Genomic DNA, 288,358 nt, shown 5'->3' on the forward strand with positions numbered 1-288,358 from the left:
CTATTCTCGCAACACGAAATTGTGACGCAGACTTAAGACCAAACTTTCTATGTGTTACCTTCCACTGAGACCACACATGGAAAATTTCAGTGCAGAATTCATTTCATAAGACTCACAATAACAAGAGATTAGAGTGGAATCTGAGGGTATTTAACTGAGGTGCCTTCCCTTCTCCAGAGTTATGTCCCTCTTACACACACACACACACACACATAGAGAGCTATCACAACGATGCAAAAAACACAATTTGCTAACAAATGGGGCAAGCCATTTTCATATCAAGGCATATTTTTCAGAGCAAGTGAGGGGAAATGGGGACCTGTCCGACCCTACTGTGTGATAAACAGTGGCTGACTAACAGGGATCTATTTTTTAACCTTCAGAGTGTGTGTGCTTATACTCACAGAGGTGATATGCAGCTGCATCTGCAAGATGAATCTGGAAGCTACACAGATATGTATACCCATGGGCAGAGCTAGAAAGGTAGGCAACTCCCAGAACATGTGTTCTGGGGGAATGGCTTCAGGGAGAACTGCTTTGATGCTCACTGTGGGTTTGCATAAGAGGTAGCTGCTGAGAGTGGGAGTACGGCAAGGACTGAGAATTCCAGATTTCTCTTTATAATCTCCTGAGAAGCATAAAGCAAGAGAGCTGCTGTAGCATCCAGTCCGTCTCTGTGAAGTGGCTGGTTTACCTCCTCTCTAGAAACTTGTGAGTCTTAACTGATGTTTGTAAAACTTTCCATGCTGGCACGGCATGTGCTGCAGTAATGCAAAAAAAATATATAATTAGTGTAGCTGCCCAGTGTTGGAGCCTTGAGTTATCTCTGGAGCTTGATCCAAAGCCCACTGACTTACCGAGATCTGGCTCAGGTCAAATCATTTGTGAGTGCTAAACCTGCACTGCAGTGCTGCAAGGCTGAGCTGCCTCTCTGGTGTCTGCCCCTCGGTTACACAGGGAGATAACGAGGCTTTGGGCTGTGCTGCTGAACATCTTGTAGGAAAATGCTGAATTTGGATGAGGGTGATGGTTATCTGCGCATCTTTCTATGTATCGCCATTTAGACACTTCTTACTCGGATAAAAATCTAAGCTGTATCACAAAGAGCCTGCACACCAGAATGGATTTGAACGTAAGGGGAGACCTAATCACTCCCTACATCACCCTGAAAGGAGGTTGTGGCGAGATGGGGGTTGGCCTCTTCTCCCAGTTAACAGTGACAGGACAAAGCTAATGGCCTCATGTTGCACGAGGGGAGGTTCAGGTTGGATATTTGGAAAAATTTCTTCTCAGAAAGAGTGGTGATGCATTGGAACAGGCTGCCCAGGGAGGTGGTGGAATCACTGTCCCTGGAGGTGTTCAAGAAAAGCGGAGATGTGATACTTAGGGACATGGTTTAGTGAGCATGGTGGTGATGGGCTGGCAGTTGGACTAGATGATCTTAGTGGTCTTTTCCAGCCTTAATGATTCTATGATTCCATGATAACTGTGTCAGTGTAGGTAGCGATGCTTGATCACACCACCTGCAAGTGAGGCCCAGCCACCAGCCCTGTGCCCAGGGCCTGGCTCCAAGTGCAGGCGCTGCTGCAGCACTCACCAGACCCCGGCCTGCCAGAGGAACCTCTGCGAGGTGCAGCTGCTTCTCCCAGCCCCTTCCCGCCTTTCTGCGAGGTGTTAAGGCAAACATAGCCCCGGCCAAGCGAGTTGCGTTATTTATTGGGGGCAGCTTTTCTGGCAGCTGAGTCCCAGACTTCATTAGCTTTACCAGAGCCAAACAACTGGATGTATGTCTCCAAAGGTACCATAAAAGCTTGGGCAATATGGGTATTGAGTCTGCATACAGAGCACCTTATGAAAGTAATCTCTTGTGAGTGCCAGAGCCCTGTCTGCCAAAGGAAACAGAGAGAGCCTTCTCTGGAAAGAGGTGCTGACACTGACAGGTATTAGTGCATTGATTACAATGGGAACAATTGTATATTAATTTATATTAATTGCAAACCCCTCTCTCCCTCCCCCACCTTGTTTTGCTTTTTTAAAATTATTTTATATTTTATTTATTTTTAAGAGAAAGGTGGAGGAGGGAAGTTTTTATTATTGCTGATCAGGGAGTATTACTGCATCTCTCCCATGGCATATGTTCATACGCCTGTGGGCTCACACACACAGCGTTCTCATTTCAAAGCTAGAACAGCTCTCTTAGCTATTTTTCTTTTCCCTTCTTCAGGACTTCAAGGAGCAAGTAGGATGTAGTCTCAGAGTGAGGAGGCTTGGTTCTATGCCAGGCACTACTGACTTACCACATTGTCCCTGAGTAAGTCACCTCACCTCTTTTATCCTTCATCTTGCCACCTGTAAAGGAGGCAGCATGATATTTTCCTTCCTTTTATTAATTAACTAGCAGCACTTTAAAAATTCATAGACTGAAAGCTTTCACGTCAGTTTTTTTTTTAATTAAAACCTAATTGACTTCAGGGCATTATAGAAATCTCCAGAAATGTGCAGAATGAGTCTTATCTTGCATGATTACTGCAGCCTCATTGTTTTAAATAACTTCCACTACTTGAAATGCTAGTCCGCCTGTTGCAGGGGATGTGACATGGAGGCAGTCCTGATCTAGCAAGGTACATCAGTGGGACAGCATTTAGACAGACCTCAGCTGATCACTGGCTGGGGAATTCTGTTTCACTGAATGCTGGGAGAATAAGATTTCACCTTAAGTATCAAGAAATGAGCATCTTCCTAAAGTGGAACGTGAGTTTGTACTATACTGTAAAAGAATCCAAGTTGCGGGGAATATGTGAGGAGAAAACCTCTGACATGTGCCCCAGCTTTCTGCTTGTTGCTCATCTTTTCATTTGTCTATATTTATATCATTGGGGCTTACAAATTAGGGTTGGAAAGGGACACCTGGGCCATCCTACTTGTTTTTGTGTCATTGCAAAGTTGTCTCCAACAGCATATCTCTTGTTTCATGTGTCTGCACAAGTCAGAAAAAGAGCAGAGATGTGATCAAAATGAGGGAAATTGCCCACCCAGAGCTCCCCATTCAGACTTTCCTGCAAGCCCTTCTTTCAGATGGAAGAAGGGATCAGATGCTGCGATTTCTGCTAATTTGAATATAAGCCATTTTTGTATGCAAAGGATTGCTGACACCAGCAAGTTTCACTGTAATGATTACTATGGAAACGTTTATCTATAAATATAAAATTCTTTAAAGCTTAGCCTTTTATCTTTATAGAAAAAGGCCTGTTTATGTCACTTCTAAGCTTCCAGCTTTAATGTAGACACGAGCTGTTCTCATGCCAAACAAGATAACCTCAGTGTTAGAGCTGTGTGAGCTTTGAAACATGGGAATTTGAGCTAAAACTATTATTTTTTTAATATAATATTAATAGCTGAATGGAAAGTATTTTAAAATGCCTTTCTAAGCCCAAAGCTGTAGTTCACTAGCATTCTTCTCTTCTGTAGGTTGTATTGTAATGCTGCTTTTATGGAAAACCTGCTTTCAGCTGCCAGTCAGTCCTCAAACTCCGTCTGTGTGTGTGTGTGTGTGTATGTGCATGCACACATGTGTGTCTGTATTTGCATTGTGATGAGGCTTGTGGAAGTACAGAAAAACTGGAGAAGTCACGTAGTCATTAACCCTTTTTCTTCGGACTGTTTTCAGATGTTGTGTTTCAAAGTCTATGTAAAAATATGGGTTCTAAGCTTAGGCCCCTCAAAGAATTTTTTTCTGTATTTTTTCTTTCATTCATTCTTTATTTTTATTTTTTTTATTTTTATTTTTTGCTAATGACGAAAAAAGGGATACAATCGTAAGTTAGTAAGTTTGAGACTTTTGTTACTTATAGCCTACAGTGAGAAGGGTACATTAAGAAAAATGGAAAGTATTATCTTCACTCTTCTAAGCATTTTTAAAATAATCTTCCTTTATTTCCTGATTTACACTTGAGAAATATACATATATATATTTTCAAATATACACACTAATACTACAAGCCCTCACATTTGCGAATATTCTAAACCTACTCCATTAAAGTTATTCTCTGATAGGACAGATTCATAGAGTTGAAGCCTTATATGTTTAAGGGTGTTTTATTGAATACCCAACATTTTGAACACAAAATACAAAACGTTCATAAATGTCTTCAGGACCAGGGCTCCACTGGCTTTGGGAGCAGAAATAATGGCAGGGACAGAGTAAAATCATATCTGATGATGATCAGAAGGTTAATTTGTTACTCACTGCCAGGGAGAAATTGATAGCAGCAACCTTGTCTACAAGGGCACAATTCAAATGTATGTATTAAACTTTCTCTTTGTGTAGGTTTTGATTATTAATACTGATTATATATTCCTTCTACTTTTGAGTAGATTGAGAAAATGGATGGTTAAGTAGTTGATTTAAAGTTCAGCCCTATCCAGACAAACAAAGTTCAGCTCAAGCATACAGGGGGCTTGAGGTATTCCTTTGTTTTTCCAGTTTTGTAGGAGGAATAGACAGACCCTTGGCATAATTTAGACACTGGGGAAAGTCATTTTTTTAGGCTACACTCTCTTTCCTGGGTTGCTGTAGGGACTGCAGTCCTAACTGTAGTCCTTTCTTGCATCAGTGTTTGAGAGGAGGGGATACAGCACTGAAGAAACTGCTGGTGGTGATCATTCTGATCTTGCTACTTGATTCTCCCCTTGTTCATTTTTCTTCTTCAGTTACTCTCACCAGTGGACTGTTGTTGAAGTTCTTTGAGATCTTAAATGGAAGGGCAGCTGAAGCACGAACAGTCCCAGTCTCAACTGGGATGTTGTATATACCTCTGTTATCCTCGCTCTGCTCTTCCAACTTTGTTTCCACTTTCTTGCTTTGAGCACAGCAGCAGTCAAAGGGGTCATGTGGACACTGTTAGTTAATTGAACAGATTGCCTGGAAGTAAAAGATATAAGAGCCAGCATTAAACCGTTAAATAGGACGTGAAGTAGAAACACAACAATATACTGTGGCTCCCGTAGGACTGAGGGAAATGCAAATATTAAGATCTCATGTTGGATTCAGAGAGGTACTCTCAAATTTAGAAGCTTATTTGAATCCTATCCCAATAATTCAGACTCGTTAGATCTGTAAAATTAGTCTGTAAATCTCACAGGAAAGGCCGTGGGGTGTTTCAGCACTTTCATTTCTGCTCCTGGCAGGAACATGAGTATTAGTACAAAAACATAAAAATGGCCATGAAAGTAACTTTTAAAGCAGTAGCAGCTTTTTATTCTCTTTCAAATCCTACAGAAAGGATTAGAGTTGTGGGAAAAGATTTAGCTTACTTTCTATTCAGTCCTAATTGGCTTGCCCAGCCTTAATATATTAAACCATACATTGTTAATGTCTTTATCAAATCTTTATTTCTTGTCCCATTTCAAGGTTCAGATCACGGTCATCAGTCCTCACCAGAAAACAGCCTCCTTTCCTAGGGCACTGCATTGTAAACGCAGCAGAGATTAAACTAGGAGCCCTGAGGGTAGGGTGCTGTCGTAACTGCTACCTGGAAGGAGTGTTCTGGGTGAAGCTCCCTGAAGTAACAATAGGAATATCACTGAGAGGGACTAGCATCTGTGACGTTATGCTCATCCTCACGCTGTAGAACTTTCCTTTATTCTTCTTCTCATAAGCTGTTCTCACCATGGTGCTCCTGAAGCACTGTGGCCAGGATGAATGTGATGAGGCAATGGGCAGTGTGCTAGTACTGATTAGCATTTTGGGACATTAACTTCAATCACTTGCAGATACAGTGGTGCAAGTAGGGCACCTTGTCCCTCCTCCAGAAGATAAAAAGTAGCCTGCATGACAGTGAGGAAAATTCCAACAGATTTTGCCTTCACCAGTAGAAATAGGTAATATTGCAAGGCAGCAATATTGCAAGTGGTAATATTGCATGGTAAGTCTTCTGCGTTTGGTCACACTGGGATTCTCTGGCTTTGCATTCTGAGGAGGTGCATGTATTTCATGCACCCTGAAGTTGTTCACCCTTGTCTTTTCAGCACAATTGCAAATTTTATGCAAAAAGAAGACATACATATATTGCATGTGTATCTATATATATATATGAATATCAGACCAGAGATTTCAGTGGCGAAATCAGTTACGACATGGTTACCCAGTTCAGTCAGCACCTTCTTTGCTGGGGTACATTGCTGTGATGTGTTAGCAAGCATCGTCCCTCCTGACACGTATGAGCATGGAAGCCTATAGCCTTCTTAATTGAGTACATCACAGAAGGACATGAAGGAACTAAGTGTTAACAACTATGTGTATCTGAGTAACTAACCCATCAGGGCAGGCAGATGTAATAGTAAACAGCTAGAAAGTGCTCTTTCCAAGCCAAATGGATTGCTGTGTTTCTTTGTCTTCTGCTTCCATACAGTTTGCACTGCAAGTACCTGTTTCCATTCACAAATGGATAAACACAAGTATGCATTTACTCTTCCAACGCTGGGAAAAAAATTGCTAACAGGCTGACACTGAGGAGGCCCAATGTACCTGGAATAATATGAAACACCTTTTTTGTGTGTATTAGTTTACATGCTCTGTTCAGGAAACAGGGTACAGAAACTTCCTTAAAACTCCAGGAACAATAGCTATTGTTGGTTGTTGATATGGCATGAGCTCATATCCAGGATACCGAGAAAGGAACTCCTGACTACAACAAATAATATAATTCTTAACTCCTGGCATGAAAGAATGTATTTATTGTTTTTGTGAAGAGAGGTGGGGAAATACAGCTTTAAAAAGAGGTGGCTTGCATGGCAGGATAAAGGCTCTGATATTTTTTTTTCTCTTCTATTTCTCTTAAAAGTGTAATTAAGGAATTTCTTATGGAAGAAAAAAGTTCCACAGTTGGGTTCCAGCAGTCTGGATCAAAATCTATTTGAATTTGTCTGCATTATGGGAAAATGATAAGATTAGTGTGACACGTCTGTAAAGCTATTCTTTCTAACTACTTTTTCTCTTGCCTACATCTCAATAGGGGTGGGAAACAACTCTTCACAGAGCTCAGAGCTCTTGGCCAAAGTTATACAGGAATACGTTTTTTGGATTTTTAACAAGCTGATTAGGGTAGAGGAGCTTCTTTAATGCTATGTCCATCAGTCCTTTAGGAGCACGGCCTTAAGTTGTTTGAAGAAGAAATGTGCAGAACCCTAGCTGTTCTATCTCAAACTGACATGCTAGATTTAGTGGATACTCATGACTAAATTGTGCACTACAAAAGGAAAGGACTTGAAGAGAGCCTAATCTTTAAGTGGTATGCGCCAGTTAAAACACAGGAGTGGGAGTTCGGGGGCTCTGCAGCATTTCTGATACTGTGGCACCAGTCACGTCACTAAGTGGAGGAAAAAGGAAGCGGCTCCTTTCTGCCCTGCAGATCCTCCACCTCCTTGGAGCACTACCTCTTTTCATCCCTTAATGCTTCCATAGAGCCATCTGGAGAATTTTGAAGAAGCAAAACTTTGTCAAAATATATCATTTTATTGATACATGTTAGTCTCTGCATAGCTTTGCTCGGGTGGCATTTGGGTTCAGAGGGAGCACTTGCTTGTCTTGCTGGAGGTCTGGACTGTGTAATACTGAGGCTGACTCCCTACTCCCTTCAAGATGAGCTCTAAGCAGTCACTTGGAGTGCAAGCTCCTTCATCTGCACTCCAAGTCCTGCCAAAAACACTCAACCAAAGCCAACATGCATGAGACAGGCTCCCCTGGGAAACGGCTCATCTTTCCTTGTCCTGAGACAAAAGCAGTGGGGACTCAGAACTATTATCATTTTTTTTTAAATGTCTTCTGCACTGACATTTAATTTTTAACTACTCAGATGGCTATTTCGGAGGTTCTGCACATTTATGTTGCTATATAGATGTCTTGTAAGGGCAAGTATTAAGCCTTGGAGCAACACTTTTCAAATGAAGTGGTAAATTTTTAAGGATAAGCTCAATCAATATTATAAACCCAATAAATTCTAAGCTCTGGTGTCTAGCAGTGAGTTTTTTATGCTATATATGGTTTGAGGCACCAGTTTCTTGTAGAACTATATATTACTGGCCATGTGCTATATAGATGTCACAGAAATAAGACTACAGCTTTAAAGGCTCCATACTAGAGGTGAAAAATAGTGAGTGCCCATTGATGTGTAATTTGTTCTCATTTCCTTTTAATTACCTGTCCCTACTAAACTGAACAATTTTCAAAACATCAAAGTCTTTTGCTAACTTTTCGGTGAATAATTCTTAGTTAGAGACAACTCAGAGTATTTTTTAATATGTGCTCTTTACATTTGCTACAAAGAGAACATGGCATTCTTTTCGTTCCATGGTTGCAAGACTTTAAAAATAAACTAGCGCAACATTGCAAATGAGATAAGATGCATACTTTGACATTTACTTTTGTTTCTCCAAATTTTGATGAGAAATTTAAATAACTTGCTCCAAAACATGCCTAGGAAGTGGAAAAGCTGTGCAGCATGTGGCTTCAAGGCAAAACGGGTCTTCTTCAAGTTTGTCTGTAGAAAGGGGCCAATATTTGCTCAGCCTGGAGCTGCTGCCACACTTAGGCCTAACTCTTGATTTTCTGGGTGAAAAGCAAGGAATTTTGGATGATGCTTGTTCTGTGTTTTTAGACTTTCTCTTTTTAAGTACACATAGAAAAAGAATGCAAAGCAAAGCTAAATCCCTGGAGGGCAAAGCTAAGTGAAACTGCCACCTAGCTCTAAGTTCCCAGGGCTGTGATGCTGGACGGACGCTGAGCAGATGCTTCGCACCCATCCCAAGCCCCCGCACACACAGCACTCTACCTGTAGTAAGCTTAAAGCCCACTCTTACAACCCACATTTAACCATGCTGACAAAACCCAGTCAGCACTCCCCCTGTAAAAATTAACACGTATAGTATTAAAACCACTTAGCAGAGGAACAGTGTCCTCCCCAAAGCTCCCCACATGTGCCGGCAAAGATGCACATAGCCCACAATCTATCAGAAATGTGGCTGTGTTCTGATAGTGGAAAGACAAACTCTTTTAAAATTAGCTTGGTTTAATGCGAGCGCTACTGTATTTAAAGAATAAGAATACTTGCCTCCTATTAAAGAAAAAGAATACTTGCCTCCAAGAGCAAGTACCCTATGGGATTTTCTTCTAGAAAATAAGGATAAGTTTGTCTTGCTGTAGTTAATAATCATAATGTTTTGTGCTGAAATGCTGAGGACTTTGTATTTAGTCTTAGAACATTCTTCAGCATTACTGTTGTTTCCTTATAATAAAGTTTGTAATTCATTTACAATGCTGAGGAAAGCTGTCTAGTTTGAAAAAAAAAAAACAAAAAAAACAACAACAAAACAAAACAAAAACAACAACAAAAAAAAACCATCTCACTTGACAGATTAAATAATCTTTAAAATATGCAGAGACTTTGCTTTTATTTGAGAACACTTTTCCAAATGTTCGTATTGCAAGGCAGCCAACTGGACAGTTCAGCTAGTATAAATCTGAGCAAGGAGAGAAGTAGGTTTAGAACTACCTCCGTAGAGCTATTTTTGTCACCTTGGAAAACTACAGGGATAGGATTTTAGCAAGTTGTGGCTTTGACTAGAAGGTTACATAGTCTATACTTTCCACTGTATAATCTGGCTACAAAAGCTGCTATAGGGACTGCTTTTTAAATGTTCAATTGTAACTTTTCCAAATTAGAATAACTAAACATTCCTTCCTAATGGAATAAATCTTGCCGTCATACCTTCTGATGTGTCTGCATCTCCTCTGACTATTTTAAGCAAAAAGCCGAAGTACAGACAATACTCAATCCTCCCATGACAGTTTTTTTTTTCCCGTTGATCTTGCTGCCAGTTCCGTATCAGTGTTTATAGACATTCTCTTTCTCCCCCCCTTCATGCTTAGATGCCTGTTAAAGAAGTGCAGGGAGTATAGCTGAGCAAGTATGCAAACACTGGCTGCTGTGGGATGATACTGAGACAAGTAGCCTAGAGTTTTATTTTTAAACAAATGGATTAAGCACTTCTGTTAATACAAATAGTACCATAGTGTCCAGCCACTATGCTTCTCTACAAAGGACTCTCAACATCTGGGGCTGTGATTCACACTTTGCAGTATTAGGATGGAGATGCTATGAAGTGCATCGTGCGAAGATATTTTTTAGGTAACGAAGAGTAACAAACATCTTATTGCAAATATAACATTAGCAATATATGGTACCCATTCTATATTTGCAATTCTCAAGATAATTGTTATCCTCCTGATCCAGCAACACTCCTGTCAGAGAGAAAAAAATGTTTTCCTTAATTTTCCCCTCACAGTTCTTTAGATCTACCCCTTATCTATTTCTGTAAGCTTAAGTGATGAGCCTAAAAATTATTTCACGCTGATTCTGTTGTAGAAGTAGCACTCTAGATTCTGGCATCGGTTTGTAAAGTTCACAGGAAAAAATAGGAAAGAAATATGTAAAAACCTATGTAGTGTTTTGTCTTCCAGGTTCTGGTCCAAAGATAGGGCTTAAGGAGTTCTCCTGAAGGCAATTAAAAGCATCACGGAGTGTGGTGAGATTAAAAATCAGTCTTAGAGGTTGTTCAGAGTTCCCAGTCTCATGCTACCATGCTGTCTATGTTACTACTTGCAGAAGAATGGTCACATTCTGTCTTACAATGATCAGGGGCCACATCTCTCAACGTGAAAGCCACATGGGAAGGCCACAAGTGAAAGAGATGGTGGCACCAGTCCCTCTGATTCTAGTTAAAATAGCTACCTTTACAGGTAGGTGCTGAGGATATGTAATAGAGAAAAGTATTTTTTCAGAGGTCATTCTGAAATCTTCTCAGTGTTCTGGAGTAGTTAAAACATCACGCTCTACCCATAAGGTGACAGACCTTTTAATTCACTTTCTCTTTTTGTCACTTGTAGCTTCATTTTTGTGACTATTGCAAATTCTTTTTATAGACATTGGATCTCTACTTGTATGAGTAACTCCTAACACAAACATAATTCAACATCCCCGAATTTCCAAAGGCAAATTTGTCTGTGCAACATTGCAGAATTTTAGATTGTTTTTATTTTATGTTTCTTTGCTTTTTTGAAAAACACAAGAGGCATGCTCAGGAAGAATTCCTGTTTGACCTGATGTAGTCCAGAATAATCCAGTTGTTATGGTTAAGAGTTTCAACCTATGTAAAGACAGAAAATGTATGTTAAGAAGATAAGCATCAGTATAAGATGTTATCTCTGTTACGTGGTTTGCAAGCGAATCACCATTATGATGGCATAACTATGATGGAATTGGAGGACCCCACAGAAAGTACTCACATAACAGATAATGGGACAACCAAAACATAAAGTCCCAAGCTTCTTTTCCACAGTCAATATAGAAAATGGAAATGGAAAATTGATACTAGAGTGGAGGCTTCCAATTTGTTCTGTTCTTCTTAATACCTAACAGTCAGAATTGTTACAAAAAGCAATTAAAGGGTTTCACTTTCATCAAAGCATTGCAGATCCGCCACAAATCTGTTGGTACCGTGTATAATCCAGCAAGACAAGGTAGATTCACGTAGCCCTTAAAACTACAACCAGATCTCTGCAGCAGCTGCCCCTCAAAGCTGTCCCACAAAAATAGGTGTGATCTTACTAGGACTGACAGATCTGGTATCCTCCAGTGCTCTTAGGTTTTAGCTTTATAGCTGAAAGCAACTTTGAAAAAATACATTTTCCTAGCATAGGAAAGAGGCTTTATCTTGCTATGCCATGTGGATCTTTTTCCCACTCCCTTATGCTAAGTATTTGGAAGCTCTCCCGTATTTCCAGTATTTGCACTCCTGCATCCCTCTCTACTGCTGTTATTTTACCCTGCTGTGTTTAAATCCATCAGATTGTAACTCCTTTTCTCGAAGAGTAGCTGACTGTATTTCAGGAGTGAGGTGTACTTCAGACATATGAGATCAAGTCTCTGATGTTATGAATGTTTCTATAATTATGGGAACAACGTGCCACAATTTCAAAAGGAAAACCAAGTATTCCTTTCTCTAGCTTTGCTTCCACCTGTAGTTCTGCATCCATATGCCATAACAGACATGACCACAATCTATCACGATGTACCTCATTAAAATACTCCTCCAGGATGGGAGAGATCCAACAAGTACCTGGATTAATCATACAGAGGAAGGATGAAAATCCAAGACTCTTCTAGTCTCAGTTGACCACTCAAATTCAGTAGCTATTGCACTGCTGAGGACATTCCTGGTTTTCAGAAGAAAGCTGAGATTGGGTACAAATTGAAAACTTTCAATTTTGTCTCAGTGAAGAGGCAAATGCTGTATTCTCTGTGACTTTACTGTGAGATTTAGTCAGGAATCTACTTTAGTGTGCTTGGTGGGCTGATATTCCCCAGCCTGCATTTCTGATTTATATGGTAGATGCTTCTAAATTGACAAATAACAAGACAAGAACAGGATGGGCAATAAGGTGTCAGTGACATGAGAGGAAGCTCACTGGCTTCTGATGGTATTTTCTGGCATGCCCAAATGGAGGAGGGAAAGTGCTCTTCTGCAAGTTGTGGGCTAGTTATATTATTAGGCACCAAGGAAGAAGCTCTGGCTAATGTTTTATTTTCATTAGTGTTTGTCAAGGGACTTCTTTTCTCAAATGTGTCTTCCCCAAATGCAAAGACATTGAGCAGAGAAACAAAGCACTATTTCAAATGGTAGAAACTAACCCAAAACATTCCCTTTGCACTAAAAGCATGCCTCAGTAATGCTCTTGAGTCTGGTGAATACCCATGTCCTTATGAGTACCTATGTGTGTTGGACAGAGCCAGCCATTACAGAGGCTGAGTTTACAAAGACCAGAAAGTAAAGACTTACAAGTAACATCTGTTACTGTTTTGCATCCAGCTGATTTTTTTATCCTTTAAGCTAAAATTGACTGAGGTGGGGCTGCTCCTCCTAGAGTAAACAGCTGAGTGTGGGAGGGAGAAGCTCCTAACCCTTGGTGATCAGATAGAAGAAAGGTGAGTGTGGGTCAAAGATACTGCTGTAGAGAACAGGGTGTAAAACTCACAGTCGGGTCTCTGGTGGTAGGAATTTGTAATTCCTTGATACTAGAGAGTAATACAGTAACTTGTGTAGTGTGCTGCAAAACAGAGCTGTTAATTTGTCTGAATCCAGACTTGGAAGCAATGACCTACTTGTAGGAATACAGCTGGCAGGGGAAGGCTTGGGCATAAACCTCTTATTTCTGTTCTGCTTTACCTAGTCTCTTTTAAGTTTTCTCCATTTAGCAGTAGCTAATTAGTTTATAATCTAATTAAATTTGGCCTTTTTTTTTTCTCAGTTTGGTCATCTTTAGGGATCTCACTAAGGAAAGACTGGAAAGATGTAGTTCAAAGCTTTGCCTGATGAGGAATCCCATCAGGCTTTCTGCTGCCTCATTCAGGGGAGACCCAACCTACAGGGTTTGCTGCTGGTTAGTATTCAGGCAATGGTACAACCCTCTCCCTACCTCAAATAAGAAATGGGAAAGTAAGGAGCTGGTGGAGGCCACGACCTCTAAGCCTGCTGAGCTGAGCCACGCTTCTGTACCTACCCTGAGTATGAACAACAGCCTTGCAGTAGGCTGCTTAACTCTGGCTGCACTCATAAATGCAACATTTCTGGGGGATAAAACTGAAGAACTGTAGCCCCACCTCTTTCTTTTTCCTTCTTGGGATGTTATCATTGCATATAATGCAATTATAAAACAAACCATAATTTTCAGATGGATTGATAATTATGAAAGTATAACCAAATCATCTGCAACGCAGCTGGGCATAGGAGGGCCTGGCTAACGTCTTAGAAAATGAAAAGGGGATTTTGGAGAAACATTTCCTATTAATTTGCGCTGCCAGTTGGTCTTGGAATTCCTGTGGATATTACTGGGAGTCAGTCTTCTAATTACAAAGGGTCTTCAGTGACCTGTTTGATTCTTTTACACAATAATGGTTAGATTCACAAGTTTCAAGAGCATTATTTTTAGTTCTGCCTCCCCAGAAACTTACTGCTGTCCATTCACCTCTTTGTAGGGACTATTTTATATTGAATAAAGTCATTCATGCAGGTCTTATTGTTGGGCTTGCTGTTATTTATTTATTCGTAAAGTAAACCCAAGGTTAGAACCGACTGCAGGCACTAAAATGGTGATTTCTTACAATAACTAGAATCCATGCAAAAATCTCATTTCTTTCTCCTTTTGAAAAATCTTGGCCTTCAGATTTTATTGTGAAGTCCTTACTTGGCCATCCAATTAATAGACTGACATATATTTGTTTTATTTCTCTTGCTATAGCTTAATTTTGACCTCTGGAATTCAGCAGAGGAATAAAGCACAAAATAATTCTGCATGAGATAAAATAAACTGTTGCAACGTAAGTTGAAAAGCTGAAACTGAAGGGCAAAGGTGGCAGGAAAGGAGGCACAGTACATAATTTCTGATGGAAAAATTCACAGCATCTCACAGTAAATGCTTTCAAATCCATTTCAAGCAACTAACATTTTTTTTGAATTGGAGGGGATTAGCAGTGACAGGAGCTGTGACTTTAAAGTTAAAACATTAATATAGGAAGGAGCATGGCTGCTATGATCTTTTCAAGCCTTGCATCTTCATTGCTTCGTACTATGTTTATATCAATATAGTAGTTTGTATTTGCAGGCTGTAGAAATTTAACAAAGCAACAGCTACCACCTTCTTAAAGGATATTAAGTTTTGTTTACTTTATTCTTTTTTTTTTTTCCTAAAAAGTAGGTGCAGCTCTTTAGCGTATTTCCTGTCTAGTCTCCAGAAACAATACTGTAGGTCTTAGGCTAATACCTTACTGAAAGGAATCACCTGCCTTTGCTTAGTCCACAAACAGGACTAGTTAGGTATGCGGACTAGCTTGTGTTAGAGCTCATTTGGGCACCACAGGGTTTAGAGCTGTAGCCATTCAGAGAGCATTAGCATTTTGAAAGGTTTAACCGACAAAAGCACACTTGTGGCTCAGGGAATACAGATGCTGAGAAAATGTTTAAATTCATGTAATGATTTGGATCTTCAGGACCACTTGATTCACCCTTGCAACCTTGTCTCCAGACAGTGCCACAGGCTTAACTCACCTGCCAAGAAGTGTGAGCATTCCTTCGAGTCTCTGTAAAATGCATCTGTGTGCAACTTTGATAGCTTTTACAAGGCATAAAATTACTGTTCAGAGCAACTCCCTTCAGCTACTTTTAAGTCAAGTGAAGTAAGAGTAAATATTTCTCAGCAGGTTGGCATTCCAAATGCCACTTCTCCTTCTGTCTTTGGAGTCCCTTTATATTTTTGTATGCATATATTTCGTGCAGGTTCAAGCTGAGACATTTAGGGGTCAAGGGAAAGTGAGTCTGGAAAAATCACAGAATGCTCTTGATAAATATTCACCGATATGGTAAATTCCATGAAAGCATGGTTTGTATTTTTCCTAAGGAAATACGAATATAGTAAGAGATAAATCCATATGTAGAATTTTGAGATGATAAATGAGAAAAATGTAGATTTACCTTGAGATTATGTTGGTAATTTTAGTAAATACAACTTCAATTAAGCATATATATTACTGTTTTCTATGGTGATAAATATTGATTTTTTTCTGAGAAAGAAACTATATGCTGGCATGGCGAACATTGCACTAACAGTGAATTTATTGCTAATGTGATGAGCAATGTTGTATTGGCCTTATGGGGATTTGTGTCTCTGGAGCAGTGCTCCTGCCTCACCGGTCAGGAGCAGGGCTTGGCTCATCAAAGCATGCCAGTAGATGGTGGAGAGGGCTTCCGCTATGCTATGTTGCTCCAGACTTCCAAAAGGGAACCCAGTACTGTGGATTCTTGTCCTGACCAGAGTAGATACAGCCTTGATCTAAATGGCATGTAGGTTCTGCCATGCTGCATGGGACACTTCTGTGCCAGCTAGTGCTAAAGCCTCAGTACCACTGTGATGAGTATATGTCTCAAGTACTTGTGGATGGTTATATGTCTGCTTTAGCAGTAAGCTTGGATTTAAGCTTGCTCTGTCTTCTGTGTGAATATTTCTATTCTATTTACACCTTCTTCAAAGAATCACAGAATGGCTTGGGTTGGAAGGGACCTTAAAGATCACCTAATTCCACCACCCCCTACCATGGCCAGGGTTGCCAACCACTAGATCAGTCTGCCTGGAGTTCCATCCAACCTGGCCTTGAACAGCTCCAGGGATGGGACACCCACGGCTTGTCTGGGCAGCCTGTGCCACTGCCTCACCACCCTCTGAGTAAAGATTTTCTTCCTAAGATCTAAACTAAATTGGCCCTCTTTTAGTTTAAAACCATTCCCCATTGTCCTATCGCTATCAGACTATGTAAAATGTTGGTCCCCCTCCTGCTTGTAAGCTCTCTTCAAGTACTGGAAGGCCTCTATAAACCCAGCTCCCTCAGCCTCTCTTCATAGGAAAGGTGCTCCAGCCCTCTGATCATCTTTGTGGTTCTTCTCTAGATGCACTTCAACAGCTCCACATCCTTCTTGTGCTGGGAGCCCAGTCCTAAAGTACTCCAGATGGGGCCTAACATGGGCAGAGTCGAGAGGAACAGTCATCTCCTTCAACCTACTGGCCACCCTTCTTTTGATGCCCCCTTCTTTTGATGCAGTTCCTTCTTCTCATGTTAGCAGATGCTACATGTCTGATAAATATTGACTAGTTGTATTTTCCATTTTCATGGAACAGATTTTCATGCCAGCCAGTCCCAGCTCTCCCAGTTCCACACGTGTGCTAGTGCACTGAGGTCTGCTGCTTTGATCTGGGTCAACTCTGTCTCCAAAACAAGCATCTCTGCTCCTTGTCTGTTCCAGTGGTGATGGTTCACAGCCTTGAAAGAGTATGATTAGCTCAAAGTTTAAGTCTTTTTCAGACCAATCTGCCTTCCTGTAAGGCAGATAGGATGTTCTGTTGTGAGTTTGTTAGCTAAACCATATTTTATTTGAAAATGGGGGAAAAAATGGGCAGTCTCAGTGCTGAGTCCTTCTTCCTAGGCACAGAATCAAGGGATCAAGTGCAAGGTCTGTGAGTAGAGCATAGGTGAGTTAATTCTTCAGACAGCCTTAGACATCTCAGGTTCCTGTGTGTCTCCAGCAAACACCATCTCATTTGGAATCAGGATGATCAATGTTCTGAAAGATGAATTTGTTGTTCTTTGTTCAGAAGATGTACTGGACTTGCCTCTTTCCCCCATCTTAAAAGGAATCTTTTTTATCTCACTATGCATGCTCTATTCTTGTTCGCATTTCAGACTCTGCTTACTTCCTTACAGTTCCTTAGGTTTTGTTTTTATTTTTTCTAAAGTCATGTTATCACCTTGTTTTAACTGATTAGTGCAGAAAAGGGCTGGATGAATAATTCATTATGTATGATTTAATCAAAGAATGTACATGTTCTTTTGATTCATAAAATGTCTGCAAATATATCAAAGCTTTCTTTCAGTTATTTGTTTTTGTGAAGTTATTTTGCCAAATAATTGCAATAAATATTTCTTCGAGTTGAAAGTGTAGCATTCTTTGTGCAAGAATTTGACGTGGGTACCTACCACTATTGCAGTGTCAGTACAGACAAAGGGATAAGTTTTAATAGGTTGTTTAATTCCCGTCTTTCCCTTCACTTGAAGATCCAAAGGACAGGTATATTTTGGAAAGAGGTAGGGAGCCAGATTACTTCTTTTCTAATTCTGTATCTGAAGATTCAGGCAGATGACCCCCTATTAGTTACCCTTCAAATTCTAATTTTTAGTCCTTTTAGCTTTAATGAAGATGTTGTACACTTATCTTCTATTTTTACCTTTCTAAATTCTGATGCGTATCTTTCTGAGGTCAAGGTTATTAGGCATGCACTTCATAATGTATATGGAGCAGAACAGATAGATTGCTTCTACCTAGGAAGACAGTACTGCTAGCTATTTTTTCTGTCGTAGATGTCTTGCATTTCATTTAGAAAAGTTAGAGAAGGAAATGGCATTTGTTATTTGCAAAGTTTCAATCACTCTTTGAAATTCACAGACAAGTACTGCAGCTGGTAGAAGCAGACGTAAGATGGCAAAAGTGTATTCGGTTGAGGAAAAATTTAGTAGACGTGCAGGAAAGTCCTGGAATCTGGGGGCAGTGGACAGGCTCTGAGCACTTCTTTTGGTGAAAAAGGCTAAAGTGATAATGAAGCATTGGTATCTGGCCGTGCCTGTTATCTAGAGACCAAAGCATCTTTGCCAACAATTACCACTTGCGGATTTAGAGACTTAGAGGTACTTGTGTGTGTATACATTCATTTTTCTTTTTTCTTTTGTGCTATATATGTGTGTATGTGTGTGTTTATTTTTTATTTTAATAACCATTCCAACAGAGACAGAGGGAAGATTTACCCTCTTGAAATAATGGCAGAGACAGCAAATCAGATGGCAGTGGGGGGAGGAACAGCCTTGAGGAGACTGTTTATGAAGGCTTTCATTCCATCATGTACCTTGGACATAGCTCAAGTGAGGGAGAATCTGCTATGCCAAATCTAAACTTGGCCCTGGAAGAGGCAGATAAGGACCTGTGCCTAGTGAGAGCCATGGGAAGAATCATATTTGGAGACAGGCACAGCTGATTGAATCAAAGATAGTGATAACCTGTGGATCAGACTATGCATCTTTTTGACAAGCATCAGCTGTTCGTTCCCAGCCTCTGGGTGACTCCTTTATACCAGATGCAGTATTTCAAAAAAACAATTGCTAGTGATGTGGATTAGAGGGAAAAAAATGTAAATTGGAAGCAACCCAAGTTCCAACTGTGCAAGGGTGTCCCATGGGTCAGATGAGAGAGACTGTTTCCCAGGAATCACAGGCCAGATGACATTTGCAGAAAATGTGGAGGCAAAGGCTATTAGAAATGGAATTGTCTGAATAGGGGGAGGCCACATAAGAGGAATTAAAATTTGCTAATGCAGTAAGGTCACCATTAGCAACAATTAGAACCCCCGGGGTGGGGAGCTACCTCTAAACCAGTGCCAGTGTGCATCTGGAGACACTGACCACGGACAAAGGATCCAACATTAGTGATCTCTGGAAAACAACAAGAGTGGAAGACGTATGCTTTGACCACAGGAGTTAAATAGATGGCTACTGCTCATCAGCTACTGCATGCAGCGGAAGTCCAGCTGCTTATCCGAACAAGGCTGCTGCTTAGCTACATGCTGTTTCAAGCTGAATGAAGCAAAAGTAAAAGCAAATGTAATACTACTTACTGCAATGCAGTTAGTGGAAAAATTGTACATCTAGAAAAGAATTTCAAAGCCTCTCCCAAAAGAGAGAGAGCATCAAGGGCTTTGAGAATGACTGGCCAGAAGCTTCAACCAATGGCAGCTAAAGGAAATGTATAAGCAGTTGCTCTTACATTTTTTTCGCTGACTAGATGTTTGTAAGGCTGCTCAAACGAGGGAGTGTTCAGAGACACAGTTTCAAGTCCTACTCATCAGGAACACTGTAACATGGAGTGCCCAGGGTGTCAGTGTGAACTTGCAGTGTGTTTTGCAGACTGAGATATGCTTTGTGCTTCTGCATCTAAACTACCAGCAACATCTGTTTAATAAGTTCAGAGAAAACCTGAGTATATTTTTGTGCCCTCTAGAATATATTCAGTCTCTGTGAAGTGCAGCAAGATTTCTTCTTTCTCCCACACGCTGTCTCCTGCACAAATGGATATCCATCTACCTCTGACTTTCCCTCCAAGATTACTTCTGGAAAGTCTCAGTTCCACATGAGTTAGTGCATGGGCAGAAGCAAGAGACTCCTACACAGCCATCTGCAAGGATGTGTGATAGTGCTGAGCTTTCGTATTGAGACCCAACTCAAGGGCTCATTGCTAGAAAGGTGAGGGAAAAGTTGACATGAAATGAAGTAACTAGTTCTAGGCTACAAGGGAAAAGATGGAGAACCTGGTGTCATGCAGAAAGAACATGTACTTACAATATGAATAATAATATTTAGAATATTTGTGGAACATTATAACTAGTCACTCAAAAGCAAGACCTCATCACATTGTGGTGTGTTGAGAAGGGAGGATTACAAACACTGGGCCTTCTTGAGAAGGGGTCCTAGAGGTCTGCAGGAGAGGAATTAAACACACTCTAGCAGGTTCCTCCAGCTTTCTGTATGAACTCAGCTGTACAAAAGGCATTGCTGATATGTTCTCAGGATGTGACAGTTTTCCATTAATTTACCAGTGCTGAAGACATTAATAACCTCCTATCAATCAAAAACTGCCTTTCAGTGGTGCCCTATGTAAATGACTCACGCATTCAGAGCACCAGGGAAATCTGTGGTGGGCTGTAGCTGCCTGGGTATGGAGGGGCTGCAATAGTGTCTGAATTTTTGTTTGTTGCCATTTCACATTGGAGAATTTTTGCTGGTTTTCATGCCAGGGAAGGAGAGGGTGGGAAAGAAGAAAATTAAGGCCTATGTTTGCCAAAACAACTAGTAAAACAATTCAATTCAACTGGCCATTTGTTTTCTGGGGGAAAAAATTAAAATGTTTTTTATGCTTCAGTCTGCCCCAAAATGTGCGTGTTTATCACTGAGGAAAATCAGGCCTGAGAATTCCAGCCCAATGTACACAACAGCCTAGCAAACAAGCTGGGAGTAGGATTTCACTTTTGATATTACGCTGTTTATTATAAGCTCCCGTGGAGATCTTCATGTGAATCAGTCTCAACCACAAACTCTATTAACCCCAACCAGGCACAATTGCTACAGCATCAGGATAGATGTAAGACCTCTGTTGCTAGACCCCCTCAAATCTCACAAATCCTTTCCATCAGTGTTTAGTTTGGAAAGACAATAAACAAGATGCAAGATAACAAAGATTCAAAATGATACAGGAAGATTAATAGGCTATTTTTTCTCATAATATTAGGGAGAAAAATCTATGACCCCTTTCAAAGACAATAAAAAGAGGAAATGCTGGTTTTAATGTAACTCAGCCAGCTGATGGGAGTCATTGCTCTGGGATACCTATCAGCCCAGAATTTTAATAGATTTTGAAAAAGAGAAGTGGGTATATTTAGAAGGATGGGAAGATTAAAAGATTTAAAACAGAACCACAGAGCATTGCGCTCCGTGCACAAATTGATAGAAACAGGCAGATGTTTCTCTTTTGGGTAAATCTTTCCATAATTGTCCACAAGGGTTTCCTTGCCCTTTCCTTTGAAGCTTTAATGTATGACTGCTGTCAGAGATGGCAGAAGTGGTACCACTGTAAGCTCACCATGCAGTTATGAAGCTAAAACCCAGCAGAATGACTTAATACAGCTTGTGATGCAAGCATCAGAAAACAAAAGATCACAGCCATGAAGGTTGAGTAGTTGTAGGCATTTAAAGAGTAAGGTAACCTAGAGTCTACTGAACAAAGAGTCTACTTAAGTTTCCACTGGAAGGTTTAGGTCTTCTTCATCAGAGCTTATTGTCAGTTTGTGCATCAGTCTGCCAGCTACACAGGACTAAAACTGTCAGTATGAGTCAACTGTACCCTCTTTGGCCTGGGAGACGAGGGCTTGCTGTTTGGAGGAAGAGTTTTTGAATCCTTGTACCCTGACCCAGAGTAATTCAAGGCAGTGAGAAGTATACAACTCTTAAAGAGGAGGGATTAGTAAGGACAAAGTAAATACACTTTTGTGGAGTGTCAAGTGTTTCATGGCTGGACTATGATAAGGCAAATGAATAAAATTACGGACTTTCATTATGTGAGGGAAAATGTGTGTGTAAGTATACACCCATGTACATGTCTCTCTCTCTCTATATATAAATATGCATATAAATATGAGTTCAAAGACAAGTGATGCAGATTCTTTTGTTTAATTTTTTTTTCTTAGCACAAGAATAGCTGATTTGAAACCTGCAAGCAGTTTTATGTCCATAAGAGTATTAAGCAAGAAGTTTTGATATGAAATCATTATCTCCCCTCTTCTAAATCCAAATACTAATTGCAACCTTGCTGTGAGCCTACAATATTAAGGCTATCATAGCCATGGCAACCAAAAGCAACATTAAATGGAATACATATCCGCTGCACAATATTGTTTTGTTGTTGTTGTTTTTTGGGCAGTAGGCAAGCTTTTTTCAGCAGCCATGATAAATAGGTCAAAAGAACTTTCAGTTCTTCAAACCTCTGAGCTATTTTGCTACATATGCTCTGCTATCACATTATTTTGTGTATCTGTATGATTAATTTCAATGCAGGATGGTTTGTTAATCCACAGACACAAATAAAAACGCAAATTAAAATTTCAGCATGGATTTTACAATAGCCCATTTACATTTCAAGATTAAACTCATAATAAAAACTTTTGTACAGTTATAATTGGACTGATTTTTCTTAAAACCAGGAGATAAAAATCTATATAAATGGCCTTAAAAAGATATTGTGTTTAAGAAAAGAGCACTTCAAATGAGCTGCTTAGAGTCACCTTCTGTGCTTTGCATGATAATTGTAATGCAAAATAACAAACAGAGCAGGGCACCAAGCACAACACTTCAAGGATGATATTGTGCCATTTATATAAAGATAATTAGGCACTTAAAAACAATCAATATCAGTTTAAGCCCCCCTCCTGCTCAAAAAAAAAGAAAAGAAAAGAAAAACGTAGGGTGTGCAAGGTAAGCTTATTGAAATAAGTTTCCATTTGCACGATGCTCCTGAGGGTATACATCCATAATGATCTGTCTGGCTCCAAAGCATATGAGTACACACTGAAATTAATTGCTGGGGACATTGCAGTACACCATAGTTCTGTAGGCCACGAGTGATATTTCAGATGTGGATATGTTTTACCTGTTCCTGGGTATACATGAAGGTTAGTTTTACCTGGAAAAAATGCAGCTGTGCCCAGATTGTCACATAGCATAGAGGAAATCTTATATTAGTTAAATAACTTATTGCTTGAATTGTTTATTCCACTTTTCAGAAGAAAGTGTGAGAGAGAAAGCTGTATCAACACAAGTGTCCTTATGCAGGTATAATTGTATCCATGCTAATGAGATCTTTCTACCAGAAAAAAAACTCTAAAACATTGCACCTTAATTCAACAGTACTCTGTCAGCAAAAAAAAATCTATTCTATAATGTAATATTTATGTGTGTTTATAAATGGTTAAGAATGGGCTAATATAGTCAAATATTATTAGCAGGGGCAGAAACTACTGGGAGGTGTTAGAGATTGGCTGCTTAGGCTCATGATTTATAGCATTTGTCCTGCTGGAAGCAGTAATTATCTAGCACATGATGGCTAAAACACTTTTTAGCAAATTATTTATAAGCATGTTTTTCAACTAAATTACACCAAAAGTTGTTCAGAAGGGAGCATTTCATCAATAAAAAACGTTTCAATACAAAGTACTGAAAAATAATTTTCACTAAGTCTTGGAAGTTTTGCTATTAATGGTAGAAATGTGTATTAAGTGGTACTTCGCGTAGAAAACAAGACGTGTGAAATGAGTCCATTTCATATGAAGAAATCCATGAGTTTCCTACCATTGCGTTTAAGAGTAATGAGGCTGGAGGCACTGTTTGACTGTACAGTCTGGAGGAATAAGGAAGGACCTACCCTGAAAATAAGCTGGGAACTTGCTGTTGCATGGAGAATCTCCCGGTATCTTTTCCATTTGGCAGGACTCCTGACCACCTCCCCTCCTGCTGCTCTAGTTGCAGAGGGCAGCAGTGGTGCCAGCTGGTTGCTGCTGCTCAGCCTTGCTCAGAGTGCTGTACCCAGTGTCCTCAAGGTGCAAGTCAGTCCTGTCTGAGTGCCTCCCAGTGAGCACCTGAAATTGCAACCCTTCCCCAGATGGGGTAAACCATGAACTGCTATAGTGTCTGTGCCACAAGCAGCTCATATGGCTGCTGTGTGTAAGCCACAAGGTCACTTTGGGCCTCCATTTCCCACTTGTAGAGAGAAGAAATACTATTCCCTGGTGCCTCAGTGGACATTGTAAGGATGAGGGCACTAAGGTTACTCTTGCAGTTACATGGCAGAAGTTCTGGTCACTGTTTTTGAAAAGACTATATGTTGTTAGTGAGATAATCTAAATCAGAAATCCCTACAGTGCTTTGAGTACTCTTAGACATTAGCAAAGACCTTAGATGGGAGTGAAATTATATCTCTGCACTTTGCACGTGTTCCTTGCACGGGAAGGAATACTTGTCTCTTCAGGTCTGCATGATTGGGTGGGCAATTATTTTTTTTGCGCAATAATTCAGAAAAGGATTTTGGTGATGTACAGTAACCTGAACAAGGAATTGTAGACTTGACAGTTATTAGTTAGTCTGAAAAGACACATTATCTCATCTCACAAGCTGCATCTACTGCTGTCCCTGGACTACCATGCTACAATTACACCATAGTTAATACTCAGTGATCACCTTGTTTAGTGAGAAGGCATAGCATTTTAATTAACTCCATGAAGGCTCAGTGTACTTCTCAGCCAAGTTATTATAAGTCTTCTGTTTAACCTGGGCATACTCAGAATCTTAACAGCAGTTTCATGTAGCTGCTCGCCGTACTTGTTACTTCGGTGCTGGCTCAGCCAGATTTTCCCATGATACCAGCATGACCCCTGAGTATGTGTCATTGCTGTAGGAGCAAGAGTAAAGGTAACCCTCATAAATTAAAATATCCTTAAACTGTTTTGACACAACATGCAAAAATTAGAAAGCTGACTGCACTTTGAATAGCAATCCTGTCAGTAATATTCAAAGCGATAAGTAAGTCTCTAGAATTCTAAAGGCATAGATTACACTAAGTGACTGAAAGAGACTTCAAAGGATCCATAATTAAAATCAGTAATATGTACTGTGTGTTTTAAAATTCTGAATTCGATTTAAGAGATTATTTTCTTCCCATAGTACCTAAGAACATATTCAGATATATCAATATCAGTCTTGTAAAACCCACTGCCCAGTCCCAATATACTCAATCTCATGACATTAGTCATTTTCTTTTTTATTAATACTAACATTTTAATTAAAAGGAAGTGTAATCCCTGCTAGTGCTTCCGAGGGGGCGGCTTCTTGCAGGGCTGCTGTGGGTCCAGGTCAGTGCCAGCCCTCCTCTTACGGGGCCGCCGGGCCCTCACAGGCCAGGGCGGAGGGGCTGCTGCCCTGGGCAGAGGGACCTGCTGCTGCCGCCTGCTCTGTCTCCTCGTGGGGCTCCTCATGTTCCCTCAGGATGTGGTTTGAATGGGGGTGACTGGGATCCTCAGGAAGGACAGCCTCTGGTGTGCTGGGCTGCTCCTCCCTGTTGGGACTTGCGGCGCTGCCGTTGGGTCCGGGCGTTGATGCGAGGGTCCCTTGTGGGGAGGCTGTGGGGCCAGGGGTGGTTACGGAGCTGTCCTCCTGCCCCCTGGCTGCAGGACCCTCCTCCTGCCCTCCGGACACGTGGACGCCCTGGAGGCCCAGCTGCCCGTGGGCCTCCTCGCCCCACCGGCTCACGATGGTGTCCACAAGTCCCTGGATGAGCATCTCCGCTCTGTGCCCGAGGGCAGGCCGCAGCAGCTGGATCAGGGCCTCGCTGTCCAGCCCGATGTCACACAGGGCATTCAGGATGAGGTTCTCGGCAGCCATTGCCTCCCACCACTGAGTCCCAAAGATGACTCGCAGCTCCTGGCGCAGCCATGGCAGCACAGGGTCAAGGATCTCCCGGTGCTGCCTGAACAGGGCTGCCCAGACCTCCAGCAGGAGACCGCCCACCGTACGCCCCTGTTCTGCCTCCACAGCCTCCTCCTCCTCCTCTGTTAGCAGCAGAAAGGGTGGAGGGGACGGTGCGTGGCGGTGGGGGCTGTGGATGGAAGCGATGCCTGCCTGGAAGCAGGCAGGTACTGGTGGTGCTGGGGGACGGATGATGAAGTCCAGGTCGCTGTCGTCGTCCCACGCAGCAACCTTAATGACTGCCATTGTCCTCCTGCAGAGCGGGCAGGTCTCTGTCTGCTTGGCCCACCGCAGGATGCAGCCGAGGCAGAACTCGTGACGGCACGGTACTGCGTAGGCAATGTCCTTTTGCACGTCACGGCAGATGGGACATGTCCACGCCTCCTCTGCTGCCATGGTCTTCACGTTGAGGCCTGATGGGGAGTGAAGATGAGTCGCTCTCCCTCACCAGCGCCTCACTGGTGAAAGTTATGCACTGCAAGAGGGAGAAAGGCCACCACGGTCATTCCCTGTCCCAGGGACAGACAGAAGAAACATCCTGCTCCCTCAGCAGGAAACCCTCTTGGCCCCAGTCCTGGGCTTCCCTGTGCCCCATGCCCTCAAAGGGTCAGGCTGCAGCCCTGTCCCTAGCAGCTCCTCCTGTCCCAGAGCTCATCCCACTGCCACCCTGGGGGACGTGTCTCCACCTGGCTCACCTGTGCTGCTGCACGTGCACTCCGTGGGGCCCCAGCTGCCTGAGCCAGGCAGGCCAGGGGATTTCAGGTGATGGCTGTAGAGATGGGCACTGAGAGCAGCTGCCCGCAGTACCCAAAGCACAGCCCAACACACAAGTCAAATCCTCGTTGCACCTCCAAGCCTCGCACACCCGCTCGGCAGGAGTCCAGGCACGAGAGTGACTGGGCCAGGCCCTGCCAGCGCCCAAAGCTCAGTGGCATCACAGCCTGTTGCTCAGTGATGTCACCGCAGTTCTTGTACCCTCAGAGCACTCACCATCCCAGCAGCACATCCCCTTTCGCCTTCCCCTTGGTACAGTTGTTTCTCGGGGGCTTCGAGGACTGACCTCTGTCTTCACAGAGGCCTGTCATGCCTCCACGCACCTCCGTTTGTCATTTCGAAATCAGCATTTCTTCCCATTCCCCACCCCCTTTTTTTTCTTTTTTAAACATGTCTGTAAGGTCCTCAGCTTCATATTAACATGTGTTTCAGATATTGCGTCCTTTTCTTTTCTTAATTTGCTCTACCTTTTCTTCCTGCTATTCATTTGACATTGGTGCACAGGTCTTAATTTTTCCCTGATTAAATTACCTCTAATGGGTCTTGAGGTTACATTTCCTCTGATTCTGTATCAGCAAACTGTAAATTTTTCACTAACCCGTTATGCAGAAATTGTGTTCCCCATTATCCAAGTTTTCGTCTTCTTGCTTAGGGAATGTTTGGTCAATTCTTCCCTCATTCCCTGTTTTCACTGGTAATCACTCTTCTCATATCTCTCAAGGGAGGTAGAGGGGTTGGAACTAGATGGTCTTTAAAGGTCCTTTCCAGCCACACCATTCTGTGATTGATTCTGAGATTGTCTTACTTAATGACCATCCCTGCCAAAGGCTAGCTTCCCCGTCTGTAGGCTGAGTGCTGCATGTGGAACGATATGCCATTGTACCATCCCAGGAGACACGCTGGCAAAGAAATGTGTCTCAGTCACAGTACCATTCCATTCTCCTGTCTTGGTCCAGAGAAAACATAATAAAGGTGCAGTTTACTTCCCCCTGCCTGTCTATGGTTCCCTTGGCTAGTGTGGTATGAACAAATTCCTCTTCGTCTCCATTCATGCGCAAAGGCACAAAAGGAGGGAACAATATCTGCATTTTCCACTGTAACTCACACAATACGTTGGTAAGCAGTGTGGCTAGACAGGGATTTGGGGAATTGTTCTCCTGCTCAGGACTGAATGACAAACTCTTCCTGCAAAAGCAGAGTCTGCTGGTGTCATTGTACTGAACTGCCACTGACACACCTGGAGCTGACTGAGGATGAAAGGCACTTGATAACCAAAATATGTGCCCTTCAAAAAGAATTAGGAACCATTTGAGCAACAGTGTAAATTTAACAGTGCTGCTGATAAGCATTTCATGATTTCACTCTGTGTTATATATGCAGAAGAATGGAGGATTAACCTCTCCTTAATATTTTGCAATTTAGATAACAGAAAACAGCCCTTTTTTAACCATCTGCAACCTCTTTCTTTTTTCCCATTCTCCACAAGGTCTCTAAGGAGCTCGCTGTGGTAACATCTACATTTGGTGTGCCACAGGAAACTTCACCTGCAGGATTGGCTTAAATCCTCTAACTTACCTAAATATTCTTTAATTTTTTTCTTTCATATTCCAATCTTTATCCTTATTCTATTATTAATGTTAATTTTGTGGAACATCTTGTCATACCTAACCTCTTGTGTAAAACCGGGAGCAAGAAAATACATGAGAATGTATCAGCCTTTCATCATCTACTGTTTACTGTCCTTTACCCTCCTTCATTAAAAAATTAAATTGTTCTTTTCATGGCTTTCTACTTATGTTGTCATGTATATTAAAAGTAGTGAGAAATAAATGATTTTCTTCTTTCCCTAGAAGTTGACCTCTTAAAAGTTGAATTATTGTGTTCTTTGGGGAGAAGAGCTTTAGGTTTTTTTTTATTTTCAATAAATCTAATTTTCAGAACTCATCATCATCTGTACTCTGTGAGCTCTAAGAAGCTCATCTTTAATTTAGCTTTGAATAAGAGAGATCTGAAAGCAGAATAGGTTCTCTCTTAAACTGTTAGCACTGAGTTGTTTGAAATAGAGATTAGACTAGAGACAAAATAGTTTTGCTGTCCTGCTGGCCATTTATTTAGAGACTGAATTCTCCCTTTCTCCTGAGTATGAAGGTTCAGAGCTGGAACCATCAGGTCTGCTAAAAGTTAGGAGTAAAGGAGTAGATCTGAATCCTTTCTTTTTTCATTCATCATGAGCAATGGAAAGATAATTCCTTATTGCTAGAATTGTTAGCTGGAGGTAAAAGGGAAGGCTATGTAAAGAGAGTACTGAAAAAGAAGATTTGGATATAAATATTCATGTTTCAGGGTATATTCAATGATATTAGGAATAAATTACCAGCTAAGGATACACTTGATTGATTTTGTCTGAATTTGTTTTATAATATTTTCACATAATTTCATTTATTCTTTCCTTTAACATCCATTAGAGGAAAAGAGAAAAAATATACAGCATATGAAAAGAACATGGGGAAGTTTTTAATATAATGTTAATAATAGTTGATATTTAATTGAGATCCTATCTTTAATCTTTTCTTCTTTTCCCCTGCCAGTGTTTCATCTCCATTCCTATTATCTTGTTTTCAGTACAGAATTATCACCCACTGGTTTTCAATTACAGCGATGCCCATATTGATTCTCCCCTTGATTTTAACTCAAAGCTGAAAAATTACTCACTTAAGCCAATAAACGTAGATGATGTGGTTAGACTTGGGTTCTTTTTTTAAAATAATAAATGAATAAAGAAGAAGAATGATAAGCTTATAATGTTTCTGAGTTACAATGTACTGGTATGGAAATTCATTTAAATCATCTGAACTCAGAACAGTGTTATAAATTTATGTTTATCTTCGTGGTGTGCTAAGTGGTCCCTAAGGACACAAAACCTATGTCTATAATTCTAAGTTACATTTGTCTGCTAGTACTTGGTCAATGAGACCACCTGGCAGATAATGGATTCTGCCTGTGCTTCAAGAGAAGCTTCCAAAAACAGGGTGTCTCTATGCAAAGTGCCTATTGGGAATGGTCCCTGGTCCATGCTAGCTCCCAGAGTGTGGCCAGGAATTGTCTGGTTGAATGCCAGCTGGCATGGGCTGAAATCACCTCTCTTTTAGTTTAATAGCAGAGATGATCACATTCCCGGGCTTGGGAAAGTTCCCAGGCACTGCTAAATTTACTAACACAGATGTAGCCAGAGAACATTGTCCCATCTAGGAGTTACATCTCTTCTCCAAATGCTTGTACGCCTACCTACCTTTTAACACACAAATAGTCCTATGATGCAGTGATAACAAACTACAAGCTTAAAAACAAGATTCGACTTTAAATATAGGCACGCATCAAGAGTTGTCATGGTATAGTTTTGCTGGCCATAGTGAATGGTAAGTGCATTCCAAATATTCCAAATGAATTCAGAAGCAGAAGCTGAGCAGAATGGGAAAAAAAAACAGTTAAAAGCCATTAATTTCACACACACAATCAAAAATACTGATAGTAAAGGGGAAGTTTCTAAAGTAGAAAAATAAAGAACTTCCATAATATTGGATATCACAACTAATTTCAAATACTTTTGGCAGAATGGTTTGTAGTGGAACCCACTCAGATGCACACACTGAAGAATTGGTAGGTATGTGTGTAGGTGGGATTTCTCCACAGGAGATGAGAAAGACAGTATGACTCAACTGGAGGAAGATGTTGAATATCTTTAGAAGAAAATCACCTTAACTAACTGCAGCCACAGTGATCTGGAGTTGACAGTCCCAGCTGCATCCAATTCATGCGTGGTTAGCACCGCCTTTGTAGACACAGTTTAAAACGAATACTTGTTAATCTGATGAGGAAACACTGGGAAGCCAAATCATGTATGCTTTGTGTTGCCTATGCTTGGATTTCTATACGCAATCTCTCCTTTTTCTTGAGGGCATTCATTGTTCTTGCTCACTTGTTACTATGAATTTAACTTTTACATCCAAGACTACCAATCAACAATGACAGTTACAAATATGTGGGTCAAGGTTTTTGAACATATTCTTGTAGTCCTGGGAAACCTAGAGAACTCTCGCCAAAGAAGCCTTTATTGAAGAGCAGATCCCTGATGAAAATCTTGGTGCCATCTTGCTGCTAGGCATCTGTCCTACCCAAGTCTCTGGCTGAGAGGAGGGGCTCAGAGGGGCTCTCCCAGCTTCATACAGACCTACTTTTTCATGGGCCTAGGTGTATTTGCCCCATTTCAACATCCATCTCTCGTGCTTAAAATTAAATATTTGCTTTAACAAATGCAAAGTTTCCCTAGATTTGGCAATGCACAGGGTTCTTTTTATACACATAATTTCTCTACTTCTCATGCATTGTAGCAGCTTTCCCCTCTTTGGAAACATTCCAGAGAGCACCTGTATGCACTTGCTGATTTGTGAAATGCCAGGATGGTAGGTTGTAATTTGCCAGTCCATTTCTTCTCTGAGAGTAAATTAATTGAATTGATAGCAGCATAATTTATGATTTTATACAGACAATGTACATCTCCTATAGTACTATTTTAGCATTAGGATGAGGTAAATGAGTCATAACTAATTATGGAGCGATTACTGTCTAGGTAGAGATAGGAAATAAAGGCTTCTCTTTCCATTCTTTCTGGGAGACCTGCCTCATGAGTAAGGTACCTTCAACTGTTGCCAGTCTCCCCTGTGTTTGTTTTTTTTTTGTTTTTTTGCACTTAGTGTAACACAGTGTTAGGGCTGGAGTCTTTTAAGGGTTTGAGAAATGTCAGAAGACAATTTTCCTGAGGTAACTCATGATTACATGACGGTGTCTTGTGGCCTTTGTGATGGAGCAGGCATGCTGGTGAAGGCTTCAGACTTGTTGGCTATTTCTGCATATCACACATATTCTAGTTTTTCTTCCTCGTCTGACAATTTCTTACCTGGAATTTATTTTTCCTTATTTATGGTTATGCCAGCAGGTCTGTGGCTCTATCCGAACCTGCACAGAGGCTCTCCTCTCGCCCCCACCCTCCTCATGCTAGAACATTCACTTAGACTATAGTACCCTCTATACCATCAAAAGCCTGTTGTTGTTTCCTGTGAAACACCTCAGGTGCCAAACACAACCCCAGTGCAGCCTGCGGAAATGGTGTCTCCCACTGGGGATGCTGAGCATACATAAAAGCGGGCTGTGTTTTTCCAAGGCACCTGCCAGAACCTCGCTGACATTTTCAGCACAGGAAAATATTTGGCATTGGACAGCTGTTCAGCAGCTTTTCTCCTTGTAGGTAGTAGAAAATGTTCCCTTCTTTAAATATATTTATATAATTCTTTTGGGCCTACCCATACATGAAAGGTTTCATTTTTTCCCAACTATGAAGGCCAGGGAGTTTACCTTCTCAGTTCCTATTTGTTCTCTCACTCCTTGCAGTGAACATATCCAGCTCTTTTTAGCCTGTTTTTCCCAGCAACCTGTGCTGCAGGATGCTGCTTATCTTTTCTCTGTCTTCCACAAAGTCACCTCAGAAGCGAAATGACTCTATTTATCAGACATACATTCTTCTAAATAAGTGCACCTCGTGGCATGCAAATTCCTTCTCTTCCATATTGATCAGTCATAAAATGTATGGAGATAAGATCATTCCTGCCGACGCCCAGGTATACCAGTTTACTGTCTTTCTGTCAGTCAGCAGTTCCAGGTCATGATGTGCAATTGGATCACAGTCTTGTATATAGTGTAAAATTACCAAACTTCCTATTTGCTCTGAAATTTCAGTAAAGGGAAAATTACCAAACTTCCTATTTGCTGTGAAATTTCAGCGAAGGGTAAGATGATAGTTGAACTACTGCTTATACAAAGAATTCCTAAAAGCTAGTAGGCCCTGTGTTTGTCACCTTTGAGTCCCACACAGTTTGCTGAAATTGGTAAGACAGTCCAGTGCAGTTACAAATGTCAGGAAGTATCTTGCCTAGGTCTGTTTTTTTCTGTATTTTGAATTTTCTATAAGGTCTGCTGAACAAGTAACATAAATGTCATCCACAAGACCTTATTGATGATGGCCACATCTTCTGTGCACCTTATTATTAACCTTGTTCTGCACATTGCAAGGTATAATTGCTCTGTTATGGTTTTCTATACTTCAAGGTTTTCCAGCAGTCTCCCTTAAGCACATTGGAGTTTTTATCTCACACCTTATGACTGGTTTTGTTTCTCATTAGAAATCACAATAAGCCTTCTTCTTCCCTTAACATCACTCCACTGCAGTTGAAAAAAATGAGCAAACTGTAAACCTACCCTTCAGCCTTGCATCATTTAGAGACTGATCCGTCCCTACTCCTGTTCTGTACCTTGTTCTGCGACATCTGTAGATAAAATTAGAATGCAATTTTCAAATGCCTGTAATGTAGTTTTGTTTTTTTTCAGAACCAGTCATTGTCAGAAATAAAGTAGTCTTGGTGTGTATATATATATACTTATATAGAATCATAGAATCATAGAATCATAGAATCATAGAATGGCCTGGGTTGAAAATGACCTCAAAGACCATTGAGTTTCAACCCCCCTGCTGAGTGCAGGGTAATACAATATAATATATTATAATATAATGTGTTTTGTTTGTAAATCCAACAGATATTTTGCGCGGAGAAATTCATATAGGCTGTCATCACCTTTCATTTTTCTGGACAGTTTCAATAAACAAGTGTTGTCTATCTGGCTCTTAAGCAATTGACCAGAGTCCAAGATTTGCTTTCCTTCACTACTGAATTCTCATTGATTACTGTTAAGGAACCTAAGTCTTTGTGCAGTACAAAAGGCAATCTATTTCAGCAAATGCATTGAGGTGGGTTGCAAATGGGAAGGAGATAGCACCAAAGTCATGAACTATGTTGTCAGGACATGCTCCTTCATCTTATTCTATAAAAAAATGCAGATAGAATATAGTTAGCTACTTCTGAGGGAAAGTAAGGGCTGCATTCTAGAGAGATGAAGTGCTAAGCATTAGACCATTCTTAAGTACTATGGACTATGGAAAAAAAAATCAGCACAGAAAAGTAAGTTTTACTCATAACAGTTTCTTCAGTACTCGGGTTCACTAATTCTGTGACCTGACATGCAGTCAAGAAATAGCTATACCTCCAGTTTGATAAAATTGTACAAGATAACATAAAATTGAACTGCACCATTTGTCTACTATTCATCCAAATGGGACTTAGAGTGTCAGCAAGTGGTAAGCACTACAATGCAAACAGCCATTACCAGTTTCAATCTATTGTCCCAAAGGAAGGAACAAATAACTAGATCACAATGTATGTTTCTAAAGGGTTGAGGCATTTGCCTAGGAAGTACAAATTGGAAATCAAATCTGAAGTGAAACTGAAACAACCATCAGACAATAAGAAATTTCCTTTGAAAGAGAGAGCTGGAAAATGGACACACAAAGGGGTTATTTATAAAGAAGCTCCATCCCCATAGACTGGATTACTAATAGTCTGTGGTTTAAATAAATGCAGTAAACCAGTTATAAATATTAATACCTTGCTCCTCAAAGTTTAAAATTTTTACAACTCTGTTTTACAAACTGGCCTTTTCTTTTGAGGGGAAAAAAAGTCTTTCCTTTAAAACAGGGCAAGGGGAATCCAAGAATTACCGAATAAAGGTTTCTTTTAATTTATTCACTAAAGATTCCTGGCAGGTAAAACTCGTTTAAAGGAAACACATTTTTTTCATGATCTTCTGAATTCCCATCTGTACTCAGACAGTTGTATTTACACTGTTACATTCTTCAGGAGCAAAAATTCTCTGATGTGAAACGCTGAAGGAGTTGTGCATGAATGTTGTTGAAAAATGTCTGTGTGCAGAATGTTTCTTGAAAATGACAGTGGTGTTCACCATGATAGCCTCATGTAATCAGACTCCCAGGGTACCATATGTACTGATCTAATAAGTCGTTGCAGCCCTAGCTAAGGAGACAGGGCTCTTTTCATGAAGTTGTAACAGCTCAGAAGGTCCTCAGTTTTTTCCTTGATCTGTCAAACTCATGGTAGCTAAGATAACTGTGTTAAAGATTTTTCGTGTCTGGGAAATTTGTATTTAAGTATACCAAAACCAAAGCAAGCAAGGAGGGGAACTGAGAGCAAGAGAGATATCCAGTAAGTGCAATCAACAGAAATGATTTGAAGTTGCCAAAGTGGCTTTAAAAAAAACCCAAACCCTATCTCCCACCCTTCTATTTGCTGGCACTCCAAATGCCTCAAAGTGCAATTTTGGATTTTCCAGGTTTAAACTCTTGGACTTCTTAACAAACCTTTTCTGTCCATGATCTTTTTGCCATTGAGTTTTCCTCACATTTAGGTATAGACTTCAATGTTGCAATAGGGTTTCTCTCTTCAAAGTTTCCGATCACCCTCACAGGCTGACAAATCTAGGTGGTCTTTGGAATTCAAAGTCCAAAGTAATAAGCTGTTTTGAGATATCAGTAAAAGAGCAGTAAACATTCCTTATATCACTAACATCAGCAGCATTAAAACAAAGTAATCCACTTACAGCAGTTAATTTTGCAGTATTTTCCCCCAGACAGTAAAATTGCATTTCAGGAATAAAAAACATATGTAGCAATTCTCCAGGCATTGTTTTGGACTTTTTGGATGGCACCATATGCGGGTTGTCAAGATTTCAAGCTTGTCATATTGTCACTGTCTTTGTGTTGCAATTTCTGAAATACCAGAAAGTAAGTTATCCTTGCTTCTTGTACCTACAGAGCATAAGACAATGACTTCATGATTCAAATTGTCAGCATATGCTTTTATGTGAGCATATGTTCTTGAAGTATCCTTAGAAGATTAACAAATTAGGTTTTCTTTGTAGCAGATAATCAATTTATAGCAGTGTGGGGAATCCCTGGACTTCAAACACGTTTGTATCTACAAGTGAATGAGGAGTGGGAATGTGTGCATGACAATTTCAGTAGCAGAGAGTGGATAGAGCATTGGTACTCTGAAGGATGCATCAAAATACTTGAAAATATGAAGTCTGGTGCATTTCAAAGCAAACACGGGAACCATACTGGTGATGGGTGTTTATGCAAAGCTTTCTGTGTAGACGTACAGAAGCAGTGCAGTATAATGGTTCACAACCACAAGCCTAGGAAGTTTCTGCAATAAACTCCCAGCCAGTCAATGATGGAGAGCCGTGATACGTAGACTGCCTCGCTGCTCTGAGTCACATTAGGTATTTGCTTGTTTATGAGGACTGACAAGAAACCATGTGGTGTCTGTCTCCTGTTTGGGTGGCTGGGAAACAGATCCCTCGCATGCAACACCAGCCGCTCTCATTTGCCTGGTATGGAATTCCAGAAGCTGTAATTACAGATAATGCAACTCAATTTTCCTGTCAGGAATCTGCTATTTGTAGTACCAGCAGAACCAGAGTCTGTCACATCCCTGCTACACTCCAGCCAAAGCAGAAGCAGCTGTCAGGGTTGCCAAGCATCCTTGGACAAGAGGGACAGAGAGGAAGAATATTTTGTATGTCATCTGGTGATTAGCAAGCCTGAAGGATCACCTTGTGCCACCCCATGTGTTGATACTGCAGTGCAGACATTCTGCAACTTGGTAGAGGTTAAAAAGACAGCCCATCTGCTGTGGTGTAATCCGTAAAATAAGACAATAAAACCAAAAATAGCCAACTCTGAGTGAAAAGATCTACCATGCCTCATATGGTATGCCCCATACATCAGTGTTCTTCCTACGTAGAGTAAGAGGACTTATTTGAGTAAAGAGGGATATAAGTTATAGTTGGTCAGGCCTTCAGAATCAAGGTTGTTACATTCCAGGGTGTTGCATTTGTTCTAATTCATGCATTCAGCAAACTAGGCCTCTGGCTCTTCCCTCCCCTTGCAGTTAAATATTGCCTTGGTACCATTAGGGCCCACAAGAAATGACACAGTACAAAATTCTGGGGAGGTGCTGAACTCTTGTTGCCTCGGACTAAACACTGAAGCTTAGAAGTAAAATGTCATCATTAAAGCAAGTGGAAATAACAATAGGACTTCTGTTTAAAAGCTAACATCCAGATGCCTGCTGTCAGGGAATAACGGCTATGGAAGCTTTATTCACTGAGTGAAGGTCATCCTTTCTTTTTAGCTGACTCTTGTAAAAGTAAAACTGACTTTCTCCCTCCATGCATAAAGGAACTTAACATACATGATAAAACAAAGGACTTTTCCTCACATTCCAGAAATCCAGTGGTTATTTATGACTCTCTTTAGTTTAATTCAGGTTAGAACAACTGGCCGTTGAATCTGCCTCTGACTACCCCTCCTGCTTATGCAATTTACATATTCACCCCACAGTTCTGTGAAGCAGAGACATGTTCACCTGCAGTCACCTGAAAAGGGGATTAGTGGAACATGGAAATAATATTTCAATGCATGCAGATGAAGCTGCTCTGAAGTGGGACTAAAAACATTGTGATGAGTATTTTGTAACTTCTAGAGATGTTACTGATGCCATTCACATGCCATGTTTTAGTCAGTCTGAAAGCAATGCATAGGATATTGGCACTGTTGCATGTTTGAGTGGAAGTCAGGACAGATTTTCTTGGAGTAGATTAGAGCAAGAGAACCAGAATAAATCAGGTTATAAGGGACCTCTGGAGGTCATTTAGTTTAATCTCCTGCTCAGTGCAAGGACAGCTTGGTCAGGAATGTAATTGAGTTTTGAAAATCGCCAGTGATGTAGCTCTTACAGTTCCTTTGCACCTCTCCCAGTTCTGCACCACCTTCATAAGGGAGATATTTTTCCTTTAGTCCCTTGTTGCCACTTGCTATCCATTGCCTCTAGCCCTTCCTTTTCTGTACACCTCCAGGAATCTCTTCTTGATTCCCTCTCTGTCAGGCAGATAGTTTGCTATTAGGAGCTCCAAAGCCTGAACCAGCCTAGCAATCTCAGCCTCTGCTCACAGGGCAGGTGTTCCAGGACTTGACCACCCTGGGGGTCCTTTGGTGATTTTCTCCTGTTGGTTGGTACCCAACGCATGACACCAAACCCTAGCTGTTTCACAAACACCAAGTAGAAGAGAATAACCACATCATTTGTCCTGCTAGCTACAGTCTTGCTAATGCAGCTCCTAAGGTAGATTACCTGTGTTGTCAGTTGCTTAGTTTTGCCCTCATACTAGGCTGTGAAGCATGCTATGGCAATATGATTAGAGATTAAATTTATGGAAGCAAGGAGGTTGAAGAAATATTCTTGTGTGAGACTATGAGAAGCATATCTCTTCCAGCAAATTTACCACTGTGCAAGACATTTAGCATGAAAAAGAAAGAAAGGGGCAGTGATGTAAATGGAAAAATTTGAGTGTGTACCAAAGAGAGCTCACAATGCAAACAAACAAACAGAGAGAGAAAGGAGGAGTAAATGCATGAGTGTTGAGTCTCCTTACCAGAAATGGAGATTACTTCAAACTGCCACAGTGACTTCATGCCTCTCATGAAACTAAAAGTTCAAGTACAAAGTTTATATATTATGAAATATATAAATTCAGTCTTGAGCTTTACTTCTTGAATTCCAAATGGCTGAACTACAAGGATAGGCATTCAGTAAAGTAACGATCTACACAACTGTATGCAATTGTGATTATACATGTGTCTAGGATTACCAAGAACAGAAAAGAGGAATGTTGCTGTAATATAAAAATTAACCTTTTCCAGGAATAAAGACTTATTTCTCTAGGTGCTGCACAAATGCAATCAGAAGGCAGCACTTTTACCAGCACACTGCATTTAAATTTATTAGCAGCTCTGACTGGATACAGCTGCAAGCTCTGACTCCAGAAAATAAATTAAAAAAAGAGCAGTGAATGATCTTCATTCTGCCTTTGATTTTGGGTGAATGGAAGTGCCCCAGCTTCAGAGTATGCTGTAATACTCTGAGAAGCCCTGTGAGCCACACAGTTCACTTGCTGTTCCTGCATTTCTGCGTGCCTAAAGAGTTAATGGTGGTAGATGTCCCTATTCTTTCTTTTGCTTCACTCCAAGTCTCATTTGTTTTTTATGCTTTTTCCAAATGAAAAGGTGCCTGTTGTCCTCTCCATCTTTCTTCTAGCTCAACACTGGCAGTATATAACCGTGCTTTTGTCAGTGCATGTATTCCTTCTCCCATACTACAGCAGTCAAAGAAATACAACTTTTCCATGTCATGAAGGTCTTAGAAAAATCAAGCTTATTATGTGGATGATCCCCTCTTAGGTAAGTCGATGGACCAACACAATTTTATATATTTCTCCAGGCCCCTTTATCTTTGAAGCATTGAGGACAATAATCTGTTGATGTGTTTTACAAAGGCCAAACCAAAAAGGTTGCTTTAGGAGCTTGTGAACATGCAGAACGCAGCATGACATAGCTGGCAAATAATTTCTGACATGAGTACACAGAGACTGTTGCAGGACAAGCCTTTTGGTGTTGTACACAGTAAAGGGAGTATGCTGTAATATATGAAAACACCTACATGGTGCTTACCCTGGGTAGAGATCCCCAGTGTATTTTGAGTGGATGTGTTAGTCTCAAGTGAAAATTATTTCAATGGTACATAGTGGACTTGCTGCCAACCATTTGATCATGGCTAAGAGTAATTGCATTATAAGAGCTTCCTGGAGCTTGTGCTTAGATGTAAGGAATGAGCAAATCCCACTTACATCTCTGTGGACTGTTGGTATGCTTATTTTAAAACCCAGAAGATTTGGTACAAAGGTTGCATGGCATTAGTTCCCACAGGCAAGGTCAGTGGGAGAATGATATGAAATGCACTATCAGCAGCAATTTTCCATAACTGCATGCAAAAGAATCATTTACAAGTGACACAGCAAGTACTACATGACATGAAGATCGGTGGTACATGCTAGAAATGTGGTTCTGTCTCTCAGGATGCAATTGCTTTTATCTGAAGCACTGGATGTTCAGCAGAAGAACATGAATTCATGGGATGACTGCAGGACAGAATATGGTCCAAGATGTTTGTCAACTGCTCTCAAAATGAGCTTGCAAAAAGAGATGGCAGAGTACTCATGGGAGTCTACTTCATTCTGAAGCAGTGAACCAGCTCACATTTTTTCCAAGCAATTCACTCCATGACAAGTGCTTTAAAGAACCTTCTGAAAGCTAACAGTTACACTGGACACTGAAAAATTAACAATTTTGGAAGCATTAAAAAGAATAAACTAATTATTGTATCCAGAGACTTGACTGCGCATCTCTCAAGGGGGAAGGAAGAAAGGTATGCACAACAGTGCAGTGCCTTTACTGCTATGAGAAGAATGGCAATTCAGGTTGTAAAAGAAAAAAAAATCATCTGTTGTCTGTAATGCATTATCCAATACTTACACCTTAAAACTGCTTTCCTATGAATATATTTTTCTCCCAGTTCAGACTTGTACCTTAATGTTTTGCTACTCATTAACAGGAGAAGAATTTCACATTTCACATTTGTTCTCCTTTTTTTTTTTAATTTCAGTTTAGTCATTTGGGAGAAGAAGATGCAGAGATAAACAGAGATTCTGTAAATTGTGCGTCCACTGTTGCACCTACTCATCAGTAATCCTTATCCTAGGAGAGGTGATGGATACTAAGGCACTATGTCCAGTATTTCAAGGACTTGGGCACATTGAACAGTGTATCCGAAAAATAGCTGTGTCATTATTTATGTTGTACAGAACAAATGAGTGTTTCAGAAAATGTCACGGATGATTAAAACAGGAAAAGATGGATTCTGTTCTCCATACTGCCACTAATTTTCTCTATGTCCTCATAGAAGTTTCATCTTGCAAACTGTTAAGTATATGCTTTTTGGATGACCCAGCTCACTTCAATGAGATTACTCTAATATATACAAGTATTATACATTCAATATATGCAAGTGTTTTCAGGAAGAAAGAAGGACTTCAATTTTGCATGCTTCATATCCCATATTCTTAACAAGAAGATATATTTATGAATTTTGTGAGTACGTATGATTGTTTGAGATGTCAAAGGGAAGGTTTCAGCAAATGAGATGAAGATAGAGATATTAATAATGCTAGGATGAAAGGTACAAGTGTAGGTGAAATGAAAGGCTACCTGTTTCATGGATGTATTCCTGAAAATTCTATCCTAGAATTGTATCAAAACATTTCATCATCAAATGATTTTAAACTCCAGAACAGAAGAGTACTTTAAGGAAGGCTGCTGGCTAGGAGGAAAAGGACATCAGGAGAAAAATACTTAGAAAATTTGGAATGATGGGCTTTTAGTTCAACATTTTTCTGAAAGGTTGCCCATCCTTAAGCATATCTGTAGATGAACATGAGTTATCTAGTTTGACTCTTTGGTATCATTTAGAATTCTTATTTGATTTGGAGTTTGTCAGGTGGATACACAACTATGGAGGTTACAACTGACTCCTATAGGGACATCCTTTGTCACACAAAGGAGAAAGCTGAATGTAAAGTAAATAGCAGGTTCATTCCACTTTATTGCTTAAAAGGATATTTATTCTTTTCACCACTGTGGTGGGTAGTGATTATTGTTGTTGGTTTGTTTCAGAGTAGTTTATCTGTGAGGTGTCAGCCTAAAAATCCCCCACATAGTGATCCTGATATGGGTAACTGTCCAATACAGCGTGTGCAAAGAGAGCAGAAGTTTTACTTGGGGATGTGCACTACTGAAAAGGGGGTTTGTTGGCATAAAGGACTGGAATTTTGCTTGTTGTTTTGTTTACCTTACTTCATAGTTGTGTACATTAGTGATTCTAATAAAAACCAGAATGTTCCCTCAATACATTTTTAGATACAATAACCTATCATAGTACACTTCTCGTACTATAAAAAGGAAAAGATAAATAAATCAAGCAATAGAGATGAAGCTAACTTTTAAACTGAAAAATAAAATATCTGTCCATAAATATGAAAAAGAATTTTCCTTCAATCGACAGGATTTCTTTTCTTTCTAGCAGTATTTATGATATATCTGGATACCTGCAGTGAAATCCTTAACTTGACTTCATGTTGACCAAAAGAGAAGCAGTGGACAGATGCAATTTGGTCACTTGGTCATGCCTACTAACTTCACATTGAAATTATTCTAAGTTCATGCCTAAATGTTTTGGAGGAGCTACACATAATTACCATGTCTAGATAGCTAACACAAATGCAAAAAAAAAAAACAAAACCCTGTCAGTATCTTGCTACTGTTCTAACTATGTTGCTCATAGAAAATATTTTATTTAGACCTATTTTACTGGGAAAAGAGATGTCCATCAGTCACCTCACAGTGGGAACATCCTGATGTCTCTCTATTAAACTGCTGGAATATGCAGTGCCATCAGAATTTTTGTATTACGAAAATCTTAACAAAGTACATATTTTTTGCCTTTGAAATACTTGGGTATTTTTTTCCAGCCTATATTTCAAGAAAATATGAAGAAGATAGTGGTAGATAGCTGCTGGAGGGTATTTTGTTCATGACGAGGAATCCTCTACTAGAAGCATCTTCTTTTTTTGGTTTTCTGTTTGTTTTCATTTTAGGCCAGATTTCACCAAACAGAAGCAGATATGAGGCAAGAGGGGTGTAACAGTTTTACCTGATCACTCGGTTCATAAAATAGAGCCATTGGTCTCTGGTTCTCATCCATGGAAGGAAAAAAAAAACTTGAGTCTTTCTGTCTTTCCTGAGTTACTAATACTTCTCTCTGAGCTGTAGTTTTCTTCCACTTTGTTCCTTTTATTTTATAACTAGATAGAATGCAATGAGTTAAAAAAAACCAACCTTTTAATTCACATACTAGTATATTGTGGCAAAATCATTCCCTATGAATGGACTCTCTGAAGGTCTCTGAAGTGAGTTCTGACAAATTCAGTGCTGCATTTGGTTAAACTCCATCCTCTGCTTATAGGCTTTGGGTAGTTATTCCTCCTCAGTCTCTCATGACAGCTTTCAAAATAATCTTTTTTTTTTTTTTTTTTAACCTGCACCGTTAAAACACACCTGAAGATCTAGGCCTTTTGGAGAAAAAAAGGCCTTATTTGTAGGATTGATTTTCTTTAACTTATCAACCCCAAATGAGTACCCATGCGTGTTTATTGCTCCTAGCCATGCATAGAATCTACAAGAATAAAAGGAAGAAGGGAGAATCCCTATCCATTCTTATGTACACATAGTTTTTGGTTGAGTCTGGCACTTGCTCATCTGCAGTTACCTGTCTGAAGGCAGACAGGTTTTTGGACTGGATAAAATGAAGAAGCTGGCAGTTGTACAGCTGTGTCAGACAGCAGACACAGCAGCTCTGAGTTCTGTCGTTTGCTGGCTAGGACTTCCCTCTAGATAGGCTAATCAGTCCTGACTGTGGAGCTGTGAGTCAAGGGGTAAGTAGGTCAGTCCTGTGGAGGTGGACTCTATTTTGGGGAAAAGGAGCAGCAAAATTAGTCACAGATACATCTTCTCCAGCATACAGTTCACAGAGATTAAATGCTCAGTGTTATAGCTACAGACCGGGTGAGTTTTGAGACATGTCACAGCACAGAGCCAGGAGCAGCTGCTTTCATTTTTAGCGTTAATACTAGAGAAATTGCACTCAAAAACCCTAGTGGTAAGGGTATCTTTGTGAATTTCAACTACGTGAAATTATAGGTGACATAGATGAGACAATGGATGAGAGGAATGTACTTGAATATACATATGGGAGGCATGAACTGAATAATATGTATCATATGATACACATAAACAATATAAATATTACATAATTGTATGTACAATGAACTGTATGAAGAAAAGTTGTGCTTTGCCTGAAGCATATGGGAAATTGATGGTACAGCTAGAAATTAAACAAAACCTCATGTTTTATATGGAAGTTCATTCTACTCTAACTGCAGCAAAAAGCTAAAGGAAGGTTTGTTCCTATATTAATTCTCATTTTTCAGGCAGTGTTGCCCTTCTAAAGATATCCCTTCAAAAGATGGACCTTTTAAGACTGTCTGCAGATCTGGACTCCCTCAGATTAACTGGGGGCACACATTTCAAAGGGAAGTGGTGTTCATGGGGAATTCTCTGCCAGCAGCCCAGATCTCAGCTGCAGAAGTAAAGGATAAGTAGAAAAGGAGTTTAAATTTCCTCAAGCTGCCTTCTGTTGTGCTTCAGCTTTGATCTGCCAGGATTACCTTGAGAGGTGGGAAAAAGAGTTAATTTTCCACTTTTACTTGACACTGCCCCGTTCTCTAGGGACTGCCATGTTAGTGCCCTCTACCAGCTAGGTGAGATGAATGCAGTACCAGAACCCAAATTTCTGTGGTGTTGACTGATTTCAAGTGCTCTTAGATAGGGGAAGCATCTGATGATTGTCATCAGCTCCAGTATAGCTGTTAGCCAACTACAACCAGCGAACAGACTTTCTACTCTGAACAATCCCTGATGCCACCTTCTTTACATCATCTTTTCCCATGGACCCCCCTGTGGCCCTGCAGAGACTTGGTCATTAGGGATCACCCTTGAAATAACCATAGAATTACCTCTTTATCTTTTTTCCAGCTGCGCTTAGGTGACTTATTCTTTGCTTATAAAGTTAAATATGTTGTCTTACAATGTTCTTTTATTCCCTTATCTTTTGTCTTTGGAGTAATATTTAACTTTTAAAAAATTATTGTTATCATACACCATCCTTTGGTTCTGCTCTTGCAGCTCCTGAACCAGTGGATTCTCAGCCATGGCAGAGGCTCATGACTTCTTCAGTAATACAAATATTTGGCAACAGAGTACTGTCTTTTTAAACAACCGTCACATGGGAGCTCTCATGTCCTTTCACTGTTGTCAGCTGCTACAAAGGACAGAATAGCAGATGGTAAAATGGACTAGAAAAAATGACTAACCATGACTTGAGCTCTACTTCTGTATAAGCTGTAAGAGGGATCAGAAATAATGCTGTTCTTGCCTCCAGGCTCCATCTTTTTACAAACCTACTGTCCCAATACCCTGGTTGTCTGTATGCTCAGCACAGGATCAGGCTGGTCTCAGTGCTGTGGCTGGCTAACCAGCCTGACTGGCAGTGGCTGTCGTGGAAGGAGGGAGCTGGTGGAGGAGCATGAGCCAGAGTGGGTGTCACTTGGTGGTGCCTCACTTTCAGAGATGCCTTGCTCTGAGGTATGCTCCTTGACTGCAGTGTCCTGTAGTAGACTCTCAGGTACCACGTACTAGTATCGTGTGCTATTTATCTATGTATCTATAGCTCAGTACATCTCATATATATTGCAGACTGTGCCTCAAGCAACATAAAGGATGAAAACAGAGAGATATATATTTTTTCCATCTGTGACAGGAAGCACTCTGCCCAACAGAGCTAAAAGCCCAGCCAGTCAGATGATCACAACTATCATTGAACTAATATAGGTATTTGTGGCAACCTCCAGGACTTTCAGTGTGCCTTAATTCTCATGGTAATATGCATTCAGTTCAGGAACATCTTTAAATCAAGTGTGTAAAAAGCCAAATACAGCTTCTCCACTAGAACCAAGTCCTTTTGGCAGGGACCAGCCAAGCCTATCATGGTCTATGCTTGGGGTAAGCCTCCTTAGCTCTGCTCCCAAGACCCAGAGGGCAGATAAAATAGCATCATGGCAACTCCTAACAAATGCAATGAGTCAGTTCCTGTTAATGATGAGACCCATGTGAGCTCGAGTGAGATCATTATCACTGATTTCCATTTTCATTGCTCTTGCTGGTGATTTAAAAAAAAGGGGATATTTTCATTTTGCAACGTTGTTTTTTTTTTTTTTTTTTTAAGCCGCCTCCCGAAGGAAATAAGTCTTATACAGTGATGATCTTTGTTTGCCCATCCTTCCTTTTCCTTCTCAGGAACTTTTGTGCCCATCAACAAGGTTTAGTAGAAAGACAGCAATTTCAAGATAGTCGTGTCGGTGCAAGCTTCATGAAAATGAGTGGCTGGATGGAAGAAACAGGCCCTGTTAGTGCTGTGAAAGCCAGAAAGTCAACACTGTTTGTCACCAGAGAATCTATGCCTCTCAATGGCAGAAAAAGCTTCAGAGTTAGCATGTCATCAGATGTTGAACAGAGACAAATCTACTGGAAACAAAAAATAATCTTGCCGCTACCAGAAAAAAAAAAAGGAAAAAAAAACCCCTAATTTTTAATTGTATGAAATCCATCCTATAACAGAAATGTCTGTATTTTGCTCTGTAGGTTCATATGCTCCCATTTCTCTGTACACATTAAGAGCTAAGGTACTCACCAGTGGGAAATATGTATTATCTCCCACAGGACTGCAATCTCTCCTTCAGTACTAACATATTAAAACTAGACATCTTAAACATTCATATTAATTAGTCTGTAAGGAGCCATTATCAAAATATGGTGTGAATACATAATTATGAGGGTGTGTTGTCTGGCAGGAAAATGAGAGTCTTATCCTTCCTCCTCCAAAGCAAATGGCAGCTTCACTGCTAATTTTCTTGTAAGCATTACCGAGCCCTAAGGCAGCAGAAACAGGAGATGTTTTCCCCTTCCTGCCTCTCTGGAAGCACTGTCCCACCCTTGCTGAGAAAGCACTTTGCTTCTCCTGGGAGGAGAGATGGAAGGAGAAGCGTTTGGCGGCTGTTATCAATATTCATGTACAGCTGCAACTCACAGGCCCCATTCCCTGCTGAAATGCACCCTTCACTTCAGCAGGCCTCAGCCTGCTGAGACCAGACTCCCTCAGTGGCCCTCAGGCCAGGCTGGAGCTGGTCGTGCTCCCTTGAGGTACATCTGGTTTTCTAAGGCCACAGACTCTTCTCCAGTGCCAGGGTTGCTTTCATCACCTCTCCTGTGGCCTGCGAGATGGGCAGCAGACCACCCCATGAGAATGCTTCATCATGGGCTGAAACCTTTGGGCAGTTCCAGAAGTTCAGACTGTGCCATTTCACTGGGCTTGCAACAGGCAAAACATCACCTGTTGCAGGTTAGTGTGGTGCCACAGCCTAAAAGATGAGCAAGCTCTGTGTTAACTTTCAAATAGCAAGCCCACAGTTCATCTCAGATTAAGAACTCCTCTTATTTGGATTTTCTTGTTCATTTATTTTCCCTTAGGTAAAAAATAGCATGGTCTAGGAAATGCAACATGGCACTGGAAAACTGGAAAGAGATTTTAGATCTTACTTCTCTGTCATTGATATGTTTGCAGCTTTGGGAGAACATTAAGATATAGTTTCTCAAGCCCCAATTACTGCCTTGTTTATAATTTGCTGGAAAAGCTTTCCCTCCTGTTTCCTGTCCCCAGGTTTTCCTTCTAGTTGAGTTAGCCACATGAAAAAACAGTGCGTTTTGCTAGCACTGGAACATCTCCCCCACATAGCCAGCATTTCTTTCTGTCCTGAACTTCCTGTGTTTCCCATTCACAGTAGCAAAGTTGCATTGCAATGGGAAGAGCAAGGACTTGTTCCCAGATGCCATCTTGCTGCTCTCTCCACCTGAGTGCTGTCGGGAGCAAGTGCCAGTGGAGTTTGCAGCGCATCCAAAATTCTGGGTGCTCCATCACCCAACAGCTGACCTGCTGCTTTAGGGAACAATGCTCTGGCAAGAATCTCCAAAGTGATTACATTTAGCTTGTGCTCTGTGCGGACATAACTGGACCTGCATGCTTAAAAACATCACCAGGAGGTTTTGAGTCGAGGCATTACTGACTATTGTTGCAAGGCAGGCAGCCTTGGGGATGAAATCTCCTTGTAATTGTGTAATTGTGTACTTAATTGTGTACATAATCTTGATGGGGTCAGTATAGACCTCCCTTTAATGTCTTGCTTAACAAGTTCCCACAGCGGTCAACATCAATGACCCTGGTGGTGTTTGGACACTAGAGGCTGGGCTGGAAAACCCTACTTTATTTTTTTCATCAGAACGCCATTGCAAATCATTAATGGTAAAGGACATTTGTTATTTTAAGAAAGCTGAGTGTGTAGCAGGGTTTTCCAAAGGGCATGCTATGGAATTTTCTCTGCATGTGCCATGAGAGTTTTCAGAACTCTCTTCTAGGGGCTTAACTTGTCTTTTTTTGCACCTGGTTGCCTTGGAAAACTTGTCCCTTCAGTCACCGATCACTTGAGCTGAACTCCACTTGTGAGCAAGTGGAGAGAAAGAGAGAATCTATATCAAGTTAGCAGCCTCTTAACACTGGAGTAACACCCCTTTTTTATTAGAATTTACCATACTTGAACATTCTATTGGCTTTTAGGAGAATGAGAAGTTGGAATATGTCAGGAGCTGAGGGACAAGCTTATTTTCACCCTCTGTCTAAACGCTATATATCCTTGGGATTTCAGAAGTCTCCTGAAACTCCCAGTGCCAAAAGAAAGAGTTTAGTTGAGATATACATAGCCAGAAACAAATTCTCAAACATGGCCTCTTTTCACCTGCTTTCCCTTTAACAAGCAGTGTTCTTTCTATGAAATTAAACAGCTAACAGTGCCTACAAAATGAACATTTGCTAATCAGATTCAGTGAAGTCAGGATTGTGTGTCAATGATGTGCTCAATAAAGTGCTTAAAGTTGGGACCTAGCACAGGATTTGACTATGGTAGTGATTATTTAACTAGAAAATGTCATTAAAGCTGCAAGTGGAGCAGGCTGCTATACTGACTGTACCTAGCCACTAGAGAGAGACATTATCCCATGTAGTAAACTGCAATGTTTTACTTGTGAACGTCCAGGCACCTCCTCTCAGAGTTAAATATCCTGTTCCTCTGGATTGGATGGCACAACTGACTGTGCCTGGGAAGGCTGCGGTCAGAAGCTCACTGTATATGTGTGTACAAGGAGGTCATTCTGAAACACCCTAACGACGACAGAGTGGGGAAGGTGTTAAATTTATGTGTAGGTATTTTTCAGTCAAATCAGCTCACACTTGAAGCGAGATGAGGAAGAAGCAAGTTAACTTGTTCTTTGAAGGCGCAGGCAGATGTAATCAGGCAGCACAGCTAGCTTCTTGCAGCACAACACTCAGGCACACACAGACTTCTCAGGTTTTATAGACAGACCAATAGCCAGAGCTTGTAAAACATGCACTGAGCTTGCTTAAGTCTATATAATTTTGCACATGTTGCCGCAGAGCCTTCAGCACCAGAGGTGTTCTATGGTGTTTGCTGAAAATAAGTAATGCTGGCCTTGCTTTGACCAAATATGTTAACAACCTTACTTGCTCTTACAGATGTTGCCTGCCCTCTTCCAGATGTAAACAGGGTGGTTGGCAGCTGGCTGGGCACAGTGCCTTTAGCATTTACACACTTGTTTTTCTCACCTTTTCAGGTGCTGGCACAAACCTTTTGTGGCTCCTGTGTTGGTAGCTGGTTTGTGATAGGCGTGTGGAGCTTTGCTGTGCTGTGGGCTGAAGGTTGGGTGTCTGCTCTGGTACGTGAGTGCTCAACACGAGCTGCCCAGCCCTGAGGCCAGCAGGTGCTCATCTGATCAGAAAGGAGAACAGGGCAGGCTGGAAACTTGCAGGAATCAATAGCGGAAATGTCCATAAAACTAACGCTACGTTCAGGCTGATAAATGTCTGCTGCAGACTCGGATAATGCCCGGAGGTCAAAAGCAGCACATTTATTTGTAAAGTCTGCCAAAACATTCAAGCTTCCAAGCACAGGAAAATGTAGTTGAAATAACGGGCATGGCTACTGGTGGGAAATGTAGGAAGTCTGCTCGTGCTAAGAATGTATCTGGGTACAAAAGGGGCCTGTCCTGTGCACAAGCTGGATAGCGCCTGATGTAGAGTGGACTTGGGTCTTTAACCTTAGTGATTTTCTGCCATCGGGTGCCAGCTTTGATTCTGAGAAGGAATTCCTTGAGAGGGCAGCAAGCACTGCCTCCTTGGTTTGATCTCTCTTAGAGTGCTGAGCAGGGATCTGAGAACAGGATCAAGTGGTTGTTTCCCACATGATTAGTTTTATTTTAATGTAAGGCAATGAATGACACTAGCAAGGTGTGAGTTTTTGTGCATGCTATTTAAAAGTCATTAAGAAATCACACAGTTCTGCTTTTTGCTGAACATTTAAGCACTAGATAACAGGCATTTGATTTATGACTTCTAATTAGATTATTTTGTATCGGTTCTTTAACTTCTAGCTAGAGAGCTTATATTAATATATTTATTTGCACCTGTACTTCCTCTTAAGTTCTCAAAATAGGGTAGAGATTCACATGTGAAAATTCCACTATACTTCACAGACTGCTTTGAAAATCTGAGTAGTAGCACTTCACTGCTACGAAGGTACAGATTCAGCTAAATGCAAACACTCAGAGAGAAGTCTCAGTCGTGGGTTTCCACTAGGACTTAACTAGTGTGTGTTGAAAGTGATGATTCTTTTTTTTTTTTGTCTTGCAAATTAGCAAGCACTCAACTGAGGGAAGTCCTCAATCATTATGCAGATAATAAACTGGTAAAATCCCCTTTTTTCTTCTTTTTATAAAACAGCACACCCTTTAACACATCTTCAGAATTAATCATTTTTAAGGTTTGATTACGGTAAGGCACTGTAATCTGCTTCAACATTAAAACATTAAAATGAAACCTCTTAACCTCCCCCTCTTTTGAAAAGCTAACCAAGCGTTGGTTGCAGGCAGGGCTGCTGGGGGTGTTTCCTGGCCAGATGTGCTGATTCCGAGAAACTTTTCTAGAATTTGGCACAATACTTTCTAGCATTTTAAACTGTTTCACTCTTCTACTTTTACCACGTTTTCTGACTACTGGAAAATTACATGTAAACATGAATGTTTAAATGAAAAAAAAAAAAACTACCCATGTAATACATATGTATGACATGGATGGTGCAGACAGCACTTCAAAACTCTGGAAATGGATGGAGTTTTGAGGTTATGCACTGAGTGAAGAATGTAGAATTACACGGACAAAACTACCATCTTGACTGCTGATATTAATCTCCCAAGATGAGAAAACAATTTTGAACAAATGTAAAGGAAAAATGCTACCCTCAGCTTACGTGAGAACAGAAAATGTACAAGATGGATTTCCGGAAGAGAGAAACATTTTCTGCTTCTCCTCAGCCTTTCAAAAATGGAAGAGGACAGGGCCTTCTGCTCCCCCATCTAGGCAGTTGTCCAGCTCTGGGCCATATTTCCATTTCCATTTGTGGTTCGCATCCGTCATCCCACCTTAAAACTCAGTGAGTCTGTACTGCAATGCAAAGGGAAAGGGAGGAGGTTCAGGAACTTTCTGAAGATTTGAGGAGCTCAGCTGTGAGAGGACTTCAGTTTTCTAATTGTGAAAGAAACCTTCTGTGACAAAGTTGCAGCATTTCTGTCTACTGGCTAAATCTAGCTTCGTTAGAGTTGTGCATAGGCACTACATAATTAATCTGACTTGCAGAGTGGTTTATTAAAGCTTTTCTTTGACAATTTTCTTTTAGCCTAATGAAAAAAAATATACCTTTTTGAGCCCTCACCCAAATACAAATGACATCTTTTGGACCTTCAGAGACTTTTCTGTAGCGTGCTTAAAAAAGTGACTGCCTATTTTCATTTAGCTATGGAGGTGACAAAATATTGAAAGAGTGGCTGACATGGCAACATGGGGATTCCTGCCCAGGACAAGGAGCACACATGAGTAAGCAGCCACTGCTCAGTGTACTCAGGGCAGTTTTCACCTCCGTGCCAAAGAGGGGACGCTGGGAACTGAGGAGGCCAGTGCTGTGTGCTTATACACTCATGCTGTGTATATATACTTAATACATTTCCTTTGCTGCTGAGTATACACTTCACCTTTGAGGAACTCCAAGGGTAAGTATTTTCACTAGTTTGAAGATGGGGAAATTGAGATGGGAGAAAGCCAGGGCCTTGTCTGAAGAGGGAAGTCCTGGTTTGACCAGGAGCTCAAGGCTTACAGGCCTATGTTCACACTGTGCCACCACAGCACTGTGCAACACAAACATGTTTCACCTTGTTCCCCTTTGTGGAGGGAAACAAGATCATCCAAACAAGTAAATAAATTGTTCCATTTCCTGGAATGGGAATGCATACCATTAAAAGATCTGTCATAAAACTGAAAGGTAGGCTAGGCTTGTACCTGCCATCCATTTTTTTCTTTCTGCTAATTATGTTGTTTCAGAACCCACTTTCTAAAGAACTTCCTAACTGAAGTGGCTGTTTATTGAAAGGAAACTTCTTAGGGTGGCACAGCTGAATTGTGTTCTTGTTGGAGTGAAACAGGATGCTTGGCCCAAACCCGATTTCCTTCATTTCACTGTGTTCTGTTACAAGTGCTTTCCTGCCTCCTGCAGTAAAAAGATCAGCGACGCTGCATCTCTTCCAGCACGGGGCACTCGGAGGGATGCCTGATCAAGGAAATTTTCGTTTATCGGGCACAAAGGGAATGGGAATGCCCGTGGCTCACCGTGGGCAATTCTTTTGAGGCACAGTTTTTCTCTTTTCCCACTAGAGGGGGTTACATGTTCTGACTCCGAGCGCTACGACAACCCCAGATAAGAAGGAGCTGCCTCTTGCCCACCTATATATTTTAGCTGATGGTTACCTCATAAATACAATAACGAGCTGGCAGCACTAGGACTCAAGACCTTAATAACCATTAAAGAAATCTTTAATTACAAGGAAATTAGAGAGGTGTCTGTTAAGTGCTTGAATTTGCAACCTTCTGTCCACAAAAAAGAAATCCGAACACTTGCCTGAATCATAGCTAACTTCCCACACACTGCTTATAAGCTATATCTTGTTTATTTCTGCATACATTACTCTCAGTAAATGATTAGATTTGTCACCCATGACCCACTATGCTGTTTGCAATTATTTCTTATATTAAATTAATCACTACATATTTACTTTGAGAAATTATGTATGATATATCGATGCACGCATGTGTACAAGTGCACGTGAACACATGAACTCTCCTGATTGCCTCTCCTCTTGTATGGCAAATTAGAAATAACTGAAATAGCTACGTTCAAGCCAGGGGAGCTGTGCTGATGGGAGACTATCAAAGAGAGTGGGGGAAAACTGCTATGCAAAGTTGTATTTCCTATTTTAACCATTTCCGCTAACTTTCTGAATTTTGGGGGTATGGCAGTCTAATCTCCAACAGCAGAGGTGTGAACGCTTGTGGCTCTACGTTTTGAGGCCTCTGGAGTGGACTGTACTCGTTTTGCTTTTTCCACCTCCCTTGTCTGGGTGGGGTACGGTATAGTACAGTATAGACTCTCGCAGTACAGACTTTCCCTGTACTTTTGGGGCTTTGTGCAGCAGTAATACTACCCAGACAACTACTTAGCAGAATCAGATCCTTTGTGAAATATTTACTAGGTGAAAATAATTCCCGTGGCTTGTGGCATTTTCCTGGGTAATGTAAAGCCTCTCTTTTATACAATGAGATTTAATTTGTAGTAGCTCATTTTCAAGGAAAACTAAAGCTTTCACTATATATATGGAAACAGAACTGTTTGGGCCCCTTTGCTTTTTTGTTTGCTTGTTTGTGCATGTTTTGTTTGTTTTGTTTTTAAAGATTTCTATCTCTAGTTTCCATCTAATCTTCAAGATTTTTCACTCTCTTGGCTTTCTGTTCTGCATTGTGTTTTGCCTTTCACTGCAAGGCTTTCTCCATCTTTTCTGCTCGTCATTAATTCTCAGCAGAACACATCCCCAACAACTTCCAAGCTGGAGTTGAATTTACAGATCCATTGTGTCTGAGTGGGTTCAAATGGAGACAGAAATACTCATTTCTAATCTGTTAGATTTCTGAGGTGCTAATTACTTTGCCACCTTGTATTTGCCTCCCAGTGCAAATTGGCAACCTGAATGCTATGAGGAAGTCTTTTAATAATCTTTTAAGAAAATGATATGGAGTAATTTATTTCTGCGGCAAGCAACTTGATTGAGGAAGGGGATCACTGTGGCTCAGACAGTTGTGACAACCGGGATTTCCAGCCATGAGCACTTCAGCTAGGCAACAAACCAGAATTATACACATTAACAACACAGGATTAAACAATCTTGTACATTTCTATACTTTTGTCTGTAAATATAGTGTTCTTTATCCACATATGTAAATGGAAGTGGACTGGAGCTTCCAATATGCACACATCCTTTCTTGACTTTTTGATTCTTCTCCTTGCCCTGCTAATAATGAATTCAGGGATACTGTGTTTTACATAACCACTGTGGATGATGATCTCGGTTACACCTTGTTGCAAAGAAGCAAGGCAAGATGGGAGGAAAGCAGTACTGCATTGAAAGAAACCACCCCGTACCTTCATGGAATGTGTACACAAACCCTTACTGGCACACAAATGAACTGTGTTTTTTGAATTATTACATTGTTTTGTCTTCTGGGCTGCCTGGAGTTCTTCCAAGTGCAGCTGACAAAGGCTTGAAGAAAGGATTCAAAACATCATGGGGAAAAAAAGTCTTTGCTACAGACTGGAATGGCTTCTGGTGTGTTGCCAGGTACCCAGGGGAGGGTGTGCCACGCTAATGCAGCGGCAGCAGTGAGCCCCACACAGCTGCCCTGCAGCCCTCACTTCCCAGACTGGGGAGGCTGAGCAAGGTGCAGCAGAGCAACAGGCTGGGGAGGAGGCAGCGGCAAGCCTTATGGGAAATGCTTTGTGTGCACAGTTTGAGGCTTTTTCTTGTGTTTTCTCTTGGTCGCTTCTGCTTGCCTTCCTCCCCTCTGCCTCCAACCAAAAATATGGTTAATCGCAAAGAGAAAGATTTGTCCAGTTAGACATCAGTAAACCATCTGGACTTACAGACAGCAGACGGATAGCTGTACTGAGTAGAAATTATTTTCTCTCTTTACGTAGGCATAAGAACCTCGGTAGTGAACTGGCTTGCCTCCAGAAATCAAACCAACCCAAACAGCGATAATACCCACAGAGCCCCGCTTTTCATAGGACCGTATCCAGGTTTGTGATTTCGATCATATCTTCAGTTCAAGTTCTGTAACAGATTTCTTTGGGAATCAATGAGGGCTGCTCTGGGAAGCTCTAATAGTAGGTTTCATTGTATAGATAGAAGTATTCAGTGGCTGCTCCCACATGGAAACACCCAGTTTAACTAAAATTATTTTAACAGCACCCAAACCTTAAAGCCCCTTGGCTGTTCTTTTATAGACATTTTAGTTGGTTTTGTCAAAAAAGGGTGTGTTAATGATAAAGCAAAATACCACGATTACATGTGTGCTTACTTTCCTTCATAACCCTGAAGCTTATGAACCTTCCATTAAAAAAAGAAACCAGACAGCTATACATTGTCTCTCAGTCAGAGATACAAGGACTCAACCTACGGACTGAGTTTATAGCGGGTACGGTTTACCTGTGTGCTGTCCCTAGCAGCCACCGCCTGTTCCCACCTAGAAGCTTCCCAGTTGCACCAAGCATGTGGAACAAGTTAGGAGAGGCACAAGCACATGAAAAGCCCAGCTGCCACCCTGCCAGGTGACTGTGGACATGCAGCATTTCCACGTGCCCCCAGCAGCCTCCTGAACAGGCCTCTTGGGAGAACTGCTCCCTCCCAGCATTACAAATACTAGCGACCAGCACCATACCTGAGGAAGGCCCATCAGCACTTCTAGCTGCTTTGCCTCAGACCCCACTGATCACAGCTGCCAGAATGATAATTATTTTCAACCAGTGACATTTTTCATGAACGCTACAGTTTGAGAGGAGCATATTTTCTGATCTGCTGTCCTTCTCTCCCCTATCTACCATAAGATGATTATAATCAATTGGCACTCATACAGCACATTTGCTAACCAGCCAAGGATCTTTAAAATAGCTTCACCTACTTCTGTTCTCCTTTTTCAAAGCAGGGATGTTGAAGTCGGAGGAGCTGACAAGCCTCTCTTCAGGTCACAAAGGAATCAGTGATAGAGATGCATCTGGAAGTGGGCACGAATCCTGAACTGGTTACTTTCATATGCTGGGTTTTACTCTGTGCTTAACTTAAGCACTTTCTCTCCTCCCATTTCTGTCTGACATCTTTTACCAGATATTTGCTAATCTCAGGATTATGCAGGGAGCATATTTTCAGTCATAGGATGCTCACATGCTTCCCAGAACAGGGGGAATGCAAGCACTCTCTTGCACGGGTGTTGCTGATACACTCACGCACGCACACACGAGCACTGGTTGGGAACCGATCATCAGGGAATTGATTAAAGCCAAGAGGGCGAAGATATGAGCTGGTGAATTACGGTAACAAGCAGGATTGCGCTTACCATCTCTGTTGAATAAATCTGTCCAAAAGCCATCATTCCTCTCCCTGCAAAAATAACGTTCATCTGTGTGCATTCTTCTCTGATGAGCTGTGTCGCTACTGAAATGGTAATCCTGCCACTTAGCAGTGAACAGCTTTTTAGGAAAACAGCGGGTGAGGAGGGTAAACAGGTTGTAGTGGAAGGTAACATGAGAGTAGGAAGGGTGATTAGCTTTCAGTGTCATTCCAGCAATTCAGCAACTAAATAGATTGTAACTCTGAACAAAGGGAACCGAAATAGGAAAAGATAGCATTTCCAGCTCCTGAACGGTTCAAGAGATGCTGACTGTTCCTGAGTAAAACACAGTAACCGGCTATGAACTAAATATTAATTATTTAATTACCCTGAAAGCTGTGAGCCTTTCAAAGCACCACAAGGTTGGGAAGATTCTAACTACCACAAGTAGAGTGAGAATTTGCTGCTTTAAGGTTAAGCCTGTTCGGGGTTCCTCCAAGCCTACTTCTGTGATTGTTTCCTCTTGTTCCAGGGATTTTGTCAGTCCCTTCCCTGCCTCCCCCAGCCCCCCGCCCCGCAATTAAAAGTCAGTCTCTGCTTCCCTATGGCTGCTGCTTATCTCACAGTCACCTTTGCCTTTGAGAACCTTCTAGCCCCAGGAGGAAATTTAATTAATCAGCAGTGTGTGCCTAAGAACTCCCTGGGTGAGAGCTGAGGCTTTATGCTGGAGTTAAGACAACTCAGGCTGGATATCAGGTTGGATATTAGGAAAAAAAGCTTATCAGAAAGAGTGGTGATGCATTGTAACAGGCTGCCCAGGGAGGAGGTGGAGTCACCGTCCCTGCAGGTGTTCAAGAAGTGTGGAGATGTGGCACTTAGGGACATGGTTAGTGGGCAGGGTGGTGATGGGCTGATGGTTGGACTAGATGATCTTAGAGGTCTTTTCAAACTGTAGTGATTCTATGATTCTTTGAGAAGGCATGGTTGGGGATGAGCTGGGGGCTGGACTTGACCTTAGCGGTCTTTTCCAACCTTAATGATTTTATGAATCTACGGTTCTGTGAAGGCCTTTACTATTAAAGTATCTCTGTTAGTTAAGAAAGAGAAAAGAATATTCCATATATGAACAGCTGGATTCTGGGTGGGAAGGACTACAGGAATATAATGTCTGGAAAGTCCTTGCTATAAATTCTTGGATTTTGTCTGCAAGCCTGGTTTCTAATCCCAGCTTTGGGTTCACAAACACCAGCCCCGCTTCTGGCTTGGAGGGGTAGATTTTTGCAGATTTTTTCCAAAGAGAAATCTTTCCATTTTTCCCAAACTTTTCAGTTTGTTTTGAAGTCAGTAAAAATAAATAAATAAATAAATAAAAACTCCTCACCTTCCCCATCAGGCGTTTCAATTACACAGCCAGAAAAGAAAATAAGTTCATTTAAACCAATCCAAAACAAGAGCCGTGTTTTTCACTAATGAAGTTGTCAGGCTGTCAATAACAGTTTTTCACATAAACATTTTTGGAAAAAGGGCATTGGTTTATTTTCCTCTTTACTTCATTATTATTGGAGATAAATAGTTCTATGGGAATTAGGAAAGGACAATAAAATGCTTTCCTGAATGACCTTAATTTTTTTGGCAGTAGACTTGCAATTGAGACCTAAGTGTTAGAATGACTAAGAGTGAATGGCTGGTGGGACACATGCTCTCCTTGAAAGCTTCTACGTGCTGGCAGCAGGACCACCAGTCATATGGCATTTGGTGAAAAATAATCCTGAAGCGGACATTTTTTTCCTTAATAAAATACATACAATAGCGTAAGGATATTTTTGTGACTGTTTGCACGTATGTTTTGTTTGTGGGTTTGCTTTTTTTTTGACTGAAGTTATTTAGGGACACACGGAAGTGCCATTGCTTTCAGTCAGATAGCAGGTATGTAACTGCTTTTGAACAGTTGCATCAGCTGTGTGACAGTTAGGATCTGTATTTTCAACATGTGCACTGAAAGTTTTTCTGTCCTTCAGACTGAAGAGTTTAGGTGTTTTTGATGCTAAGCTTAGAATGTCAAAATGTTTTAGGAATATCTGTGCCTTTGATTTGATTAGCTATGCTCTGATTCTCATGGAGGTTCAGCGTGGGAAACCTCTAAATGATTTGGATAGCTTTGTATGTTGATATGTTTTTACTACCTTGTGCTGCTGATATCTGGCACTTCCTATAGCTAGATGGTATTTGCATATTGCATATAATTATTGTTTATGTACATTATGTTGCATTTCTGACTTAAACGGATCATTATAAAAGCTGTTAAGTTCCACAAAGTAGCTCTGCAGTGTAAAATGCCACGATGTAAATTACGGCGTAATTATCATGTGCTTCTTACATTGTGGACTATTTGCTAGTACCACAGAAGTGCATGAAAACAGTAAGAAAGTAATGTTTTCGTTTGTTTGTTTGTTTCTCATGCCATGAGTCGTAATTTTGAGGGACACCTTCTACAACCTGTTTCCCAACCAGTCAGACACTCCTGTTGAACTGGGAAGGAAGTCTGACCAATTTGATCGCAGCTGAGGACAGTTCTGATTAGACACACTAAGAAAATGTAAGACAAAAACCAGTCTCCCCTTCTGGATGCAAGCTGACTACCAGAGCAGTTCCTACAGTACTACCCAGACAGCTAGGTTCATTTTGGAGCATCCAGCTGTGAGGTGACACACTTAATGCACCAGCGATCTGATCCAGTATAGAAAATCTTTGGGGCCTGATTCTCCTGTGCCTCTCACCTTGTGCAGTCATTTGTAGTGAGCAGCCTGAATGCCTACACACTGTAAAGCCAGAATACGAAATATTTTGCACTGCTTATCCTTCACCGCATACGAGGTAAGACAAGCATCGAGCTCCTAAGAGAATTTTACTTCTGTGGAACTGTACAACTGATGGTTTTCTTTAATGGTAAAATACAGAGAAGTCCGAGCCTTCCGGACACTAACCTCGTGAGCATTACTGGAGGGTAGTTTGAGAGCAACAGAACGTGCAGACATTTAAAAATGTGCAGGGCTTACAGTCAAAACACAGCTTATGACAAGTACTAAACCCGAGCCTTTCTCCAGAAATTCAGATGTTGCTTGTTGGTTTGAAGTGTTGTTTTCCTAACCTAGTAATCATTTCAGAATAGGAGTTTCAACGGCAATTTTAAATCAACGATTGCCCTGTTCCAAATACAAATGACATCTCATTGCATTTCAGCCTCCTCTCCTCTTTGTTTTTATGATAGTAATTCAGTAATATCAGAGGCTGTGTTACTCTATGAAGGATGGAAGTGCAAGAAAATAGCTTTGCATTAAAAAGGTTGTAACAAAAATGGTATGTGCTCTACGATTTTTCAGCCAATCATCACAGATTAACAGGACAAACTTCCTTGTACAGAGCAGTATCTTCGGCTGGGGAATTTGCCATTTCCTTATTTTATTTTTATATTTGATCGCATTTCTCGAGGGTACTATTTACATGCTGGATGATAAACCTATGGCAACCGTGCTGCTTTTAAAAAGGATCACACTATGTTTTTCAGATTTATTTCACTATTAATTACTGCACATTAATAGAAAAAAAAAAAACAACCTCTGTCTTGCAGCACAAAGGTTGATTACATTCAAAATCAGTGACTTTTGGCAGTAACAGGAAATCGAGTCATTTTTCTGTCCTTTTACAGCATTTTTTCTTTTGTTTTCATATAAGGAGAACTGTAGAGATATGAATCTCAATAAAACAGTATGTATAAATTCCAGTTCCTCCGCTAATGAGAAGACACTAAGCACTCAGTCCTGCTGAATCTTCCTTACAGGAACTGGCCTCTATTTTCAGAAGTCACAGATGATTCTGGTTACCTCCTTTCTTCAGTTGATCATTAGTTTTAGAAAACGCAAGTAGTTTTAAAAGAACTAAGTGCATCTGCTCTTGGAAAACTCTGTGGCATCTGAGGTACCACAACTTGGAGAGCTTTCCTCAACTCCAAAACTGCTAATCACCTTGAAAACTCTATGTCACAGTCCTTACTTGAATTCCACGTGTGTGCTGTGCACAATGCTGTGCAGTGCTGACCTACCTGGATTACCTGGGGCACTGTAAGTACCACAGTTGCACTGTCCTAATCGTCTGCCCTGGCTAATTAGTACTAAGTGACCCCCCTGAGCTGCACAAGACACATTCCTAGTGGTCTCCAGACGTCAGTAAGCATCGCCACGTGGTTTCTCATCCTGCATTAGCTTCCCCCACTTCCAGTGGAGGCTCAGTGGAAAACACTATTAATTAACCTCGTGGTGGGGAAAACAGCCATGGCAGAAAGGGGGCAGCTGGAGTACGTACGCGTGAGAATGCCAGCTGGGATCCTGGGCTGGTTCTGTGGCTTTGGTAGGCACAGAGGTGAAGCTGAGGGTGTGGGGATCTCTGTGCCTTAGGGTACAGTATTTCTTCTCCCTTTGCACCACAGCATAGAAACTATGGTCTTGAGATGCTATTATTTGGTTGCAGCGCCAAGAAAGGTCTGATTTTCTATTCTGCTGTGGTTGAAGGAGGCATAGGATGCTCTCCTGGTCTTTGTAGCACCATGGAGGCACAGGTAGGCTGAAAAGCTGGGTTTGGAAATGGAATATGTGATGGGTTTGGAAATAGAATATGTGATGCTACATGCATGTATTAATCTGTTGAAATTTAAGGAAAAATTGAGACAATCTCCAGCATGAAATAAAACTGAAGTTGGAATAAGAAATCAGGAACTTTGCAACTGTGTTTGTGACTAGGAAAGAAGTAAATCTACATGAAGTGTTTTGGGGTTTAGGTCCCCCTTCCTATTCTGGGGGAAAGGTTGAGACGTGAGCTCATTCAGGAGGGATTCGGGAGGATCTGCCCTAAACTGTAGCTCTGTAATCCCTGCACAGGGCCCAGTTAACTGCTTGACATGTGAGAATATTGTGTTAATGAAGTTCCAGCCCGCTTCTTAAATCCATCCTTGTGACTGTCTTTATTCATCTGTGTGTCCTGAGAGATTATGCTTATTTTTATATATGTGAGTGATCTCGCTGAAACCTAAGTTACTAATGGTAGAATGAGAGATGAGGGTTGCTTGGGTTCTTCTTCTCTTTTTGAAACAGAGTACTTGTAACATTTAATTTTTGCCCAGCATGGGCAACTAAAAGCAAGTGCCTTACCTTTTCTGCCTGCCTTCCTTTTATCTTTTTATTTCATGTACCTGCTACAGTTTAAATTACAGGAGACCTAATCAGCATTTATCTTAATCAACATTTCCTGTTTCTTTCAGATTTTGTATCCACCTTCTACTACAAATTAATACATCCCCTATTTAATTGGCAAGATCTAAATGTGGTATCCAAACTGCATTTAAGACCATTGGCTGTTGTGCTGAAGCACAAATCCATCATTTAGTTTGAGGAACCAGCTGACTAGAAAACGTATGGATCCCCACGGAGGGACACCACAACAGCACACTTCATGTTCCCTGGGAAATTACCTGGATGTCTTTTTGAAATATCCGAGCTGGGACTCTTTGTACTCTGGGTGAAAAGAGTTGGGACGTGCAGAGAAGCAGACTGTTTCCATGTAACTGGCAGAAGCTCTTCCTTCTGCGGAAATCAGTGCAGGTAACACCCTGCCTGTGGTACGGAGAGCAGATAAACCACCCCCAATGTCAAAGATAACAGCGATGCTTTGATTAGGGCCACAGAAGGGTGTTCTAGGGCTGACATACTCTGATAGGAAACAGATGTTTTTAAGTTCCTAAGCGGTTTCTTCATTTTGATAGGGCTTCACGGTTATCGCAATTGCTCAATAATGTGATTAATTTGGCACGTGGATAACATTGTTTTGTAGGACTTGGGGTTCGCAGCAGTCATTTATACATCTGAACGGTGGTGATAAACGACTTCCATAGGAGAAAAGTTGCAATTTACATCAGTTTTTGTGAAAATGAGTGCGCCAAGACTCAGTGTGCGAGAACATGGGAACTGTCTGAGTTTTCTAGGGGGATGAGGCAAGAAGGCACGTGTGGCAGCTCGCAGAGAATGGTGGCAAAGGGGTGAAGCCAGGAGGAACTGGAGACAGCTAAGCACAAGCAGAGATCTACCTCCATGTTTTTTCCTCCTGGAGTCAGGACTAAAGACATAATCATTAACCTTCCAAGTAGGCAGGTTGGGGGCAAGTTAGGGAAAGGGGACCTGAGTACACCACCATCGCTAAGCAGGTACAAACTGATTTATTGGTGCACGCTGCTTGTTGTACAGACAGGCGATACCTGTTATTTAAACACGGCTGCGTTCAATGTGCTCGGCTAGAACACACCAGACTCCAGCTGTGCTTCCCTGGCGTTTGGAAACCAGAAGTTAGCTGGAGCTGTGCAAATTTCCAATCCACAATACGTAGCTCCCTTTGTACAGTAGCTACCTCTCGTTGGGTAAGTCACGCTGAAAATGTTCTTTTGTGCTTTCTGCAGTTATTCAGGGTGGAACAGTCGCTTGAAGCTGTGCTCCCAGCTGTGCCCAACCCATGTGTACTAACATTCAACATCTTGCACTCTCAGCTATGCACAGCTAAATAAGGGGATGTCTTTGGGTTCTACTGAAAAGCATTTGGTTGACTGGCAATTTTGAAATGAGTCAATACAGAGATGGTAACATCTTTCCTTTATTTAAAAAAATAAAATAAAATGAACAGAAGAATGTTTCTTCAACAATAAATAGTGAAGGGGGAAAAAAAAGGATTATTGGCATTCACAATTACTGTTTTTAAAAGTGGTTTGAAATGGGATGATAGATTCCTTGAGGGCTGAAACATCCTCCTAATTTAAGGAAACCTCAAATCGAGATGGTATCGGGCCAATGGGTTTGGTTTTTTTTTGTAATTCTCTTTTCCACTGAACACCTTAATCCTATTGTAGAAGTAGAAAAACACGGCTCCCGTGGAGAGCATAATACAATATCACACCATTGTGCTTTTGATCTTAAATAAAATGCACCCACATTGAGCTTTTTCTCTTCGCTCCAGATTAGTTTTGGACCCAGCCACCCTCATTCCTTTCTTGTGTTGAACTGCAAGCAACTTTGGTGTGGTGTAGGGAGGAGTTGGCGCAGAGCACGAAGGGAGGGGGGCAGCGTTTATCAGTGGGTTCCATTGCAAAAGGGAAGTGCTCTGAAAAGTGTGGGCAGGACACAGGTACCTCTGCCAACTGTCTTCCAGTGGAGACCAAGCAGACGTGACTGCGGGGTCAGTGGCAGGGGGTGCCACCATCACGGGGGGGGGCTGGCAGAAAGCAGCGAGGACTTGGTACGCGGCACTCAGAGGGCCATATGAGAGCAGAGGGGCCAGCGCGGGGCAGAACTTTGCCATTCAGGTACCTCTCTCCCGTCTGGCCACGGTGCAGCTGGGGCAGGTTTGGGGTGGTGCTGGGAACACGGTGTGCTGACGCAGCCCGGCCTGCCTCACCGAGCGCTCCAAAACACTGCCGCAATCCCTCTTCTTTTCTCCCCCTCAAAGTTCCTGCCCTCCCCACGCCTACGGAGAAGTCTGAGGTCTCTCTGAATCAGCACTTGGGAGGAATCTCTCTGCCGTTAATGGTTTGCATCTTTCTGCATCAAAGGGTAAAAAATCACCGAGGGACACACGCACACACTGGAAAGATCACACACAGCAAAGCATCCAAGCAGGGGGAAAGAGAAAAAAAAAAGGTTGTAATGCTCATGAAATCCAGATGATGACTTTTTAAATCCCCGAGAAGGCAGCGAGATTGTTTGATTGTTCCCGTTAATTACTGGACGTGTCCCGGGATCACATATTTGTAGGAGATAAGGCTGCCCTCGCGGAGATGAACGCGGCCCCACTCTCCCCGCTGCGCACGGGCCGCCGCGGGCGGCCGCAGGTAGCGAGGGGCGAGCCCCGCTCCGGCGCCCTACGGGGTCGCTTCTCCGCGCCGGCTCGAACGGCGGGCGGCAGAGCGCGGAGAGGCGGCGGGGAGGAGAGCGCGGAGCCCCGAGGGCGGCAGGACGGGCCCCGCGAGGAGCGGCGGGGGGAGATGGCGGCCAGGAGGTAACGCGGGGCAGCGCGGGGGGCGCCGCGGGACCCCGGCGGCGGCCGTCGGCGGGAGCCGTTCGGAGCGCCCCCGAAGTTCGGGCTCCGCGCCGCTCCCCGGCGCCCGGCCCGCACGTGCACCCAGCGCGGGATCCCGGAAACCGGGGGAGGAAGCCGCGAGCGAGCGGCGGGACAGGGCGGCCGGCGGGCACCCCCGCGGCTCCCGCCGCGCGCGGGGCTCCGGTAGCTCCGCGCGAAGTTCCCGGGGCGGGGGAGGCTCCGAGGCGCCGCGCTCCGCCCGCCCCCCGCCCGAGGGATGTGGAACGGCGGCGGCCGCGAGCGGGGACGGCGCGCGTCACTCGGGCGGCCGCGCGGGGAGGGGGCGCGGGGCGGCTGCGAGGGAGCCCCGGCGTGCGGCGGGACTGCCGCCTGCCTCCTCCTCCTCCTCCTCCTCCTCGGGGTGCCGGGGGCGGCCAGACGCCGCGCCGAGAGCCTCTCCTCCCCCATTGTTCCCGGTCTCTTTTCTTTTTTCTTTCTTTTTTTTTTTTTTTTTTTTTTTTTGCCTTTTGTTATTGGCACTCGCATTGTGTTGTTTGTCTCTGAAGCCGCCTCATGACCAGCAAAGGGATTTCACCTCGTCCTTGAGAGAGAGAGAGAGAGAGAAAGAGAGAGAGACACAGAGCGAGGGAAGGGGGGGAAGGAGCGCGGGGGGAAGGAGGGCAGCGCGCGGCCGAGCGCCCGTCCCCCGGTCCCAGCCGCGCCCGGAGGACACTCGGCGGACCGCGGGTAGGTGCGCGCCCAGCGCCGCTGCAACCCGGGGCTGCCGGCGGGGCCGGGCGGGCGGCGCGGGCGGGGGGCGGCTGTCAGCGCGGCCCCGCGCCTCGCGCCCGAAGTTGGGCGCAACTCGTCCCGCCCGTGCCCGGCGGCAGAGGCTGGGAGTTGGCAGCCCGGACCGGGGCAGAGCGGGGCGGGGGGAGCGAGCCCCGCGCGTCGGGAAAGTTACGGGGTTCGTTCTGAGCCCGGAGTAAGCGGAGCCGTCCGTCGGGAGGAACGTGACCGGCTTTTCCCCGGGGATGGCATGCTGCGCGGCGCTGTACTTTGGTCAGGGGTAGAACCAATGGGAAGCTGTGGGATTTTGGGTAATAAGTGTGGGAATCTGCGAGAGGAGTAGGTCTAAGAGCGATTTGTTTTCTTGCTGCTGATGAATAATGGCCCCTAGCATTTTTTTTTTTTTTTTTTTAAGCCAGCAGGCCAACGAAATAGGCACGTGGGAGATCTGTAGGCGTCCGACATCGCGGCCATCCGCACGGCAGCGGTGCGGTGGGGCGGGCGGGAGCGCCGGGCACGGCTCTGGCTGCGCGGGGACCGCCGCTCCTCGGAGCGCTGCTGCGGGCGGCCCCCGCGCCGCGCCGGGAATGCCCTGCGGTGAGAGGGGGCGAGGGCTTGCGCTGCACAGACGCGTTCTGCCCCGGCTCTTGTCAAAGAACGGAGTACCGAGCTGAAGTCAGCTGGGAAAACGTGAAGTTTTATTCCGGTGGTACTGCTGGAGTAAAGTAAGGTGGTGTGTCCCGGCTTCCCTCCTCCCCGTGCAAAGAAAGCTGCCAGCCTGCAGCCTTGCCGAAGCGAATCGCTCAGGTTAGAAGGCAGCTTCTGTCACGTGAGGGGCCGTACCAAGTTCTTCACTATCTTTATCGCCTGGAGCGCACCTGAGAGCAGCTGCTTGTGCCCACTGCTGCTCTGTATCCCCTCGGCCCCACCCGGTGCCGAGAAGTATGGCACCGCCGCGGAAGTGGACTCTCTGGCCTGAAAATACAGTTCGCAGCTGCGGAACCGGGAGATTTTTGTTACTGTTAGCTATCCCATTTGACAAGGCCGTCACCAGCTTTGCTTCGTGAGGCTTTCCAGCTGAAATGGGAAAGGCTGGCATCGATTTGGTGCGTTCTGTGAATGGGTAGCGCGGCTGTTCTGACATAATTCAAACACGAGAACCCGATAAACACGTGGCCATTATGTGTGGAAACCCTGCAGCAGAGCCTTCCGGTTGAACATAAACTGTTTTGGTTGAGAATTACACTAGAAGGAGCACAAGACTTGCAAGCCACAAGTGTCTTTTGTAAACAGATGGACGTTGGGGATGTATCGACCGCCTCAAGTTAATTCAGTTAACATGTGTGTGCACATGTAGCTCGTTTTGCCTACTCTGTGTTTTTATAAGGGATGGAAGCTGTGTGCGCTCTTTAGAAAAGCGTGGTTGTTCTGTCAGCATCTGCCCGAGCTCCAGCTGTAGGGGCTCTTAAGGACTGCAGCTGTGCTGGTGTGATCCCGTGGTAGCGGCTCACCGCTGTCCCGTTAGGTGTGCAGGTCCTTTGCTCGTGAATTTAGAAATGGGGAGATACATTTCTGATGTCGTTATGATGAGAAAATACAGGAGGGCTTAAACGTGCATCTTGCTGTGCCTCTCTCCTCCGTGCTGCCTGCCAAAACCAGTTAGGTGGAGCAATACCGTTAAGCTCTGCATTGTGTACGGTGCGATAGTTCCTTGGTGCTCAGGATCAAGAAGCAGCAGCTTTCTGTTACTCGTGGTGAAGATACGCTGCTACATTGCAGGAAGGTTTGTGAGCGGCGCAGCTCACCGTCACCACATGAAGCACAGGAGGAGATGGAGACTTGGCATCTCTGACGGCGCTGCTGTATGTAAGTGTGTGCAGGAGCCCCATCTCTGCCTGTGCTCGTACTTACCCTGGTACGCACGCTGCGATGTTGGCATACGGATGCACCAAAAAGCAGGGCGTTTGTTGAAAAATAAGAATTCCAGCATTTAGGAGAAAGTAAATGAACAGTCCTTCTAAAAATACAACAGTATGCTGCAGTATTGCCAAAGCACTGCTGTGATACCGTTGTGGGCTGTCATATTTTTCTGACCGTTGTAAACAGATTCTTTAAATATTATTACTGTAAGGATTTTTTCCCGTTAGCAAAGAAGATTTTTCCCTGATTTCTACCTAAGAATCCCCTCCTGTTCTTTGAAGGGGCACAGCCCTGCTCACACTGAAGGCAGTGGGAGCGTTGCCTGTGAAGAAGACAGTGGGGCCTTAGGCTGCGGAAGTAGCCCTCGTGGAGTCTATGAAGTCTCCTGTCCTGTAAACTCTTTTTTTTATAGTTTCAGTTTTGCTGATTCTCCCATTTATTCAAGACATTAGAGAGAGTTTCATTCATCGTTCAGGATCCATTATCCAGATCTGGATCTGGTTTAGGCAGTGTACTAATGTAAGCCTGAAACAAGAAGACGATCCTGCCCAGTTGTGCTGAAGTGTTGGGAGCTTTTGAGAGTTTTTTTTCCTTTTTCATGGCGTGCTTAGTCCAGATTAGGAAGACTTCCTTTCAGATCCGTGACCAAACTGTGGGACTGTGGGAATTTAAAGCAAGATCTGTTTCCGTTGGTGAAATTTAACAACAGGTAAGAATATTCAGGTCCAGACCAAAGCATTGCAGTCACCTCCTCCTTTTAGTTATGATGCAGTTACTCGTTCACTGGCATTCTGTGGAGAGTGGCAGCTGCAGATATAGTGGATTTCAGAGTGCCTGTGTGCAGTCTGTTAAAGTAGCTCGAGTTTGCGTGACGCTTGCTCTGGTGATGGACATCCTGGAGAAGTGTACGACTGTCAATCTTGCAGTACCTTTGTCTGTGTTTCGGGCCTCTTCAGGAACGTGGTGGACACAAGACACGTATGCAGTACGTTCTGTAAATGGAAAGCGCGTTGTCCAAACAAGTTTTTATTGCTTGTAGAGTGTACATCCTTTGTAGTTGCACACGTTTCCAGAGGAGGAGACCATATGCTTTGTGACAGCTTGAGGAGGGTCTCCTCTAATATTTCTGACAGCTTTATTTTCTGTCTTCTTCAGCTTTTTTTCTTTCTCTTTGAGCTGCAAACGTAGATTGAGACTCAGGTAATACATAAGAGGATCCTTTAATGTTGGCTATTTTCAGAGGCACAAAGGACAATTACTTTCTCTTCCTACTAACCTCCTGCTGGCTTACTAGCTGCTTGGGAGGCTGGTGATTTTAAGAATGCCACTTACCCAGTGCATCAAATACCAAGTAAATCTTTGCTCACCAAGATTCCAGTTCCTACACCCCGTGGTAACACCAAAAATTGAGCTTGAGTGGCCCAGGGCGCCAGCTCCTACTGTGATGACTCATACAACCATCAGCACTTTTTAGACTTAAATTTGATCCATTGGCCCTGAGCAGTGCTGACAATTGCCAGCTAAAAGACCCTTCAGAGAATTGTCCTTTAACAGAAGTCTTTTTTTTTTCCTTGTCCCATTTCCTGTTGTTCTTTTAAATAAAAAGAAATCCTGGTGACAAAGCTAACGTGTATTCTCTGATTATTGTTTTTTAAAAAAGAGTATTTACCTATATTTCAAGGAATAGAGTTGCCTGAAAACTGCAGGTCAAAGTTATTTTATAAAGGTAGTACTTTTCAGTATTGCACAGCTTCCTCAAGCAAAAAAAATCTCATACAGTTTAAAATCGTACTTCTATGCATGATCTTTGGAATGGTTTTAGTTGAAATACAGGGGGAAGCCTGTATTGTATTAATACTCTGTTAATAGTCTGATGAAGGACACGCTGAACGCTTACACATCCCTTTTTTCGGTTGTGAGTGGGTCCTGCTAGAAACCGAGCAGGCTCAACTGTCTATTGCACTCTGATATTGCGAGTATCACTGATTGACAGCACACAACCCAAATAAAACCACACCCCTTGGGGGAGGTGATTTCCATTTTGTACTCTGCATGTCTCTGGAGGAGTGGTCCAGGTTCTACTTGAAGTGAGACTAAAGGCTCTTGGAAGGGTCTTCAGTAGGCTTAGGTTTGCAACCTAGTGTACTTGCCCATGGTGGTTAGTTCCCAGGGAAATGCGTAAGGTATGCTGGACTATTAGTAAAATTATTTTCCAGGTCTCTCCCTTAATGTAAGTGATTTTAATGTATTCAATTTAATTTAAAACTATGTAGATGTAATTCTAAACCTCAGTAATAGGAGAACAGGTGGGACAAAGTGAAGTTGCCTGCTCATAGCGTAGCAGTGATGGCTCTGCCTGCTCCAAAAAGTTGTTTTGTCAACATCATTGAGGAGTGGGGGCAAAATTCAGTTCCACTCATGCTGCTTGGAAGCCCTGAGCTGGCTGTCAAACAGATACAAATAGGGTTTGTGGTACCTTTGGTTTCTACAGGGGGTGAGTGAATACAACAGGTTCAAGTTCAACTGAGTGCCACGCTGGATCTCTTAGCAGTCTGTCTAAACACACATTTAATTAAACTGGTTCAAATTCTGAACTAGGGCTATGGGGTCTTCCTTTTACACTGCTGTAAGATCTTTCTGTATGAGTAAGCTTTCAGCTTAATGAAAAGGGCTGGGGGACACAGTTGTAATCCTCAACTAACCAATTAAATACTTAATAAGGAACTGAAAGTTAATTTTACAGTCTGTTTAAAAAAAAATAAGGCAAAATATGAGTTGCAGGGCTAAGGTAGTGTCTCTGGCCAGTGAATGGGAGAGCTGCTTCTCTTAGCCAGCACCACATTTTCATGTTACAACTGACCTTGCAGGAGATTAGGCCTAATGGAACAGATTTACACAGAGAAAAAATCAGAAACCATTAGAAACCAGAAAAAAATTAGAAGTGGAATAGTTTTCACGTGATTTCAGAGCAGCCTGGATTAAAAGCAGATACTGACTTCTGTACTGAAAAACTATTTAAAAGCACAGAGAAAATACCTATTCTGTAGCAGCGATTCATCTAGCAGCTCACACTGATGGAGTCTCTCCTGCATTGGCTCTGGAGGGAGTTTGGGGACATGAGGTTCCGGGCAAGGACACCCACTGTGGCTGTTCCACATGCCTTATGTGCACGTACAGCCAGTAAAATAGAAGTGTATTTTCCCTGAAATGGGATCTTTCCTTATGCCATGGTGTTAAAGATGAGGCTTCTCGTGCCAAAATATAGGCAAATGCATAAACGAGAAAAAAATGAAATATATGCGTCAATTACACTTCCATTTAATAATAAAGTGAACGCATCTGCTCTGAAGGATATGCAAAATATCTAAGTTTGTGGAGCCACAGGAAAGTGGGTGTGTTAATGCAATATTCCGTTTCACAATTCAAGTGTGGGAGAAATTTGTGTTTTATATGAGAGACGGAGCTCTTTTCTGTGCTTCGGATTGAGTTTATGTTTGTCATTATATGCAGCTGGCCACCAGAAGCAGGACAGTCTGATTCTGAGCAAAATAAATGATTTGTTCTGATTCCTGCGAGTGAGAGTTTGCATAGCGGCACCATGGCGCGTTAAGTGCATTGTGGTTGAGATTAACAAATTTGGGACAATTAATTAGTTCAGGTTTGCAAGCCAAGCATAGATTACTCAATCGGTACTCACACATGTAGGGAGAGTTTTGTAATTCTCCCTGGAACCTGTTGCTGCCATCGGCTTCGTGCCTTCTGCCGGTAGTTGGAAATGGCAGAGCTGGAGCTGAAATTACTGAAGTGCTTGTCTCTTCTTCTGTGAAACAGTTTCCATTTGAAACCTGAAATATAATGAGGCATTCCTCCAGATAGGGTTGCCGTAGGTAAGTAATGGTGTGGATGGAATGATGGAAGTTTTCTAAGTGTAGAGAAATAATATTAATTCTCACGAGAGATTACACATGAGTAAATGCTGATGAACATGTACGAATATGTACATGTGAATTTAGTGCATGAGAAAGGCAACTGACAGTTGTGAAAACTAAGGGCCTCTTTCCATCAGAGCAGTGACCGACTGGAGGAATGCTTGCCCTCGTCACTGAATGCCATTAGGCCAGTGTCTTGCTTACTGTGAGACAGGGTAGCAATATCTATGTTTTTACGGAAAGAAATGGGGCAGGGGAGGAGTAAGACACAGCCTTACACCTTCTATTGTGTTTCTCCCTGTTCTTTTAACAACTAGGGCATTGTGCTTGTACAGAAAGTGGTTCCTAGTGAGAAGTATCAAGCTGAAATGAGGAAGGAAATGGAGAAACCAAGAGACTCTGATCCTTAAAAATGTATTGGAAGCTAAGGTGCTCCACTGTGGATAAAACAGCATGAATATCAGCAGCAGTCCACCAGGGCTCCACTGAGCACCCCTGCAATGCACACAAATACAGCATAAAGAAGTAGCAGTGAGAGGCTATAATGGTTGCACAATTGTGCAAAGATTTAGGAATTCATACAGTATTTTACTTACTGCCTTCTTTGGTTTTAAACTGTGTTTTTATGTATAGGACGGAAAATAATTACCTGAGTAACGATACAGCTTCGTATAATTAATTTTATCACAACACTAGGGTTTGCTTCTTCTAGTCTTAAGGTGCTTGGAAATGTCTCTGTGTTTTCATTTCCCATTTCTAATTCACTCAGAATATTTGAATTGAAGAGCTGTCTTATATGGCCACAGTGAAGAACAGTATGTAAGTCTGTACTTAACTAGAGGAATGTGGTTTAGTTCAGTTAAACTCAGCAAAATGTATTTGCATAAATGCAATGGTTGGTTAGAAAACTCAGATTTCAGTGCAGCCAGAGTCCTATTTAGAAGGTAGCTTGGATAGTAGGTACCCTGTTGACCTTCTGGGTGATTGAGGTGCTGAAGTCATTTTGATGAAGGGAAAAAAAAGAGAAAAAGTTTCTTTCCTAAGTTCTTCCTGCATTCTTAAACATTAATTCCCTGTTCTAAAAACCTGTGCAGACTGTGGGAAGTGTGTGTGAGAGGTGCCCTTCAGAAGCTTCAGAGTGTGCAAAATGGACATGGATTTCAGTTCTGAGCAGTGATATTGTGGGCATTTTAGTTGTTACTAGTAGCGGGGATGGGCTCCCCTAATCCCTTGTACAGCAGATCAGGCCATCTGGGGCTTCATATAGCTGAGGATTCAAAGCCTTAGGGGGTAGAGGTGCCACAGCCTCTCCATGCAGCTTTTGGGTTGTTCTGGTGTGTTGTCTTTCTCTGATTGTATTTCTGTTTGTGTTATGTTGCTGTTGAATACATGCGTTTGTTTTTTAATGCTTTCTAGTCTTTTTTTCCTGATTCAGTACCAGGACAATAATCTGGATACTTACATTGTGGAGCTTAGGACGTGGGAGGTAAGCGTTATAGTCCTGGTTCTGTACCTGCTGCTGTCAGAGCAGTCTATGCTATTTGCTTTAGATGGCTGATGCTAAAACCCAGAGGTGGTGACCCTTTGGAAGGTACATCCACTTGAGCATATGTCCACATGGGACCTCCAGAGGAGTGGAAGGAAGTTCAGCAGTCAGCCTTCTCTGGTGTTTAATGGGCTTGGGAACACAGCTGTTTCAAAAAAACAGCTGTTCGGAAAAAACACCTTTTACAAATCTAAGTAAAACATTGGCAGTCTTGCTATTAATTTCCTTTATTTAGAGGTATAAGATTTTGCCCTGGTTTTGCTATTCAGAAAGCGTGGAGTCCTTTCAGTGTCTTAATAGGTTTTGGTTCAGCCTGCTGTGCAGTTTCCCATTTGGAGCTTATGCTTCTTCCAGCTCTCTTCCCCCTCTCCTGCTTTGGAGAGGAACAAGTGGGGTGTTTCTGTGGAGCTGCAGACTTTTTTTAATTGAACGAAATGCATCACTTAAAGAAAATGGGCATGCGTGTGTGGGGGGAAATGAAAGTATGTTGTTTTTTTATAAAATATCACCTGCAAAGTGCTTTTAAATAAACCCCTATATAACCATGTATGTTTTTTTTTCACTTGAAAGACACTATCTCCTTCTTCTAAACATTTGCACAGCAAAGTAATGCATTATTGCATTTTCATAAATAATTGAAAAGCAACTTAAAAGAAAGTAGGCCAACAGAAAAAAAAGAAAGTGTCTGTTTCAAATTTGAGAGAAGAAAAATATGTTTCCTTCTTGATAGCAAGTCAGTTAAATGTTATTAAATCCCACTCTCCCACCCCAACATGACCAAAGACAAATCTGACAATTGACAGTTTCATCTAAAAGAGAGAGAAATGGGGAAAAAGGCTATAGAATGCTGAGCTGGTTTTGTTTTCTTTTTTTTTTTGTTTTCTTGGTAAGAAGGGCAGTTGTGACCCCTTATCAGTTTGCAAGTGACTGAGGAGCAAATCTCTGGAGGTCTGCTTGTTGGATTTTCAGTACATTTCTCAATGCTGTGCTGTAATAATGCAAGCTATTTTAGAACTGTGCATACGTTAGTGTTCTGGCGCGGCATGATACAATAATGTGTGAAAAAGCATAAGATCACACCTTGGTGAAACTTGCAGATTTCCTGCATAATCCGACAGTGAGCTCTTGTCAGGTTTTGACTATATGTAAAGTGAGAATAAAGTTTCCAGAAGCAAGCGCAGGCCTTGGATACATTTCTATGGCTGTTCAAGGATTTTGGCCCTGATGTGGTTATGAGTGTGCCTGACTTGAAGCACTTGAATCTTGCTGTAGCCAACGGGCCTCCTTCTGTGCTTCAGATTTGGCATACGCCTTCAGGCCTTTGCCGAATGGGAGCCTCGTTTTTGCTAGTGCTGAGAAAGATCAAAGAGCCAGTGTAAATAATTTCTTTGAAAAAAAAATACAATCAGTCGCTGGGAGCTGTTTCCAAGTAACGCAGCAGTGCATTTTATCTGGTGGCAGAACCGGGTACCGTGTGTGGTAAGAGCCCAAGGCCAGGCCTGCTTGCCTGGCTGTGCCTGAGGCAGGTGGGAGGCTGAGCCTCTGCCATCAATAACGGGCTCACTGTGAGACAAGGACCAGGGCCTGGATCCCAGCCTAGTCGTCATGGTGGTTCCTGGACGTTCATTTATGTTATATCTGAAGGTACAGACGTGTTGCAGGAGTTGCTGAGGCTCTGAGGCTTCTGTCAAGCAGGAGGCTTCGCTAGGAGGTTGTAGAGGTAATCCTTTGTAGCCTTGAGATCGCCACTGCCTGCAGTAATATGTTGCTGTGCAGTTTTTTAAGATGAGAGCTACTCAGGGAGTGGACCCTGATCAAATGAATGGAGGCTGCATGTAGCTGATTGTCAGTGTGTTCATTCTCCCCCGCTTTCCTCCCAGATTCACTCAGTCTCATTTTTTTTATAACCGGTACGGCTGTGTTTTAAGTCACTGCCCACCATTTCCAAACGGTGCGATGCATTTGTCAAGGATCTGGAATTTGGGATACTTTGATATAACTCAGTGCAGGTTTTGTAGAAACACCTGACGTGTATGTTTAGTTTTTAAACACCTTCTGTGCTTGATTTATCCTCACGGGTTGTCAGGGTATTCGGATGACCTGAAACTGAGGAAGTACAAGGGAGCTCAGCTGGCAAAAGTCTGACGTTGAGTCTGACTGCGGCTTGAAGTTTTTTTGCAGTGTTGAGCCCAGGCTGTGTAGGAAGTGAAGAAAACCTTCCTCACCTTCGCCATTGTATCCAAAAGGCTCTGAGCAACATATTTTTTTTTCCAGGTGATGAGCAACCTAGTTAGCTCACATTGTTTAAACCCCAATGCCAGTTCTCCCTTTGTTGGAGGTATAGTGGGAATTAGTAGTAATGTCCTCATGTTCCACTCTCAGCAAGCTCAGTGCTAGAAGTGCTCTGGTGGTTCTTTGGTAGGTTTTCTTAGCCAGAGGAGCTACAGTCATCTGTCTGCAATGGACTCCTGTGCACTAGCATTATCCAGCTTTTATTGGAAGTTCTTCGCATTAGGCACTACTGTTTAATGTGGTTCTGAAGGCTGGCTTTTGGCGCAGTAGGCTTGCAAATTTTAGCATTCATTGCTGAATGTTTCCAAGGTCCTGTGTTATTTGTGATCACCAGAGACGTGTGGATCTTGAGGTTAAAGATGTGGAGGATGCTGAGAAAGCAATGTTATTTTCTTTTGGGAATTTCTTTCCCTTTGGCTGTCCCAGTGGGTATCTCGTGGAGGATAAGGCCCGGCCTATCTGTCTTGTAGAGGCTGAAAGATAGATTTTTGGGCGTAAGACAAAGTCATTTTGTTGACACAGAACAGTATGCATCACTGTTTGTGCTATTACTGTTTTACATTTTTGTATTTGTAAGAACAGCATACTGATGGCTGTGTGTTAAAACTCTGTCTTTTAGTGGCTTGTTTTCTTTCCGAAAAAGGAAGAAAACTACATTCTTACTGAGAAAAAACCCGAAATGATACTGGAACAAGTACAAGGGCTGTGTTCATACATGATCAGATTCAGGAAGATTAGGCCACTGTGTATAAATTGCTTTCATGTTCGTTGGGTTAGCAGCTGTCAAATAAGTGATTATAGATGTTGGCAAAGCTTTTCTTTCCGTAATCACTGTGAAACAGGGATAGAAATGTAACAGATGCCATTTAATATGGACCAGCACCTAGGTTCTGTTTCTGGGTCTGGCTTTTTACAGCTTTGTGGCCAAAGTTTTGTAGCATCTTTAATTCCTTACTACCTGTAAGTGAAGGTAATAGTCTCTTACTTTACAGGAGATGTGTGAAGCTGTTTGTTAAATAGTTTGAAAGCCTCTGATAAAAGGTATGAAATATATGCAGTAGCATTAAGGAAAAGATTAAACAGAACAATTGTGCTCTGACTGAAGATGATTATTACTCCCATACAAGCTTTATTTTGCTGGGCAGTGTTAACTTTCTGCAGGAAATAATGTGATCTGAGACTGTGTTGGGGTTTCGTTTTTTTATTTGTTAATTGACAAGGCTTTTGGATACAGGGCACCATACTTGAAGCCGGTTGAAGAGCAAATGAAGCATTGTGATGCTATTTTTTCCAGCATAGGAGTCTTTGGTGACTCATTTAGTGTTTGTAATGCCTGTGACAGATTAAAAAAATCAAATCAGTTACTCCCAGTGAGACAGATACACTCAGCCAGACCCTATTTGAGAGTTACTTGCGGCACTGTTAAGACCAAAGTACGCATCTTCCCCTTCCCCCTCGAAAGAATCCAGCTTATCATGAAATGTTTATCAGAGCCATATAAACATTTCTTGACTGCTGAATTTTGAAGGGAAATTCTTTTGGTCTAACATATGTATTGCAAGCAAAACTCTTCACAGCTTAGAAAAAAAATAATTAGCTTGGTTACAGCCCTTCTTATTACCAAGCATGCCAGCATCTGGCAAGGGTAGGGCGATCTGGGAATTTGCTGCTTGAAGCCATGGAACAAAGTGTTCTGATCCGACCCCAGCGAGCGAGTCCAGGACTTGAACTGGAATCTTCAGGAGCAGAAAAGTCTTAAGTGTCTGGAAAATTGGCCTGTTGAGTCACCACGCAGGCACTAAAACAAAACTAATTTTAAGCAGGTCAGAGTTCAGTGATTCCCTCTGGAATCTAATTTTTTTTTTCCCTTAAAAAAAAGAGTCTCATGTTTTTAGTGAAAAGGGTCAAAGTTGATGCACTGCTACAATTTTTGAATGCTTTCCCTTAAGAACAGCCACCCAGGCTAGGATTAGCATGAAGGGCTGCTAGGCTGGCACTTCAGTGTCTGGGTTAAAAATATTTTAAAGCAGTAAATGCAGTCAGAACAGAGAGAGAGATCCCTGGGAGCCTTCCTGTTTGGAAATGTGCGAGCTCAGGGCAGCAACTGCAATGTAATTTAGGACAGTATATGCTTCATAGCTTTAGAGAATATTGCCTCTTGTTCATGTTACATTGGAGGACAGTGGGATAGTGGTGATTTTAGAGAGGTGGTATTCCTGTTTGTTTTACATTGAAAACTTTAGAATAAATAAAAAGAAGCATCAACTGAGGAAGAAATGTAACTGCCGAAACCCAGCAATGAATCCACCCTGAGCAGACTATAGAAACAACAGGGGAAGGTGGGCATACAAACATTTTCATGGGAATGCAGCTTCAAAAGGAGCTTAGCAGACAAAGGCAAAATCAGGTATGTACTTTAAAAGGCATGCGGGCAAACTTTTGTCTGTGCGCCCAGTGAGGAGCCTGCTCACATGAAATTACAAAATGTTTGGGGGGATCGAATGACAAAAAGCTTGTATTGCTTTTCCATCGCTGAAGAAATGGGGCTGTCTATAAGCAGAAGTGATTCAAATAGCCATTTTCAAAAAAGCGCTCTGGAGAGTGAGGGAGATTTTTCATTTCCATTCCTTTACGAAGATTATTTCCTTCTTTTCCCCTTCACGTCTCACAGAGTTCCCTTTAAATCTGCAAGTGAAAAGGATGGTCTGAGCTACCTAGGGAGGCTCGAATCTGAATTCTGTTTGTGTCAGGCACTGTGAGCTTGGTGATCTCTGTTTATCTCTTAGGAAATAGTTGTGCTTGCACAACACTGCAAATGCAATGTGCAGATGTCAGGACAGCTAAAACAAAGAAGGCTGTCTAGGAAAAGCAATGCCAAACCTAATGGCAGAGTGAAGAAGCAGCGGTGAGGACTTGTGCCTTCTTTTCTTCCTTGTGCCTCTGCGAGGCCGTAGGTAAATCTCCAGGGCAGACTGCAAGCTCCTTATGCATGCGTGTTGCAACTTGTGCAAGCCGTGCTGCTGGTATGGGGGATGTTTGTGGGAATGGTTGCCCACCTGGGCACAAAAGTTTGCAGTCTGGTCATCAGTTCAGGTGTCATCTTCTGAGTGACACCTATCCCACAGGGCTTCCTCTCAGATGTGCGGTGTCTGTTGGATGTGGGGCATTTGAGTGGAGGTGCTGTAAAGTTTAACGTTTATTAGGAGAACCTCAGTCCGCCTTGCCAGGGCATGAAGTTACTGGAATGCTTCCCCTCCGTGTCCATACAGGTGTGCAGTACGTGCAGATTTGCATGGGAGGATGTGTGAGGCTCTGAGATCCTCTTTGTCTTCCAGGTTATGGCAAGGTTCCGCTTTCCTCAGGCTTATCGAGTAGCGACCATAGTTTACTAAAATATTTATTTCAGTTTAGGGGAAACTTAGTGACATGCAGTTGCTTTCGCATTTAAGATCACAGTTTATAGCCCTTTGAAGTCATTATGTTTGAAGGAAAAAGAAGTGCTTAGGATAAGCTGAACTTGAATTAAATTGTGTAGGCTGATAACATATTGAATTTGTGGTACGGCTCGTTTCGCTAAGGAAGTAAGTCAAGCAATGAGTAACGCTGGGCCGCCTCGTATCATAACAAGAGGTGAGGTAGCTTTAGTGCAAGGCGGTGGGGTTCGCTGAATCTGAACGATGAGCTGATCCTTCTGACTTCAGGGATGGCGATGGTTCTGAAGGTAGAATGTTAATCTGTGGTTTGTAGAACTTCATGATTCACAAGCATAAAGCTGAGATAAATCGGGCTGGTTTCCAGCCCCAGTGCTTTTGTTTGCGGTGATTTAGAACTTCCAAACTACAAATCGCTTCTTTGTGCTCATAGGTGACCCGGTGGAAACTTTGAGACAGGGCAGACTTTTAGAGAACCAAGAGACAGAATGTCTTTTAGGTAGTTCCCAGATATAATGCTGATTAGTATTATTATTATTTTGATCTTTTCATTAGGAATTCCACAGTTGTCCTTGTATCCAGCCCCATTTAAATCTTAGCCCAGCACAAGAGGGTTGCAGTATGTGCATGCTGTGCTGATCCTTTTTGTTTAACTGGCAATGCTTTTACACTCAAACTAGCTATCAGAGTATGATGGGTCAACAGGATCGTTCTCTTATCGTGAGGCACACCTGAAATATCTGCTTAGGCAGTGCTTGTGATTTCTCAGCAAATGTTCAGCCCAGTGGGGAGCTGCAGGACTCACCTCCATCTCCCAAGGGTTAACAGTAACCTATAATAATAATCTTGTGGCACAAAAATGCTTCTTTTTATGCATTACCTATTTCCAGAGGCCTAATTTAGGTTTTGTATCAAAATGGATATCACAAACCCTTGAGCTTCCCGCTGAGAAGGAAAGTGCTACCGAGAGACGTCGTTCTCTGTTATTCTTCTGGTGTCCGGGAGGGGTGAGGAGGCAAGGAAACAATTGCTGATATCTCTAGCAGTAAGTATAAATAGTGCCAAGGTGGGCTGCAAAGCTAAAACGCTTGGAGAGTGTAGTTCCTGTGAGAGCCTGACCCTTGCTCTTTTTCGAGTATATTTGCATGTGTGCGTGTTTCTTCATTTGTGAGGCAATTTACAGATCAACAAGAAATCAGTTGCATTTTGTAACTGCACAAAACTTTCACCTGTCATTAAAAGAAAAGAATATTGAGTAAAATGAGAGTGTGTTTTCCTGCTTCGGTGCGCAGACAGCGACATTCAAGGATCGGCGTGCACGTGTCCCTGCTCTCTCTGTGCACGTTTCGTGCCAGATTCTGCTGCAGATCCAGTTGAACTGTTTTCATCAGTTGCTTTCCTCAGGAATTTGTTTGTTGAATGTTTTCATATACAAAAAGTTATGTTTTGATTTTTGTTTCTTTGCTGTAAGAACTGCAAACAGGGAAAACAAAAGCTGTTTTTGAAAATGAAAAGGTTTTGGAAATCAGAAAAGCTTACTGAACGCCCGGATAGTTTCTTCCCATTTAGTATTGATTTTCCATTGGAAACGCATGTGAGAGGAGAGGGCAGATTTTAACAAAACCTGAAAAATGCTCACGTTTCAGTTTCCTAGCAGTTGCTATTTTTCCCTGCTTTTTCTCTAAGAAATTTTGTTGCGTGGAGCTTGTCCCAAACCTCTCCTCTTCCTCCTGCCCATGTAGATGCCCCACAGACTAAGCAGCCCCTGCCTCGCAGCCCACTGCCATATGTCCCTTCCCCTCTCCCCACCACTTGTGTTGGAAGTGCCCAGGGGGAGGCCAACGTGACGCTGCTGCTCAGCTGTTGGATAGGGGAGTTCCTGGTGCTCATGGCTCCTTGTGTCTTGCAGGTTCACGTGCCAAACAAGGACCTTTTCAGCCATGGGTATAGCAGAGCGCTCTACCTGCGCGGTAGGGTTGATTCCATTGATTTCAGCACCACTCGTGTTGGGCTGTATTGGCTTTGTCCCACCATTGCCTGGCTGGGGCCAGAAGTACTCATTAAGCAAACAGTGCTCACCACCCTGAGCATAGTGGAGTGAATGCATGGCGGAGAGCATGGTGGGTGCGAGCTGTGGTCGTGCTCTGCCACAGCCTGGGCAAGTCCTGCGACCCTTTCTTCCTCAGTTCTCATGTGTTCAAGGACGTACAGGCTTACCATCGCACATGGGTGTTGCAAAAATTAATTAATAGCTATTTGCACGATTTCAAAGACTTATAACCCTAAGTAAATAAGAGCTTAATCAGTTATTTTTCTTCATATTTGTGCTAAAGGAAAAACCTACTAATTTATTTCCAAGCGCATGACACACAGAAACTATCTTCACACTTCTAAGTGGAGCTGGGGCTCAGTGCCAACACTTTTTTTTCCTAGTGAATCTGGTATACTTGTACACTTATATAGAATGGTACAACCTTACAGTTTCACTCAGGAGGTGGAAATTTTTTCTTCTGCATTTTTGTACTTATAAGCTGTAAATACCAGGCGCTTCTCGTGGGTTAGATTCTTTGGTCCTCACAACTGCATGCATTGCCAATGTCCTTTAGCATTTCTGTGGAGTAGCTCTGGCTAGTAAACAGTAAAAATGTGTGTTGTCTTTTTTTCTCTCATGTTCTGCAGTCTCCTTATACATTAATTATTGCATTTTAGGCATCTGGGGATTTGGGAAGGAGAATGGAGACAAAATATAATCGGGAAGCTTGTCACCTCTTATCCTCTTTCGTGTGTGTTTGTGGGGAAGCCCCTTCGTATACTGATTTGGGAAAGTGGACTAAGTCATGTCTCGCACCTGATGCGGTGCAGGAAATGTTACACAGAGCGCTGGCTTTGTGTGGATCTCCTAGGTGCAGTAGGGTAAAGGAAGTCAGAGATGGTGACTGTATCTGCATTTGTTGTCAGAAGAGGGTTAAAGAAGAGCTAAGTTTTTTTCTTTTATCCCTTTTTTAAAAAAATTTCCTTTGTTTTAATAAAGTATTTTTTTCTTAAATGAAGTGGGAGAGGAGAGTAATATGCCACTGACACGCTTTGGGATCTGAGGCTCCTGTGGACCCCATAGGATGTCAATGGACTCATTAAGATTTAGCCAAGTTTTATGCATTATTCATAATATACATTCACAGCATGCACCCTAAAGACTGTCTCCTGTGAATGCTTAGTCAGAATCATTTGCATTCTGTATTATGGATCCATAATATAGAATACATTTAGCTACATTTTGTGTATTATGCTTTACACATATTTGCAGCCTTTGCTATTCTGGAATATGCAGCAAATGTGTTTAAAGAATAAAATGCAGTTTTGTTTTGTTGCTCCATAAAAACTAATGTGTAATAAGGACCCTGATGGAAATTAATTATTGTGTATGAGCAATGGACAATTTTGTTTTTTTTCTCTTTATTTTCAGTGACATTTTAAATTTACTTTTCTAACATGTTTAAGAGGTGTTTTACATTCTAGGCTGATATTTTGTTTTTGGTTTGTTTCAAATACATACAAATATCATTTTTGATGTGGAAAGTTGGCAGATGATGAAACATCAGATTGAAGCTGAGATGCTTAATAATAGTAAGAGTTGTTTGCTCTGAGTTTGCTCTAATCCTACAAACATTATTTCTCTTGTACATGACAAGACGAAGGAATCAACAAAACACCACATCAGAAAATTAATTTTCCTCCTGTCATCTGGAGGGTTGGAGCTCTTATCTTTTCACTTTTCCTCAGCTGCCGTTACAGCATGGTTACTGATCTGATCTCCTCTTCAGAAGAGATCTAGAGTAGCCCAGACATGTTCCTTAGCATACTTCTGCGCTAGTTTTCCCATCTTTTTTCACAGAAATGACAGAAATGGTGGTCCTTAAAGTCCTCTGTAGTTGCTGTCTACTTAGGTTTACTCCTTTGGTACCCTGTCACTGCTGACAGAAAATATTCCTTTGCAGAATTCTGTTATTGCTAGAAAACTGAATTTCTTTTGGGTCCAAAGAGTGAAGTCAGGGAGGTATAAGGATTACATGCTGTTTGCAGAATCTGTTAAGAGATCATTATTATGAAGCGTCTTCCAATTTGGGGACCATAAGAGTACTTCCAGCTGCCAGGCCATGCAGAGGACAACGGCAGACAGCAAAAAGAAATAAAAGGATGGGAGTTTTCAAGCCACGGCAAGAGCCAGGATCTTGCAGGATCTTTTGCAGGTCCATTTTCTTTTGAAGAGCAGCACCCATGTAGCTTCAGAAAGAGATAGTGAATGTAAGCGTTCGGTCCCTTCCCTTTTTCAGGGCTGCGCTGCAGAGTTGTACAGATGACAACAAAGGGGGTAGATGGTGAGATCTGTGTCTCAGAAGCCTGGCACACAATAGGCAAAAGTAGTTTTCCAAGCTTAGATATATACAGTGCTGAAGGACATCACATGCCTTTCTGTGTAGCTTTTTATCCAAATGTAATGCTTGATAAAAAGCCAAAGCTTATCAAAATAATTAAACAGTCCTAATATCACGAAAGACCGAGAAGGTTTTTCCTATCATAGGCTAAACACAGGTGAGTGTTTTGGCAAAGTCAGGAACTTGGGATAAAATGACTTCAAGATCTTAAGAGTATTTATATTTACTTTTTTTCCCAGTCGTTTTTCCTGTTTACCTTTAGGCAGTGTCATACATACATGCCCTGAAGGAACAATAGAGACGTTGCTGTGTCCTCAGCAAACTGGGAACTTATCCTTTGGTCCACAAGTGACTGTTGAGTTCTTGGTGAAATAACATCTTAAATACATACATTTCATTGCTTTTTTTGTTCAAAAAGGGTGGCCAGTTTTTGATCAGAAGTTTTCACAATTGAGAATTTTCAACTTGTGTATAAATATGTATTTTGCAGCATGCCATTGCTGTTACTTGTTCCTTTTGCGTAGCAATTGACAATTCAAGATGTTTAAGTCTTGTTGCACAGAAGCAACATTTCTCTTTTTTCTTTTATACAAGATGTAGCACAGTGGAATTCTGCTCTGTGAATATGGCAGTATAAAAGCAATCACTGTAGAAGTGGTAACCGTATTGCTTCGGGGAGTGAACGTTGTTGGAACCGTTGCCAAATGGCTTTCTGTCCAGGAGAGCAAAGCTACCCTTCCATCTAAGCAGCTTGTGTTACTGGTACATACATGGGGCGGGGGATAGGAAAGAAAGACAGAAGTTATGGAAATGAAATCTGGATTTCCCTTAGCTTAGCGCTCAGATTTTTCATGTTATCTCCCTTGAGTCCTAAGCTCTCCTTCTTTGTACTCTCCTACTCCCTCTCCTCCACAGCCCTTGGTGCTGCCCTGGCACTTCTGTGCTGCACCCTTTCTTTCTTGCTGTGCACTGAAAGGTCCAACGTAAAACCCAAACTAATATATGCAAAAGAGATTATTAGTTTGGTCCCTGCTTCATACTTACAACACTTACATTGTTGATCCATCTTATTAGTTGGACGTGAGGATCTGAGACCTGTGTGAATATATTTTTTCCCATTGCAAATCAAGGAAATGGGAACATAAGTAGTGCTTGAAAAACAAGACATCAAAATACCCCTTTCAGACTGACGAATATGCTTTGTATGCTGAACTTCTGGCATTTTCGTTTATTGTTCTCACAAATACCATTTGCATTTCAGCAGATTCATTGCCATTTTTGATACTCGGGGAGCTGCTTCTGGAAAGTGAGTGGAACATGCCTTTTAGCCCAGCTCAGCTCAGACTACAGTGCTGTGTGTAAGACACAATGATCTCCGGAGCATTCTGCAGTTCTGCTCCTTCTATTTTTTCTCTTGAGCAATCTAAATTCATACTGTAAGATGTGCAGTAGTGCAATGAGCATATTTTTGTTAGCGTTATTAGGCTTACAATGTGAAAAATAAATAAGTTGCTTCCTACTGTTTGGTGAAATTTCTAGGAAACTCCTAGCAGCTTTATTTAATATTTGTAATATATAGTTTTATTTTTGTAAATGATTTTATATGGTGTAGCAGCAATGCTAAGTCATGGCTTGGACCAGTGATTGAGCACCTGGTGGGAAGGCAGAGCCATCCCAGGTGCACTCAGTGCACCTGAGTGATTGGAAGGGGTGGAGCCAGGATCCACCCCTTCCCAGACCTCATTTAAGGGTTGGCAAGGGGAAGGTAAGGGTGTCTTGCTGGAAGTTCTTGTATGTCTGAGGCCTTTTAAAGGTAAGTAGCTTCTTTATTTTTGTGGCCCACAGCTGTTGTGTTTGAGCAAATTCTCAATTGCTGCAGCCTGGGGCCTTGCTGCTCTGGTGTTATTGCTGCACTTTCCATTGCATTATGAATGGTCTTCCTTCAAGAACAGCTGTTTAAATAGGTGCTAGAGTGTGTAGGAAATAAGTACTGTACATTAGCTGGACTCATGAGGGATGGCAAGAAGAGTTTACTTTTCCTATGTTAATATCTGTGCCTTCATGTTAGTAACTTGTCTAATAGAGTACCTCTATAGCAGGCTTCAATTCAAAACTCCTCAAGTACTATATTACCTTTATGAAAAGTATGCTATGGAAGTAGTTGTTTGAATGGGTAGATTTTGAAGAGTTTCTGGTGGTTTACCTACCATGTTGGTACTCCATTTTGTGGCTGGAGAAGTTTTGTATTTTTACTTTTGATTCCTTTCTCCAGTAGGAAAGGCAGGTTGTCCATTTATCTGACATTGTTCTGTGCTTTCTTCTCTTAGCATTGTCTGTCCTTTGTCCAAAAGAGTCCGCAAAGTATTTCTGTCCATCCATCATGTTAAAAAAAAAAATCTATTGACAGAACTCCTACATCATACTGTTTCAAAAATAGTAAAATGTGATTTCTCTTTTATCAGCCTTTTGAGTTCAGGATGTGTAACTTTGCAACAATACAATGCAATGCTTTAAAAAAAGAATCTGAGATTTTCATATGATCACAGGAGATGAGGTTTTAAGGGGAACACCAGGGATTCCAAGACAATAGTAAAAAGTTCATGGGTATTTGCAACCCTGGAGCTTCCTGGTATATGTGATCAAAAAGGGCTACAAAGACTCATGTTGTGTGCTCCTACCACACAGGTCTTTCACCTTGTGATGCTTCATGGGATGCATAATATCCAAAGAAAAAAGGTAAGCATCTCTCTCATACTCTAGTCTCCACACAGTAGAGTAGGAGTGGGGGAATAATACTGAGACCAGGGGAAGTTGGCATAACCAGATTGCTTTCCACGTAGGCGGAATTACTGGAGGAATTTTTTCCCAAAATACTATGGAAGAGGAGGTACAGATTTGCACACATGCTGTGCATTGCTTGGCAACTTTGTCTGGTTCTGAAGACCTGTGTCTCTAAAAGGAGTGTTGTTCATCACAGGATCTTTCTACTGCTCTTTGCTCATTGCTTATATTATCAGGAGGTCAAGGTCTTCTACTTTGTTGTCTCCTTCCTTACAAGAGCTGCAGAAGTCAGCCGTGCTCAGACAGTACCTCACCTTCCGGGGTGTTAAGGCACCATCTTGTGCATTCTGGGTTTTGCTACTGACCTGAAATACTCAGGTCTCTGATTTAACTTTTTTCAGAAATAGTTTCCTCTGGTGTTGTTCCGTAACATTTCCTGGTGTTTTTAGTGTGCACATACAAGTTTCTTCTAGAGATTATACCACCACTGCTTTGTTTTGCTGTGTTTTCAGGTTATTGCTAGTAAAGCTTGAATTCAGGCTGGAACTTGTTGCCGGGCTGTTCCTTCTCCTCTGCTCTGTCTCATCCTCAGCCCAATTAGCAAGATGTACAGTAGCTTGCCTGTTACTTGTTTTTGATCTTGTTCAGGTTTTACCCTGAAGTTGCTTTTCACCCTTTTTCTTCTGCTAGTTTTACAGCAATGGTGCTGATCTGTTCTTACTGATGCATCTTAGTGTTCGAACTGTTTTTGTAGCAATGAAGGAAGAAGCAAAGATGAGACTTTACAGCTACATTATTTGTGTCTGTGTTATTTTAGTACTAAATCTTGATGTACATTTTAATCAACAATAATACTAATATTTATAAGAAAGGGTTTCAGTCCACTTTTGAAGATTAGCCCCCTTTACTGAATACGGGGGCATGAGACCCCTTTTAAGAAGGGTAAAAGCAGAGGAGCCTGGTAGGTATGTACATTTTAAATGTGTGCCATGTGTGCTGAGGGTGACTTGGTTCACACAGAATATTTGCAGTCAAGTCAAAAATAGAACTCATAACTTGCATGCCTGTGCTTCCTTAGTCCAGTCCCTTCAGAAACAAATCTCCGCATTACTTAAAAAGAGCAGAACTGAAACATGACCGCTGGAGTCTGCGTCTGTTGCCTGTTGATGTGGAAGTAAGAGCTGGGAGGAAGATGAGGAGCAAAAATTGTATTGGGAGGCTCTTACAGATGTTCTGAATGCTGTACCTGCCCTGCTGTGTAGTATTCTTGGCTTCATGGCTGTCTGTCCGTCCATCGTCTCCTTTAAGTACTGAATTGCAGCGAGTATTTCCAAACCAGTGCTGGTACGGTGATAGTGTATTATTGTTGTTCACCAGAACTAGGGACTACATGCAGTAAATAAGCTGCAATTGCAGTCTTGTTTGCAGCTGGCTTGTTTCCTAAATATTAATACTAATACTACACTAAAAAAGTAAAACAGCTTAGAAGAACTAGTTGGAAAATCTGTACAGGTGTCAAGTTAAGCATATGGCAGAGCAGAGATTGCTGATGAAAATGACAGATGATAACATTCATTAAAGCTTTCAATTAACACCTTGAGAAATTCCATAAAATAATACCACATATAAATAATGTGTGATGTCTCTAAGCACATTTTTACCTGTTTTTAAGGAGAGGGAAGAGAGAGAGGGCAAGAAGATGGGAAATGTATTGTAAAAGTACTTATTATAACGGCTCTGTACCCTCCTTCCCCCTCCCCCCCTTTTTTTTTCGTTTAAGAGTTCAGTGGTCTCACATTAAATAAAGTGAGTTTATTTAAGCTGTCAGCGTGGGAAAAGATTTGGCCTGGATGACAGTTAGTTATTTGTATTCCCGAAGATGAGCAAAGATTTTTGTATCCATATCTGTATTTTTCTCTCTGAGTGTGAGAGAACCTGCAAGAAACTGCAGGGCAATGTGAAAGATTATCTGATCAGTTAGCTAATTACAGAGATCAGTACATGACAGTAGCTGCAGTCCTGTCTTCACAGCCATCATCATCCACATGACTACTAGCTTCAGCAGGATCTTTCCACATTATGGAGAATTCTAGGTCTGAGCCTTTTCATGGGTGTGCATCAACAAGAACTAAGGATTTGTTTCATCTAAGTAAGCTTTGTGACAGTGAATTAAAAAGTAAATGTTAAGAAGCTGACTTAGATGTTGATCCTTAATGTCAACTGTTAATTATACTGAAAAAAGCTTCTGAAATCAGGCATGCCCTGGTTGTCTTGACCAGAATTGTGATTCTGGAAGAAATGTCTTGGTCTTGCCAAAGCATGTAAGTAGTCTAGACACAGTGTAAGTGAATTCATATGAGTGTTCTTTGAACTTTGGGGTTTGAGTACTTTTATTTCCAAAGAGCCCATTGACACTGGTGCTTGCATTCCTTTTTCTGTTCTTGAGAAGTTATTGTGTGTATTACTGAGCACTTCTGTAGATCTGGCTAGGCTCAAGCATGGCTGAACTCTGTGGTTCTGGAGATCCAGACTTCAGACAAGATCTGCTCTGCTCTATTCGCATTGGATGTTCTTGCACTTTTTCGTTAACTATCTTAATATGTTCTTTATAATTGGATCCAATCAAGGCATGTGTGGCAACTTAAAATGTTAGCATCTTTTTTTCTTCCTTAAAATGCTATTTCATAGGGTTAGGATGCATGTCTATATGTCGTCATGTTTTCATGCTGTTATCATATTAGAGCTGCCACTTGAAGTAGTTGAGGAATCAGGTTGATAAATAAGGCCTCTGTCTAAAATGTCAATTAAAATGCTCAGTACTCGCTTGGGCTGTTGTTGTATACATGTGGTTAAGAATTACTTTGCCCCATTTTTGAACTGAGTTATCATTTTCAATCAAAAATGCCAGAAATACTGAGCAGACAGCATGGCAGACTTGAGGGATGGGGTGATTCTTCAATAATGTAGCGTTGGAGTTGTTTCATGTACTGGGTTGTTGGGTTTGCGGATGTTTGAGGATGAAAGGTCTGCCAGAAAGACTTAAGGAGACAAATTTGGCATTACATGTAGACATGCTCTTTGTGTAGCATGGTGTGCCTGAAAGCTTCCCCTTAAAGGGGACCTCAGTTTCTTTCTAGAAGAAAACCAGGGAGAAAACAGTGTTTTGAGCAGTGTAGGTGATAAGGGCACCTCAGTGCAGGAGTAAAATGGGAAGTGAGGTAAGTCACCATGTACATATGCACACCCTTACAACTGAAGGCTAAATGAACAAGCTGACTTGGGAGAAGTGGCATCAATTTAAGCATACCTGCAAAGGATCTTTACCTCTCCATATAGTCTTGAAAATCCCTTCCTGAAATAGCATGCAGATTATGGAGTACAATTAAATAAAACTGTAAGTAGAAGCAGCAGGAGAGGAAAGAACGTTCTGTTGGTTTGCTGTCTTTTTGTATTTGAACCACTCTTGGATAGCTGTTTTCAAAAGTGATCAGTGGTGGTATCTCTTGGCCTCCAGGAAGGCAATGGGAATTTTGTAGCTGACGTCAATGGGAGCAGAATTAAGTACTTTTTTTAAAATCCTGTCCCTGGTGTACAGGCAGTTTCATTGTTTTCCCTGATATTTTTGTGGGTCTTGAACAGATCAAGGAGGAAAAAATAGCACTTAAGACAACAAGTTGTGGTTGTGAAACCACAGTGACTCTCAGAAAGGCTTTGAGGGCAGCTGTAGGTCTCAGGACTGCTGTTAATTAATGTTACAGATTTGATTAGATTTTAGTATGGCACTACTACTTTGAGCCTCTCTGCTTCACAGGGGTTATCATCAGTGAAGTCCACCCTCCTCTGAAACAAGAAAATCCAGTGCAGTTCCACCAGTGAGTTCCTGATTTCCTGTAAATCGGGAGAATTTTGCCCTTTGGCTTCATCTGTGTTGGCCACCTGAAGCCTGATACCCCTCATATGTTCATGCATTTGGTGTGGGATGTAGAGTGCTTTTTTTTTCCTCTGCTATATTTTGACAGGCTAATTCACAGTGGAGGCCATTGATCCCTGTGTCTGACACTCATCAGCTTGAATGACCACTGTGTAGCATGTGGAGGGGCCATTCAGACCTGAGCCTTAACTTACTCTAGCACTCTAGGTTAATCTGTTTCACTCTGCTAAGAGCAAGGTTGAAAGTTGACTCCAAAGAGCAAAGGAGGTGAAAACAGTTTTGAAAATGGGTGCACAGTGCATACAATATGTATCTAGAAATGCCATTTTATAATCTCTTCATTCCTTTCCTGCCATCATTTTTGATTTCCCTAACCCAGACTATTCATTAAGTATTGAAACATATGGTAATAAGAATTTGTATAACAGGAGAAGTGGTGATTTTAAAAGCAGATTCAGTTAAGCAATAGGTGATGTATTTAAATTGGGAGATCTTGTAGTTGGATGACTGAGGGTGGGGTCAGGAGTTACCTCTGCAGGGATTGCCCATGTGCTGGAATGTGTTCTCACATGCTGTGATAGTGGTGTTCTTGTGGGGTGTGTGTGTGTGTGGGGGGGGGGAAGCTGGGGGTTTATGGGGCAAAAACCGATTAGGGTGATCAGCCTTTGTCCCATCTCCAGGGGACTGCTTTTCAGGTCAATCAGGAGAAATCTTTGTGGAATGTAATAGGATTTGCTGAGTGATCAAAAACTTAACCTGGAGCCTACAGGCTGTTCTTGTAGTATTTAACACACATGCACGAAAAGAAGGATAACCTGCGTTGCTTTCCCCCCTACTCTTTAAGCAAAAAATAAACATTCAACACTGGCAAGAGTCTTATACTGTACTTATGTTGATTTTAATTGGGTAGTTTAAAAAAAATCATGTGAGAATAGTCTCAGTGCACATAAACTTGTGGATGCAGTAACCCTATTGTTCAGCAGGCATGTACCAGCGTATGTGATACAGTATCTCTTGAAATTACACCTGTGGTATAAAATAGGTGAAGAAGCTGAGCCTTTCATTGATTTCATTGATGTATATATTTCCATGGCTTTTCTTTCAACAGTACTAGTAGGAAATCATGAAGTTTGTGTGTAGTTTTATCACCTTTGTATCCACTCAATCCTTACATATAAAGAACACTGAAATCATGATCAAGTGCAGTAGATGTATAAAAGTGGACTCTTTAAGACACCATTTAAGTCTGTGAGATGAGAACTTCCTGCTCATTCAATCATACACATGAGCTCCTGGTGTAAAGAGAGTGGCAGAAGCCTTCCATATGGCGAAGGCAGCAGTCATGTCAAATGTGTATCCCCTTGCTGAGTTCTTCGGTCTACCTGTGGTGTGTTTTTACTCAAAGTGAAATAGTTCTTCGGTAAAGTACCAATTGTGCAGATTGCTCTGCGAGAAAGGACCTTTATGCTTGCTCTCGAAACAGTGTGGAAGCTGATGAAGCTTTGCATGCGGCAGTCTACACATGTGTCTGGCAGGACTGTGGCCAAAGTTCCCTGGCTCGTGATCTGAGAAGAAAGAGTCCATCCTTCAAATGGGAAGAGGCTATTTTTTTCTGCTGTTGTGTATATATAAAGCCAGAGCTTGTCTTTGTTTGAAAATAATTTTGGTATTTCTTTTGTTTGGAGCATACCATGTCATAACGTCATCTGAGTTTAGCACAGCACTTGCTTTCAGTGTCGGAAAGCCAGAGCTCTCATAAAGATTTTAAATTGTCTGATAATATTTAATTAGTTTGTAGACTGTGTGTGCTTGAATAGTAAGCACTTCTGAAGAGCTTGCACCTTTAAAAAAAAAAGTGAAGTACACTGATAATATTGCAGAGCGTAGAGAGGTTTAAAATTATTGGAGCACTTAATTTTTTCTATAATTGCTTCAATTTGAAGGGAACTAGGCAAAATACCAAGCTGAAAATGAGTTGCATTAATCGAAAAATTCATCAGTCAGAAAGTAGGATTTAAACCAAAATGCCCAATTAAAACAAAAACCACACTAACATAGTTGGAGCAGAAGCCTTAAAGTGATGAGGCTTCTATTCCTCTGTGCTGGCTGTTGACTTCTGAGGATTTTGGAGCAGCCTCGTGCGTTCATCTCACCAAGGACGGCCAAGCAGTTGAGAGAGAGCCTGAGGCGTGCTGCTTAGAGCAGAAAGCAGCACAGGGAAACCTTCTTGCTATGCACTGCAGTGGGTAACCAGGGTGAGCATAGATCAGCTAGAGGTTAAAATTCTTTTGTAGTAAGCTGACAATAAGCTAAAATATTTAACACCACTGTGCGTAGCTTATGTTGGGTATAAGGTTTTTGGTACTACACAATTATATTTCATAAGGATTTCTTTAAAACAAGAAAAATGAAAAAAGTTGTCTCACTTGAAAGATATCACAGGAACTAAAACAAAAATGAAGCATATTGCTGCAGTTCAAGGCTCTTCTTAAATTCTGAAGTCAATAAGTTTACCATCAAAGTCTAATTTGGCTGATAGTCTGTTTTTTTTTCTGGTCTGTCTTAAATTTAGCATAAGCACTGGCTGTTACTAAACAAGGGAAAGCTAGAAAGAAATTGTTTGTTTTTGAAAGAGGATGACTTATTAGCGTGTGTATTCTACATCACTGGAGCACAGTTGATCCTGGCAAGTGAGTCTGGACTACATATGGTTCCAGTACATCATGTGGTAGGCTTTCGTATACTAGGTAGCACGAGGTTGTAGTGAGTGAGTAGTGACAAATGTAGGGGGAAGGAACTTGAGGCGTTCTCTGTTCTGTATGGAATCTGAGACCGTGTGGTGTGCTGGTCACTGCTGTTGTGCCATGAAGGCAGCACCACTTGCATATTGTCTGTGATCCCTGGGATGGTAGCTGTCTTCACAGGGTTGCTGGCTACGGCAATTTCTTTGCCTCAGCTCCCCACCTGTGTAGTTGCAAGTCTGCATCCTCTGCTTCCCTGTGTCCCTTCTGTGCTATACACATCACCAGTTTTCCACAGCTCAGGAGCATTTCAGCTTGGGTCTAGCCTGCTACAGGTAGTATTCAGCTACTGACCCGAGGTAGTACTCTGTGAAACACTTCTTACAGTTGTGTGTTTTATTCCAGAAATGTGTACAATAAACATTGAAAAATTTCAAAATCTGAAGTGCTCAATAGCAACTGTAGATGTCATAATTGTATACCAGCTGTTTACAAATATGCTCTGCTTCCATTCTTTTCTTCCCCTTTCTTTTTTACCTCCCTCTCTTGCTGGTGGTACTATTAATCATCCACAGGAGTGAATGTATTCTGCAAGTTGCTGTGCTGGAGGTTAATGCTTCAAATAGCCATGAGTTTGTTGTTTTTTTTCCCTTTCTCACCTGCACCTAAGCTTATCCTCCATGCAAAATGAAAAGTAGTGAGAGGAGCAGCACTGATGGTTAGCTATTTTGTAATTCAGCTGCATTTTGATTAGCCTGTGCTCAGTTTGCTTGGGTGGATGCAAATTCAGAGAAACGTAACTCCCAACTATGTTTTTGGAGGAATTTTGCCATTTGCTTTTTATATTGGGAACCAAATTCCTGCTATTAAGCAGTGGAAGTGAGATGGGGGGAAATAAGGCGGTCCATTTTTGAAACTGTGTTTTTTGAAGGGAATTTTTCATCTTCCACTTTTTTGTTTGATAGTATTGTTGTCCTGGCTTTGGTTTTGTTACTACTTAGTGACTGTTACTTGCTTTAAAGAAGTACAGAGCTGCCTTGTGTGATCTTTTATTGTCTCTCCTGTACTTTTATTTCTTTATTGTAAATCTGTGAATACCTGTGAATGTTCCCTAACGCGATATCTGTTCTGGAAATAAGTATTTTGGTGCAAATACAATAGTGGGTCACCAACATTTCAATCATTAATCCTCCACTAAGCCACATTAACATGTGGAATGCATTCTGGTTCCTTTTGGCTTTAGAAATTTTTTTGCTTCCTCATGGAATCACACAATATGTTAGGGACCTGTGCAGGGCATGTGGCACAACCCCTGTACTGAAAAGAAAGACTGGCTTTGAAGTCAGGTCTTGTTTAGAAGTTAAATCAAGTTGCTCAAGTCATGAGTCACACCAGGCTCCTCTGAGGATTATGCGCCAAGCAGATAAAGTATGGTTGTACAAATTTTCTCAACACAGTTGGCTGTATGAACTTCCACAGCCACCCCTTGGATCAAGGCCTTGTCAGGAGGGTTCAGTGGTGGCCGGAGATGTAGACAGACTGCGTGCTCCCTGCTTCCTCTGTCAGCACTCAGAACCTCCTGCATCTCATCTCACAGTGCTGAGTGGCTGATGGCTGCTAGTACCCAGCCCCTGAAGAGGCTTCATGGAGTATGCAGCTGAGATGTGTGGTATGTCTTACAGTAGAAGACTTTATTTTTAATGTGAATATGGATGTACTCATCCGCACACGCACTAATCTTTTTGAATCCTGCCAAGCTCTTTTAGGCGGTTTCTCAAGTTAATTATATGTTAGAGTGTTTGGATCTTTATACTTCTTGAAAAAGTGTTTTAAAATGTTATATGCCATTTAACTATATGTCTTGCAATAGGAAAAGAAGTGAACATGAGCAAATGATCTCTGCACCATTTACTGTCTCTCAGTAATGCCCTTGAACTGCAGAGCATTTTTATCAGGATGTCATGTAAAATATCTTGCTTCTGAGTATGGGAGTAAGAGGGGGAAAAGGTTCTTCCTGATTTACTCATTTTAATACAGAATAAGCATCAGTGCAACCTCTGTCAAGCACTGTTTTTAGAGCGGGGTGCTTAATGCACTGTTACTGACTCAATCCACTGAGGATCTCATGGGAAGATCTGTCAGTCCAGTTTGAGTAAGGTACGGCCTTGTTAGGGGAGTTGTTTTTCCAGTGTTTTCAACCAATACTGAATGGTTGTGGACTACTTAAGAGCCTGTGCATGGTAGCGGTGAAAAGTGGTTCTTGAATTTGTTATCCTGAGGTTTGATTTTTTTTTTGAGAATCTGTAAGGTTTCTACAAAGCAATGAAGATCATAACATAATTTGCCAACTACTGATCTGTCTTAGAATCAATGAACTAAAAGGGAAGGACTGTCACACAGTTCCTGTGTAATGACTTCAGAGTGGCACCAGAGTGGGCTGACGCAGTGTAGGGCGGTCACACTTCTTTTCTAGTGCTTGGCGGTTGTGTGGGGAGCCTGAGCGAAGCACTGAGCTGGCTGCAGCGTAGTTTACTTCTAATTGGCACACACTGTCACACAAGCATCAGGAACTGTCCTACTGATGTACCAACAACATGAGGCTGAGGGTCAAAGGGAGAAAACTCTTTCAGTGTATGCTGGCTTTTGCTTTGGGTCCTTGCTTGCACTGCTTTGGTCTGAGCTGACCCTGCTTTGTGCAGGCAGTGGAACCAGTGGCTTGCTGGGTTCCTTCGTACCGGAACTTTTTCGTGATCCTATGGAAGGAATTGTGGAAATGAAGCATCTTTTTAAAATACCTCAGTTGTGGGTTGCTGTTTTGTTGGTTTTTTCCTAGTTCCAGTGTCTGAGGTAACTAGAGGAGGTATTTTCCTCTTTAGAAGGCGGCTGGATGGAAACTTGGGTTCTGGCTGTAGGATTCACTTTCTGGAGAATGCAGCCAGCCCACATGTGTGAACTGGATTTGTGCACCGTAGTGGCAGGTGAGGAGTATGTGGAGCCTGTAATTGGTGGCAGTGGGAGTAGCTGCCCAGTAGGAGCTCTGAGTGCCAGCTTTGGGCTGAAATACAAAGAAGAGACATGTAGGGAAAACCCTGTTATGGGGGGTTATTCTGTCTCTAATGACACAGATGTAGTTGTGTCTGCTTTGGAGCCCAGTGGGGGCAAGAATTTTTTTTGCAGAATTGTGAAACTGTGCTGCGGGAGGATATGGATATAGAAAGCAGTAAAACAAGTGAGTGGAAGAAAAGTCCCTCAGGGCTGCTGAATGCCCAGATGTAGGCACAACCTGGAAGCTCTGTTTTGGGACACTTGAAGTCTGTGGGCTATAGGCTGTAAGCAGTTGGGAATCTACACCGGACAATCACTCTATGTTTGACTCTCTTCTGTAGTCACTTGCTGCACATGGGCTCCTAGTTATCCTCAGGGGATAGGGAATGGATGGGCCCTTCTTCAGCCTTCGTATGACTCTTCATGCAGCCTCTTGAAGTCTTTTTGAAATCTGTTTCGCATAGCTGTGTGAACTGTAGAGTGGGCTGTAGAGTGTAGCTGAACCGCTGATGCTTTACATAGAACATGCCACTTGGAGATGAACAAACTTCAAGCTATTTGATAACTTGCATTGTCATTAAAAATGTGCTAAATATCATCATTGTATTTTATTATTAGACTTCTGTTTGCAGGAATGGCTGTTGTTGTAAAGTTAATAGAAATCTTCTCTGAAGTTAGAGCCTGCTTTAGAGTGATGTGCTACACTGGACTGATCACTGTTGTACTGAAGTGTGTGCAGGTTGTGCTGTGTGAGTGCTGTTCCTCTGTGACCTTCACAAACATACTAGGTGAGGCTTCTTGAGGCTCTCCTACTGTGTAAAGCTGACACGCAAAACTAACGGGGAACCGGGGAATACTGACAAAGGATCAGTGATGTGGGTTGAGATGCAATTTGTAAATGACAAGGAAAAAAGGCCGAACATTTTAAAAAAAAAACTATCCTCTGATCTTTGTTTTTAAAATAGTTCTTATGGTATTTCTTAGGAACTGTGGGTCTGAGCCATGCACTGAGGTCTCCGTGCTTTTGTAGAACCCGGAACAGCAGGATTCCATGGTACCATAGAGCTTTGTCCACCGAGACTCGGCTGTAGGCTTGGATGCTGCTGCTGTTTGCGTGCTCCTCTGAGCTGCCCTGGACTGGAGCCCTGGTTTCACTTCTGCTTCAGGGCAGGGCTGTGCTCTGACAGGCTCTCTGGTGCAAGGGGCTGTTCTGTGTGGATCCAGACTCAAGACCTATAGTGCAACTTGCATAGTAACCCCAGTGTTGTGTTAGCACTTTGACTTTTGCTCCTGAAGCCTGGTCATACTCGCATTAAAGCTCATACTTGCGCTGAAGATGGCAACAAAACCCTTCTTCATTGTGAACAAGACTTGATTTTAAGAGGCACCATTAGAGTTGCTTGTGTGCTTCTTCATGGGCTGTAGGATTTGCATAGCCTCGTTTGTTTAATCTTACAGGCTAGTTATGGGCTTACATTCTTCAGTGTCTTGCTGGTTTGTTTTATCGAAGTGATGGGCAGGCCTTTCCCAAACAACTCTGATCCTCTAATTGATCTGGTTTTGGAGCTCCCATTGAATTCAATAGATGTTCTGAGTGTGGAACAATTACAGCATCAGGACAATGTCTATTTAAGCTCAGTCAAGTCATATGAAAGTGTCTTTTTTCATCCTTTCCAGCACAAAATTGATTTCATGCTTTTCAATCTCTTGGGGTATTTATTAAACCATTATTTATTCATTTAGCTACTTTAATTTTATACCCGAATGTAACTTGCTTCTCCAGAAGGAAAAGTAGGAAACATTTCTACATTTTCTTCCTCAAAGTACTGATGTTCTTGCCTCTTTTTTTTTTAAGGTGCAACACCACTGTGCACCTTGGAACAACAGCGGCTAACAGCTCTTAACAATAGAGGCAGGAATAATGGCAGGGGGTAGCAAGGACATGAAGAGTGTTGAAAAGCAATGTTCTTCAATGTTGGGAAAGTAATAAAAGGTCAGAGTGAAGCTCAATAGAAGAGCCATTATGAAGGGAGTAGGCAGAATTCTGGTTTTATGTTGCTGTCAGGAGTTTGGATTTGTTTTCTTTCCATGCTGACAAATTTTATTTAGTTTAATTGGGATTATTATTCTTATTTGCTTTAACCCATGCAGCTTTACTAAATGTGATTTTAAATATCCACAACTGTAAAAGGCTACATTTTAGGCTTTCTCTTTTTCTGTTTTATTTTGAACCTTACGTATAATGAATGCTTAACTAAGAATTATTGTTTAGTATTTGTTCAGAGCCAGGATGTGCTACCATAATACAAACTGAGTGACAGCATGCTCTGTTGTTAACTCCCTAACCCCTGTAGGACTGTTTGGAGAAGGGTGGGTGCTACTGAATGTATTCTATGTACTGTTCAAAAGTCCTTGTCATCCATTGAAATCCACAGTGTCTGCAGTTGGTGCTGAAATCTCCGTTGACCTCCATGCCAGCAAAACTAAATCAGCTGTGAGTGCTGACTGACTTTCTTGCATTTAATGAATTTGAAAGATATTTCTGCCCCCATTAGTTATGGTGAAAGTGTGTTTTGATAATAGGACCATTAAAAGAAAACATGTATGGCTTAAAGAGATACCTAGTGGGTAGTGATGCTAGAATGCATCTTCACTTTCCATGGTTTTAAGCTAAGAAAACAATTCTGTATAATGAGGGGCCCATGTAAAGCACAGCCTTCTCTTTCCTCCAGCATTTACAGAAGTTCTTTCTCTCTGCTGCTGTGGAATTAAACACTATAGCTCTCACTTACCTCAGAAGCAGGTGAACTGTGCCACAGACTGCCTGGAAATCCCCAGCTTGAAAGTCTTACGATGAGCCCCATATGCAATCCACCACTGCCATAGCAGAAGTTATGCTTGAATGTAAGTGGCAGCAAGTGCAACAGCTGACAGATTGGGGACCTGCATCTTTTGAGCAGCAAATGAACAACTTATTCCTTCACCGCTTCCTTTTCCATTATGCATGGAGAGGAGTTTTCTATTTTCTTTTGTGTCTTCATTTGTTTTTGCCAAGTGCACTTACCAGAGGAATGAGTACCCTTCCTTGCCTTCTGTGGATATCAGCATTCTGAAAAATGATCATGAAATGCACTGGGACTCTCCTCTGGGTTCAGAGGTTGGAATTTTGAAGAATTTAATTGAAAATGTACGCAAGATTTTCTTTAAGTTTACCTTTTTCCTCCTGCTTTTTCAAGTTTTTTTAAATTCAAGTTTGTTAGACTAACATGTTTCTTAAAATTTGTTTTGTCACTGGGAAAAGGAAATGTTTTCAATATTTAAATCTAATTGAAGGCTGTGACATATCCTTTTTCTTTCCTTTTTTAACCGCTCCAAACATGTACTTTTCACATTCCTTTTTCACTGTCTAAATTTCCCCTATGCCCTTTCTGGTTGATTTTTATTAGTGTGGTACATTCCTTTTATGGAGTTCTACATTTAAAATTTTTTGTTCTTCTGTGGTTTCTCAAGATGGGAGTCATGGCTGCCTGCATCTGTCTCATTTTAGGTACCACTGCATATTGTCTTTTAAATGGGAAATTGGTCTCATGTCCTTCCCCTAGGGAAGAAGCAAGGTACCAAGTTCTCTCTTGCCTTAACCAGAGCTGCTGGTAGAAGCATACCAGGGAAAACTTCTTCACATGTTGTGGTGCTTGATAGTGCTGTTCAGTGCACGTGCTGTGAGTGAGAGCCCTGCGCTTGCCTTGTCACAAGATGCTTTGGGATTATGGTCTCTGTGGTCTTTAAGTAGCACACTGGTCCTGGGTGGAAGAGTTTACAGACTGTTCTGGAAGATATATTCTTTGCACTTACATGTTAGACTTCTATGGAAGTTATGTATATTTCTTGCAAGATACAAATGATGGACTTGGTATTCATAGTGATTTATCCCTCTATCTTCAATCCATTCTCCTGCACATCTCTTTTGCTTTCCTTGTTACTGAACTCCGGCGACCCTTTTTGTATTACCCTTGCACGCAGAGAACCAAAACCCGGTCCCTGGCCAATCATATTGAAACTCCTGCTTCTGACCACTCACTTCTGAAAGGCCATATACGGAATAGTTATACACCCTGTTATGAAAACAAAGAAGTACAGCCTCTCCTGTAGGCCAACCAATAGCAAGCATATGGGGAAGGGTCTTCCACGTTACAGCCCGAGTGCTCCATTATTCGCCTAATACAACACTTCCTTTCATTGCTATCATGTTAACTGTGTACTATAGCCATTGCTGTCCATGATGTATTATTTCAAAGCATCTTACTTTTTAAGAGAGAGTTGCTTAAAAAGCAATAAATTCCAAGCATGTGACCATTTGGTTGGTAAGTTTTTGAGTGCAGTCCTACCAACATAATGGAAGAGCAGATCCCATAGAACAATACAACAGAAGAATCATCTTCGCCACAGGGAAACTCTTGCTAGCAAAATCAATCTTGATAGTTGTTTCTGTGCTTTAGACGAAATTAATAGGCCAAGGTTGGAAGTCTAATCCCATGTTAAAAACACTTTTCATGGCACCATGAGCTGTATATCATGCTTTCTTGTGCAGTTGTGACCATTTTTATGTATCAATACACTATGATTCACTAGTGTACACACAAGCCAAAATGAAATTTTAGGGCTGTTACTGAAAGCCAGGGTTCTTTCTGTAGTTTAGCGTTTTCAGTTGTGGTTGTTTTATTTTTTATTTCATTTTTTAGTAAGATGATTATATTTTCTGTCTCTATCACAGGTTTACTTCTACATTTAAGTAAATTGCTATTCTGCAGTGCCTACTTCAAGGATTACGGGGAAATTTAGCTTGGGCTTTTAATACAATGAAATGACTGTTTTTTAATCTAATTGCAGTTTGTTTAATTTTATGTCCCGCTTAGAGCTTTAAACTTGTAAAACACTGTAAAGTACTGGGAGTTCTTGTACTTCCTAATTCTGTCTGGCATTTTCAACAATTCTTTCACTATCTGTGAGGGTATGGCTCCTAGCTCTGCCAAGATGGGCTTAAAGGCCAGTCTTCTCCATTGGTATGAATAGGAGACTTTCCCTGGGTTTGGGGGAGTTGATTCAGACCTTACTGCTTTATTGCTTCACCTTCACAAGCTGAATTCCAGGCAGTTCTCCATGGTAAAAATCTTGGTGCTATTGAAGTCAGTGGGCTATTTGCTGTGGAATTCAAAGGAGCCCAGATTTTAGCTAGAATGCTTAATATCTCATGATTTAAAATAACCTATTTTCAGCTCTAGGATTTGACTTGGACATTCTGCTTTGAAACAGACATGGGAGATTAAGATGGAAGGAAATTTCCGTACTGAAGCTTGATTAAGGTCAGAGTTACTATTAGATGCTTGGTATTAACTACAGCTGTATAGGACAGAATTTATCAAAGTCTGCTATTTGCCTATTAAAGGAAAGCTGCAACATCTGTGAGTTACAGGAATACCACTCAGGTGGTACTTCACATCTTGTTTTGTGGATACTTAATTTTCATTAATAAAAATACATATATTTGTTGCAAGAAGGAAACAAACAGTGGATGAGGAAGGGGTAAACTTAAGTGTATGTTTATATATAAGAAGTATTTTAAGAGGCAGTATTTCATATGTTTGTGAGCCAGCCCAACTGAAAGAATCCTGATAAATCTGATGATTGACTTGTGGAAGCAGTGGGAGCCCTAGGAGGTGCTCCATCTGTGAGCTTTGTAATTCTCTTGTAACTCTCACTCCATCACCAAAATCAAATGGGAATCACATCTATATAGGCATCCAGAAAACTCTAAGGTAATTCATGCATCTGATAAAGAACTTAACTCATAAGGTCTTTGTATGAAAATATATATTAGAATATGTGCCTGTGCATATTTTCATTTATTACCTTGGTCTACACATATGATATTCTCCACTCCAGAATTTCAGAAAGTCCAAGATTGCTCTATATTTCATAAAGCTTTAATTTTTTAAAATCTTTTAACAATTACCAAGTAACTAAACTCTTGAACTGTTTTTGTCTGCCCCAGGGGTTTTTTGTCTTTCTCTATTTGTTGAAGGGAAATCTGAGCCTAAGAACACTAAAGAGGAAAAACATGTCTTATCTACTTGTCACGGCATCTCTACTTTGCCATTCTTTGCCACCCAAATGTGACAGGGCAGCACAAAAATGTGTGAAGTCTGTCACAAATGGCAGCCAGAGCTGGGAATTCAGGAAAATGAGCTTTGCCTCTTTGAGGCTTTTGCATTTAAATCCTCTGGAGTGCTGAGTGCCTTCTGAAAGGTTCCGCTGCGCCTGCTCAGCATTAGTACACTGGCGATGTTCACCCTTTGGGATTCAGACTGTAAAATATGTATCTTCCATGTGGAACCCCTTGTAGGATGTCTGGCAGGGGAGAACAGGACATGTTCCCTATACTCGCATGTATCTCATTTAGTTGATACACCGTATGTTACAAATCACGCCCTTTGTTCTACGCTGTCAGAACAGCATGGCCCAATGCAATGGAAGCATTTTCTTAGAATTGAAAAGGTGTTCATGATTCCATGATGTGTCTCCTTGATTCTTCTGTGAAGTGCTGTCTAGTTGTGTCCCACATCTGCAGGAGCTCACAATATGCAATGACTAAAGAGTCTTGATAGTGTGATAACACCAAGCATGTGGATGAAGTCACTGCACTGATCCTGTCCTAACACTTGGAGGAGAGCATCTGTGCACTAGCAGAGGTGAGCTGTTTTAAATTACCAAGTGGGACTCCAGGTGTGTTGTCAGTCTTGCAGCCATTCAGTGCATTAGATTCCAATCCATCTCCAAACCTGCCTGTCTGCATGTCTGTCATATCTGTGTGTGATTCGGATTTCACTGGCAGTACCCCAGCAACACCAGCCCTCCCCCTGCTATAGTTAGGCCCTTCTGACTGAAGCACCTACATGTGACCCCCAAGAAGCTCTGTTTAGGCAAGACAGCATTGTTGTAGGTTTTGGAAAGGATAACTGTCTGTGCTGTTATGTCCTGTCTTCTGGAGCACACAGCAGCATCTGCTCCTTTCCTTCCAGGAGATTAGGGTAGATCTGACATGTTCCCTCCCTCTTCTCCCTCTCCCAAGGCACTACCTTTCACTTGCTTAGAGAGCAAGCTGCTTGTCTTTCATGTCAGGCGTCATGGGTAGAGTGAGGTATTGCGTCTGGAAGGGAGGGGGCTGGAGGGAGAGGGGAGGGGGAGAGTGCAATGCAAACATCACCACTATCCTCAGTAAGAGATTTAGATCTCAGTGTTGGCATAAAAAGGTCGTTTTGGGCCTGAGGGTTTTGACATTGTTCCTTTAAGTTAGACCCACAACATAAACTATTTTCAACACTTGCCATGAAGAACAAATGACCTTTAGTAACTTGCCCAGAAGACAAATGGTACGTTAACACAATAAATATACTTTGCTATTATCATGCTTCTTGCCTTAATTTTCAATTAGAAATCTTACATTCTTCCTTTTACACAAAGGACCACACTTTCATGCTTTGATTTTATAACAGTTTCTTTGCCATTTGTTGGATTGGTAATATTCAGTGTTAATTCTGACTATACAGTAAATTTCCTTCTGTTCAGGGACAGCATTTTATACTCGTTGCTCAAAGTGAGCTGGATGAAGTGTGTGTATGAAGGAAGGGAGGGGAGAATGAATGAGCATCACAATGCAGGTCTACTGTAAAAGGAAAGGGAGTAAAATGGGCAGACAGTCCAGAACTAGTGCTGGAAGCATACCTTTTGTTTGACTGAGCTTTGGCAGCATGTAAAATGAGCAGTGAGTGGAAATTTGAGATGAAACTTTCTCAGTTTACATCAGTAAAGGTAGGAGGTATGGACACGAACATGTTGACTTCCCTTCTGGGAAATGAAGGGCCGGCATCATCTCTGTGCTCATTTTTTATTTCAGAGTTAAATTTCCAAGCTGGGTTGTTCTGAAGCTACAAACTCATTGTAGAACCAGAAGGTGCATCATAAGTTGTATGAGGATGAGAACACCAGGTTGTCTACCAGGGATGTTCAGACCACTGCTTGGTCATCTCAATCCCACACTCTGGCAGTGCGGTGCAAGGAAGAGAAGTCTCCAGTATGTACATGAGAGGGAAGAGCACCTTGAGGGAGGAAAGGCAAAAAGAGATGAGTGCATCAGCTGTCCAGTGCAGTGCTGTGGCTTCCCTAAAGCAGTGGAGAAAGGAGGGGTGCATTAGATGCTTGTGGGGAGCTGAGTAAAGTTTCCTCAAGAGGATGACATAGAGGATGTCGCTGTCACTCAAGTAATCCCTTGAAGAAGGGAGAGGGTGCTAGTAGTGCAAAAATAAATGATGAAGGGATTGCACTACACATGGTAAGGAAAGCCTTAGAAAAAGGAGAATGAATTGTCACCTACTGAAGTCACAGATGCAGTTCCCTAACATTAGTAGGGATTGGAGGGTGGAATGATCTAATGTGTAATGCAGAGGCTTGTTTGACATTCCTGGACAAGTTGGTTAATTATTTCTAGGGTTGATAGAGGGCTCTTCATCCTAAAGAAATCCAGAGCATTTTATGCAAAAGTAGATCTTTCAGTTTGCTGATTAGTTTGAGGATTATGGTTGTTTCACAGCACATAAGAATATTTTGGAGAAGGATTTTTGAGGGGGTTGGAAAGGAGGAATCGCTTGTTTCAACTGAGCAAAAGTTATTTTACAGAACCGGAATTGAATGCTTTGTGTTGAGGATCTTAAATCTTTTGCAAACTTTATTAAATAAGTTAGTAAAGAACTCTTAAGAAAGGCCTTTGAAAATGAAAAATTGAAATGTTTGGAGTTGCAGTGGTGGTTTTGCATCTCTAGAAATTTTTACTTCTTGATTTTGAATTAAACTGCTAGCTGAATGTGATCTTTGTAGATAAACTAGTTGTCTTTTTCTTTCAACAGATGTAATCTCATTTTTTTCCCCATATGTTTATGCCCTTTTATGATCATTGAAGTGGGACTTAAGTAGAGCTGGAGAAATATGCTGCTCTAAGGCAGTTTTATTAGGGGAAAGCTGAGCTGGGGAGAAGGACCTTAAAGTGGAAGGAATAAAGGGGATGAATGAATTGAAAATGAGTGAGAACTGAAAAGAGCTGGGCAGTGTAAGTAATGGTGACGGTTACTTCCTAGAGTAAAAATAAGATTGAGAAAATGAGAATTAAGAATGTGAAGGGGAAAGAGGGAGTCAAGAGGAAAAAAGGCTTACTAAAAAGGCAAAAATAGGACACTCCACCTTTATTTTAGGGAATACTTTATTTCTCCTTTTCCCTGAGAAATAACGTATATTTCTAATTTTGGAAGGGAGGATGGGATATCTATTTTTAGGAATTACTGATGTTTCTGGCTGCTCAAGATTCTATACTTAAACACAAAGAAAAATACAGCAGTGTAAAAGTTAGTGGAACTTAAGAAAATACTTTTGAAAAACACTACCTTAGTAACATCTAAACTTTCATGCCCTTCTACTTCTGAAGGGACAACACAAGGCCATTATTACTTAAATTTCATATGAACTACAGCCATAGTCCTACAAACACTTACAGGTCATTGGCAATTTTTTTCTTTTAGTGGAAGCTGATACTCCCATACAATCAGGTGTCACCAGAAGCTCAGGAGTTGAGGGGAAAAAAACTCAATCTTGCTAGACTTGTGATAAATCATGAAAGTTGGATCTGCTTGTTCGTTCTGGTCTTTAGCCTCAGAAGAGAATTCACCCTTGAAAGGTTTTTTTGAGTGATTTTTTTCTTGAGACAACTGTATGTGCTTGGTCCCTGGTTGAGGGAGTCTGGGTTCCATTTATTGAGTAGACAAGACTACTAGAAACTGAAAATTCCTTCTAGCAATTCTCAGTCTCACATTTGTTTTTTTTAATTTTTACTGAAAATTAATCAGTTAAAGCAGGATAGTCATCTTATTGGCCCTCCCATAACTCCTGAGGCAGGTTTTGCTGATCTGTCTTTTGGTTGTTCATCCTTTTATAGAACAACACTAGGAGCCTTGAGGATACATTTGACTAGCAACCACAGCCAAGCATTCACTGTGTGAGAAGGGGGAAGGTTTGAGGAAAAAAAAGAAAACCTGGGTCAGCAGTACAAATGGGGAAATGACACCAGCATGGTGGTGAAACAGGATTTCTGCTTTGGTAATTTCTAACTTTCTTTTTAAATGAGTTTAGATGTGGATTTTAAGATGAGCTCTTTGAAGCAGAGACAAGGCTGTGCAAGTTTTTTTAAAGAAAAAATTACGAGGGAAAAATGAGTCTTGCTTTCACTCCCCTCCACTCTTTCTTTCTTACTCTCCACCAATGGTGTATATAGAGAGGAACGTGGTTTTTGACTATATGTCAATGGTCCAGATGCACTCAAGCTGAAAATGTGTCATTACTCTTATTAGCATCCCACTGCTGCATCAAACAAGTGCTCCTATATTGTTCAGTTGTTTTCTAATGACATACTGGGTCTTGATCCTCAGTCCATGTTATAAATGTCATCGATATTTTTGTGGCTGGATTAGTGAAATTGAAATGTGCCAGGTATTTCAAAGGTTGTTCTGTTCTTGCTTGGACACATAAATGGTCTTGAACTTGTGGTCTCTGTGTCGTAAGTTCTTGTTCTTAAGAATAATTTCTTATACAACACAATTTTTGTATTTGAATATTTTTTCATTAAATTCATCTTTCCATCTCTGTAATTTTACATATAAACCTGGAATTCTTGTATTTCTTATAGGTCAATGCTGAGTTATTTCAAGCCCTCAGTTTTAGTTGTTGTTTTGGGTAGCACTAGGTAAAAACCACATTCATTCTGTTTTATGGAAGTTTTAAACAGAGCTGAAGTCCTGCATATTGAAATTCATTTTCATATGAGTAATAAGTAAAGAAACATTTGATTCAGGCATAATAGGCGCATTTATAAGTTTGATTTATGAATGAAAATTTGGAGAAAAAAGATATCTCATTCTGCCCATCAATTTGGGGAGTAGATATCTCTTTCAAGTACTGTAAATAATGGTAGGTTGGCAGCTCAACCTCTGAGCAGACCAAGAGCAGCAGGATCCACTGAAGTCTAAGCTCTAGGAAGCTGACACAAGGAACAGCTTTGCTAGTGCAAGAAGAGGTAATTCTCAGAAATATCTAAGTGGCTGAGTATGTAAAACTGAATAGTGATATCAAGAATCCGAAGGAAAAAAGAAAAAACACATGAGTACAGGCAGAGTGAATTGTGTGAAAACCAAGCATATGAGAAGCTGAAAGAGGAGACAGGAGGGAGATGCTGTCAGAGAAACTAGAGTTGAATGAAAATTCTCCTCTTCTGGAGGAAATAGATCATAGGCAGATGGTGAAACACTGGTTATCAAGTATTGCTATTTGCAGAGGACTGATTTCCCATTGCTTCTGCAGAATTGCTTCAGTCATTCAGAGCAGAGCAAAATGTGTAACAACCCCAGTTTGTTAATTTACTGGAGTCTCAATGTGTTTGCATATATGCAAAGTGGTAAATGTGCCTTTGCTCTTGGTCCTCTGGCAGCAGTCTCTGCATTATGCTCCTTGTTGCCAGAAGCCATGTAGCTGACCATAGTATGGCCCTGTGCCCTGCTCCTTGGCCATGGATGCAGAATGCATTGCTGGGAGTAGTTCTGGGATGTGAAGCATATGCCTGTATTTTCTTATTTAACCACACTGAACTGTTAGTGTAAGATAAAGCAGTTTTACAGGGTAGATTAATGTGGGCAGTCTTTCTCCTAGTTTATTAAATTTCTAAGATGTCTATGAGAGGACAGAACCGAAAGTGTGGAACACAGGTTTGTTGGACTCCTGTCACCTACTGAGTGAATTACTTGTATCATTTGGTGTACTTAGAGTAAGGTGGGGTTTGAGGACAGCTGTAGTGAGAAGGTAAGTTTGAATCTTATGAGTCAACAGGAGATTCAGGCTAGTTGGGAGGCTTCAGGAGTTTTGTTGATAGTGGGAAGAAGCTGAAAGTTGATGATACTTGTTTAGTGTAAATACTGGAAGTCGTCAAAATCTTGAGTTTGAGGAAAGGGAAGTCAGTGGCAAGAAAGTAAATCCATGAAGTATGAGCACACAGGAGAAGTGGGAGCTCAGTTCTCCAGCATGAGTTTACGTTCTGAGGTTCATAAGGCAAATCTGATTCCTACAGCCCCAACTTGGTTGTGCCAGCACAGAATTAAATAGAATTAGTGTGGAAAATGGGACTGTCAGCTTGAATATAGAGGTTGGAAAGTGAGACTGCACTTCTGAGAGGAAGTCGGTTAGAATACTAATTGGCCTATATGTTTCCCAGGTTTTCTATTTCGCTTAGCTTCAAAAGAAAATCTTTTTTTTAAAGAGGCCAAACTGGAAGTAGATAACAGTAATATTACCTGGTCTCGTTGCCTGGTTTAAGTGTAGTGCCAAATCAGAAAGGTAATGAGGACCTCCAAAAGCACAGAAGTGAATGGCAGGTACTGCAGAGCTTTCAGAGCAACCTTTCCGTGTAAGAGAACATCATGTTGGCTGGTGAATATCAGTTTCAGTAGAGTTGCAGTAGAAAATCTATGCTATACAAATTAACTTGCTCTGCAGTAGCATTTTCTTGCATTTTGGTTTTAATTAGTCATAATTAAAATCATAATGATAAGTTATGCAGTGCATTTTTGCTGATGGCTTCTATAGCTTTAAGCTTTTCTTTTTGCTTGATTTTCTACACCCAGAAGTTGGCTGGTAGGGCTCTTCAGTCCTACTAGGCAAAAACATTGTCACTACTGCTGAAAGATTAAACTTGCCCAGAATCTGGGCTACTCTCACCCAGGTAAAGAAGAGTCTTAAACATGAGCTGGTGCCATGACCTAACAGCTGCTTTGCCTGCAAAAACATCTTCCTCCCACTAAAACTTTATTAGCAGTTGTGTAGCTTCATCAGTGGGAGTAGTGATAGGACATAGTCTAATGTAAACACAGCGCAGGTGGCCATGTGGGGATTTTATCACAAGGGCATCTGGCCCTGTTGTGAACAAAGCTACATGTATAAGCAATCACATGATTTCTACCACTGGGGGAACAGAGCTGGTTTTAATAATGGTGGGAATTGCGAGAGAAAACAAGTGAGTGTCGTGTGTGAGAATGGTGGGGCCTTGTCCTTGGTGTGTGTAAACCCTTCTTTATGTCTCTTTCCTAGCTGGCCAGGTCAGGCTGTTCCTTACAGAGATACAAGATAGAGTGCACAGGTCATAAATGAGTTTTAATTTTAGTAGTGGGGATTGCTGCTATTCCTCATTTAGCACAAAGGTGAGATCTGAGAGGCAAAAGCTCTTTCAGCCAGGCAGGCTGAAGCCCCAGTTTGGCTGCAGAGGAAATCTATTACTCATTTCCTGACTTCTCTTAAAATAGAGAACACCTTGCTGCCCTACCGTGTCTAAGAAGACACATAATCGCTAATCTTTTTGTCAGAATAATAAAAGTGACAAGGGGATTCCCCCGAATGTTTGATATTTTCTGCTGTGCGGCTTCAGCAGTCCCAGAATAGCCCAGCAAGAATCTGCTCTGAAACGGGAAGTTGAAGAGTGCAAGCTGGGCTCACACACACCCCTTTTCTGCTCTGGGCTTACTGGAAACTTGTGTCTTTGTTTCAAGAAATAAGCAAAGGGGCAAAGTAGGAGAGTGGCGATGGACTTCTGTCCAGAAAAGAAAGTGTCATTAAGGAGAGGAAGAGAAACTGCTCCTTCTCAAAGAAAAACTTGAGGGGAAGATACTGAAATGGGCCATGCATGAGTTCACTCTGACTCCTTACCCGTAACACAGCCTGGTTCTCCAGTATGCTTAAGATGTGAATGGGTTTTGTGTTTGTATTGCAGTTCTGGATAAGCACGTGGCATCTTCCTGGTATAGTTATGCAACGTGAGAGCTAAGGAAAATGCTATTTCCATGGACTGAAATTGCAAGTGCTCTGGGTGGTTGTACATACTGAGCTTACAGATGTGGTATGCTGGTCTGAAGACAGTTGTGTGAACAAAGCCATGTCTGCTCTCTCAAGAAGGTGAGCAAGAGATCAGTGGGCACACTGGAATCTGTGTCTTTCACTGCACTGGTACAGATAAATAGTGCAATTTTTATATGTTGAGAAGATACAAACTTTGCCAGCATATGCGAACAGTGTTCTAAGCTGAAGGCATTCAGCTCTCCTTGGCTGATATTTGCAGTTCTTAAATTTGGCCTGCTTTGTGAGCAGAATCTGGCATTGATGCTGAGGCTGGATTTGAGAAGTGGGTTTTCATGGAGCTTGGTGGCCCTGCCTGCGGCAGGGAGGTTGGAGCTTGATTATCCTTGAGGTCCCTTCCAGCCCAAGCCATTCTATGATATGATTCTGGTGTGGAGTCTTCAGCACTCCAGGCAGTTGGGCAGATGTGCATGGTGGAGCTCTTGGGCAGAGAGAGGAATTGAAGATCTGAGCCTTGTCTAAGTGCCTGTGCAGACCCCTCTGAGAACCTTCCTTAAAATTGCAGTGTTGAGCACTGGAGACTCTGGATCTGGAGTTCATTGTTATAGTTATCTAAACTTTATTTCTGAATAAGTAAAACTTTGCAGTGGGGAAGACATGCCAGAGAAGCGCTGTGCTGGAGATCAGAAGCATGTCTTTTAAAAGCTTTCCATTGAGCATGGGGTCTGCCTAAGCAGCTGCTGGCAGAGAAATAAATACACTGATTACTTGATGTAAATGGAAAAATCTTTAAAATTAATTTAAAACTTTGTAGTATGCTTCAAAGGGATGTTATTTCTACCCCTCAGTCAATTCTGGGTATATTTGTGTAGCAGAAATGCTAAGTCATGGCCTGAACCAGTGATTGAGCACCTGGTGGGAAGGCAGGGCCAACCCAGGGGAGCTCAGGTGCATGCAGCGCACCTGAGTGACTGGAAGGGGTAGAGCCAGGATCCACCCCTTCCCAGGCCTCACTTAAGGGTTGGCAGTGGAGGTGAGGGTATTCTGCTGGAGATCCCCGCCTACCTGAGGCCTTCTAAAGGTAAGCAGTTTCTTTCCTTTATTTCTGTGGCCCATGGCTGTTGTATTTGAGCAAATCCTCACTTGCTGCAGCCTAGGACTCAGCTGCTCTGCTGTTGTTGCTGTACTTTTCCACTGTGTTACAGTTAGCATTACAATGTTAGTTACAGTGCTGGCAACTTTACCATTTTCTAATAATTGAGGGGAAAAAAACAGATCCATAATGAACAGAAATCATATTAATTCCACGGACTTCAGTGAAACTCAGTAACTGGATGTCACATGCCCTGTACTGATCTGTGGGTGATGTTCAAAAAGAAAAAGTGATGTTGTGTCACAGCATTTGATGCTGCCTGTTAGCATTTACTGCTGGTCTCTGAATACCGCAATTTAACAGTGTTGAAAGGAATACTACGATGTGCCACTGCCTCTCCAGGCAGGAGGAAGGAGACTTGGTGGAAGAGCGCTTGTCACACTGTGTCCCCTGGCAGGTGTGTATCGTATGCAGTATCCCCCAGCAGGCATGGGGTGCTCACAGAGGAAAGCCCTGGCTGCAGGCCTTTGCCAGGGGCCCCTGCTTCCTAGCTGATGCATAGCTCCTGCCCCTTGCCTGTCTTCTGCGTTCTCAAAGGAGGCTGCATGGGGCTTTCTGGAGATGGAGAGACCACGGCCCCAATGCCCAGTTTGCCCTGTAGCTGAGTTGTAAGAGGTTACCATCCCTTTAGACTTAATAAAAAGTAATTAGTAATTGAATGCAGTAAATATGTATAGTGAGAAAGAGAAGGCAGAAGGAGGATTTTTGGCTCTTCATTGTATTTTGAATGAGAAGAAAAAGCTGCTCTTTTTACAAACAGTGCATTTTGATACTGCCTACAGTAAATGGTGCTTGAATGCATAAAGGGTCTGAAATAAGCCTGAGTATCAGTAATTCCAGAGTTCAGGCTCTGTTAACATCTTGAATATAACCTCTCCCACTCAGAAAAATCACTTAAGCATAGATATACATGTGTATAAACATCTAAAGTGCAGCGCTATGTGTTACACTTCTAGAGTATGAACTGCATGGACATTGCAGCTTCCTTTTGATCTTCTCTTGCAGAAACACCACTAAAATGACTAAAACGTGAGTTTTGCAGTTTTCATTTTTGTTGGGGAGCCTCTCGGTGGAGGAGCTTTTTCTTGCGTGATTTCAAGACTCACTGAGTCTTCAAAGAGCTGCCTTCATCTCTCTGATAATGAGCAGTACACAAGGTTGAATTCTGCCCTTAGCTGTGCTGATGCAGCTGCCACTGACTTCAGTGGGAGCTGGATGTGCACATTCAAGGGCAGAACGTGGAGCGTCATTTTTCAGGTGCACGTAAATGCTGTTGGAGGCTATGCTGAGGTCACGTAGCATTGCTGGCAGAGAGCCATGTGAGATAAAGTGGACTATGTTTTATCTTCCTCAGGATGCTTACTTCTAGGGCTTCTTGTGTTGTCAGAGATGAGGACATAGACTTAAAGTCTCTTCAGTTGGTGAATATTTTTTAATTATATCTAATGTGTTAATTTCTTGCTGTGAACTGTGCTGTAACAGTGTTGTGTGCTGTTGATCAGCTCCTGCATTCCTCTGTAGAAGTGGCTGCGTTTTCAGAGATGAAACACTATGAAAATTCTACAACCAGGGAGATGAGTATACAATTACAGTCAGTAATTTCTTTAGCTTAAAATACTTAAACTTTTTTAATACAATGCATATTATGGCTTGGAATGAGATCAGGAGAAAGCAGTATGTACAGTTCTGGTATTTTGCCTTAGGAATCTTTCCCTGTGGCTGGAATTGTATTAAGGAAACACTACCAAAAAGTCAATGTCTTTCTTTTTTATTGCTTCATGTATGGTGAAAGTATGGAAATTAAATTAGGGTCCACACTGATGAGTGATTTCATGTGCTGGAGACTCCTCCTATGTTGCATGTTCAGGTTCTCCTGAAAGAGAGAGCTTTAAGAATGAGTTTTGTTTGCTTATCTGAATGCTGTTCAGGCGAACTTTGGAGCACTGTGTTTTAGCCTCTTTTAATAAATCTTTAAAACGCAAATCTGCTTCTGAAATTTGTGAACATCTCATGGAAAAATGGTCTGGAAACCTGTGTGTGTATAGTGTATACATTTCTGTGAGTGCAAACATATATGTGTATGTATACTTACACACACTAACAGATGTGTTATTTCGGTTTGTGTAATTTTAGTGAGGTTATTTTGTGTGAGGCAGAGATCCTGAAGCTATAAAAGCTACTTGTGTTGCATTATGGTGCCAAAGGACTATGGATGTAAATCTTATCGCATGTTGGTATTTTAGTTTTTTAAATTCAGATGATGAATATATCTGAAATGCCAAAATATTTAGGCATTCTAATCCAAATGATATGAGTAAGAGGATAAGTATTCTTCATTAAAACTATATAATTTTTCCCAAATGAACAGAAAAACCCAAGGCTAAACCTGTTATTCTTCACTAAAAATAGTGTTGCATCCAAAGTCTCTCTTAAAGTCACCTGTGATGCTAGAAGAGGCCCCAAAGACATATTCTTGACAAAAAGCATTTCCTCAACTATGCACTTTGATTTCTTCTCTTTTTTAATTTTATTTCCTTCAGAAAAGAATAACCTAACAGGAGCAATTCCGTTTTCAGATTCCTTTTTCACTTGACTGAATGATGGGAGAAGAAAATTCCATACTGAACTTGACTTACAAAGAGCCGCATCTCCAGGAAAACAGGAGATATTCAATATTCAAGTATTTATTCAAGTAATTCAAACTGATGGGGAAAACCATAAAGTGGAAAGGCCACTGAGCAAAAGTGTCTGTAGTGATGCTGGTTTAGTTAGCTCAATAGAGAGGAACTGCTAGAGAGGAACTGCTAGAGAGGAATCTAGTTAGTCTTACTAAAAAAAATTCAGAACAATAAAAGCTAATGAGGAATTATCAGTGATTAAACTTATTTTACAGTGTAGGGTTTGGGTCTGATTCAGTGATGCTTTTTTGAGTCCAACTATCAGAAATATGTCTTTGTTATTTTTTCTTTGCGTACTGCATGTGAGCTTATGAGTAAAACTTTGATAGGACACTGCTCCACAGCATAAGATATCTTCAAAGGGATTCATGGAAGACTGTCTTGAATAGTTCTTCCAAAAAATGTCTACTCACTAAGCAATGATTACGAGCTGGAAAGTAACCCCAGTAGAGGATTTACAGTGAAGTTGCCCCTTCCGTAACTCCCTGGTCTGCGTGCCTTGGTTTGCAAATGAACAACCTGCTGTTGCTGATCCTGCCACTGTTACTGTGACAGAGTTTAATATACACACTTGAAGCTTACTGCTTCTTTTGTCCTTTGTCAAAAGCTTGTGCTCACTGGAAAATACAGCATGGATGATGTGTCTGAAGAACAGATATTCGTGATTGCAAATATCAAGAGTACAACAAGGTGTACTTCCACCAGCACAAGTGGTGGTGTAGAGCTGCAGTGGTAATATGAAGGAGGAGTGTAATGTCTGCTGTGGACAGGTCCCCTTTGGCCAGTTGCATGTCTTATGCCGCGCGGTGGTGCTCATGCGATCCAGCAAGGATGGCTTGGCCTTTTTTTTTTTTTTTGGGTCTGGGCAGGTTTCTTTTCTGCTGTAGAGCCATAACTAGTGACAGTGCATGTCTTGGCTTTGTGCCGTAGTATTACGCAGGTACTTCTGCTGATGAATGCAGAATTCAGGATGTGGAGGCTGGATAGATGGGAGGTATCCTTCCTTCACTTGTCTCTCTGCACTAATAATTTACATGTTATAGATCATCATGGCTCAGTAAGCACCTGGCTGTATTTCTAGTATGAAAACAGGTTTTCCTTATGACAGAAATCAGTGCACTAATTTGGTTTTATTCCTCTTCTTGAGACAGTACTACGAAGGGTGTGTCGTCCAGATGGATTTATTCAAGCACTGTATGAAAATGGCCATTACAAAAATAGGCACAGTCCTGTAAGTCAATATGTAAAACTTGACAAGGACAATGCTGCAGTCACACAAAATCACATTTACTGTTCTGCATTCAATAAAGTGCTCTTATTTAAGTATTAGAATTGAAAACATAATTTACTACTTTGGGATTTGGATGACAACTAAAACAGAAGTTTTTTCTAATGGGAAAAACTAAATATGAAGGTTCGGTGGTATTCTATAGGACTTGCAAATTCGAGCTTATGAGATTTCTGCTATGTTTCAAACATAGCATACAGTCTTTTTTGTTAGTAGCCAAAGAGCATTTCTGCTGCTGCTTTAAGAATTCTTCTGGTTAAAAACCACACCACCACACTGTGATATTCATTGTTGTTATTTATTGCCTCTAGTTTGTCTTACTCTTGTCCTACTTTTGATTTTATTCTCAGTTATTGACACTGTTATTAATAAAGTAGGTTTTTTATTTGGTTTTAACAGGTGTTCCTAAGACAGAATTCTAAGTTCTTAAAAAATATTTTTTCTTTTTCCCTGTACTATATCTGCAGCAGGGTTTTCAGAACTTAATTTTGAGAAATTGGGTTGTTATGGTGGGTTACTTGCATGTTTCCTGTGGAAGGAGCCTGGTAATTAACACGAGCAGTCGGATCTTCGAAGGGAAGTTGTTTACATCATCTGTTGTGCTGTGTAAAAGAAAAAAAAATTACTGAAAGCTTCACTACCAACTCTGCTAATAGGAGGACAGGAGTAGCAGTTAGCATTTAACATCTATTTTTAATGCAGAACTGTCTCTTAAAGCATTTCCTAGGGATATGGAGTGGGGGCAGGAGTAGAGGAGAGAATATGTGAGGTTTCATGTTTATGTTGTGCTTATGGGCTTTGGTTCTGTTTGCTAAAATTGTTGTTTTAGGTAATGTGAAATACTGAGACTGTTTTGAAGAGCTAAAACTTGATGGAATATAAATATGTATTTGTCTGATATCACTTAAGCATGAGGAACTAAACTCAAATTGAAAAGTTAATAGGTTCTAGATTCAGAAGTCAAACGGCTACTTTTGAAAATTAACAGCTGTAGTTGTAATTTTAGCTGTTTGAAACAATTTTCATTCAGACCAGAAGAAAGCCAAATTATTGTTTCCCTGTGTGAGTAATCTTTTGGTGCAAAATTCATGGCAGATTTTACCAGGCATATTACTAAAGTAATTACCACCTTGAAAAATCAGCAAAAAACCTGGTGATGTTTAAGTATGGACTGAATGTAAACATATCCCTTAGTCCACAGTGAGCTGATAATCCAGCTGCACATATATCACTTGTTGCTATCTGATATGGTTGCTGATGTGATGCTAGCAGTAGGCTACTGCTAGTATCCAGCTTTTCTAACTTATTTTCCTTCTCAAATCTTATTTCCCACAGTGTAATTCTTGTAGGCATATTTTGGCAACCTTTGCTTGTAGTTCTTGGAAAGCCGCTCCATCTTTCTGTCCTTTTTCAGGCAACAACACCACTGCTCTTTTATGGCTGTATGGGGTTTTAATGTTTGAAAACCAACAATATGGCCTCCTCTAAATCAAATTAGCCCAGCTGCTGTCTGTTCTAGCTGCTGATCTGAAAGCTGAAGTCATTCAGTCTGAGATTCCCAGCCAGCAGTACAATACATTGTACTGTTTCAGTAGTAATGAAATTCCTCTAAAGTATATACTGATGCTTGTTTTTGATAGAGTATGTCTGATGTTCAGAGTTATATTAACAAAATATTTGAAGGCCAGAGAGATTGCTCTTGTGAAGAAGTTATTCTCTGATGTTGTTATCATTAAAGCTGACTGAAAATGTTCCATTTCAACTGATTTTGGAAAGCTGAGTTCTGAGAAATGTATGTAGGATAATTTTTACTTCGCAGTTTCAGCTGAAAACAGAAAAATCTTTGTATGTAAATGCTACTGTGGTGTCTCATGGGTATTTTAGGTCAGCTGCACCCTGCAAATCTGTGCCTGGGCTTGGCTCTGCTTCCCTGAGTGCCCATAACCACTTGGGTAGGGCCAGCATGAAGTGGAGAGATGATCGTTGAGGAAGATGTAAGCAGTTCTGTCAGCTCTGTACCATAGTTTATGCTGTAGAATCTAAATTTCTTTCAGCAGCACATTCATCAATGCGACCAGCACCTGTTACATCTGTAGCATTCAAGAGAAAATTGAGTCAGTGCAAGTTTTTGGGTCCTTTGTTTTATGTATATGATCTATAGTATATAACACTGAGGAAAGAAAGCTGGAGAAGTTCACTCATCAGATGGAACGAGAATTAGGAGGTTTTTCATAGACCCTTGTTCCAGTGAGAGCTGATGCCACATTATAGATCAGCTCCTGTAGAAATCCTGCCTCCTGCTATAGCATTACCATGGTGGTATAAAAGCCTGCAGTGCAAGTGGAGTGATTGACTATGATTTTGGAATTTTAAATGACATTTCTATACGATAGAAACATGCTATTTAAGTAGTATCCTGAAGGACCTTGTTCTTATATCTGAAATCCTGTGGAAGTCAGGTGGGTTAGAGCATGTGGTTTGTGAGTCTGAGAAAGTATTCCGCATCTTGCTGTGCGGGAGGACTTGTTAAGAAGGGTGTGGGGACATGGAACACTTGAATTGGAGGGAAGCATTTCTGAATTGTAGTTTTCTTTTTTGCAGCTTTTTTGCATAACAAGAATGCTTTTGCTTTGTTGCCTTACTCTGCAATGGTACGTTTTCATGCAAATAAAAAGCAAGTTTTTAAGCTCTGTTTGAAAAAGAATGAATGGGGTTTGTCTAAAAACCAGTAACCTGCTTCTGTAGGTTCTCCATGATGTTACTGTGATCCATTTTTACAGAGCTCCCAGCTAGATGAAGACTCAGACTTCAACCATTGTTCAAATGCGGTAGTAGCTGTGGTGTGGGCAGAAGTACACTGCACTACATTACTGCAGAAGAAAAAACTGTGGAAAAACAATCATCTTCACTGCAACTCCAGGCTGTTTTTCAGGCCCATTGACACTGGCCAGAGAACTTTTTTTGTAGTTTAACTTCATTTCTTAGAGCATTTTATTTTGTTCTCAGATTCTGTGTACAGGTGCTTGCTAGGCTCATTGTGTCATCTGAAAATATCACAAAATGGGATGCCTCTGGTGCATGCTTGGCCCTGCAGAAAACTAGAACCATAGAGTCATTAAGGTTGGAAAGGACCTTTAAGACCATTAAGTCCAACTGTCAGTCCATCCTCATCATGCCTACTAACCATGTCCCTCAGTGCCACATCTCCATGTTTCTTGAACACCTACAGGGATGGTGACTCCATCACCTCCCTGAGCAGCCTGTTACAGTGTATCACCACCTCCCTCCCAACCTTTGAGGTACTTGTAGAGAGCAGTAAGGCTTCCCCTAAACCTTCTCTTCTCTAGACAGCACAATCCCAGTTCCCTAATCTGCTCTTCTTAAGACTTGTGCTGTGAACCCTTCACCAACTTTGTTGCCCTTCTTTGGACATGCTCCAGGGCCTCAATGTCTTTCTTGTAAGGGGGGGGCCCCAAAACTGAATGCAGTACCCATGGTCCAGCCTCACCAGGGCTGAGGACAGAGGCATGTTCACCTCCTTAGTCCTGCTGATTACACTGTTTCTATTGACCTTCTTGGCCACCTGGGCAGACTGCTGGCTCATGTTCAGCTGGCTGTTGACTAATACCCCTATGTCCTTTTACTCTTCACAGTCTTGCAGCCACTGTGCCCCAAGCCTAGAGCCTTGCCTGGGGTGGTTGTGGCTGATGTGCAGGACCTGGCACTTGGTCTTGTCTTCCTCCCAACTTGGTGTCATCTGCAAGCTTCTTGAGGGTACTCTTAATCCCTTCCTCTGGGTCATCAATAAAGACATTAAGTGGGAACAGCCCAAGTACTGACCCCTGGGGCGCACCACTCATGACCGGCTGCCAGCTGGATTTAACTCCATTCACCACCACTCTCTGAGCACGGCCCTCCAGCCAGTTCTTCACCCAGCAAAGAGTGTACATGTCCAAGCCCTGGGCTGCCAGCTTCTCCAGGAGAATACTGTGTGAGACAGAGTCAAAGGCTTTACCGAAGTTTAGGTAGACTATGTCCTTAGCCTTTCCCATGTCTATCAGTTGGGTCACCTGGTCATAGAAGGAGATGAGGTGGTTTAAACAGGACCTGCCTTTCATGAAAGAACCCATGCTGGCCGGGCCTGATTCCTTAGCTGTCTTGCACATATTGTGTGATCTCACTCACGATGGCTTGCTCCGTGATCTTCCCTGATATGAAGATCAGGCTGACTAGGCCTGTGGCTCCTGTCCTTGTGGGTGGATGCTCAGAGGATGGGGAGTCGAGAAAAAGCAGGGGTAGGAAGTACAGTGTTTTTTCAATAGAACAAACTGTAGCCATGCCTGCTCACCTCCAGAAAACATCTATTCCCCTGCTTTGCTGTCTCCCTGCTGTCAATCCAGAGAGTGTCTCAAACTTCATTTGCGCTCATTTCACACAGGGTTTGCTTATCAGTCTGAAAGGCGACTGTCTGATCTTTCCGTTTGCATGCTTTCACTTTTAAGATCTTCCCTTTCTTATGTAAAAAAGGCAATTAGAGTCGTATCTGTTTATTTTAAACAAAATGGCTGTTAATTAGCGTGATCAAAAACCCTGCCATTGTAGACTATGGGTTTCACTTTGTAGTTATACTAAATTGCGTACAGTTTGGTGCCAGCTGACATGATAGCAACACAAAGTCTAGCTTTTTTTTAACTTAATGAACAAACAGATTTATGAGGCTTTGTTATCTTCTGGTTTAGATCTATAGGTTCTGAATGCATTATTTAGAGTTCTTGTTTCTTAATGACTAATGTCATGTTGTTACTTATTAAGAGAGCTTTAACTTGCTGAAGAAGTTTCCCTCTCTTTTGTATCCCTTTTTTCCATTTCCCTTCTTTTTTTTTTTTTGATGGCGTAATTAAACAATGTGTCTGTTGTATGCAACACAGTTGAGATGTACTTCTCTGGTTGCGTTCAGATGTTCAGTTACTAACTTCATAATGCTATCATCCTTGTGAGAAGGCTGGATATTATCATCCCTTAAAAAGAGAGTAAGGGTAGTTCTGTAACTTTCCATACCTCTGTTGCTTCCTGCTATTCCTTCATAGATCTGAAGAACGATCACCACAACAATCCACGCTGTTCCAAGTAGTGAGCCTGGATAGCTCACCTCCTGTCCATCTCTAGTCTTGGTGTGAGTGACAACTTGTCCTTACAAATGGGAAAAAAAACAAAAAACATTTTAAGGAAGAAATAATCTTTTATCTGAGAAGTGAAAATTTTGATTGCCTTTTTTATTACTGTGAGTTTTATTTTTGGAGGGAAGGTGCTAATATCAGACATTTTAATAGTCTTTTTTAATCTGGTATTGTAACTTCTAATTGCCATTTTTAATATTGACTGAAACTGGCTAAATGCTGGACCTTGTTCAGGAGATCATCTGCTCTTTTCAACACTGGAGAACTGGGAACTGCAATATCGTTTCTGGAACTTACTTTTGTTTCACTGCATATATCCCCATCACTGAAGTTTCCATTGCTTCATTAGCTAACCATTTCAATGTTAGCTTTTTCTGTATGCTGATAGAGGGCCTAAATTGACCCAGAATTTCTGAAAGTAGCTGATTATTCAGGTATGTCATTATTTCTCTGCCTTTTTATCTGTTGGTCATTATTGAAGGATTCAAGTGAAATCCTTATTTGCATAGGGAAAATCAAAATTGAAGTCAAGTCATAAGCAAAGTCAGTGAGCTGGCATAAATTTCCTTAAAAGAAGGTGTAATCAGATCATTTTACAGGTTTTGCTTTCATTTAAAACTTTGCATTATGTGTAATTCTTCGTTGTAATTCTCATAAAGTACATGTTTAATTTAAATATGTAAGACAATTGGTACTTTTGCACATGGTTATATTTGAATATTAAACCATACACAATTTTATATGGCAAAACTGAAGAAAATGTAATTACTATTATAGAAGAATAAAGTACGAATGTTCTATTTGTTCTGTGGAGTAGACGGTCTGTGTAGACTCAAGGAGAGAAAGAGAAGAAAAAAAAACACCTAAGAAGGCTAATATGAAAACAAATTGAAAGTACTAAAAATGATAGTTTCTTTTTTTTTGTAATTGTTGCATTTGTAATTTCCAAATTAAAGAGAAATGAAAGAAATCTGAAATTTCATGTGGAGAAGCATTTTCATGGAGTTTATTTGACTCAGTGAAAATAATGTATTGAAATAAAGCGTTATTTTCCTGTTTTAGCATTATAAAACACCAAGAAGCATCAGGTAAAATAAACATTCAGACAGTAATTTGTCTTCGCGTAACAAATAGAGCTTTTTAGGGCTAAAGATTTAAATAGAAAATTTTCAACTTTATCAAAAGATTCTTTTTTGTTTTTCAAAATGAAATATAAACGTTGGTGTGTTTATTGAAAATGCTTACTATAAATTAAACAGTAATTTACAATAGTAGTATTATTTGGAACTTTTTGGAGCTGATTGTAATAGAGAACAGAAGACTGTGAAACAATATACAGTTAAACTAAACAATTCTGGACAAAATGGAAGTCAAGCACTGTAGACCATATCAACCTCAATTCAAGAACAAGAGATTGGCCATTGAGAAGAATGAGGAAGAAATTTAGATAAAATGAGCATTTAGACAATAAATGCAAATAACTTATGAATCTATTTTAATAAAATTAAATTTATTTTCATAAAAATCAAGGCTTACAAATGAAACTTCTATGTGAATGCTTGAAGTGTGAAGATGTAGATGAGTTTTCTGTCTCTCTTTTTTTATCCTTTATGCCATGATCTACACAATTCGGAGACAGTTTTTGAAGAAAAGTCTCTTATGACAAATTATTTCATAATTGTTCAGTTCCAAGAATTCTTCACCTTTTGATAAAATGGCTCGTATTAGCAGTTCTTCTTCATGCAAGCGAACTGGAATATTCTATTAATACAAATTGTATAGGGGTATAAAAATTTATGCAAGTGTATTTTTCATGTGGCACTTAATTTACATATATTTTACGTTTAATTAACATATATAATATTTTTTTCTGTAGATGTGATAGAAATGGGGCTTTGATCCATTGGAGTTCTTCAGCAGATGCTTAACCTTAAGCACATGAATAATCCCATTGTTTTCAGTGTCTTTAATCTGTGCCCTTAAGTGCTTTGCTGGATTGTGGCCTAGTATAATTATATGTTTGCAATAACGGTTGCTTATTAAAAGCAGTCGTTAGATCTCAAAAATAGTATAAAAGAAATACATGAAAAAATATGTATTAAACAGTATTGCAAAAATACATGAAGATAGTTTCAGAATTCTTACTTGTTTGTCATTTTCTTTCACATTGCAGATTCTGCTTTTTCAAATACTCCGTTAATTTATGAGGTCAAGACCAAGGCATTAAATAAGATTCTACAGATCATTTATGTAATAATTCAGGATATGCTTAGAAAATTTTTGTTATTTTGAATTCTAGCACAAAGGTGCAGTTCTATTCAATGTCTGTGTTACGTGTCATTCTAAACAATTTAGAAAGACTAATTATTAGCTGCAATTTTCTGCGAGACCTTGGTTCTTTGTCAGATAAGAATGTCTGAGTAAGGGTGATGTTTCTCTGGTAGACATCTTGGTCTCTATTTCCAGTGTTTCATCTCCTTATGCAGTTATTGCTTTTCACATTTCCTCTTTTTGATCCTGGATCTGTTCTGTAATGTTCCATGCTGTTTACAGCCTGTGTTGTGTTCTCTAACCCAAAGCAAACATTAAAGACCTAAGGTTAAATATGGTATTACACCCTGATAAAATATTCTGATAGCATGTGAGTGACTTTGTCCTAACAGCCACCCCAGCTGCATTTCACAGGTGCCTGCTATGAGAATGCTTCAATTTCAAATGAGAAATGCTCCGAAGTTTTGGGTAACAGAGATGCATGAGCTTTCCACTGACAAGCTGAGGAAACCACTTGCGTGGGTCAAACACCAGTCCTACCTGCCAGTGCTTATACCTCTAGGTTTATGCTGGGATCTTTTCTATCCAGAAGTCAGTTTATTTACTATTTTCCTGATGAACCTGATCTCTAAAGTATTTGTTCTGTTTATTTCACTATGAAAGCCCAAGAGAGGCCACAGAAGTAGTCACTTAAAGGCAGTTTTGCTTGCCCTTTTGTGTTTCAGAGCCAAAGGCTTAGGTATATATTAGGGATTTGTGCTCCCATCCTCAGAACACGAGCAGCTTGTCTGGACTGCCTGCCAAGTTTTGTGTGTTTTTCCAGTAATGGGAGCATGTGTGAGTGAGCATGCAGCGGCACTTAAAGGGTAAAGGCAATGTGAAATGATCTGTAAATATCACCGTTGTGTGTGATAAAAAGCAGCCCTCATGGCTGCCCAAAGTGTCCAGCAGTACTGAGCAAGTGCCACGTTTCTCTGAGTAAACTCAGGGAAAATGTATTCCCTTCCATATGATTGAGGTAGTGCTGTGTATAGGCAGGGTCATGCACATCCCCCCTGGCAGCTCTCCTTCCCATGAGTTCTGCAGTGCCTGCATGGGTGCCTTGTGGGAAATGTCCCCCAGCTCCCTGCTCCCCTGCTGCTTCTGAGGATGCTGTGTGTGGTAGCTGTGCGAAGTCGTGCTGCTCGGAAAAGGTGAAAACGCGGTGAAAACTTGCAAGAAAAACCCAGTCCCTTCTGGTTGAAGTAGCAGAGTAGTCTCCTCCCCCAGCCACTTGGGAAGTAACAATTTCCCCCCAGAAATTAGTTCATTAGTGTGTATTGCTATTCATGCAGGAAGGTGTGTGATGTCCTGCGGCAGTATGTATTTGAGTAGAAAATGTCACCTCCTATCAGATTTGTAATACTCCCAGCCCGTACTGGCCCAGGGCGTGCAATCTCTTGAGATCTTCCGTAATGCACAATGACTGCATCGCTCCAGCTGAATCAAAACTTGACTGCGTTCAAGGAGAGGATAATGGTTGCCACCTTATGCGGCTCAGATAACTGACAAGTTTGTGGAAGGTCACTGCTTGCTGCGTAAAGTCTTCCACATCTCACAAGAGGAAGTATAATCCTACTTTCTGCTTGGTGCCTCTGCTGCTCTCTTTACTTACACAGGTGGAAGCATTAAGATGAAATGGGCACTCGACAGCATGAGTGCGTGGCTGTACTATTTGGATGTGGTTCTTAAATTGCCCTTCATTGTCAGAAGCTGTTAGGCTGAGGAGTGAAATATGCGTCATGAGTGGTGGTCGGGATCACTAATTATCTCTAATTCTCTACAGGGGCATGCAGGAGCAAGGTTCTTGCCCATACGTTGGTTGGAGCTGGAGGAGAGGGAATAGGGATGAGGGCTGCCCATGATGCTAGGGTGCAGAGTGGACAAACTAGGTTAGTGTTGTCGTCTTTTGCCATGAGTAGATCGAGGTGTAGCTGATGGGAGCTCTGTGATGGAGCTCCTAGCCCCGGGCAGTCCCGTTGCAAGGACCCGCACGCACACACAAAGGTGGGAGCATCCTTTGTTATTTTAGCAGAGCTGATCAGCCCTTTGCCATCCCAAGCATCCTTCTCTCACCTCAGAGAAAGGCAGGGGATGAAAGAGGTGCATGCTGAAGCTGGGCGGGGTGATCAAAGCCATGGGCAATTTGCAGTAGGAGTTGCTCTTAGCCACGGTTAAATGCATTTGCAGTGATACAGGGAAGTTCTTGCAGCCACCAGCCCTTCAGTTGAAGCAAGACTGAAAAATGTAACACAGCATGCCCTAATTCGCTTAATATGGTCTCTGTCCATAGCTACCCACTTGCTGTCTTACAGTAAAGCTGTTAGGTTTTTCCACCTCCAAGCAGAACAGGAAGATTAAGCGTGCCGTTGTGCTGTGTAGTTTCTGGCAGAACTTCTTATTTGCTGCGCAGACTGTAAGATGCATTTTGTTTTATTTTCTCTCTTTTTTTAGAAAGGTACAAAGTACAGTGACAGGAACTATCATATTCAATTGGACATGCTTTCTACAGATTTGTTAAGGATTTACTCTACACATTTGTAGCATTTAGTTGCCATGGCAATGACCTCGGTGCAAGAAGGAACAGCCTTTAGGTTGGACCTCAGATTTTCCTTTCATTTCCGTTTAATTTGATTTGACTGCGAAATGTCACTTCCATTGCATTGATTAAGCTTCATTGCGGCCACCAGCTCTGTTAGAAAGGTTAAAGGGCAGGCCAGTGGCTGTCATTTTTCTTCCCCCACCCTTTTCTGGTATCAATACAGATGGTTTCTTCAGAGAAAGAATAAGGTTTTACCCCATGGTGCTCAACAGTAAAAGCAAAACTAATGCAGCAACAGTTTGAAGCTATGCTAACCTGCGGCTTCCTCATACAGTACTGTAGCGCTTTAAAAAGCCACTGATTTGTTTCCTTTTTTCTTTCTGAGATATGCCCCCCCCCAAATAAATAACGATGGATGTGCTTTCCAACTCCAGCCACCATATTTGAAGAGGGATAGCCATCTCTTTTTCAAAATCTCTGTTATCTGTGGGGTGTATAATAGCTTCCTGCTGACTGCTTTGAGGCCAGTAATTAGTGCGAGTGGGACAGAGAGGATTCCCCTTTGGACTGGCTCTTTCGAGTCTGGTGTTTGCTGAGTGTGCAACAAGTGTAAAATAGCATGCATTGGAATGGGAGGCTCAGAAATACACCTTGACCGAAGCGAGTATTGCTTAAACAAGCAATTCTGTTAGTGGCAAACAAAATAAAAGCACTATTATAGTATTCTTCAGTAAATGTTGGTAGCAGTTTTGCTTTGAAAGTGATACTGCCCTTCTGCTCAATACAAAGATACAAAAATGGTGCTATGTTTATACAGAGTTCCCCCTCCTTGGTGCCTTAAGACCTCTGCTTCATACTGTGTGGATAATCAAGGACTCTGATAAATTAGTCTGTTCATTTAGGTACTGCAGAGCCTAGGATACCTCCTTCATGTGCATCTCTGGAATACTAGGGACGCAAACCATATCAATGAGCTGGCTTTTTGCTCTCAGGCAGGTTTTCTGCCACGTGCTTCATCAGGTAGAATATTATCTTGAAATGTCCATATTGCACAATAACCTGAAGTTAAGAATCCTCCTGCGTAATTTGGTCAAAATTTGAGGTGAGTGTCTTAGGGTTGTTATGAATCGTATATCTGATGTTCATGTTGAAATAATTGAGAAACTGTGTTTTGATCTTAGTAGTGCTGAAAAAAAACAGTTCTGTTATATTTCCAAGTTGGTGCAGCTGGATAGAAATTTAAAAAATGAATAAGTCAGAATTATTAAAACAGCTGGGAGGGCAGGAAAGGATGTAACAATCTTGCTAAAGAAGGCATGTGAGTGTGGGCAAGTAGGGTAGTGAGGCTGAGGCCCTCAGACAACAAGGGAGAGAAAATGTTTGTTGAGCCACAGGGTAAACGATACAAGGAAAAACTGAAAAAATAAAGTACTGTACATAGCTTAAAAGACTTTGCAGCCAAAGGGCTGTTTGTCCCGACTGAGTGGAGTTTCATGTCCCCTCGTTTTTGGAGAGGAGAGCTCAGCTGGTGTGAAGGCAGCTCTAGCCCTGTATAGGCAGGTGTGGAAAAACGCCCGGCCTGTAATTGGCACACACTTCAGAACAGGGGAATAGAGTAATACTCCATTTCTTTTCCTTATGCCTGCTTTCTTCTCTATCCCACACAGCACCTGGGATCAGGGCCGCCCTCTCAGGGGGCTGTTTCCCTGTCAGTGGTGACTAAGGCTGGGCATGGGAGGGTACAAATGCCTGAGGTTGTGCATCCACCCTTGTTCCATTTGCAGGTGGAGTGGGCCTGACCAAGAGGGAAAGCATCAGAGGGAAAATACTTGCTCATGCATCCATGTGTGTCATGAGGAGCGGGAGGACTTGACCGGGCAGCCTTGAAGCTCAGACCTTTGTTGGCAGTAAGGAGGAAGGAGCAAATCAGCTGGCCGTGACCCCCAGAGAAGGGGACACACAGGCCTCATACTGGGGGCATCAGCCACTCTCCCCTTCTGCAAGCATCCATCATTTTGACTCCTTTTCTGCTTGCTTCCAAAAAGCTGAAGGGTGAGGGGAAGAAAGAAGGGGAGACAGAGAAAGTAGCAGCTTCCTGTATTGAAGAATGAGGAGAAGAACTGAAGGTAAAGCTGCGATAACTTTCTGCAGCCCAGTTGGTGGCCTGCAGGATGATGCTGCCTGACCTCCTTGCTTTTCTGCTGTGGCCTTGCCCTGGGATGGGAGGTGAAGGGGAGTAGCCAGATGTGAAATCCAACAGCTGCTGAATACTTCTACTTAGCCATGCAAATCATCACTGTGCCCACAGAGAGAGGATGAGTTTGGCATTGCTTGAGCCTGCTGAGGTGTCCCAGACACCAGGATCTGGCTTACAGCTTTGCTAGTACTGCATTGTCTTGGCCTGGGTTTGTAAGACAGTGTTCGCTCTCAGTTGTGTATGTGTGTTTTTGACAAGATGTTGCTGTCACTTTTTCTGTTTTCTATTATTTGGAAAGGACATCCATTTTAGAGGAAGGTGATGGCTTTTCTTTTTGAAAAGAATAGTGTTAATATTCAGAATATAAAAGCAAACAGCGCAGATTTCTCCAGAAGGTGAGTTTGTCTGCAGTAATGTTTCAAAAGCACCAAATCTCAAACATACTTAAATAAAGCATGAATCATCGGATGAAAAGACTTGATGATTTCTCTGTGTGGTCTTAATCATAGAATCATAGAATGGTTTGGGCTGGAAGGGACCTTTAAGATCATCTCGTTCCAACCCCCCTGCTATAGGCAGGGACACCTCCCTCTAGACAAGGTTGCTCAAAGCCCCATCCAGCCTGGCCTTGAATGCTTCCAGGCAGGGGGCATTCACAATTCTTGTATATGGATCATGGTATTTAATTTCCTGTGCAAAAGCACTTTGTAAATGATCAGCATTGGTATTGTTAATTGTTGCTGTTATTTATGAAGTATTTTTGAGTAAAATGGTTTTAAGACTAAATACAAAGTTTGGCACTTGCTCTTAGCAATTTGGCCGTGTGGCAGGAATGCCACCTTTCTGAAGTCTCAGCCACACCCTGTGAGAGAGATGGGAGAAAAATCAAACGACATTGTTCACATGCTTCTGTGTCATCCTTAGTAATAAGCAGTGTATAAAAAAAAATAATGAAGCAGGTGCAACAATCAGAAGCTAAATTCTGAAAATCCCTTTTATATCATAACCCAAATCTTTGCCCAGAAAAGAGACAAGGGATTTATTCAGGTAACTCTTAAAATATATATATATATTTTTATTAGGGTGCAAAACCACAGTGCTCCTTCTGTCACCGAAAGCGCGCCTGTGGGTCAGGCTCAGAGTGATGCAGGTGCTGCTCCCTGAGACAGGTGTACAGGGGCTCACCATACAGCACCCAGCAATTCTCACCTCCCTTGGAGAAGCCCAGGGCAGCAGTAGAGATGAATTGACACGTCGTTTTCTACCTTAAAATGACTTAATTTGTTTCTGAGTTTTTACAGTATGCCACTGTGAAAAGTTCTGTTCTGCTCAGGTAAACCATATTTGTCCTATTTACTCACTGAAGGAGAGGCTGTTTAATTCCATTGCTAAAAGTGAGCAGGATCCGGCAGCTCCAGCTCCAACACTTTTTTTTTTTCTTCTCAGCAGGAGCTGAGTATTGGCATTTCTCCCACATCATTGCTCCTTGTTGTTTTTTCTCAAGTAAAAAAAAGCAAAAAGGAAGATTAAAAGGAAGGAGGAGACAGATTTGAAAAAGGATCGTTAGCTCTGAGGTCTGGTGGGACCTTCTTGGAAGTATTCACAGCCCTGTGTCACCCATGCCAAAGTCATACTGCAGTTTTCAGAACCTTTTATAAACCCCAGCATCTAAGAACTCTTCATCTTTCTTGTTTTCTGTTTGTTTGCTGTTTAACAGAAACAGTTCATAGTAAATTTTGTCTTTACCCCTCCGTATTGGAATTTAACAATTACTTTGTGTTGTTCCCTTTCTTCATATATGCTATTAATATCTTGGCTCTGGGTTGGCTTTTACCGTTTCTCAAAACATTTGTATGGAGACGTAAAAAGAGGAGTCTCCCCTTGTTTTAAGTTATATTACTAATTTGAATGCTAGGCCAGGTTCTTAAAAATTTCCAAAATAGGTGAGAGCTATAAATAAAGCTGAATGTGTCACTGTTTTGGGGGAAAGCTGCGGAACTCTCAGTTTTTTCTTCCAGCTCAGCCCCAGAATAGATGCATGCTGTTAGTTTTTCACTTGGGGCTTTTAGATTCCATCAGACCTCAAACTTAGGAAAAAAAAAAAAAAAGATCAGAAAAATCTTGTGAACTGAAGATTGAGTTTCATGCAGATATGAATCAGTCCTGATACCTTGGCTACGGTCATCATGTGAGTATGCTGTCATTGAAGCACATATGATAAATCTGGGAATCAAACTGAACAGACTTGTCCACTGTGCCTGTGAGGCAAAGCAGAAAAAATGAAAATTTTGTAAATGTCAGAATTAGTGTTTTCAGACAAAAATATTTCAACTGTAGTCTCTTGACTGCTCCATTCAGATTCTGAGATGCAGGAGGACTACTGGGGTTTTTTAGGCAGCAAGCCAATACAAATACTAAAAATAGGAGGAAATCATAGAGCCGTTTTCTTATTGTTAATATCATAACACATCTTTTGTTGGGTTTCTTCTCTGCAGGATTCTCCCTGCTGCAGTAGGTCTGTTTACCTCTGTCTCCTGTTATAAGCGTAACTCCAAAGACCCTGTGCTGCCGAGCTGCTTCCAGAAGCTGTGTTACAACCTTGCACAGAATTGAACAGATCTGAGTGGCCAAGTAAACTCAATTCCCAATGACAACAGAAAAATTAAGTCAAGCATTTAGAGAGATGTGATTTGAGAGAGTTTATAATGCTTGTCTATGAGTCTTTAATGTCTGAAGGAACCGAGTCTGTGTTTATAAAGAACCCTTTTCACATTGCCCCCACTTACTTTCCTTTCTGCTTGCAAAGATCTTAAAAAGATCGCAAGTCTTTGTACTTGAGATTGCTTTTGTTCGGAGTTGTCCAGTGTTTCTCCCCTTTTATGTTTTTGCACTGTTTGGTTTGCTGTGTGCGAACATGCAGCCTGGGCTGTGAGCACACTGTGGGTTTTAGTGTAAAATTCTGATGGGTGAAATTGCGCGTATCCTCCTGTTTTAGCCGCACTTTTTTTTTTTTTTACTGTGTGAAGGAACCAGCAAAGGTAAAATGCTACTACTAAACATCTAAATAAATCATAGAGCGGTCATTTCATAATCAGTTTAGCGGATTTTATTCTAGCTGATATATAATATTGTGTCTGCTTGCAAAAAAAAAAGTAAAAATAAAATTATATTTATCATCAATTTTATTAATTATGAGAAACTGGTTCACAAATACACAGGAGTACTATCTTCAGCAAATCTTTTGTCTTCTTGTTTGTTTAATAAATTAGATGGATGTACCAAATAGCATGCTGCTGGGACAACATTAATTTTATTATAGAATAAAAAGTGGAACTATTAGTCTCTGTTTCTGGCATGTTTGTAAGCTATCTGACCTATTTTCTTTTCCTACCCCTTTCACAGTGCTTACCAAACTCCCCTTTCCTATGCCTAACATAAAAGTGTCTTACAGCTAAACCAGCTGATAGTCAGCCCTGGAGACATTGCCCAGTATCCTGGCAAATAGATAAGATATATTGTTTTATATATTTGTGCAACAGGGAGAGACAGCTCCATCACTTTAAGCAAGGGAATAATCTGTTTACACTAGAGGAATAGGCTCACTTGTTTTTCTTGCCTTCAGTTGTGGAGATATTTTCAAGGGGCAATAGCTACCTCATTTTTACCAACAGAAGCAGCTGGATGGCTTGTCTGAAATTTATTACATTTCAAGAGAAGAATAAGCCAGGAAACTACGGTCCCCAGAATCCTTAAGACTTATATAATGCCTAATATGGACTTCGAAAATTAAAACACTGTCTGCGTGGTTAGGTTTTTACTACTGCTTGTATGCAAGAGTTGGAGGTATCTGGACTGTTTTTAAATTAGATTCCTTGCACAAAAACACTTAGAATTGTGTTGTCACTGGGGATAAAAAACAGGCCTTTAAGATTGAAGGAATGTTTTGATAATGGTATCGATGTTCCAAGTCTTCAGAAATCATGAGTATGATGTCAAAAATCTGTCCCAAACAAGACATTTTAGATGCAGGGCAAAAGTTACGAGTCTTCTTTTTTGTCTGCTTTCTTGTTTTGTGCAATCGCTGATGACTTTTTGGGTTTGGTGTTTTGAAAGAAGTGTACGTCTTTTATAGTTTGAGATTTGAAAATAAAAATCATCAGTTAATATTGTGCTTAATATTACACAACTTGGAATTTCTGTCATTTTTTTTTACCAAGGGGAATGGCTGCAGGGAATGGCAAGGTCAGACCAGTTTGGAAGTTTGAGAAACTTTAAGTCCCTCAGTCCCTGAGACTGTGTTATTGTATCCTTCTCTAAAGGTAGGCAGAGCATCCCGACAGGGTGCCCGTGTGGACTGGCATGGATTTCAGTCAGACAGGTGCAGGGAAATGACTCAGCCCACACCTTGAATGGGTGTTCCTACAGTCTTCATCTTGGCTTGACTGTCTCTGTGCTTGGCCCAAGGAAAAGAAGCATCTTGGTAGCCGAGTTAGAAATGCAGTCCCATGTGGTCTGATACCCAGTTCAGTGCCTTAACCAGCAGACTGTGCTGTTTCCTCATTTCAGTCATCATCAACCCCTGTTTGTCAGTATTGTCTATACTTTTGAGTCTTTTCTTACATTAGCAAGGCCAGTGTGAAATATTTGGATACTGAGGAATTCAAGTTCTCAGGGATGATTCTTTTATTTTTGTGCCTAATTATAATAATACTTGTTTACGTTCTCTGTAGTTTTCCTGTTGAAAGCACATTGTAAACTTCTTATTAATAGTCCATAATGCATCTATAGTGATATGTGATGGTAGTGGAGGGAAGCACCATTTGAGAAACCCTAGACTGTAAAACAGAACACTGTCTCTTTCTGAACCATTCCACTGGTTCATACGTTCTTTTAAATGCGCCAAAACAAGTCTTAATCTTTGTTTTTGAGATACTGTATTTTAGGGTGTGTTTCAGCCTCGCTAAGCTATCTTATGATATTTTCATTACAGTGCAAGGTACTATTATTGTTCATGTACAGTAATGGTGAAAATACTGATTTTTCATTTGTATTCTTTGAGCTTTCTATATACCCTAGAGGTAAATAAAGAGTTTATGAAGAAAGGTTATATTTAAGAGAAATGGGTATCAGTGCTATGATATTATACCCATGACAGATGGTTGTAACTAAAGCTACATCTTTGTGCTGAAAAGCTGAATGAAACAGTATTCAGATTTTGAAGTAATGTTGGCTTCATTTCAGTGGGACTTTTGCCTGAGTAAGAACAGACTAAAACTCACTAATGACTCTAATTTTTTCTTATCAGTTTTGAGTAGATTTAAAAAATGGAAAATCTTTTTTTTTTTTAATTTTTAATTTTGGATTGATACAATTCCAACAGAAAGCACGAAGGGGTTGTTTGTTTATTTAGGGAAATGTGTGCAACATTATGCCTTTGTTCCCTCATTTGACAGGATATAAAACAACATGGTTTTATTTGTACTGAAAGACAAAATGTCTTACTCTGGAATTCATGGAAGACTTATTTAAATCATTTCTTTGGCTCGTAGTTTCAGAGTTGGTCACGAACCTCAGAAATTCTTGAGGTTCAGAATGGATAGTTACATAAAAGTTCAGATGCTAACCTTAAGCACATCCAAATATCTTTAGGCTGGAAATCTCTACAAGAACATATTTCCCCTTGACTTGTCTAATACAATGAGTTCAGTAAGGCTACACCCTGGGGAGTTTCGGCCCACCATGTAGTGTGTGTGCTTTAAGTGCTCACGCTCAGCCACAAGGGTATTTTTAATTTCATCTTGAGAAACTAAGCTGAGGGACTTCACAAATGAAACCATCAGGAAGACAAGGTTAATTCCGACCGCTGTTTGTGGGAGTATGGTGCCTTCAAATACCAACACATTTTTTTTTCAGTGGTGGCATTTGGAAGAATAAATGAAGTGTGACTCCCGGCATCTCTTTAGTTGCCCTGAAAATGGAATGTCAAACAGCATATAATCATCTTCCTTGTTTAAAGAAAGAAGAGCAAGTGAGAGACCTAGTTTTCTGTTTGTGTCAGTTTTTGGATGTCTTAATATCCTATCTTGTCTAATTTTCCAGAGAGTGATAATAGAGTTCCTGTCAAATTAGAGGTTACAGACTTTTTAACCTATGTCACAAAAAAAACCCTACATTACTTGTTATTACCATGAGTATAATCCAAATAAAAATTTAGTTTTTACTGCTGTTATGCTGAAGGTTGCATTCCAAGCATATAATTTTATTCATTATAAATATTAAAAATATTCAGTCTGATATTAGCCTCCTCGCCTCCTTCCCTCAATCCTTTAAAAAAAAAAAGGCTGAATTTGATTTGGAGCAAACATATCACCAATTGGTCTGGTGAGCACAAGTTGGGGTTCAGCCCCTGCACTGCCGGATGGAGCAGGAGTTACTGCCGTGCTGTGGCCTGTGGCTCCCGGGTTGAATGGACGCAGCAGAGAGGCTATTTCAGACAGGCCAACCTGCTGTCACCATCTGGGAGGGAGAAGGGATGAGCCGGGAGGGTGAATTAAAAGGAGAGTAGGTGCCCCGCGTTGGGGCTTTGCTATGATAGAAGCCTGATGTGGAGGTGCTGATTTATGTCCAGCACAGTGCTAATGTGGCACTTTGCCTTAAGCGCTGGGGGAGCTGCCGTTGAAATACATAGAATAGCAGAGAGCGGGCAAAAGCTGCAGCTGATTTAAAATTACAAAGCCCTCATCCTTTCCAGTGAGAGTAGAGCAAGTGTGACCTATTGTTTGGTCAAGTTTCATTCTGATTTGCGTGAGTTCCTACAAATCTAAGGCCCTACTTTCAAGCTTATAGCAAATGAGGGATGAATAGAAGTATCTCATTATTGCCTATTTTTGGATCAACCTCCAAATTCCCCCGGGACTTCTACATCAAAGTCCGTGGCACCCAGTGTTTACAGAGATGCAAATCCAAGACTGTGTTTTTTTGGTTTTGTTTTAAATCAGGTGAGCATCACATGCTTCGGTTTTGTAATGAGATTTTTTGTACTGTCCTAATTAATACAGTGTGCCTGTCCTGGACCTTTGAAGTAAGTGGGAGTTCTGCCACCAATTTAAATAGGAGAAGGATTTGAGCCAATTTGAACAGAAGTTTTCACTTATCTTAGTGCCTAATCTTCTTTTTAAAGGGATGTGGGAGTATCAGCACCTCCTACGTAACGCTCGGCAACGTGCAGAAGTAGACTAGTCTGGTCACTTACGGAGGCCCGTTTAAAACCAGTAGGATTACTCAGGTGAGTGACAAGGCTTTAAGAACAGATTTTAGGGAAGTTAATTCAGAGTGCTAAGTGACATTTAACCCATCTGTGTGAATATTACCAGTTGAAGCAGGCCACAAAATGATTTATAAATTGTAAGATTAAAAAAAAAAAAATCCTCTCTATATTTTTCTTGTTGAGTTGTCAGGGTTCACACTTTGAAGGGTGCTGCTTTTTTTTATTTTATTTTTAGCATAAGAGCTAGTAGCTCTATGTCTTTGTTAAATTGGAGCTCATCTTCCTCAGGAAGTAGAGCAGAACTTTAAGAGAAATGCCAATTATGAATCTTATGATAAAATCACAATATTTGACAACATTGGCTCTGTGTAAATGTGCATGTATCTTTATAGTACTTTTTCCCTGGAGAAAAACAGTCATCTTTATCCTGTCTCCCTGAATTGCGATGTATAGCTCCAGAGTGGCTGACGGGAATATGGCTGATTTATCAGGAAGCTGGCAGCCTCTGACCGTTGTCTTAGGAGGGTATCGTAAAAACAAAGGCAAACTGCTGGGAGGTTTCTGCACTTCACTGGAATATTTCAAGTATCTATAAATGGAAGAAGGTGAAAAACGGATGTTCCCTTCATGTTGTGTCTCTTTTTCTTCACTGAGTGCAGAAGGAGCTCATAAATACTGACTTGTTCTAGTCTGCCACGTGGTCTTTTTAGATAAACCCTGATTTTTCCCAAATTGACAGTAAAATGGCATGTTGGAGTTTGTGAACTTTACATATATCTCTTCAGTCTTCACGCAGTATTTACGTAACTAAAGCCTTGTTGCCAGCAGCATTGAAGTCTTTGTATATTGTATTAGCTTTTGGAGAAGACTTGGTTCTACATTCCAAATGGCAGGTTACAGCAGATAATTGACACAAGTTCCATGTGTTTTGAATTTAAAGGGAGTCTCTTTCCCTTAGAAATTCATTTTCAGACTGAAGAAGAAGGTAACCAACATTGTAGGTATTGCTATATGAGGACAGAACTGGGGGGAAAAAAAAGAAGCATTTCCTTGGTGCATCTCTGGCTGCTGCTTATTCTAAAACAGGTCTGCATTTTAGAAAATGATAACACATCTTTATTTATGGTTTTTTTAAATAAAATGTAAAAGATAATTTTATACATTATTTGAAGCAACTACAGTGAGATTTTTTTAGTGTAAAGTTTTTGTTTTTCTCTGTTGCATAGAAGCCAGCTGGTTTGCTAGTTTGAATGACCTCACATTCCTTAAACATATTCATAAATCAAACCGAGGCCATATATTAAAAGCTAAGCTCTGACGTTAATTCAAAGGAGGGAAAGTTTTATACATTGTAGTATAAGTACATAGCTGGACACCTAAGGCAAGTTTTTTCAGTTCTTACTCATATTTAGCAAAACTGTATTCTTCTAAGAATCTTACAGAATACCTGTAAGTCAACTGGACCCTGTTTTACTTAAGGTGAGTATAGTTTGGAAAAGCGTGCCCTGAAGAACCAATAACTATTTTAATTAGTGCAAACACACAGATTAAAAGAAAAAAATATTACTTGAAAGTATTCTTGTGAATGTCTCTAATAAAGGCAGTTTGGCAACATGTTCAGTGGCATTGTCTCAATGGAACTTTTTAGTGTGATTGAGTGGAAAGGATGCAAGGCATCAGCTTTGAGTTAATAGGTTAGCATGTCATTATATTTTTGTTTGATGTTTCTGGGCTACACATGGATTTTGGTCTCTACGAATACTTACTCTGAAAACCCAATAATTGGTTAGCAAAGTTGTGTTGACTTTACAAGCAGAAAAACAATGATCATCAGAAATATGATTGTAAAAGATATACTTACTTTTTTAAACTCTTGCTTTTTAAGACATTTTGGATCCTGGGGGTAACTTAATATCCACCTTAAATATTACAATTTATTGTTATTTATAAGAACAGCTCCCTACAAAATGCAAAACAAAAAAATGATATTTCCAAGAATTCAAGGCATATTGTTGCTCTCTGCTTATAACTAGGTGTGTTGAGTGAGTAAGTCCTTATCCTTTTTAGCACAAAGCCACTAGTCATTCATCTTGAAATGAGTGAAGGCAGACTTAGTATATAAAGACCTTATGTGAGCATAAGTAGCAGGAGTCCACAGGAATATATCCACAGGAAAATCATGTTCTGCAATTGGATGCAAATCAATACTTTTCAAAGCAGAAATGCTTCTACTTTGAAGAATTACTAAAGCATTTTTAATGGCAAGTCCAAATGGAATGTTAAAAATTGAGATTTGGGACTCACGGTTCAGAATAGAGCAACATATTTTAAACCCTCTGGTTAAAGGGTTTATGTATAGGAGAACACTGTTCACAAATGAGTTATTCAGAAAGGTGAGCTCAAGGCTACCTTTCATCTGTTCCTTTCTGAGTGAGGAAGGACGTGGGTAGAGGGTGATTCAGAGATAGTGTTTAGTTTAGGTGCTCTGAATTATTCCTTGAATAAGCTTTTATCTCTCTACTGGTTAGCAGTTACCAAAGAAGATTGGCTTCTTGGTGCTTGAAGTTACTTTTGTGAATATACTCCTCATTACTGACTGATTTTTCAGAAGTCCTCTCTACATCTTGCAGTTAAGAAACACAGTAACAACAAAATTCAAATCTTCCTAATTACAGTATTGTTTGGCCGATATCAAGATGTTAGCCTTTTTTTGTTCTTACTAAGCACTTTCAATGTTGTCCTTATCAGGTGTCTTCTATAGTCACTTCCAAGTAATTGTTTCGCATTCAATACAGAATGTAGCTGGGTGTATTCAAAACAATTATAGAAATAATCTGTTCCTTCAAAAGGTAGGATAAGCCTTACAACAGAGTTTATATCAGTAGGTAAAATGGCCTCACTTGATAATAAGTTGGAAAATAAAATGTACCAACAACAACAACAAAAAAGAAAAATTATTAACATGAATGTTTAAATATATAATTGTTGACAAAATCAATTTTACAGTACAGACTCTGAACCAAATTCTTCAATGTAGCATTGCTATATGATTAAAGATCTTGTTACAGGAACCACATCATGAAGTAAGACCTTACTACTGTCTGAAAAGTTTACTGTCTTAGACTAGTCCAAACTAAAATGACAAAACTGGTTTAAAATGACAAGCAGCAGATGTTTCTTTTTGCCTTTGCACCTTCCATATTTGTACTTCAGCTTTTGTCATTACAGCTGCTTGTGAGTTCTTGTAAACTGCAGCCAGCAGCCATCTTCGCAGAATGACCTCACCAGCAAAGCCTTACGTGGTGTGAAGCTTGAACATATATTGAAGATTAGGAAAAAAAATACACAACAGTGTATGGGTAAGGAGATAGAGCAGATGCAGACAAAAAAAAAAAAAGAGATGGCAGTAGTCTGTATTAGTTGCACATATATTAGGGTTTTGGTTTGGAGTAGTAGTGAGGTTTTGAAGCATATCTGCCTGGTTGCCTTTACTTGCCATGTCAGCTTGGATTGAAGAACAGTTTGGTTTGTGTTGATCTAGATTCTGCTGGAGGAAAATAAGGAGAATCTCCCTTCCAGAAACAAACTGCAGGTACTCCGGGCATCAATGGAGATAAAAGGGTCTAAATCAGAGGTGTATCCCCTGAAACTAATTAGTGATGAGGACAGCTGGTACAGATGACGAGGTTGAATGCAGTCGGTAGTAACCCTGAGCCCCAGATAATGCAGATGTGGGTACTCCGGCATAAACTGCTGTGATCTGCTTTTCTACTTCTGTTGCACCAAATTGCTTGCTTATGTAGACATACCTGAAACAGATTCCTTAGTGCACCAGCTGCCCGGTAGTCAATATATCCTTTGTCAGTATATCCTTTGTAGACACCAAGGCAAGGAAGGAGCCCTGACAGGATTTGTAGGAGGAACGAGCCTTAATTAATAACATTTATTTAATCAGAGGAAAATATTATCTCCCATTGAGACATTAAAGTTATTGGTCTAAGAGTATGACATAAGCAGACTGGAATTAGACCAAGTTCTGAGTGCCCAGCTCTCTACTTATTCTTTGTTTTCTTGCTACCATTCCTAAATGCTGGGCACAGACCTCCTCTATTTACGGCTGAGGTTTTAAATGGATTTTAAATTAACTGGAAATAGATTAGCCATGTCCATGTAACTTCTCTCTCACTCTCAAGTGAGCCATTCCCTCACTTCTCTTAGCTGCTTTCCTCAGAATTTTTGTTTCTGCCCATGCTGCAATTTTTCACACCTTGTTTAGACTTGCGTTTTCTGCAGCTCTACTGTTTCAAGTTTCCTACCTCCTTAAGACCACAAAGCACTTTAAGAAAGGATTTCCATGTATTATATTTTGTTCTGAAAGCCTTATCTCATAGAGACATATTTGCCATTTTCTTTTTTTTCTATATATGCATAAAAATTATGTTTCAGAATCATTATATATGCAGGATTCTGCTTCCATAGCCCGGGTTGAGATCTCTTTCTGAAACTGCAGACAATAAAGCATTTTCCCTAAGAAAGTTAACAATGTGATAAATACTGATGCAGTGTTTCAACACACTTAATTATTTCTTTTTTTTCATTGTTTATCATCATGTTGTCAACTTTCCATATCATTCCCCATAATGCTTTGTGCTAGATTTTCTTTGAAAATTTCTTTCCTCTGAACTTACCATGAACTTGTCTGTAAAATACGGCCATAAAATGCCACTGACAAAACAAAACAAAACAAAATCCTCTATTCACTAATAAAAGAACAACACTCGGTTTCTCTCTCATCCCTCACTAAAAAAAAAAAAAAAAAGAGAGAGAAAAATAGAAAATTCATACAGAGAAATAGTTTTTAATTGCAGGTATGAAGCAGGTTGTGAAAGTGGAGTAGAAAACAAGTCATCAGTCAGGAGGGTGTAGTTTAAACCAATGCGGAGTTTGTGCTTCATTCCATTTGTTCTCACTATGGTGATGGCAGTTGACTGTCACCAGTGTTGGGATTAAACTTTGTGTGATTGAGGGGGAGGAGGAGGATTGTGTTCCCTGAGTCGTTCTGTGGGAGGAGAAGGATTATGCATGTGCCTTATGTAATGAGGAAGAGGCTGGAGAACTTGAATGTGTACAAGGAAGAGGTGGGAGGATTATCTTTTGATATGAAGGAGAGAGAGCGGCTGTGGTTCTGATCCTTGAAGGAAGCATCAAAAATGCCTTACCTACTTCTATGGCCTGCTTTTTGTATTAGAGGAGGGCTTTTTTTTTTTTTTTTTCCATGATGTGGAAGAAAGATTATGGAAGGGGTGAGAAGGCAGAGGGTGATGTTGGGAGGCTGAGTTGTGCTAATGCATTAGCACAGACCTGACAGAGGGATGGAGTTTAAACTGAGTCAGTTGAGCTACCTGGAACATGAATCACTGAGGATGGGATGTTCTTGCTGTCCTCCAGAGAACCAGAGGGGGAGATGGAGAAGTCTCAAAGACAGGTTTGGGGTGATGAGAGGTGGGCAGCCAGCAGTGCAGGGAAGTTTCTCCAGGAACTTCTGCGCGTCTCGCCTCTTCCCAGGACCCGCACTGAAACACTTCTGGTCAGTAGGCTGCAGATCTCTTTACAGGACTCATTAAATATCATCTGCTGCACTTGGAGAGGGAGACAGGGAGAGGGAACCAAGTCGCTGAGAGAGCAAGTTTTTGGGATTTGGGAAGGACAGGGTCATAAGAGTGAGACCCCCTCTGGTGGGGGGGGGGACAAAATGTTTGATGTGCAAGGTGGGAGTGAGGTGACGTTAGCAGCAGGTCCTCCCTTGCACCCTCAGCCTTCATCATGTCCACATCTTGAAGCTGCCAGTGGCCAGCATGGAGAGCCCAGGGCTCTGCCACAGCCATGCAGCCAGGCATGCTATTTTCTGTTCTTGCACTTGTTGGTGTAGTTGGTAGCATAGTTTTGGCTGAGCCGCAACAGGGCTATGAAGTGGTTTGGGAGTTAGCATAGGCAGGCCAGGTACTGGTCCTGGTGAACCTGCCCTGTTGAAGGGCAGGAAGGAGCATTTAGCCACAGGGCTGCTAACCCAGGCCCTGTTTACCAGTCGTGGTGGGGGCCAGTACTGGCTACAGATGGCTCCTCCAGCCTCCCTCAGACAGCTTCTGTCCTTTCCCTATGCCAGTGGGAAGAGCATTTGAGGAGGCCCAGCAGTCACTGTGAGGTGTGAGTGGGCGTTCTGCCCCCTGCTAATTGCTGTCTCCTGACCTGGGGAAACCAAGTCTCAGGGAAATGCAAGCGGGGTCCTGGGAAGCAGCATGGGGAAAAGCGGAAGGCTTTTTGTTTTTAAATCTTCACCTACCAACAAAAAGTCTATCCTGACTTCATTTCAAAGGACGAGTAGAGGCTGAATTGCGTCTGTCCCAGAAGAACTATGAATTAAGTCTCTGCAATCAATGACAATTCTGGCTTCGGAAACGGGCACGAGCTGCTTTTTCCAAGTGACTGAGTTACCACAGTTTAAAAGATTTTCAAAAGCGATTGCAACGGCCTGAGAGCATCCACACAGGAAGTTACAGATCAGCTGGCACATGGCAAACCGTGAAGCTGCGGTAAGTCTGTCTTACCATTGTGTCTGCGAATGCTTTGTAGATGTATTTATCCTGACTGCATTAACATTCATTTTCTGTAGTGTTGGGTTTAGGCATAGCACAACTAAGTGAAGAAGGCAGAGATAGTCTAAAAGACTACTTCCAAGAACGAAGTAAAATAAATCAGAGCTTGGATGCTTTTATATTCTCTTTTTCTCTTTTTTTTTTTTGCCAAATACTACTTAGACTATAATAACACCTAATTATGAAATTCAGCTGTTACATAGTGCTTTTTGCTCAGATTTCAAAGTACTTTATCAAAGAGGTAAGTTATGATTATTGCTATTTTCTGGGTGGAGATGCGACAGCAGAAGAGGTTAAGATCGCTCAGCCAATCAAAGTTCAAGCTGGAATAAAATATGTGTATGCTTTTATTCTGGGTCCAGTATGTTGCCCATTGAATCTTAATATCATTTTTATAAACATGAAATTTTGAAGAGTTCTTAGTAAAGGATTAAGTTGAGGATTTGCTGGTTGTTCGGAGGATCGGAGCTGAGGTCTAGAGGTCTCCAAGAGTCAGAGTTCAAGTGTAGGTTCACAAGGGGGATAGGCCCATTGCCTTGTCTGATCTTCCCTATTCCCTCTCCTACACTGGGAAACATGCCTGCGGGAGCATGTGCCACATTTCTCCTTTTTTCTTGGCTCTGCTTTTGGCCTGAGAAAAAGAGATGGAGGTAGAAACTCTACTTAGGTCCACTCCCAGTTCCTGACCTGGCCTGAATTACTTAGAAATTTCTCCACAAGACACTGTCCTGCTCTTTGTGGAAGCCAAACAAGGTCCTAAGAGAAATGTACATTATAAAAGGAAGCATTTTCCGTGCTTCCAAGTGTCTTGTTTTTATTTTTGGACCAAAGTTTGGAATTATTTTTATTTTCTGCATATAATCAGTAATTCTTCCACATGTTGTGGAAGACACCTATTTAAAAACTAGTAGGAATTACTCCACTGGCTTCGTGAAGCAGCCCCTCTTAAAAGAGGTGGAATTATTTCTGGAGGGCTACCCAGAAATCAGAACTTTAATGCATGATTTATGTAACTCAGAGAAGGTGCTGTAAGTAGTCAGGTGCAAGGTGAGGTCAGTGGTAGGACAAAGAAATGACAAAGCCTGCTCTACACCTTTCAATGCCCGTGGATTTACAGTAGCTTTTGTTTTCCAGTGTCTTTGTTTTTTCAAGTATGATCATTTCCATACACACTACTGAAAAAAAAATTACAAAAGGTTTCAATATACAGTAGTTAATTACTATATTACAAGCTCTAATTAAATTCTTGGAGATTCTGCACAGTATGATGTTCATGCCAAGAGGGACATATCCTGTCCTTAAGTGAATGCATGTTCTTGTCAAGTTAACTTATCTGCATTTTACTCACATGAAATATTCCTCATCTCTTGCTTCCTGACACACGTGACTGATAAATGTTTTAAAGGCACATTTAACATTGATATTTTTGTCATATGAAATGACAATGACTTCAATAATTCCCAGACTTTATTTTATATAAAGTGACACACTATGTGATGGCAGACTCCCCAGACCTTAATGTAAGCCACACACTGGTAAGAATATATATTGCATCAGCACTTGGTCTTTGTGTGATGCCGACCTGCACTTGCAGTGTTCTCGCCACGTGTTAGTTGTTAAATGTAAAGAGTGTTAATATTAGAATACAGCTTTTGGATGCCATGGAGGTTCAAAAAAAGTCTGTCACCATTCAGTTTTCTCTGAGCCATTTAAGGAAGAAGGATTTTTCTTACTTTTTTGTAATCAAGTCATCTGAGGAGGCAGATACAGACGAAAGATATCCAGATCATTATCATGTCATTTGCAGATTTAAATGAAGTGTTAAATAGGATTTTATGAATTCTTCTACACTTTTTATCACAGATCTGTCAGGGTCATAGGTAAGTTTGCTGTTTTTTGTAATTCGGATTTCTAGATAAAGATGTAAGTCCTTGTTATTTCTGTGGACAAATCTATCTCAAACATCTTTACTCCTGAGAGAACTTCTGTATTCATAAACCAATAATTTTCTTTTCACATTGAAATAGATGGGAACGATCATTCTGCTTGACCTTAGAGTTGTGTTAGATCAGATGTCTCTGGGAATTATATGTGTGTGTGTAGCTTAATGACAGCAAAACTCAGCTGAATGAGCTTTGTATTGGCCTCATTATTCATTTAATATTAAACGTTTATATTATACCATGTCAACACGTATTCTGAATTTGGCCCTGATTCAACTTAAACACCTGGCTGCTTTAAAGGACTTTATTGAGCACTTACTCAAATGATTACAGCTAGGCACTTGCTGAATATGGGCCTGTTTATGTCACAATTAAATACTAATGCAATATTTAAAGAGTGTGTTATATTGGCAGGAAGCAGATGGACTTGCAAGTACAGTAGCAACGTCTATCAGATAAACAGCATCTTCATTTGAAAACACTATGGAGCACTGCTGGGCGGCCAAGTATCAGATCTTGATTATGCCCATGTTAGGTAGGAAGAAGTAGTTCCTGTGCTTAGCATAGCACAATAAAAAATAAAAAATAAAAAATAAAAAAAGCATGACAATAGACTATTGTCATGTGCTTTGATGCTTCACTGTGACTTGTTGCATGGATTAGAAGTAAGCTTTGCACTTAAACTGCTGCTTAGAGCTGCTCGAAATTGCTTTGTTCAGTTTATGATGGTGCATAGTGCTAAGCAGAGCGTTAGTGAGAATCATGTACTCTTTCTGTGTGATTGGAGGGTTGTTTATTTATGTATTTTGTGTAGTTGGTCTTCCTTTTCCTGTGCTGATACCTGTACAGGTTTTTGGTTTATTTCAGTATTTTTTTTTTCTATACAGCATGGTTCACAAGAGCAAGTTCTACCTGTGAAGTTAATTTTGATGACAGTGTTTTATTTTATAATACATTGCCTTCCATGCTCATGACAGTAGGCCAAATAGGCTTACCTTATGACTGTGAGTAGGTAAGTGGTATTCTGTCATGACAAAATGAAGCAGAGTTTGACCTGTTCTAATATATGCAGTATTTATGTAGTGAAATGTCCTTGTAGGTGTGGAAAAACTATCACAGAAATCTCATTAATCAATGAGAATTAGCTGAGGATATGGGACTGGTGTCTATAGCTTTGTGCAGACAAATGCTTTAAAGAATTGAATGTCTGCTTTTTAAAAGGAATTTACTTTTTGCCTTTTTCTGACATAGGGCAAGAATTTTGGAGAAACGAATTGCTCTCTTTTGTTCATCAGATTCACTTCATAGTTTTTATTGGACTCAAAAAGCCTACATCATTTCTGTTTCTGTTGGGTCAAGCTGAAAGCAAGCCAAGTCAAGAGGGTTACGCTGATTTAAATGCCAGCGTGTTGATTTGTGAAAGTTGAAGTGCTGGCCCATTGTACTTTTCAATAACCTTTCAAAACCAGCCCAACATTCTTGTCTTTTTCTGATTCAGAATGAAAAGAGAAGCTTTCAGAAATTTTCACTTAAAAAAAAAGAACAACAAAAAAAAAGCCCACCCTCCCAGACGTCAAATCTAACCTTGAGAGAAAGACGGCACTCCAGAGCAGTTCATAGCCCTGAGGTTAAGGTGCTCCCTTCAGACATGTGGAATCGCAGTTCAGGGCTCTGATCTGAGGCAGGGATTTGAACTTGCAGCTTGGGTGAGCATCCACCTTGCTGGCCCGTGGCATGTTTGGGGGATGGCTTTTTCTGTTTCCTTCAACTCAGTTATCACAGACTTCTGCAGTCTTGCTAGTGAAGCTAGTCAGTTTCCATTAACAACATTTTCAATTAAAATGCATTTAACTGAAGAAGTTGGAATAAGTACTACAGCTGGGTAAATTCTGGTTTGGTAGAAAATGCAGTAGAGGCAGAAATGCAGCAGCTGAACAAGTAAATCATTTTAGGCCAGGAGGAGTGGACTCTCACACCCACTGGGAATCCTTTGAACTTCAGTAGAAGGGGTTGGGATCTACACTAGCAAACTGCCTTGCGGGGCTGTCATCTGCAAATTGAATTTTTGCTGTAGGGAAGAATCAGCACTAGAAACATATGTAACATGTGACCTTTGATTTTATTATTTCTTGTTATACTTCCATGGACTTTTTGTTACTGATTTTATTTGGAAGGAAGTATTTTCCCTGGTTTTCCAGTTCGAACGATATGTAATTTCACTGCAAATGTAGCACTGCATCCTAGTCGTCTGCAGAATAGTATTTTCCTCCTTTAAAATTGAAGTTATTTGTTTGCCCCAGCGGAGTGAAATGCCGCTGTCAGAATTAGCAATCCTCAGCCTGCGTTCTGTTGTACCACAGCATCAAAAAGATCAGTTCCCTTTGCTTGGAGTCATCTGTGTTGAAGAACTGCCTCGCAGAGCAAGGTGGCATGACTTGGAGGTTTCAGTGGAAGAGAAGAGCTCATTTTTTCAGGCATGATCTGGGGTTTTGCTTTTTCATGAGTCTAAACACATTGGAAGAGTGGAAAGACTTCGACCAATTTTTGTGCTTCTTAAATCAAACCCTCTCCCCTGTGCTACTGGCCTTTACTGGTGATGATAATTCTGATTTACAGCTGTATGTTGTGAATTGTCTGTGGGTGGTGGTGGTGTTTCTTTATTGTGTGCGCAGAGTCTCATGTGGTAGGGCTCTGGTTTTGCCTGAGGACTCTTAAGAAGTAATGAAATACAAATGATGTCCAGGAGTAGTGATTTACCCTCCTGTTATAATACCTGTGAAATTGCTGGACCAAACTGGGAGTTTTGGCATAGCTGCCTTAAGTTAAGACAGACTTAATCAGAAGCTTTTCGTTTCTGTTCTCATCTTTCCTTTTTCCTTTCCCCTTTCGCTTTCAATATTTCTTTATTGAAATGAATTACTGCCATACTCTAAACCTTTTCTAGTTTTGTTTTTCAAACCCATTGTTCCCTGTTTCAAGTAGATCATTTCACATGAGGTCTGTATTCAAAGTGAACACATACGGTAAGACAAATTGTTTCAACACTTGCTTGCAAGGCCAATAAAAAGAGATGCTGTAGTGCAAATTACCCTTGCAAATGCTCTCTAAAAAGCTAATAACATTTTTCCCCCGAAAGGATAGTTCCCAGCCATAAGGAGAGTTTCTCTTTCATGTTCATTTGCCACACAGATTTATAAAATGATCCCAAATCCTTGCATAGGCTGTGAGGGATTGCAGCTTTGAACTGCTGAATTGGAAAAGCTATTAATGGAAGAGGAAAAGTTTTCAATTTCAGTCAGATGGTCAGAATGGTATAAGCTCATCCCTCCAAGTTTTGGTTTATGATGGAAGGCTGTTTCTTCTTTGTTGATAATTTTCATAGTAAGATTCACAAGGTTTTCTGTTTAAAGGAATGAAATGAGATGATAAGAATGAAAGGAAAAATCATTAACATGTTCACTACTTTTTTTTCCCAAGTATAAACAGTCATTTTCATTTACTTTCTGTAGAACATGGTATAATTGGAAACTTTTCAAAAACAGAACTATTAGGCAAGTGGTCACAGTCTTCAGAAAAAAAGGTCCAAACATTCTGCATTGGAGCTTGTCTTCCATGCAGGCATGCGGGCAGCACGAGGGATGCTCATTTCCCCAACAGATTTGGGTGCTGGCGTGTGATATTTTCCCTCTGCACAATTCTGCACAGTGTGCAGAGACAGCCTAGCAGCTCTTGCATTTAGCCCTGTAGCGACTAGGGGTTGGAGATGGTTGCCTGACCCCCAGTAAAAGCAAACTGTATCTCCAACCCTACAAAGACACTGCAATTCTTCTTCCTTGCAATGTTTTCTAGCTATGCACATCTCTCCTTTATCATTGGACTTGTGATGGCTCAGTGATTATACAGCACTTCAAAAATCGGAACTTGGCCAAATTACTTCTCCTTCATGCCATTTAGACAGAAGGCTTTCATAAAAATTAAACAGTAAGTAACTCATGTGAAATTGCACCTTGCACTTACTGCTTTTAGTGATGCTGGGGTGAGCGACACTCTGAAAGTAATCAGAACGTGTCTGAATGAATGGCTTCCACCAGCTTCTCTTGGAGTGCCTCTGTGTCCCTGAGGTAGGCTGGAAGAAGGATTCCTTCCATGGGCAGAGTTTTGCACGTGCTTCTCTTCTGCCTGGCCTCCCCTAGTGGCTGGGAAGTGCACTGGCTGCCAAGTGCTGGGCTTGCAGCACTGGATGACTGTGCAGGCTCCAACCAGGTACCCAGGGGTAGCAGCTCTCTGTTGCTTCCAACCTCTCTTGGATGTGAAGCAGAAATACTGAAGGCTTGCCAGTAAGAAGCTCTGTAGACTCACCTTGCATACGCTGCAGTAGATGAGACTGGCAAGGGTTGCTGCTGTTTCCCCTCTCTTAACAGTTTATGACATCCTTTTGAAGCATAACATGTGGTGCTGTGTTCTTCTGTGGGAGCCGGTCCTATCTCCTTCCCCCACTTCCTTTCTGCTGTTGTTCTGGTAACTGACCACTTATCTCATTTATGATCTTTGTAATTGAAACTGAGAAAGCCTGTGGCAGGTAAGCCCTGCGTCTCTGTGTGCTTGCTCTGATTTCATCCCTCAGCCCTAAAACCACAACCCTTCCCCCTCTCCCAGTAACAGCAAACCCTAAGCCCAAATAACTCTCAGAAGCGTGATGCTAGTATATATTTGATTTTGTTTGCAAGCTTGTCTTGTGACCGGCGCTCAGCGTGGGAAGAAGCAGGGAGTGGGGGAGATGGAGAGAGAGTTGTTGCAACATATTTTAACATATGTGCTTTAGGCCTCTTGGTGGACTCCCTCTTGGGAAGAGGGGAGGGAGCGTGCCCCTAAGCAGTTGGTTGGCTTTGCTTGTTTCTATAGCAGCCTGAACGAGAAAAATCATGTTTTAACACTAATATATTCGACTAAAAAAAACCTTAACAATTACAGGAAGAGTCTTTTTTATTATTATTAAAGAAATTGCATTAAAGATGAATGAGCGTATATTGGAATAATTATGTTTTAAGGTGTGTAACATTAAAAAGTACTGAATGGAATATCGACTGTTTTGTAGGAACAGTAATAATGAGATTTCTGTCACCTAATCTTACAATAATTGGGTTATTACTATGCAAATGAAGGTATTACTTAAAAAAAAAAAAGAGGTAAGACAGATCCTTGAGGCAGCCATTTATCTATCCTTAAAGCTATGCTGTCGATTCTCTTCAGGCTGAAGATCCTTTTTTTTTTTTTTTTAACAATTTCGAGATGCTCATTTCATTATTTTTTCACCCGTGTTTCTTACTAGAATGTTTTTTGTTCTCCCCAGGTAGCAGACTGGGAGTGGTGGGTTGTGTATATTTTTCGGTCTCTTATGGATTCCTTTAGGAATAATTTGATCAAATAGCTATGATTATTACCTTTTTTGTCTCCTCTTTGAAATAAAGTAATGACTTGTATGTTTTACCTGAGATTTTTATGGCAGAATCACAGAGAATATACATAAATTATTTTTATCCTTCTTTCCCTTTGGTGAAGAAAAACTGAGCAGCTTGTTGTAATGTTCTTGATTTCTATTAGTTAGGAAAGTTTACTTACTGACAGGTTACTGGCCTTGAAGAGGAGTACTCAGCATTTGCATTTTTGAGTTGGAGACTCTGGTAAGTGTTCACAGAATGATAAAATCATTAGGGTTAGAAAAGACCACTAAGATCATCTAGTCCAACCGTTAACCCATCACACCATATGCCCACTAAGCCATGTTGCTCAGTGCCACATCCCCATGTTTCTTGAATACCTCCAGGGACGGTGACTCCACCACCTTCCTGGGCAGCCTGTTCCAATGTATCACCACTCTCTCTGAGAAAATTTTTTTCCTAACATCCAAGCTGAACCTCCTCTGGCACAACATGATGAGGCCATTACCTCTCTTCCTACCGCTGCTACCTGGGAGAAGAGGCCGACGCCCACCTCGCCACAACCTCCCTTCAGGGAGCTGTAGAGAGCGATAAGGTCTCCCCTGAGCTCCTCTTCTCCAGACTGAACAATCCCAGCTCCCTCAGCTGCTCCTCATAAGACTTGTGCTGCAAACCCTTCACCAGCCTCATTGCCCTTGTTTGGACAAGCTCCAGGGCATCAGTGTCTTTCTTGTTACTGGATCTGCCAGAGGCCTGATGGTATTTGCTCTGTCCCTGGTTATTAGAGGTAATATTTAAGATTGGGCTGCTGAAGGGAATTTTCTTGTCTTACTGTATTAGTTTCTTTGTAATGCATAATATTTGCAGAAACTTTGTTTGTAGGAAAAAATGTGCTCATAAAGTCCTTCTGAAGAGTGTACTCCTGCACTGTGAATGCTGTGTTTATCTGTGTAAGTTCAGACCAGCCTTGCACAGTTCTGCCTAGACATGCTACAGTCACACTTCTGATGGCAGAGTACACATCCCTTTGGAGGTGCTGAACACTTGGAACTCCCACTGACTTCACTGCTCCCAGTTTTCGGTTTATATCAGCTGTACAGATGCGTTGCATCGCCAGACCAGAATGTTACTTCCTCTGTCAGCAATTTATTCTGGAAAGCAATGAAAGATTTAGCAGTTGGATTTCAGGTAATTATAGTGTGTTACTCCATTGCAAACTCTTTTGTATTGCCTCCCTTGGTGTTCTTCCCTGTGAGTTCATGATGACTCTTGCTTTCTTCCTTTTTGGTTCACTCTGTACTGGAGCCTGTTTTTAAGTATACTTAGTTTTAACACTTTCAGCCTGTTTTTTTTTTTTTCCAATGCTTGACTCCCAAGAAAGGTAGAGGAGTGCAGTCAACCAGTATGGGCGCAGAATTACCGCCTGGGTTCCTAGCAGATAACAGTCTGTGACTTACTGTAAGCTGCTTAATCTCTCCTCATTTTCTGTCTTTAGTACAAGTGGGAGGTAATTACATCTAAAATTTACCTACTTCATAGGTAGTTGATGGAAGTGATATTACCTCATTATTTTCCTACTTATAGTATGGTGTGAACATCAGCATACTGAGGACACACTTATTGATTAGCAGACATAAATTAATCAGGGTTTTTAGGGTGATTGGTTTCATGAATTAGTAACACATTTATCAATGATGCTGTGTAATTTTACAAAAATGAGCTTTGATAACCCTCTAGATCTTTCAACACTGAAGCATTTTGCAGTACTTGTAGTCTTTCATACAGAAATAAAAATAGTAGTTCTGAGTTACTGCTTGCTAAAGGGGAGGCATCTATGTGATACAAGTTACTGCCAGTCATGCCTCATGCCACCAGTAATTCCCTCAGCATGTGCTGCCAGTATCATTTGTAAAGGAGAAAGCTTGGTGAAAGCTGCGAACTTCCACAATGTCCTTGAATAGAAAAACAACTGACTACACATTAACAGTAACGTGAGGTCACACTTGCATGTTCCCTGGTACCTGCCATCCATCCAGGAGAAAGCTGTTAAGCTATTAGGGGTTCACAAAGAGATAAGTCCTTTTATTGACTCTTAACTGACATTTTTTTCTGTATGCTCAGTGTATTAATTCTAGTTTGATTAACAGCTCTGGAATAAACTGAGCCATTGACCTCATGGACCCTAGATTGTTTGACTTAGTGATCAGGAAGACTGCCTGCTTAGCTGGGTGTACCTGAAAAAAAATCCCGCAGCTGTGATCTTAGTTTAGATCCGAGTTGCAACAGCATAATGTAAAAGAAAATTCACCATAATAGAAAAAGCAAGATGTTCAGAAAAGAGGACTTATGTAATTTCTTCCTGGAAGGGCCATACAAAATGTCCACTTGGCAACCCCTAAGCCATTGCTTCACCATTGCTCCTTAAAAGGGTCATGGTTGGACTAGCTGCAGTGTCGTATCAACGAAACCACTTTCCAGAATTCACAGTAAAAAAGTAAAAAATGTTTGAAGCTCAAAAAGATGATTCTGTTTAAAATTTCATTTTAACACATATGCATCCTGCCCTGGTGATTGCTGGTGGTTGCCAGGAAGTTCTCAAAGAAATCTGCAAAATGTCTAGTCTGTGTAACAGACGGGAGTGCTGGAAAAATGAAAAGTCCAGGGAGTTTTAGGTTTCTTTCTCCATTTTTTCCAGAAGGAGTTTTGGACTGTTCATAGAATATGTGTGAAGCTTAAATTCTCACTTTATACCCATTTGAATAAAACCTCCAAACCTCTACTGAATGTGTTCTTCCCTTGCGGTTACAGGTTGAGAACAGGTCGAAGTGCTTCAGAAAGCTGTATACTGCAAAACTGAGGAGTGGACAAAATAAGAATTCCTTAGAAAGGAATTGAAATTTAAGCAAGCAACTACTCAGTATGCTTTGGTTAGTACTGCTGGTGTATTCCATGGTGTGAAAGACCTATGGGATAACTAGCTAGACAGGACCGTCTTCTGGCCCTTGGAGCCCTGGCCTAACAGGGAGTGCTGGGGCATCCCACCCAGAAAAGGGATTGTGTTTCTTTTTTGCCGAGTGGCTGTTACAGCTCTAACTGGGACCATGAATTCCCATGCTTATGTCAGATCAGAGGGAAGGAAAGACAAATTTTATATTTGGCCCACGTTCCCACATATGCTTCAACAACTGCCTGCACCCACACCACTTTTTTAACTCCACCTTTACCAAGTGTCCTCTAAACCACCACCTTCCTCTATGTGGTTGCCTCTGTGAGCCAGGGGAAAATTGAAATCAGCAAGGAAAGCAGAAATTACTGAGAGGGCTGAAGGCTAACACTTGAGCTGGATGAGACTGAACATCCAGAGGGGGAAGGGGAGGTCCTTCCATAGGTATGTGCCTTGGGGAGCAGAGAGGGGAATATGGAAGACAGAGAAGGGAGCTCCAGGACTTATGCAGGTATTTAAGTTTATTCTTGTTTTTCTTGTTTTAACTTGCTATTGGTTTCTTAAAAGTTGTTATATACCATTTGATGACCATTATTGCTAGCAGGCGTAAATGTGGTCTGTAGCAAACCAAACTTGTTGGCAGTTTTAACATCCATGTGGAAGCAGTGGCATTCCCCTGTTTTTATGTTAAAACCCATGATGATTTTTGTGAATCTTGTGTTGAGGAGTCCACATGCCGAATCAGATTTTATGGTCTTTTCTAGTGCCTTTAGCTGTAGCTCCCCAGCAATTCTATTAGGTATTTTATAGTCTGTGTCTTTTTCAAAGGCAAGTGAAGGGAAAAAAAAAAAAACAAAAAAAAACGCCCCCAAATGTCCCATCAGTGTGTCTGAAGTCACTGCTGTTGAGTCTTCAGAAACAGATGGGAAGAGGTTTTACTGGTTTTAAGATGAAGTAAACTGGCTGAACTGTGTTTAGATAGAACAAGATTGGTTGGGAATGAGATGTGGGAGTCGTCAGCACAGAGGTGGTGAATTGAAGCCATCATTCCTCAATGGTGTGAAAATACAGAACTATAATGCATATAATTGCACAGATACTACAGGGACATTAAAAATACACAGTATTTTATGTAGCATAGTAATTTGTAAAAATGCAGTAGCAGTTAGTGCGAGGGTAGTGGGGAAACCCTGTAATTATTTGGGACGTGATGTTAATAGATCCAATAGTAAGCTGACATACAACTCTAAATAATTCATTTTGTTTTACTTTTTTTGCTGTTTTTGCTGGCTTCCCTCTCTTATCTCTCTCTGTGTTTTTCATTTTAAACTCCATCATCCCTTTCCCTTTTCACTTACTGTTGGGTGATTTCACCCTCTTGTGTGATGGCAGGCAGATGGCTCTCTCTGCAAATAATATTTAATGTTCTTCTGTCACTTGGCCACTGAGCAGTGTTGTAGCAGTAGGGCAGTTGAACTCACTGTGTGAGGAGTATTAACACATTTGGCCTCTTCTGGTGTAGAGTTTGTGATTCTAGGCTTGCTTATCATCATGCTTTTTTCCCAGGAGACTGTGCAAAACACTTGCTGAGACACCAGGTCAGCTGTTAAAAGCTAATTCTCAAATGGGTTCAGCTCTCAGTCCATATGTGGATAACCTGTAAGTGGGAGTAATTTAGACATTTAACCAGATAAAAATCCATGCTGCAAACCAAATGAAGATGTTATTATAGATTCATGATGCATTGTTTTTGTGTGTAGCCGAAGATACTGGTACCTCTCAAAGGTATAAAAGTTTGTAGATGTAACCTGAATAAATAAAATGCTGTTATTTTAATCTCAACATCTGGTTGAAAATATTTATGGATGGTGTAGGTTAATGTCCTTCCAACTAAAATTCTGGAAGGCATAATGGGTGGAAGATAATTTCTATCAACTTCAGATTTCTCTGAACTGGGCAAAACATGAGGAATGACTCGACAGGGATAGCAAGAGAGAAAATAAAAATTAGCATTGTAAGTATGGTGAATTTTATGCCCCTGTTCGTTGGTTGGGGCTTTTGTCCTTCTCCCCACTTCACGAAACTGACATCTTCTTGTACATGTTCATGCAAAACTTATTTCAGTTTCACGCTGTGTAGTTTCATGTCCCTTTAGTTTCCCTTAGAGTTCAATCTATGAATAAAACCCAAACCCCCAAACGAAACTCAGCTGAAACCACTACATTTTGCATAGTTTCCACCAAAAACCATAAATTGACCTAAGTTCACTCTAAATTTGGCCTGGATACACCTAAATGTTACTGAAGCCTTAATGAATTTTTTTGTAAGACTGCTCCTGGGTGCCTTAGATTTCCTTATAGTCTGACTTCTGGGAGCATAGGGTTTTGGTTTCGACCTACAAAATTGCTTAGGCTTGCCTGAAACATCTGTCTGAAGTGCATCTTTCTTTCTTGCATGGTTTGTTAAGAAATACAATAAACAGAAAAACATACCCTGCCATGCTTCTGTGACAGGAAGGGCTCTAAAAGCAGATTGTTTTAAATGTCCCTCTGGGCATAGGTATGCTATTTTTTTTTATTTATTATTTTTTTTAACATGGGAGGAACCTGAGGGACATGGCATGGTGGTTGTAGGGGTTAGGGTCAGTGATATTTCAGTCTCTGGGGGTCTGTTTTTACGTTAACAGTTCTATAATCTGGGAATTCATTTTTATAATTTGGCAAGTGAGAATTGCTCTTGTGGTACACTTCCCCCCAAAGTGCATCTTTCAATTGTCTCCAGGCTGCAGGTAGTTTTGGACGACCATCCTGCCAGGAGCACGAACGGAGATGCACTCTCTGTGTGGACCATTAGTTACTGCTGTTTTTCTTGCAAGCTACATGGAATGCTTTGATCTGTAAAGATCCAGATCTTTACCTTTAAACAGCTTCCAGAGTTTCCCCTCGCTGACCCTTCTGCTGGGCCGAGGAGTTGCTCTTCTGGTTGCGAGCTGAGCTTCTTTGATTTCATTTTGGTTTGGCTTGTGACCCCAACTGTCAGGGCCTTCACCTCTGAATTGGGAGCCACTGGCTCTGGCAGTTTGTGCTGCATTCTGGCAAGTTGCCATTTGGGTAATTACATACTGTTTACTTTTTGTATCTTCTTGGACTTCAAATCTGGGAGTAATTCCACTTCATTTCTTGTTGTGAAGTGGTGCTGTTGCTGGGTTGTTATGGTCTTTTTAAAAAGTGGGCTGCCTCTGAGTAGCTGGGGGAAGCGGTGGCTATTCATAATCTGTAAATGATTGCTGGGTGCTTTGGATTGCAAGGAAGTCAGCCTCTGTGTCTGTGGATGCATATGTTCATGTGCGTGTGTTTATATATAGCTGTTGGACTCGACCAAGCAACAGTCTTAACGAAGCTAGTAACATCAGGGTGCAACAGTTCTGATCTTTGATAAATATCAGTGAATTCAGATGGGAGCTTTTCCTTTTGCATCTCCACATATGACTGTGGAATGCTATGTAGGGGCTCAAGATTTCTAGTCAGGTTCTAAATGGGAAGCTTAATATGTGGTGTATATTTCAGGTAGCATTTGTTTTCTTTCAGTAAACGTTAGTCCAGTTTATTTCTTCGCAACATCTTTATGAGCAGTGGTGATACCATGCATCCACTGGTGGCCTTTTCCCTTTGTTCTGAAAAAAAAATGGCTTTGCTAGTGTTGCTGAGGGATTTATTTGGCAGTAATTCAGTATATGACAATATTACAGTCCAAAGTCAAAACTTTAATCCTAGCCTGTTCCTTACATAGGGAATTAGTACCATTTTCATTTGAACTTTGTTAGAAGCTTTACCTCCACTGTTTTCTTCAAACCAGAGAAACAACTTACAGTTCATACTGGATTTACAGTTTAGAAAAGGTGAGTATCATGTTCGACTCTTGCAAAACATCAGTATCTGGACCTTGATGTTAGGTGGGAACAACATCCTAAGTCAGCGCTGAAATCCTCCTCCTGACCCATTTGCCTCTATTACATTAATAACTGTCATTTATGTAACATCTTTCATCACACTGAATATCCAAGCAATTTACAAACACGTGCCTTGATTCCTCAGAGAAATCTGCAGTTAGTCAGGTTTAAATTTGTCTGGGGTCACTGAGGTTAATAACTCAATTCCTTCAAAAGGTGCCGTGGTTTTAATGACCGCGGCCCTCAGGACCTCTGAGACCGCCGTGTTGAGCCGACCACCTCTGCCTGCAGGGTGCCTGCAGCAATGTGCTGGCACGCTGACCGACACCGTGCAGCCCAGTGGGAAGAGGGCTGTGTAGAGAATTGGGCACACTTGCAGCAGGAGCTTACCTCCTTCCTTTACAGTGACCATCCACCTCCATACTGACCCATCTGATGCTGCTCTCAGAGATCCGGGTGGTCAGGTATTGTGGTTATTAGGTATGTTTGTGTGCTGTGGGTTTTTATTTAAAAAAAAAAAAAAAAAGTGAGAGAGGAGGGAAAAACACAGAACCATAGTACTTCCTAAACTGAGTTTTGGATGCAACTTACCTGTTTGGCCTTATTCTAATAGTTCAAGGGAGTGATGATTTTAAATTAGCAGAAAGACTGAGGGCATTTATGAGCCACGGTGACTTGGAAAATAAATATTTATGCAGATGAGCATAATGTGTGCATGCTGCAATTCACCACTGCCTAACTCCAGATGTCAAGCACTTCACTGTTCCCAGTACATAGACCTAAAATATGCGTTTGTGCATAACATAAGCTCGGTTTTACAGCCACTCACATCTAGACTGATTATAAGAGCTGGGCAACATCGGTGTACTACTTGTATGACTTCTTGTTCAGGGGAGATGGCTAAAAGGAGTATTTCATGCACTGCTTCTGAGGTTTAAGAGGTTAATCTTAGAGAAACAGATCTCATAACATGTAGGACTTCTTTGTTTTGTTGTGACAGATACGCATTATATATTGAGGAATTCAGATCCTAATGTATTAAACAACATCCAAGGATCTTCTTGAATTCAGCTTTAATTTTGAACAAAAGAGCATTTTGGAGTCAGTTAAATATACTCTCCAAGATAGAAAATCAAAAGAGAAAAAAAAGTTAGCAATTAAACTGTGTGTACAATGATTACATCTGAGATATCATGTTTAATGTTTACATTCTCCTGTTAATTTATCTACATTCGTGAGCCATTCATAGATAACCACATATTTATCCAAATAACTAGTGAAGCAGTGCAATTGAGGAGACTTTGACTGTTGAAATCTTTACAGTGATTGCTGGCATTTCATCCTATATATGCAAGTAAAGAGTATTAGTGTAAGTGCTCTTACAGAGTATTCTCATATGAACTATGCTGTAAAATGTCATAGTAAAGTGTTGCTGCAAGGCTATTCACAATTAGTCATTTAGGTAATATAAATATTACTTCACAGGGTTTATCCATGTATCAGTGCTTCTCAGTTCTGTCGTGTGCTACAGAAATGCCTGAGCAGTAGATAAAGACAAGTACCTACATACAGTTCGGTCACCTGGGGAGGAGCAGGAGAAGACCTGGAGTTAGGACCTCAGCTGTGCTCTGGTGTGGAAGTACTACGTCGGTTGGTTGTCTTCTTTGGGTATCACTGCAGTCTGCATAACTACTGATGTTTTTAATAGATGCAGTTTTTCTTTGGGCAATTTAGTACAAAACACAGATCAAAGGCAGAAATTGGTACAGTTACTTGTCACTGTGATTATAGGAAAACTTGTCACCTGCGCTTGAGCTGTTGTCTTAAAATAACAAAGAATGTCATTAAAAATAAAACATTATTACCCTCAATATTGTGGTTACATAACAGTACTACTTAACAAATATTGTATTTTGAGCTGTTACCAGTACTTTTCTCAAGAATATTGTGCAGCTTGATCCAAATTCTGTGCTGTGCTTGGTAACCTTGGCTCTTTGGCACGAGTCAGCGCTCGGTGCAGCTTGGCCATGGCAAACCTGGAGTCCGATTTGGAAGCTTTCACCCGGGGAACCCTTCTTCTGTTTGGGAGCATGGGGCCTTATGTGCTTTGGGATTCACCGTTCCTCCTGTAATGGCCATTTGCCATGGAAGGCTGCTGGGGGTGGTGTTCTCTGACTGCCAGCGCTCAGCCCTGCACAGCAGCCAAGACATTCAAGAAGTAGGTTTCTGGATAGCTGTAGGCGAGCTGCCCCGTGGCTGCAGCATGCTTACAGCTCTGGGCTGCAGTGCTTTAGATAGCCATGGACTGTCTGCACGCATCAGTAACAGCCCAGCACTCGCATCAGTGTTGGCCATTTCTTTCCCTTACCTAGACTCGGCGTTTACTTCAGCTGTTTGGGGGGCTGAGGGAGTAATTCTCCAGGAGCAGAAGTTTACAGAATGCCCAGGGTGAACTTGAGGTTGGAAGGGCTTCAGAGGTGTGAGGAATTAAGTGCCAGGCTGTGGTTAATGGGAGCTGTGTTCCTGCCTGCATGAAGTACTTGGAATACCCTTGACCACTGCTGAGTGTTGTTTCTCTTCTCTACAAAGTGCAGACGTGGTGAGAGTCTGGAGAGTTGATTTTAGTTATCCTTAAAGTTTACTAATTGGAGAAAATACAGCAACTATCATCTGGCTGACCTTTGAAATCCGCCTGAGCGTTCTGGGCCTCGGCTTTGTCTGCGGGCGAGCGGAGGGCCAGCGAGTGAGCAGCTGCTGTGCAGGCACCAACAAGGGTTAATCGGCCTCACAGCCGAACAATGGAGACGGGGCAGCTTTAAACGAAATGAGCTGAATATTTCATTCGGCCACTCGGCTGCCTGCTCCAATTGCCTCCTTTGCTAAAACGAGAGCTTAATCTAAAGTGACAACAACATCAGTTTCTGTGTGCTCCAGTCACACAGAACATGACTTCCTTAACATAAACACTATTTACATGGACCGTCTGGATATAGGAGGGAATCAGGAGCGTGCCCAGCAAAGACAGAGGCTACAATGAAGGACGAATAACAGGCAGCTGAGAATTAACATCAGCAAATGAAAGCCTGACCCTCAGAGGGCATGTCCCTGTTACATTTTAAAGCTAGAAAGCCTTGCACCGGTAACCTTCCTTCCAGTAAAGACTATATAATTTAGAAGAAAATAGTACCTTTTCAGCTTAGATACTTAACCAAATGCATTATGTCTGACCCATTTTCCTACTCAATCTGACACAAGATGAAGGACCCCCAGCTGCAATTACTGGTCTTCTGAACAGCTGTAACCGATAAGCCCTCCTTCTGCTCCTGTCTCAAAGAGCTCCAACTTTTTGGCAGAAGATGCTGCTGAGAGGAAGCTGGGGTCCCAGCCCAGTTCCAACCCCAGCTGCCAAGAGCAGACCTGTGTGCTCCTGGATGCCACCTGAAGATGCTGCCTCTGACCACCTGACTGCTGTGCTGCTCCTGGTAGGGGAGGTTATGTGCCAGCTTGGGGCATTGAGACCAACACACCGCCTCTGCAGCCTGGCTTCTTCCCATAGGCACTGTGGGACAAACTCGCTGGAGATGTAAATGCTCACGGCTCCCAACTTGACTGGGGAGCTCTACCCCAGTCACTACCTGGTGTAACTTCAAGGCTGCTTCATTTACTCCAGCAATATCTTGGTTTGTTTGTTCTTGTTTTTTACTGGGGGGAATGGGTTGAGGAGATATGGAGAGAAGTTGTTGTGTTTTTAGTTCAGGTGTTTGTTTGTTTGTTTGTTTTGATAGGCCAATGGAGAAGTTAAGCATTTGTGGTCCTCCACATGTTGTCAAGCATTTGAAAAGGCCTCCTTTCTGAGAACTACAGATAATGCAGTGAGGGAAGGTAGTGTGGGAGGGAGTTTGGTTTAGTGTGATGTTCATTACAGCTAAGGCCAGGAGAGGTTAGTGCAACGTCTTTCCACTCTGATGTGGGTACTCATGGGACTTGATCTCGCTCCAAGAAGGAGCTCTGCTTCTCCGTCTCCCCTGCAGTGGATGCTGGGGCTGCCCAAGCAGTGTGAACATGGTGGTGAGCACCTTCTTCCCCCCTGTCTCTCTGGTAGCCCTGTTATTCCCTCCTTTCCTCCCTTCTTCCTCCTCCCCTTGGGCTTGCTGTTCATGCATTCTTGTTCAGCGGGGCGGGCAGGGCACTGTGCAACAGAAGGTCTTGGTATCAGTTCCCCTTTGGGAAGAATTGGGGAGTTCACTTTTCTTGACAGTTGCTTTATGCTGACAGTTGCTCAAGCAGACATTATTCAGGATGTTTTTCTGCAGTTTTTGCCACCTTCAAATTAGAAGTTTATGTTAGAAAAATAAAAAAGGAAATGTGGGATAATATGGTGATGTGTTGAGCTCAGCATCATGATCATAGGGTACTTAGATCTTAATCACACCCTGCAGTTAGCCTCGAGAAACATGGCAAGATGGTGTATTTGGATGCAGTTTTGTTCTCCCTGTAGACAGATATACTCCCTCCTTTCACATTAAGGAAGGACAATAGTCTATCCCATTGAAGACAAAATTTTTGTTCCAATCATTGAGTTAACAGCAGAATTTACAAAGGTTATTGATACCAAAGTAATTTTTTGGTCTTATTGGAACATTTCCTATACTGGAAGACCAGAACAGGCTGGTGCTTAGAGCATCACTTAATCTTTACCATCTTTTATTACTGTTTTTAATTATTATAATTTAGGAAGTTTGTGGGTTGGAGAAGATTAATATTTGCATGAAAATATGATAGATCCAGTGTGTACAATTCTGTAACTGAAATCCTATGCAGTTCCTTTTTCATATTAAAGAGTAATTACAGTTGCTAAGTTAAATGGACTTTTATGGCACTAGTCATTTTCTTTAAAACATACTGTAGTTAACTTTGAGCTGCTGTAGCTTCTCTTTAAAGAAAGAACACAGATCACTTATGGTGTCAATACAAGACTTAAAATAGTAGCCAAAATCTGTGCTTTTTGATTCTGTCTGACTACCATCTTTCCTTTTTCCTCACTTTCAGTTCCAGAAGGGAGCGTAAGCAGTCACAGACTTACAGAATTACAGATGTATTCTTTACACCATCAAAAAACAAGGTCTACTGTTCTTGAGTTGCAATGCGCTGGCATTGGTTCAAGAGCTAACACTTCTTCAAAGAGAGCAGTCACTAAAATCAGCTCATTATTGAAGTGCAAGGGAAAAAGACAAGACAGAAGATGGACAATGGAGATTTTTAAGGGTCATCTGAAACACCATCTCTCAAGTCACCTTTGTTACGTAACATTGCTGACCACCATCTGGAACTGAGATGTTTCCAGAGGTGTAGGACATGAGTTGATGCTCGTTCTGTTTCATGAGACAGCTTCAGCTGTAAGATTAGTGGTCATGTTATTAAGTTTACTTCCTAAAAAGGCCACTCCGAGCTTGATCTTTGTGCTATAAAAAGCTCCTGTAGTTTTATCCCTAGAAAAAGGCATCATGGCTATCTGCCTTTGTCTGGTGGCTGTCTGGAGATAGCTATTAGATGAATAGGAGATGCGCGTCTCCCCATAACCCCTTTTTGAAAGAGGTGCTGAAAGGATATATGAGAAATAAAATTGTAAGAAAAAGCATCACTGTACAGCTTGATGTGTATTCAGCATTATTCCACGGGAACAGGCAGTCCCAGAGAGCTCTTTGTTCTCAGAGGGATGTATGTATCGTGTGGCAAGCCATTACACCTTCCAGTCCAAATCTTCTGTCTTGAAAAGAAGACTGCTATTTGATTATGTCATGTAGTTGATGTTAGAAAGGCTGAGCTCCGTTCTGCAGAGGCGTAGTCTTGGGTGCTTCAAGGGAGTATGAGAGCTGAAGGCAAGTGAGCTTCTTCAGGCTCCCACATCCTCTCCATGGAGCCAAAGAGAGTGGTTCAGGGGGTATAAGCCCTTCTTTGGCCTGTGTTTCTACAGGTAGGGGAGTGTAACATGCTGGCCTTTGTGTTGGGAAGTCACTCTTGGATGTTAATTCAAGTGATTATTAAAAAAACGTCCTTTTCTGAGGATTACTAATCTGTCCATTAGATGTATGCTTATTACATAGTTATTAAACCTAATGAATGTATTTTTTAACATGCAATAATTATCTAATTAAATATAAAGCATTAGATTAAGTAGGCTAGCTCTCGTACTAAAATGCTGTCTATTACAAGTAGATTTATTGAGGATTAACAACTACATAATAGAGCTGTATCTATTTCATGATTGTTAATCCTCGGTGAATGTTTTTAATAATTAATTGGCACTTAACTAAAGGATTATGTTCATTGTGACGGAGTTTATGAAGCAATAGAGCATTTTTTTGCAGACGGTTAGGTGCCAAAGGAAATATTCCTTCAATACGATTAAATAATTATGAAAAAAAAGCCAAACAAAAAACATACTGTGGGGGGAAATGAGTAAGTAACATCTAGTAGCAAAATTTCTATTTTTGTTCTTACTTGAGCTTGGAAGTTTTGTTTGCCTTCTTATGTAGGAGAAGAAGCTGAAGTAAACAGCTACTTTAGGCAGCAAGATATTTAATGCTAGAAAATAGTTAAATTGGGAGTGTTGTGGTTAAAGATGTGAAATATTACAGTGTGACTGATAAAGAATCTTCACTATTTAAATTTTATTCCTAGAATCTTTATTATGCGTTTGAACTAGTAAATTAGGACATAAATAGAAATTGGAGGACAACACAGAATTGTGACTCGATGTGTTCCAGGATCGTGTCCTTGTGTCAGCTATTAGAACATACAGAAAGACATTATATGTTCTTACTTGAGCACAAAGAAGTGCTGTGAATTTTTTTATAGTCATTTATGGAGGCAAACAGGAGCAAACATATGTCCTGTCGGTTTAGTTAAGCAGAGACACTGGTCCCAACATCCATTTAAAATTTCAGCCATTAACAACTATGATGACTGAGTCAGTGGGATTAACTTCCAGCCATTACTTTTCACTACTCCTTAAGATTCTACATGGATAGAAAAATTATAATGCAACTGTGAAATTTTCTAGTGAATACTTAGTGAATTCCTGTCATTAATCTGTGTACACACATCTGTATCCAGGGACGCACAGTGGGTTATTTCTGAAAGAGGCTGGTCTGTACACTGCATATTTTCCAATGGAAACTGATTGATCAAAATAAATAACAGGTAATTTTACCTATTAACATAGGATATTGATAAGTACGTATTCTCTTGACATTCTTAATAAACTTAGCCAGTGTTATTGCTTGAAGACCTTTAGGAGAAATGCATTGAACTTTGTGAAAGAGTTTGAACTCATTCTCTGAAGAACTGGGTGGGAGAAAGGGAGAGCAAGTTTGTTTGTGCATATGAACATACGTACATATATTTTTTTCTATTTTTACAGCATAGATTAAATTTTCCATCTTTTTAAGTGAAGTCATACTGTAATTTGCAGACGTTATTTGAGGGCTTGCTAGCAGACTTTGAAATCTGTGCTTTTTACAAGAGATGATTTGTCAAGTGCTGTTAAAATTTGTTCTTTCTGGATTGGAGTGTGGTTGAGTCGGGTCATTTTTTTCTGATGAGTTTTGGAAGTGATGGTAATAGCATTGTCTCTTCTTGACAGTGTTGGAAATGCCTCTGGTCTGTTGGGCTCAGATCAGTTTGGAGTGGTGGTGGAGGGGAGCAAGGTGTGTTAGAAATCCAATAATCACTTTATTTTTGAAAATCATGGTTTGTAGTCACTTTAACAGAGAGAAATTTTAGGAATAAAGAGGAAGTGGAGTTTAGAGCCAGTCTAAGGTGAAGTGCTGGTGTATTCATCAAGCTTAAGGTTTCTGAACTTGTTTTAATTGGAGAGACTCTGACAGCTGCAAAGGCCCTAAAGGTGCAAGTTCTGCAGGACCATGAGACTTCATTGTGTGCCATGTGGGTGACAGTCGCTGTCATATGCAGCTCTGCAGGCCTTTTAAAAAATAAAAATAAGAAAATTAAAAAAAAAAAATCTGGTTGGCATGTTAATTGCATTTTCCAAAGGGTGGCAACCCTGGCTGCCCACAGGACTTGGCAGAGTGCAAGACAAAGCCAGGCTTTCCCCCTAAAGCTTAACAGCAGTCATGTTGCAGCAGCAGCTGCTGCAGAAGGTGAATGTAGTGACGATATTGATGAGATTACTAATTTGTTTAGTAGACAGGGAATGAAGATTCGTCTGTTGGCTGTCATCATCCATCAGCCGTATGTTGCCCCAGGCAGTGGGTATATGCTGTTAGCCTGTTACTAATTTTACTTTGTTTTTTCTCAGCTTAGTTCTTTTCTTTGGTTCATTTCATTCATTTGTTGTGACTGAAGACTAAACAAGAAGGAAAAAAGCCCACTGCTACCTCTCTTTGTTTATCAGAGCAGGTACCCTACAGCTCCTGCCTGCAGCCTCTTCTGTGCCAGTTAGCTGAAAGCTGGCGGCAAGAGGAACAGTGGCCTACAAGGGAAATAAATGCCTGCCAGGGCATGAGAAGTTTTCTCTAGGAACTGCAGTCATAGCTATATTTACCCTTCAAAGTCACTAGGTGAGAGATACTTGATTGTGAGATAGTGCTGCACCAGCCTGCAAATGAACTGGTGATGTCTTGGCATTTTTGTATGTGTTGATATGCTACGTCAGTGTGTATGCTGTGACGGTGTTTGCCATGGCTGCTTGCTTGCGTTTGAGGCTTCCTCAGTCATGCTCATTGGACTTCCAGCAAGAGGCAGGAAGTTTGTGCAGAGAAATTTGGGGGACAGCAGTGTTAATTGAGAGTTTGTGGATGGTTTTATCCTGTAAAACTTGATGCTGGTTATAATTTTGCAGCAGACCAGTTGTAGAGGGGGTCTTTGTGCATTATTTGACTTGGATTAAGCTTTCCAAATTGAGCAATCAATTCCAGAAATGATGTTGAATACTGTAGCTAAGGAGTCAGTTCCTACTGTTGTCATTAAATCTGTCTCATAATGTTGTCAAACTTTTCTTATTCAAGATAGGCTTAGCACTGTGTTTATGAACATCTTCAGGGTCTTTTTGAGGTCGAGATGACCTTTTAAGTCAGTTCGAATTTTCTAGCTTCGTTGCAATGTCTCTTATTAAAATATATATATTTATTGTACTAATACAATACTCATTTTTAGTGGCACTGGTCGCAGCTGTAGGTATTTGCTGAGTTTTGCAACAACTCTGGGAATTACTACGGAAGTTGGAGGTATTATTGTTATGGAAGTCATCGTATGGCCTTGAAAAGATTTAGAAAAAGAAATTAACAGGAAGTAGGTGTTGGGGATAATGTATTATTTTGTGGGTATATTACTGGTTTTGTCTCTTCCTTACTTTTTCTCCTGTCTCTTTCTTCTCCCAGAAAAAAAGCAATTTATGGCCCACCTCCTTCATTCTTCACTCATTCGCAGTAAGCAAATTCTGAATATGACAAGACCATTAAATGGGATTTGTCTTGTGGTCAGCAGTATGTGCTTCCTGCCTGGAGGGCTGGCCGGAGTGGGACGCCTATCACAGCCAGTTGTTGGTGGCTTTTCTGGGCCCTCTTGAGCTTCTAGCTTTGAGGCCATTCTCCTTAGTGCTCCTTTCCCAGTGTCAGTTCCTGAGCTCAGTAAAGCTCTGCAGCCCATGGAAGGGCCTTGAGTGGCAGCTTCCCGGAACCTTCCTGCCTGCCTTCACATGCTGCACACAAGGAGAGACAAGGTATCCTTCAGGCTGGGCCTTGGAAGAGCTTGAAAATCTCCAGCATGCGTGGCTTTCAGTGGTGCCTCTTGGGCACCATGGCTCTGGCTGATGAGGGATCTCTTAATGTCTGCACTGATAGCTTAGTAGAAACTATGCGCTCATCCAAAAACATCTGAGTTTATTTACATCGCACAGGAACAGCTGAGTATGGCCTTGCAGTATCAACATTTTATGAAGTTATAGGGGGAATAAGATGGACAGGATCAAGGTAATTTTAGGGAATAGATTTGTGAGTCTTGATGGTCACACTTTTTTTTAATTTTAAAGTGCTGTTTGCTATGCAGACCTGTGAATCAGGCTGGTGGCTAAAGAGACATGAGTTCATTGGAGAGGTGACTTCAGGCAGATTTGGGAATAGTGAGATCCCAGTTTTGAAACTTGGTTGGTTAAATCAGCTCTCCATGTGTAAACGACTTCAGCATACTTTCTGGGTGGCTTTTTATTGCATTTATTTTCAGCTTTTCAGTGCAATTGTTGATGCATGTCTAGCATAGTTTTATTTTGCCATTTTCAACTATTGTTTTTGCTTTCATGAGAATTGCTTGCTGCTACCTATCCGTTAGGAGATTAGAATAGATTTATTCCATTCTTACTGAGCCCCAGGTGGGGGCAAAAGTGGCTGCAGAAAAGGTTTCTAGAAGCAGTGATGCAGGAAATTCTCTATAGAATCTGTGGGCCAAAGTAGAGCACAGAAGGAGTGCTGAGGATGGCAGCAAAAGCAAGATTGTAGCTCACAGCTTTGCACTGGTGGTCACTGAAATGTTCTTCACCACTGAAGTTGTCAGTGTGATGAGACATGCAACATGGTCTTCCTTGAGCAAAAAACAACTCCCCGTGTGTCCCGTGGCCCTGGATTTGGGAGAGATGGATGCAGCGCTTAAGTTCTCTCTCAAGAGCAATCACTACAGAGCCTTGATCTTCATTTTTATTTATTTGTTAAATGGATAGCAGAAGGGAGTCTGATACATGTGCGTGTTACATGTGCTCGTGTTTATACCAATGAAATCAGAAATGGAAAAGCACGTCTCCAGCATGCCATAAGGATAAACAGTATTGTTGAACTATTTGGGGGAAATTGCTGGCTGTTGAGTTTTGATACCCTTTTTCTATATATATAGTCATGAAGTGTCCAGGTGCATTGTGATTTTCTGTTCTAAAGCTTCAAATGGAAGCTTTTTTCTGCTGAATGTGTGGTGATGATTATGATGAGATCCTTTGTGATACCTCATAAATTCCTGAGGTGAAAAGGGGTTTTGCTGTCTAGGAACGCTCCGTGGTAGTTTGCTGTTAAGTAGGCAGGAGTAAAGTTGGTGTTTCTCCTTTTCAACTGGCTTCTGTGGGGAAAAAACCTATCAAGAATTGATGAGAAACGCACGGGCCCTTTCTGTGAAATACCACCGTTAAAGGATGGCAATATTTTGAGTACTTCTAGCTAGTTATAGGTCTTCTATCAAAGTGTTGTTTTTGCAAATTGTTTCTGTGCATTGCGTGTGTGTGTGTACTTAAATAGAGCAAATTGTAGCAGTGAGGGAGGAAAGGCATCCTTCAGTAGGTAGCAGTGCAGCGCTTTCTGTATGTACACACTGGGGACTGCAGGGTCACATCCTGTGGCACGCAGGGATGAGAGGGGAGAGGAAGGCAATGCAAGTCAGTAAAAGGAGGAAAAAGTAAAAACAAAGGGAGAGAAGCAACGTGGGGGGATTTTGCTCCTGTTAGTGATGCCTTTAGCAGCAGTGTGTGTACCCTGAGGATTTCAAGAAGGGGCAGTGTCGCTTTAAAAGCAGTAGGGGGTTGGAGCTGGGGGAGTGCTCACAGCAGTAAGTATAACACAGCTGTGCTCTGTTTATGCTTAGGCTACAATAAAAAAGCTATAAAATGTGAGATGTCATAGCTCCACTTTGCTTTATTTATACTGTTTCCTCTGAGCACTGTCACACTGCACATTCATCTGCTAAGTTGCAGCAAGAATGGAGATTAAAATATCACAGCTCAAAATAGGAGTCAAGCGGAAGGAGATTCATCATAGCCCTATTAAAAATATGTAAATATGGGAATGAAGTCATTTTAAAGCTGTATGGCTCTCCTCCTTGGTGGGCTGGGAAGAGCTGTGAGTGATGCGCTATGCGAGTGACAGATTTATGGAACTTGTTCTTCTTTCTATTTTTCACTCCATTCCACCAAAATACTTTTAAGATTAAAAATATCAATTTGAATTGCAAATTTTATCTATGCTATATATATACATATATATATATACACACACACATATATGTTTTTAAAAGGTTTTCTTCCTAACCATTGCCTAAACTAATAGTGGAAAGAAATATCGTTCCCGATTAAAAAGGGGCTTGAAGCATGGTCTGATGTTGAACTCGCCAAAGATGAGATTTCCCCTCCTTGAGAGCTTTTCATCTGGGGTCCCTGGAGCACTCTGGTGGCATGATGTCAACCTTCTTGTGCCCTCAGAGACAGAGGCCTCCTTTGCCCTCCTTCTGCAAAAGTACACTGAATACTTGCAGCTGCAGTTCTCAGAGATGCCCTGTGGTACCCAAGCCATGGTATTTTTAAGGGAGGTCTGTTCCTTTTCTCCCCTGCAGCTATTTTGAAAATGGAGCTGGGGGAAGAACTCAGAAGTCCCAATTTCTGATTGCTTTCCATAAGCACTGTGCAAAGAGAGCAGCCTCCACTAGCAGGAGCAATTCTCTTTTGAACTTTTCAGCGAGCCTATGGTCTTTGATGTGGTCAAATATGGGTATGAGATTTCCCCTGGAAGAACAAAGTGCAGATGTTACAAGGTATTTGAGAAACGAGGGATTTTAATTAATACCCTGAAGATACTAGCATACCACCAAGATATACCCGTGTTCAATTCTGCAATCTAGTTCTGAATAAAGAAGGTGAAATGCTCTGCTTCTATATGGATCTGTGTTTTGTAGGTTTGTGTGGGTAGGGTATAGGAATGCCAAGGGGAAACCAAGAGCTGCTATGCTAGTGCTAGCTTTTGGGATTGCAGTGTGGGCTGGGGCTGTAAGAAAAGCTAGGAACATTTTGGTGCACCTTGACCAAGGCAAAGCAGTTATTGTCTCCATAACCTCTGCAGCGATTGAACTGATTTGCCTTTGAAGAATTTTACCCATCTATTCATCTAAGGAGAATCACTGTTCAGCATTTGTTCAGCAACTAAATGATACGGAGAAATTTCATCCAAGCGAGGGATTCAAAATTGTCATTGGAGAATGTTGAGAAAAAACAGCTTTTCTTAAGAAAATGGTAAAAAAAAAATAAAATCCAGGAGAAGTAACTAAACAACTAACTACTTTAGTTTGTTACTAAAATGTTAACTTACATCCTTAGATGTTGGGACTTTGTGGATAAACAGAGATTCAGGCACACTTCTGTCCTGTAAGCACATCAAATGTAACACTGAGAGTTTAGTTTCCAGCTATCCTACTGCTGGGGTTGCCAACAGTGACCCTTTCCCAAATTACTTGTCTTTTTTTCCCTTTCTGTTTTGTTTTGCTTCAACCAAATGATGTATTATTTGGATGAGGAACCAAGGCTGAAATTTTTCAAGTCCACGTTCAAAACCCAATTTCAAAAATAACTTGGGAATAATTTGGGAAGCTGCATCTCATTGGAAAACTGTGGACTTGTACCAAAAAAGTGCTTTGTAATCTTTTTTTTTTGTACTGTATCTCTGGCCTTATATTATTGCAGAGGCTATAAATTTTCAGGGTGAACGTTTTTCATTTAGCTAATGTTTTGCTTGATCTATGTTCCTTGAGAGAAAGCTATTGATATATCACGAGAAAAGGTTGTAATTCCAGTATTGTGATATCTGTTGAGCAATGGGTCTTCTGGTGGGGATCATAGTAAGTGCTGTTGTTCTTCAAGACCCAGATAGGTTTGGAAAAGCATCAGTCCACTCACTGGTATGGTGTTAGGGAGAAAGCTCATGAACTCAAATTACATTTCAGCGGGGTTCCCATCAGTCTCTGAAAATCACACTCTTTTCATGCTTGAAGTCAATGACATTCATGGTTCCTTTTTATGATCTTGTTCCTTACATTTCTAAAGTAAACATCTGACTATATACATAACCTGAAGTGTTGTATCTGTTCCATATGTGAATGCTGTGAACCTTCGTGTTTAAAAGCCACAACTCTTTTTTCCCTGTAAATAATTACTTTTTAGGAGGAAAATGCTGATGTTACATTAACATAACTAGTAATGAATTTTATTGCAAAATTCTACGACTAAAATCGTGCCCCTGTACTCGGCATTGGTGAGGCCTCACCTCGAGTACTGTGTTCAGTTTTGGGCACCTCAGTACAGGAAGGACATTGAGGTGCTGGAGCAGGTCCAGAGAAGGGCAACAAAGCTGGTGAAGGGCTTGGAGAATATGCCCTATGAGGAGCGACTAAAGGAACTGGGGCTGTTTAGTCTGCAGAAGAGGAGGCTGAGGGGAGACCTCATTGCTCTCTTCAAATACCTGAAAGGTGATTGCAGTGAGAGCAGGGCTGGTCTCTTCTCAGTGGTGACAGGTGACAGGACAAGGGGAAATGGCCTCAAGTTGCGCCAGGGGAGGTGTAGGTTGGGTATCAGGACAAACTTCTTTCCAGAAAGGGTTGTTAAGCACTGAAACAGGCTCCCCAGGGAGGTTGTTGAGTCACCATCCCTGAACGTGTTTAAAAACCGTTTGGATATGGTGCTCAGGGACATGATTTAGCGGTGGGTTGTTAGAACAGTATGGTTAGGTTGTGGTTGGACTTGATGATCTTGAAGGTCCCTTTCAACCTGTGCAATTCTATGATTCTATGAGTAATGATTAGTACATTATAAATATACTCATCAGTGGGCTCTCTGCCTCTTAGATCTAAGTTGTATATTTCTGCATACATGTATAGCTTCATAGAGCTGTCTTATTGATTGATTGAATTTACATATGAAATGGTCCAAATATTATGCAACGTTTAACAAGCACTGCTATGACACATTTGGTTAAAATAGGAAATAAACTTTGGAATTACTTCCTCAAATTGAACATCTTAGCCAAGACAGGAATGTGATCTAATTATTTGGGAGTCTCTTTAAGAACATCTTAGTGCTCTGCATTCAGTTGATTATGAGAACCTAATTTGAGACTAAGCTATATTGACAGTTTCTGTGATATAACAGAGTTCTTGGTTGTCCACAGTAATCTGTCCAGTTGATATGACCTGCAGCTGTTTTCCGTTCTTTGAATCCAAGTGAGGAAATGTTAGGTAAGAAGTCAGCGTTGCTACATTTCTCATCCTCCCTAGCAATGCCAGTTTTAAGTGAAATGTCATACAGCTGGACTGTGCTGAGTAATAAAATACAGGTAATCCAGTGAATCCACTAAAGGATTGATATTTACAAAACATAGGGTACTCCCAGGCGCACTGTATCAGTTTAGCTAAATATGAAAGACTATTAACGCTTGAAAATACAACAGGGTAAGCCATTTGCTATCAGTTACATTTTAACGAGAGTGTTTCCTAATGGCAATTGGTTGACACTCATGCTTCACAGCCTTTATGGCATTCGTTCAGTCTATTTAGTAACGGTCTTAATGCTTACTAGGCCGAACATCAAAATTTCAATGAACGCTGCCCTGGTTATTTTTTTAAAAGAAAAACAAGTACTATTTTAAAATATTCTTAATTTCTAAAGTGTTTTCCAAGACACTGTATTCGTACACTACTGTTAATGCTGTGGAAGTTTTTATGTGGACAGTTAGATGTTTTTACCCATGTCAATGTTTTCTCTTTAAAGAAGTAAGCCTTTAAAACTATCTGAACTATTATTAAGCGAATGATAATCAAAATGGCTGCTCTGATGAAAAGTGTATAAAAAGTTTAATACAAAAAAGTATAAAACTTTCACTCTTTATTGACCTTTTTTGAGGCAGTTCACTGTGTTTTTAAAATATAAATAGTTATATCGAAGGATGTAGAAGAAATACATGAAATAAATGTTATGATCATTTTGAAATAGCTGTGTTACTAATTAAGAAGGCCAACATTTTTTTACTTTCTCAAAACAAGCCCCAGTCAATTACATCTTGTCAACGGTTTACAGGCGTTCGGCCCAGTTCTGTGACGAATGGGGCGGGGGACCCACGGACTCACGCCCCGGGAAAGGGAAAAGGGAGAAAGGGTAAGGAGATGGGCCTAAAAACAAAACAGCAGCAACAATCTGAGGAGAAACAAACTAATTTACTAAATAAGAGATCGGAATGCAAAATAACACACTATAATACAATATAATTACAATTGAAGCTGATAAATCCAATACAATGAGAGAGAATGTCCAAAAATCAAGATAGGCCTTACTCTAATACCGACAATAAGATGGCTGGGGAGCAAGATGCTGCCAGGATGAGAGACAGGTGGAAAGAGAACAAGGTCTTGTCATGTGCGAGTTTTTATCTTTCCCTCTGACTGGAAAATGGTAACAGGGGAGAAAAGTACCCTGGGGAATGTAGCAGTCCTTCTCTTCTGAGAACCAGGTACATACAGTACGTGATGTTATGATGTGGAATACCAATAACTGAAAATCATAAAACCATGACACATCTACGATGCTGCTGTGTTTTGATAGCACTAGTTATTTTTTCCCTTTGTTGTGTTGTGAAGATCGTGAGATTTCCTATTACCATTCCTTAACCATGTGTATCTTTTCCTAAATGAGCTGTACATGGTATAAGGCTGTTCTCAATGCAGATACACTTTTTGTTCTGAAGAGCTAGAATACCCATGGTAACTGGTTAGTGCTCTATTCTTGTTACAGAATTTAATGTGAAGTCAAAACCAGCTCTTTTCCTGTGAGTCGCTGGCACTTGTGCCACCTCAGAGTGGAGGAAGGAGAGTTGGTTTTTGTTGTCGTTCTCTGCCCCTAGGAATGCAGGTAATGGATGTACTTTGGTTTTGGTCAATGGTATATTTAGCTGGTGACTAGGTAACACCATGCTCTGTTTTTAGTTCATTTGCTTCTTGTGCATCACACATTGCAAGGCAGCAGATCTTTGTTCCTCCTTGAAGCCTTCTGTGATCTCACAGGTGGCCTTTCATGCTTAAAGTCATTAGCCACATCTTTTCTGAAGGACAGTTTCTTCCATCCTCTTCTGTTTGGTCCACCTTCAGTTGTATTAATTAGTAGCTTACACCTGTCTTTATGGTTGCTCAGTTGCACTGGCACCCCCTTGCCTCTTCTATTCTGCCAGCCTCTGTGGATGAGAGGCTGTCCCACTGCTGCCCAGCTTCTGTTTTCTCCCAGCACTTCTTTTGTGCAGCTTAGACATGAACTGGTCAAATGGGGGACTGTAAGTTCTTCCCAAGCTGCTTGGTGTGGTCCAGTCCCATGTATTTCTGCATCTTATGATCTAATGCCATAATTACTTCCACAGTATACATTTTAATGTGGGTCTCTGCTGACTACCCACAAAAAATAATTGAATGATAAGAGCAAGCAAAGAAGCTGAACTGGAAGCTTCAGGCTTAATGTGAAGTTGGCATCCAAGTCAATAAAAGGGTCAATTTTTTTTTTTTTTTTTTTTTTTTTTTTGATGTGTTTGCAGCTCTCATAAGCAGGAAAGAACATGCCTCCCTCGTTAGCTTTTGAGGTAGGCTTGCTAGCCATAATTGAGGAACTGCAGGCAGTGGTGGAGCAACTGGTAATAAAAGTGGATGGAATACATTCCTCTGGTGCCTGAAGCTGCCTGGCTGCTGTCCCACTGCTGCCCAGGAGCACCTCTGTATAAATTACGAGATCCTGCAGTGACCACACATCATTTTGGGGGACCACACAGTTGTGGGTTCCCTGGATGAAGCAAGTGATCATCCTGGCCAAACCAGAGGGGTTACAGAGTGGATTCAAGCACTTAGCAGTTAGTGAGGATGATTTAGAAGAAAGGAAAAATCTTTTTAAAGTACAGTTGTACAAAATTCAGTAGAGAGACTCGAGTAAATGACATTACATACCACTCACCTGCAACCCCTGCAGAGACAATGAGTTTACACTTAAATTTACAGCTTCCAAGGATAATGAGGAGCTGTAACTACATGACTGTGCCCTGGAGAAAGAAAGAAAACTAAAGATAATGTACTACTTACTAGCTAGCCTAATGATGACTGTAAGACAGTGCTCTATTAGTCCTACCATGTGAAACAGTTTATTGAAAGAGAGAGGCTCTCTGCCTCTCCTTCTCTCTCTCTCAATAGAGTCTCAGTTACATTTTCTCATTAACTAAAACAGGATAGATAAGAAGATAGATCCTTCCTTTGGATGTTTTTTTTTTCTTTGTCCAGCAAACATCACGGTTATTTTTCAGGGAATAAATAGAGTAAGAGTAAATCTCAACTGATTTTTTTTCGCAGGAGAAGGTTTCACTAGCAGCATGGGAACACAATGTCAGGCAGTAAAAACAAATAAATAAAAACAAAGCCTCTATTTTAGAACAACAAGCATATTAAAAAAGAAAAAGAATGTCAGTGTTTAAAATTTTAAATATTCTACTGGCTTCTTTTTACAGTTTTTCTGCAGTTTTTCTGGTATAAAATTTAATAGGGAAAACAGTATGTAAGCAACTGGAAGAAATTTCGGTTGTTGCAGAATATTTTTTGTCAGAATGTTGTGATGTCAGGTTGTCACGTTAATGTACTTCTTAAATTAGACTGTTTACTTAGTTTTAATACCTTTATTCATCGAATCCTTAGTGAACTAATTGCATTATTATTAAGAGTGGTATAAATAAAATATTTATATTGGAGGAATTACTTGACATCGTTTTCTTTTATTAATTAAAGTCAGAGAATTCTAACATCTGTAGAAATATTTTCACAAACTCCAGAGATCTGAACCCTGCCCTGTAAGAATATTCAGATATATTCTTAATGCTGTTGGTTATGCTACTGTTCATTTGGGTAATCAGCATAACTTATAGATTCATCATACTTGCCTATAATTAAACTTTATTTTCAGAAATATGATGATAATTGGATTTCTCAGTCAAGACAACTGCTGACATTAGTGCGAGAATAACTGCACTGAGAGGGTCCTTGAAGTCTGACATATGGTGAGCACAGTGGTACCCCACATCTTCCAGATAGTGTCCAGGGGCTGAGCTGCCTTGGGAGAGGAGCTGCTGAGCAGGGAGCAGTCTGCAGTGAGGTAATGCTGACAGTGTGGAGCATAACTACCCCTTGTTGGGGGCATTTCTCTGTCGTGGGAGCAAAAAAAATAATTAAAAAATCACAATTTGACATGGCAAAGAAAAGTAGATGCAGCGCCAGTGCTTAGTAGAAATAGTAGTATTCTAAGGATGATGTGTTGCATAGTGTTTTTTCTCACAAAATTACAGGTTAAGCACCTAAAGGGCAATAGTGAAGCCCACTGTGGAAGTTCACAGGGGATATGTGTCCCCACCTCTTGCAGAAGCCAGATGCCATCCATCAGGTGCAGTGGTGCTTGGCCTTTTCGTGTGGCAGTAGCTTGTGCTGAGCGGGGGCTCTGTGGGCCCAGCGGGAAGTAGCCTGTATGTCTTCTAGACACCATCCGGAGGGGTTCCAGCAGGCTTGCTAAAGGTTGCAGCTTTGCCTGGAGTGCCTTCTGTGAGGGGTGGTGGGTAAACTCTCTCCTTTGGGGCTCAGCTTATAGCTTCCATGGCTAAGCTCCCCCTAAATCTCATGTGAGTGGCCTGAATGCTCTGGGCCTGACCCATACCTCTTACTGAGGCAAGGGTAAGGAAGGCCCAAAGATGTAGCATTGCAAGGGTAAGGAACATAAAACTTTTCCAGAATAAGCACTGACTGAAACTGAAATCCAGGTTTCTTGCATGAGTGGAGTGCATGCAGTACAACTTTAAAAATGTTTATTGAACCAGTACAAACCAAAGCCACATTATCATTACCGCTGTCGTGACTCTGCAGTCTCCCCACTTGGCTGCAGTGGGACTGCTGGCAGGATTGTGGCCCTCATACTGATCTCTGCTGCTTTTGTGAAAAAACAGGTGGCACCAAATTTTTCCTTTTCCTACTGGAACTATCAAGTTTAGGGAACGGTAAATTGCATTGACTCCGAACTGCAGTAAATATCTTCCTTGGCAGGGAGTGAAAAGCAGGGAAGAACTCAAAATATGTGGATTAGAATTCCTCCTTCTTAGGTTTCCTGGGGTGAGGCAGCTTTGTGCCACCCATAAGGACTGCAAATTCACTGTGAAGACACTGCTGATTGGAGAGGCACTCTGCTTATTGGACAACTGGAAAAAGGAGCAGAATGACTGAATGTAGTTGTTATACATTGATTAAGATAAATGTATTGAAAATAATACTGTAATGACTGCTTTTTTAAAATAGGGATTTAATTACAAAGGGATAAAATGCAGTTGTCAAATTTTCTGCACGTTATATATGAAGAAATCAGCATGTCCTGTACCAGTTTTATTACTGGCACAGTAAGCTCCTCAGGCTTTAAGAAATTGCCACATCATACAAAGTGGCAATTTTCTTATAGTAAGTAAGGCTTTTTCTCTGCCCTTATATGATATATGTGTAGATATAAAACACTTTAATAAAAAGAGGTCCGTGTAGACAAGTACTGTATTTTTAGGGGTAGACCAGATTAAGAAGTGATTAAACATTCACATACATCATGTTAGATACAGATTTATAAGGTGTGTGTTTCATGGAATATGCCAGCCACTGGCTGCCTACAGTCTGAAAGAAATTTCCTATATGATAGGCTGTTACATTTCAATAGTCTGCACGATGCCTTATACTTCTGAGCTGTCAGGTTCTGACTACTGCAAGGATACTGGATGGGGAGCTACTTGATCTGGTAAGCGTAGCATATCTTTACTATTTTATTTTTCATATCCTTAATTACAGTATTGTTTCAAGAGTTTACAAGAGAAATCTTTTTTAGCACTAGTGTTACATAAGATCTAAATAGTGTCATTATCATTGCCAGTTTTTTATTCTGTTTTGTGTGTGTGTGTGTTTTTCTCTGCTTCCCTTTGCTCTCAATCTCATAGTAAAGTACAAACAATGATAGTGTCAAGACTGTTTGCACTTGCCTGTGTAGATGTGCCAAATATGTACTGAAGAGCGATGCTCTGCAAATGCTTCCCTTGTATTGTCTCATTAGGTGGCATCTGGGATGATTTCTTTAGTCTCCAGATGCTAATCACTTGCTTTTAAAAGAGAGATGAGTATTACAGGTTGGGAAAGTAAAAGCTGTCCTGAGCCAGACTGTGGGATGTAGGCATGCAAGTCTGACTGTAAGCTTGCAACCAGTGCTCCTAAATCTCTTTGACTTTTTTAGAATTTTACCTCTAACTCCTTATAAAATACAAAGCCCTCTCATATTAAGGGTGTAATAGCAGTGGTAATTCTGTTTCCAGTTTGCAAGCAGTCCTCAAGGTGTCCTTGCCTTCTGATTATGTCCACTGTTACAGTGGTACAGGCTAGATTGCATTTTGGCTATTCCCTGGGCACTTTGAGTCAGTAAAGTTTTATTAATGACGAATGACATGATATAGAAATATCTTCATTAAGAATGCTAAGGGGCCACCTTTGTGTATTAGGGTACAGTCATGAGGAAAGTAGCAGCCTGACCCTGCCTGTATTTTCTAGCCCCTGATTCTTACTGCTTGAGATACTTGAATGCCTCCAATGGAGGCATTCAAGGCCAGACTGGACGTGGCTCTGGGCAGCCTGGTCTAGTGGTTGGCGACCCTGCACTTGGCAGGGGGGTTGAGACTTGATGATCTTTGAGGTCCTTTTCAACCCAAGCCATTCTGTGATTCTATGATACTTCTCAAAACTTGACTCCTGCCACTGCCCTTTACCACATTCCTGAACAGGAATACGTGTGTTATGTGATACATGTTTTGTTATAAACTACGCATATGTACCATCATAATACCTCCTTCACTGATACATTATATATTTCTCCGCTACAGGAAAGCATAGTGTAAAACCAGAAGTGGGCAAACTTGTTTGCTTAAATTGGTATCTTGAGTCTTTATGACGTGGTCAAAATATCAGGTTAAGAACAACTCCAGGCCTTTCACTTAAACACATACTTCTGTATTTGAATCTCTTCAGGAACAGAAGAAAAGATGCCAATGTTAGAACTGATTCCTACATTAACTATTGCAGCCCAGTGCCAAGTGCGTGCTGTAGGTCTCACCCTCTGTGCTGAGCAGAGAAAACAGAGGGAAGGGAGAGCCTCATGCAAATGACACTGGACTCTTGCTCGGTCCATGGTTGTTTTCAGAGGTCCAGTCCCCAGCGTGCTGGCCAAGAGAGCAGCTGTCATGCTAACTTGAGGCAGCAGCAGCCTCTCATGCAGTTTCTGCCTGGAAACGGAGAGAGAATATTTGAAATCTCCTGAGAGCGAGCTTGTCCTTAGAAGCTCTCCTCTGTTAGGAAGATGTGATAGTGGAGCGAACCATGGGAATGGACGGGCAGCCTTCTGCAGAAAGCCTGGGAGCAGAAAGCTTCCATGTCCAACAGTGAATTTAAGTTTACAAGCAAGCGGTGGTCACGTAAGATCTGAATTGCTCAGAGGAGTGGAACCAGACCCTTAAAAACTTTGCTAAGATTGTGTAACGAGAAAATACCAGGAAAGGGCCATAGTGGAGGATAGAAATAGGAAAGGGCTGTAATGGGGATAGAAATATCTCTTTCTGAATTCAGCCACTGGGAACTGAGGAGCATGCAGCCACTGAGTGCCCAGAGAGCCCTGGCCTGGCCTGTGGCGGCTTCCCTGGGTGCGGTGCCCAGGAGGGCTGGCCTTCCCCAGCCATGGCCTGGTCTTGGCTATTAGGTCAGTGCTGGTGCAGGTGGAGTTCTGATCATTTGTATTTGGGCCAAATGCTGTGACTTTTGAAACATATTTTACTGTGGCTGTATGCTTGCTATAGTTGGAATGAGTTGGGGGCTTTTGAGTCCCTTGCAGGGGGGCAGAAGTGAGGGCAGCTCACCTGTGTGGGTCTGGGGACAGCCAAGTCTGTTGTGCATGGCTGCATGGGGACAAGCTGCATGTTTGGGTGTGCAGTTAGCTGTCTGTACTTTTTCCTGAGACCTTTTTGTGAAGCTGTTAATTCAGGCTGACAGAGAAGGACAAGAATATATTCTATTCCACTGACCTACCTTTCCTGTCAGTACATGAAAAGACTGGCAAGACACTAAATGCAATGGGATTCTCCCTAGAAAGGGGTATATTTTTCCCCCTCAAATAGTTCTTCTGTGGGAATAAGTAAGTGTAATGCTAAAAATGAAAACACTTCTGGATAGGTGCCATGCTTTCAGGTTAACTTAAAAATGTTTTCATTATAAGGAGAATTTAAACCTCCTGGAGCCTTGCTGCAGACACTATTACTCAAACAAGTGCGTGTTTTCAAAATCAGTAAAGGGCTGAATGCTGAGGAGCCTTCTCTTGCTTTTGCTCTTAAAGCACAGTGGGTTCAGCATGCGGAATATTGTGGGAAAGTTGCTTTTCATCCATTGACAGTGTTTAATGTTCGGGATTTATGGTAGCTTCTGTGTGTATACACAATAGGCATTTTATAAATTAGATTTTTCATAGAGTAATACAATACATAAACGGTATTACTACAAATGCAGGAGCTGGTTATATATTTTATATAGTGTAACCAGTAGGAATGTAGAGGCCTGTCACGCTATCTTTCTTTTAAATGCTGTAAGTTAGGTGCATCACTTATGTAACTTCGTTTTCTCCAAAAGCTTACATTCAGAACTATTATTGCGTATAGTGGCTATGAAAAGGACCATCTAAATTTTGCAATACTGAGGGCTGTAATGGCAATTTTCCAGAAGCCCTGAGCTCTGCATGTGATTTGCATAAAATATAGCATGTATTTTCATCACAGATAAATGTATGCTAATAAGGTATATATTAACTAGATGGATGTGTACTAATAGTATGTGTTTTACCAATAATAATTCTATGAGTTGTGCTTTCTTCCAACATGCCTGTGTTTTTAACCATCGTGTAATATTTACTTAAGAAATTATTTTCAGGGGGGACTGTGAGGGGAGGGGATATGGTTTCCTCAGGTATTTAAAAAAAAATAAGTAGCAAATACATACTTGTCCAACCAGGAAAATCTGATCTGCAGCATTCCTCTGTGAGGAACACATCACTAAAAAGATGATGAGGGTATAGCTGCCACCAGTGTGTGTGAAAGAATCTCTTTCCTGTAGTGCAAAGCTGAAAGGGCATTATCTGGCCTTTCTAAAGGGCATTTTAGCACGATCCCTGTGTTTCAAATCCTGGATGAGGAGTGGATCAGCAAACAGTAATCAGCAAACGTGGATTCCAGGGAAATGGCATAGTGTCTAATGACTAAGTGCAATGATTAGTGAAGGTAGGATCAAGACAGGACCATAATCCCCAGAACAACCGATATTACTTTCTTTTTTCTTTCTTTTTCCTTCTAAAGCTAGTTAATACTTTGCCCTTTTAATTATCTTAGCGTCAGAGAGAAGTGCCATGTTCTACCTGGTTCTCATTATTCCAGCAGAAGCTTTAATTTGAATACTTGTGAACACATAAAACAGGCTTCTGAACATGAGACTTTTTTTTTTAATATATACACATTTTTTACAACTCTGGGTTTTTATCCATTTTATAACCAGTCGAGAAGTGTGCAGGTCTCTGCAGTAATGCAGTGTGCAGAGCTGTGCTCTGCTTGTGATGCCCAGGGTAGATTTTGCAGCTCTTGCTCCAGGTGTCACAGCCCCAGAGGCACCAACCTACGAGTGGATCCCCACCAGCAGCTGCTGTGACCTCCAGGGTCTGGTGCAGAAAGCCCCACGGTTTCACCTGTTTGCTTCTTCCCTCCATCCAAAACTTTTGCCACATGAAGAAAATAGAAGGAGCTGACTGGTTGTACTTTGCTATTTCAATCCTAATCAGCAATTTGAGCAGCCTTGAGATAAATAGAAGGGAAAGAAAGAGTAGTGAAGAGGTGGTAAGGGTAAGCTGTGGAAAGGAGGAGTGAAATAGAGTTGAGAAAAATCATTAATAATAAGTGAAAGAAGTATGTTCTTGTTATTGAAATTACGGCGGCAAAAAAAGCTCAGAGACTCCATCCTCTAAGAGTCGTCTTACTTTTGAGCATCGATATCCCAAATGGTGTGGGTTTTGTCCTTTCAGGTCTTCTGGAGGTGGTAGTAGTTATGATTAATACTGTGTATGGTTGCTGCAAAAAGTAATACTAATTTCAGCAGGCATCATAATGCCTTATTTCATTTCACTTACTGTTTTGATTTTGAAAATTCACTTGGAATTCATAATGCAAGCAGAGCGTTTTTGCAGTAGTTAGAGAACATCGACCTTTCTGAGTTATTGGCTGTTAGGAATGGTTCTTTCTGAATTTAATATTGTTTTGATTTATCATAATGACTTATTACTGTGAAAAGTTTACTCGTATAGCTCTTTCTAATCAAATCTTAAGCAGGTAGTTGTGGTGCTTTTAGTTATCTTTGGTGGCATGTCTTTTCTTCTTATCCGTGAAAAGATAGAACTGGAAAAGAAAATGGAATGGGGCTGTTCTATAAAGCCTGGGCAGTGCAAATGTGACAGTTTGATGCATTGTGGAAGGTGTCGTCTCTTTAGGGATCTCAGCATTTAAAGGAAATGGAGAACATGAGGAACGCAAATGACGGTTTTGCTGAGATGCTGTGGAAGTGTTTTGAAGTTTAACTTTTTTGATTTTCTGCCATTTGGGGGATGTGTTTCTGGGGCTTTTTCTTTTGAAGAACCCATTAATTCTAGATCGCTGGGAAATGCTTGATCAGTTTTTGCAACAACTATTCTTCCATAAAAAATAAATTCAAGTAAGAATCTCCTTTGCAGGCAGTGGGGGCTGGTGCATTCAGGGGAGCGGGACTATCACTTCATGCTTATTGTGACTACTGGAAGATAGCTGTTAAGCACATGCTTCAGGTTAAAAGGAGGGCATTAGTATAAGCTGGCCTCTGTACAGAATGACTGTTTCTTTTTAATAATGCCTTTTTGGATATGGTTCATTTTTTTTCAGACAATGGTGTTATTTTATATGGTTCATTTGTAGAGGGATTGAAACAAGCTAGGACAGACGGTAAATGGTCTGAACCATTCCAAATGTGCCTGTTTCTGATACTCTGCATATTGATACAGAGGTAATCTGAAAGTACTTCCTTGACCACAACATCAAGTGGGAGAAGTTGACTTTAGTTAGGCTTTTTCTGAGCATGTACTGTAGATGTGTTGTGCTTAAGGAGACAACCACACAATAGCTTTCTGTGATGCACTGCCACCAGCTAGGCACTGTGGATCATGGTGGGTGACCCTATGGAACATCATTTATTATAGTTGGCTATAATCTCTCTCTCATCCATGACACTGTTCTGAGCTGTGGTCTACCCTGCTGATGGAAGGAGCTCCTTGTTGCTTTCTACCTTCTTGCTCTCACTTCTTTTTTACGTTACCGGATTGCCTTTGAAACACAGTGACAGCAATTGTTTTTTCTTGAGATCATGTTTGGTAATTTGCAGGTGACTGAAGAGCAGCTGCATTTGATTTCTTTGCCTCTGAAGATACTTTCCAAAAATAGGAATGTGAAAAGCATGTGCTTTTTTCCTTTGTACTTTCCCCGATGTCTGGTATTTTTCTTCGTCTCTTATTTTTTCTGTACTGACTGCTCAATATTTACTCGCATTATCCACTTAGGATAATCATATGTTGCTATCTAGTATGTAAATTGAATTTAAACAATGGAGGACTCAGGGTTACTTTAGAAGCCTTTCGCGCACATCACACTCTTTTGAAGCTTTTGTACCAGTGAGTATTACGCTCAAGAAACTTTGGGGAAAATGGGTGATAAGCTAAATCCCAAGTTTATCAGGTTTGGTGATGTCATGCAAAAGGATATAGTACAAGAATTCCAATCTTTTTATAAATAGTTTTTCCTACAAGGCCGTGGAAGAACTCTGGTAACCATAATCTGACTCAGTACCTACTAAGAAGGTAAAAACATGCACTTTCTCTAGTGCATTGTTTTTGGAAAGTGACATGCTTGCACATGTGCAGACATGTGCACATATATGCAGGAGTTTTTCCACGCAAACTTGGGAGAAGAAATTCTGCCAGAAAGACATTTACTCTCCATAGAGAGCAGGTAAAATTGCAGAGGTCCGCCAGAGTCCTTCTTTGCAATAGGTGTCCAGCCCTTGCTTTGTGATAAGGTGAAGGAGGTCCTGCAGGTCGGGAAGTTGAGGTTTGCTGAATGTGACTAGCTGCATCCCTGCAGATCTGCTGTTGCTATTGTTTTACACCCCAGAACTAACTTATTGTCAGTGGAGTCCCAGACTTTACAGGGAGATGATAATTTAATTGACTGTGATAATCACACTTTTGTGGCTTCCAGTTCAGGTGAGTGTCCACTGTTTCAAACAAATACTGTTCTATGGTTTGCAGATTTTAAAGCAGAAATATTTCCAGACAGGTTCAGAGATAGCAGCAGGCTGTCTTTTTATTAGTAGGATGCTAAGACCAAACACTGGGGGGAATGACAAGGTGGTTCAGGAATAGAAAATTATAATATTCTCCTACCTCTCTAGCAAAAAAAGAAAAAAAAAATGTTGAAGAACATTAAAAATGGTTGTTGTTCCTTAGAAAAACTATTGAAGGAAACAAAAATATTTCACTGGTGTTTTAATGGTTTTTTTTTCCCACTTCCTATATGTTTTTTGGTTAATTTCGATATAATATGTTTGTTTTCAGCTATGGTTTCTCTTCAGCTTTTAACTTTTTATTTCTTTTACTGGGAAAGAGAAAGAGGAAAAAATTTTGAAAAATGCAGGAAGAGTAAGATGGATATTCAGAAAACGAAAAATATTTCAATACTATATAATAAATTGAAAATTTTTACCAGATGTAGAAATCTTTCTTAGTCTGAAAAGCTTCACTTTTAAAAACAACCATATTTTTTCTCTCATTGTCATCCATTACTTTTGATTATTTTATTCCATCAGTAAAATACAGACCAATGCAAGAGCACGGGTAGAATAACTTGGTGTGCGCTAGGGACTGCAAAGTAACAACATGCATCTGTGAAATGACCGACAGAGAAGATTTTAAAGAGTGGTGGCTAGCTGAACTGAAACTTTAGCAATATGCAATAATCAGTTGTTAATAATTGACAAAATTTGAAAAAATGTCTTTGGATTGGTAATGGAGTCAAGTGGGTGAAATTTTTCTTTCTCCGAGAGTATGAAATAGGTTGGTGCCCTTTGTCAGTGAGCTGGGAGCTGCTTATGCTTTCCAGCGACCAAAAAAAAAGGTCAATCTTTGGTATTTTTAGGAAGTTCCATGCATATTGTCAGTAAAGAGTTAACAGTAGTTTGTGGTTGACTGCCTCTTTTATATGCTTGTGTGAAGGAAGTAGTAAGGAACTTGTTTCCTCTTGCTTTATTGATGTTTTCTTTCATTTTCATTCATGAAATTCAAAACCTCTCAGTTAAATAATGGCACATAACAGGCTGTTGCTTTTATTAATGCACGTTTGGAGAATAACGAAAGGAATGTGTGTAACCAGTTGAAATACTGCACTTGGACAGTCAATATTGCAAGGCAGTAGCGAAGCCCTCGCTATCTCCAGATGAACAAATGGATTACTTTTCCCACTCGGGCTCTGCTAGCTCTTCAGGGTGATTGAATTTGAAACCTCTTTCCCGCTTAATAGAAACTCTTGGAAACAGAAAAATATCATAGAATCACAGAATATCCCAAGTTTGAAGGGATCCAAAAGGATGAAATCTCAACATCACCACCTATCCAGTCTTTCCTTGTGAATATTTTTGTCACGGTTACTTTCCATCCTAATTCCAATTCAATTTTCAAGAGGGAGGGTCTCAAATCTGGGATTTCAGTGCCTTATTTATCACAGCTTCTCAGCCGCTTGGAGATGGTGAAGCTGTGAGGTTGGCCTGCCCTGTGATGGATGTTGGCCGCTGGGGATCCCTGGGAGGCTGTAGCGACAGCGCTGCTCTGCTCTGCATCGCTCTTGGGAGCAGCCTGAAATTGCGAAAGGAAGGCTTGGCTCTGTCACAGCCTTCCACTAGCACAGCTGATGAAGAAGGAAGCATTTGTGTTTATCTGATCGGTATGGAAAACAGTCATAAATGGCAAGGCAGTGCAGTGATTTAGTTTCTGACCAACCCTTTGCTTTTTTTCTGTTTGTATGGATCAGGCAAACTTTCCAGACATGGGACATGTTTATGAGCTTCTGTAATACTTTTTTCTTTTACCCTGAGTTTTTTCCCATAGGCTTGTTCACAGCAGCACCCACTGGAGGTAATGAGCAGTGACAGTATCGCTGCGGCTTTCTCCCTGGGGAGCCAAGCAGTGTTGGCTCCCATAAGCCAGCGCTGCAAGCAGCGGGGTTTTATATAAAGGCTGGGATGCCTCGAGTCTCCAGCAGCATGCTTTCTGTCAACTAGGAGCAAATGCTTAAATAAAGAAGCTTAATAAACCTGGTCAAAGCAAAGCTGGCTTTTGGTTTACTCAGCTGCTGTAATGGCTTCTGAGAATGACACAGAGTTTAATGCAATCTAGTTTGTTTCATTCCTGAAGTAGTTTTGTTGTAATCCAAGCAGGAAGTAGAGCTGTCACGATAATGTGAGCATATTCAGTGGAAGGAGCACGAGAGTCTCTTTTTAGCAGAAATTCCAGCCTAGGCGTATGAAAACGTGCTATTAAGAATATAAATATAAGAAGTTCCTGCTTAAGATGTGGAAATGGCGAAATGGCAATGGCATGGCCTTCTGACTGGGAGACGGCTCAAGTGAATGTGTGAGACCTGAGAGTTGTGCTGCTGTGCGAGCTGAGCTATAATTTAGCGAGCTGACAGGAGGAGTGAAGTATCTCCTCAATATCTGTGTTTGGCAGAGGAGATGAATGCATACATCAGGAAACAATGTTTAAGTGTTTTATTTCCTTATTTCAGCCTGTCAAACTGTCAGCATAGTTAATGGCCACCAAGAGAGAGTGAAGGGAAGGGAGGGAGGGGAGGAGGAGGATAAATGGAAAGAAACAAAGGTGCTGCGGAGGCTGGAAGAAAGGAGAATGGGGAAGGATTAGCGGGGTGCTGGGGCTTAATGCTCGCTTGTACACGAATGTCCAAGCAACCTCCGTCAGCGCCGACGTCCTCTCCCCTCCAGCCCCCGAGGAAATTTGTAGGGATAATGGATGTCCCAGTATGCCAAGCATGGTAACTTGATTTTGCAACATTAATTTTGCTGCGGTAGTACTTGGGCCCGGAGCCAGCGCGGTGTTTAAATCTGGTATGAAACCCTGCCGAAGTGGGTTCCAGACAGAGTGAGCTTGAGTTGGCTTGTCCAGAATCAGAAATGTTGAGATTCAAGTAATTTCTCTGTAGCATTTTACAAGCTGTCTGTAGCTGGACTTTTTTTTTTTTTTTTAAACAAACAGGGTTTGAATTGTTACTTTATTAAATATAGGGAGAGATATAAGTGTCTTGGGACTTAATTCTTGTTTTTGACACACCCACTAAAGTCAGTACAAATGGAATGCTTTTCATAAAAGAAGTATTTTTAAGATGAAGCCAATATTATGTATTATTTTCATTGCATGGAAACAGAACCAGAGTAACGTTTTTTTAGTACATCAAAGAATTTTTGGTTCAGCAACTGCAGGGAGGAGGATAACACAAACTGTTCCTGTTCCTTTATTCAATGACGACAGTTTTTCACTGCCTTGTTAAGCACACGGGTTGGCAGGAAAAGAACTATGGTGCTGCCACAGAAGGTGGAGCTGGCTTTCCACACCCTGCCTGATGAAGCAGCTTCCAGACCGTGTTTCAGAGGTATGGAGCCCAGACAGTACATGTCCCATGCTGGTAGATGGACAAGCTGTACCAGGCACTGTGGGGAGTACATGCTTTACTCCCAAGCGACAAAGCCATCCCTTTGCTGCAGTGCTGGTGCTTCAATGTAGAACTTGTATCAGGAAGGGAAATGGATGTTTGGAGTAGGCCTTAGGATGTGTAGTCGTGATCTAGGGGAAAGCATGAGTATTGCCTGTTTGTGTCAGCAGAGATAAAGGGTCACAACCTCTTCCACATGAAGCCATGATCGTGTCATGCAACATTTTAAGGGATTAATTTGAACTGGGCACAGTAAAGATGAATTTTTCTTTGGCACAGTGTTGTAATAGTTTTGGTATTAGTAGTGGGTGTTCTGCCCAAATACACAATTCTTGTTGATATTCCAGCAAAAGCCAGATTAATCTTGTAGTTATCTGTTTTGCTTATCTGTTACTTTTAAAAATTTGCTTAAGTCAATCAAGCATGGGTAAAATAAGGAAAGAGTGATACAGTAGCTACCGGCATCTTCTAGTGTTTTTGTTATAATAATAGTCACAGATTTGTCCATTTTTTCTGTAGGCATTTTGTTGGAGGAGGGTGTTAAGAGGAGCTTTAGAAGATAATAAAGTTTTATGGAGTTTCACAGAAAGTTTTTGTTACAAGTTTTTGGAAACTCTGAGGAACTAGTGTACTTTTGAGTACTTGGTGTACTTTTCTGATAATGTTTAATGAGTGGTAGAGCTCACTGAGCAGTTACCAAGTTGGGCTGGGAGGAACTTGGGATTCAGGACAAGCAGCAGGGGCCTAATGTGATGGAGAAGGGGTGACATAGGAAAACTGGAAAGGTGGGTATGTGTTAAGGCAGGAAAGGGATGAGAATGATTTCCTCTGTGGCAAGTGGGTAAGGAAGAGAGTGCTCTTACGAACACATGCCCTTAGATCAAGTTTCTAACGGCTTTATAGTGAGACTCAATCTGAGCTCTTCTTGTTATTAGAGATGCTCTGGTTTAGCACCCTTAGAATGAGGTCTTGTTTATCATCATACGGGTAATTGAAAGGACAAAGCCTGGGCCTAGCCCACAAACTTCAGAAACGTTGTCAGTGAAATACAGTAATGCTTTTTTAAAAATGCAAATGTTATCCAATCCACGGGCCTTACTTGGCACACGTGCAATCATGTCCCCAAGCACTGTGGTCTCAGGAGACGGAGCAGGTTAAGAGAACAATATCTGCTCGAAACCTGACTGTGAGGGGTTTCCAGTGACTCAGGGCAGATGGGCAGTGATTCAGCAGTGTGAGACCTGGCCAGGTCAGCCCTGCAGTGTGGGGAGAGCTGAGCTGCCCCCGAGCCTCTGCTTCCAGTAAGACAGAACATCCATGCTTCATTTAAAAAGTGCATGCTTCATTTCAGACCTGTAGCAGCATTACTAATATCTGTCTGAACATGAAGACAACTCTATCTGCATATTTAAATTTTACATATGATTTGATGCATATTTGAGTAACCTTCTATGCTAAGCTATCATAGGAGCTCAGTGTTAGTTGATAGCTGTGTTTCACCCTTGCACTGAGGTTCTGTGCTTAAGTAGACAAATGACCCCAGAGTGCAGGTTTGTATGGCTGGGAAGATTGAAGAACTCAGAGAGGAAGAGACATGGCTAGTCTGCCTGTTCTCAAAAGGAAACGGTTAATGTGCTTCACTGGAAACTGCTTCACATTGTTCTCAGTCAGGAATATACATGGGAGACATTTTTGCCAATAAAAGCATTAATTCCTGGATAATGAGGAGTCCTTGCCATTCCCATGTGAAAGCTCTGCCAGATTGGTTCAGATGACTCCACCTACTAAAACTATGTATGCTTATGACACGCACTGCTTTAAGCCATAAATAAATCCGTGGCATTGTGCCTGTAATAATCTTTCTGTAGAGCTGTACAGCCTACTACTACCCATTAGCTGATGTATTTATTGTGCTTACTGTTCTTTTCCATTATTTCTGTGGTATGAATATGATGGTATCTGGTAAAGTAATTTTATAAATACTGTTGAAAGAACAAAATAGAGATCATGTGAAGCACCCCTAAAGGTAATGCAGCTTTGTGTGGGCACAGAAGTCATTAATGTAGATCAGCTTGTTGCTCATATCACTGAAGTTCTTCATCCATACACACACACGCTCTGTGTATGTAAATCCAAAAATAGGTATTTATTTGTGATATTTTTAAACTCCTGCATTTACATAGTTGACTCTTGTAGCAGTAGAGTGAATACAAATGCATAAGATTCTACATGTGGAGATGTTCATAGGGAGAAGCTATTTTAGTGTGTAGAAGAATGTGAATTGAAGATGCTGTTGTAATAGTTTCGAACTGTAGCTTCTGAAACTGTTGTTTCAGAAAAGGGCATAGGTAATCTCGTATACTTACATAATGTTAGGTGTTCAGAAGTAAGGAAATACCAGCTGTATGATATTGATGTTCTGTTGGTTTTTATGTTTTTTTTTAATAGTAGTAAAAGAAGAGTTCTACAATAAAAGCTTTTTTTCTTTTATGTAATTGTGTTAAAATTGTGTGATTAACAGTCACATACTTGAAAAATAAAGGGTTTCCTCATTAAGCACAAGTGACTGCCATTAGTGCAAGACTGACATCATAAATCTCAATTTCCTTTATCTGTGACTGTTCACAGATTTTCTTCTGGCACTTCTGCTGGTTCCTAGTATTAAAAAAAAAAAAAAAAAAAAAAAAGCCATACCAACTCACTTTCCAATCAAGTTCCAAACTGTCTGGAAGCCTTACAGCTTTACAGCTCTTACCAGTTCTGATTTTAACTGGGAACAAGAGCTTTCTCTGTCACTTCTGTGCTAAGCACTGGTAAGGCTGAGGTATTTATTCAGTTAAAGCAGAGATTGTTATGATGCTATTCACTGCAAAAGCAAATATTCTATGAATTGTAATAAAATGGTCTGTTTTCTCAATGGACATTGTGGGTATTTTTCACCACAACTGCGTGGTGAAATATAGGCTAAATATTTTTTCTTGTTCAGCTAGGTTAACCAAGGAGTTGTTTGTAGGAGCGTAGACATATTTGAAAATAGAGAACTTTTTTTTATGAAGTGTTTATGAAAGGGCAACAACCCACGAAGAACTGTGTACTGAGGGTATATGTTAACCTGCACTGGATGTACGTGATTGCTGAGGCACTGTTAACAATTGCTGGGTTTCTGAGAGGCTTCACAGACTTCCTGGAAGTAGATGTTGGGCTCTGGTAGTAATGCTCAATTATGTGATCTTGATCTGGAAGAAACATAGGAGCACTGCTGCATCTAGGTATTTACAGAGCGTCCATTTAGAGTGTGGTGTTTTGGCATCTCTTTCAGCAGTGGAAAGTACATAAAGGTTTTGGTGCCTGGGTGGGACTGTTCTGAAGTCAGAGCAGCTCAATGCAATGAGACTGGAGGGCAGAATCCACTGTCAGCTACCTAACACTGCAGTTAACCATGGCAGTTCTTGGCAAATACTGTGATACAGTGCCCGCGTCCCCAAGTTGTTGATACAGAAGTATTATATGTTTACTGAGAGAATAACTTCTCTTGCTTGGATATGTTCTCTTATGGAATTAAGAAGAAGGCATAGTTGAGGGAACCTTTTTCATTTTTGATCTAGATGCATCTGGGGATAATTTTGTGCAATAGGAAAATGCTGAAGTATCAGTCTTCTGGGAAACATTGTGTCTGCGTTAAGGCTAAATCCTAAGCTATCCTCTACGTACTTCGGGATGAGAACTTTTGTTTCTTGTGCCTTGGGAATTAAGTTTGTCAGTTGTATTTCAATCACAGTGCTTTACATCCAAAACGGAAAGTATATCACATACTGGCAGATGCGCACCCTCTTTCAGTTTTACATTCACTAAAATGGCTTATTCATTGGGAGCTTTTGGATTCACTGTCCTGCCATTCTGAGACTTTTCTACCTCTTAACGCCATTGTACTTTTGCACCATGTTGCTTTATTTACAGGCCAGAATTTGTGATAGAGAGGGATGTATGGTCAGAGAACAGGGATTCTTACAATTATCACCCTTTCTGGAAACACCGTGATGCTAGGTTTCAACTATGCCCACTGTTTTCAAGCTCCTCAGCATTCTTCCCTCGAGGGTGTTATTGAACAAATAACTTCAGCAGGAGCTGCTGCAAGAGCTTTTTCAGTCAAGCATTACTCTAGAAGTTCAGATTCTTGGTTTCCAGTTTTGATTCTGCTGTAGTACCACTGTTATTTATTTGTCCCTTGACTTACCTATCTGTAAAATTGTAATGCCAGTATTTATCTTCAAATTTGGTGGAAACTTACAGCCTGACTGGAACTAAAGTTGATGGGAACTATTCATCTCCCTGTATGCATTTGAACCAGACCTCTAGTGCACCGGGGTTTGCTGAGTCCTCGGAGATCCTTAGATGAAACCAGCTATGAACTATAAAGGATTACTACTATTTGCACAGTGTTAGGGTTTTAAGATAAATTCAGATGAAGAGTTCTTGATCCTGGCTGTGAATAGTCTAAATTAGACATAGCACAACAAGAAGAGGGATTTCTTTTTTTTTTTTTTTTAGTGTAATATATATATCCCTCCACTTCCAGAGAGATGTATATGTGTGTATATACATCCTCTGGAAGTGCAGCAATAGGATGCTTTACTTCTCATTCTCAACTTTTTTCATAATTTTACAGCATTCTGCTCATTTCTGCAACTGGAAAGAAAAAATACAGAACAAATGAACAACAACAATAAAAATAACAACTAAAAAAACCAAACTCAAACGCCCAGAGATCAAAAGATGTACAGCTGCAAATCTCTCAGTAGATCTGCCTGATGCTCTGGGTTGTTGGAGTGGCTGTTAGTGCTGATAGGATTTCTATATCAGAGTCTGGACACTATGACCCTTTCCACTGGCATTGGTCCAGTAAAAGTCTATGGGTGCAGGGGTTCCCATTCACTTGCTTTGGATTTGGCCTCAATTACAGGAGTGGGAGGAGAGAATAAGGAAAAAAGAGAGAAAAAAACCTGCCAAGAGGAGCTTCCTTTCTGGTTATTAAAACAACAACAAAATTTATCCCTGTTTAGTGTAGATTTTGAGATTGCTTTGGCGACAGGAGTTCTGCCACCTGTTCCCAACAGGACATTGTGCAAATAAGTAGAAAACTGCTAATTGCTGAGTAATAAAATACACATGTGCATTTACAAAGTGAACTTAGATAATCTTTTCAGTAAAGGAGGTAAGCCGTCTCAGCATTGCTGATCACTCAGAGAATGGGCTTCTTTAGTGCAGGCAAGACAATCAGTAAATATTTGTTTTCATTCATTTAAAGGAACCTCAGCAGGCAGTTTTGAACGGAAAGTCTTGAGCTTGCTTTGAAAAAAAAAAAAAAACACAGTAAAATGTCTGCAGTATATCCTCTCGATTTATTTATTTATTTATTCTGCTTGTGCTACTGCTTGCAAATAGGATAGTGAAGTTCAGTCTTGCCCAGAAGTGATGCAGACTAGCCAGGCTTCTTCGTATTAAGATAGAAGTTGGAGTAGAAGAAGTTCAGACTGTGTGCTGTACAGATCAGAGTATCTCCATATGCATGGTGTGTATGGATGGTGGTTCTGTGGCCTCGAGGATCTTACCTCGTGGGTGGTGTCGAGGCAGAAGCAAATATTTATTACCATCAATAAATTAGGTTGCACCTTCAGCAAAACCTAAGCAAGGAAAAAACACCTAAACAGCCGGGAGTTGTGCTGGGTCCTCATCAGGAAGGTGGACTTTCCCAAAGGCGTTTTCTCATCTTTTCCTCCCCAGGCGACTGTTCTGCCAGACCCCCTCTCATGCACGGGAAGGGACTAGAGGAAACGTGGAACTAACTCTTTGCTTACAAGACACTCTTCTCGTAGCTGACAACTAATGATCAAGAAGATACTACCTGAAAAAAAAAAAAAATCATTTGCTGAAACCAGAGGGGTCAGAGGTATCACAGGTAAAATCCTGCTGTTGAAAATCTGTATTTTACAATATCCCTCTAGATGGATACACCATTAGAACAGCAACACTTTGATTCTGGTAGCAATAAAGGGGTTAAATCATTTTTGGCAGCCCACTGATCATGTAAAACCATAAAGCAATTCCAGTAGAAAGAGATGTGTAGAGGTAGAAAATATCGGACCGAGTGCATGCTCTCTGCGGATAATAAAAATTACCCACTTTCTCACAGATGTCGAATCTGGCTGTTTTCCACTAAAAATTTGGATTGCATATCAACTATCCAAATTATTTTAGAGTCTGTTGAAGAGTGTGTTTGGCAGGGTTTCCAGTAGGAAAATAGGAAGTCGATTTGAAAACATTAATACTATTTGAATACAACTGCTTAAGCCGATTGTTCTGTAGATGAACTCCCGTGGAAACACATTCTGCCCTGCGAGTCCCCAGCAAGTCTCCAGGTGGAGAAAGTGGAGATGTGAAATTTCTGTTTGAGGGGGCTGCCTCTGGGATGCAGCAGGGTTTACCTTCCTTCTTGTCAAGCAGGAGTGCAGAAACAGTTGCAGGCAGTATCCTTAAAGAAGGGAATATGACAAGTGGACAAGCATTTGAAAGGAACAAGAAGTAGAAAGGAGAGTGTGGTCATTGAAGAGTGCAGATATGCTAAGTACCTGTCTAGCTTTTTGGGTTCTGAATAAACTTCACTGATTTGGGCAAGGGGGGTGAATAATGAGGGCCTCCACAGCTAAGCTACAATGGGCAGATGCCATCAAAGTTGTAAGATGGGAATTAGACTGGGAAGACAGGACAGCATGGAAAGCACTCAGAGGTACACCCTATTTAAAATGGGGTGTCTGCCACAAGCCCATCCATACCAGAACATGGGATTTTGAGGTTCTGACTGGATCTGTGAGAGAAACGCTCAACTGTTTGGCACAGGGTTCTTTGCATCCTTCTCTGAAGCAGAAGCAGAGTAATAAATCAGCGACGTGTGGCAATACTTCTATTCTTAGGCTGCAGTTGGGACACAATAGGATGAAGTTAAATAGGGGAAAGTATCAGAAGAACAGACTGAAAATTTCCCGATGCTGGGTTTGGCTAAAAATTAACTTAAACACATGGGTCGTGGATATTGTAAAATAGCTGAAAACTAAATAACAGGACACTGATGCACTTCTGAGAGGAAGTGATGGAAGTGATGTTCTGGCAGGCGCTTCCACTGGCTTTGACAAGCTATTTTGAAGCCAGCAAAAGTTAATATTTCTAGCAGGGAATATAATCAGAGTAAGGTTTTACTGAGATGTTCACAGAACAAAACCTTAATAGGAAAAAGAACCAAACTCACCACTCTGATTGTCCTGATGTTCTAGGCTCATTCTGTCAGATCTTGACAATGTCTCTTTCCACTGAGCATCATGATGTATAGTAGTTCTGTGGTCTGGACCAGGAGAAGTAGTAGAACAGGGCTGTTGTGCTAATGTGACTTGAATAATAAAATTGATTTTAAATCAGTGCAGTGCTGACAGAGTAGCCGAGTATTCTGCTTTCCAAGTTCCGTAGCTCTTCTGTTTGCGTCTCCTATCCTCTTCCCCTTACTGGAGTTCAATATGCCATGACAGAAGAGTGAAGCCCTGCATCCCTGGTTATTGTCATTACTGTGCTGTCGGGAAGATCAGCATGTTGCTCTGGTATGAAGTGTGCATGTGAGAGAGGGAGTTACTGCTGCAGAGAGCTTGTGCTCCTCCAGCCAAGTGCCGCTCCTGATCTGATCTGTCAACGTGCTGATACTTCTAAAACACTCCACATAAAAATCCTCAGGTTTTACCAAATTTGATCTTTTGATCTGTTTTTTTTTTTTCTGCTGAAGTTCTTGACATGGTGAAGTTGTTAGAAATGTATTGCTGCATTGCAGAGAGGAAATCAGAATTTCACCTTTCAGAAGACTGTGGAGACTCCTCCAGTAGGTGGTCAGGCCAGCTGTTCCCATTTGCCTCAGGCCAAATGAGGTTTGCTGAGGCTGTGTCCTCAGGAGCCATCTGCCAAGCAGCTTCATGCCTGTGCAAGAGGAAGTCCACTGGGGTCCTTGAGATGGAGTGGGTCATGGAGTATGTTATAGAGGATCAAAAAATCACTTGAACTGCTAGTCTGGAAAAGAAAAAAGAAAGAATGATAGATGTCTGGAATTTTTACAGAGGATGGAGGGAAGGGAGGTGTACTCATCAGGTTATGATTAGATTGTTTTTTTTTCTATTTCTTGCCCATCCTTTTTGAGTAAAAAAATGTATTCTCAGATACTTAGGTGGCCCACTGCTAGTCATGAATGATCTGTGGAGTATCTGAAAGACTTCATTACATGTCTTACGAAATTATGACCACTGTGCCTTTGTGGATAGGTACAGTCTGTTATCTATATGCCTTAGAGCATTGTCTACTATATTCATTCGTTGTTGTGGCACATAAAGTATTTACTGTAGAATCCCTACAACACAACTGTGGCAAAAGGCATTCAATTTTTGCTGCACTGTCCATGGTAGAGAATGCCACCAGCCAAAGTGCCAGGTTCCAGCTGAGGAGTTTTTCCTCTTTTTTGTCAGGCTATAGCACAGAGAATAGGTGAGATAATTCAGCATGTGTATGTGAAACTTGTCAAATTGCTGCAACACTGAGATAAATTTAGGTCAAACCCAAAGCAAAGCTATACCTCATCATCCAAGTCTCAAACAGGAAAATATTTTGTTTATCAAGATAGACATTTGGCAAAACAGCTTTTGGATCTCTTAATTCATGTCCACAGCCTCAAAACCACAACAATTCTCAGTTCTGTCTTAAGTAATGAAGATTGTACATGCATAATTTCAGGCTGTTTGGTGCATATCCTTTGTTGCTTATCCATCTTAAAAGGATGGGTGAGCCAATTTGAATTTAAAAAGTCCCTCCATTTCTTACCAGTATTCAGCGTAAAATGAGGATGCCAAATGTGCAGTGTGCCTTTTTGTCTAGATGGTTTGCTTGGATCTGTCCGTGTGGTTGGGCCTATCCGTTAAAGACCTGCATTACACACCTTTTTGCTTTCTTTTCTTTTTTAAAATAGATTTCAGGCAGATTTCAACATTTTACTGCTTTCTAAGTTTTCTTCATTTGGAAATCGAGAAAGTAAGAGAGTATCAAATCCTGATGCTGTGGTGGAGTCCAGGTCCAAATCTAGTCTTTGGATTTGAGCTCTTGCCCAGAGATCATAAGGGAAACTGCTTTTGTCATTCCTATCATTTGAAAACAGGAAGTTTTAGAACTTTCATGAAGGAGTCAGTTTTCAGGTCTTTCAACCTCAGTCTCAGAAACTGTTTTTGATGGTTGACTTAAGACTATAATGAGACTTTGAATTTTTTTCAGTGACTTAACAGAGCCAAGGTAATGTGAACAAAACACAAAACAACTACCCAGTGCTCAAATTTACACAGTTCTTTAACTTTTGTGCATACTTTTATATGTAAATTAGAATGATTTGATTTGCATGCACACATTTCTTCTAGCAGGCTAGGCATAAATGTCCTTGATCTTCACAAACATACAGCTGGTGGGCGTTATAACAAGTCTCAGCTTGCTGAGAGAAGTCTCTAAAACAAAAACTATTTTCCAATATGGATAATAAAATGCTTTCCTGCTCCTTTATATGGTTTTAACAGACTATCAGGGTTCCAATTCCTCTTAACCTGCTTTCCAGATTTCTTGAGAAATCAGAGTTGAGAGTACAACTAGCTTAGAGCAGTCTAGATTCTGCAGGTTGTAATCAATCAAAGCAGATCAGGGCTTTAGATTGTTGTCAGAGTCAAACTGTATGGAAGCCTATTATTTGAGATACTTTTGCCATCGCAGCTTGAATTCATCTCTCAAGGACTAGTAATGGAAATTTCATGAAATCTTCCTTTTTGATCTCACTCTGTGAGATCTGGGGCTTGGGCAGAGATCTGATTGTCAGAATTTTCAATTTGTTTCATATTTCATCTTAATATGGGTTGGCATATCTTATTTATTTGTTTTGTTCTTGGTTTTTTTGTTTGTTTGTTTTGGTTTTTTGTTGTTGTTGTTGTTGTTAACCTCCAGTTGAAAACCTTATAGTATGCTGGCTGGTAAAGTTACCACTGGTCAGACCTAAAATAAGAAATTAATATGATATTATGTAATTAGCAAAGTGAGGCATTAACAAGTGTGTGAAGGCAGTACATAATTTTATGATTATTTCCCTTCCCTCTTTCCCCCTGCTCATCCAGCTCTAAGTGAATGCAGTAATAAGACAGACACTTAAACTGAGGCTTTCTCTCGACGCTTGGTATTCCTGTAGTTACTGGATTTAAATTTTTTGTACTTAGATAGCCTTCACTCTCAACTAGAGGGCTTGTCTTGGCTATTATGTTATTTTAGCAGGAATTTCTGTTTGCTTTTGTCAGTCAAGCATTGTTCAGAATATTTTTGTCTGTCAGTTTTTTCAGGATGTTCCCTTTTTTTGGTGGCTTGGGTTTCACAAATTTCTTCTGCACTGCAAAGTAGAACTCAGAGTTCTACTTTGAGTTGTGACTTGCCAAACCAATATGTTGTGGTCTAACGTGTGTCCTTAATGACTGAGTTGAGGCCTGTCCCATTATTCATGGGATTGGCCACCTCCTCATAACTTGGAATTTTAAAATCTCACATCTCCAGTCATTATGGATTTGAAAAATAGTTGTTTTGACTCTCAGACCTATTTTTGCAATTAGACAGCAAAACCAGATCCATAACAGGCACTGAGCAGCCAGATCAGCAGATCTTGCTGGAGACCATTAGTTGAGTTGCTGTATATCATTTTTAAACACGTACTCTTTAAAAGTATGCTTACTTTTAAAAACAGCATCTCACTTAAAGAAAGTCAACATGAAGATGATATCTGCAAGTACCCAGCTACCTTTGAAAGGTGGAGATAAACTTTTGCCAGTTCCTTTTGTCTATAGTTCTTTGTAACTGGAAAGTAGAACTAAATTTTCATTTATGACGCTTCGAAGGTAACTTTTAGGAGTTTATTTAAGTACTTACTGGAAAAGGAACTCTGTCCTTTGAGACCATTTTTAGGCAGGATGATCCCTACTAGCCTTTGAACAAGATTTGTCCAAGAAAATAAAGCAACCTAACAGAAACAAATAATAAAGCAGCACATTTTAAATGAACTGTCTTTTTTGAAGGCAAATGTTTTTGCTGACACCCACATATATGTTAACATACAGAATTAGTCCTAACCTGCCAAAAGAAGAAAATACATAACACCTTTTGAAGATGCAAATTGTCAATTAACAAAACAATAGAGTTCTAGCCTTCCTTTGCTGAGGTGCAAATTGATAATAAGATTGCAATGAAAAGCTGGTGGCTTCTATTTAAAATTTAGTTGAAGATGAAGGCTCCCTGAGGAAGAAGGAGAGGGGAAGGGACGAAGTTCTACAACCAGTTCTAGACTGGGAAAAACCTGCATGAAGAGCACTGGGATATCAGGATGACTGCTATAAATGGCGTAGTTTACATACAATTAATTTTGACAACAGTAATGAGAAGGAGATGGTAAAATTTAGTTATGTTACTGAATCGTGAAGAGCAGAATCTGAGGGCAACCTCTTTTTATTACCATACATACCATGTGCCCTACAGTGATGTTGATGAGAGAAACTGCGAATGCTGTGTGATAATTTTTCATGTACCCTCAGCAGTCTCACCCTCACTCTGCCCATTAAGCTCCCTCTCATATTTATCCTAACATTTCACACACCTCTGAGCTGCTGCAGGCTGCTACCAGTTTGTTTTATCCCAACTTGCCTCAGATATCTTTTATCCTTTCCAAATATGAAATTTTGCATAATGACTTCTACTTGCATTTAAGACCAAATAAGAAGTGAGAATTACCACCAGCTTTTCTACTAATAAGTTTAGTGTCTGATGCTCGGGAGACTGTAAAGCAGGGTAGCATACTGCAGGATTGCAGTAAATTCCTGTGTTATAAGTTAGAGAGAACTTAAGGAACTGGAGATCTGCTTGGAAGTTATCATTTGGATGAGAATCTGAAGAAACCATCATAAATTTCTTCTGTTTTCCTACTGTCTGGTGTTCTGTGCTTTTGGCCATCTAAGAAAATTGGTGCCTCGTCGTGTCCCTTTGTGGTCTGTATGATTTCTGCTGTTAGGTACTAATGAGTATTGCTGGCTTTTACTGGGATTTGTGTTTCGGTTTTATTTACCGATGACTGGTTCCAGACATTGTTTACATTTTAACATCAACTCTCTCTCAAAAAAATCAGCATTATAATGTGTCACCTTCCACTACTGAGAAAGGAATCAGATGCTTCATATGGATAGATTCAGTAGGTCTTGTATACATTCATTGTAATTTTGTTCTTCTGAATTCTTTTTACTTGAAGTTTTGTTAATATGGGAGCTGAATTTTGGAAGTAGAAGAGTAATTTAAGGATAAGACCTTTTTTAATAATCTGAATAATTTGCAGCATTTGACAAATATATCTATGTATAGTCTGGGATTTTTAAGACTGGTTGGAGTATTTGAGACTGTTAATTTGAATCCAGGCTGTGTGATTAAATGCCCTAGATATCTTGGAAAGTTTCAGCCATAATTATACAATTTTAATGAATTTGTTGCTCTTGAAAGTGTTGAGTTGACAGCTGCTGAGGATGAAGCCCTGGCTGGCTGCAGACATGATAGGTAGGGCACTGCGGAGCTCTGAGCACGGTACTCAACTCACAAGTAGACTGAAAAGCACTCAGTAAATGCGAGACTGAGCTTCCCATCCTGTCAGCAAAGGAACCAGATTTTATTTGGGGGCGACAGGCCAGCAGCAAACACCTGACATCTTCCCCTCATTTCTGGTCATGGCAGTCCAGCAGGGTGTTGTCACAGCCCTTGTCATGTGAGGAGGGATGGAGACATTTTGGACGCTGGCATGACTAGTAGGAGGGCTCTTGAGCCTGCGTTCAGGGACTGTATTAATCCCTCTTTCAGGAGTCAAGTTTTAGCACCTCTTATATATTTTGATTAGCACTGAATAGGAGATTTTTATTCTTAGTGATGTAGTGGCTTGTTGCATTTAGCTACCATTTCTATGAACTAGGCCCAGACCCTGAATGTTATCTGACTTCTCTGAAAGCAAGCCCTCTTGAGTGAATGTGGTGTTTGACAAGTAAATAATAGTGTATGGTGCCCTGTGAACATGTTTTAACCTGCTCCGCGTAAGTTTTCTTAGCTTTGATGCATGTATTTAAAGTATGTAGGATGCAAGACATTTGAGGATGTGGAAGTTTGTTTATGCATTCAAGGATTTCTTCTTGGGCAAGATTCATGTTGATATCACTCTGCGTAGCACTTTATTATTCTGCCTCAGGTACAAAGGGGTATGTAATCTGAAGTTTGGAAGCGGACTTATTTTTCAAATAAAATCCACTAGGGCCAGCACTTTTGTACCTTTTTGTGTCTTCTGAAGCCTGTGTGATTTCTAACCCTTTATTTCCTTTTTTTTTTTTTTTTTCCCCAATCTATTCATGTTGGCTGTCGGGCAGGGCAAATCAATCTTTTCTAAGTACTCTTTAATCATAAATCTAGATGTATTAAGTTAGCTATTACCTAGCCAGTGGTAGCCAGAAACAGAAAAAGGCAGGAGGGAATAGTCTAGTCATCATGGCTGAGCTGTGATTGGGATCACAGGGCTGCTTGCTCTCTGCACCTTGACTTCAGTGATGGTTCTGGTTTTCTTGAGGAGCTCCTTTTTTTCCTTTTCTTTTTTTTTTCCTTTCCTTTTTTTTTTTTTTTTTTTTTTTTTTAAAGAAAGAGACTACTTTAGTATTCTGTCTAATTAGCATGCTTTGCAATGTCTGTTTTGTGTGCTCCGAATGTTCATTTCCCTCAGCTTACATTTCCCCTCTGGTTTTCAATAAATCTTGGTGCACCTTTGTATCCTGCCATCTTTTCTGCTCTTTTTCCCTAGAGTGTTAATTCCCACCCCCTGAATATCTGTAAAATCAGCATTTTATTTTTTCCCTCCCGAGCAGCTATTGCCATCAGCTGTTATAAAATAATGGCTTTAGATGTGTCCCTTATAGTACATTGACCCTTCTGTCTGATTTATCATTAATTTCCAGAGATTTCTTCCAGCCTTGAACTAATTCCTTCCCCCCGGGGTCTTGAGTTAGAAAACACACTGGAACCCACCTCCTTGTTCTTTTGTACCTGGGATATTAGTCATATTACCAGCCTCCCTGGCACATGGAGGCATTGCGGTATGGCTAACGGTATGCTGAATGTCCTTTGTTGGCTTCTGTTTTCTGTATGTGTATGTATATATACGTACATATATTCAAGCTTCTTATTTCTGAGCTTGTATCCTAGTTGCACGATTCTGCTTGATTCAGGTGGTGGAGGCTGCCTGGTGTGGCTGGAGTGCACCTGAAGAGCTGAGAGGGAGTCAAAGATGTCAGTGGCGCTACTGAGTGTGAAACACCAAAATACACCCATGGCAGTGGTGGGAATGAAGGCAAAGGGATGTCAAAAGGCTTGCGTCCCATCAGAGTGAGCAGCTCTCCTGTGTTGCCCGTGCTAGAAAGCTTTGTTGCCTTTTGAAAGTTAAAATCATAAATATGACTTGTCCTTTGGAGATATTTCCCATGCCAGGGTCCATTTATGATGTTCTGTTCTTCCTTAAAATTGCAATCAACTTTTTCCAGGAAAAGGACTGACAAGGTTGCTGTGTTGGAAACCGTTCTGTTGTAGCTGAGACTCGCTGCAACCCTCTGCTTCTTTCCGATTACTGCACTGCACACATTGCTGCTTAGACTATGATTGCAAGTGTAAAGTACACATATCTCTGCCTCTGAAGACAACAGGAACCGTCAGTACTGTTGCCCCAAAATTGTAAATTGACCCTGACCCCGTATTTATGAATTATAGCCCACCTGATATTAAAAAAAAATAAATAGGAAGGGGGAGGAAAATATGAAGTGCAAAAGACTGAAAGTCTTGATACTGATTTAAATACCTTTAGAATTGCTTTATACAGTTACTAGAGTGGTTTAGTCACCTTTGATCACATACACAAAGTGCATTTATGTATATGAGGCAACAAATAATGAAGTGTGTGTTCTATATTGCTTCTTGTTTGCAAACCTGATGCTAACTAAATTCAGTTGTAATCTGTGAGGATCTGCAGGCACATGAGCTGGCAGAGCTAATACGTAACAACAATACAGACAAATAAACATTTTGAAGGGAAAGCATCAAGTCCATACTCCTTACAGTGTTTGTTGAATTAGAGACTTCAAACACTGTGGCTGCAGCTTAGGGTACAACTTACTCGCTGCCTCAGTTTTGGAAGGATCACACTACTTCTGATGCCTGGGAAAAACTTGCCCAAGACCAAAGTATGTCTTGGAAGTTGTTTCCTGCATTGATCTGTGTATAGAAACTCCATTTGGGAGGCAGAAGAAGCCACAAATAGTGTGGTGCATTATGGTAAACAGACGACCTTGAGAGCCATGGAAAGGTCAGAGCCATGCTTACAGGTCTGCATGCCACAGTGGGCGTACATGGGGATAAGACTTTGCTGTGCGTCCCTTTGCACTTTTGCCCCATATCCTTGGATGTTTATACCTGAAGTCTCAAATTACTTAGAGATACTATCTACTAATGCAACACTAGAATACAAATAAATTGAATTTAAAAGAGCTTTGACTAAAATAATTATAGGACGGACTTATAAATGTTAGGGTTAATACAAAATATGTGAGCAATCTCGGATTTTGCTGATGTCTCACCTTCAGCTTGATTGGGATTTGCCACACTGGTGAGGTGTGTGATGGCAGCATGGAAACCAGGTGTTGTGATGACCATGTTTTTGGTGGGGAACCAGCACATCAGCTCTGCAGGTGGTGAGATGCTGAGCACATATGTATTAGAAGCAGGACCAGGCTGCATCGGGTAGAGAGGCTTAGGGTAGGCTGCAGGAATAGTGTTTTGAACCCCCCAGCAACAGAGATGCCTGATAACTTTTTGGCATTGTTTTGAGACTGTTTAGAATCAGAGATTACTGTGGGATTTGTGTTTAAAAGAGAGGAATTTCCAAATCACTTCAAGGTGATGGTGGGTAAAGTCTACTGGAATGCTGCAGTTTCTGCCTATTTTTGTTAACTGATTCAGCCTTTCGAGGTCATTTAGGGTGGATTGATATGTTCTCATTCTCCGTATGTGCGGCAGTGCAAGGATCCTGCAGATTGCAATAAATGGGGAAAGGGAAGGAGCAGATTGTCCTACCGGAAAGTAAAAGACTCTTTCAGGATTGTGTAGGTTGTGTAATTTGAAGATCAACATTGCTTATGGTGAACAGATGGAGAGGATGATTAGAAGCTACAAGTGCCCTCCTATGCTATAAGCCCAATGTCAGATAAACTACCTCTACAGAAAATTATCACTTTCTGAAATTCTAGGACAACTGTAGGTTGCATTCTATGAAATCAAGAGAGAAAGAGCTGGTGTGAGGAGGAGGAAAGGATCTAGACTGTTAACTGTGTGAGACTGCAAACTGCCTCTCGGGAAGCTTAGATTCAAGGTGGTTTTAGTGTCTGGGAATGCATGGGATTGTTTTTATGAAACTGAGCAAGAGGAAATTGCCATTATTTCAATCCTTGAGTTAATTGTGGCTATCATTAGTACAAACCACTGTGATTGTTTTTTTTCTCCCCTCAGTGAGGGCATGCTTACCTGCCTCATGAGGTCTAAAAGTACTGTTTTTATCACGCACTGGAGCACGTATGTTAAAGTCTGACCAAGTGATGCATTTTGTCACGTATGGCTGTAGTGAAAGTGTCTGAGAACCTCTGGTTGAGAGTGGTCTACCAGTGCATGTACAGTGTAACACAGCACAGTGTGTAGTTGGCATTAAAGGTTGTCTATGTGCTGTAAGGCTTGGTGTTATTTGTGTGTGTGTGTGTGTGTGTGTTATTTTTTCTTGTTATTTTTAAGGTGCACTTACATAATGAATGACAATGTTGTAAAGCAGCGGACAGTGACTGGAGAATAAATGATGGGTATTCAATGAGTTGGCATAAATCTCCTGACTGAGAATGAAGTATGTTTCTCTGGGCTTTCCTGGCAAAACTATGTACAAGTCACCAGGATCCCAGTTAGAATCACTACTGTGAGAATTTGGAGCACATAAAATATAAAGATGGAAAATCCCGCATCTGAGTAAGTACACACTAGTGTCTGACCAGCACTTGGCAGGCAAAACAGTCATTGTCAGAGCAAGTGTGGCAAAGTGTCTTAATGTAGTTCTTTCTGCAAGATCCATAGGGGCTGGAATGAAGGTTCTGCTCAATAAGTGGAAAAACATTGAAATCAGGAGTGGAATATAAAAGTGTATTTTCCGAAGGATGAAACAAACTGAACTAGAACTTGAAGAACAAAGGATTTTGTTCGTACTCATGGTTAAATCAGTGAGAGCCATGTCAGCAAGTTAAAGGCACTACTGGTGCCAGGGAACTTATATCACAGCCCTAGAAGCCAAAGTCATCTCCGGCACACGTGTGTAGGACAAAGTCAAAAGCAATATCTGCTCTAATCCCACCTTCTTAAAATGTCAAGGAGTGGTCATCTCTCAAGCTCTTGCTAACAGGAGAGCCTCTGTTTAGGGCCCAGGGCAGGAGCACCACGTATTTGTGCACGTGTTCTCCAATCCACAAATGGCTCATGCACAGCAGATGCTATTTAAAATGTTTCTTACCAGTGGGTAAGAAGCTGGAAGTGTTGACACGTATTCTGTGTACTTAAAAGAACATTTTAACTGCTGGCACCCTTTTGCAGCTTATTCTGGATGGTGGGAAATATAATGGCAAGATTATTCTGCGCAAGGAGAAGAGGGAAATGGTTGAAACATGACTGCATATTATTCTGTTTTAGCAGTATGTGTGTTTGTTCATGTGTGTGTAAACATACCCTGCAGAATCAGAGTATGCTGCAATATGGAAGATGTTACTGACACATGTGTATAATGTATGGTATTACATACAGAAACTGTTTGTTAAATGAACACTAAGATTGTGAAGTCAGGCACTCAAAGCATAGGAAATGCCAGAATTAGATTTGCCTGCACAACCTTAATTCAGCCCCTTTGTGCATATGCATTATGATAGTCTTTAATTACACGATCACATATCAGACCACTGAAATGATGGTGCTGACAGAAGAAGATATTCAATATTGTTTTAATTGTTATTGTTCATGTGGCCCTGTGGCAGGCACGTTCTGCACACATTCAAACTGTATCTTAAAAACAGCAATTCCATAATATAATGTTTATAATAAATACACATGAAAATTACTAACTTCCCAAAGTACTTCTCTGTGATTTTTGTCAATATGTTATCTGAATATTATATAGATATTAATTGGTTTTCACAGTATCTGTCTTGGTGGTATTGGATCCATTTTACAGATAGGAGGAAAAAAAATTGAAGGGGATAAAAACAGCACAGTTAGCTCAAATTCTAAGTAGGTGGATACAATGCACCTTAAACCTTGGCAGCAATCCTGTTCATTTCAGTCTGTCTTAATCAATGAAGGCTGTTCTGAAAGTTATGCCTCCTATTTTATGATGTTGGCCCATCCTGTCAGAGGGGGATGCTGGTGGTATGGTAGAGGTGGTTGAACATTCCCACATGAAGGGGGAAGTGCATGAAGCAAAGGTGTGTAAGTGAATTCCTTCATGCAGAAAAAATGGCACCCATTGATGTTCATTGACGCTTGTTGAACACTTACGGAGACTAAACAGTGGATATCAGCACAGTGAGGCAATGAGTGGTGCATTCACAGCAGTGTAAAAGACAAGCCACATTCCAGATAGTCTTGCAGATTTTTCTGAGCATGGCATGCAGGCTTGCAGCAATGAGTAGGGTCTTGTTCATTGCTAGCAAAAATGCATAGCTAATGGTGGTGACTATGTTGAAAAACAGTGTTTTGTAGCTGAGAATTTGCTCTATCAAATAGTGTTATTGTGCTCTTTGTATCTGTTGTAGTTTCCATGGAAATAAATAGGAGGCATTGCTTTTGGAGCAACCTACATTTATTTTAATTTGTCAGGGGGTTTCCCGCACCACCTGAAAGTGTTTGAAACCAGATACCTCAGAAAAATGCCATTCCCACTTTATCTGGGAAAACACTGAAAGAAAACGTTTTCTGAAGCTGAGCTGCTATATGTCCCACATGGCAAAAGCCACGAGGCAAGCCAGAGAACAAGCAGGCCTGGCCATGCTGTAAACAGATGCTAGACTCTTGAGAAGACTGGGCTTTCAGCATGGTGACTGATGCCATATAGACAGGCACTTAGCCTGATGTTAGTGCAAGAGAAGGTTCTCAGTAGAAAGAATCCTTGCTGGAGGTGAAGTTCTCTTGGTGTGCTCAGCGTAGAGCAGAGGAGCTGAGGGGAGGCCTCATGGCGGCTGCAGCTCCTCACAGGGAGCGGAGGGGCAGCGCTGAGCTCTGCTCTCTGGTGACAGCATCAGGGCCCGAGGGAACGGCATGGAGCTGTGACAGGGGAAGGGCAGCTGGGGGTTAGGGACAGGTTCTGCACCAGAGGGTGGTGGGCATGGAACAGGCTGCCCAGGGCAGTGGGCACAACTTCAAGCTGCCGGAGTTCAAGGAGTGTTTGGACAGCACTCTTAGACACAAGGTTTGAATTCTTGGTGGTCCTGTGTGCAGCCAGGAGGTTGATGGATCTCAAGCCAGGACTTGATGATCTCTGTGGGTCCCTTCCTGCTTGGGATATTCTGTGATTCTAGGCCTCTGTTCTGTCGGTGTACAGAGGAAACAGTTTTGTTTGACTCGAATTCTCCCTGCCACTCCGCCTCCACTGAATGTAGAGGGGAAGCTAATCACATCTGGGCCAGATCTGAATAAGTGTTATTTTCACTTCATTGAAAGTGTCTGAATCTTTAAAAGGTAGCATCAATTCACTCCAAAATGCAGCATCTACAAGTATATGTTTGGGTGCATTAGGTCAGAAAGTGGGGCATGCATGACTAAGGGTTTCCTGCAAAGGTTTTGGATTCCTGCAAAATCATCCTCATTTAGCTTGTGAATCTCTGCTTTATTCAATACTCACATTCCAGTGCTTAAAATTAATGAGTTAATGGTCCAGCAGGCAACTTTATTTTTAAGTATTCAATTCATGTTTGTTCCCAGAGCTGGACCTTCTTGGGTGATATCCTTCTAGAAAAAATTGGAATGTGATCGTGTAATTAGAGAGTATTGCGATGCATCTGCACAAAGACAGAAAGCTCATGCTTTTTATGGGTAAATTAGAAATGATTGTACCGTCTTAAGTCTAGTATTTTGCAACTGTTGAATGCTCACTTTTATTCAGCCTTTTTTAACAAGACTATTTTTGTAATGTAAAACTGGGAAATAAGAATATTGAAACTCCGCTGCCCTTTCCCCTACTGAGGTCATCACAGAGTTGTTACTTAAAGATACTCAGTAGACAGCTCTGCCACTGGAGGTGATGGAGTAATTGCTGCTACTAGGCTGTTTCTGCTGCAAGCACTGGCCACCAAGGGACACTTCTGTTACTAGTTGTGGCCAGCAGAAAATGGATTGTGTTGGCCACAAATCCAGCATTTACCCCAGCCTCTGGGGGTAAGGTACCCTGGCAGTGCTGACCCATTCTGCTACGCACACCGAATTAGCTTCACCTGTGTTTGCTCCTCAGCTCCAGCTGACCACATTGGTCCTTTTTTCTCGATGTGTATTTTTTTTTTTCTTTTGTGTGTGTTTGAGCTTTAGGTCTTTTCATCAAGTCAGATTGCTTCATCTGTCTTTATTATTTGGAACCAAGCAGTGGGGCATGAAGTTTCCCTCTTTCTAGTGCGGGTCCAGTGCTAATATCTGGGACCTTGCTGGAAAGAGCGTTTGGAGGAAAGGCTTTTGAAGCCTTTGGGGTGAAGCATGTTGGCTGTCATGACAGGAATGGATGCCCAGCATAATAGGCTCATGCCTCTGTTATGCTGATTTTCAGCAGATCTTTTCTGCAGATGTGCATACTGAGAGCTTTGTCTTCCCCAGACTTAGAAAGCATTCAGGTGGACGATAGCAAAGGGCAAGTCATGAAAACATCACATTCCCCAGATAAATTTCAAGGACAACAGTGCTGTAAACAGTGGAGTAAACTGTGTCACTTGGCAGCCAGGGCAACGTAGGAAAAGGCATGAGTCTCAGGTCACAAATGGTACTGCATTTAGCCACAGGAGTTCAGGTTTTTAATTTGAATACTCACTGCTGTGGCGCTATTAGCTGCTACATTTATTATATACAAAATATATATTTCATTAGGCTATCCCCAATTAGGAGTGGGGCATTTCTGTTGAAATGATAGTAAAGCTTTGACCAAGGAGCAGTACGCTTCCTGCTGATATTTTGAACAAGTATTTGGGGAGAAATGCAAACCACGTAACAGGACTTTTACAGTGAGGATGAGAGAACTCTGTCATCTGAAGAGGACAATCACAGAGACATAATGAATTACTCCAAATTTTACTTTATCTTGTACTATGGATCTACTTGGGTTGACTGGCTGTATGCACCACAGCTGCTAAAGAAATGCTGTTTTGCATTCAAGGAAGCAGATTTTCATGGTTGCATCTGAAATACGCCAAAATGTAGCAACATTATCAGCGATATCAGTTCTCAAAATAATTCATATTAAACTCCTATAATTCAAGTTTTGAGGGCATACAATTCAGCTGTATTTGGAGGTTCTAGTCAGTCTGTTGTATTGGTGATTACATACTGTGAGAAGGGATGAGGATTTGCTTCTTTGCCAGCTTTAGTAGAGGCGAGGTAACTAATTTGATTCTGGACACTCTCATCATGAGTTGCTTGAAGGTGTTCAAATTTGCTTATGAAATAGTCCCTTCTGAGCTAAGGAGATGGAAATGAGACACTAAAAGGCTTTCTTGAAGTGTTTCCATGTTTCTCAGCTCAGAACATCACATTTGATATTAATATTAGGTACTGAGGCAAAGTCATCAGGTAGAAAAGGGAGGAAATGTAGAAATAGTCATTTTCTTATGTTTCCTCAGGATGCTATTTTGAGACTTTAAAAAAAAATTCATGCTTTGCTGATGAGACTTCTGTAAACCGGGGAAGTGGCAGATGTAATTTAAGTCCCAGGGCCCTGCCCTAGAAGAGGTCCAATACTGGCAGCATACATATTGCTTATATGAAAGCGAACAGATGGGTACATTTGGTCAATTCTGCTGGGTTCATATGGAAACCTTCAGAATTTTTCTTACTATTTTCAGTAGAATACTTAAATCTGTTATCTGCTGAGAGTCTGTAGTTGCCCATGATGGGTGCTTTTGTAGCTTTGGTAGGGAGCGTTTCTTACTGTGGGTTTCAGATCAGATATGTTGTCCCTCTTTCTGAAAGTTGTCCCTCCCCAGCTGTTCCCTCCCCACCATGCTTGAGGACCAATTCAGCTACTGGAGGAGTGAGCTGGATTTTTCGCAGCTTCTGTGCCAAGAAAACTGTCAGCTGAGTCTTAATCATGGAGTTATTACTGGTAGTGCAAATGCAGGAGAGAGAAATCCAGCTTGCTTTTCAGATGCTAGATTGATTGCAGAGACGAGTTTTGGTTTTGGTTATTGTTGATGGGGGGAAGAGAAAGGAGGAGATGGGGAGAACAAAAACATCGTATTTTTGTTAATTAAGAAAAACACTAATTTTCTGATACTAATTCATGTTAAATTCTTGCTGACAGTTTTTGATGTCTCTCAATTCAAAACAACTGAAAGCAATCAAATGAAGGGAGAAGAATGGAGAATCAAGGAGGAGGGGTGAAGCTGTGTTAGAAGAACACAGCTTGTTAATACTTAGTCTGGGGGAAAAAAGGTGAGATTAATCAGTAATGCCTGGAACTTTTATTTTGAAAGTCCTCATAGGTTAGTAGGTGTGCACATTTGTAATTATCTAATAATATATGCTATCTATTGCATCACGGAAAGAATTGAGCCTATCATACAGATGTGCCATCACTGCATTATTGCCCAGCTGTCTTTTCTCAAGGGTATAGCATGTAAAAATATATAAATTGAGTTTCAAGACACTATCAATGACAGCACTGTTTAGCATTAAAGTTCTTAAAGAAAATTATTCTCACATTTGGAATCATGTAAGAAATGGGATACTTTTATCAGAAAGTTTTAGTTTTAAAGCTTTCCAGGAAAGCTGTAAACAAAGCAGAGAGAAAAATGAAATCCCTGAGATTAAAAGCATGCTTCTATGAAGATTGCTGTTATGTGAGTGCTTCTTTCTTTTTCTTCTTCTTCTTCTTTTTTTTTTTTTTTAATGAGACAATTTAGACATTATGGACAATTTTTTTTTATTGAAAATGGAGGTTAGAAAAGAAGAGTAGAAGCTGAGCTCATTGGGGGAGGGAGAGAGAGGGCTTGAATTTGACAAAATAATTTCTTCTCTATACCCACCTCATCCTCTTGAGCTACATGCTTCTCACAAAAACAACTCTACCCACATTGAAGAAAATGGCCATCTCTCCATATCTGTTCTGCACGTTTTGTTTTGATAATAGTGAGTTTGGGGATTAAAATGGGTGCCCTCATCAGAGCGCAAGATACAGTCCAATACAGAAAGATCCATCTACACTATTTTAAATACACTTGTTAACAAAGATTTAACAGTCGTTTCATTCTCTGCTATTCATCATATTCACACATGTGGGATGGGCATTAACAGATTGAGCTACATCTTTTCATTTCAATTCTGTAGCAGCGTCTCTATGCAGTAATATTTTATGTAGTAATAATTTTCTTCCTATTACAGATTTTCTAACTGTGTTAATGGCAATAGACTGGCCACAGAGACATTCGTGAGAACTACCTTTGCAGTGACATTTAAACAATTTATTTGATCTTGCTTTAGCATATCTGCTCATGCCTTTTTTCACTCTGTTGTCGACCTTAGGAGAACGCTGTCTATAATTGTGGGTCTTTCAATCACATTTAAGTTTACAAAAAGCTATGCAAATTTCCGTGATGTTTTATTTCTGAAATCTTTGGTATTTGCAGAGTGTACATGGTCGGGTGGATACCCCTTGACTGCATGGGTATGTTTAAGTAGAAGCTGCCCAGCAGCTCCAAGGCTGGTTGCTGAGAGCAGCTGTGACTTAGCTGAGGATACTGTCTCTTAAGGGTGTGCATCTGTTGGATATCTACCTTGGCTTGCTTACCTAAAGCGGGAGGTGCTATCAATATCCACTTTCTGTGTATGCTAATTAAAAAAAATAGAGCAGAAGAAGGTTGATGGCATGGAGATTCTATGTATCTCACACTTTACCATGTTGTCATAATTACCATTTGTAATTTAGAGAAACTGAAATATATAGATTTGTGGCTGAATGTTGTTATTGATGTGGGAGTGCTGTTGGCTAAAAGCCTAAAATGAGAACTTTTTGCTTTTGTGAGGACGTATTTCATCCTGTGCTTGATGTAGGTTCACCCGTACTTGACCATTTGCAAGAGAGCTCTTGGAATGAGCATGGTTAAAACCAATTACTGGTACTATGGTTGCTATGACCTGCATCAGTTTCTATCAGAATCAAAAATTCTAGTCTAAAGAGTTGTTATAAAACCGTGTGAGCCACAAAACGAGAATGAAAAGCAAGAAGTTATCTCAGTGATTGGAAAAAATACATTTATTAGGTAATTGATTAGCATATGTCATAGAACTAATTTCACAGAAATTTTTGTTCTGTGGAAGTGCTTGGGCAGGGAAAAATGTAAGAGTGCTGTTGAATTTTTACGTCAACAGTAACATTCCTCTTCATTAAAATATGTCCTAAAAACACTGGACGCTAACACCCTGGAAAGTTTATATGTGGATTACCTGTTGTATTATGGCCCGTATCTGGCAAACCACTTGAAGCATACGATTAATCTCTTCAATTTCTATTGAAATAATTAGTTTTCACTAAAATATAAGCTCCCATGTTTTAAGTTTGTCTTTGTCATAAATGTTTGTAGGATGAAGTGCAACTTTATTTACTGTATTTCATGCCTCTATATTTCCCTATCCTAGCTGTGAAAAGGAGAGTTACTGCCACAGAAAGTGATGTAAAAAGAAAACTAGTCACTTCAAGGGGTCAAGCAGCTGGCCTTAGCGTGTGTTGTCATGCAGTGTGTTGTTACTGGATTACTGAACTGGTTTCTTTGTCCACATGTAATAGCTTGTCTACAAACGATAATAATCACGGTATGTGTCACATTTGGTTCTCTGAAGCACTGAAGCTTCTCTGTTGAAGGGGAAAATTCAAAGCAATCACCAGTTCTCCTAAAATTGTCGGTTTTGGTTTCCACGTTCATACCAATTTAGTGCCTGGGTCTGATTTTTCCATTATCCTGCATCTCATATGCAGCCATGGTTTGCTGTCTGAAATGAGTAGTCCAACAATAAGACAGGGGAAAATCAAGCTTTCTGTCCTAGGGGTAAAGAAAATTATATGTAGTTCAACTTTCTCAAGTGACAACTTTCATTAGGCTGCTACTACAGACAACTGTATGTAGGCACTGATAATTTGGTATTTTCAGGGCACTTCCAGTAGTAAAATGCCAAATCAGTGTTTACAGATGTTTTCTTGGTGATTCCTTCATGTGTAGCTTTTAAAAAATCTTCCATGGAAATGTGAAATTGCAGAAAGCTAAACCAAGGGTCCTCTCTGACTTTCCTCAGATATGCTATTTCTTTTGCCTTCTTCCTTTGGACGTGTGTGGGTCCTGCCTAATGCTTACTTGACCTGTGCATACATTGTGTGCAGTCCCATCTGGTGTCTCCATTAGGACCAGCCTGACTGTTGCAGTGCGAAGAGCATCTTAGCCATCTCTAGACCAAAAAGAAAAGAGACAAAATACGGAGTTAAAAGATATCAGGGTGTCAGGAAAGAAGTAGTTCTTTCTACTGATTTTTTTCCCCTCATATGATTTTTTTTGCCTTGGTTTTTTTTAGTTCAGTTTCATTTGTTTGGGCAAGTTTCTTGCCATTTACCTTTGCATTTACATCTCCTATTGATTGGCAATTTTTAAACTGTTTATTGTGCTCTTTTGTTTAGCTTTTCAAGAGCTAAAACAAAAGCCACCAGGCCCTGTGAGGGACACATTTGCATGCGGCGAGCGTTGCCCGAGGAAAAAGTAATTGCTAATGCATATTTATGTGGCACAAATTTGCCATTTGTTTATGCATAAAATTATCAATAGTGCAGGGCGGCCCAGCCGTAGAAAATGGTGACCTTTTTAGCTTAATAAATAGAAATCAGCTGTTATTGTGAAGAGATCAGCCATTTATTCTGTGTTGAGGGACACTGTCGGGAAAATGTAGATTGGTGCCGGCAATATCATTAAATGGAAGGCCAGTGACCCTTTCGGTATAGTCTATTATACTTTATCTAATAGGGGATAAATGACTCTGGTTGGCAAATAGATTTAAAAAAAAAAACAAAAAAAACACCCCTCCAGACTTCTCTTATTCCTCAGCCATATGAACAGGTAGTAACAGGTAGTAGGTACTGAGGAGGTAATGTTGCACAAGCCGACTGGTGGTATTTTTCTAGCAGAAACATGACTTTAAAAAAAATAGTAACAAAACCATGGAAAAAATAAACCAACAACACACACACACACACACACCTCTGAACTCCGTTTATTTTGACCAGTTTTGACCATTTTGGTTTGGAGTAGGTAAAATGACTGAGGCCATGATTCTTCCACGTTTGCATCATCAGAATTTGCCAGATTATAACTCAAGACACTGAAGGCCTCATTTACTGAATGGTCGCTCAGGAGCTGTAGCAAAAGCCTTATGCTTCTCCCCTAATTGACTTCAATGAGCAGACTTAGACTTTAAGGGTTTCAGAACTCTCTGCCATAAACCTCAGGAAGTTCATGTGAAAATGAAAGTACATGCTGAAGCCCCACGTTCTGTGTTTCTCTTGCTCTGCTCTCTATAGTGTGCTACACCATGCATAACTGGAAGCAGGTTTATCCATCTCAGAGGTGAAATATGGAGAGATGTGAGTCACATTAACTGTAAATGGTTGTGTTTTCTGTGCCTTTGTGAGATGGGCTGGGCGTTTGATTTTTCTCGTAATATCCAGTAGATGTTTGTGATGGCAGTATTTTATTTCTGAAGGTCTCTGTCAGATGATGAGATAACTGGGCTGGCTATGCAGATGAGGGTACGGTACCTGAGATGAAATCCCACCTGTTTTCAGTGTGGGACTGCCTGCCTCCAGCACCTGCTTTCAGAAACTCCTACTGTTATCCTGTGCTGAGAGAGGGCAGATCAGAGGCTTTGCTCTGTTTGCTTCCTAAAAACCTATCACAAGCTAATGTCATCATTGCACAAAAGCCACCACAACGTTTGTCCTTGAGTGGCATCTTCCCAGTGGCCTCAGTAAAGCTGCAAAGAGGTGAACAGGATGCAGAAACCTGCCAGCTGCATCACTAGATGGAAGTGGAGGCTGGGCTTGGAGGCACAAGCCTTGAAGGCTGTGTCAGTCTGTCATTTTCACCACTATCCATGTCCAGGAACAGTTGTTGTTTTTGTTGTTGTTTTTTAATAAAAATGAATAATACATAATATGGATAATAAAACATAGTATAGGGTATATTACAGAGTATATAATACAGTACACTATAAAACCGTGAGAGAAGACTGTTGAGAATGCGTGCTGCTGTTCTAGACTTCTTCATGCCAACAGTTTCCTCTTGTACCAGGACAGTTCTTGTCTCCTGTTTGTGTTTCTTGGTACATTCAACTCCTGCGCACAGAGCTCTTGCCTCTTTCTGGAATGCTGCCCTTGCAGTCATCCTAAATAATGGTCCACAAGCCATGTTGCAGAAACAAAAGTACAGAAGGACATGTTATGGAAGCAGAGAGAAAGTAAAAGGAATGGTTGGAAGCGTACATCTTCTTGGGTGCATCCTATGGAAACCAGAGTTAACAGTAAAATGAAAAATTAATTACAGAGTAGGTTATAGGTTTCTCTGCATGGTTACAGATTTTCCTTTCGCTGGTTCTGTCACTCCACCCAGAACCACAATTTCAGAACCGAAGTTTCTGAAGTCTCTGTAAGCATTTGGGAGCTGCATCAACTTCTTGTTAATAAACTGCTATAATTAGATGGTATTTTTACCTTTACAAACAGATTTTTATTATTACTTAAATTAAACTTGGCTTATTCCAAGTTTGTGTTTTTTTCCCCCCATGAGGGGTCCTTTCCCATACAGATATCTCCAGCTCTGCTCCTGAAAAAACTTTGTCTATACATCAAGGCACACAGCCTGTCATAAGCCTCAGTTTTACTTTCTCTTTTTGAACAGTCATAAAATGACCCCTTTGAAGTATGTTTTTTTGACAAAGCTGGAAATATTTACATAGACAAAATTAACAAGCAGAATATTCGTAAGTGCATTGTGTGGAAATAAATTGGAGACCCACACTGTTGTAAACTAACCTGACTCTAGCTGAAATTCTAGCTCAGGACATTATTACTGTTTTTACAGTTAAAGTGATGGTGATGGTTATTACTGCCTGTTCTTTGTCATGTCTCTGCTTGCTTAGGTACTTAGGGCCTACTTGTGGAAGAGACTGTGCTAAGTAAAGAGAAACAGAAAACAAGGCTTCTTCAAAAACTGAGAATTATCAAGGCTTTTGGAAAACCACAAAAGTTTTTTGAAGAGGAGCTGCTGAATGGAGGAGATTGGTCATTGACACTCGCTCATCCTTTTCTTGTCTCTGATCTGAGATTTTAGGTGAAAACACAAGGACGAGTAAAACGATTGTTACTTTTTCCTTGTAATTTTGGTTACAGAGGGGGAACGTGAGGCATCAGTGTGCTTTGGTTCTAGGCTGCTGGGAATGACAAAAATATGCAGGGGAATATTTGCTTACCGTAAAGTGTTATGGATTTGATCTTTCTGTGATGTGTCTTAATCATCTGTGGAGCGGATCCTAGGTAGGGAGGAGTGGACTGGGGCTTGTTCTTTCCTCTGCTCCTGGCACATGTCTGTTGGATTAATAACGTTTCAGTTATGGAAGGAAGATAAAGGACAAATTTTATATTGTACTAATCACTGATGAGTGCTTAATAAGATAACCAGACTGATGCAAGAGTTAAGCAATTTATATTTTCTGGTTCTTTGTAGTGCTGGTAGGTCCTACTGTCTGGTAGGTCCTGCAGATCCTTCTTTTAAAAAAAAATTCATATATATTTATTTTTAAAGAAAATTTTGCTGACTTATTCTCACTGAGGACTGATTTTTTTTTCTCTCTCTTCTTTAATGTAATTTATTTGAAAAGCCCATAGAGATACTCATCTTACTAAGAACAAAATTCATGTTTGAGGAAACTTCTGTGCAAAATATTGAGAAAATATTTTTGTTTTGCTCGTCTGACTGCTCATAAACAAAATAGGAAATGGAGGTTTATCTTCACAAAGTCTTCCTGTGTGCAGAAGTCAGCCCTGAACCAGGAATGGGCATCTTTTGAAACCTCATCCACCAACCTGCCCTTGGTGCCTCTCATGTTCCCTGAGTGCTGTCAGAGCTGTAGGGCTGGCAAGGTAATTACATCCACTTAAACCAATAGAGAAAGTGCTTGGGTTTAGATATTGAGGTTACTGACTTCACAATTTGGTTGTGGGTTTCAGGGTGTTTCCTTTTTTTTTTTTTTTTTTTTTTTTTTACTTTGTATTTATTCGTCAATATTTTTTATTCCAAAATAAGATAGCTTAGGGATGCAAGCGCTGACTGCCCTGCCACTGGCCTTCTGTGGTGGCACGTGGGGTGGGCTTGGCTTGTGTGAACGTGTTTGGTTGCAAAGATGATCTCAGAGTGGCTGATGTGCATGTGTTCTTCTCATCTGGTTAAACAGCAGCAGTTCTGAGTAGCTTGTGTTTTCAAACCACTGCTCTGATGTGTGCCTGGGAGATCTGTGTCCTTTCTCCCGCCTTCAACAACTTGAGAATAAAACAGCAGCAACCACAGCCGTGGCAGATACTTGGAGTCATCTGGGGTGCACTGTGCTTCTGAGCTGCCGGAGATGAGGTGGGGTTTGGGATGTCACACTGCCCAGTTTTGGTGGTTGAAGTGTTGGGCTTTCAGTCACACTTGGGGAAGATGCCATTTCAGGACGTTCAAGTGCAACTCAGAGACCCACAGTGTGTGAATAACTCTCCTAGCCACCGAGTGACAGCTCGAAGTAAAGGCAAATGCAGAGGACTTCATGCTCCCAGTCTCATCCTTGCACCACTAACCATGCAAAACAGTCTAATCATGCAGGCGTCTTATACTGATGATATAAAAACAGTCAGCGAGTGTTGGTTAGGTGTTTAAACACTTCAGAAGAACAGGAATATGTAGTTCTATCTTCCTCCTAGTTTGAGCTTCATATTGATTTATCATGATAAGAGGTACCACTTGAGTTCTAATAATGTCTAGTTTTTTTTTTTTTTTCCCTTTTGCTATTACATATTTCTATGGCAGCTTTTACATGTGATATATTTTGGGTCACGCATTAATTTACACCAGTCTCTGTTCTGCAAAAAAGAGTTCACAAACTAAACAAAAAGGAATGAGGAGGGGGAAGTCTAGCAGAGCCCAGGCTTTTGTTTCATGTTTTGGATGCATTTTCTTTTTAAAATAAAATCGTTGATATGCATTTGCTTTTATTTTTCTAGCCTTCCTCTTGCTGATGACCGGGTTCCTGTTTGATCCTGTTTATAAGCTTCCGAAGGCTGAAAATAACCTCAACTCCTCTGCATCGGGTAGGAAAACAAAACCCTGTAGAGACATGCTGCAATTGCTCTGGAGGGCTAGCAATATGGAAGAGTGTGGTGCGAAGGAAGATCTTGTGGGGAAAAAAAAGGAGAAGGTTACTAGGTTACCACAAAAGACATTAGTGTACGCAATTTTTCTCACCCACTCTTTTGGACTGGGAGGAGGGGGAGGATTGGGCATATCTGCAAATGAAGAAGACTGTTCCCCAGGATGCGTATTTCAAGTGTAGATGCTTAAAGTTTATCTGTACTATCTGTTACATGTTCAAGCAGCGTTGTAGTTCTATTTCAATGTATTCAAAACCTCCCAAAATGTAATTTTGAAAGAGTTAAAGGGCTTGAGTATCATTTAGAAATTTGCTGGCAAGATTAAAAAAAAAAAGAATCCCTACATTGTTATAAACTTCCGTGTATGTATGTATATATATATATAAAATTAGTATTGATGCCTAAATAGACATATAGGCACTAGATTTTTTACAAACACTCTGTAAAATGACATACGTTGAAGTCAGGGAGAGTGAGTGGAGGGCAATTCAGTTAAACGTTACTGTTGGCCTGACAGGAGCCTCAGCTCCAGGTAATTCCACAGTTAGAGCATCACCTCAATCCTGTAGTAGTCTGTGCTTAATCTGACTGCCATGAGTAGTAAATATTTGCAGAATTACGGGTTGATGGTCAAGCACCTCCATAAGGTGTGTTTTGGTTTTGCTTTGTTGTTCCTTATCTTGCTGTCGGTAAGAGTGGAACGTGTGAAATGCTTCTGAGTGCAGTGAGATTATGCTAGGGTTAGACTTCATCTAGTCTGATCAGGTTGCTATCATAGTCATGTGTTCTACTGTAATTTGTCCACATTCAGAGGGCTGTTGCATGGTTCTTGTCAGGATGAAATTTGTAATTAACTCCAAATGTGGGTTTATGAGACTATCTGATAATATTCTGGTGTAAATCAGTGGTTTTATGTGTTGTAGTGAGGCCATAGGCATGTACCTGAGACGACAATCCAAGTCACAGCATTTTAAAATGAGTGATTTAACACCGAAAAAATTTGTGATTCACTTTTCTCTTTTCTAACTGTCAGAAGTCAGTTGTGACATTCGTGTATTCTTCCTCTTCTAAGTAATCTTATCAAAGAAGAAATCGCTAATTTACCAACCAATGCTTAATAATCAAGGAAGTGAAACTTCTACTTGAGAGAAAAAAAGTAATTCTTTGCTGAGTTGCTGAATGATTTTAAATCATGTAAGCTCTCCGTGTACTGGGCAAATGACAGTTTTTTTTAAGGCTTTCATTCTGAGAAGGGGTCACCAGCCTTTGAGAATGAGCCACTTTGTTGACAAATCTGTCCTCTAAACCGAATGGCATTAATTAGAATGTTAAGCTGCAGATTCTTACTTTTTAATGTGGGTGGGGTTATCAACAAAAAATTTATAATAAATTTGATTGAAGATGATTGTAAAAGGTCTGCCACCTGTAGATAAAAATGTGCATTACTACACATGATAATTATCGAGACTGAAGGCCATGACGCGATCCATTGACCTTTTGAAATCAAAACACTTACTATAAAGAAAAAAAAGGCACCGATTTCTCCAGCTATGTTAAAATAGGACATGTCTATGTATTCAGCTGTATCGGTGCGCTGTAATATATCTAGGGAAAAAGACACTTCGGATTATCTGTTAGACTCAAGTTTCCCATCTTCTCCTCTGTGGGCTTATAAATCTCTGACTGGTTTTGTATGTGTTGAGAGATCTTTTTTTGATCTAATGAAATTGCTAAAAATATTCAGGTGTCTGAGATGGGAGCAAAGCATCTCTGAGCCACCCTACAAAAATAAACTAGTTTTGTATGTGCAGGATGAAAGGGTACAGAAACAGATTTCAGCTTCAGGCTTTGCAGAGGGGCATTTGCGGTGAGGGAGGGGAGAAACAACCCAGCAACTATCATTGTAAAAATTATGAAAAGCACTTTGATGGTCCTTTTTAAAGTCAGTTCACTAAATGGGGGCCAAAGCAAAAGCCTGAAAGGCAACTCGTAGCTTGCCATTAACAGCGTGAGCCCATCGCCGCTGTTTGCGGTTGAGAATGAGTGTTTCTGCGTGCAGTAATGGTGAGAAAAGCTAAAGGGAAATAAAGGATGCGAATGAAATGATTTTCTGTTTTCATATGAGTACTTGGAACACCAAGCAAGCAAAGAAGCAGCAATTTTAGCTAAGCTTAATGTAATAGAAGACCACTGCACCCAAACTGTCTCAGCAGAACTTCCTGCATAATTAGATTGTAAATCTTCTCAACTGAGGAAGTTTTGCCCAGGGTCAGATTGTCTAAGTAATAACCCATTCTACATAAATTAGAAGATTTGAACTGCTGGGATACCTTATTACATTAGTTTTGTTTTTATTCCTAATATAACTAAGAAGAACAAATGCAACAATTCTTTTTCCTTTTCTTCTTTTTAATTATGTTTCATCTCTTTAACTTTCGATTACCTCAAAAGGCCTTTCCTTGTAGGTTTTGGATTTTTCCTGAGCAATGATGATGAAGTTGCCATCTAGGCAAATTAATATATTTTTAATATACTTCAGAAAGTGATACCAGTGAATCTTTTGGCCACCAGATTGTGTGATATCACTTCCTTTGTGAAGTATTTACTGAGAGATGCTGCTGCTCCCTAATCGTGCTCTTCTGTGATGCTGAAGTTTTACCTCACACTGTGACTCCTTTGTTCTGCAAAGAATAGAATTGCCATCTTGAGGGTAAGAATTAATGAACATCAATTTACCAACAGTTAAGTTTTTAATTCAATTATTTTCTTTGAGGGAAATGAGACTGTGGGTACTTGACTTGTATATGCAGCTGTATGTAAAAGTGGCAGGGGGCTAGATCCCGAGGTCATTTTTCAGTCAAAAATCACCACTGGGATTTCAGTATTTGACTTACACAAAGGGAACAATTTGCAGTGTAACACCAATTAATGTGACTTGTTAGTGGTGTTTTTTTGATCTATATCTGACTTCCCCTACAAAATGGAGGAGTGATCAACTATTTGGGAAAGCCTATACTTACTTTTACAGCAGATCTAGAGGTTGTTACCGTATTTCAAAGAATCAGAGAATCGTTTGAAATGGAAGGGACCCTTAAAGGCTATTTAGTCCAACTCCTCTGCAGTGAACGAGGATACCTACAGCTCGGTCAGGGGCTCAAAACCTGGTCCAGCCTGACCTTGAATGTCTCCAGGGACAGAGCATCCACCACCTCTCTGGGCAACCTGTGCCAGTGCTTCACTACCCTCATCATTAAAAACTTCTTCCTTATATCCATTCTAAATCTCCCCTCTTTTAGTTTGAAACCATTTCCCCTTCTATCACAACAGACCCTGCTGAAGGGTCCGCCCCCTTCTTTCTTTCGTATTTTTATTTTTACATTTTACATTTTATTTTTATTTTCACTCATTCTTTTTACATATTTAAAGCCATTTTTAAGAGTCAGACATATTAAAATTTCAGGACTAGGCCCTCAAGATGTCTGTGTGCGCTCCACCATTCCCAAAAACTGGGGAGCAGAGATGTAGTGAGACTTGTGCAAAGGCTTGTGACCCTACAGGCTTCCAGTTCTTGGGGTATTTAGGTCTGTTATGTGTATGCACAAGTTCTAGACCTGTGCAATAATACAGCTGGTAGCAGGATTGTGAAACTGGTCTGATCTAGATTCATGGGGATTTTTCTCTCAGGTGTGCAAGGGTTGAAGCAGTTTACAGAAAAAGAGAAACCTATACGGCAAGGAGGTCAGCTTCTGTCGTTAGTGATGTTTTTAAATGTGTCTCTCGTTAGTAAAAGTTCATGTGTAACATTATGATAGATATATTCTTTTTCAGAGAAAAAGGAAGCGGTCTTGGGAGGGGGGAAGTATGAATTCCATATTTCCAACCCTATGCCCAGGGGTAGAAAAATTCAAAAACTAAATGGGTAATTTTTGGATTTGAAAATACGGGAGTATTTAGATTACCTGATTCTATCTGCTCAGCTCCCTGCTGACTCTGTGCTCAGCTTACTGGCTGAGCGCTGGCAGCTGAAGGCGAAGCCTAAGTTCTGCTGGGGACATGAAGAGGTCCTGAAAACAGAGGTATTCCCAGGCCAGAGTCACCCTTCTTTCAACGGTTGTGCAAGGAACAGCATGTTTTTAATTTTTCTCTATTGCTGTGTGACCCTCGTGGCTGTGGAAAAGGAATACCATTTTAGAAGACATGAAGGAAAGAAGTTGAGGATCTGCGAAAGGCCTTTGAAACTGATATTTTGGGAAAACGCCAAAGTGTTCAGGTCCTCCTGGAAGCATGCATAAGCAATGGAAGTCAAAAATAATGTTTTAAAATCCAAACTCACTAACATTGCTGCCATTACAATCCTTATAAAATTACTTTTATGTGTTTAAATTGTTTATTATTATTATTTAGCAGCAAGTAGCACTGTCTTTTCTCAGGAACTCCAGAAATAAAGAAAATCAGAAATCAGACCTCCAGACTACTTTTGAGGCAGAAATAATCCAACCATTATTTCTGGTGTAAAAGCTTTGTGAATAGCATCATTTGCCTAGAAGCTGTTTTCCAACCTAATAACTCCCGGAATAATGACCTAAAACTGTTTCCAAGAGGATTAAGGCCCATATAACTATTAGGAAGTATAAGTTTTTGAAAAAGCTTATTTCTCATTGGCTGAGAGGTGAGTTTTGATTTAGGTTAAAGCTGCTTGCTTAGGAGCATCAGTTTCAATCTCTCTGAAGTCAAAAGTGGTAAAGTAATCCTCTGGAGAAGGATTGTCTGAGGGTTATTATATATATATAGAATATGTGTGTATATGGAGATATTACTTATTGCTGTAATGACCTCAAAGATGGTCATTTAACTGGGGTTTTAATCCGTTTGGAAGGGAGGTTTTAATCTTGGGCTTTAGTTTGCCTTGGGAAAAAAAACATTCGGAATGGGCTGAGATAGCAGCTGGACACTTAGCTTGTTGGTTAATCATCACCTGAACGCTCTTCCTCGGAGAAACCGGAACAGAGAATTGACCATCTCCCATGGTATGGGTGTAGTTTTAAGGTTTCACACTCGCTGTGTGTGCCCTACTCCTGTTAATTGCTTTTTTAGCTACTGTGATCTGTAAAAAGGAGGGAGGAGAAAATGTGGGCTCAGAGTGACTTGAGAATATCTGCAGCACAGGGGTCAGGCATTAACAGTTAGTGGAAAGCGTGGATTTGCAGCTGAATCCCTTTGATAGAAGTACAACTCAGTGAGCAGCTCTTTAAATTGGCAAAACTTCCCAACCGTGCATCAAAATACCGGTGACAGACTTTTGCAGAAGAAAGCACGTGAATTCTCGCTGAAATGGCGGTTAACCACCTTTTGGGTTTTTTTTACCTTTTTGAAATAATTGGACCTAGTGCCATAGCTTCTGTCGGGATCCCCAGAGTGTTTCAGCAGTTCTCACTGAAGTCCTGAAACTACCAGGGACTTCAGGCAGCTTTCTCACAGGGTGCCTTCACTGACCACAGTCAGGATTGTTTTGTGTACGTCCCAAGACCACAGTCACATAAGGAGGTGAAAGTAAACATCTGGCATTAGCAGAGTAAAATAAAATTGGTTTTGTTCCATAAGCAGCGGGTATCACCTGTCATTTGGGAATTTGTAATAATACACTTGTGCTGTATTAAGACTGGCCTTGGGTAAGTTTGGTCTTGCGTGCAATCTAAAGGTGAGTTAGCAAATGCTTTCACTGGAAAAAAAAAAGTGCCAATTTTGAGAGACACTGAAATCAACATTAAAAAAAATGCAGAAAGGACTTAATCAGTGTTGATGCCTAACACATAGCTGAACTGGGCTCTGTTTAGACAAACTCACTCTAGTAATTTTTGCATTCATTTATTTTAGCCACAATAGAGAAAGGCAAAGAAGTGTTTGCTGATCAGATTTGTGGCCAAATTCTTATTTCTGATGCAAGGTGCACAGTGCCAAAAATCTGATGCATATGCTTACGAAAGATTTTTCTGGTTCTATATGTGCTATAAATATATTCCACATGGCTTTATTACAAAGCTCTCTGTTATTTCAGTAAATCACAAGCTACTAAGCCAAATCCAAAGAAGGTGAAGCTCTGAATAAAATTCTTTAACATTTTATGACTTGAAACTCTCTTTTAGAATATATTTGTTTCATTACTTTGTGGCTTTGATGGTCTCAGTTGGGTAAGCATTGAAAAGAGGCAAAAAATCTTTTCACAAAATTGTCTTGTTGCAGTTAGGTTAGCAGACAAGGAGAAAAAAATTCCTAGTGTGTATTTTCTTTTTCCCCAGTAGTCTGGATTTCAATTATAAACAAGGAAAATATAGTTTCTAGTTAAAATAAATTAAGAAATACTGCTGCTGAAGATGGTGCTTGATGTGATCAAGTTTTGCCTAGAGTGAATACAAGTCTTTCCTGGGTTTTCACAGCAGAAATCTGTGCTCCCTCCATTCTCAGCTGTGGGACTAAGAGTGTGATTGCAGCTTCGTCTCCTTAAGCCTGCAGACAGGTCTATATGGTGGCCCTGCACCTCCTCAGCATCTCCCCACGCAACAATGAAATGAAACCTAGCAGTTGTCTAGCTGGTTTCTCTTTAATTTAAGAACATAGAATTCCAGCATTTGAATATTGAAAGATGAGAAAAGAGAGTGGAAGTGGAGGAACAGGGTTTGGTAAACCTGTGCAGCAAACTAAAAGTAGAACTACGGAGATATTTCCCTGCTGCAAGCAACAGGTCACTCTCGTTCTCCCCATTTATTTAATCCCCAACCACTTTGTACCAGAACCAAAGGAATTTGAGTGAATTCCTTTTCTTCTTATTGTTTTTGTTGTTGCTGTTTTGTTGTTTTATTATTTTGTTGATGTTTTGTTTTGTTTTCCAGCAGCAGCTTGATGTTTCCAATGTAAAGTGTTGTCGCAACTGGGGATACGAATGGACTATCATCCCAGTTGGTTGCTTGTCCCTTGCCCATAATCAGAATTATGCCTTCTTACTGTATTTTTTCCACATACACAAGCTTTTATTCTTTCTATAGTTGTAAATTTGAGCTACTAAACAGCTTGCTCCCTGCCATGCATTGTCTTGTGCAGCCGCTAAGAAAAAGCCAAGAATAAACCAGTTTGAGGTTGTCACTTATACCTGTGACACCACGGTGGTGATTACTGGGTTTGGGAAAACTTCAGGACAGCGATATTGCACCATACAGTCAAGGGAAGTATCACTGGGAATGTAGGGCTAGGTAGGCGAGGAGGGCAGTACCAGCAAGTCTGGGCTTTCTGGTCTCACAGTCAAGTTTCAGCAGTGTCAGAACAGTGTTCTGCATCTTTCTGAGTGCCTGCCTCACTGCGCATCTCCATTGGGGTGCCCACGGGGCAGCACCCTAGGGCTGCTCCTGGGCTGTGCGCTGGGAGCCTCCACGCTGGGAGAGCCAGGGCTCCAGCAGGGACAACCTGGGAGACAGGAGAGCTGATGGCTTCGATTTCTGCACCTTTGAAAGGGTTAAAGCTGAGGTGCTCTATTGTATTAATGATGGTTGTCTTTCTGCAGAGCCCATTGGGCTCTTTCAGGGGCCTCTCAAAACAATGAGTGCAGTGAGGCTGTTCTGTCTAATTACTCCAAGACAGGGATGCTAAAGAGGAATTAATGACAGTTGACAAGTGCAATTAATAATTATAGCAAAGCCGGGAGTCATGCAGCAGGCAGATGACAATAACAGGGTAACTGTACATGACAGCTTTCATCCGTTCACCCCCTCCCTTCTCTCTTTTACCCTTTAATGTGGGCTGCTGCATGCAGCCGGGCCTTGCCGCATGCTGACAGGGAGGGAGAAGGCGCTGAGATCTGGTCACTTGGCTTTGGCCGAGTTCTCACCTCCCCTCAGTCGATCCCTCTTAAAATAAATAATAAAAACAAAAAATAATAAAAAAAAATAACGGACAGCACCAACTTAGCGGCACGGGCTTCTGTTAGCTTTCACGGTCAGGTGTTGACAAGACTGCTTAAAATTCATGTTGGGAGATTGGAAGGAGAAGGGGACAGGGAAAGGCAGCAGCAAGCTGGAGTTGAAGTGGGATTTCCATATCAAAGGCCAGGCCTTTGGCTCTGAATGGTAATTAAAGTACCCAGATTTCATCTCCTTGGTCAGCTCATGAAAAGGAAAAAAAAATTAGAGAGAGGATTTTTTCACTCCCTTTAGACTACAGTACGGCAAGCAGTAAATTAAATGAAAGTTGAGCTAAAAGGTGCCTAACGCTTCAATCTTTTGCATCTAATAGAATCTATGATGTTTTTAAAGCATTTATTCAGTTCACATCTTCATCTTGCTGTGATTATAAAGGATATCATGTCTGCTTACATTTATTGGGCACACATCTTGGCCATCCCAGGGTTGTAAAAGGATTTCACTTTGCATTATGTTGCTGTTGTGTTATGGCCTTTCGGTTAATAAAAAAAAAAAAAAGCAACAGAATAAAAAACGTGGGGAGAGAGAGAAAAGAAGCACATTTCTCTGTAATTCCTAGCTGGTCATTGTAAGAACCACCAACACTGAGAACCAAATAAATGCAAATTTAATGAAGCATGGGGAACCGGTAATGAGATACAACAGCCTCTCACCTTGAGGTTGCTGGTTCAGACCTAGACCGGGGCGCTATGGGAAGTGGCCACAAACCAGCAGCCACGTGGCAGTAAATGTGCAATGTTTTGTCACCTCAGTCTGGTTCCCAGTGGTGTGCAGTGATGAAATGAAAACCTTACTTGCATTTGCTAATGGTGTCTCTTCAGGGACGAGGGCTGTGTGAGCTCTGGATTTTCTGCCCCTCACTTGAATCCCATTCTAGTCACTCTGTGCTGTAAAGTGAGGCACCCCACCCCAAGGTCTTTGAAGCCATTGATTTTCACCTTTTGTGGGCAGTGGGTAAACACTCAAAGCCCAAGAGTTTCACAAACGTCGCTGGCATCCTCATTTACTCTCTGGTTTCTGTTTAGGTCTGGGGTTGCCAAGCAGTCTCTCAACTCCTTGGCCTTCTGCCTCTGGGTTTGCACCTCAGTAGACCCACAGTCTCACCGTCAGGCCCTGAGGGAAAAACTAGTTCAGATCTTCTCACTTCTGCTCTATTGCTGTGGCAGATGAAAAGGATCCCAACCTTGAGTTTCAGAGCTGTGTGTGTCTAATTGAAGGTGACCAGACTGGGCCTCGTTTACCTGCGGGCTGAGTCAGAGCCTGCCATAACTCACTGGAAGTACGTCTCCTGGCCCCACTGGATGCTGGATCAGTTCCCTGAGTTGAAACCCTGCAGTCTTAATGTTTTGTTGCATTTTCCTATAGTTACATCTCAACAATTACAAATTTAGGCCTTCTGATATGACCATTTTAGTACAACACGTTATAGATCTAGGCAGTGCAGGTGATGTCCTCTCTGTATTAACATAGCTACTGTGATGGAAGGTGTGGAAAGAAGTTGAAACAAAACTTTGAATAATTAAGATCAAAATTTGAAAAGAGAGAGGAGGGAAGGGCAAAGTACTGCAACAGATAGTAAGAACGTAAAAATGAGCCAAACTAAATTCTAGCTGAACTCAAAAGCACCCTGAACTTCAGAGGTTTACAAACGTAGACTTGTATTCTAAATACTAGGACTATTTTTCTTCTTCCCCTTCTCTTTTTCTTCCTTTCTTGCTCTTTTCCTTCTCCTTCCTAGCTCTCTAAGGCACTCTCTCCTTCCCCTCCCCCCCCCCCCCCCAAGTGCATCATTTTCTGCTATTGTGTTTAAAAAACTCTGCTGCAGGGGCTCTGAAATGAATAAAAATGTAATCCTCAATGTGCCCATTGTGCACTCTCATTTGTTTTTGCTGTATCGATTTATCAGCAGAGGGAAATTACTTGCTGGAAGAGAGGATGCCAGTCAGAATGACATTTATTTCATAGTACAAGGAGGCTCTCCAGCGTGTTTCCATGTAACCCAGATATTGGAGCTGTAAAAGGGCTTGTAACAAGGTTTAGTGCTATGATTAGATCGTGTGGAGCACCTTGCTTTCATAACAACAGGCACTTGGCTGGAGCCAAGGCCTCAGGTTATGGTCAAATTTTTTTTTTAATTCCTTTTTTCTTAATACAGAGTATGTAGCTTGCACCCCAAAATACTTCTCTGTTCAAAACTCAACCCTGTAAACTTGTGAAATGTCATTTGGTATTTGTAAAGGGTCTTTATAAGGAGCTTTTGTGTCACGGAGCTAAAAGGAGAAAAAGATAACATATTTACTTATTAATCTCTTTAGCATTGTGCTTCCTTGCATTTCTAGTGAAATAACACCATGATTTTAATTCACCAAAACAAATCTTTTCCTCTGGTGGTTGTAAGCTACAGTTGCTCAAGGCTAACAATTACCTGTAAAAATGAAGCGTATTCCTTGTCCCAAACTATAACAGTCATATACACATTGCAGATAAAGATAGGATTCAAGAAACTGAATCCTGGCCACAGTGTTCTTGTTTCCGCCGCTGTTCCTGGACAGTTTGTGCCAAGGGCTTTGCTGTGATTTCTTGCGGCCAGTGTCCATCGAGCTCAGCAGCCCCTTTTCAACAGCATCCAGCATCAGGTGGCTCCAGGGGAGACCCCAGAGACCAGAACAGGCTATCCTCCAATGGGCTGCTCTTTAGCAAATGGATATTGGCTTATCCTCTACAGCATTTCATATACATTAGGATACTTTCTGTTAGAAGACATTCTTAAAAGACTTGACATATTTATGGCTCTTTAAGAACCTGGGCCTGGAAATAACCTTCTGAGTTGTCAAGCTCTTCCTCCTAGCAGGGATATTGATAGCATATAACCTTCATTAATTTCCTGTGATTTTATTTATTGGCATAGATGTGAAGTTGTTGCTCATTTCTTCAAGTCTGTAGCTCTCTCTCTTTGACTTACCCCAGGTCATGAGCTCCTGCGATGTCATATGGCACGGGGCTTTGGGGTGAGATATGCCCTGCTGTCTGGGGGCTGTTCTTGCCCTGAGCTGTGATGTTGGCAGGGAGCCCACAGCACCTGGCTATGGTTGCAGCGTGTGGAAGTGGGCAGTGAGGTGCAGGGAGTTGTGTCTGCAGTGAGGGTTGCTCAACACATTCCATCCTAAAACTCTTCTGAGCTGTTTATAGCTTTGCCAAATGATTTCAGCTTTGGCTGATATTTTCCATTTGGGGTGATTGCCTCAGACATTTACAAAAAAAAATTAAAAGGAATTTTCAGCCAAAATAACTCAGCTGTTCCAAAACTGAGAGAAAAATAAGTTGTTTTGCTTTTTATTACGAGTATTCTTCCTACTGTCTTGACAGGAAGCTCAGCTCCCAGGTTACAAGGCTCTGAAATGCCAGCTTTTTTGTATCTAGCAATTTCTTGTAACTGGTTAAATAACCTGGGGAGCCCTTTGCTGGGCTGGAACCAGGTGGGTGCTCACCCAGTTTGGGTGAGCAGAGCTAGAACAGTTCAGCCAATCTGACAACATGGCTTTTTCCCACTTTATACAGAGGATAATGCTGTTGCCATGATGTTATCCAGCTGAGCTCTGACTGGGGCTGCATTTGAGCTGCAGTTAGCTGGGGATCTCTGCAAGCTAAGCTTGACCTGACCTGAACTGCTTCTTTCTAGTCTGGATGAGATGTGTTATTTTCCTCCTAAAGTTCGGGTCAGACATGCAGCGAGAATAGAAGAGAAAGAGTAATAGTGGACTGTAGAAAAGAAATAAGATTGAATAAGTGCCTAGCAGAAGCAGAGGATGATACTGTTGCTTTTGGTGTATTTGGGAGCACGCAGAGAAATCTACCTGATGGGACTTGTTGCAGCACTAGGAGCGTGGCTCTTCCCTGCAGCAATGAGCACTGGTATTTGCCGGAGACTTCCCCTTCTGCAGGCAGGCAATGACCCTGCACTGAGGTAGCGAAAGACTAGTGAGAGGAAGTAATACTCATCTGGGGAGCAGGAAATGGAGTTTGTGGGTACGTGGACCTGGTGAAAGGAAGCCTCGGCATACTAAGGACTGGGGAGGACGTGAGGTGGGTAGTAGTAGCCAGAAAACCATCTTGATAGTTTGCTGGTTTGTAGAGGGGATATCTGATATTATTTAGGAATTATCTCTTCTGTCAGTGCAGTAGGCAATGGGAAGGTTGACTAGTTTTCTTTGTTTTCTGCATACCCAGCCAGCTATATTTTGAATGAAATGTGGGTATTGGTAGCAAACTGATGGAAAGAAAAACTAAGTTGAAATGGTATTGTTTAAAAATAAATGCTTTGGTACCATAAAGTCTAAAATTATTTAGGCATATGGAAATGTATGTAAAATCAATACACTACTATGTCATTTTTTGCGTCAGAATCAGTGTGTGTCGGTGCTGACAAAATGGCATACACTACCTTTCCCCATCTGTTCCAAGCACATTTAGTAGTGCCTTGAAAAGCTTTTGCAAGTCATGACATAAATACACAACTGGATTGTGAAATACAGATAGAGTAGCAATCTAGTGAAACCTTCTTTAAAGGAAATTGTTTTAATCCTTTTCAGGCAAGAAATTAATTTAAAGAAAAAAAAAAGAAAAGAAAGGAAAGGTTTTAATTTAAGAATTTGAGTATAGTAACTTTTACCAGCCATATCCATGTAAAACGTTTCTCACCACCACCACTAACTACTATATCAGAAAATAGCTTCCAACATGGATAAAATCCAAAATCAATTAGTTAAGTTTCACTTTTTTTTTCAAATTTCATTGTTAGTTTTTTAAAGAACATCTTCCAGATTGTCTCTAAACTTTGCATGAAAATTAATTTAGTTAGAAGTTTCTTGCTATTTGCATATTCCAGCCTAGAGGAGCTGCAGATTTACAGAGATCGTCAGTAAAAATAGTAACGTGAATTCCCACACAGTAGTACCTGAGTAGATCTTCAAATGTCATTCTTTCTAAGTATTTACATTTTACTGGTTTTTTAGCAGAGCTGCTTGAACACTGATATGTCGTAAAACCATACCACTTTCCCTTACTGGATGAGTATTAGATGTCCATTCATGTGACTTTAACGATGATTTTACATTTGTACAAAAATGTTCTTCTAAACAATACACAGAAATGAAAATGCCTTCTAATAGACACGTGGAAGGCTTAGAGAGGTAGTTCGCTATCTACACCTTTTCCTAAACTATAGGACTCTCTTTACGTGCCCCAGGATGATTGCCATTTCTAGGGCAGAGTACTCATAATCTTCTAGGCAATCCGTAGGACACAGTTTCCAGCAGATTCTTGTCTGTGGTTTTCTTTTTTATATATGTAATCTGACTATAATTACTTCTGTCTACTTCATAGTTATCTAGCAACACTCCTGGTAAAACTTGAGGTACAAGAGGTGCTGGTATTTGCCTTTCTTGTCCTCTTGTCTGTCTGTGTTATCAGAAGGAACTGTGGATGTGCAGAAGCAAGTGCCTGAAATGAGAGCAGGTTAGAGTGTTTAAAACCACCTTTGTTTTGTTCAGTGTGCTGCAAGCCTGCAGGAACTTAGTGGAGCAAACACCTCAAGGACTAGATAAATAAATGTGGAGTAACCGTCCTATCTATGTAACACTGATGAAGAACTAGGAGAAAATAATGGAAGTATTTGATTTGAGAACCTCCAGATTATTAACAGATTCTGGGGCCAAAGGGAATCAGAGGAGCATGCGTACATTCTGGTTACTCCTATGGCAGTTGTCTTAAAATAGATCTCTAATTTTCTGCATCAAAACTAATGAAATGAAAAGTATTATACAGGCACAGCTTCATAGTAGTTATTACCGTGACTTCTATCTCATTATTTTTTTGCTTATTATAATGTTATCTTTGGAAGATATTTGGAGCGAGAGCCAAAAGCAATGGGAAGACTTGCCTTTATGGAGCAGAGCTAGAACAATTAGTTGGAAAATCTTGCACTGTGATGTTGGTTCATCTCTTTGCCATTGCTGAATTTTGCTTTCACTTGCAAGTGTGAACCAGCAGATTAGACACTTCCAAAGGCTCATTCACTGTGAGGTTTTGTAGGTGATTTCAGTTTAATGCAACCAGATAATTGTAGCTGTGGGGCTTGGCTAGGTTATAAAGCTGCTAATCCAGACAATATTATCCGATCACATGTTGTGCTTATATGAGAGACCTCTGCCTTTAATAGTCTCTCCCCGTGCTTGTAAGTGGGTTTTTTTAGTTTCAGCAGCCCTATAAAAATGAGACACAGGCTAAGATTAAGCTCTGAAACAAGTCACTAAAGTTATCCAGTGCTTGATTATATTCACTCTGTGCATGTAATGCACATAGTGTGTGTCATCTAGCTCACGATGCTAACGTGTACATTCACCTCTCAGTTTAAGAATGTGCAATGTGGTAGGCACTGACAACTCTGAAAAAAATGTGTTTGGCGAGAGGCCCACATGCAGCTGAAGCAAATACATAGTATTACTTTGCGGGCAGTTCTATCAATTAACATTCAGAAAATAAATATTTTTATAAGTAAATGCGTAATTATCAAATCAGAAACTTTTTGTGGCAATGCTCTGTCTTGAAATAAGGTTTTGGGGAGAGAGAAAGAAGAGTGAAATTTTTTATCAGCTTCAAATCTGGACCTCTCATTTGGCAATGTTGTTTGCTCACCTTTAGTGAAACTTCCCAAGAATCTGCTCTCCCATTGTTTTTAACTACATGGTCCAGATAGAAAGTGGATAGAGTGTCTGAATTCCTTCTGAAGCAGCTAGCAGAATATGCCCCCTAGGTTTGGTAGAATTGCTGTGGCTGGAATTCTGAATTTGAGATCAGCATCGGTATAATATATGAGTGATTCAGTATGTTACAGATTGAAGGAGATCTGCTAAACCTACAAAGTCTAATTGCTTCCAGTTACTCCTATGCATGCCTCTGTTGGTGCTCAAACCAATGCATAGCCTGGCTGAGCACCCCTGTGTTCTGAGGAATAAAGCTGGCTCCTCAGCTTCTTCAAGGAAGTGATCAGGCTGCATGGCATGCCTGTAAGAATAGGAGTGCTGGGCTGTTCCCTGGGAAAGCTGGCCATGTTATTGTGCTCTTCTTTGTATTCTTATTACTAGATACTATATACTCAAATAGCCACTTTGAACTCCTTATCAGCAAGTGTTTGTAAGAGCCAAACTCTCAGAATTAAATGAAATAATTAATCTATTTCCACTTGTCAAACTTGTGTGAAAAAAAACACAGCACTAACCACCATAAAAGCCCCCACAAAACAACAACTAAAAGAAAACCACACTACCGCAACCTGCCAACTGGAGCTGCTCTTCTTGCTTGAACCTGCTTGGCTGCTCTTTTGACTGTGCGTTGTGTGGACTCACTTTACCTTCAGCCCTTGACCTAGTATCAAGCCTTGTTCTCCCTCCTGCTCTTGCAATAAACAGGCAAAGTGCCCATTTCAAAATGCACTGAATCTAGTTGCTGTTGTCTCCTGAAATCATGATGGCAGCAGAGAGTTAGCCTCGAGTAGTAGAAGTCAATTCACTGTACTTTTTTGGACTAATTCTCAGCTTGAATTAAGTTCAAAGAAGGAAACAAAATACAAAACAGTTGGGATTTTGCAGTACTGCAGTCTTTGGCTATCTATTTATTTCAGTAATTTCTTTTAGGGAACAAGAGAGACCCAATGCTTACCCCATAAAATTTGAGCTAAGTGTATTTCTTCTAAAAATTTATTTAATTTTAGGCAGTCTTTGGCTCTGAGTTAGCAAAGGCTTAGCGAGTTTATATACATATAAATAGTTATTTCAGCTTCAGTGTGACTACTGATGTGTGTAGAGTTGCACACTTGTTGAAGTCTCTGCAAGATGTACGCCTAACAAATAGCACAGATTTTACACTGGACAACACTAATGTCAAATGTGTAATTCAAAATCTTCAGGACCAGCAAATTTCTGACCATGTTCAGTATCCTTTTTATGAACCTCAGAATATCAGCTAGTTTCGGTGAAAATCATAGTAAGCAATTAGCTTGCATTGTAGAGACTAATAATAACTGAACCTCTTGGCAGATTTTGTGATGGGATGATTTCCTGTCGGTGATATAAGCCAAATGAATTAATAAAAGATTTTTTTTTTTTAAATCACTTATTCTAACACAGTCATTTTGCTGTCAGAGGTGTATAAAAGTGAAGAATTTGAAACCTTGACTCTGTTACCTTACACCTTGGACTTGTTTGTAAGAATCAATCTGATGTACAAGGGCTGCTCTGTAAGTAATGCCTCCTATTTCATGATGCTTTCCAACAATGTCAGAGGCAGATGTTGGTGGTATGGCAGTAGAGGTTGAACCTTCCCACCAATATTCCACTAGATTTTGTTGCCATGCAACAAATGGCAGCAGAGGGACAGTCTGACATGTCAGGTATCTGACATGGAAGTGCATATTGAGCAAAAAGTGTGTCACTGAAGTCCTCCATTTAGGAAAAATGGCACCCATTGACATTCACTGACTCTTTCTGAGTGTTTATGGAGACAACCAGTGGATGTGAGCACACTGAAGTGGCACGTGATGTGTTTCAGTGGTGGCAGCAATGTCATGGAAGACAAGCCATGTTCCAGACGGTGATGCACAGCTGTCACAAAGTAAAGAGCGTCTTGATCAGCTGATCTGTGTGAATTGACAGATTGCGACCAGGGAACTGTGTACAGAGCTAAATATTGGCTTCAGTGTATTGAGAAAGATGGTGGTGGCATGGGTCCACAAAGTTTGTGCCAGTTGGGTCCCATGAGTGCTCACACAGGAAAAAGAAGAACGCCATATACAAGTTTTTCAGGACCTATTGAACCAATACAAGGCTGAAGGTGACAGTTTCCTGGATCACATCATTACTAGTGATGAGATGTGATGTCACCACTATAAGCTGGGGTCAAAACAGCAGTCCAGGAGTAGAGACTTGTGAATTCTCCCTTGAATAAAAAGTTCAAGACACAGTTCCCAGCGGGTAAAGTGATGCGTGCTGTCTTTTAGGATAGGAAAGGAGTGATCCTTGTGGATTTCCTGCAACCTGGACAAATCATCAACTCTGATCACTACATTGTAACACTGTCTAAGCTGAAAGTTTGAACTTCCAGAGTCAGGTCATAGAAGAAGACAGCCTTTCTGTTGCAACATGATAACATCAGGCCCCATATCAGTTGAAAAACTGGAGCATGTTGCCAATCTTGACTAGAGTGTCCTACCACACCCACTGTGTAGTTCACATTTGATGCCTTCTGAATTCCATCTGTTTGGGCCAGTGAAAGATGAACTGTGTGAGCAATGTTTTCCTTGTGATGACACTATCATAGCAGCAGTGAAACAGTGGGTCACCTCTGCTGGTGCAGATTTTTACATGTACGGCATGCAGGCTCTTGTTCGTTGCTGGCGAAAATGCATAGCTAATGGTGGTGAGTATCTTGCAAAACAGCGTTTTATGGCTGAGAATTTGCTCTAGTGTTATTGTGTTCCTTGTTGTAGTTTCTATAAATAGGAAATAAATAGGAGGCATTACTTTTGGGGCAGCACCCTGTTAAAGCAACTTTCATTTTGAAAAAGAAATCAGTGTTCTGCCTGAGATTTGAGCAAATCTCATGAACGGAGTTCCCTTTATTTGCTTTTTTTTAATAAAATTTGAAGATATTTCTTCCATTTCAGAAGGTCCAAATGGTTCTGCCTGGATAAGTAAGATGAGCAAGATTTGATTCTAAGTCGCACTGTGTTGGATGATGGTGCTTGCTGTCAAAATTGATCATGTCTGTTTTCCTGTAAAAGATGATGATTGTAAGCAGGTTTACCTCTGGCTGCGCTCTCAGTGTGCTTTAGCTCTGACCCCATTGCTGCGGAACTTATTTAGTTCCTGCTGTTGATCAGTCTTTGTGGCCACCCTGAGCATCACCAGATTCCGCAAGGCAATCAGAATCCTGCAGTGGTGACCTGAGCCATAAATGACATTGGCTGCCCCTGGGGTGTTGGTGTCTGCACCTTATGGTGGGGAATGGTGTAATCACACAAGCAAGTTGTGGCAGAGATACCTCCAAATAGTGAGCAGCACTTCTTGGGACAAGAAATGAGTTGCTGAAGGAGAGAAGAGTGAAAGAGCAAAGGAATACACTCCTAGGTGTTTTAGTTGAATTTAGCGATGGAACTGATATGCCCATGACATGAAAATGTAGCTGTCTGGCACTGCGGTGAGATGCGTCTGGAAGAGAAAACATTACTTTCCCATTTGAAAGTGTAGCTGGCTTAATAATGCATCCAATATGGATGGAAAGTCTCCAGACCCTTCTTCTAGTTTATGTCCGTTTTCATTCTCTGAAGCTAGCTAACATGGGACACTGCTGAGGCACTGGCCGTGGTAACAAAGGACTTTCCCTCCCTGTCCCTTGCCCTTGTTTTACAGTGAGTAGGAGCCACTTGGGGCTCAGTGCCCTGCACAGAATGACACAGGAGTTTTCTGTGCTTCCACGTAGCCAAACGTGCCTGATGTGCAGTGGGCTCTTTAGCCATTGTTTTGCTCTTGTTAATTTTAAGTGTGAAAGGCTTTGTCTCTCTTGCTGAACTGTGAAACGCATGCTGATCCTTCTGAACAGGTGGCCTAGAAACCAAATGTTTATGCCTCTTAGTTTTAAAGTGCATACATACAGTAGTATCATTTGATCTTATCTTTGAAAAGCTTCCCTCGTCATTCTTCTGAGCAACCAGAAAATACTGTAAATGCTTCATCCTTACCTGGGGCCCATGCCCAGCCTTAGGACTCCTTTAGCCTCTGTTCCTGTTCCCATTCCCTATCAGGAGCAGTGATGTGTGAAATGTGGGCTGAAACTGTTGCTGCCTAAGGCCTCTGTCTAGGCTGAGAATAAATTTGATCAGCTACACGGTTGTATTTTTCAATGGAGCCTCCATTTCTTCTGTTCCTTTTCCAAGAGAAACAAAAGCCCAAGCAAATGTCCACAAAGTGCCTCTGGCTTTGTGCTAGACTCCACAAGGAGACTTACTCTGTTCCTTCCAGCTTCTTGTGCTTCACCTACTGCTGGGATATCTGGGGTCTTGGGTAGAGCTCAGTAGGGCTCTTCTGTGCCTTCTCCTCAAGTCTTGCAATGGAAATGCAGTGCTGCTTTGCATCCTGGATTTATGCTCCATGGAACTAGCCATTTGACAAAGGTGTGTTTAGATGCATATGGAACATAAGCATACAAGACAGCTTAGGAGCTCCAGAGTATTCTGTCCTGCATCCAGTTGCCTTTTCAGTAAAGTGCCAGTCTGGAGCCATACCCTCGTGTCAGAGGAGTGTGCACAGTTCAGCAACAGCTGGATTTTCAGCTCACTGAGTTAAGGCAGTGTTTACCCATGGCAAGACATAGCTCCTCACTGACTGGCTCGCTACTGGTGTGGTTGTGGCACTCTGCCTGGCCCAACTGCCCCAGCAAGAAGCCAGCCTTACAGACTGAGTGCTTTGAAAGTGCAGCAAGCTGTGGTGATCCTGTCCCTCATTCATGAGCACGGGATCCAGCCTTCAAACCCAGGCTTCACCTTTCAGATGAGCTGTTGGTTTAGTGCTTGCTGTCACCTCATCAGTCTCTTTCTTCCCTAGCATCATCCCTTTTTGATTCTATACCCAGTGCAAGCCCTATTACCCACAGCATTGTATGCTACCTGGAGCTCTCAAAGAATAATAGCCTGAGTGGAAGTCAGTTCGTACAAGTCAGAGATCAGCACAACCTTTGGCTCCTCTCTGCCCATGAGCGGCTATGAAGAGGAAACATGTCCTCTTCTCTTGCCCTGTTGCCACACTCCTCCTTGATGCCGGGGAGCAAATGAGATCTTATGTGTATTAACACCATACTCCTGGGCATGCTCCATGTGCAAGTCCCCGGCAGCCGTAAATTAATTAAAAGTAGACAGAAACCATAGAAAAAAGCAAGTTCCCTTCCCCCTCCCCCCGCCCCTCTTTTCCTTTCTTTCTCTGTGGGTAAATAGCTAATTCCTTTGTTCCTTGCCGCACTATTTCATTTCTGCCATCATTGTCCTCATTGTTCTCTGAAACAGGAGGGGTCTGGGCCAGGAGCAGCCAAGGTCTTGGCTAATGACGGGAAGTCTTTAAAGTTTGCGCTGCATTTCATCTTCTCTGTGGGAGTTTTAGGACGCATCCAGTGTTTGATCCCCACCGTGCAACTTTGCTTCTAGTTAATTAACAGATCCCCATTACACTCTCTCATCTGCAAGCACATGGGAGGCCTATCAGGAGGTAATTCAAGGCCAATCTGAGTGATGGCAGAAATTAGAGAAAACGGTTGTTTTAGGGTTCTAACATTCAGAATAAAGCTCTCCCTTTGCAGAGGCGCCCTGTAAATTTGGGCTTGTTTGTTTCCTTGTATCACTTTAAGTCTTTAAGTGATCTCCTATGCAATCAGATCTCTTTTGGGGGTTTGGTTTTTAGAAAGTGTGGCTGGGAAGGCAGTTTATTTGTTTTGCTGCCGCTTTGCTATGCTGGCAGCCTGTGTGCCATGCAGTTTTGAGGGCCAGTTGAAACGAACCGCAGTGTTATTAGCGAGATGTTTTCACCTTCTTTTCATTCCCTGCTTCCCCGTTCCCACCAAGCCTATTATACAGGTTACAAGTGTCTTATGGCAACTTTTTTAGTGTTGAGTAAAACCTCCGCAGGCCTCCCAGCTGCAGAGCTTTGTCAGGCTTTCCACTAAATATGAGATCTCTCAGGAGTGCAACCTTCTGTCGACTTTGAATGTTTGGAGTTGTCTGATACGGTTTTTCCCCCCTCTTTTTGCTTCCCCTCCCTCTTCCCCACCCTATGAGCAATGACCCCCTTTAACTAATGAATTAGGAACTGCTCCTGCAGTTGCAATTCTCAGTTCAGCACTTGGCAATGGGAATCAAACCAGGGCTATTTAGTGCAGCGTTAAATGGCCCACCACATTAGCCCCCTGGCATGCAAAGCTATTAGGTTGTTTTACTGTTGTTAAAGTTACATTTGTTAGGTAGAGTTGCTGCTCCAACAAACTTCGTAGTGTGGGAAGAAGCATACAGTCCAGCATCTGGTGGGTGTATTGTGCAGATCCAAGACTATGAAATTTTCCCCCTCTCTATGAGGCCATTGGAGGGGAAACTTTGTAGGCTTGTTGCCACTGAACAGTGTTGACCAACCATTATGCTGTGGCAGGGAGTGATGAACCTCCAGCAGTTTAGGAGCCCCAGGTGGCACCAGACCTTGCAGGCTCTGTCTTCAGCATCAGGGGATACTGCTGGTCCACTTGTGTCTCAGAGGAAGAGCTGTGCACAGGCTCATTCTCTATTCCTTGATGACTGGCTTACGTGAGGACCTCTTGAACAACTGTGATGCACAGCATTCCCCAAAAGGCTCTGCTAGCCCCTCAACTGCAGCACAGAGCAGCTCACAATCTGAGAAGTGCTCTTGAAAGCCCTTGAAGCAAACGCTGTCACAGACAAGGGATTCACCGTTTTCTGCTACCAGTGAAAAAGGAGTGTTATCTTACCATCAGAGCCATGTTGAAGATCCTGGGCACAGTTCCTGCAACTGCAGAGGATGTGTATCACCCGGGGAGGCGGGTTTCACCACTTACCATGATCTTAATGTACATGTACAGAACACTAACTAGAAGGTATGTGCACCTTTAGATCTGTTCATCGTGCTCAACTTTTCCAGCCCTTGTTCTGGGTCTCCGTCTAAAAATAGTATTACATGTCTGCTCATTGAAGGAGCCTGCTGCCTTTATTCTCTGAATGAATATCTAACTAAAATCTTAAAATACATTAAAAAAAAAGGAGTTGTGCCATGGGTTAGAGCGACACACAGAGGAAAAAATATTTCAGGAAGAGCAGTAAAGGCCATGTTTTAGTGTTTGAGACTCCAGCAGTCCGGGTTGAATCCTGATGGTCAGTGCAGCCTTCTGTGTTCCCGTTTTCTCTCCAACTCAGTGAAGCATTTATGGACAAGGGATGAACGAGGTATGCTTTTACTCCACTGTAGACAACTCAGTTCCCTGAAGCCAGTTTAGGTGCATGTGTTGGCTCCACTCACATGGATGATGTTTCTTTTGTGTTTTTGCTCATTTTGCAGTGATTCGCATCCTCTCTTTCCACAACAGCAATACTTCTCCATTGCTGGTTGATTTAAAGATATTATAAAGCTCTGATGGATTGATGAGAGGTGAAGAATCAATGTACTGATACAAAATGCTGTTGTTTTGTTTGATTTAAACATAAGGAAATGGGCGGCGCGTTGGTAGTCAAGGCACCCTGTTGCTGATATGACTGGGGTAGACAGGGTCCTCAGCTGCTAAACAGGGATGCTTGGATGTGTCACAGGGTTTCAGAGAGAATCCCCCTAAAAAGGAAGCCCGTGCCAGTATTGTAGGGTGCTTGTGCCAGCCAGCTTGCAGGGTTGATTTGGCATTTGGCGTAGTGGTAGTGGCTGCCAGTGTGTGTGGTGGAAGAGAAGGGAATAGACAAGAAAAACACACAGGGGTTTAAAACAAAAATGTAAAATTATTTGCTTTGTGCCATATGGTCTCCAATATTTTGACAAAACTAAGGCCAAAATTAATCATGCCAGGTTAGAGTTTTAGTTCAAAAACATATGTATAACTGTCCCCCAGAGTGTGTGTTTGAGTTACCATTTTCATATAGAAAAACCTTAACCTTTTCAGCTAATAGTCCTCTGCTCCACAACCAATTGCTCTACACTGATGAACATTTCCTATTGTGTGAAAATTTAAAATACTTCGAGGTTTTTTGGCAACGGACTTTCTTAGTTAAATGTCAAAGACATTGTGGATTTGCATTTTATAATTTTGTTTGGGGGAGTTTATTTTCTTTTTCATGAGACTAAATGGATTCTAAAAAAAGTTGTCTTGTGTTTAGGCTGGTTTATTTGGCCTAAAAGGAAGGGGGAAGGGTATAGGGAATGAGGGAGAAGGAGGAACCAGAACCACTGCTAGTAGTTGGAGAGCCATTATTGGAAGTCCATCATGCAAATATTGCTTGTCTTCAAGAATATTCTATGTTCACTGCACCTGTAGCGTGGGGTTTTTTTCAAGTGTGGGATTTAAATTTAGAAATATGGAATTAGTTTTTACGGAATGTGCACAGTAATCTGATCTTCTGCAAACCACTGAACTTTTTCTCGATTTTTTTTTCATCAAACACCCAGCATCTTGTTATAATGAAGCATATTATACGGGTTTACCCTGTATTACATTATTGAACAAGCTTCCATACATGTTGAAAGCACAATAGCATTCTGCACTGGTTTCTGTTGTGGGCACTTTTCTTCTCCACTAAAAGTGCCATATGGAGTCTGGCTTAATCCACTTCAAACAAAGCTAAACCATACAAAGGCTCTCCTGAAATGGAATAAGGATGACTGGGGAGTGGAGCTGATCTGCATTCGTTTTTCAAGGCTGGTTCATTATGTAGACAGGTCCTCAGGAAAGTATCAAATCCTGAGAGGTCCACTTTTTTTAGAGCTCAGGTGTGATTGAACCAGATATTTTTGTTCAACCTACTACAGAGATGTGAGATAGAGATCTATATTTGAATTTCATATCTATCTTAAAGTTTGGATATGCTCAGAGGCAGGATTTAGGCAATCTTTAATTCATATGGATGTCAGCAATACTACGCCTATCTGAAGACAGTAAATATATATCAATCAGTAACTGATCTCAAGATCAGCCATCTATTGCCGTGAAGCCCCTCCTTTTAGGAGAGGGAAGATGTGAGCGGAAATCTGAAAGAACAAATTTAAGCAACTGGTTTCCTTTCACTTTTAAAACCAAATAGTGAGAGAAGCATAAAAGAGCCCCAGTTTGGATGATAACGAAACGTTACTTTGAAGTTCTAACTAAATTGCATTTCTTGTTCTCTGCTGTCGCCTGTAAGACTCAGAAAAATTGGACAAGCAGTGATTAGTATATAATAATGTATGTTCAAATAGCTTATGGTATTATGAAAACAAAAATTCAAAAGGCCAATATACTGACAGTTAAAATCTGTCTAAGGGGCAATAGGGGGGAACCTTCACAAAAACAATATGCTGATTGCATGCAGCCACCCTGCCGAGTCAAATCTTAAATAAATTATACATACATAGCTGTACTGAAGCTGAGAAATGAAGCAGTTTAAAATGTTCCTGTTCTGTGCTTTAGGCAATGCCTATATCCACTCTGTGTCCTCAGTGCATTAGACATTTTGTCTGCTGGTTTGGGTACCCTGCCACAAGGTCTGTGCGGTAGCTGGCGCTTCAGAGGCCAGTGGAGAAATCCAGCTTTGTGCCAAGTCAGCTATAGGGAGAAGTCCAGATGATAATTTCTTTTTGGTTCTTTGACAAGGAATCTCTTTCAGGTGCCTCTACCGCACCTCCCAAGTCTCCCTGACCCACTTGTAAGAAATACCAGTGAAGCACTGAAATGGGGTATATTTGGGTAGTCTTTCTTTTTTCCTTTTTTTTTTTTTTTTTGTCACCCGTAGGAATAAATTTAAGCAGCTGAAGTTCTTCAGAAATTTGGGTCAAATCTGATAAGTAATTTCAGCCAAAATAAAGATGAAAATAAACTTCTGAACATCAAAATTATTCATTTCAGTACACATGAAACAAAACATTTTGATTTCTTGCTGTTTCCAAGAAGACTCGATGACTGTACAGACTAGGGACAAGGACTGCTAACAGGGATGTAGGAAGTCAATGTTTTTATCCTCTTTCTTCCCAAACAGAAGAAAGGTCTTGAATACAATTTTTCCTCCTCTCATATTACATTCTTAATCTATACATACATATACTCGTGCATGTACATTCATTAAGTTTGAAAATGTATAATTCTGTAGGTTTGCGAGCAAGCTGATCACTGTGAAAACTGGTAGCTGGGGTTCACTCCTTGTGCCAAGGGATGTGTAAGTGCTAGTGGAGAGCTTCAACTGGAAGGACTGACAGGAACATGTCAGGGGGAAGTTCTTTACAGGGAGAGTGGTGAGGTGCTGGCACAAGCTACCCAGAGATGTTGGGGATGCTCTGTCCCTGGAGGTGTTCAAGGCCAGGTTGGATGGGGCCCTGGGCAATCTGGTCTAGTACCAGATCCGGAGACTGGCGGCCCTGCCTGTGTCAGAGGGTTGGAACTTGAGGATCCTTGGGATCCCTTCCAACCCAAGCCATTCTGTGATTCTGTGAAGATCTTGATATACCTCTGGTGAGGTCAGATGCTTAGGATATGGTGCGTGCACAAATCCTTGCTCCAAATCATGTTTAATTTAAATTGAGCTCCTCCATTTATTGTTGAATACCTCAGTTCCTAAAATGCAATGGCAAGAAGAGTTTGGCAGCAGGACCTTGGAGACAGGATTTACTGTCACACTGCTGGCAGTGCCTTCTCTTGCCCACCAAAGGTATCCTTAAGCCATACTTGTTTGTGCAGCTCTATTTTTGACAGTGAGGCTACAGCTTTAGCCTAAGCAAGTAGAAACAGTTCAGGATCATTTAATGAATTTTAATAGATTTTGCTGAGTTCTCAGGATCTAATCACACTTCCTAAACTTCTGTCCAAATGCTGCACTGAAAAAAAGAAGAAATAAAACTTCCTGTACTACTCAGTAGGTAATGCACTCTTGATCTTTGACTAACAGAATCCATCAAATCCATAGGTGTAAACCTAGAATAAAATGACAGGCGTGCTGCTCTGAGTCTCAGCACTATGTGATAGTGTACTGTTATAAAACTCTTGCAGTTCTACCAAAAACACCATCTGAAATTTCAGAGTTAAATCAGTAGATAAGAGCAAAATTTGGTCCCCACTTTTGGCATAGTATTGATTGCTTTTACTGGATAGAATAGATACTATTTGAACTTATTTTTAAAGGTATTTTTCAACATTGCTTAGGCACAAACAGAGGCTAATGTGTCTAGCTTTCAGATAGCTTATTACCATTCAAATACTCTGTAGATAAATTATGTTAAGAGAAAAAAAAACCTGTTTCAGCTTCTGACTCATTCTAAATGGAGACTTAACTCTAAGTAATCAAAATTGCTTTGGTTGTGCATAGCAGCATTAAAAGCCTTGTCCACTAATTGAGTGAAGCGGCTCCAGTGAAGCAGCCTTGCCCCCTCATTATATGATCTTGCAAGTGCTGTTTGTCATCGGCGCTTGCTGGTCTCAATCTAACTGTACTGCTGGTGCAAATTAACGGTAATTCGTTATGACATGCTGTGTCCTTCCAGTGCAACAACAATATGGATCTTGTACCACCCCCACCTTTCTGTCCTTTCCTCCCCGCACCTTCCAGATCCTTTTCCCACTTCAAGATATCTCTCCTGTCTTGGCCTTCTAGCTCCTTCCCACTGACTGCTGTATCAGGGTATATTGTGGCTTGGCTGATGGACGATACTCGGTGCTCTTCCCCTGACATGTTCCAAAGAGATGTGTGTCAAACAAAAGGCAGTGCTTCCTGGCAGCTCGGGGAGTCTCCGTGCTGGTGGAGGACTTGTGCTTTGAGTGAAGCTCTGTGGCCACATGGGTGCTGGCATCAACCATCTGCAGTTCGGAAACTGTACCAGCAGCATGCTCAAGGGAGGGGGAGAGATTACTGGGTAACCCTTCAAAATCAAAGTTGGGGAATATATGTAAGGTGTTGATATTATACAGTTGCTACTGTACATAAACACTATTGTTTATTAATTTTCTTTTTTTTTTACTTCCACCCTGGCTGCAAGAAATGGTCTTGAGAAGCTCAGAACTCAAGAAATGTCTGCTTTACATTGCCACATTTCTTTGTCGCTTTGCAACGGACTTGCTGTTGCTTTAATAATAATCTTCCCTTCTCACCTTTTCGTTATGCTGTCCTTTTAAATTACAAACTGTATTGCAAGGGCTGTCTCCTGCTTTGCATGTATAGAGAGGTTCCTGCAAGGGAGCCCTGATTTCATCTGCGGCTTCTGTCCCAGATTCTCAGCTGGTGGCATCTGGCTGAACTCCACTGAAGTCATTAAGTGCATGTGAGAGGTCTATGGCAAATCATCGTTGTTGTTATTTGCATTGCTGGAGAGAGGGATCTTCAGCAAGTTAGCCCCATTAAAGTCCAGCTCTCACAGATACACAGTCTTTCTTCATTGATTTCTCTTATTTTCATTCAAATGAAAGTGAATTATTTTCAAGCAAAATGGAATATTTTTGTTTTTACATATCCGCTTTGAAACAAAATATTTTCCCCTAAGTATTTTCCATATTTTTCCCAAAATATTTTCTGGTGGGGAAATTTGTAGAAGTTATTGCATTTTAATAGAATTTTTGTGTAAAATTTAAGCCTCTGTCACTTCTCGATTGAAAAACAAAATATTTTTTTTTTATGAGGATGCAAGAAAAGAAGTTCAGATCAAGCTCTAGATTTTTCAAAAAAAATTGTGGAAGAATTCAGTACTGGTCAAAATCAAGGTTGTGGCTCTGAGTTCCTCCTAATTAACATTAGACACTTATCTGAGATCACCAGATCTTGAAGACTGTGATCTGAACCTTTCTTTGTAGTCAGTCCGGAGAGATGCTTCTGACTATAAATGATTCAGCTCCCATCAGGGCTTTACTGTTCATCTTTGCCACAGGGTTCTCAGGCTTGATCTTAACCTGCACAGTCGAATTTAAGTTGGTTTAGTCCTCACTTGCTAACACATTGATACTAGAAATAATTTTTTTATTGATACTAAAAGATCCACCAGATGATCTATTATCGTTGTAATATAATGTGGACACGTCTACAATGCTATTCATCAGTAACAAGGTTAATGCCATTACCCCTGTTCCACAGATGAGAAACCTGAAGCAAGGGAAATGACTTGACAAAGGTCAGTTACAAAAGACATGTTTCTGCTCCTATCCACCCCTTCAGTCTCACGTTATTAGGAGAGAACAAAAGCAAGGTTTTCTTTACCCTTAAGTCCCAGAGTTGTGTTTTTATATGTTAGACTTTCAGCTAAATTAGATCTTTCCCCTGTAGATTCAAAGCTTGAAAATGTGATTTTTTTAGTGGTCCAAAGCCAAGTAAGTAATCTCGTACAAGATTTCTTGTATCAAATGTCATTGTACCTTATTCCTAATCGTGTTGTTTTGGGGTTCTGAATCTACTACACCCTAAAATATTTCTTATTGTTGTGAAAATTATTTCACGTGCGAGAGTTGAGGTAAATACTTCAGAGACTGTGTCCTTGTAGATGTGCCGTTGAAGAAGGCAAGGTGAGGACTTCTGGCCACAGAGAAGGGGGTTACCTTCCTCAGGTTCGTGGTGTGCCCCATTTGTGGCACCAATGCAAAGTATCTCCTGTGCTATGGGGAAATAACATCTTACACGCACAGTGCAAACATTATCTGTGATACAGCCAAAATGATTGTTAGAGACACTTCACGAACAGTCTGGAGAAAAGGATGAGAACTCTTTAAACAATTTTTTGGAAAAAAAAGTATCTTAATTTTGCTGCTTCAGAAGAGTAGACTTCTCAAGATACTTAATTCTTTGCCAACTGTCGTATCACCTTTCCACTGAAAGCAACAACAGAAGTCCTACTGATTTCATTATTGCAGGTTCAAGCTCCAGGTATTGGAGAGTGCTTGCATACTCAATGCAAAGAACTTTGGGTTCTTTGAACTGGGAAAAAATATCTTTAATTTAGATTATATATAATCATTCTTTATTAGAGCTTTAACTTGGTTAAGTATAATCAGGTAGCTATTCTATAATTTAAATGGCCGGTGATTGTTATTTGATAATAACAACTTACAATTATTTAGTGCTGTATATCCCAAAGGGATCCCAGAGGACTTTAAAGACTCAACAATAAAATGCACAACAAAGTAAACATTAATTACAATTACACCATTACTATAAAGTATGAGGATATTAAAAATCTGGCAGTCTGTGGCTTGCTTCTGCTCTCATTTGAATTCATTAGCCAAGCTCACCCAGAGTGCAAATGGATTATTAGTGGTTCTGCCATATCCGATTTAAGAAATGTTCTGTATGAGTATTTCAGTTAGAGCAGGGAAGGGCAGAAAAGGGTGTAAATACTCTTCAGAGGTTGCCTACAAATGAGCTCCACTCATATGAGTTGTTTGAGTGGGATGTTATTTCTGAACTCTGTCAAGCCCCTTGAACTCATCCCTCTTGTGTTCAGGTGATCGTTTTACTGTGTTAGGCTCTGCAAGACTGGTTCCTTGTTAGTGGGAAGGAGGAAAACAGGCTATCTTGCAAATGCCACATGCTTATAATGCCAGAATGAAAAGTGATTGTGCTCTGTACAAACTGCTCTCCTTCTCCTGTTTTACATAAGCTATGAAATAATTTGAACTTCAATCATTTTATTGTTATCCTTGAGTTATCAATGTTGACACCTCACTGAGGTGAGTAGAACAGTTTATACCTCTTGAGGTGCTCTTCCACCTCTTTTGTAGATTCGAGTGTCCAGCTTTGCACTTTCTTTTCTTGAATGCATATTGGCAATGCGGAAGAAAAAGATAAAAGCTTGAGGGATAGTTACGTGTTATGCTGTACCATCTCAGATGTCCTGATGGTTCCTAAACCTGCAGATGGGAGCTGGAGACCCACTGCAGTGGGCGCTTCGTGGGAAAGGTGCAGGAAGGTAACCCTTGCTGTTAAGAGTTCACTATCTAGGACCCGCAAAACATACAGAATGAGAATCACAGAACTGTTTGGGAGGAAAACTGCTGAAGTGACGGGACTCCTTTCAGAGTAAAGTGTTGCTTACCACAGAAATACAGCCAGGAAGCGTGATGCTGTTTCTTGGGATGGTTAATACAGGTGGTTTGCTTCCTATTGTTCCTTTTCTGATGTGTAATGAAGTCTAGCCCAATCCTGAAAGATTCCCAGAACCCTATGAATTCCTCATGAATTATGAAGTTTTTCAGCAGTCAAGACAAGTTGTTTGCACCAGAAGATAAAGATAGACCACTTGTAAAACAAGTATTGGGATGTCAGAGAGAATATGTAAATTACTTTTTTTAAACTGGTTTGCACAATTTCTCGTCCATCAAGATGGTTTTCAGTTTCTGAAAATATTAGTCTGCCTTGGCTTTTGGCCACAGCATATGAAAACACTTCATTTCTTCTTAAAATCCTTCTTCTTTCTTCATCTCAGAACTTTCCTTCAGTTTCCGTTTTTCTTTTAACACTCTTAATCATTGTGTGAAAGTTGTTCACTGATAGACTCTTGTTTTTCAGATTTGTAATGAAGCATGAGGGATTTTTACATTTCTGTGGTGAAAGTTTTGCATGGGTCTTACTGTAAACCTTTCATGTTTTTAATTTGCTTATTTCTGGGAGATGGAAGAAAGGGAAATGGTGACTTGCAGACAAGTTTTCTGCTCAATTTCCTCTATGCAAAGGGTGATAACCCTCCAGTACAGATGGTGCTATGACCAAGAAGCTGAGCCTAATTTATGGTCATAAGTAGATCCACTTGTGGCGTTTTGACTTATTTGTAATCTGCAAGAAACCGGTTATAATATGGTTAGGAGTTTCATCACTGAGTGAAGTAGAACAAACACACTTAAGGAAATATGCAGGTAGAACCTGTGGAAGCTCCCACTCTCTTCTGCACAGATTTGTGGATCCCAGCTCTCAAAGTGAGCATGGTGTTTTGACATATCGTTCTGATATCGTCTGCAGCCAAGCATTGGGGATCCAAGCACACATAGGAAAGTGCTATGAAAGTGTTGTCTCTTTGTTAGCTATATTCTGTAATAGATTGATAGAATTGTTTTAGTTGGAATGTCTTCGAAGGTCAATGAACAGGGACAGCTACAGCTAGAGTTAATTGTCCAGCCTGACCTTGAATATCTCCAGGGACAGAGCATCCACCACCTCTCTGGGCAGCCTGTTCCAGTGCTTCACTACCCATATTGTAGAAATGTTTTTCCTTATATCCAATCTAAATCTTTCCTTTTTTAGACTGAAACCATTTCCCCTTGTCCTATCACTGCAGATTCTGCTGAAGAGTCTTTCTTATGGCCCCTGTTTAGATACTGAAAGGCTGCTATCAGGTCTCCCCAGAGCCTTCTCTTCTCCAGGCTGAGCAGTACCAGCTCTCTCAGCCTATTCTCATAAGGGAGGTGTTCCATCCCTGGGATCATTTGTGTGTCCCTCCTCTGGACGTGCTCCAACAGGTCCATGTCTCTCCTGTACTGAGAATTCTACATCTGGGCACAATGCTCCAGGTCAGATCTCACCTCACAGCACACGTTGGCGTCATCTGCAAACTTGCTGAGGATGCACTTGATCCCACTGCTGATGTCATTGATGAAGATACTAAAGAGAATCTGTCCCAGTACTGACCCCTTGAGGGACACCACTTGTCACTGATCTCCATCCAGACATTGAGCCACTGACCACCACTCTCTGGGTATGATTTTGCAACCAGTTCCTTGTCCATTGAACAGTTCCACCCATCAAATCCATATCTTTCTGATTTGGAGAGAAGGATGTTGTAGGGGACTGTGTCAAAGGCCTTACTGAAATTCATATAGTTGACATCAGTGGCTCTGGCGTTATCCACTGATGCAGTTACACCATCATCAAAGGCCCCTAGGTTGGTCAAGCAGGATTTGCCCTTGGTGAAGCCGTGCTTGTTGTCTCATATTGCCTCCTTCTCTTTCATGTGCATTAGCATAGCTTCCAGGAGGATCTGTTTCATGATCTTCCCTGGCCCAGAGGTGAGGCAGACAGGTCAGTAATTCCCTGAGTTGCCCTTTCTACCCTTCTTAAAAATGAGTGTGATGTTGCCTTTTTTCCAGACACTAGGGACTTCATCTGACTCCCATGACTTTTCAAATACTGTTGAAAGTGGCTTGGTGACTGCACCAGCCAATTCCCTCTGGACTTTAAATGGTGTGATTCCTAATTTGAATATAGGGACTGAACTTGTGATTATCAAAGTCCACTTAGGGGAGCAGGAACAGAACTTCTTCTTTCACTTTTATAAACATAAATCTCTACAGTTTGAGATTAAATAGATTTCCCTAGATTACTGGAGTAACCCTACCTTCTCTGTGCCTGGAAATCATCTACTAAAAAGTGAGAAAATGCATGTATAAGTATGTGACAAAGATGTCACAAAATGTGACTAGCTTTGCTGCAAGAATCATCAGAAATGCTGGGATTTTGTGGCATAAATGTGGAAATTAAAGGGAAACTAAATGGAATTGATTTTTTATTTACAATAAAAACTGATAATATTCAAGTCAGTTGAAATCATGGTGGTTATGACATATACACAGTGTGATAATTGCAGTGATTCTAGAAATAAATAAGGAAAATGTAAGAAAGGTGAGCTCAGGTCAGAGCTTTAATTTTTATCAAGGTTTATGTTTTTTGAAGAAGCGCAGTGTGCACTACGCATAAGTAAAGACAATGCATTAGTGAAAGGAGGTATCTGAAAGAAAGTAGTCTTCATTTATGAGAGCGTGAAACCTGAAAAGAAACTGCTACTTTCACACTGTCATTTACAAAACTCATGTTGAGAAAGTGTCAGTTGTTAGTCCAAGAAAAGTACTGCATGACTTCTAGTGTAAGTGGCTCTGGGCTTAATTTTGTACCATTTGGAATCGTTTTGTCAAGACTCAAAGAAAGAGAAATACAAGTGAACAGGAAAGTCCTGGGATTTCATTATGGAATTTTTTTTTTTCAAAATTCTTGTACAAAATACCTTTAAAATGTTGAAGAAGTAGATTAGAACTCAAATTGAGTGTGGGATACAATTGGGAATTATTATTACTGCATATTCTATACAGCGTTTTCTTTATGTGTTTATAGTGTGTAGAAAGTAGAAATAATAGCTGATTAGTAGTCTTGACTTAGAGCATTCTGTTTCTTCTCCATATTGGATAAATCTCCTACTGATGGATCAATCGTTTAATCAATATACTAATGTGGCCTTCAGCAGTATAGTATCTGAGTGCCTCCCAGTGTTGGAACACTCAATAATGCTTAGTTTTTCTCCAGTTACTCTGTTCTCTTTAATTTGATTTTGTTCCTAGTTTCATGGATGTAAATCTAAAACTACTCCATTGATTTTGCTGGAACAAGCAAGGGTTCATGATCTCAAAGAGCAGAATCTAACCCTCTGCTTGAAATTCTCCAGCTGTATACTTCAATTGCTCAAACAATATTTCTTGAATTTATTAATCTGGTCTCCCATTTGTTCTCTCTGTTCCTGCTGTGTCATTTTTTCTTCTCCTGCTTCAGGTACAATCTGAAGTTCTCTGAATTTACTGTCACTTTTTCTATCAAGTTCAGGGGACAATTCTTCTGTTTCCCACTTGGCTCTCTCCTTTTTTCCCCTCTGCAGACCGGGAAGTTTCCTGCGTGAGATTTTATCTGCCTCAGTAGCAACTTAGAATTGCATGCATCCCTACAGTTCTGTGACTAAGCACCTCACTGCACTAATCCCCGTCTTTTCACCATTGCCTCCATCTCTTCTACACACTGCATGTCTTGCTCTCATATGTGGCATCTCACATTCTAGGGAGAGGTTTGCCAAGTGTATGACCTGGGTTCTGTGAAAATGGAATGCAGAACGCCCACTTACTTCTTTGAGATTTTTACTGAGGATAAAACTCCATAGTGAATATAAAAAAGATTTTGAATGAGATAATTGTGGCTCTTCCTTTGATATTTTTTTCTTTTCTCTCCCCTTCAGTGTTACAAGTAGAAGAAAATAAAAAGAAGAGAAGCTGAGAATTTAAACTGGGAGACTTGGCAGGTAAGAGGTGTGTTTTGCCTTTGCTGGGCAGGGTGTCTCTGGAAGTGCTGTTGAGAGCTGGCAGCAGGTTGGCTCAGCTCTGGGAGATGAGGCTGGCCAGGACCTGCAAAAGTTTGGGCTCAGATTCCTGCTCCTTGGCAGGATTTCTTGTGTCACTGTGGGCAAGCTCTTTGTTTTGCTGGATCTTCACCTGCAATGGGGCAGAACTGCTTCCTTGTTTTGGGAGGGTGGGTTGGGGAGCAATGAGTAATTGCGAGAAAGGAGAAAAATTTAATGAGAGGCTACAATAGGTGAAGGTGCTTGAGAGGTACTTGGAAAGAGATGCCTGGGTCAGGAGTGACAACTGCATGGTGTGGCGTACTGGGTTGTGGTTTGAAGCCTTTTAAGAAATGTTTTAGTAAGTTCCTTCTGTGATATCTGTAACTTTATTGCATTTGCTTACTGGAAGACTCATTTGATTACTTTAGTCTCGTTTCCTGTTCTACATGGTTTTTAAATAGAGTGGAGGTGAAATATGGTATTATCAAGATGCAACTCTTTCATATAAGAAGTTGTACTGAAAGCACAATAACAACTTCGGAAAGCCAAGGTCTTGGTGAACCACAGTTCTGTCAGGGCTCACTTGAGGCAGATCTAAGGACAAAAAGCTTTTGTCCCTGACAAAATCCCTAGCCAGGCTGCCAGATCACCAACCTTCCTCCAAAGCTTCAAGTGCTGGAGCTCTTACAGAGAACCAGCTCGAAGAATTGCAAGCATCATATTCTTTAACCTTGTTCTTGGAAAAAAGTTGTACCATTTCCAAAACATTCAGCCTGAGGCAGTCATGCTTCATAGATAAGTCAGACAAAATGGCAAAATATTGGCTGAGTATGAACAACTGCAGGTAGTTGTTTAATCGCTTGTGTCAAGTGATCTTAATAACAGGTGTAGCTACTGCTCCAGTCAATTACATAAATTGTCCTGCACTCTTTCCTGGGTTCTTACTGAGGCAAAGTTATTGATATGTAAGAACTGCCTGAGTGAAGTTTGAGGTTTTGGCCTTATAACTGTCTTAAAAGATAGAGCTTAAATAAGCAGTGAGTGATGTATTCATGCTTTTATGCCTTCTCTGCATTTCCCACACTAGCAAGAATTTTTGGTTTGCCTCCCCCCAGCACATCTGTGAGAATACATTTTAATTTTAATATTCAGACATCTGGAAGGTGTCAATAACACCAAAACGAGTATTGCCCTGTTTGAAATTCCCTGCTGGGTCCACCTATCCTGCTTTGTCTGATGCAGGGATAACAAGATATGTGGGGCAGCAAGTGCCTCTGCCTCTACTGTGCACAGTGCTTTGCATTGCAGCACTACGCTGCATTTTGGAGGAGGCTTCCAGGAACACAATGTGAGAAATACCTCACTCCTGGGATTGAAAGCTCCCAAGCACAGAGAGCAAGCTTGGCATAAAGTCAGAGGTCAAAAAAATTCAGATAAATACATCCTGTATATCATATATTAATATATACATTGTGTAGCCATCATACATATTAAAATCTCAATAAATCATTTGCTAATCTGAAATAATTTGGCCCCTAATGATTGTGAGAAAACTGCAGCATTATAAAGACAGATTTTTAGTTACAAAAGTTTTGGTCTGAGAATGAACTATTTCTGTTTTTATTGTGGATGTCATTAATAGGTCTCTAACAAGCTGTACGTGAAGATGATTAGGCCTGTATTGTTTGGTTTAGAAGAATTTATTTTCAGGGTTTGAATGTTTGTTGTGTTTTGTAGTTTTTTTTTTTTAATTTGTGAGTGGTTTCTCGGTTTCTCGACATTTTCAAAACCATATAATGGCATCTGGTTTCTGCTGTGAAGTTACATCATTTCAGAGCAAACCAATGTACTCCATCAGGCTGTCTCCCTGTGTATGCTGCGTCATATGTTTAGCATTAAGGATCAGTTTCTGTGCTTTCTTCATAACAGTTTAGATGTCTGTAAGGAACTGGTAGTTAAAGTATGGCAGACTTCAGATAATTCTTCAGCCTCAGCCTCTGTTTCCACTGCCTTTGATCAGGGTATATTCAACTCAAATATTTATAAATTAACTTTTCACATGCTCCTTTTGATTTTCATAGATATGCTTATCCACACACTGGAGAAGTAGACTTCTTATTATAGTTCCTGAGCCTATAAACATTGTTATTGTAAATACTAATCAATTTTGGACTCTGTGAGGAAATACGAAAACATGGGTCTCACTACTAAGAAAGTGCAATTCAGGTGATAACAAGTGGTGTGGAAAGGGTGAAGAAGAGACAGCTGTCAAATACATCATGTTCAGTTACATACAAAGGTACATATATATATATATATATCCATGTTTATTCCTGCAGTTTAATTTAACGTCCTTTCTTTGTCATATTAAAAATATGACTGTAGAAAAATAATCTTAAAAAAATTTGAACCATGTGGCTGAACCTGTCTTACTGATGAGAATAAAAAGCAGCCAGAAACTGAAAGGGGGTGAAGGGTATAGTATTTTTTCTGGATAAATTGTCTTAAAGTCATTAAAAACAAATTATTCAACCTTTTTACCAAAGGAAGTATATTTTTAATGACTTTTCCCTATATATGATTTTGAGAAAGAGGGGGATATAAGAGCTGCAGAAACTCTCTCCATGCAGTTGTGGTAAGTTACATCAAATCTGCAATTTGCCATTGGGATAGACATTGTACGCTGGAGAGCATAACTTCATGAGGCAATGAAAAGGAGTTAGTCTGAGGTTGCTTGCTTGCCTCAGAGTTTGCTTCTGGTTTGGTAAATAATGTAGGTGTGCTCGGGGAAACTCTCATCTTGATCCCACTTTATTTTGTATCTATGGTTTTGGTTAACCTGAAAATCCGAGTCTGTGCGGCAATGGTGGGAAGTGGATTTGGAGGAATTGCTGTTACTGTATTACTTCCCCTCCAAAAATGTCTCAGAATGAAACCAACTGCTAAACTGGTAATCTGCAAACTCACGATATTTGCATGCATTTCTAAGTGTGGGTATGAGAGGGAGGAAGCTCCTGTTCTTGTGCACCATTTGTTTTCTATGTCATCCAAAACTTTGAGATCTGAATCTTTTATTTACATGGAGAGCTTTAGTTTTTGGTTTGTGCTAGTTTTTATTAAAGCTCATGACTGAGACTTGTTTGTGAGAGGGTATCTCTGTGATCCACCGGGTCTAGAAAGTATCATATTTATGTGAGAAGAGCAAGCCGAAATTGTATTGTGATATTTTGTTGGTGTGTTCATGTGAGGGGATGGTTACTGCTAAATCATTGTGGATTTCAACTGCAAGAGCCTCCGTGTTACCTAAAGAGGAATTAGGATGCTTTTGTAGCACTGAAGGGATCCAAGAGAATGTTTTTTCTTGTACCTTCATTTTGCACTAGGCAGCCAGCCAGGTGGCTGGGAATTGGTGGATAGCTTTTCCAAGTTGACAAGTTGAAATCATGTACATCCGCCATTCATAGAGCTGTGAGAATGGGACCAGACAGAAAATTGCACAATGGCAACTAAAGACGTTGAGGGCACTAGAACTCATGTGTGAAACGTTCCTTCCATATGTCCTGTTCTGCAAAGCAGAAGCTATTAATTTTTCTTCTAAAAAAAGGTTTCCCATGAAACCAAGACCAGGTTTTTAAAGCAATCTGGATGGGTTTGGGGGGATCACATTAGGCAGGGCTGCTGGTGATCTCTTGTCTAAATACTGTGAGCAATTAAAATCATGTGGCTCTAAGAATCATTGGGCTTGATGCTGATCAACTGTGGCATCAGCCTAAAACCAGTGCTGCTAGGGCAGGTTAGATGAGATGGGGAATGAGATGGTGGTATCAGTCTTGAGAAAATGTCATGAAACTGGAAATACCTTGGAACAATCTACTTGGGATCTGAAAGTGTAATTCAGTGGTTTATACCATTGGTTCTGATTTCTTCTCATCAGTGATCTGATTTTATATGTCTACAGCTGGATTCCTTATGCCTCTTTAGTTTAGGTGAGAGTGTTGCTGTCCTTTACTTTCCTATTAGCAAATTTGCTTGCTTTATAGAAACACTTTAAAAAAAGGAAATAAATAAATCCAATGACTGAGAAAAGAAATGCAGTGACTATAAAAACATTTCTAAGTTGCAACTGAAGATAAATTTTTCCTCTGCTTTCCTCCTCTGAATAAGTTATGTGTGTTTTTTTAAACCTCTGTGTCCTGGACATGGGCACACTTTGTGGTAAGAGCATGATTTTATTTCTGAAACCAGATAAGGGGAAGAAGTGAATCAGTATATTTAAAAGCTCAGTTAATTCATTGGCATTGGTACCTGCTTGCCCTGGTGGGACAAGGTTGCTGAGAAGGTTTGCCTTTCCTGGGCTTTGAGGCTTATATGTGGGTGTCAATGTGTTCTTTTTTTTTTTTTTTTTTTAATGAAAGAGGAAATACTTTTATTTAGGAAAAGCTAAGAGTCGGGAGCTTTATCTGTCTCTCTTGCTTTCCATGTATGTTTAATAATGTTGTTCTCTGCTGTCAGTCCAGCTTACCTGGAAGCAATGAACGTCCAGACTGCTTTTCAGAAGTGGTGATTAAGTCTCCTTTTGAGGCTGACATGGGTGTGTGGGCACCTCAGAACCTGTGAAAATCAACTAGTGAAAATTTTTCACAGTTCTCCTTAAGCATCATATTAAAAAGCTAGTTAAAATTCCAGAAAATGTGAGCTTTATGGAGCTGCTGATTTTCTCTGAAACACAGGATCAGTGCAGTCCATTAATCCTGCTTTCTGTTCTAGCCTATACTGTGATCATTTGTAAAACTCCAGGGAAGAGCATGTAAGCAGAAGGTCTCCCTTTCTGCTTCCAGCAAGTTATCTGTTTGATGAAGGAAAGAGGCTGCCTTATTTGCCAAATTCAGTTCTGAACTTGTAAGTAGCATTTGATTCTAATGTGAAAAATCATGGTTATTCATATCTAGAGTTTTAATTACTTAAAAGAAAAAGATGTTAAACATAGATTAATTGAACCAAGTGAATAAACCTAGAATGATTAGGCAAACAGTTTTTACGCAGAAGGTTTCATGGCTGCAGAGAGGAGATGCCAGCGATGCTCGATGCTCCTGTCCCTGCAGAGCAGGAGGGACCTGCTCTGGGGATTTTGGCTGCAGTGATAGCTGTGGGTGTTTCTTTGCTGCAACCCCTCCAGTCAGAGAAGGTCAGTTCTCAGCACTTAGGCTTTGTGGAGCCTAGTGCACCCTGACTGTGGCTTCCTATGTGGGAAATGAAATCTACCAGAAGGCCATCTGGGTGATTTGTGTGGGTTTTCTGCCCATAAAATCACCACAGAGTGGCTTGCTGTTGTTGTGCTATTCTCTGATATGGTACAGGGAATATCGAGTGTTGGTATGGGCCCTTTTATTTGAGGCTGAGTGCAAGAGAAGAAGAGAGAAATGCTGGTCAAGAGCCTACAACATGACTTCCATTCCAAAGGCTTGATATACAGTGAAACGGCAGTAGAAGGGATTTCCGGATTGTTGGGTTTGTTGTTGCTGTTGTTATAAGCAGAATTAGAAACCTTCCAGTTCAAGCCTGACCCATCACACTGAAACGCTGCCACCAGTATCATTAGCAAGCAAAGTGTTGCTAACAGAGTCAAACACACAGCAGAATTCTGGCTCTTTCAGTGTCTGGACCGACTCCCAATATTAGGAACAGGAGTCAAACAGCCATCACTTCTCCTGTGCTAACACACACCCCGCCATTAGCAGTCTGAAGGCAATTTTAATAAAATACATGGCCCTGCTGAGCTGGTTTTGGAAGATAAATAAGGAATGCAGAAAAGAAGCTTTTGTTTAAAAGTAATTATTTAAACTATGCATTACAGGTAATTTTCCTTTAACAGTATAGCAAATGCTATCAGAATTTCAATAATAGCTTTGTGTTACTTATCTAGATAACATGATACTGTCATTTCCAGGAGCTTAAAATGCTGTTTTATTTTCATTTGTGTCAAATGTAAGGGTAAATGGGACCTGAGTGTATATCTATAAATATATGTTTTCTATAATTTTCTGTGAGCACTATTTTATTTTCCAACGTTTTATGGCAATATAACCGTCTAATGATAGTTTCATAAACTGTAAGCTTGATTTATTGGCCCAGCTTAAAACAGTAGGGTGAGGAGCATCTTCTTATTTTCTGTTTTGTGTAAACATGCTGCAATTCACAGTTGACAGAAACACGATTCTTTGAAGAGCTTTGTCAATAACAACTGCAGCAGCGTGGAAACTTCATAGTGTAGAAGCAGACGTAGCCAAACGCTGAGTGCTTCAGCCCATATGTAGCTCAGAAAAAGCAGAGGTGTTATTTTTACCTGTGAAATTTTTTGTTTTCAAAAATTAAATGAAAAACTTGTCTTTTCTTTCTCCCAGTATGATTCTGTAGTGGAAACCTTTCAAACAATCGCAAAATATGTAGTTTACCATAAGGAGGACAAAGTGACTAAAGGAGGAAAGCAACTTCTAAGTTTTTTTGAAGTAGCCGCCTCTGAATCAGATCTTCCACGGGAAGGATTGACATCTGGTTTCAACAAAAACATTTTTTTTTCTTCTAGCTCCTATTGTTGCTTACAGATTGTGTGTCTGAGCTTATGTGCGGCTGTCACCCATAACACTGGCCTGCAGCCTGGCTTACAGCTGAGAGAACCGCGGTGTTTTCACTGAAGAGAGTTATAGCAGGAAACGTACCTGAGTGCATTAAGTGCAGTTTTAGCCCAAATTCAGACCTAAATTGTGCCTAAGACCCAACTGAGTGTTGTCCTACAAGGTGTGTATGGCCTTTAGAAATGCCTGGCCAGTAGCAAGCAGAGTCCCAGAGATTAGGTGGATTTTTTAATCACTTACATGTGGCTATAGTCTGTCTGGGCCAGAGTTTCCAGTTACCCAAAATGGAGAAGATAACATTTCACTATTTCACTACCTCACAGAAGATTTGTGAGGATGACTGTGTTTAAAATTGTGATAGTAGTATGACGGCTGCTCTGTAAGTATTGCCTTCTATTTTATTATGTTGCCACACAATGTCAGAGGTGAATGTTGGTGATATGCCAGTAGAGGATGCACCTTCCCACCAATATTCCATTACATTTTGTTGCCATGTGACAGATGGAAACAGAGAGAAAATCTGACAAAATGACATTCGACATGGAAGTATGTATGAAGCAAAGGTGTGGCCAAATGTGTGGCACTGAATTCCTCCATGTGGAAAAAATGGCACCCACTGACATTCATCAGCGCTTGATGGACCAAACAGTGGATGTGAGCACAGTGTGGCGGTGGGTGGTATGTTTCAGCAGTGGTGACAGCAGTGTGAAAGACAAACCATGAATGGCTATGCACAGCTGTCACACCACAGAATGGAGGACGTCTCAATTTGTAGATTGCAAATTGGCAGATTGCAACCAGGGAACTGTGTACTGAGATGAATATTGGCTTCAGTGTGTTGGAAAAGATGATAGTGTTGGAATATCACTGAGTTCATCTGGACTTTTTGAAACAATATGAGGCTGAAGGTGATGGTTTCCTGTATCGAATCGTTACTGATGATGAGATATGATGTCTCCACTAGAAGCCAGAGTCAAAATGACAGTCCAAAATCGAGTAGAGACATGTGAATTCTCTGTTGAAGAAAAAGTTCAAAACACTTCTGCACTGTTGCTGCACATGTGCACTGTCTTTTGGGTTAGGAAAGGGGTGATCCTTCTGGATTTCCTGGAAACCAAACAAACCATCAACTTTAACCACTACATTGTGACACTAATGAAGCTAAGGACTGGAACTTCCAGAGACAGGCCAGAGAAGGAGACAACCTTTCTCTTGCAACAGGATAATGCCACACCCCATGCCAATTGGAAGACCATGCAGCACACTGCCAATCCTGGCTGGACGGTCCTACCACACCCACTGTATAGTTCGGATTTGGCATTTTCTGTCTTCAGTCTGAAAGATGGACTGTGTGGGCAACATTTTCCTAGCAACAACAGCATCGTAGCAGCTGTGAAACAGTGAGTCACCTCTGCTGGTACAGATTTATATAAGCATGTAATGCAGGCAAAAATGCATAGCTAATGGTGGTGACTATTTTGCAAAGCAGTGTTTTTTTAGCTGAGAACTAGTTCTATCAAATAGTTTTATTGTGCTCTTTGTATCTGTTGTAGTATCCATGTAAATAGATAGGAAACATCAGTTTTAGAGTGACCTACATATATCTTTAGCTTACATAGATAATAGATCAACATAAATTCTTTTAATAAAAGTGGACACAATAATTCACTGCTCTTTCACAGCAATATTGTGATGCTTAGTGTTGGTAATATATGTGAAAGAGGTTAAGATCTTTCGATTAAAAAGTGATATCTTACTAACCACACATTGAGGGATGAAGAGGCTAAATAGGCAGAATGAGATTACTTCAAGGTTTCACTTAATTGTTTTCTTCCTTTAAGTAAGAGCATTGAATGAATGTTGTTAATGGCAGGCTGGGAGTATTTCTTTCATGTATGTGTGTGCAGACTGGAGACTGTGATGGGTACAGCGAGGACTCAGAGCTCTAATGGCTTAAGAGTTTGTTAAATTGAAACCTTTGGTTTAAACCTGGGAGCCAGCGGGGCAGTCGTAGAGGAAGAAGGAAAAGAGTGAAGAACATTAAACTTGAGTTTGCTGTGTGGATTTACTTGTATCATATTTGAAACCATTTGTTTACATAGCTTTTCTTAGTGTTCCTGAGTGCTTCAAAGGTAGAAAATTGAAGGCAATCAAAGATGCTAAAGAAATGTCTTGAGAGATGCAAAGCTCTCCAAAGGCAGCAAACATTAATAATGCTAATAAAATAAAGGTAAGCCAGTTGTGTCACACACCAGAGTTTGGTCACACTGAAGNGCCCTGGTGGGACAAGGTTGCTGAGAAGGTTTGCCTTTCCTGGGCTTTGAGGCTTATATGTGGGTGTCAATGTGTTCTTTTTTTTTTTTTTTTTTTAATGAAAGAGGAAATACTTTTATTTAGGAAAAGCTAAGAGTCGGGAGCTTTATCTGTCTCTCTTGCTTTCCATGTATGTTTAATAATGTTGTTCTCTGCTGTCAGTCCAGCTTACCTGGAAGCAATGAACGTCCAGACTGCTTTTCAGAAGTGGTGATTAAGTCTCCTTTTGAGGCTGACATGGGTGTGTGGGCACCTCAGAACCTGTGAAAATCAACTAGTGAAAATTTTTCACAGTTCTCCTTAAGCATCATATTAAAAAGCTAGTTAAAATTCCAGAAAATGTGAGCTTTATGGAGCTGCTGATTTTCTCTGAAACACAGGATCAGTGCAGTCCATTAATCCTGCTTTCTGTTCTAGCCTATACTGTGATCATTTGTAAAACTCCAGGGAAGAGCATGTAAGCAGAAGGTCTCCCTTTCTGCTTCCAGCAAGTTATCTGTTTGATGAAGGAAAGAGGCTGCCTTATTTGCCAAATTCAGTTCTGAACTTGTAAGTAGCATTTGATTCTAATGTGAAAAATCATGGTTATTCATATCTAGAGTTTTAATTACTTAAAAGAAAAAGATGTTAAACATAGATTAATTGAACCAAGTGAATAAACCTAGAATGATTAGGCAAACAGTTTTTACGCAGAAGGTTTCATGGCTGCAGAGAGGAGATGCCAGCGATGCTCGATGCTCCTGTCCCTGCAGAGCAGGAGGGACCTGCTCTGGGGATTTTGGCTGCAGTGATAGCTGTGGGTGTTTCTTTGCTGCAACCCCTCCAGTCAGAGAAGGTCAGTTCTCAGCACTTAGGCTTTGTGGAGCCTAGTGCACCCTGACTGTGGCTTCCTATGTGGGAAATGAAATCTACCAGAAGGCCATCTGGGTGATTTGTGTGGGTTTTCTGCCCATAAAATCACCACAGAGTGGCTTGCTGTAGTTGTGCTATTCTCTGATATGGTACAGGGAATATCGAGTGTTGGTATGGGCCCTTTTATTTGAGGCTGAGTGCAAGAGAAGAAGAGAGAAATGCTGGTCAAGAGCCTACAACATGACTTCCATTCCAAAGGCTTGATATACAGTGAAACGGCAGTAGAAGGGATTTCCGGATTGTTGGGTTTGTTGTTGCTGTTGTTATAAGCAGAATTAGAAACCTTCCAGTTCAAGCCTGACCCATCACACTGAAACGCTGCCACCAGTATCATTAGCAAGCAAAGTGTTGCTAACAGAGTCAAACACACAGCAGAATTCTGGCTCTTTAAGTGTCTGGACCGACTCCCAATATTAGGAACAGGAGTCAAACAGCCATCACTTCTCCTGTGCTAACACACACCCCGCCATTAGCAGTCTGAAGGCAATTTTAATAAAATACATGGCCCTGCTGAGCTGGTTTTGGAAGATAAATAAGGAATGCAGAAAAGAAGCTTTTGTTTAAAAGTAATTATTTAAACTATGCATTACAGGTAATTTTCCTTTAACAGTATAGCAAATGCTATCAGAATTTCAATAATAGCTTTGTGTTACTTATCTAGATAACATGATACTGTCATTTCCAGGAGCTTAAAATGCTGTTTTATTTTCATTTGTGTCAAATGTAAGGGTAAATGGGACCTGAGTGTATATCTATAAATATATGTTTTCTATAATTTTCTGTGAGCACTATTTTATTTTCCAACGTTTTATGGCAATATAACCGTCTAATGATAGTTTCATAAACTGTAAGCTTGATTTATTGGCCCAGCTTAAAACAGTAGGGTGAGGAGCATCTTCTTATTTTCTGTTTTGTGTAAACATGCTGCAATTCACAGTTGACAGAAACACGATTCTTTGAAGAGCTTTGTCAATAACAACTGCAGCAGCGTGGAAACTTCATAGTGTAGAAGCAGACGTAGCCAAACGCTGAGTGCTTCAGCCCATATGTAGCTCAGAAAAAGCAGAGGTGTTATTTTTACCTGTGAAATTTTTTGTTTTCAAAAATTAAATGAAAAACTTGTCTTTTCTTTCTCCCAGTATGATTCTGTAGTGGAAACCTTTCAAACAATCGCAAAATATGTAGTTTACCATAAGGAGGACAAAGTGACTAAAGGAGGAAAGCAACTTCTAAGTTTTTTTGAAGTAGCCGCCTCTGAATCAGATCTTCCACGGGAAGGATTGACATCTGGTTTCAACAAAAACATTTTTTTTTCTTCTAGCTCCTATTGTTGCTTACAGATTGTGTGTCTGAGCTTATGTGCGGCTGTCACCCATAACACTGGCCTGCAGCCTGGCTTACAGCTGAGAGAACCGCGGTGTTTTCACTGAAGAGAGTTATAGCAGGAAACGTACCTGAGTGCATTAAGTGCAGTTTTAGCCCAAATTCAGACCTAAATTGTGCCTAAGACCCAACTGAGTGTTGTCCTACAAGGTGTGTATGGCCTTTAGAAATGCCTGGCCAGTAGCAAGCAGAGTCCCAGAGATTAGGTGGATTTTTTAATCACTTACATGTGGCTATAGTCTGTCTGGGCCAGAGTTTCCAGTTACCCAAAATGGAGAAGATAACATTTCACTATTTCACTACCTCACAGAAGATTTGTGAGGATGACTGTGTTTAAAATTGTGATAGTAGTATGACGGCTGCTCTGTAAGTATTGCCTTCTATTTTATTATGTTGCCACACAATGTCAGAGGTGAATGTTGGTGATATGCCAGTAGAGGATGCACCTTCCCACCAATATTCCATTACATTTTGTTGCCATGTGACAGATGGAAACAGAGAGAAAATCTGACAAAATGACATTCGACATGGAAGTATGTATGAAGCAAAGGTGTGGCCAAATGTGTGGCACTGAATTCCTCCATGTGGAAAAAATGGCACCCACTGACATTCATCAGCGCTTGATGGACCAAACAGTGGATGTGAGCACAGTGTGGCGGTGGGTGGTATGTTTCAGCAGTGGTGACAGCAGTGTGAAAGACAAACCATGAATGGCTATGCACAGCTGTCACACCACAGAATGGAGGACGTCTCAATTTGTAGATTGCAAATTGGCAGATTGCAACCAGGGAACTGTGTACTGAGATGAATATTGGCTTCAGTGTGTTGGAAAAGATGATAGTGTTGGAATATCACTGAGTTCATCTGGACTTTTTGAAACAATATGAGGCTGAAGGTGATGGTTTCCTGTATCGAATCGTTACTGATGATGAGATATGATGTCTCCACTAGAAGCCAGAGTCAAAATGACAGTCCAAAATCGAGTAGAGACATGTGAATTCTCTGTTGAAGAAAAAGTTCAAAACACTTCTGCACTGTTGCTGCACATGTGCACTGTCTTTTGGGTTAGGAAAGGGGTGATCCTTCTGGATTTCCTGGAAACCAAACAAACCATCAACTTTAACCACTACATTGTGACACTAATGAAGCTAAGGACTGGAACTTCCAGAGACAGGCCAGAGAAGGAGACAACCTTTCTCTTGCAACAGGATAATGCCACACCCCATGCCAATTGGAAGACCATGCAGCACACTGCCAATCCTGGCTGGACGGTCCTACCACACCCACTGTATAGTTCGGATTTGGCATTTTCTGTCTTCAGTCTGAAAGATGGACTGTGTGGGCAACATTTTCCTAGCAACAACAGCATCGTAGCAGCTGTGAAACAGTGAGTCACCTCTGCTGGTACAGATTTATATAAGCATGTAATGCAGGCAAAAATGCATAGCTAATGGTGGTGACTATTTTGCAAAGCAGTGTTTTTTTAGCTGAGAACTAGTTCTATCAAATAGTTTTATTGTGCTCTTTGTATCTGTTGTAGTATCCATGTAAATAGATAGGAAACATCAGTTTTAGAGTGACCTACATATATCTTTAGCTTACATAGATAATAGATCAACATAAATTCTTTTAATAAAAGTGGACACAATAATTCACTGCTCTTTCACAGCAATATTGTGATGCTTAGTGTTGGTAATATATGTGAAAGAGGTTAAGATCTTTCGATTAAAAAGTGATATCTTACTAACCACACATTGAGGGATGAAGAGGCTAAATAGGCAGAATGAGATTACTTCAAGGTTTCACTTAATTGTTTTCTTCCTTTAAGTAAGAGCATTGAATGAATGTTGTTAATGGCAGGCTGGGAGTATTTCTTTCATGTATGTGTGTGCAGACTGGAGACTGTGATGGGTACAGCGAGGACTCAGAGCTCTAATGGCTTAAGAGTTTGTTAAATTGAAACCTTTGGTTTAAACCTGGGAGCCAGCGGGGCAGTCGTAGAGGAAGAAGGAAAAGAGTGAAGAACATTAAACTTGAGTTTGCTGTGTGGATTTACTTGTATCATATTTGAAACCATTTGTTTACATAGCTTTTCTTAGTGTTCCTGAGTGCTTCAAAGGTAGAAAATTGAAGGCAATCAAAGATGCTAAAGAAATGTCTTGAGAGATGCAAAGCTCTCCAAAGGCAGCAAACATTAATAATGCTAATAAAATAAAGGTAAGCCAGTTGTGTCACACACCAGAGTTTGGTCACACTGAAGCATGTCTGAGTCATGTTTCAAAAGCTGTTTGCAAATTTTCATTGTTGGAGCAGTTCAGGGCCACAGAGACGCAAGTGCTACAGCAATAGAATGGTGTAGATGATCTCAGTAAGATTCGTAAGACTCAGCCTTTGCCAGCCACTCTGGATGCTGGAAAGTGCAGTGAGTGCCCATACTCGCCATGTTTATCTGCACAAATAGTTGCATTAAAAAAAAAGAATGCAGTGAGAGAGAATAGGGGAAAAAGGAGTACTGGATTTACGTTGCAGGATCAGGATCAGTGCTTTGGCTTTCTATGATGCATTACATTGGATATGATTGCTAAGGAGAAAGGTTAATATTTAAGGCCCTAAATCTCCAATTGGTGAACGCACCATATTCAATTTATGTCCTGTGCCTGAAGTATCAGAGCAGAGTGACTGTGGAAAACTATCTCTTTCACACTGAATTAAGTTCACAGGTTGAAAGCCGTCTTCTTGACTTTCCTGCTCTTTTGTTAGGTATTGCCTGATCATATGTCGGCTACTTTTGGTAGGTTGCCAGCTCCTATGCACAGGGAGAAGTCAGTGGGAGAAGAGCATGCTCAGCCTTTGTTGGATTATGGCTTCCTTCCTGGTAATTTGAGTACCTTTCACATAGTTCTGCTTTTCAGAACAAGTTTTGATGCTCTCACGCTGAACAACATTCAGCTAGTACTGCTATTGAATCAGACTTTGCACGGAGAGAGTAGTATTGGGTATGAGTAAGCACATCAGATGACCAACAGTCACTTTTGTTTTTTTTTCTTTCCATGCTAAGACTAAATGCTTCATGTTTGTCCGCCTTGTTCTCTTTTTTCCTAGAAATCTGCAGACCAGAGTATGTCTGTTTAGCAGATGCAGTTCCAGAATTGACGCTTAATTTGAGTGTTGTTCTGTGTCTTAAATCTGCATACTTCTTTTTTTAATGATTGAAGGTTCAATGTTGGTGATTTACAGCTGTCACATTACCCTGCGAAAGGGTCTCAGGAAGAATGGATACCCACACATTTCATGTGTGTGTTTCAAAGAACATCTTAAAACCCAGTGCCCAGTACAAATATACCCATTCTAATGACATTAGTCTTTTTTAAAATATATTTTTTATTTTTTATTTAAAGAGAAGTGTAAGCCCTGCTAGTGCTTCCGTGGGGGCAGCCTCTTGCAGGGCTGCTGTGGGTCCAGATCAGTGCCAGCCCTCCTCTTATGGGGCCGCTGGGCCCTCACAGGCGAGTGGCCAGGAGCGGAGGGGCTGCTGCCCTGGGCAGAGGGACCTGCTGCTGCCACCTGCTCCGTCTCCTCGTGGGGCTCCTCATGTTCCCTCAGGATGTGGTTTGAATGGGGGTGACTGGGATCCCCAGGAAGGACAGCCTCTGGTGTGCTGGGCTGCTCCTCCCTGTTGGGACTTGCGGCGCTGCCGTTGGGTCCGGGCGTTGATGCGAGGGTCCCTTGTGGGGAGGCTGTGGGGCCAGGGGTGGTTACGGAGCTGTCCTCCTGCCCCCTGGCTGCAGGGCCCTCCTCCTGCCCTCCGGACACGTGGACGCCCTGGAGGCCCAGCTGCCCGTGGGCCTCCTCGCACCCACCGGCTCACGATGGTGTCCACAAGTCCCTGGATGAGCGTCTCCGCTCTGTGCCCCAGGGCAGGCCGCAGCAGCTGGATTGGGGCCTTGCTGTCCAGCCTGATGTCACACAGGGCATTCAGGATCTGGTTTTCCACTGCCACTGCCTCCCACCACTGTGTCCCAAAGATGTCTCGCAGCTCCTGGCGCAGCCAGGGCAGCACAGGGTCAAGGATCTCCTGGTGCTGCCTGAACAGGGCTGCCCAGACCTCCAGCAGGAGACCGCCCACCATAGGCCCCTGCTCTGCCTCCACAGCCTCCTCCTCCTCTGGCAGCAGCACAAAGGGTGGAGGGGACGGCGCGTGGCGGTGGGGGCTGTGGATGGGAGCGATGCCTGCCTGGAAGCAGGCAGGTACTGGTGGTGCTGGGGGACGGATGATGAAATGCAGGTCGCTGTTGTCGTCCCACTCAGCAACCTTAATGACTGCCATGTCTCTCCTGCAGAGCAGGCAGGTCTCTTTCTGCTTGGCCCACCGCAGGATGCAGCCGAGGCAGAACTCATGATGGCTCGGTACTGCGTAGGCAATGTCCTTTTGCACGTCACGGCAGATGGGACATGTCCACGCCTCCTCTGCTGCCATGGTCTTCACGTTGAGGCCTGTTGGGGAGTGAAGATGAGTCGCTCTCCCTCACCAGCGCCTCACTGGTGAAAGTTGTGCACTGCAAGAGGGAGAAAGGCCACCACAGTCATTCCCTGTCCCAGGGTCAGACAGAAGAAACATCCTGCTCCCTCAGCAGGAAACCCTCTTGACCCCACGCCTCTGCCACCCCATGCCCAACACCCTCACAGGGTCAGGCTGCTCCTCCTGTCCCAGAGCTCACCCCACTGCCCCTGGGGGGGCAGTGTCCCCACCCAGCTCACCTGTGCTGCTACACGTGCACCGCGTTGGGCCCTGGCTGCCTGAGCCAGGCAGGCCAGGGGATTTCAGGTGATGGCTGTAGAGATGGGCACTGAGAGCAGCTGCCCACAGTCCCCAGGGCACAGCCCAACACACAAGTCAAATCCTCGTTGCACCTCCAAGCCTCACACACCAGCTCGGCAGGAGTCCAGGCACGAGAGTGACTGGACCAGGCCCTGCCAGTGCCCAAAGCTCGGTGGCAACACAGCCTGTTGCTCAGTGATGTCACCGCAGTCCTTGTGCCCCCACAGCACTCACCCCAGCAGCAGTACTGCTTTTGTTTTCTCCTGGGTACAGCTGTTTCCCAGAGGCTCCAAGGACTGACCTCTGTCTTCCCAGAGGCCTGTCATGTATCTTCGCACCTGCCTCTGTCATGTCTGAAATACCATTTCTTCCTCTTCCCTCCCTCTCCTTTTTTTTTTTTTTTAATCTTTTTAAATATGCCTGCAAGCTCCTCAACTTCATATTTACAGTGTTTCAGATATTGCGTCCTTTTCTTTCCTTAATTTGCTCTACCTTTTCTTCTTGCCCTCCTTTTATTGGACCTTTCATTTGATATTGATCCACAGGTCTTAATTTTTCCCTGATTAAATTACCTCTAATTGGTCTTGAGGTTATGTTTCCTCACATTCTGCATCATCAGCCTGTACATTTTTTACTGTCATGTTATGCAGAAACAGTGTTCCTCATTTTCCAAGTTTTTGTCTTCCTGCTTCAGAAATGCTTGGTCAATCCTTCCCTCATTTCCTCTTCTGTACCGATCACCCTTGTCTTTTTATTTTGGAATCTCTTCCTCTGTCATTTTGAGACTTTCTTCCGAGAATGACAGTTTTTCACTTGTGATCACTTTTCCCACATCTCTCAAGTGGAGCAGAACTAGATGGTCTTTAAAGGTCCTTTCCAACCAAACCGTTCCTTGATTGATTCTGATTGATTCTGTGATTTCTGTATATTATTACTTTACGAATTATAAAGTGCCTGCTTCTATACTGACATTACTGTTTGACATAGTCAAGCTAGAATTTCAATCTATGAAAAGTGAACGTTGTTGTTCTGCCTTCTGAACTTACTCCGCATTTCTAGCAGAAGTGCCCCTTGCTTTGGTTTCTTCTATTTCTGCTGATGGGATCGAGGTCACCTTTTGCTGCTAAGGTGGACAAGTACTGCGCTTTTGTTAGGGCAGAGAAGGCGTTGCTTCAGGGTGGCAGCTGCTGCTGCCAGGGAGCTCAGCTACCAAGGTGGCACCGCTATTTGGGACTGGGAGGCAGAGACCAAAATGCCACCCCTTGGCTGCTGAGATAGCTAAAGATTTGTCTCCAGCAAGTGACAGGAGCCAAGGTGCTGTCGCCTGTGTTCTAATTTTAGCGGGAGCGCTGGCACAGATGCTACCTAGACAGACAAGCGCCATTCCTGCCCAACCCAACCTCCTGCTGCCGGTTCTGGTCCAAGTTACTCAGCTCAATTTGTCTTCTGTTTTCAGGAAATGGTGTGCTGGAGGGAGAAGGGAAACCCCTACCTTTTTTCAGAAGGCTTGTGAAGCTTCCGAGGATATTTCAAGGCAGTTAAACTCATACTTTGTACTAGCTTTCTGAACAGCAAGTATTTATGGGGATGTTATTAGTAAGGCAGCAATTGATTTATAAAGCCTGTTTGGTATAAAAGGTGCCTGTGCCAGTGCTTATGATACATGTGTATGAGAAGTTCCTGCATTTCCTGTGGCTTGGGTGCGGTTCCAGCACAGAAGCAGAAGTGGTTAGAGGAGTCCACCAAAGGGGAAGGAGTGGGTCTTTTCCCCCTCCAAAGTGACTAAGGCGTGTGTGATCATTATACAGCATTTTAGTCAGATTGTTCTGGTTTTGAGTTTCACTTTTTGGAAATAAGTGGTCAGAAAAAGGTGTAAAGAAATATTTTGAAATGGTTGTGGTCGTCTTTGCAGCTAGAGGCTGTGCCCCATTCACTGAGACAGAGTGGTATGATGTTCAAGGCATTGCTAGCAGTGCCTTCAGCAGGGAGCTAATAATCCAGTTCCAGGTCAGGTTTTATTGGCACTCAATCTAGTTGTTTCATTGATCTCTGAGCACTTTAGAAACGTGAAAGTGGTTCAATATACCTTTTTTGCCTTGAGAAATCAAGGCACAAAGGGAAGACCGCAGAAGGTTCCATTAGCAGAGTGAGAAGATACTTCTCCCCAGAATGCAGCCCACTTCTGGAATGTATTTTGGTGATGTCTGTACCCACATGTGCTGCTGAAGGAAAGAGACAGCTCTGTTCCCTTGCCCTTCTGTCCTGGCCACAAGCTTCCACAGTTTCCCTCTGCACTGGGCTCTCCTGCCTCACCAGGAGCCTGGTCAGCAAGTGAAGCTGGCAGAAAGCTGATTTTTGGAAACAATGAAGTATTTTTGGCTGATTTAGCTCCCAGAATGAGTTGGTAGTGAGAAATTCCAACAAGATGCTGTTTTTGCATCATCTTAAACAACAACCACTAAGAGTTTTGTCAGATTTTGAAAATCTCTGTAAGGACTCTGCAACTGATAGTGTAACCATAGTTTTCTTCGAATAGCCCGTATTCAGATACACTCTTAAACTAAAGAGAGCCTATTGGTATGCATTACTGTACTATTAGCATTAGCATTTATTAATGTGTTTTTCATTCTTGTAACAACAACCCACCAAGTATTGAAGTATTCCAGGTATTGTGTAAATACTAATCAGAAGGATCCTTTTGTTAAATGTGGCTGGAAATGGACAACATCGAGCAGTTCACATTTATCATGTATCGCAAAGGTCATTTCAGCCTTCTACACTCAAAAGCTATACTTGCTCCATCTTGCTTGATGGAGGATAAGTTCTGCCATTTTGAGCGGGGTAGTTTTTATTTATAATTGTGAATGTGTTTAGCCACATGGGGCTGTCAATCAGTGAGACGAAAGCCCAGTAGGATTGTTTCTGTAAGTGGCCTATTTCCCCCACCCTTTCCCTCCAAATCAAGGACAGATGAAAGGTCATGATTAAAACAGTGATTTTTTCCTAAATTGTAAGTAACAGTTTGCAACTGTTTTTTACCAAGATGTCAAAACTGTATTTTATCTTGGGGAAGGGGTGTGGGGGAAAAGAAAATTATAAGTTCTTGAAAATGTTGGCAATTTTCCAAACGGTTGTGTTCAAATTTATTTTAATTATTGTACTTGTGTCAGTTCCTAGCAAGGGGTAAAAGGGGGAAAATAATTCAGTGCAATATTATGCAGCTATGGATTAAACAATTAATGGTGAACCTCTCTATCCTATTAGTATATTTGAATTCATTATTTCAACGAATTGTTTTATGAGCCAATAACTACTGGGTTTAACCATTTATTTTATAGTCAAAACAGAACAGAAGAATAACTGTGGTGCTGAAACACATCTTTATCTGTACGAATCCCAAGGAATTAACCTGAGACAGTCAGATAATGCAGAATATCACTGGAAAGTTATTTTGTCCCAAGGGTTTGGATTCCTAATGTGTGGTCAAGTAACTCATCATTTGGGAGGATTTGGGCAGTGGCCCGCCGATCCTCACAACAGCCTCTCTCCCGGAAAGTGTTGAGGGTTTGGGCACATTCAGCTGTTTCCTGGAAGGTATCTTAGTTGGCATTGTGTGTAGTATTTTTCTTTATAGAATATGTGATAGCCACTCATGAGTCAGAAATAACACTGACTGACTGATCGTGGCACATACATAATTGCCAGAGTAAATACTTTTGTGAGCAATCCGTGTGCTCAATTTTGTGTGCAAGATATATAATTACATTGACCAAATAAAAAGATGTTCTGAGGAGCCAAAAGAGGGCAAATTATCTAAGTGCACGAGGATGAACATTTGATGTGACATTACTAGCATTTCTCCTTGTAGCTAATGTTAGAAGTAAGCTAAGACCCTCGTGGTACCCTAATGGAATTCTGGCTAGATGTATCTTCATACATTTTGTATATGTTAAATGTTAAATATTTTTTCCTCAAATTAGGCATGAAACCAAGATGCTGTCTTTCTGTATTGTTGGGTAACGCGTCTTGGTAAAGAAGGGTAATCTAATCTCAGTACCTTCTGTTTTTCCTTTTAGTGCTTTTTCCATAATTTCATTATTTCTTCTTTGTCTTGAAGAATCTCATGCTTTTGTAATGTGTGATAAAATGTGTTTTGTGTTCCACCACCGCAAGGAATGTGTGATCAGATAATTACTGTGACACTGGTGACGTGCTTTGTGCCCGTAAAACTGGGTGACTTCAGCCATCTTTGGGCTACTACACGGTTGATCCCTTAAATGTGATAATGCACAGGTCCCATGAATCAAGCAGAGCTGTGATTGTATTTTAAGGATGGACAGAGTCATGTCTGCATATATTTTATAACTGCCAAAGTCCTCACAAAGAAAGGTTCTCCGTTTGGTATGTATGTAACCCTCATCAGTGCTTTTTGCCATTTCCTTTCGTTCTCCTGTGCTGAGAGCTTCCTTTTTTTTTTTTCTTTTTTTTTTTTCATGTGGGCAGATGAGCAGAAGATGATGCTGCCACCCTGCTTACAAACCATCAGGTTGGCTGAGAAAATTGACTGTTCTTTTTCTGTGTATGTGTTGTGTTGCTGTTGTTGTTGCTGTTGTGTTTAATAGGCAAACATTTCTTTGGTAGTCAGCTTAAATTGTAGGCAAATGCTGAAGCAAGCTACTGAATGTCCCTGGCGCTGCAGTGGTCCGTGCCACAGACTCTGTGTTCTGCCACATATCTGCTGCACACTGTTGTCTTACTTTCCAGTTCTGGATGAGTCACATAAATATCCACTGCCAAGGTGCAGAACTAAGAAGGAAGTGTGAGAAAACTATTCTCAGGGCTTCTCCAAAACATCAGGGGTAGATGTGGTGCTAAGAGCTGTTTGTCACCGAGTGCATTGTTGGGGTGGAGAAGTAGAAGCAGTGTTGCACCGGCTTGATTCTGAAGAAGAGTGCTCTGTCCTCCTCGTAGCCTGGTCTCTCTAAAACTAAGCCATTTTTAGCTTGGCTTTGTTAAACTTTATTTATTTGATGACCTCTTCAAGTGGCAGAATGAAATTAGGGGGATGTGGAAAGGAAGAAGGTTTTGGTGCTAGCAAAGAATGACATTTTAGGGGCCCTAATTTTTCACTGTACACAGATAGTGCAAGACAATCAATATGAAGGAAAGCATATGTAAATATGTTGAGAACACTTGCAAAGTGTGCCTGTATAAAAGTATTAACAGCAGTATACTTACAGGGATTAAAAGAGGTAGGGAAAAAAGTAAGTTTTGTATGCAAGACCCTTTCCTTCCCTTTTGCTACAGGAGAGAGAAAAAAAAAAAAAAAACACCTCTATTTGTTTAAAGCCTTTTCTGGAACTCTGTGAAATGATTTATAGATGAGGTGTGCTATATATGAGGGCTTTTTACTGGCTACCTGGGCAATGAATTAGGGCCCTATTCTATAAAAAAAAAAGTTAGCACTTTCTTTGCAGCCATCCTCGGCTTCCATGATGCGGAAGTCAAATGTAAATTCTTGCTGAATTGGGCCCTTATGGAGGCGGCGTTCAAACAGCCTGTGAGGAGAAGAGAAACCATTCAGCCTGTGGGCTGCTGCGTGCTTCAGAGTCCTTCGATCATTACTATAATTCTCTGAAAGCAAACTAATAAAACTTCCTATTGACTTGCACTTGTGTGTGCTTTGAGCATTTATTTACAGCCTACCGTCAGCAGATTAAAAATCAATTAAAATCCATAGAAGCAGCTAAAGTTACATACTCCTCTTTGCTGGTAAAGATTTTTAGAAAGATTTTACATTAATACTTGCTGCTTTGTATTACTGAAGATAGTGAATCAGGTTTGGACAGAATCTGTGCGTCTTTAACTCTGCAGATATATGTGTCTTTAGCTTTAGAGAAGCGCTGCTAGGGACGTCTTATCCTTTGTGCTTCTCTCCCTCTGTAGAAATAGGGGAATTTATGCAATTCATTTAACTGAAATTGAGACGTTGAAAGCTCTCCAATACTATCATGATGGATGCTATTGCAAATGCGTAGGGAAAACAATAATCTTAATGATAAAATGATAAGTTTAATCCCAGTACATTAAAATGGAAAGTGAATTTTAGTACTGCAGATACAATAAAATAAAGGATACTTTGATTTGTATTCCTGATTTTCCCTGAAAACCTCAGAGATTAATTTGGGACCGTGCTGTGATTCAGAGGGAGACTTTCGTGGTCCCAGGGACACAGCGCTGGGACTGGGACATGAGACTCCAGCAGTGACCTGCTTATGGGGGTTTCTAAGTGTGTGGGTTTTTTTTCTTAGGTTTCCTCTCCATCTGTTTGCCTCTCATTCTTTGTGAGTCTAATCTGTTTATACTGTTAAACTGTCAAATATACTGCTGCTTTTACGTTTTTTTATAGGTATGTGTTCCAAAGACTTATGCCATTGAATAGCCATGATAATTGTTCTGTTATTTAAATGTAGATTGGAAAGATACAGTCAAAACTGATAATTTCTGTATTTATTTGTGTTTTCTGTTTCATTTCTCAGTGCAACATTAATTTTAAACAAAGTTTATAGAAACTAGAGAAGCCATGACTTTTGTGCATTGCAAGTGCTGTTCAGGTATCAACCACAAAAGGCAACGCCGATCATGCTAGGAAGACAGAAAGCCAAATACTGAAAAATGGAGGGGAAAAAAGCAGGAATGAAAGTAACTTGTGAAATCTGAGTTTGATCCCCTTGTAGGAATGAGTGTTGGTAGACTGCTGTATTTATAGAGCATTATGATTCTGTTAGAAGACTACAGAAGAGCCGCCTTCTTCAGAGAAGGGTCTGAATAACATAAAAGTAAACAAGGCCAGGCTTTTACACCAAATGGTGAAAGTAAACAAGACATAAAATGACTGTTCATTAAGCAAGCTGAATTTATCCTGTGGATGACATTTTATGGCTAAAAGACTGGCGTGGTGTATTTATAGACTTCCATGATGCATATACACACAGCATATACACAACTTGAATTCCACAGTTCTTTTTTGGTTCTTCACTTTGCAACCTGAATAGTGTTTATGGGGAGCGGGGTGACACCAGAAATGCCTTGCTGTCCATCCTACCGACTCCACATGCCTTGATTTCCTCGTGAGAGCCTCGTGTCCGGCTGCACAGGCTTCTGCCCTTCTCTGCCGACAGGACTGTAACTACAGGTTCCTTCCCTCGCATCGTGCTGTGAAGGGAGAGAACTGTCAGAATGCTGTGGAGGGGTTTCCAGTTTTTCCTAAGACATTTTCCCTGTTTCCCTGTTTCCTCCAGTCAATTCATGGCTTGTCTGTACTGTTAATGGTTTTCTTCCCTTATGACATTTTCCCCAATAAATCAACTCTGGTCATTGCTTTTCAGTGGATGTTGGCAGTCCCAGCTTGTCCTCATGCTCTTTCAGACAGTCAGTTTTTCATAATCCCTGTTTGCCCCCACTACTGTCCTGCAGCAGCCTTCCATTACCTGCTTGAGTTAATTATCTCCCCTACTCCAGCGCTCAGAAATCCTCCTCTGTCCTAGTTCTACAGGCTCGTCCTTGTATCTCCCCACCTCCTCATTTCGCTATTGTTTCTACCCAGCTAGTAACTGCCCTACTAATTTTAATACTTCTTTTCAACTGATTTTTTTTTTTACTCTTGTCTGTGTTTGCAAAGATTCTGATATTTCCTGCTGTTTTCCTAACTGTCTCCAGATTTATATTGTTAATGCTAACAAATTAATTTGCTAAAGTTTGTAATAATAAGATCCCGAGATTCTTCTGTTTTCATTATTATGTATACCTCCTAAAATCTGTCAAAGATGTCTTTTTGAAAATGCACAAAAATACCATTGCTTTAACTAGTTCTTCCATTTCATTCTTGGAATATCATACAGCTTTACAGCTTTAAGGGTGGATTTGGTTACCTTTTTCTACGCTGAGCTCTGACTCATAACCAATTAGCATTACATATGTGCTAAATTGATTTCTCAAACAGAGATACTTTCCTGAGAGAGATTTTACATCACAGACATTCTCGCCAACTGAGACTGCTCATGTGCTGAGATATTTGATAACAGGGTCACAGTCTGTCCTCCAATACAATCCCATTGAAAAAGAAACAAAGCCAAAACTGATGACATTTTCAGTTTTTTACTTGAATCCAAAGTGCTATATTTCATGATAAAGTTAAGTTTCCTACATTTCTGAGTTACTGTAAAATAACATATTAACTTCCCTGTTAGAGCAGTACACTCTTTCAGTTCTTTCTCAGCAAATCATTTCTCTTTTTAGATAGCTGACCTTTCTATAATTCTTCTAATCTATGGAATAGTGCAATTTATCTCTTCTTTACACAACGTCTTACTTAGGACGGCTGAAGGAGGGGGAATGGGGGGTGATGGAGGGGATGCGTATATCTCATTATTTATTTTCTGACTCAGTGTTTAGTCATTATTTTCAGTATCATTTATTCAGTGGAAAGTTTTCCCATATGTCAGGCATATTTTAAACGTAGCTGAGATCTATAATCCTTTATCAGATATGATGCTTAACAAAGGGTGATCTACAGAGCTTATGGGAGTGAAGCTTTTTAAAACATTATTATTTGTACAAATACCAAAAACAAATATTTTTGTTTTGTTAAACATGTAAATCAGGCTTCCCTAGGTGTCAATTTCCCTTTTTTTGTGTGTGTGTGTTGTCTACAGAAACATTTACAATCATTAGGTGTGCCAGGTTTTCTCATACTTTGAATTTGGTACTCTTAGTTTCAGGATATTTTAATCATTAAAAGTTCTTTCAGGAAGCCATTAAGTACTGTTAGGTATGGAGAGACAACTCACAGCTTCAAAAGTTCCCATATCAGACATCCCTGCATGCCTATAGATGGGATGTTGAGTTTGTCCTCTTTAAACAGCCACTACGCTATGCTGTTAAAGGCAGGACACTGGACTAGGCAGGCCTTTGGTTTTCCCTTAAAACAATTATGAAATCAATACAGTTAGGTATTTCTACAGTTGCCAGATAGATAATTTGGTTTCATACCCACCCTTTGTTCTTCGTATGTATTTGTAATAAAGGTGTCCTGCCAGATCTGTTGTCCAGATTCCATCATTGTATGTACATACATATGTACAAGAATACCCAAGTCTTTCTATGAATGTCTAAAGCATTACGAGCCTAGGAGGTCCTGATTAAAGATGCACGTGATTCATCGTAGTTTTCTCCCCGATTTCAGAATTTATTGAACCTCAGACTAATCAATAATTATTTTAAAGGTGTGGGCTCCAGAAAAGAGATCTTAGAAAAATACAGCAAGCAACTGTAATAATGCTCTGAAAATGGTACTATAGAAGCTCTGATTATTCAATTTTTTCCTGCAGAAGTTTGCTATTAGTTCAGTGAGAATGTTGGACCTAATAGTACTTAGGGTTTTTTAGCAAATATGGATGTTTAATTGAATGTAGGGGTTTTTGTATCCTAATGGGATGGAGATTATATGAGAATAGGAATTTCTTAACCTCTTTGCTGTAATTACTGAATAATGCTATTTATGTTAAGGTTGTGTATATGTGCATGTCTTGGGAATAGGATGGGGGGATTATTTTTTTGCAAAGAAGTGGAATTCCTTTTCACAGGGAATTAGAATTCTCACTCAAGACTTGCTATTTTAAATATTGCTGGCTAAACAGTCTTTTGTAAAGCATTAATTGTTACTATGTTTTGAGAACACTAAATACATTTTCTTAAAGTATTTCCACTTGGTTTTCTTGCCTCTCTTTTGCTGTTATTTGTGACTTGGTCATAATTGATCCTCTATGCACCAGAAATCAGGGACTTCTGAGACTGCCCTGATGCTTGGTTTTAGCAATACTGCTCCCCTCTGCTGTGGCTTTTACCTACATCCTCACGAGCAGTAGCTGTTCACCATGTGAACTGATTCAGCATCAGGCAGCCAGCTGGCAATGAGTTCGCAGCAATCTTGTATCCTTGGTGATAATGGAGACCTTATTTGGTACCCCAGCAGCTGGTAACCTGGATCTTGCTGTATTTCAAAAACCTGGTAGCTAGCTCTTCCTAAACCCCAAATACCAGTGTAGAAAGATGATGAGAGGAAAACAGCTAATCTTGGATTTTTAGGCAAAATCACTAACAAGTGTTCTGCTCCAGGGACTGATACACTTCAGGCTGTTTGACATGTATTTTCAAGGCTAGAAGAAGTTGACCTTTTGTTATTATTATTTTATGTTGGACGATGTAGAGAAAAGAGTTGGAATCAGTTGAAATTTGTTTCACATCTCCAGTGCCTACCAGCCTGAAAAGTTTGAATCTGATCATAACTATTAGTCTGTGGGGAGGCTTTCACTGCAATTTTTCTCATTAGAGATTTTTAAGCTGAGATGATTCTTGGGCAAACCCTCATGGTAAAAACTGATGCATGTGAAGAAAAATGTACTTTAAAATTGACCACTACAGCTGGTGAGCGTCTTTGAGTTCAACAGTACTGTAGGCAATGCTCCATCCATGCAGGATTTAGAAAGTTTGAATGAAATATGAATGTAATCTTGAACGTTGGTTGTATAGCTCCTATTAACTTATATGGGCTACTGATTATGCAATTTCTGAGCTGGTCACTTCGATTAGCTTTGATCATTTGAAAAAAATCAATTCACTCTCCCAGTTTTAATTTTGATAATTCAAATTCACAGTGTTCTTCATCTGCATTGTTTGATGCTATACATAAATCAAGGTTATAGATGAAACCAATTCATGAATGAAAAGTTTCAATTTTCTTCTCTTTTTTTGGCTACAACTATGCAAAGAAATCATCATTTGGGCAACTAATATGCCTAAGTATCCTTCAAAAGGAACTGTGATATATTAGAGCTGTTCAAATGTCCTCACAAATCATTTTGCCTTAGAGCTTTGATCCTGAAATATGTGAAATGATGTCTGATTTATGCCACTGATCCTTCTTTTAGATAGTTAAGTGTTCTTGCTTAATGTTATTAAATAAGTTCAAAGCAGCAAATAGGCCATCCTAGGCTGAGGACATTTGAAAAATAGCATTCTCAGCAAGCTACACATGCCATATATGTTCTTTAGTTATTTCCTTTGCATTTTTTTGTGTACTGCAAGCTACTGTAAATTTCTTCTGCTCACATCCTTGGTTACAATGGCATTGATTTCCTCCTGATAACCTTCCTCTGGGCTTTGTTTTCTTTTCAGGTGGTGGTGGGAAACAACCTTGGGACAGTGTGGGAAAATGGGAAAGATATCACAGTCTCCCTTAGCTGGGATACTGGTAATGTGCTAACAGGGCTATGGAACAAGTTGTGTGACTCAGCTGAAGCAGTACGAGGAAAACTGTGAGGGTGTATATACGCAAGTCAAAATCACACTCTAAGCGGCAAAGTAAGTTTGACGGCTTCTGAAAAAAAACTATCAGTATGTTGTGAGTTCTGTTGTAGCAGGTAAAAGGAAAGAGGGAGATGAGAAAACTCCTGATTCTAAAATATTTATCAGTAGAAATATTCCAAACTTGCATCAGATATTCTTAAGTGCAAATCTCTACTGGCGCAAGGGCTGCATAGAAATCACATTAGCTCTAAATTTAGAAAACCTTCTAATGGAAATGTCACACAGTTCAGGCACTAGATTTAGGGATTTCAAGATGTTATATGAGCTTTATAACCAATATTATTCTTAAGAATTTTTAGTAGGAAATATTAAATCACCATTTCCAGTCCTTGGTGAAGCAATGAGAACTATCTCAGCTGCATAGAGAGAACTTCTTCCCAGCACTAAGCCTTCAGTAATGCCAGTCCCTAAACATCAAGCTTTCAGATGTAAGACTGGGAAAAAAAATATTAAAATAATTTGAGAATGAAACATAATCCTAGTGCCCCTCTACTAGTTGTGTAGACTTTCATGCTTAGATCTGGAAGTTGAAGGTTGACAAGATCATCTTGTCCTCGCTTGCCTGGCTTCTCAATTGGTTTTATGTCACTCCTAGTTTACATTCTCCTGGATTACAAATGTAACTGTGTGCAATGGCTTTTCTGGAGTCAGCGCTCTTTGGTTTATAACAGTGGGGTTTTGCTGTTCATAACTCTTTGTAAGTGGATTGTGTAAACTCTGTTAGAGGATCTTTCTGGAGCTGGCTGCTTTGGACAGATTGGGGTTATTTCCCCTATGGCTTTATCAGACCAGTGGACTGTTCCCATCTTAAATCATGTTCTAGAGATTCCTGATAACATTGTGATAAAATATAATTCCAGATGTTGGTTACTCATATATTTAGGCTTTTGGTTCCTGTTATCTGGCAAGCTTTTCATAGAGATCATAGAAATGCCATGCAAGTAGTACAAAAGAGTGTGCAACTTGCTATCAGTTTAAATAGCTGCTACTCTTGTTGGTAAGGTGATGAGGCTGTGCCCAGTCCGGGTTGATCTGTTTGCACATAGTTGGGCCATCTCCTCCTAATGCTGCTGCTCCCTGTGGTAATACTTAACTTGAATGGTTCCTTGACCCATGGTGATAGCTGTTGAGTCCATCTCTTTTTCTCGATAAATTAGGGTCTTCCAGAAGCTGATGTATCAATTTTAGGTTTTGTTTTGTTTGTTATATAGGGTTACACTGCTAGCCATTTTCTTGTTAAGAAGTTGTGAAAGATAATCTCTACGAATGCTTTTTTCTGCACTTTTCTGAAAAAGTACTCTTTATTCACTATAGAGCTTCCCTGTAGCTTCAATCTGCAAAAAAATGGCCATCAGATTGTTTTGGAGAGAAGGCCAGATGGCTCGCTGGTAGGTGTGGTATTAAAGCCACTGCTTCTTAATGCTGACCAAATCCAAGATTAGTCTGCTCCCCATATGCAGTAACATTACAGTGAGTGAGAAACAGAGGTTTGGTGGAAGCAAGAAGGCATTTGGCTGAAGTCTATCATGGTAACATTATAAATTCCCCATTTTTTCTTTATTTAGCATTTTTTGTCATAGATACCACTTAAAAAAAGTTTGCGGTCTTCTAGTGATTTGTCTGGTTAGCTTCTACTTAAAAAAGAAAAGGCAATCAAACGTAATAATGCAAATATTTAAATGTTACATGAATACAAAAATATTATTAATTAATAAATATGTGTATTTCTATCTACTCTTAATATATTTTCAGATAATTTCCTGAGGAAATCTGTGTGAATTGGATAGCAATTAGAAGCTCATTGGTTGATTATTTTGGCGGCTGTATCTGCTCTTCTCCATGCCAGCCATCTAATTTTCCTCTCACTTGCTCCAAAGAAGTTATTAACTTGGTGTTCAGGATGTCTGGATTGATAGTCACTCTTTGCCATGAAAAAGTGTAATCACTGTTAAATCATTTGATGTCTGTGTCACTTAGGGCTAAAATCACGGCTCTTACTTCTGTGCTTGTACCTCTGATAAGGGTAGGAAAGGTTCACCACAGTTTGAAAAAGAAAGGCAAGACAAGAGGTGCTTTGAGGGATTAAAACAAATGCTTCCCTCTCTGACGTAGTGCAAAATACCACAGTATTCTGGCTATGTTCCCAAAGGGTGGATTATGCAATTGTGTTTTCACAAAGTTTCAGTCTCTTATGTTCATGGAGAGATATTGCATCGTGTTTCATGTTTGCTTTATAAATACATATTTTAGGGATGGAACCCTATAGTAATGAATGGGAGCACAAAAGACAGCGAGAAATGGCATCTGTGGTATTTTCTGACATTGGGAAGCTGCATTTCTACCACTGCTACGACTGTGAGCGTTGGGCTTTGGCTGTATGTGGGCAGCCAGAGCCAGTCATTAGTGAGTGCTGGAGAGCAGGCGAGCTGGGCGAGCAAGCAGGAGCTTACTTTATTTCTGTGGTGTCACATCAATCTGCCCGGCTAAGTGATTGAAGGGGAGAAACGCAGGCTGCAAAAGAAACTGGGCCCTGATTTGTTCAGGGTCACCAGCGGTGGTTTGAAACCATCTTGTTTGCAGATACCTCTTTCATGTTATTAGGCTGTCAGTCGAGTGACTTTGTAAGATTTATGGCTGGGAGCTGGGGCGCGTGCGTGCGCGCAGCGACAGCAGTGATGGGCGGCGGGGCGGGGGGAAGAGAGATGTTATTGAGAAGACAGCGATCCATGCCTGCCTTGATTGAGCTCTGCAGCCTTTTGTCTAGTCCTAGTTAACCTCCCCGTGTGTTTTTTTCAGAGGCACGTAAGCAGCTCAAGCAGAAGGTGAAGCGACAAGTGGTAAAGAGCTGCTCTTAACAGCCTTGCACCGTGCGGGCTAACGATGGAATAAAGCTGCTCGCCTGGAAGGTCCCAGGCTTGATTTACAGATGCCTTTCAGAGAGCTTTATTTATTTTAATGTTGTCAAAGTCAGGGGCTGATGGTTCCCTTTTCACTGCTGACCTCCTATGGAAATGCTATCTTTGAGACAGAATTTAGAGGCATCACTGTATTGAAAGTGAAAATGTGGTGTTTGTTTGTTTTTGTGGGTTTTGTTGTTGTTTTTGTTGTTATTATTAATAATAATAATCATAAAGGATGGGGAAGCTTGATCAAAATAACATTTAACTTAAATCAATTTCATATATGTATCAAATAGTAATGGATTTTGTTTTGCATAAGTCTGAAACTTCTAGAATACCGGATTTTTGAGAACTTTGAATTTTATTTTTTAGTTTTGCTAAAATTCAGAAAATGAAAATTCCTTCTCTTCTCTTTATACAGTTCCACATTGTGCCAAGATCAAGGCAGGAAATATTTTTAACGATGAGTAAGAAGCTCTTCAGAACTAAACACAGTTTCGCATGTGGTGAAAATCAGTCAATAGAGTGCAACAGAAAACCTTTTCAAAATGAATTGTCACAGGCTTCTGTTATTTGGATGTTTAGAGCTGGAAGAATTTGTTTCTAATTAGTTATCCTTAGGTTAAAGGACTAAATAAAAATTGCTATTCTGTTTTCAAACTAATAAAGTTAATTAACTTAGAAGAATAGTTTGCTGTAAATGCTTTGTTAGGTCCTGCCAGTGCCATTGGGATTGCACTAGGTTTCGTGTACTTGACCATGAAATGCAGGTGCTGTTTCGTAAACGTATTCTACCACACTGTTATTTGCTAATTGATGTAGTTGTGTGGAAGCTTACAGTAGTTCTACAGAATTGAAAAGGAAGTTAATATTTTTCTACAGGATTATTTCCTTAGACCTCAGTTTGAAAATGAGCCCAACAGTGGAGCAGCCTTCCTAGGCAGTTGTTGTTTCCGTGTTGAGTGACATTAGGAAAGATGCAACGTTAGCCCTGCACGGAAAAGAATTTAGCTGCCTCCGTTCCCTCCTCCATATCACTGCAAGAATTATCTACAGCATCAGATTTACAGCCTTTAGACATTGCAAATGACAGTGCATCATTTTCAGCTGACATTTAAAAATTCCTCAGAAATTGTGTTTTTTGTATTCTTTTTCTTAAAAAAATACATCTACATACATATATCCCTTTTTTATTTTTTAAGTCACCAAGGAAGCACCTGTTCTCTTCATCTGTGATAACTATGCACACTTTGACCCTATAGCAATCTGTTTTAGTGTAACTGGGATCTAGGCTCTGGAGACATAGTGATGCTGTTCCTTCTCTATTTATGAAAGGATATTGATGAAAACATGAAGTTCTTAGGCTGAATAGAATGCTGCTTTCAGTAGAAAATTCTATAACAAATTTCTGCCATAATCCCTGGAGAGAAGATGATCCTGTCTTCGAGTCACAGAACCGGGAGTTGGCAGATCATCACCTTGTCCTATAACTAGCTTTGCCCTGCCTGAGGAAGGAAGGGCTTTGGGGTACTGACAGTAGCTGCCTGGCCCAACAGCAAGGTAAATGGACAAGGCCTGTTTTCAGGGTAGGGCATGTCAGGAGAGAAAAAGGCAATGGGCATGAATGGAAGCCAGGGAGGTTCAGACTGGATATGAGTAAACACTTTTTTTGTGCTGGATGGTCAGGCGGTGGGCAGAGAAGCTGTGCAGTCTCCATCCATGGTGGCAAGACCCAACAGGACAAGGATTTGAGCAGCCTGGTCTGAGCTCAGAGCTGGCCCAAGACCTCCTGAGGTCCCTTCCAGCCCAAGGTATTCTTAGAGTGGTGCTACAAACTCTTTAGAGACATCAGTATATATTTATTTTTCTGCATCTCAAGTCTGTAACTTTAAGAAATTGTTCAGAGAACCTTACTGCTGTAGTTGTTCATTGTGCTGACTAGAAATTATGATTTCTGGAGTAAGTAGTGTTTCCTGTCTGTTAAGAGACATTAAATGTAGAATTTGGTAGAGTGTATGGGAGTACTCATATGATTCTTAAACAGTGGAAACTATTTTAAAGGCAATGTGTTAGAGAAAGAGAGGCAGAGAGAGAAAGCGTCTGATTTTAAACCACATTATTATTTTGGGAATTCTTGTTTTGCTTTTTTCACTTGGTTCAGTCCACTCTTGAAAGCAGTCCTGTCTTCTTTAAATCCATGGTGGCAGGTATGGTATTGCTTTGTTCCTCATTTTAAATGCTTTCTGCCTCTACTTTTCAGCGTCTCACACTTAGGTGAAATTAAGAAGTCTAACTGTTGGGTATTACCTTTTAGACTTGCTGAAATAGGTCTTCCTGCTTGCATCCTTATGGTCTCATTAAGAGGATACTCACAGCATGCCTGACTCTAGTGAATATTTGCAGACCTCATTTGCCTACATTAGAGACAAAAAGCCTAAAAAAAAATCCTCCTTGAGCAATAAATGGTTGAGTTTGTCAGTATCCGTGATCTGTGTAATATGGTCCTCCCAGTGTCAGTGCCTCGCACGACAAAGGCTGAACGCTGTCCTAGCATTGAGTAACCATTGAAATGGCTTATCCAAGCCCTCTCAGCTTCTGTGTTATGCTTGATCCATGGCTTTGAGGAGTGGTTGTAAAGCAAAAGGGCTATCAAAATTAGTGAGTAGTGCAGGTACATGTTACTGTTGCAGCAAGCCCTGTATGTCAAGGATGTACATGGTTGACACCTTTCCCATTCCTACTTCTTACACCAATTACAGAGTGCCAGAGTTAATTCTTTTTTTAAAATTTTAATTAGTTCTGTGTTTTTATTTTTTTTTACTCAAGGTTTGCTAGTTTATCATACAGCAAGATCTAAGATCTTTGGAGTAAAACCCAGATTCCAACAGGAGTGAGTCATCTTTGTGATTTACCTATACATTTGTGACTCAGATGTTTTGTTTTCTCTGTGTTCGGGCTTTTAAGATTGAGACGTCAATTCTCTGAGGTTTTAAAAAAATCCTTGGCCTGTTCTGTAAGATTGAGGTCATACTTTAATGGCAGGCAAAATTTCCTTCTTGCTCTTCATTCATGTATTGTGTTGTGCTTCAGCTGTTTGCCTGCCCACCATGGGTGGCTTATTTCATTGTTGAGCTGATAAAGATATATAATGGATATATTTTTAAAGCATGTTAGAATAACTTTGCAATGAAAGACGTCATATTGATATGAAGTAATGCTGATATTACATTTCTATTCAATGAAATAAAACAATTAGAATTAATTTTAAAAAGTGTTAGTCACAAGTGATGTAACTGCCATGTTAATGAGGAGTGCTGAACTCTGCTGCAAATAGTTAGTAATATCCTTGATTTCCAACCATTGCTTTGGTTGGTTGGAAGGATCTCCAGCCCTTCTTTATGGTATTTAAATCTCATGGTCCTGAAGAACTGGGCTGGAAAAAATGAGAGTTTTTTTCTTAGAACTATTGAATTTTCCTGACAAAACAGTTTTTAGAGAACTCTCTCAGTTTACATATGCATACTATGAAAATAACCCTCTTCAGTATATTTCAATCATTTTGCTACTTATTCTCTTGTGAATATAGAAATGAGAAGCCATTAAAAATGGCAGTCTTTGTTAGAGGAATATTTTTCTTGTTGAAATGTCAAAATAGAATCATCAATTTTTCAGAGAAAGTTTAGATTAGCTTTTTTGATGGAATCACTGATGGAAGTGAAGAAAGGAAAGTAAAAAATGGCTTTTCTTCATGTAGAGATGAGTAAAGCGCATTTTGGCTGTTTTTTTTTTCTTTTTCTAGCTGTTCACATTATAAAGTTTCGAATGATAGGAATCCAAATCATTTATAATTTTGTGCAAAAATGTTTCTTCTCTGCCTAAGTTTTGTTCTGTTCTTTTGAGAAGTTCATCCAAGACATTGTGGAGAATAGGGCTAGGGAAAAATAATTGGTCTGTGTTCCATTTTAGAAAGTTTTTGTTTCTTTGGATAGTTGTCATCCTGACCAGTAACTTGAAATGTAATAGTTGTGGGTTTGTGCATGGATTTGTTGCTTCTATGTCAGGGATGTTCTTTCTTCTTTATATGAACATTTCAATCCGTATTTAGGTATATTTCATAACTCCTATTTAATCATCCTACAAAAATCAATTTAGAAATATTTGTTGAAATTTTCCATTTTTACAGATCAGTGTCCAGTGAATCCACACTTAAAATGCATGCCCAGGCCTTGCAGAGGTCCTAGAAATGACGTTTTTATCTGATCAGCCTCCCAGGGCAATAGATTGTGAGTGATTTCACTGTTAGTTCCAATAAGTAACCAAAATCCAAATATGTAATTCCCAGGCAGTAGTTAAAAATATTCAAACTGTTTACATCTTGCACTTTTTTCTGGACTGTTCCTGGATATGCACACTGTCCACATGATGTGAAATGAAATTGCACAGAATACATTATTTCCTGATTTTTGAGAGACTGGTCTTGCAGTGCTTATTATTAATTTTTCTTTTTCTACCTTCAGTTTTAGCCTGCAGTTTTCATGTGCAACAGATGTCACTTAAGCAATTCCCTGAAGCTACCCGATCACTTTTTGTTTATTTTCATTTGCTGGAAAAGCTGCTGAAGATAACTGGGTGGTGGGGCTCTTCTTTTGAATTACCGTTTTAGTAGATGTTGGAATGTTGTATGATCTGTGTTAACAAAACGGCTACTTCGAATTCTGACAAGGGATCTGGCACCTTGTTCAGAGAACAGTGGGATCTGAGACTGTCTGGCTCATGAGATGACCAAAGGAGGAGAGGAGGCACCAGCCTAGATTTTAATGTTTTCTTGTTGCTCGCATTATCAGTGATGCCACAAACATAGGCAGCATCCAGATTAGGATGGGAACAGTATATGTTTGTGCTACAGACAGGTGCTGCAAAAGAAACTAGAGAAAGGTTTACTTGCAACTTTTTTCTAAGAGTGTGCAGGCATTTCCCAAACTACTGAGCTGGATAGTAGAGCTGTTATGGGTTGCATTATGAAGGAAACTAGTCACAAGTGAACACTGAAGACTATTTTTGCTCTGTCGGTAGCATAGTTAGCCTATCTAAGGGCACACGCAGCCTACCAGGACAATTTGTGTTACCCATGGTCCTCTTTGCTGTGCATGCTGAGCTGACTGTGGGCTGAATGAGGTATCGTGGTGGTGATAGGTGTCATGAAACATAAGATACCTGTGGCGTAGAGCCCCATGACCTTTACTGGAAAAGGCTCAGCCGCTTACACAGCAGCAAGATTGAGCAGTGCTGATTCAGAGGACAGATTTTGGGGCAAAAGACTTTCTAGCTTGCCAGAGTTACAGATTTTCCCACTTCGCTTCTGAATTTTGGTCTCACTTTAAGTGATTTTTTTGTATTAACTGAGGCATGTAGCCAAAGAGAGCGCTTCCTCTTTGGCTATCTGTTTATAGTCCATGACACAGTGATCATGAAATTGAATAATTCTCCTGTAATTTGCTATGTACACTCACTGAAAATTACAATTTGCTTCATTCCTCACCTTCTTTTCAGGTAGCTTTTAGCAATGATAGACTGCTTGTGTATCACCTAACACTTCTAATTTATCCTGTGTATCGATGCAGATATAATCGCTGTGGCATCTGTGTTTACCACAGTGTAAGGTTAAAGTTTAGAGCCAGTCACCATATTTTTCATCTCTAAAACACATTTTCCTCTGGAATTTTTCTAGTGAAACTGTACATTTTTGTTGGAATATGTCAAGTTCAACAAAACTTATGTGGGGAAAGGTTTCTTACCTCCAGCTTGTATGATCTCATCAACACCAGATTCCCTAGCTCCATGCCCACTCCTCTTCCCCTGAAAAAAATCGGCATAATTAAAGATAGGAGAACTCGTGGGTTTTCTCATCTGAACAAATTCTTACTCTACCTGATTCAAACTTAAGACTTTTTTCTCAGCTTCCTTTGCAACAGATGAAAGCCTTTACTACTCACTTGTTTCGCTGTCTGGCTTAACAGGAGTGACCAAGAGACTCAGTGCATGTGGGGAAGCATACAACATGTGAGAAACTTCATCCAAATTGTTTAGCATAGAAATTCAAAGTGGAATGCTCTAACCGCTGGTGTCAATGCTGTTGATTTATCCATTTGCTTAGGTATGTTTTACCAGCATAGTGCTGATATTGTCCCTTTTTGAAACTGGAAAGTAATTTGAAATTGTACAGCTTTTTCAAGGATGGAGAAACTATTCCCTCCTCAGCTAAATTTGAGAACCTTGAGAAAAATTGTATGCGGGTTTCTTATGCATGGTAGTAATGCATGGACCTACTAAACAAGAGAGATGTGCTTTTTCATTTGTTGCCAGTATAAACAGGTGTTTAGTCCATGGAGGATTGTGATAAGAGAGCTGGCTGCTATAAAGCTTTCAGATCTTGCTATTTTATATGCAATCAGTAGCAGTCTTGTCTTTTCTCGTAGGATTTTTGGTAGCAGTAGTAGTGGGCAAGTTGTCTAAAGGTCTCCAGTTGTGTCCACTGAGTAGGAGTTTAGAAGTCTTATAAATCTTAAGTTATTTCTTTTGGACTTAATGTTAGTGTTTTTATAATATCCAGCTTTTATATATAGCACCATTCATTCTGTAGCAGCCTAAAGCACGGTATAGACTTATACATAGAAAAAGACTCCCTCCCCGACCCTTTCTGCCTCCCCCCCCACTTCCAAAAAATGAAAGAAAAGACAAAAATAAAATTAAATAAAGAAAAAACAAAACACAAACCATTGGGCAGTGATTGTTTCCTTCTCCAAAGGAAAGCTGTTATGCTGGAGGGTAAATGCAGGGACTATGTGGCAGCCTGCAACAACACAGAATTCAGCAAGAATCTGAGATGAACAAAAGGTAATTATGGCCCCTGCCTTTTGTCAGGCTTCTGGGTTGTTAACCCTTGTTTGGTAAAGTCGGAATCTTCATTTTAAGTTTAATTATGAAAAAGCAGGATATGCAGTAATGCCTCTGATCAGTACATGAGTGAATTTATTCCGTTTGCTTCAGTTCCCCTCTGTCATGTTCCCCTCTGTCAGACTTCCTGGAAGACAGCAAGGAGGAGGAAACAGGGCTCAGAAAGTTCCATGAAGGAAACTGAATTAATGTAGTGAAATCCCTTGTGTTCTCAAGTTTCCAGACGCTTTCCTATCCCTAGTCCGTTTGCATAAGGCTTTGTGGATTTGCAAGGACCATGAAGGGAAAAGCCTGAAGCACTCATTGCAGCAAATATTTTTCTCAATACCATCCATATATCTAAACAGGATTTAATGCTTGTGAAAAGCAGAATTCTCCCCTGTGATGTGTAAGTGCTTTCAGAAATGGAAGCATGTAAGGAGGAAAAAAAAGCTTTGGTAAGCAGCCACTTTTTATGGAAGGATTCCCAAAGGAAGATTTCAAGTATATCTCCTGCCTGGCCAATAAACAAACAATAGTAAATTACTTTGAAGTGCTAGGATGGTATACGAGTTTACATTTGCTAGAGTGTACACCACCAGTGTAAGACATGTAACATATAATTAAATAATCAGGTGGTCTAACCTTCATTGGAAATAGCAGTAAAAATATGGCAAGTAAATCACTCAATTTTGGAGCTATTAGGAATTGTGCAAAGAACCTAAAAGAATTCAACTTCATGTGGAATATTTCCATAATCTCTTTAAGTGGCAGAAGACCAGTCTGTTTCACATTTTGTACAAGGATAGAATGACAGAATAATCTAGATTGGAAGGTTCATCTGGAGGTTACCTTGTCCAACTTCCTTCTCAAAGCAGGGTCAACTGCAGAAGGTTAAACAGGGCCATGTTCACTTGGGTTTTGAATGACTCCAAGCATGAAGGCTCCATAATCACTCCGGGTACCAATGCTAGTATCTGGCCCCCTTCTTCTTTCAAACGAAAGTCATACCTGGCTGGCATTCTCATTGCCTACAGTCATATTCTTGTGTGGCTCTAAGAAAACTCTGGCTTTGTCCCCTTGGCACTGATTGGGTAGTTTTAGACAGCAACTCTGCCTATAAACTTCCCTCTGCTTTTTCTTCTTAATGCAGAACAGAGCCTTTTCCCTGCCATCTTCTCACACACCATGTTCCCCAGTGCCCAGCCGTTTTGGGCAGTGTCTCTACATGTCCTGTGAACCTAC

General features: G+C 41.0%; 2 protein-coding genes and 2 long non-coding RNA genes across 4 annotated transcripts in view; 3 read left to right on the plus strand and 1 right to left on the minus strand.

Moving 5' to 3' along the window:
• On the minus strand, positions 25,067-27,791 carry LOC110392424 (E3 ubiquitin-protein ligase Topors-like). The gene is made up of 2 exons (XM_021384667.1): positions 26,465-27,791; positions 25,067-26,244 (listed from the first exon to the last, which is right to left on the minus strand). Exon 2 carries the CDS (start codon positions 26,163-26,165, stop codon positions 25,176-25,178), a length of 990 nt encoding a protein of 329 aa, XP_021240342.1. The 5' UTR covers positions 26,166-26,244; positions 26,465-27,791; the 3' UTR covers positions 25,067-25,175.
• On the plus strand, positions 64,265-218,769 carry LOC110396156. The gene is made up of 5 exons (XR_002436811.1): positions 64,265-64,651; positions 133,257-133,361; positions 139,717-139,933; positions 215,798-215,884; positions 218,516-218,769. It is a non-coding gene; the product is annotated as an uncharacterized LOC110396156 (long non-coding RNA).
• On the plus strand, positions 84,007-126,544 carry LOC110396153. Its single transcript, XR_002436806.1, has 4 exons — positions 84,007-84,057; positions 84,930-84,980; positions 88,837-88,897; positions 125,664-126,544. It is a non-coding gene; the product is annotated as an uncharacterized LOC110396153 (long non-coding RNA).
• The window catches only part of SOX5 (SRY-box 5), a 459,770-nt gene continuing 421,104 nt past the window's right edge, over positions 249,693-288,358 (plus strand). The window contains exon 1 of the mRNA XM_021391451.1: positions 249,693-249,755. The gene's annotated coding sequence lies outside the window, so the exon portion shown is untranslated. The remainder of the gene's footprint in view (positions 249,756-288,358) is intronic.

This window comes from Numida meleagris, chromosome 1 (assembly GCF_002078875.1).
Source record: "Numida meleagris isolate 19003 breed g44 Domestic line chromosome 1, NumMel1.0, whole genome shotgun sequence".
Classification (NCBI taxonomy): Eukaryota; Metazoa; Chordata; class Aves; order Galliformes; family Numididae; genus Numida; species Numida meleagris.

Bases quoted from the DNA above. Each gene is read 5' to 3' on its own strand.
- LOC110392424 (XM_021384667.1), bottom strand. From the start codon at position 26,165: ATGGCAGCAGAGGAGGCGTGGACATGTCCCATCTGCCGTGACGTGCAA.